The sequence below is a fragment of the Pleurodeles waltl genome, chromosome 3_1 (genome assembly GCF_031143425.1).
Source record: "Pleurodeles waltl isolate 20211129_DDA chromosome 3_1, aPleWal1.hap1.20221129, whole genome shotgun sequence".
NCBI classification, from domain to species: domain Eukaryota; kingdom Metazoa; phylum Chordata; class Amphibia; order Caudata; family Salamandridae; genus Pleurodeles; species Pleurodeles waltl.
The window spans coordinates 879,460,748-879,749,105 of NC_090440.1; the positions used below are offsets into that span (position 1 = coordinate 879,460,748).

At 46.2% G+C, this 288,358-nt stretch overlaps 1 protein-coding gene and 1 pseudogene across 2 annotated transcripts; one reads left to right on the forward strand and one right to left on the reverse strand.

Moving 5' to 3' along the window:
• Positions 1–39,743: 39,743 nt before the first annotated feature.
• CSF3R (colony stimulating factor 3 receptor) lies at positions 39,744–209,927 on the reverse strand. 2 transcript variants are annotated; one of them, XM_069223871.1, is made up of 16 exons: positions 209,899–209,927; positions 169,092–169,178; positions 161,313–161,609; positions 156,607–156,730; positions 154,473–154,660; positions 146,324–146,478; positions 136,781–136,934; positions 125,442–125,524; positions 119,676–119,889; positions 94,333–94,515; positions 67,782–67,883; positions 61,396–61,542; positions 53,843–53,983; positions 45,124–45,205; positions 44,952–45,033; positions 39,744–44,080 (listed from the first exon to the last, which is right to left on the reverse strand). In XM_069223871.1, exons 2-16 carry the CDS (start codon positions 169,156–169,158, stop codon positions 43,553–43,555), a joined length of 2,547 nt encoding a protein of 848 aa, XP_069079972.1. In that variant the 5' UTR covers positions 169,159–169,178; positions 209,899–209,927; the 3' UTR covers positions 39,744–43,552. The 2 variants fall into 2 exon arrangements, with proteins under 2 accessions (XP_069079972.1, XP_069079970.1); XM_069223869.1 differs by lacking the exon at positions 209,899–209,927 and adding an exon at positions 176,955–177,127.
• On the forward strand, positions 89,494–90,421 carry LOC138285929 (putative divalent cation/proton antiporter TMEM165 pseudogene; annotated as a pseudogene).
• Positions 209,928–288,358: the final 78,431 nt, after the last annotated feature.

Here is a 288,358-nt window from a genome sequence, read left to right on the forward strand (position 1 = left end):
TTCCTCTTCCAGCGTCGCGGTCGGCTCTTTCAAAGTCTTCTGGTCCTGCGGCGGTGGTGTTGCCCGTTCCTCTTCTCCAGGGGCTATAAAAGTCCCTCCACCATCCAGCGTCTCGGCACTCCTAGGCGCCAGGCATAAAACTTCCGGGTCAGTAAAAGAGTAGCCCCTCTATGCTACCCCTACCCAGTTCACTCTAGAACACTCTACTCCATTCTATGCCACCACACTCTATGCCTCTCTTGGCCATTATACAATGTTCTACTCTATCCAAAGTCACTCCATGCCACTCTACTCCTCTCTACGTCACTCCATGACACCTTATGCCCCTGCACTCTTTGCCCCTCTACTCTACTACACTCAGTGCCATTTCATTCTATGGCATTGTACAGCACTCCACAACACTCTATGGCACTCCACTTGCTACCACTCTGCTCCATCCTACACCATTCTGCTCTACTCCACTATACAACACTTTATTCCACTTTACGCTATGCCTCTCCACTCTATGCCAGTCCACTCTGCGACACTCCACTCTACGACACACCACGATATTCCACTGCATCCAACGCCACGCCACTCCACTCTACAACACTCCAATCTATGGCAATTTTCTCCACACCACTCCATTCTGCGACACTCTGCTCCACTCTCTGCCATCCTACGCCATCCCACTCTACTTTAATCTGTGCACCCTACTCCATGACACTCTATGACTCTCCACTCTAGGACCCTCCATTCTATGACACTCCACTCTACTCTATGCCATAACACTCCACTCTAACCCACTCCACTCTGCAACACTCTACTCCACTCTATACCACTGCACTACACTGTACTCCACTCTACGCCACTCCACTCTACAACACTCTACTCCTCTCTACGTCCCTCGCCCGTAAGACTCACTTCTACTCTGTGCCACTCCACTCTACGACACTCTACTCCACTCTATGCTGCTTTATTCCACTCTACACCACTTCACTCTACTCTACGACAGACTACTCTGCTCTACTCAACTACTCCGCTCTACGCCACCCCACTCTACGCCACTCTTTGTCACCCTAGTCTACAACACTCTATGGCATTCAACTCTATGACACTCTACTCCACTCTATGCCCCTCCACTCTACACCCCTTCAGTCTACACCACTCTACATCACTCCACACCACTCTACACCACTCCAATCTACACTACTCTACTCTACTCTGCTCCATACCACGACACTCCACTCTACTCCTCAACAGTCCACTCTGTTCCACTACTCTCCACTCTACTCCATTTTACCTCACAGAACCCCACTCTACTTCATGACACTCCACTCTACGACACTCCTCTGCACTCCACTCTATGACACTGTATGACACTCCCCTCTACTCTTCGCCATCCCACAACTCTCAACTCCATGACATGTTGCCACATCACTCTATGCCACTAACATTTAGCCATGTTGAACAGCAGCATGCTAGGTACAACGTAGCTAAAGCACATTGACAAAGCCAATAACTCTTGCATAGGTGAGACATATTGGCTTTGTCAATGCTTGTGTTAATGTGTGCCTTGTGTGTGTCATATTGCATGTTTTTTCTGTTAATAGTGGTCGCCGGGCGCCTTCCTTGATGGCATTTTGAATGGCAAAGGGCAGACTTTGGGCTTACTTTGACAAGAAACTTTCTGCTCTGTTTCGTAATCTGTTTTTGTTTTTCCAATGAACTAACATTTATCATATTTCATCCTTTCTCAATGTTAGTAGAAGATCTGCACATTTCTTTACGTGCTTTTTTTTCAGTTACGCAAGGCTGAAGATCAAAGGTACGGAGGAAATGGCAAAGACAAATTACAGAGTTTCTCTCATTACAGATCAACCTTTATGTGACCACCTGCTGTGAGCTATAGGCTTTATGTTTGCTTAAAAATTTGTCGCTATCAACTCTTCATACATTTCTCTCTGAATTAATGTGCTCACTGATAATTCAGTGTTTCTCATTTAAAAAAAGGGAACATGACAGATATCAGAAGGAACCATGTGCTTTCCAAATGTAACACTCTTTAGAGATCTATTCCTTACCTTGCATAACTGATGATCTGGCATTATAAAAGACAAATCTCTACACTAACGCATATGATTTGATACGGTGTGCTTGAGTATTTACAGTGAGTGCTCCAGCAGCGGGTCCTCGACTATGGCAGAGGAGCATCGCCTCCCCTCCCCCAACAGGAGCAGCCGCTGCAAATCTTTAACAACAAAAGGATAATAAACTGTGACTGGAGTGCTCCCATTTAAAACAACTCACCATGGTATGTTTTTGTGCTGGACTGCTTTATCTGGGCTGATTTCACGCAACATGATGATACTCATGGCATGATTTATATTTCAGCAGATGGATAACTCTGTCACAACGGTGACGGATAGCCTGTCTGCCGAAATATAAATGCTATAGGATATAACGGGATTTAGATATTGACATATGGGCTATCTGTTAAAGTTGTTACAGAGTTACCCGTCAGCTGAAATCTAAATCAGGCTCTCTGTCTTGGTGTAATATTTCAGTTAACACAATGTCAATTTTATTTGTCCTTTTTTAAAAATATGCACTGCTTTTGACATAGTCTTAAGGCTGTAAGATTGCTGGAACTTGTCTGCTTAAAACCATTTAATTCACCCACCCTTTTATTGAACTAGTCATTCATGCACTTAGAATTCAACAATTCACATAAGCACTTACCTAGCCATGCAGTGAGCAACTCACTCATTCATCCATCCATTTCATTCTCACACTCACCCCATTGCTCATCAGGTAACAAAAATACACAAACTGAGAACAACGAAGAAGCACTTTGACTTATAAAACAGCCAGACCTATAGGCTTTGCCAGTGCTTGTTTTTAAAGTAGTGATGTTTAAATTGTTTCTCAGAGCTGAAACTCTTGGCAGAGAAGACCTCAAGCATGCAGAAGTATAGGGATCTGTCCAGCATCGCAAAGAGTTGCCAAGCTGGGATTAGAATTCTGGAGCTTGATTAGTACATCAGTGCATGCTCCTGGTTTTAGTATCGGTGCACCACACACATGCTGCCAAACCCCATTAGAAGGGAGTGTGCAGCACAAGGAATGGTAGTTCACAAGGAATAGTACTTCAATCACAGCTGCATGTTTGTATGCAGGTTCCCCATACATTGATGAAGGCTGCACGTGTCACCAAACAAATGGGTGCAGTTCCCGAATGCTTTTCAAAAGCAAGTGCACAAAATATTCCATAGTGTAGAGAGCAGTCCGGAGAGCCATCCGGACTCTCCTATACTTTGTATCCTGTCCAGCGCATCAGAGAGAGCGCGGTCAGAAGCTACAAATAAAGACAGGGCTGCTCAGACGCAGTTTTCCCCTTTGCCTACAAGTGAAGCGTGTACGTATCCTTTATTGCCGGGGGAAAAAGGCCTACCTTACAGTGGCGACGAGCGGGATCACGATTACCCGCATGGGTCACCAGCACCCTGAAATAAGCAGCAAGGCGGCAAGAAACGGTAGCGGTGGATGCAGACATCTCCTTCGCGCCCGACACACCAACGAAGGTACTGGGAGGAGAACCCCCACCCCAATCACAAAGAGAGTCACATAGGCAGCGCCGCCGAAGGAAGTGTCGCTGTCTCACCTTACATGAGAAGGCTGCGCTACGGCCCGAGGTACGAGCGCTCGCCTGGCGGTGTTCGGTCGGCGCCGCGGAGGCTCGGGACACGGTCCAGATGTGCTGCCTGAAGAGGCGAGGTGTTCTGGCCGTTGTGACGGCCTCGGCCGGCGTGCAGTGAGGAAGCCAAGGCCCTCTGGGCCAGGAAGGTGAGCCCCGCCCCGCGAGCCCCGTCCTGCTTGCACGCGTCTGGAAAAGCACCATGCGGCAGGGTGCGAGTGCTTGGAGACGCGGGTAAATGTTGCCGATCAACGGCAACCAGAAGCACTGCTCGCGCTCCGGCTGAGAAAGGCCGCGAATGAAGTGAACGGAGGCGGAGGGGTGTGTCCTTCCATGGGGAAGAGAAAAAAAAAAAAAAAGGGAATTTCAATGACACAAGGAGTGGTGCCCTGAAAGGAAGGGCTATAATGTAGAGGAAAAAAAATGCACAATAAATAAGGATACATAAAGACACACAAAAGGGGTCATTCTGACCCTGGCGGTAAAAGGCAGTTACCGCCGGTCAGAAGACCGCCAGAACTCCGCCGCGGCCGCGGTAACCCACCAGGGTCATTCTGACCCACAACTGCCAAACCGCCAAAAACCCAACCCCGACTGCAGGCCGCCACATCAGCGGTCACCGATAAACTGGAGATGACCAAACCTCCACAGTCACGCCAACAGAAATACGCCCATGCCATTACGACCCACGAATCCACGCGGCGGTCTTTCAACCGCGGTATCCCATTGGCGGTACACACCGCTGCACTCAAAATACACACACATCTACAAAACACTGCCACATTGGACAATTACAAATACATACACCTGATACACATACAAACACCACTCCCACACAATCAATACGATATAAAACACACACCCACATCACCCACAAACCCCCACAAATCGAAATTCAGAGACAAGGCGCAATACACAGAGAGAGAGCACAGGGAACGCAAACCACAACACACACAGGAACCCAACATCATCCCCCACACTACATCTACGCACAAAACACCACACACCACTACACTCATCACCACAAACAGCACCCCACACCTCATCCACACCACCCCATGGCACCCCAAAGACACCCCAGGTTCTCTGACCAAGAACTCAGGGTCATGGTGGAGGAAATAATGAGGGTAGAGCCCCAGCTCTTCGGCACACAGGTGCAGCACACCACAATAGCCAGGAAGGCGGAGCTATGGCAAAGGATCGTCGCAGGGTCAACGCTGTGGGACAGCATCCCAGACATCGGGAAGACATCCGAAAGCGCTGGAACGACCTACGGGGGAAGGTGCGGACGATGGTGTCAAGACACAACATCGCTGTGCAGAAGACTGGCGGCGGACCCCCACCCACTCCACCCGAATTCACAGCATGGGAGCAAGAGGTCTTGAACATCCTGCATCCTGAGGGCCTCGCTGGAGTAGGCGGAGGAATGGACTCCGGTAAGTCTAATCTCAACTACTTCACCCCCCCCAACTACCAGCATGCCAACCCACACCCCCAACCCCCCAGCACATATCCTCCCTGCTAATGTCTCACCAGCACAACCCACCCAAACCAACACCAACCCCTGAATGCCAACACAAACCATGGACACCCATCACCTAAGCATGACCACTGCACATACCCATCCCCCCCCCCCCAACCACCCTCACAACTCCTCCCACAAGGGAATGCCAGCACTGGGGGACAAGGGCACCCACAAATCGCACGCCATGGCACACACAGAAAGCAATAACCATACTCTTTTACCCCTGCAGGGCCCGAACGCCAACACACCGGCCCGGAGGGTCCAGAAATGTCCATCCCACCCCCAGAACAGGCCCCCAGTGATGACAGCAGCTCTGTCGACCTAGAACCTGATGACCAGCCCGGACCATCGGGGACCTCTAGACAGTCGGTTCCCCTCAGGCAGCCACAGGCCACAGCAGACCTACCCCCCTCTGGAAACCCCATCACAGCACCCACCCAGCGGGCCCATGCCTCTGTCTCCAGGACAGGTCAAGCAGCGGTGTGTCTACCACTACAGGGCACCCAGGGCAACCCACCACCCCAACAACAACAGGGACCTGGGGGCAGTGGTAATGGGCACACCGTCCAGGGGACAGAGGCCCAGGAACAAAGGGGAACTGGGAGGGCTGCTGTGCGACAGAGGGAGGACAGGCCTAGGGAACCCACTGTCCAAGAGGCCCTCACCACCATCATGGGAGCGTACCACCACTCCCAAGAGACAATGGCGACGGTCCTGGCCAGGTTCCAGGAGATCCAGGCCATGCAGGAGGGCCAGTACATGGGGTTCCGGGAAGAACTGCGCAGCATCAGTTCCGCAATGGGTACAATCGTGGTGGCACTCAACCAGATTGTCACCACATTGCGGGACCATGTGCCCCCCAAAGGGCTCCTGCCACTAGCATGGAGGAAGAACAGCCCACCACCTCCGCTGGCGCTAGTGGTCAGGAGGCCCCGACACAACAGCAACGGGCCACCCGGACCCCACCTCCTGCAGAACATGAACCACCCGCAAGAAAGGCCTGAGATCGAGGAAGAAGACAGAGTAGGATGTCAAGACCCCCGCCATGCACGGATCCCCCCGGATGTCATCCCACTGTCCCACTTGTTCACCCTGTCCAACCTTGAACTGCCCCTCCTCCACCTTCCACAGGCATATGGACAATGCACCTGTGCGAACGAGAGTCTGGACTCTGCCATGGACATGCCTCCACCATCACCCATCACCCTTTTTGAACTATACACCAATTTTTGCACTTCAATAAACACAATTATTGCACAAAAACCATCTGGAGTCTGCTATTTATTTTTTTCAACCAAATGTATTCGATATAACCAACCAAAAATGTCCAATTACATTGTGATGACAACATACCAGTGTCACACAGCGGTAGTCCATGGGGAAATAAATCAGAGGGCACTCCGTGGGGACCAGATCACTGAAATAGGAAGGCAAATTCACAACTAAGTTACCATACATTGGGGTGAAAGGTCAGACAGTAGAGAGCCAGTACTGTTACAGATATAATAAAATGCAGGAGTAGATTCTTACCTGTGTGTTACTGGAAATACTGCAGTATCACTCTGTCTCTGTTGTCTGTGTCGTCCTCTTCGTCTTCCTCCTCTTCACTCTCCGCAGGCTCCACAGCGGCCACAACACCACCATCTGGACCATCCTCCTGCAGGAAAGGCACCTGGCGTTGCAAAGCCAGGTTGTGAAGCATGCAGCAGGCCACGATGATATGACACACCTTCTTTGGTGAGTACATTAGGGATCCCCCTGTCATATGCAGGCACCTAAACCTGGCCTTCAGGAGGCCGAAGGTCCGCTCGATCACCCTCCTAGTACGCCCATGGGCCTCATTGTGCCGTTCCTCTGCCCTTGTCCTGGGATTCCTCACTGGGGTCAATAGCCAAGGCAGGTTGGGGTAACCAGAGTCACCAATTAGCCACACACGCTGTCTCTGTAGCTGTTCCATCACGTAAGGGATGCTGCTATTTCGCATGATGTACGCGTCATGCACTGACCCTGGGAACTTGGCATTTAAATGGGAGATGTACTGGTCAGCCAAACAGACCACCTGGACATTCATCGAATGATAACTTTTTCGGTTCCTGTACACCTGTTCATTGTCTTTTGGGGGGACCAAAGCCACATGGGTACCATAAATGGCACCAATGATATTGGGAATGTGTCCAAGGGCATAGAAATCACCCTTCACTGTAGGCAAGTCACCCACCTCAGGGAAAATGATGTAGCTCCGCATGTATTTCATCAGGGCAGACAACACTCTGGACAATACCCTTGAAAACATAGGCTGAGACATCCCAGATGAAATGGCCACTGTAGTTTGAAATGATCCACTAGCCAAAAAATGGAGTACTGACAGCACCTGCACTAGAGGCGGAATCCCTGTGGGTTGGCAGATGGGTGACATCAGGTCTGGCTCCAGCTGGGCACACAGTTCCTGTATAGTGGCACTGTTGAGTCTGTAGGTGAGTATGACATGTCGTTCTTCCATTGTCGACAGGTCCACCAGCGGTCTGTACACAGGAACATTCCTCCGTCTCCTCGCAAGTCCCAGCGGACGGTGCCTAGGAAGGACAACATGGAGCACAGAGTCAATCAACCCACAGGTAAGTTCCCACAGCCTGCACAGTACACAAATCTCTCTGGATTGAATGGCTTGTATGAGTGTCGATGCAAGGCCTAGCCATGTGTGACGCAGTAGGAATTAAGCCATGTGGGCCCTTGAAATGGCGGCTGCCTGACCTGTGAAGTGTGACAATGGGATGTGAGGTCATTGCGCTGGCGTGGCACGCCGTGGCGGTAGGCGGTCGAAGACCGTGGCGCAAAGCAGCATTGGTTAACATTGAACCCTATGGGTTTCAGGAGCCAATGATGATGTGCGCTGGCGGTCGCGGTACGCACCGCCGCGGTACGCACCGCCGCGGGCGTGACCGCCATTTTCTCTCTGCTTAATCACACGAGACCTGAGCATCCACAGGAAAGGACCTATACTGCAAGTGCTGCTGTGACCTAGGTCTGGAAGAGACAATGGCTGCTGCGACTGGGGAAAGGGCCCCCGCCTTCAGTTCCGAAGAGTTGGAGAAGCTCGTGGACAGGGTCCTCCCCCAGTATGCGCTACTCTACGGTCCTCCAGACCAACAGGTGAGTACACGGGGGCCAATGCATAGTGGGCAATGCCTGTGATGAGTGGGGTGGATGTACGATGGAGGGGAGGGGAGCGAATTACGAATGCATGGCACGACAGATGAGAGCATGTGCCACATGGCAAGTTTGGGGAGGGGGGGCCACTCACATCGAGCATGCAGAAAAGTGATGATGTTTCTTTTCCCCCCCTGTACATGTCACATAGGTCAGCGCCCATCAGAAGATCGATATTTGGCGTGCCATCGCCAAGGACGTTCGGGCCCTGGGGGTCCACAACAGACGGGGCACCCACTGCTGCAAGAGGTGGGAGGACATCCGCCGCGGGAGGAGGAAGACCGCCGAGGCTCTGCTGGGGATGGCCTCCCAACCTAGGAGGGGTGCCAGTCGTACCTTGACCCCCCTGATGTCCCGGATCCTGGCGGTGGCCTACCCCGATTTAGATGGGCGCTTGAGGACATCACAGCAGACACAAGGGGGTGCGTACCAGCACATTCAGCTATATTTGCGCGCAGTGGAGGTGCCTGGGTGGGGGAGGAGGGCTGTGGGTATCCCTAGGCCAGGGCGATTTCTGTAGGCTAGGCCCCTCCGTGAGGTATGGTCCTGTGCCCCCGCCCCCCACCTCTGTAGGGTGCCTAGTAACGCTATTCATGGACCTGTGTATTCTGTGTGGGCAGTTGTCGCCCATAGGCTTGTAGGGCATGTCCCAGTGAATGAGTAGTGTACCTCAAGTGCGCAGCATAGTGCAGGGGGCTTCTGTGTCTGTCCTCTCCGCCAACGGTGTCCCCAATGCATGTACTCAACTTGTCTTTATTTCTCCACCCCCCCCCCCATTTTCTTTGTTCTTCTGTGAATGTGTGCATTAGCATCATCAGGCGGAGGAGAAGTGGCATTGGCGCAAGAGGGTGCTGCATCTCACATGGCCTCGGAGGGCCATGCAACGGACTCCGACATGACCAGTGAGACGGAGGGCGAGGGGGGCTCCACCACGGGGACCCGTGCAGACGTCAGTGACACCGACACGTCCTCGGATGAGAGCTCCCTTGCGGTGGCGGCAACATCCGTGCCCACCGATACTATAGGTACAGCCGCCACCCAGCGCACCTGCTCCGCCCTCCCAGCAGCCCCTCAGCGTTTGCCCCGTGCCCGCTCACCCAGGAAGGTGGGCATCTCCTTCGCCCCAGGCACCTCAGGCCCTGCCCCAGTCACCCCTGCTGCCCTCAGTGAGGAGGTCATTGACCTCCTGAGGACCATCATTGTTGGGCAGTCTACCCTTTTGAATGCCATCCAGGGTGTGGAGAGGGAGGTGCATCAAAGCAATGCATACCTGGAGGGCCTTCATTCGGGTCAGGATGCCCAGCAGCAATCGTTCAATGCTCTGGCCTCAGCACTGACGGCAGCGATTGTCCCTGTCTCCAGCCTCCCTCTTCTAACTCCCTCCACCCAGTCCCACTCCCCTGTTCCTCTGCCTATCCCATCCACACCTACAGACCAGCCTGCACACACCTCAACACCCAAGGGAAGCTCATCCAGACATAAGCACCACAGAACACACAAGCATTCACCCAAGCAACATACAGATGCAGACATGCCAACAGCCACTACCTCCTCTGTGTCCCCCACCTCCTCGTCTCCCTCCTCCCTCCCTGTGACGTCTACACTCACACCTGCATGCACACCACCATCAGCCAGTACACCCATCACCAGCACACCCTCCAGACCAGTCCGCACACATGCAGTCCCCACCCCCACTGCCATGCACACGTCCCCTGTGTCCTCTCCCAGTGTGTCTGTCACCCCCGCTTCCAACCCACACAAACGTAGGCAGGCACCCAACCAACAGCCATCCACCTCACGTCAGCCTCCAGCCCAAGCACCTGCACCCAAAGACACCAGACTTGACTCTCCTACAACCACATCCTCTTCCTCCACTCCCATACCCACTCCAGCTACCCTTCCCATTGCTCCTAAAAAACTATTCCTCTCTAAAGTGGACCTCTTTTCCTCACCTGACCCAACCCCTCCATCTGGTAAGAGTTCCAAAAACACCTCAGCCACCACCAGCCCAGCAACTCCCAAGAACGTCGTGCCTGGTTTTTGGAGTCCGCCCTTTCCTTGGGCAGGGACATCGGCCAGCATCAAAGGCACAGCCAGCCCCCCCCCCCTGGGAAGAGGAGCAAAAAACTGAAGGGCAGGCGCGACAGGCCTGATACGCCTGCCCCCAAGGAGGGTAGCCTTGCACCGTCACCTGCCACATCGGGTAAGGGAGCCAAGGGCCACGGAGAGTCTGCCAAGGAGGGCAAGGGCAGCAAAGCGCAAAAGGCAGGGAGCAGCTGACCTGGCCATGAGGGCCCCACCAGCCCCATCCCAGGGCCCCAGGACTCCATCACAGGAGGGCCCCGCAACGTAAAGGTCCGATGCTGACTAAGCGGGAAGTATTGGCCAGGTGTGGTTCACTCGAAACACAAGACAGGCACCGCTGAACAGGGCCCCGCCGTGAGAAGCACCGCTGAACAGGGCCCGCTGTGAAAAGCACCGCTGAACAGGGCCCGCCGTGAAAAGCACCGCTGAACAGGGCCCCGCCGTGAGAAGCACCGCTGAACAGGGCCCGCTGTGAAAAGCACCGCTGAACAGGGCCCGCCGTGAAAAGCACCGCTGAACAGGGCCCCGCTGTGAGGAGCACCGCTGAACAGGGCCCTGCCGTGAGGAGCACCGCTGAACAGGGCCCCGCCGCGAGGAGCACCGCTGAACAGGGCCCCGCCAAGACAGGCACCGGTGAACAGGGCCCTCCTGTCAAGCACCGCTCCGCTGGGCCCTCCTGTCAAGCACCGCTCCGCTGGGCCCTCATCTCAAGCACCGCTCCGCTGGGCCCATCCCGTCAAGCACCGCTCCGCTGGGCACCGCCGTCTCAAGCACCGCTCCGCTGGGCCCTTCCTGTCAAGCACCGCTCCGCTGGGCCTTTCATCTCAAGCACCGCTCCGCTGGGCCCTTCCTGTCAAGCTCCGCTCCGCTGGACCCTTCCTGTCAAGCACCGCTCCGCTGGGCCCTTCATCTCAAGCACCGCTCCGCTGGGCCCTTCCTGTCAAGCACCGCTCCGCTGGGCCCTCCTGTCAAGCACCGCTGGCCCATTGGCAGGCCCGGTTCTGTGTCGGGCAGGGCTTCACGATGCACTCTGCCCACCATGCCTCCTCCATGACCAGTGGACTCTGTAATCCACCTGATGGACTGTGGCTTTGCACCCCCCAGGATGGCACAGTGGGCAATCCACCCACTGTAGAGACTTGAGAGACTGTGGCTTTGCACTCCCCACGATGGCACAGTGGGCATCGAGGCCCTTCCTGGATCTGGCGTCGTGGACTCATGTGGCTGAGGTGCCCCCCCATCCCTTCCCCCTGAGGTGCCAGTATTTTATTTTTGTGATGCCCCAGCAGTGTTCTCTCCAATGGACTCGATCTCGTGTGTGGGCTTTGCCCATGTGTTGCTGCACATTGGTCCACGGACATTTGAACTTTGCAAAACTGTGCCGGACTTTTGCTACTTGTATATATATATAGTTATAGATGTGTAATAATTCTTTATATATTGCTAAGTTCGCTATACTTAATTATTGCTATAATATAGTTCTATTTTTACAATCATTGCCTTTTGTCTTTGCATTTTTGTTTTGGGGGTTTGGGGGTGTCACTCTGACTTTTTAATCTGCATTGGTGTGTAGGTATTTCGGTGGGGGTGAGGGTGGGGGTGGGTGTGTGGCGTATGTGTGTGCCCGTAACCTTTCCTCCTCCCCCCTCCCCTGTGTCGTAGGTGCAGTACTCACCGTTGTCGTCAGCGGCGACGTTCGTGATCCTTGTAGGAGGCTGGACTGGCTTGTAGTGAGTACCAAGGGGTACTTGCACCTTGCACCAGGCCCAGTTATCCCTTATTAGTGTATAGGGTGTCTAGCAGCTTAGGCTGATAGATAATGGTAGCTTAGCAGAGCAGCTTAGGCTGAACTAGGAGACGTGTGAAGCTACTACAGTACCACTTAGTGCCATATGCACAATATCATAAGAAAACACAATACACAGTTATACTAAAAATAAAGGTACTTTATTTTTATGACAATATGCCAAAGTATCTTAGAGTGTACCCTTAGTGAGAGGATAGGAAATATACACAAGATATATATACACAATAGCAAAAATATGCAGTATAGTCTTAGAAAACAGTGCAAACAATGTATAGTTACAATAGGATGCAATGGGGAAACATAGGGATAGGGGCAACACAAACCATATACTCCAAAAGTGGAATGCGAACCACAAATGGACCCCAAACCTATGTGACCTTGTAGAGGGTCGCTGGGACTATTAGAAAATAGTGAGAGTTAGAAAAATAACCCTCCCCAAGACCCTGAAAAGTGAGTGCAAAGTGCACTAAAGTTCCCCTAAGGACAAAAGAGTCGTGTTAGAGGAATAATGCAGGAAAGACACAAACCAGCAATGCAACAACTGTGGATTTCCAATCTAGGGTACCTGTGGAACAAGGGGACCAAGTCCAAAAGTCACAAGCACGTCGGAGATGGGCAGATGCCCAGGAAATGCCAGCTGCGGGTGCAAAGAAGCTTCGACTGGACAGAAGAAGCTGAGGTTTCTGCAGGAACGAAAAGGGCTAGAGACTTCCCCTTTGGTGGACGGATCCCTCTCGCCGTGGAGAGTCGTGCAGAAGTGTTTTCCCGCTGAAAGAACGCCAACAAGCCTTGCTAGTCGCAAATCGTGCGTTTGGCGTTTTTGGACGCTGCTGGGGCCCAGGAGGTCGCAAATTGGACCTGAAGAGAGAGGGGACGTCGAGCAAGACAAAGAGCCCTCACTGAAGCAGGTAGCACCCGGAGAAGTGCCAGAAACAGGCACTACGAGGATGCGTGAAACGGTGCTCGCCGAAGTTGCACAAAGGAGTCCCACGTCGCCGGAGACCAACTTAGAAAGTCGTGCAATGCAGGTTAGAGTGCTGTGGACCCAGGCTTGGCTGTGCACGAAGGATTTCCGCCGGAAGTGCACAGGGGCCGGAGTAGCTGCAAAGTCGCGGTTCCCAGCAATGCAGCCCAGCGAGGTGAGGCAAGGACTTACCTCCACCAAACTTGGGCTGAAGAGTCACTGGACTGTGGGGGTCACTTGGACAGAGTCGCTGGATTCGAGGGACCTCGCTCGTTGTGCTGAGAGGAGACCCAAGGGACCGGTGATGCAGCTTTTTGGTGCCTGCGGTTGCAGGGGGAAGATTCCGTCGACCCACGGGAGATTTCTTCTGAGCTTCTGGTGCAGAGAGGAGGCAGACTACCCCCACAGCATGCACAAGCAGGAAAACAGTCGAGAAGGCGGCAGGATCAGCGTTACAGAGTTGCAGTAGTCATCTTTGCTACTATGTTGCAGGTTTGCAGGCTTCCAGCGCGGTCAGCGGTCGATTCCTTATCAGAAGGTGAAGAGAGAGATGCAGAGGAACTCGGCTGAGCTCATGCATTCGTTATCTAAAGTTTCCCCAGAGACAGAGACCCTAAATAGCCAGAAAAGAGGGTTTGGCTACCTAGGAGAGAGGATAGGCTACTAACACCTGAAGGAGCCTATCAGCAGGAGTCTCTGACGTCACCTGGTGGCACTGGCCACTCAGAGCAGTCCAGTGTGCCAGCAGCACCTCTGTTTCCAAGATGGCAGAGGTCTGGAGCACACTGGAGGAGCTCTGGACACCTCCCAGGGGAGGTGCAGGTCAGGGGAGTGGTCACTCCCCTTTCCTTTGTCCAGTTTTGCGCCAGAGCAGGGGCTAAGGGGTCCCTGAACCGGTGTAGACTGGCTTATGCAGAATTGGGCACATCTGTGCCCAAGAAAGCATTTCCAGAGGCTGGGGGAGGCTACTCCTCCCCTGCCTTCACACCATTTTCCAAAGGGAGAGGGTGTCACACCCTCTCTCAGAGGAAGTTCTTTGTTCTGCCATCCTGGGCCAGGCCTGGCTGGACCCCAGGAGGGCAGATGCCTGTCTGAGGGGTTGGCAGCAGCAGCAGCTGCAGTGAAACCCCAGGAAGGGCAGTTTGGCAGTACCAGGGTCTGTGCTACAGACCACTGGGATCATGGGATTGTGCCAACTATGCCAGGATGGCATAGAGGGGGCAATTCCATGATCATAGACATGTTACATGGCCATATTCGGAGTTACCATTGTGAAGCTACATATAGGTGGTGACCTATATGTAGTGCACGCGTGTAATGGTGTCCCCGCACTCACAAAGTTCAGGGAATTGGCTCTGAACAATGTGGGGGCACCTTGGCTAGTGCCAGGGTGCCCTCACACTAAGTTTTTTTTTTTTTTTAAATGTGTTTTTATTATTTATTATCACACAACAAAATTACACAAGTGAAAGCTGTCAATAAGAATAACATTTGCAACAGGTTCGTTCATCACATCACCCTAGACGGCTTATGTACCATGACTGGGCTATGTTGTACTTCGCCCACTTCCGCGCCACTGCCAGAGAGAACGTGTTGCCACGGGCTGGAGCAGGGGGGGGAATAGTCCTGACTGGGCATCATATTAAAGCATCCTGTTGCATTGGAAAGAAAGAAAAAAAAAAAAAAAAACAGAAAAGAGAAAAGAAAGAAAGAGAAAGAGGGGAAATACTGTGGGGGGGGATAAAGGCCGGGGGGGGCCCCCAAGACGGAGGAAGCGGGGGCAGAGGAGGAAAGGAAGGCACGCGCGCGAGCATTGGGTCATGCGTCCCTTTGTGTGCTGGTGTTATTGCTAGTTGGTTACCGCCTGTTAGGTTATACAATTTCATGTTGTCTCTCCCAGCTCCTGTCCGCCTTCCTCTATTTGACATTCTGATTCGAGCCTGATGAAGGGTGGTTGCGCGCTATCACTGGGGGGTTACAGCTATTTAGGACTATAAAATGCAGATTTTAATGTTCGTTGGGGGGATCGTTCAGGGCGGGCGTTCGTCATCTTTTCTTTCTATTATTGCTACGAAAGAGTTCCAGGTGTCAAGACCTTTGACCAGAACACCCTTTGTTGATAGGAGCTGAAGCGTGTCGGCTTCGGCCCTGGCCCAACGCCGCAGCTCCGATCGCCATTGTTCAATGCTCGGCGCGGCTGGTGCCTTCCAGTGCATGGCTATGAGGCGTCTGTACAACACCAGTGCCAGCGCTATGCATCTTAGGGTTTGTTTCCGTCTTTTAAGGCTTGGACCTACACCCAGCAAACACAGCTCCGGGGTGGGGGACATTTCAACAGCTGTCCAATCAACAAGCAGTACTATTATGTCTTCCCATACTTTCCGGATTGGGGGGCATTCCCAGGTCATGTGGTAAAAGGTGGCTTCGGGAGTGGCGCATCTAGGGCATGTTTGCTTTGAGTGGGGGAAAATACGGGTTATTCGATGAGGTGATAAATATGTTTGATGTAAATAATTAAACTGGGTATAACGAAAACGCGGGTTGCGTGATACTTCTTTTGTCATTGTCAACGCCTGATTCCAAGCGGGTTGTGGTAGAGGCTCTGCTAGCACTGCATCCCACTTGTTCTTTGATTGTACTTGTTTATCTTCAGCGCAAGAAGTTAAGATTATGTATGCTCTTGACACATTTATTGAATCTTCTATGCTACCTAGCAACTCATGCAATCTAGGGGAGATATTTGGTTCTGAGTTTTCATTGCCCCAGCAAAACCTTAGTGTCTGGCGTACAGCTCCATATGCTATAAAGCTTCCGCGCCCCAGTTCATATTTATCAATTAGTGTATTGAAAGTTAGGAGGCGTCCTTCACTATAGATGTCGCCGATGGTGCGTATTCCCTTTTCTGACCAACTGTTCAGGCCAACTCTAGCTGCTATGTTGGCTATTTTCGAGATGGCCAAAAATGGAAGCCTGGGGGAATATTGTGGTGTTTTATTGTTCATGATCACATGGTGGCCCCATATCCAGTGCGCAATTTTCAGTAGTATGTTGCGTGGGTGTTTGGGGGATTCGCGATTCATCAAGTATTGTATTAAGCCCCTGTTCCCCAAAGACGAGTGGATCATCTGTGATTCAGCTCCGTCTGGACGGCTTAGCCAGGATGAGATCCATTGTAACTGGGAAGCTGCGTAGTACATTTCGAATCTAGGCGCTCCCATTCCACCCATTGTTAGTGGGTGGTATAATTTTGTTAGTGCCACTCGGCGTCTGCCGTTGCCCCATATGAGATTTATTAATAGGCTATTCAGAGGTTTAAAGAAAGAGGCTGGGAGAGTCAGTGGGAGGGCCATGAAGAAGTACAACAATCGGGGCAGGATCACCATCTTCGCTATGGCTACTCTGCCCAATGGTGATAGAGGGAGTGAGCACCAGAAGGGCAGGGAGCCTCTAATGGATCGAATCGCCTGCCCCAAGTTGCCGTCCCTGAGATCTCGTGCGTCGTGATATATGTTTACACCCAAGTATTTGAAAGTGGTGTAACACCATTTCAGTTCGCCAGGGTTGGAGGATAATCTGTGTGCTTCAGGGACAGGACACATAGGGAATATGCACGACTTAGACCAATTTACCTTGAGTCCGGCCAACGTGCCAAACCTGTGCAGTAACTTCAGCACTTCAGGTAGGGATTTTTGGTGATCTCGTAAGAAAATAAGTGCATCGTCTGCATATAGCGACACTATACGGTGTGTGTGGTCGTCTCGGATGCCCCATGCAGGGGCTACCGCTCGTAGGTGAGCTGCTAAGGGTTCGATTGCGAGGGCGAATAAAAGCGGGGATAATGGGCAGCCCTGCCTGGTTCCTCTCTCTATTTTAAACGGTTGCGAAATCGTGTCGCCCGTTTTGACTCTTGCAGAAGGGTTAGTGTAGAGTACCTCTATCCATCTGATGAATGTTCGACCGAAGCCCATACGGCGCAACGTCTCCATCAAGAAGGGCCAACCCAGCGTGTCAAATGCTTTTTCTATGTCCAGTGATACTGCCACTTGAGCATAGTCATCCGTTCGTGAGTTCGCCATAAGGCGCAATAAGTTTCGGATATTGCTAAATGTGCTCCGGCCAGGTATAAATCCAGCCTGGTCGTGATGTATCAGGTCCGGCATACATGGGAGCAAACGGTTGGCTAGCAGTTTACCGAGTAGCTTACAGTCTGTGTTCAGTAGTGATAGTGGTCTATATGAACGTACATCCAATGGGTCTCTCCCCGGCTTAGGTAGCACTGCTATCAGCGCTTCACGGCATGTGTCTGGTAATTGTCCACGCTCTAGCGCCTCCGTCAGCATCTCTAGATATGGGGTTTGTGTTTGAGTCGGGAACATGCTATAGTATTCAATAGGCAGTCCATCGTTGCCTGGTGCTTTGCCATGCGGCAATTGTTTTAGGGCCTGCTGTATCTCATTGATATCAATTGGTCTTTCCAGGTCTGCAACCTGAGCGGTCGTTAGTTGTTTCAGCTCGATAACAGTAAAAAACTCGCTCAGTGATGTTTCGGGTGGGGGGACGGGAGCTTTGTATAGTGTGCTGTAATACTCCTTAAAGGCTAGGTTAATATCGGCCTGTGCATTTACTATTAGTCCTGTTTCTAATCGGATGGCTCCTATGGGGGATTTCCGGCCACCATTGTGTATGAGCCATGACAGTAATTTACCCGATCTGTCACCCTCTGCGTGGTTACGAGCTATGTAGTGTCGATGGTCAAACAGACCTAGTCGTCTATCAGCTTCGTACCATTGTGCGCGCTTTCCAGCTAGTTCTGTGTGTGTAATCTCGCCCCTGGCGAAGTCTTTCTCAAAAGAATGTACTTCCTTTTCTAAGTTACTAAGCTCACGTGCTAGTGTTTGACGCGCGCCGACTGTTGCTGAGATGCATGTTCCTCGTATGACTGCCTTATGTGCGTCCCATTCTGTTGATCTAGAGCCCGTTGTCCCCTTGTTTTGGATGAAGTAAGAGGATATGTGTATGGCTAATTCATCTCGGAAAGGGGGGTCTTGTAGCAATCGGGTCTGGAGGCGCCAAGTTGGGATGCATGCGCGCGGGCTGCCCCATCTGAAATGAGCGATGAGAGGGGAGTGATCTGAGATTACCCTAGCGGTGTAATCAGCGCTAGTGATCTTGTGGGTGATGTCTTGGGAGATGAGGATAAGGTCTATGCGAGTGTGGAGGAGGTGTACTGGGGAGTAGTATGAGTATTCGCGATCATGGGGGTGTATATGCCTCCAGGTATCTATGAGACGGTGGTCTACCATCCATTGACGCAGCATCTGCGAATTTTTGATTGCTTGGGAGGCTGCTATGGGGGGGTGTGATCTATCCGTATCTATATGTGGAACGCAGTTCATATCCCCGCCCCAGATACATGTAGAGGATAGGTCGTTTGAGAAGTGTGAGATTGTTTTGTGTAGGAATTCACTTTGTCCGACGTTCGGGACGTACAGTCCGTTCAGTGTTACTGGTTCCCCATCTAAGTGGCCTGTTAAATGTATGTATCTGCCCTCTATGTCAAAAACGCCGCGCCGCACAGTGTACGGGACCCCCGGGGCTATCCATATCAAAACCCCTCTTGCGTATGATGAATTTCCCGACCCGTGGACCTGCCCGCCCCACTTTCTTTCCAACCAGGGAATATCTACAGGGGTAATGTGCGTTTCTTGGAGAATGGCTATATGAATATTGTGACGCTTTAGGTGCGCGTGTATCCTATTGCGCTTTCTTATGCCCGCCATACCCTTAACATTCCACGTCATTATATTATATGTTGGTTCCTTTTTTGTCATGTTAAGTTAGGTTGTTGCACACCTATTTTTTTGTACAGTTGGGTCGATCCCGTGACGCGTCCAGAGACTGCTGTTAGTCTAGTGCGCGCCGCCCACCCACGTCTCCCCTCCGCCACCAGCGCCCGCCCGCCAGCCCCCCCAGTCCTACAAAACAACATTATCAAAAGAGAATAATAAAAATGAGAGCAAAAGAAATAATAGGCAAAAGGATATTTCGGGTAAAGCCCGGAGATAAACATAATGGCACAACTGGTGCCTAAACTGCAAACTGCGAAGTTAAGTTCCATTCGGGAGTGACTTGGTTGTCGGAGAGCGTGGTTTTGGTATAGCCGGGCGGGAACCGACCCGTCTCCAGGATAATTTTGTCCCTGCTCGGTCCAAATTGTAAGTACAACCGCTTTGGTTACCCTGTTAGTCCCAGTCAAGGAAGCTAGCGGCCAGATCCCATCCCAAAGAAACCACCAAGCACCGCTCTAGGCCGCATAAGGGCGGGAGGTCGCGTGTCCCAACGCCGGACTCATGTCTGTGGCGCAGTTCATATTCCCTCACGAGGTCTAGAGATCATCCGCAACGCGCGGTGTAAGGTCAGGGCCGGCCAGTAGGAAGGAGGAGGATGCACTTGATTCCCCTCCTGGGGATCCGCTGTCTGTAGCATCTGTGTCACTTCGGGTTTTGGATTGTGGTCGAGTGAAGGAGCTAGTTTCCCTTAATATTTGAGCTTGCTCTGATTCCATTTGCGATTTCGTTGGGCGCAATGTGGTCTTGCTTTGTTTTTTTTTCCTCCTGGAGCTGGGTGTTATCCAGTCCTCAGTTGTTGTCTTTTCCGTTGGCGGGCTGATCAAACCTTTGGCGTGAATCCAAGTCCATGCATCCTCTGGGGTAGGGAATATGAGCGTTTTCTCATCTATGGTGATACGCAGGCGGGCTGGGAACATGAGAGAATAAGTTATATTATTTTGTCGCAAGATTTGTTTGATCTTTACAAAGGTTGCTCTTCTACGTTGTACTTCCAGCGTATAGTCCGGGTATGCAGATATGTTATTATTTTCCAAGCTGATTTGACTGGAAGATCTAAAGTGTTGAAGAACAGAATCTCTGTCTCTGTGGTTAAGAAATCTAGCTATCATGGGTCGGGGTGGCGCTCCAGGCCGAGGGGGTCTGCCCGGTATTCTGTGGGCTCTTTCTATCATTGGTGATTTTGTGGCATCCTGAGTTTTCATTATTTCTTTCAGCCAGTTTTCTAAGAAATCCTCGGCTTTGGGTAGTTCCAATCGTTCTGGGATGCCAATGAATCTGATATTGTTACGTCTTGAGCGCCCCTCTGCTTCTTCAGCTCGGCGTTGTAGCTGTGCCAACTCAGTTTCCATCTGTTTGAATTTGCTTTTCATGTCTTTCATTTCCGGGTGAACCGTTTCTAGCGACAGTTCAGCATTATGCACTCTGTCAGACAGTTTGCGGTGGTCAGCTCGGAGTAGGGAGACCTCCAGCACTGCGGCATCAATTTTCCCTTCTAGCGAAGTTTTGGTTTCCATAATTGCCTGCATAATTTTATCAAATTGCTGGGAGTGTGCGCGTAGCGTCTCGCTCAGTTGAAGTTGCGTTGCCTTTTGCATGTCCAGTTGGCCCATGGAGGGGGGGGTTTCTCCCTCCGCAGAAGTCCCTGTTTTGGAATGCTTAGGCTTGACCATTGTGACCACTATGCGACCGGGGAGAATTATGCCGTATGAAATCAGCTATGTGTACTGGTGGGGCGAAGCAGAGCCATGCACGTCAAAGTGGGTGATTTTAGCGTTATCAGTGGTCCAGGCGTGGTTGCTTATTTTCAGGGATATTAGGAGTTAGTATGTTAATTTGTTGACTGAGGCCCTCCTCGTTGCAAGGCAGAGAGCTGAATGCCACTGGCCTGGTACAGGTGCGTTGGGTTTTTCACTTATTTGCTTGTGGCTTGATACTTTGGTGACCCAACGTGGTTGTTTTATGTGCGTTTAATTTATTCTGTGCCAGCGCTTTTTCATTCTTTTTTTTTTTTTTTTTTTCTCTTTTTTATTTCTTTTTTTCCTTTATTCTGATTTTATTGGCTCCTCCTCTCTTTTTTATTTATGTATTTTTATTTTATTTTTTGTAAATTTTTTCCTTCTTCCTTTCTTTCCCACTCCTCCGCCTCTGCTTCCCACTGTTTTATCTTCTGTGCTGGGTGCTGGTGCTTGAGGGTCGTTGTCGCTGGCCCAGTGCCCTGCACGGGAGGAGAGGCCGAAGGTCCCCTCAGCCGGTCCGGTACACTCCACCAAAGGCACGCCGGGGCCCCCACTCCACCCGAGCACGCGTCCGCCGGCCGCCTCCACAGATCAAGGGCGGAGTGCCAGGGTGAGCCAGACGCCCGTTCCTGGCGCCGACACGTCCAAGGCCCGACCCCGCAAGGAAACACCGCCCAGTGCTCTCGCCGCAGCGTCACCGCACGACGCTGCTACCAGTTCTTGGTAGGGGGGCCACGTGGAGCTGTAGGGATGCTAAGCCATATCAGGGGGGGCTCGCTCACTGCCGCGCGCCCCCGTGTTTCTTGTTGCTCCGATGGAGCGCGGCCGAACCGGAAGCCGCGGCGTCCCCCAGGCCGCGCCCCAGCCAGCAGGCCCGCTCCCAGGGCCCACCGCAGTCCAGGCCCAACAGCCCTCGACCCCCCCGGCGATCCCACGGGGAAGCCGAACGGGGCGACCCGACCGCCGTGCCCACGTCTCGCCGGCCGCGGGAGGGCCGCCTCACCTCCCGATCCACAGCACCAGGCGCGTCTTGCTTCCTCGAATCCAGCAGTTGATCACGGGGCCATCCGCAGCTACTTCTGTGTCCTTGAGGGCTGCCCCCGGCACTGGGGGGGTAGCCTCAGCATTTTATGGCCGACCGGGAACCAGGGACCAGGATATTCGGCAAGAAGGAGGGCCGCGAGCGGAGCTCTTTTCTCAAGCGTCCGCTCCGGCCGCCATCTTGGCCACGCCCCCGCCCTCACACTAAGTAACTTTGCACCTAACCTTTACCAGGTAAAGGTTAGACATATAGGTGACTTATAAGTTACTTAAGTGCAGTGTAAAATGGCTGTGAAATAACGTGGACGTTATTTCACTCAGGCTGCAGTGGCAGGCCTCTGTAAGAATTGTCAGAGCTCCCTATGGGTAGCAAAAGAAATGCTGCAGCCCATAGGGATCTCCTGGAACCCCAATACCCTGGGTACCTCAGTACCATATACTAGGGAATTATAAGGGTGTTCCAGTAAGCCAATGTAAATTGGTAAAAATGGTCACTAGCCTGTTAGTGACAATTTGAAAGTAATGAGAGAGCATAACCACTGAGGTTCTGGTTAGCAGAGCCTCAGTGAGACAGTTAGGCACCACACAGGGAACATATACATGCACACCTATGAGCACTGGGGCCCTGTGTGACAGGGTCCCAGTGACACATACATATAGGCCACAAACCTATGAGCACTGGGGTCCTGACCAGCAGGATCCCAGTGACACATAACAAACATACTGAAAACATAGTGTTTTCACTATGAGCACTGAGGCCTGGCTATCAGGATCCCAGTGAGACAGTGAAAACAGTGACAAACACCCTGCCATACACTCACAAACAGGCCAAAAGTGGGGGTAACAAGGCTAGAAAGAGGCTACCTTCTCACAATCCTGGAAGAAGAGCAGGAAGGCAATGGCTGGGAGGATGTGGAGTTCCGGTTCCATGCTGTCCCGATTCCGCGTGGAGTGTGTCGAGGTGAGCGTTTTCCATTGGAAATATCTGTTTCCGCCGTGTTTTTATCGGCGGGGCTCCCGCCCCGGAAAAGGTGGCGGATTGGTGGGTCGTGATAGGGTGGGCGGTACATTGTCTGCCGCCTGCCTGTTGGCGGTGACCGCCGCGCTGTTTGTTTGTGCCGCCGTGGCGGTCGGAGTGTTAAAGCGGCGGCCTGTGTTGGCGGTTCCCGCCAGGGTCAGAATTCCAATTTTTGGACCGCCAGCCTGTTGGCGGGTTGGCCGCCGCTTTAACACTGACCGCCAGGGTCAGAATGACCCCCAAAGTCTAAAACGAATAAAAGGTGCACTGAAGAAAAAAAAAAAAACATACATTATAACAATCCAGGAGTATCCAGAAAAGGAAAGGAAACCCTGAAGAAACAAAAAAAGAGACAATAAGATATAGGTCTACACAAGAGCTACAACCATCCAGGTAGTGCACACAGAGAGGGACAACATGAGTGCGCCACCACAAGAAAATCCTCAGCCCCCGCCCATCCAAACAACAGTGCTCACTCCTCAGTCACAGCGCTACCCTCGTTCAGCCAACTGATTGATCCGGCCACAGCAGCGTCAAGGTGGCGCCTATGGTTAAATCGCTTAGACAACTATTTCTGTACCACCAGGGAAACGGATAGAGCAGTGCGCAGGTCCCTCATGTTGCTGATGGGTGGAGATGAGCTGCAAGAATTGTTTGATTCACTCCCAGACACCGGCAATAAATCTGACTTTGATGCAGCGGTAACAGCTCTCAATAAGCACTTTCACCCTCAATTGAACGCAGACTATGAGCGTTTTAAACTTCGACAAGCGCAACAGATGGAGGTTGAGTCAATGGACATGTTTTACGCGAGGCAGAGAAAGCTAGCAAGCTCGTGTGTAGGACTCAACCAGCAGGAAGAGATCAGAGCCCAGATTATCCAGGGGGTGCCGGTCTAATGCCCTAAGAAAGCTCATTCTACGACAGCAAGGTATCTCCCTCAACGAAATTCTGATCCTGGCACGCTCGCATGAGCTGTCAGCGGTTCGGGCAGATGCCATGGCGGCGGTGCGAGGACAGTCATTGGCAGCAGCTTCATCCACCCGCCCACTATAGATAAAAGAAGAGCAGGTAGACGCTATTCAGACACGTCAATCACCAGGGCGCAGACCAAACCCCTTTAGACCCGGTGAACGTGTTTGTGGGAGCTGCGGGTATGAACACAAGTCAACGATGGGGTGCCCGGCGAAGGGAAAATCATGTAATCGCTGTGGCAAAGGCAATCATTTCGCAAGGGTGTGCAGGTCTGGAAGGAACAAGCAAGGAGACCAAAAGGGCAAGGATGTCAAGGTGAGGAGTGTAACCAAAGAGAATGAAGAGTTGATGGAAAATGCAGCATCTGGAACACCTGTCTTTGAGGAAGACGAGGAGGAAGACATCTTCGTGATCTCATTTACCGGTGGAAGGCAACAAAAGAAGTGTCCCCCTCCTATGAGTAACGTGCAAGTCAACGGCACGTTAGCCTCAGTACTTATTGACACCGGGGCGTCAGTTAATGTAATGGATGAGACCCTATTTCAGCAGTTAACCCCTACACCGTCCCTCACCCCAACGAGATATACAACTATGGGGGGCGCGAGCCACTTCCTCTGAAAGGCACGGTGGAAATGTCAGTAACCAGTGGAGAGCGTTCAACACAAGCGAGGTTCTATGTAGTGACAGGGGATCGAGGCACCCTGTTAGGGTGTCACACTTCAGAGGATTTGGAGTTGGTGTTCTTTGCCTGTCAAGTATATGACTCTCATGTAGAACGCCTCATCAGTGAATTTCCGCAACTTTTTGAGGGGTTGGGATGGCTAAAAGGGAAACTAATTAAACTCCACATAGACCCAAGTGTTGCTCCAGTCACTCTGAGACATTGTCGTGTACCGTTTCACCTACGACCAGCAGTGGAGAAGGAACTGCAGCTACTCGAGGAGCAGGGAGTCATAGAGAAGGTAGATGGGCCGACGCCACGGGTTTCGCCTTTGGTGATAGCACTGAAGCCCAAGCAGCCCGGGGCAATGACATGCACATACCCAATAAAGCCATCCGGAGGGAGAGGCACATAACGCCCAGGATGGATGAAATCATAGCAGATTTGAACGGGGCACAGTGTTTTTCAAAACTAGATCTTAACGCTGGCTACCACCAGCTGGACCCCGACAGCCGAAATATCACCACTTTCTCAACACATGTGGGACTCCGACGATACCGCAGGCTAAGTTTTGGAGTGTCCTCAGCGGCCGAAGTGTTCCAGAATGCTATCAGAGAGACTTTGTCAGGGCTGCCGGGGGTGATCAACTTAAGTGATGACATCTTAATATATTCCAAGACAAGAGATGAGCATCATCATCATCTGAGGGCTAAGTTGCAAAGACTGTCGGAAGCGGGGCTGAGGCTTCACAAGAAAAAGTGTGCCTTCTATCAAACATCTGTAGATTTTTTTGGTTACGTCTTTTCGAAAGATGGGTTACAAGTAGATCCACGCAAGGCCAAGGCCCTTCGTCAAGCGCCAATTCCACAAAGTCCCACGGAGGTGCAGAGTTTTTTAGGGATGGCAACGTATTGTGGAAGATTCATACCTCAGCATGCCACCATGGCGGAGCCCCTTCGGCAACTCACTAAAGGACAACATCGCTGGGAATGGACTCCGGCCGCTAGCAAGGTGTTTGGAGACATCAAGGCAGCGCTGCTGGACAAGTCAACCATGGCCTACTTTAACCCTCTCAAGTGGACAGAAGTGGTGGTGGATGCGAGCCCTGTGGGGCTGAGAGCTGTCCTTCTCCAGGAACAAAGGCATCAGGAGTGGGTTCCGGTTGCATATGCCAGTAGGGCGCTGTCGGCAGTTGAAGCACGGTACGCTCAGATCGAGCGGGAAGCCTTGGCGATCCGGGGGCCAACAAGCACTTTCACTTATATCTCTACGGGCATGAGTTTCGGGTGGTTACTGATCATAAACCGTTGGTGTCACTATTTGCAGGAAGTCCACGTTTGGCACCTCTTCGGATTGAACGCTGGACTGTCCTGCTTCAACGTTACTGATTCACCATTGTTTATCGACCGGGGGTAAACAACCCGGCGGATTACTTGTCTCGTCACCCGTCCCCGAAAACACTTGATGCTTATCAAGACCACAATGAAGAGAGCACAGAAGTTTTTGTTAGCATGGTTGTACAATCTGCATGTCCCCATGCTCTTCTCGTGGAGGATATTGTGGATGCTACTAAGGAAGATGACGTACTGAAACAAGTCAAGGAGGTGTTAGCTCACAGGAAGTGGAAGCACTTTCTAGAAAAGTCAAAGATGTTGAATGGGGAAAACAGAGTGGCGATGCAAGGAATGTGGAAGGTACGTGATGAGCTATCTACTTGCAGTGAAGGACTGGTCATGAGGGGAAGGAGGATCGTACTCTCTCAGTGTTTGTGGACTAGAGTGATAGAGTTAGCACACCAGGGGCACCAGGGTGCTGCAAAAACAAAGGCTTGTTTACGTGCCAAGGTGTGGTTCCCAAGCATGGACTGCCTAGTTGATGAGATGGTGAGAAAGTGCCACTCCTGTATTATCACCGCGGCTGAACCGCCCAGCTGCCCAATCATTACTGAACCTGCTAGTCTAAAGCCATGGGCAAAAGTAAGCATGGACTTTGGGAGTTTTCCTGATGGGCGGTTGACTGTTGTACTGATAGACGCTTGAACAAAATTTCCTGTGGTCGAAGTTATATCATCTACTGCTTTCGAAAATGTGCGGCCAGTGCTTCAAAAGACATTTGAGTTATTTGGGCTCCCTGATGAGGTCAGGACAGAAAATGGGCCACCGTTTCAGGGACAAGAATTTTGCTCGTTCCTTGATGGTTTGGCCATACGCCATTGCAAGATCATGCCGTTCTGGCCTCAGGCAAACGGCGATGTTGAAAGATTCATGCGGACCTTGAATCAAGCCCTTAGGATAGGGGTGGAACAAAGAGAAGATGGGGAGCAATGTCTACAGCAATTTCTGAGTGCCTATCGCCAGACACCCCATAGTACCACTGGGTGTGCTCAAGCAACTTTGATGTTCAAAGTCTCACCACAAGACTGTATCCCGGCTGGCCCTCACTGGAAGCCACCTACACTAGACATGAAAGCTACTCAGAGGCGTCGAGAAGTTACTAATCAGAAAGCCAATGAAAAACGGCGAACAAGGTATCGTGATTTTCAGGAAGGTGACCAGGTGGTAGTGAAAAATCGGCGAGCAGGAGGGAAGTTCAAGACACCGTTCGAAGCGGAGGTGTGGGAAGTCATCGGCATTCGTGGTACAATGATAACAGCTGCCCGAGGAAGACAGAGGGTCACGAGGAACGTGTAGCATTTTCACAAGGCGGGAGGTCTGGCACTCTCTGCAGAAGAAGGAGACGTGGAGGACGAGATTGGCGTCCTGTCGAGCGGAAATGAAGAAGCTGTGAGTGTTCCAGGGCCGGTGCCTACTGTGGTGGACTTGCCAGTTAATGATCTTGGACGTGGAGGATTGCTCGCTCAAAGCACTAAGTATTGCTCGCATCCCAACCCAGCATCCAATAGTCAGCTGCGAGATTTTGTCTGCAAAGCTGATCAGTCCTGAACTCTATTGCAGTGTCACCAGTCATAGGATGGATCCCGGTGGCGTCAGGTTTTGGCTACAGGAGGATGTTTCCTGAGATCAGGAGAGCTGAGATCTTCACGGACAAGTGGCTGGGTCTGAGCCAAATTGACATTTTGTACGATTAGTAAACGTTTCTGGTTTTGTTTCTTGTTCTCTTTTCTTCCTCTACATTTTCTTTCCCTCACCAGGATTGTGGTCCGTTGTTGGTTGTTGATTAGTCATATATGCAAACACGTCCCTGCTGTGTGGAGCAAAAACATGGGAGGGATGTAGAGAGCAGTCCAGAGAGCCATCTGGACTCTCCTAAACTTTGTATCCTGTCCTGCGCGTCAGAGAGAGCGCGGGCAGAAGCTATAAATAAAGACGGGGATGGTCTGACGCAGTTTTCCCCCTTTGCCTACAAGTGAAGCATGTACGTGTCCTTTATTGCTGGGGTACAAAGGCCTACCTTACACATAGCAACTGTTGACCTGTATAGCTCCTGCCACACTATCATTACACACACAGAGCGGTAGACGGAACCTTCTGGAATGCAGAACAAGTAGATTTTAGACATTTTGGATTTTAGGTGCACATTTTGGAAGCTTTTGGTTTTCTGCAGATTTTTGAGATTTTTGAATTTGTCAAACATATAATATCTTTGCCTTGATTTTCAGGCTATACAAAAGCCTACACAAGCCAAGAGAAAGGAAGGAGGAATGACGGGCCGTGGAGGAGTAGTAGAGACTTTCTGTTGTTTGGTTGGCCTGGTATGGAAGAGTATGTAAGCCTTGTTAGGATTTATAATAATTAGAATTTAGTGTTTTAAATTTCTATTTGTTGTGAATTCTGTTAGGATTTCCAATGTTTTAAAAATTTTAAATTTCTGTGGTTATCAGAGTTTATTCATTTTTGCTGCGTACAAAGAATCACCATGGGGATGGTGTTTTTCAAGTGTGTTTAAGTAATTTAGATTTCCCTTTCTTCCCGCATTCATTTCTGTGGTCAATTCTACCATCCTTCCTTCCTGTTTCTAACTCTTTTCTCTATTCCTTTTTCAAGTAACTTTTCATTATTACCCGCACCTCATTGCCTGCTTCATTTTCCACCGCTCAAATTCTTCTTTCCAACAGACCAATGGGTAGTGATATGTTTGTACCTCATTAAGATTTGATTGGAGCAGATCAAAAGTTAGCGGAGAACATTTAACCCACCTCACTGCCACTCAGTTCTTCAGAAGAATTACACAGGTTGTGTGAAGATTTTCTACTTGCGACATCAGATACATGTGTATACGTATTTAGTGCTCGGTGCTCTTTTATTGCAAGCCTGTGTCACATGGCCCAGCTCTGGTCTCCGGATAGCAAGGAAGGACTGGGCTAATAAGTGTCGTGCTACTGCCTGATCTGGGCATATTCCTGCTCTACATGGTTACAGCAGGGATGTCTGCTAAGAAATTAACACATATACATTTGCTCTGTTGTCTTTGTCATTGGTGACTGCAGATTGTGCTGCAGCATAAAGAAGTACCCGCGTGTTTAAAGACGCGCTATGACCTGCTGGATACATTGAGTTGTTTGCCTGTGCAGTTCATACTATGAATTAGGTTTGTTTTACAGTGTTGTGCTGTGCCAGTGGGATAGTGTGTATTTGAAAGCAGTGCGGAAATTGTGGTCATGCCAGGCTTGAGTCAAGGCATGTTACCTTCTTTGTGTTCAGTGCAGCATTCACTGTTCTAGTATTTTCCATCCTGGAGAAAGAACAAGCATAGCTCTATACATTTCCATTAAACACAGTCATAGTAGTTTGACAGGTGACTTTGCCAAGTTTGAGGCTTAGTTTCGCCACCACGTTTCAAGCTTCATTTTACATGCAGGGAGTAGGAATGGAAGTTGAAGTTGGTAATCCACGGGCTCAGCCATGAGGAGGTACTACTTTGATGTGCAGGCAGGTTCAAGCATCTGTTTTGCTCAGATTGGGCTATCTGAACCACATACAATGAAGCAGAGCAATGCAGCCTCTTCATATAGCTCAGCTGCAATGTCATCATCTCATACAGTAACTTGTAGATTGTTTGAGTTAATATATGTGCTGCAGGCAGGGAAGTTTCAGTAAAACTGGTGTATGGATCCTTTCTGGGCCTGTACACCATTGATGAAAATGTTCATGGTACGGTCCCTGTCCTTCAGTAGGAGGGGATGCGGTGCCGAAAGGATTGCTTCTCAGACTATCACATTGTAAAACGTAGAGTAGGAGCATTGGGTACAGTGCTTAATGAGATGGCAGTTATCCTGGAGGTGCCTGTGTGCATTGCCATTTTTGTTGCCACAATTCGGATACCAGAGCTTCCAAAAAACAATCTCCACCTCTTTATCAGTAAAGGAGGATGACATCATAGTGAAGCCAGCCATACTACCAAAATGTACTGCTTTGACCCCAGGAGAAATAAAGCAGTAAAAGTATAGCAAAATGTGTTGTTTTCTGACTTCGTTGCTATAGCAAATATTCTATTTAGTGATGTTTTATTAGTCAGACTTGGTTGTAACTGTAAACACATAGGGGGTCATTACAACCCTGGCGCTGTTCTGGAGGAAGCACCGCCAACATGCTGGCGGTGCTTCACAGGGGATTACGCTTCCGCCGCTGTCGCACCTCCGGGACCGGCGCTTTCCTGCCAATTTAGTCCCGGTGGGAGTAATCCTCCAGGGCAGCCCAAGGGATTACGAGTCCCCCTCCCGCCAGCCTTTTCATGGCGGTGAAAAGGCTGGCGGAAAGGGGAGTTGCGGGGCCCCTGGGGGCCCTGCACTTCCCATGCCACTGGCATGAGCAGTGCAGGGGCCCCCAGCCACGGCCCGTGCAGCTTTTCACTGTCTGCTATGCAGACAGTGAAAAGCGCGACTGGTGCAACTGCACCCATCGCACGGCCGCAACACCGCCAGCTCCATTTGGAGCCGGCTCCTGTGTTGCAGCCCAGATCCCCGCTGGGCCGGCGGGCGGAAACCAGGTTTCTGCCGGCCGGCCCAGCGGGGATCTCCTTATGGCCACGGCGGGAGTGCGGCTGCATTGGCGGCCGCCCGGCGGTCAGATCTTGGCGGGCTGCTTCAGAACACACACCAACACATCACACAGCACAACAAACAGCACCTCACACATCACCCACACCACATTATGGCACCTTAAAGACACCCCAGGTTTTCTGAGGAGGAGGTGGAGGAAATCATCCGGGTAGAGTCACAGCTATTCGGATCACAGGTGCAGCAGACCTCCATTGCTAGGAAGATGGAGCTATGGTGGAGAATCGTCGACAGGGTCAACGCCGTGGGACAGCACCCAAGAACACGGGATGACATCAGGAAGAGGTGGAACGACCTATGGTGGAAGGTGCGTTCCGTGGTTGCAAGACACCAGGTAGCAGTGCAGAGGACTGGCGGTGTTCCCCCACCTCCTCCCCCACAACTAACAACATGGGAGGAGCAAGTCTTGGCAATCATGCATCCTGAGGGCCTGGCAGGAGTAGCAGGAGGACTGGACTCTGGTAAGTCAAATCTTTACTACTACATCCCCCACCCCACCTGCATGCCATCACATACCCCCACCCTCACCCTCACCCCATCACTCCAACACCTCACATATGCCCCACCATCACAACCCACCCATCCCAATACCAAGCCCTGCATGCAACACATATGCATGGACCCCCATCACCAAAGCATGTCCAGTACAGATACCCACCCAGACTCCAAAATCAATATTCACACAAGGGCAAACACAATAATGCAAGCACAGGAGTAGAGGGTAACTCACCCATTGCACAAGATGGCACACACAGATACAATAACTATGCATTTACACCCCAACAGGACCCATACCCAATGTCACCGGACAGGAGGTGCCAGACATATCCAGTCCCCCCACAGAAGAGGCCCACAGTGATGACAGCAGCTCTGTACGCCTGGATCAAGATGACCAGCCCGGCCTATCAGGGACCTCGGGACAGTCGGTTCCCCTTCCACAGTCACAAATCACCACCGAACCTCCCCCCCCGAGGAAACACCACCACAGCACCCACCCAGCGGGCCCATCCCTCTGTCCCCAGGACACGTCAATCAGCAGTGTGTCCACCACTACAGTGACCCCAGGAAAACCCACCGACCCAAGACAATCAGGGACTTGGAGTCATTGGGCACACGGTTCAGGGGACAGAGGCACAGGATAACAGGGAAACTGGGAGGACTGCTGTGCGACACGGGGAGGACAGGCCCAGGAAACCCACTCTCCACGAGGCACTCTCCAACATCATGGGAGCATACCATCATTCCCAGGAGACCATGGGCATGGTACTGGGCAAGTTTCAGGAGACTCAGCGGCTGCAGGAGGAACAGTAAATGGGGATCAGGGAGGACTTGAAGTCCATGAACACCACCCTGGTCACCATTGCAGGGGTGCTGGCAGACATGGCCAACACCATGAGGGAGACAGTGGCACACAAACGGGCCACTGACACTAGCCTGAACAATGAACAGCCCTCCACCTCCGCCGGCGCTAGTAGACAGGAGGTCACGCCACAGGACCAACAGGCCACCAGCACCCCACCCCCTACAGAACGAGAACCACCCCGCAAACGGTCCCTGAGATCCAGGAACAAGACAGAGAACATTGCCAAGACCTCTGCCAGGAAATAACACTCTCCTGATTGTCACCCTTTTGTCCCACTTTGTCACCCTGACAACTTTGAACTGCCATTACTCCACTTCCTATGCCCCCTTGGACAATGCACCTGTGATACCAAGAGACTGGACTCTACCATGGACATTCCTCCACCATCACCCCAGCCCATTGCACAGCCCCTCTACATATTAGCACAGAAATAAACATCCTTGAATCACAAATCAATCTGGAGTCAGGTTGTACTTTCACAAATGTGTAAGTGCAACCTCTCAGAAATATAGCATTGTCAATGTTCATGTTCACATACCAATGTTCGACAGTTGTTGGGCATCAGTAAACATAGCAGAAGGCAGAAAGTGTGACCCAGATCTGTGAAATGGAAAGCCAAAGTGACATGTCAGGGTCCATACACAGAGGTAAAAAGGCAGATTCAGGCAATGTCCAACAGTAGTATGATATGAGAGGAGCACTGCTAGTCTCTTACCTGTGTCTCACTGGAAGTATTGCATGATGATGTTGTTTCAGTTGTCCATATCTTCTTCTTCTTCAACATCAGGCCCACCCTCCTGCAGAAAAGGCACCAGGCGTCGCAAAGCCAGGTTGTGAAATATACAGCATGCCACGATGTTCTGGCACACCTTCTTCGGTGAGTAGTAAAAGGAGCCACCTGTTAGATGGAGGCACCTGAATCTGGCCTTCAGGAGGCCGAAGGTGCGCTCTATTATCCTCCTAGTTCGCCCATGTGCCTCATTGTAGCATTCCTCTGCCCTTGTCCTGGGATTCCTCACTGGGGTCAGTAGCCATGACAGGTTGGGGTAACCAGAGTCACCTGCAAATATCGAGGGACAACTGTTAGCCACACACTAACCCTTAGGGCCCACACCATACCCATACACCAACATATACTGGAGGGGAACCAGGGCTCACCTACTAGCCACACCCTGTGCCTCTGGAGTTGAGCCATCACATAAGGGATACTGCTATTCCTCAAAATGTAAGCGTCATGCACTGAGCCAGGATACTTGGCATTCACATGGGAGATGTACTGGTCTGCCAAACACACCATCTGCACATTCTTAGAATGGTAGCTTTTGCGGTTTCTGTACACCTGTTCATTCCTGTGGGGGGGGGGGGACAAATGCCACATGTATACCATCAATGCCACCAATGATGTTGGGGATATGTCCCAGGGCATAGAAATCACCTTTCACTATGGGCAAACCCTTCACCTGAGGGCAAACGATGTAGCTGCACATGTGTTTCAGCAGGGCAGACAACACTCTGGACAACATGTTGGAGAACATTGGCTGTGACATTCCTGATGCCATGGCCACTGTTGTTTGAAAGGACCCACTGGCCAGGAAATGGAGTACTGACAGGACCTGCACTAGAGGGGGATTCCTGTGGGATGGCGGATAGCTGACATCAGGTCTGGCTCCAACTGGGCACACAGTTCATGGATTGTGGCACGATCAAGTCTGTAGGTGATTATGATGTGTCTGTCTTCATTGTCGACAGGTCCACCAGGGGTCTGTATACCGGAGGATGACGCCATCTCATCACCTGCCCCAGTGGAAGTGCCCTATGGAGGAGAAGGGTGAGCAGAGGGTCATATACCACATAGGTTTCACAAGGGTGTTTAGAACAATTGTGATGTAATCGGTGTGTGGCGCTGTCTGTCCGTAATCCTGGCCAAAAGTGCTGTGACGCAGTTAGTTGCCCTGAAATGGCGGATGCCTGACCTGTAAGGAGGGACAAGGGGAAATAAGGTAGCTGCGCTGGCGTTGTGCAGCATGGCGGTAGGCAGAAGAAGACTGCGACGCAATTCAGCATTGGTTATCATTGGGCCCTATGGGTTCCAGGAGCCAATGACGATGTATGCCGGTGGTGACGGTACGCACCGCCGCGGACGTGACTGCCACTTTCTATCTGTTCACTCACTTGATACCTGACCTTCAACAGGAGAGGACCTACACTGCAAGTGCTGCTGTGACCTGAGTCTGGAAGGGACAATGACTACAGTGTCTGGGGAAAGGGCCCCTGCCTTCACCGTGGAGGAGTTGGACAAGCTGGTGGCTGGGGTCCCCCCCAGTACACGTTACTCTACGGTCCTCTAGACAAACAGGTGAGTACACTTTGAGCATGATGCATGGCACATGAATGTATGGAGTGGCGTGGATGGAAGATAAGGGGGACAGAGGTTGTGAGGATGGTGAGTGTATGTTTTTCTGGGCCAGGGTGGGAGATTTGTGGCCAATGAGTAAGAAGAACCGGACGGGGGAGTAACATCCACTTACTTTCCTCTAGGTCAGCACCCACCAGAAGAAGGGGATTTGGCGTGCCATCGCCAAGGAAGTGCGGACCCTGGGGGTCTACCATAGACGGAGCACCCACTGCCGCAAAAGAATGGAGGACCTGTGCCACTGGACCAAGAAGACGGTGGAGGCCCAGCTGGGGATGGCCTCCCAACGTGGAAGGGGTGCCCATCGCACCATGACCCCCCTGATGTGTCGGATCCTGGCGGTGGCATATCCTGAGCTGGATGGGCACTTGAGGGCATCACAGCAGCCACAAGGGGATGAGTACAGTCTCATTCAGCTGACTGCGCGCTTTATGAGGTTTCTGGGTGGTGGAAGTAGGCTGTGGGTTCCCCTAGGCCACGCCAGACGCGCCAAGGTAGATCCATTGTTTGGCAGGCTCAGTGGCACTCCAAACCCAAAAGTGGTAGTGGCCCTCTACACCTAGTCAGACTCCTGTGGGTTCCAGCTGTGCATCAAATGGGTCTAGGCAGAGTACCCCATGGGCACGGGTTTTTCTCTGAACTGTTAGTGCATGGGCTAGTGCATAGGGCTGCTCTCTGTGTGTTGTGTAGGCCAACAGTAGTGGTGTTGCAGGCATTGACCATGTGTCTCTTCTGTCTTTCCTCCCCTTTTTGTTTTGTCACCCTGTCCTTGTGTGCATTAGCATCATCTGGTGGAGGAGCATTGGCACCGGAGAAGGAGGGAGCTGCAACCCACATGGCCCTGGAGGGTGAATTTACTGAGTCTGAAGGCTCAAGTGGGATGGAGTGCGAGGGGAGCTCCACGACGGGGACAGGAGGAGACACCAGCAACAGCGACCCCTCCTCTGATGGGAGCTCCCTTGCGGGGGCGGGCACCTCTGGGCCCACCGCATCAACAGGTACAGCCGCCACCACCCCTACCTTCACCGCCCTCCCAGGAGCCCCTCAGCGTGGTTCCAGTGCCCGCTCACCCTGAAGGGTGGGCATCTCCTTCGCCCCAGGCACCTCAGGCCCTACCCCAGTCAGTCCTGCTGTCCTCAGTGAGGAGGCTATTGACCTCCTGAGATCCCTCACTGTTGGGCAATCAACCATTTTGAATGCTATCCAGGGTGTCGAGAGGCATTTGCAGCAAACAAATGCATACCTGGAGGGCATTCATTCTGGGGTGGCAGCCCAACAGAGAGCATTTCAGGCTCTGGCCTCAGCACTGATGGCAGCCATTGTCCCTGTGTCCAGCCTCCCACCTCCAACTTCCACTACCCAGACCCAATCCCCTCTACCTCAGCCTATTCCAAGCACACCATCAGACCAGCATGCACACTCATCAACACACAAGAGTGGATATGGCAAACATAAGCACCACACATCCCACAGGCACTCACACAAGCACCATCCCCATGCAGACACGCCAACAACCACTGCCTCCACTGTGTCCCCTCCTCCACGTCCTCCTCCTCCTCCCTCCGTCTCGTTTCCACTCACACCTGCATGCACTACATCCTCAGCCCCTTCCTCCATCACCAGCACGCCCATCACCACACACCGCTCAAGTGCAGTCACCACCCCCACTACCATTCACACGTCCCCTGTGTCCTCTCCCAGTGCGTCTGTGAGCCCTCCTCCCAAAGTACACAAACACAGGTACACACCCACTCAACAGCTATCCACCTCACAACAGCCTCCAGCCCATGCACCTTCACCCAAACTCAGCAGACGTACACCTCCTACAACCACTACCTCTTCCTCCACTCCAAAACCCCATCCATCTTCCCGTCCCAGTGTGTCTAAAAAACTTTTCCTGGCTAACATTGACCTCTTCCCTACACCTCCCCCCGTTCCTTCCCCTAGGGCCAGGATGTCCAGATCCCAGCCCAGCACCCCAGCCACCAAATCCTCCAGCACTGTGGTCCCTGCAAGTCCAGTAACATCGCGTGCAGCACCCATCAGGGCTGCCAGTGTGCCACTTAGCGAGGCCAAGGATCACCCTATTCCACCACCTGCCAAGGTGAAGAAGGGGTCCACATGCCATAGGGAAAAGACGCACCAACCACCCAGCAAGGCCTCCTCCAAGACAAACGGGGACAGTGCCAAGGTCCCAGTAGCGACTTCCAAGGTGGGGAAGGGACACAAGGCTAAACAGAAGTCAGCTCAAGGCACGGAGCCTCCGACTGAGGGACTGGTGTCACCCCTTCTGCCAAACAGAACAGCAACCTGTACGGCGGTGGACACCGCTGCAACCACTGCCACCTGTACTGCCATCTGCACTGCCACCTGCACCGCCACCTGCACGTCTGCTGCCTCAGCAACAGTCCCCAGCATCATCCCCAGTGGGCAGCCATCCGAGGCTGCAGGAGACGTCCTGCTGTCTCCCTCCACTGGTGCTGACACATGCACCGCCGGCAGCATATCTGCCACAGACACCGCCGCAACCACCACCACCTGCCCTGCGACGTGCACAGACAGTGCCACCACAGCTGACATGGACAACATTCCCAGTGGACAGCCGTCCGAGGCTGCAGGAGATGTCCTGGACCCTGCACAGACTACATAAGGCATCACAACCAGCACTGTTAGTACCAGCAGTTGGCAGGCAAAGTAGCAGCAGGGTGGAATGTGTCTCTGAATCCATGGAGTATCGTGCTACCTGTTCCCAGGAAATCTCATGGCACACACACCCAGGTGAGGGAATGGGAACTGCCACACAGCATGTGCAGCACTCTGGGCACCTTTCCCCCTCCAGAACCAGTGAAGAACAGCATCCACTACCCCAGTCCTTGGCAGGATGAAGCACTCTGGGCACCATGCCCCCTCCAGAACCAGTGGAGAACAACATCCACTAGAGAGACTGTGGCTTTGTACTCCCCAGGAGCAATCAGTGGGCAACCCACCCACTTGAGAAACTTGTGAGACTGTGGCTTTGCAGTCCCCAAGACCAATCGGTGGGCAACCCACCCACTTGAGAGACTGTGGCTTTGCACTCCCCAGGACCAATCAGTGGGCAACCCACCCACTTGAGAGACTTGTGAGGCTGTGGCTTTGCACTCCTCAGGACCAATCAGTGTGCAACCCACCCACTTGAGAGCCTTGTGAGACTGTGGCTTTGCACTCCCCAGGACCATTCTGTGGGCATGGAGTCCCCTCGTGGAGCAGTGGCATTGTCCCCTCATCTGGCTGAGGTGCCCCTCCCCTTCCCCATGAGGTGCCTGTTTATTTTCGAACTGATGCCCCAGCATTGTTCTCTCCGTTTAGAGGCAGGTATCATGTGTGGGCTTCGCCCATGCATTTTGGAACCACTGGTCCACAGACAATGATTGGAACACTATTCGGACTTGTGCAGTTGCTGTACATATTTGTATATAATGATCTGTTACAGACCTGTTTCCATATCTAAATTTTCGGTGATTACACTTGTTACAATCATTTCCTTTTGTCCTTACGGGGTGTATATGTAATGTTGCTGCATGTATTTGTGTGTATGGTGTTGTGGGTGAGGGTGGGGGTGGGGGTGTTGCGGCTGCATGTGTGTGTCACTCTCTTTTTCCTCCCCCATCCCGTGTGCTAGGTGCAGTACTCACCGTGCTCGTCGCCACCGTCTTTGCTGCTCCTGGTAGAAGAGGAGGTAAACCAACATTGGTAGCACCTGTAACTCGGGCTCCATGGCGTCCTGGTTCCTCGTTGGGGGTCGAGAGGTGAGTGGTTTCCGTTCCAAAGACTGTTTTTGCCGTGCTTTTGATGGCTTTGGTACCGCCCCGGAAAAGGTGGCGGATTGGTGCCTTGTAATACGGTGGGCGGTACATTGTGTTCCGCCTGTCTGTTGGGGGTTACCACCGGGGTGTTTGTTTCTACCGCCGTGGCGGTCGGAATGTTAAAGTGGCTGTCTGTGTTGGCGGTTTCCGCCATGGTCGTGATTCCATTGTTTTTCTTCCGGCCTGTTGCCGGTATTACCGCCGCTTTATCATTGACCGCCAGGGTTGTAATGAGGGCCTAAATGTTTCATTCCTGAAGCTGATTTGATATCAGTCTCAAAATCTCTAGTTTTTCTAGGATTAACTATTAGAACAGTGGTTCCCAAACTTTTTAGAACCATGACCCACTTTTTAGAACAACAAACTTTCATGACCTGTCTAACTTTAATGAACATGAGTAGGGAAGATATTTGAATGCAACTAAAGCATGGTGTGGTAGTGCACTGTCATTTACGGACAGCACATTTTCTATTGAGTGGCCGCTAACTTTGCACAGACATATTGTTTTACAGATAAAATTATTTAATGTACAAATAATAATGTGCGTAAACCGGGTTTCTGTGAATATTTATAATTTGTGCATCACCCGGTAAAGTGTCTTAGGGCCAGATGTAGCAACTTCCCAAATTGCGCAATTTGGGATGCAGAAAGGTGTCTCAGACACCTTCTGCGAGTCGCTAGGGGGTCGCAAAGACCCACCTCATTAATATTAATGAGGTGGGTCGCAATTTGCGACCCCATATTGATTCAGGGCTCTCACGGGGATGGAGGCCTGCTGGGAACAGCAGACCTCCATGTCCGTGACTGCTTTTAAATAAAGCAGTTATTTTTTTTTCATATGCAACCAGTTTTCCTTAAAGGAAAACGAGCTGCACTTTGAAAAATAAACCGAAACCTTTTGTTTCGGTATTTTTCAGGGCAGGCAGTGGTCCATTGGACCACTGCCTGCTCTGAAAAATTATTTTTTGGTCCAGTCACAAAGGGGAAGGGGTCCCACGGGGACCCCTTCCCGTTTGCGACTGGGTTACCATCCACTTCAAGTGGATGGTAACTGCGAGTCCATTTGCGACTGCTTTCGCGGTCGCAAATGGAATTGCATACCAGTGCGACTCGCAAATAGGAAGGGAACACCCCTTCCTATTTGCGACTCGGAAATGCATTTTGCGAGTCGGTTCCGACTCGCAAAATGCATTTCTACATACCAGATGGGCTTTAGCGACTTCTACATCTGGCCCTTAATCTGTTTATTCCTGTTAAAATATCTGTTTCCAGGCCAATTCAGAATTACAAAAAACATTATTTACTTTTGGTTTTCCTAACTGCTGAATGAATACAGATCATTTGCAGGTATCTATAGTTTGAGTTGAAAACAAACAACATCACACTTTCCTGAACTCCAGCAAGACAGTCACATAATTAACTTTAAAAACTCCTCTCACTTTGTAGCTGAAGAAAGAAAAGTAAACACTAATCCCATAAGCCGCAGTATATCAGAAGACAAATAGCCTGTCATTTGACCTCTGTCTTTGAAGCACCCAATGTGAAAGGTAAACACATAATTTAAAGACATCTTTATTTATTGCTCAGACTTTCGTGGCCCATCAAAAATCAGCTGTCAACCCACAGTTTGGGAAATACTGTATTAGAGCATTATACTCTCAGGTATGTCTAAACTTCACCTGCTGCTGTTTGAAGCAGCCCTCCATGCAGTTGGAAAGTTAATATCAGGAACAAGAATATTCCATTGCATCACTCATGTCCCAATCTTTCTGAACTTCACAATTCTAAACCACGCATTCCAAGAAGAAATGTTATGATTTTAATGGATGCCAAGATTGACTATATAGCCTGAAGAAGGCAATAATTCACCTATAGCTGAAACAGTGACTACAAAGTCTGCAATTTTTGGAATGCTGATAGTCTGATGGAGATGTATAATTATTATGTTATTTTTGAATGCATGGTTGTATCAGAAATGATCACGTTGATAGAATTAGACTTTGCTTATGTCTTTTAGCCATGTTGTAAAGAAGATTGAGGCACGGTGAGCAAGGGTGCAGAGAGGCTTGTGAGAGTTGTGGGTAAGTAGTACAGACATTTTAGGATCATGACGCACAGAGAGCTAATATGAAGAAATGTGCACAAGTGGGACAGAAATCCTGGACATTACATTGACTTGCAGGAATGTTGAAAATGAACAAATACAGTCAGGACGGTTTCTTCAATCTTTTTGACATTAAATCAAGAAAGAAAGTACATATAATTTCATCTACGTTTTCACAGGTTTAAATTTTTTCCCCTTCAATTTTACTACCCCCCCGACACAAAAAGAACTCAAATTTCTGAAGATTGCAACTCATTTTTCTCTGTTAGGGGCTATCAAAGGTTCTTTTTGACAGGACCAATGCTCGGGCAGTTTGGAACACAAGAATGGGAAATGTCATCTTAAGGGTTTTGGGTACCCTGGGCAAGAGATACTTTGGGGGGCCCTGTTTGGAAAAACGTTTTTTTTTGCTATCAATTTCCTGCTAAATCAAGCGCACATCATGCCCAACAATACTAAATTAGGATAAACGACTGTTAAAATATGTTTTGCTGGGACCCCAAAAATCCTAAAGATGCCACTGTACAGAGAGAGAGAAAGAGTCAGAATTAAAGGTAGGTAGAGAAGTTTAGATTACGATTGGAAAAGACAGATGTCAAATAGACAAAAAGTTCACTTTTCCTGGGAGACCCTTGAAAAGTGGAGCCCCTGAGTGATAGCCCGCTCGGGCAATGAAGTAGAATGGGTGGGGGTTTTCCTATTTTCATTGGATCATGTCCACATGAAAATGAGGGAAGGCCCAGATTCAAAAACGCCCTCTCTGTTATGGAAGTGACCATGTGACCATGGACCTGATTTAGATCTTGGCGGACGGGGTTACTCTGTCACAAACGTGATTCGTGTCCTGTCCGCTGTATTACAATTCCATTAAATCCTATGGAAACTGTAATATGGCGGACAGAATAACATTTGTGACAGAGTAACCCATCCGCCAAGATCTAAATCAGGCTCTAAGTCTGTAATTTGAAAAAAAAGAATCCCTTCTCAAGTAGCATCATGGGCAGTTTGTGAATGGACCTCTTTATCGCTTCACAGGACAAGGTCACATAGGCACAGGCCAGCATTTGTTTGTGTGTCAGCAAAACCCAGATTCATCTTTCTGTTTTTGGGTTATGTGGTTACAGATTAGTGGCGTTGGGAACTGGGGTCTAGGAATAGTTGCTCATAAAAAACTTGCACCATCCTCTTAATACTTAAGTTAAATCTCAGAAACTGATGTATATGGGGTTGGTATATCCAGTCAGTGAGAGTGTAAATTACTTTTTATGCTCTAAGGGCCAGATGTATCAAAGGATTTTGTATTTGAAAACGGTGCGAATCCCAAAATTCGGCCGTTTGCTAATGCAAAATCGCCTTTCCCAATGTATGAAAGGCATTCTCAGTGCAATTTTAAGGAATCGCTAAAATAGCGATCCCTTAAAATTGCGAGCCCGTTTAGAGAATCGCAAATTGCGATTCTCTAAATAAGAAATCGCAAATAAGGAATCCTTATTTGCGATTTCTTAAGCACATGTATCAAGCTTTTCCTTAATGCAAATTCGGCATTAAGGAATCGCAATTACCACCATGTGCAAATTTTAAAAATGCATTGAAAATGCATTTTTATAATTGACATGTAGCGCACACATGCCCCTTTGGCATGTGTGCGCCTTACATGTCCCCCAAAAACATTTTGGGGTGCAGTAGAGGGGGCCTTAGGCACCCAGCACCCTGGGGTTTTGCATTTCTCAAATTGTGAATTCCAGTTAGGAATTTGCTATTTGGGAAATGCAAAAAAATTGCAAATATGGGCCTACAGGCCCATAGGTGCGAGTGTGGGCTGTATCGCAATTTGCGATTCGGTAATAGCATTTGCGATTTTTTAAGAAATCGCTATTACCGAATCGCAAATATGATACATAAAATAGCGATTTCTTAAAAATCGCTATTATCGAATCGCAAAATGGATTATTGATACATCCGGCCCTAAATTTTTATTACAGCGTGGAATAGCGTACTACGGGCCTGAAGCTTTTTTTTAGTAGGTGGAAGATTCACAATTGTCTGAATACATTGGACAGCTCAGGGGGCCTGGGCCTGGTCACTTGGGAAAAGTTGAGATTTAGTGGCAAGTTGTTATCCACGAAACTTCTGAACCTGAATAATAATATTGGGTCCCTTCACAAGCATATTGTGTGATGATGAACCAGTCAATACATTTCTCTATGCTTCGTTCTTTTTATCTGCCAAGACGTGGCACTATCAGCAACAGGGCTACATAAAATGAATTGAATTTTTAGAAGCACACATTAAAACTTAGCCAAGGAATCATTGGTTTGGGATTCAATCAATGGGTAACATGTAGCAGTCCCCACGACTTTCCTGTCTTCGGGTGTATATGAATAGTTTTCACTTTCCTTTCTCTGTGCTTATGTGGGTAGTTTTGACCTTCGTGGCTCTGTAAGTATGTGGATAGTTTCGAAATAAATCGTTTAAGATGCACAGAATTTTTCCCCATAAAGTGCTCTATGGAACATGAGGTACAGTGCTTTCATGCAGTCATAAAGCGAACCTTGCTAATCTATGCATTAGGCGCACATGCATTTCGCAGTAAGCCTTGTGGGCATAGGTGAGTTACATCCGCACAGGTACAAAACATTGGGACAACCAGAAAAAGAACCCTGTACACAGGAACGATAAAAGGATTTTCAGTGGTCTAGGCAAAGTTGCTTTTTACCTGCTGGAGCAAACGTCATACATTGAAAAATACTTTTTGGGGCTCTTTCCACAGTAGTTTGGTGTCACCATTAGGTGGAGCCCCATGGCTGCTGTTTTATCTCTCATTGTTGAAGCATTGGCCCTGCCTTGATTAAATATTTCTGTGTCCATACCGGATAGTTAGGTTGTAGAATCCCAGCACTGAAAATGGAGCAAGTTTGTGTGCAGAGGAGAATGAGATTATGTAGAAATCAAGTAGATTCAAGGCTGACCTCAGTCTCTGGAAGGATCTTACAGCTGTCGCAGAGAGGGTCTCTTACTCACACTATCACAGTCCGACTAACCTTTCAGAGGCCTTGAACAACTCTCTTTATGTCCTACCTTATCAAGTTTCAAAGACAGCTAGGTTTTTTTGGGGAAGCCTCCTAATTTTCATATAAGATAGTTTACCCTTGACCGTAGAAATGTCTGTGACAAAGCTACGATTGTTCTCTGTAGTCTTTATATTGGTACACCTCCTCAAGAAAGTTGTCCTTAAAGAGATTAGCTGCTTACACACACACCATTAAATCAGTTCTTGTTGGATGCCAAAGCTCTAAAATTGGGCAAATCGCTCAAGTCGTCACTCCCTTCAATTCTCAGCCCCTGCAGGAGCGGGAATTCCATCAGGGACTCTGACTCATGAAAGGATGTGTCCTCCTGGAAGACCGGGCAGCCATTTTCTTCTCGGTGTGTGCCGTGGAACCACAGATTCTCGTAGGGTTTGGGGCTGGGTGTCATGTCACCAAGCAGGGGCTGTGTGGAATCAGATCGTATGTACAGGGGGGCTGGCACACACTGGCCTCGGTAGCTATCCACTATAACCTTGGCATATTGTACGGACTCGCTTGTGTTCACATAGGACCTCAGTTTATGGTCACTGAATTGAGGCAAGGACCCTAAAATGTCCTCCTTGTGCATGTGGATGAAGCTCTTCAGAGGATCCTCAAGGTGGTCTTTGGACCTGTTCTTCTGCTGTGCTGCATCTTTTTCTAGAATGGTGACGTCACAGGTGATAACCTGCTGGGGCTCCCTCATGTCAGAGGGCAATTTATTTTCCTTAAAAATACAAAAAGTCTATTAAAATTGTTTCCACTTCGTTTCTCTGTTATGCTATTCAAACACTATTTCAGAATCAAGTTTCCGACAATGAGAAGCTCTGTTAAAACAAATAAAGAGTACTGTACAAAAATAGATTGGGTAACAGACCGATCGACAGGTCGAGAACAAAAGAAGGATAGATCAATAGATTAACAAACAGACAAAGTGACATACTGATGAATATACCTGCAGATTGACAGAAAGGTCACACAAATAGATAGATTAGTACACTGATGGGTGAACAGACAGGTAGATCAATAAGAAAAGTAAGAAACTGGCTCGATCAGTAGAGGAGCATGTCAACAGGTAGACAAAGACTGACTGAAAACCAGCATATTTGTTAACAGACAAATCAATAGACAGAGTACATAAAATATATCCAATAGATTTGACAAACTGCCGGATTGGATAGGTTAGGTAGTTGATCATTCTTTGTTATTTATGAAAAACTATAATCTCAGTGCTTTACAGTTGACGACCAAAACAAAGTAACATACTGTAAATTTTGTATCTTATAAGTATGTTATGCTTGCCAGTAAAATATGTTGCACACCAGTATCGACCTAGGACTTGTAAATAAATGTATGATGTAGATAATGAATTAACAATCCCAGATAGTCTGCTTAATTTCCTGCCCATTGCACCACTGCTACAATAGCTATATAGGAAGGTGGGAGGATATACGTCATTAGAGTCAGTCTGGATTATAGTGTAATCAGGAGTTTTACTGATAAGTAAATGTCTCTAAACCTTTTTTGATAATGAACACCCTTACTACTCAATTAGCGTCTTTGTTGAAAAACAATGAAGTTGCAATACGTCTAATTACCTCTTGTAGCTCAGCTGGAATCCATTTTCCTGAAGTGCTGTTAGCTGGGTCTGGTACGTCTGGCCAGAATCGATTCTTCATTCTTTCGGGGATACAAAGAAAACATTTAACCATTCAAGAGTAGACAGTCAGTTCGACCAAGTGTTAACAGAAAGTTGGTCGCCAAACTTACTGTTGTTTCTTCCGGTACATAAAGAATAGCAGGCACAAGGTCACCATACAGATCATAATCAGGACACCTACTTCAATTTCATCTGCAGAGAAACAAAACAAAACATGGATAGATGGTTGTGCTTTATTGATAGATTTTCATGATAAATCTTCAGCTGTAGGAGGTTCTTTCTTCAAGATTCATAGACAACATTGGGCTATGTGAGGAAACAGAGTGATCAGGAAAGAATTTGATGACAAGACCGGAGGCTCCTATTATGCGTTTATTTTCTTACTTTAATAAATAGCAGCAGTCAAGAAACATACTACGATTCCCAGAAGGCAAAAGAACAATAGCCAATGGGAATAAAAACGTAGTCAGAATAGTGTACACCAATCACATGCATACAAGGGTATTATGACATCACTTGACTGTGAACAGCCCTCTTTTCTTGCTGCTCGCAGTCAAGTTAAGTACCCTTTTACCGCATAAAATTTTATAGTGTTTTAATTTTACTTCGTTTCTATTAATAATTATATATTTTGCCGCTCACGCTGCACTAACGCGCTGTTTCTTGGCTTATTTCCTCTTCGTTTTCATAGACGGCAGGTTGCCGCATTTCCTCAGCGCTCGGCGGCCCGCGCGCTCTGTTCAAACTGCTTAGCATTTGCTTCGGCGCGCAGCGGCCCGCGTACTTTGTTTTCAGCTACTGGCTTTCCTCACGCGGCAGTTGGTATCACCGCGCTTCAGGAAACACCGGCGCGTTACACTCCTCCACTCTCCTGAGGCCGGGCGGCTGTTTCTGACCTTGCCGCTCACGCTTCAATAATTATTCCGAGATTTAATGCTCCCTTACCGGTTCGTTTTCCCGTGGCTATCCAGTCCTTGCTTTCTCCTTCGTTTCCTCACAGCTGCTTTCACATTTTAGCGACGCCCACAGGCGGAGCTTCAGTTGCTCCTCATTGTCCAGTTCTTTTTTCATTGACATCATGGATTCAGACAACTCCCCTTCACATCATGATGTTGGAGATATCAGGCAGGAACTGTCTGCCTTCATAAAATCCTCTGTTCAACAGGCAGTATCCTCTTCCATACAGAAAATTTCAAAGAACCTAGAACTTTCCTTTTCTGACATGATTTCTAGGTCTATGTCGGCCCAGGCTGCGGGGGAATGCAGTAAGCGCCTTTCTCCCAATAAAAATCCCAAAAAATCTAAAAAATTGGCGCAAAAGAGAAGTGAGGTTTTCTCACATGTGGTAGAGGACACGGTTCCTCAAAAGGCTCCCACCAAGGAGTATAAAAATTTGGACATTGGGAAAACAAGTTTAAAACACAAATCCAAGGAAAAAAATATTATTGTTCCCTTGATTATATCGTCCATCCCTGATACGGATGACGATCTACCTGACCTGGACTCTGATTCCAATGTTTCGAACAACGGATATGATTGTACTTTTTCTCCCCCGCCCCCTAAGAAATCCAAGTCATCCTCCCTTCAAACTTCCAACGTTCTAGACCCTGAGGGTTTCCCGATGTTTGACTCTTCCAATATCCTTCACCCCAACTCTACTGAGTGGGTCCCTGCGGACCATGTTGCACAATATGTCTATGCAAAAATTAATTGCCCCTTGGATAAACAAACTAGAGCGAAATAAAATCGGAGTGTCCTCGCCCCTCCCTTTCCCGTAATCTCTCCATTACTCCCTCCATAGACCAACCCCTTTTAAAAAAAATTACGAAATTAGGCAAGGATCCACGCAAAGGAGTGGATAAAGCGTGGGCTTCTTGTCAGGACAAACTGCTTGACGTTATGGGACCTCTAACCCGTATATTTGACATCACTGAAGCAGCTAGAATTGACGGCTCTTTCATCGACCCTGAAGAACTTACTCTATGGGTCCAAGTACCTTTTGCCTTCTAGGCAATGCGAATTCCGCTCTTACGCATGAGAGACGAAAGGGTCTACTCTTGAAACTTGACCCTAAACTGGTCAACCTGGCGACCGTCCAACCCAATGCTCAGACCGACTGTGCTCTGTTTGGAGAGTCTTTTATCAAAGACTTAAGTAAATACATAGCAACTTTTACGTCGTTGGACAAGGCTCAACAATCGCTAAAAATATGTTTTCCCAGCGGGTTTTTGCGAGTGCTGGCAGAGGAAGGAACCGCTTTGCTGGCCGTCCATACCACAACCAAGGTTCCAGAGGATACCAAAACGCGTCCTACCAGGAGTATAGGCCGCAATTTTATCCTCAGAGAGCAAGAGGTTTCCGCTCCAGAGGCTTCAGGAACTCGAGATCCTCTTCCCAACCAAGTAAGTCTTATACTTTCTTCTATACCTGTAGGAGGGCGTCTCTGTTTTTTCCTACCAAAGTGGTCGGAAATCACGGCAGTCCCTTTGATTCTCCACACTGTTCAAGGTTACTCCATAGAACTTTATGCAATTCCTATTCAGACTCAGTTCCCCCCTCTCCCACGTTTTTCCTCAGACATGGCATCTCTCATTACCTCAGAGGTGCAATCCCTATTGCAAAAACAAGCCATCGCTCCTACCCTTCCCGATCCAGCAGGTTTTACCAGCTCAATTTTCCTGGTTCAAAAGAAAAACAAAAAAATGCGCCCTGTGATAAACCTCAAGTGTTTCAATCACTTTGTAGTCTATCATCATTTCAAGATGGAAACCATCCTCCATCTCAGAGATACTCTTCTTCAACAGGGTTGGATGGTGCGATTGGATCTTCAAGATGCGTATCTAGTTGTTCCTATTCATCCTCATTTCAGGAAGTTTCTCCAATTTCAGTGGTCAAACCATTATTTTCATTTTACCTCTCTACCCTTCGGTCTCTCATCGGCCCCATGGTGTTTCACTAAACTCATGAAACCGGTGGTAGCTTTTCTCAGAGCTCAAGGTGTCAGACTCATCATCTACCTCGACGATATCCTAATAATGAGTCAGTCTCCACAATCCCTTTTGTCTCATCTATCTCTCACATGTTCCCTCCTATCAGACTTAGGTTTTATCATAAACAGAGAAAAATCCATCCTAATCCCTTCTCAAATTATAGAATTCTTGGGTTTCCAAATAAATTCAATTTCTGCTACTCTTATGCTTCCCTCTGCAAAGATCAAGACCATAAAGTCGGAAATTTTACAAGTCCTACGCAGTTCTCAGATCTCTCTAAGAACGTTAGTGCGAATTGTGGGTCTCCTCTCCTCTTCAATCCAAGCCATCTTACCAGGCCCTCTCCACTACAGAACCCTTCAAAGGTTACAAATTTGTCACTTAAGGAGAGGCCTCTCGTACACAGATATCATTCCATTAGATGTCGATTCTCGCACAGAACTTCAATGGTGGATAGACCATTTAGATGCTTGGAACCGAAGGACTATCTTTGCATCAGCCCCAGATCTAGTATTAGAATCAGATGCAAGCCAATCTGGCTGGGGGGCCCGATGTGGACCAATCTCAACTGGAGGCACATGGTCGTCAGAGGAGTCCAAAATGCATATCAACTGTTTAGAGATGCTTGCCGGCTCCTTTGCAATCAGAAGCTTTGCAAAAAACAGAGTTCGCTGTGCCATTCTCCTCAGAATGGACAACATCTCTGCTGTTCGTTATATCAATCATCTTGGAGGCACGAGATCCAAACCTCTAGCAGAACTAGCCAAGGGGTTTTGGGAATTTTGCCTTTTAAACCACATTTCGGTTCATGCAGAGTACCTTCCGGGTTCTCAAAATTCAGTGGCAGATTGGCATTCTTGTCATCTTCGAGACTGAAGCGACTGGAAAATACACACTTCAATATTCCAGATCATTCAGAACAAATGGGGTCCTCTACAAATCGATCTTTTTGCGTCTCGCCTCAATTCTCAGCTTCCCCAATTCTACAGCTGGCGTCCAGATCCATTGGCCTTGGCATCAGATGCCTTCTTACAGGACTGGTCCCTTTCCCTCAATTACGCCTTTCCCCCTTTTCTCATGATCAGCAGGGTGCTGGCCCATATCAGGCGTCAACAAGCCTCTTTAATTCTCATAACTCCCTTTTGGCAATCACAAATTTGGTTCCCAGCTGTTCTAGAACTATCAATAGATTTCACGATTTTGATTCCTTCCTTCCCGGATCTACTGCTCGACCCTCTAGGCCGATCCCATCCTCTCATTCTGGACAATTTATTGACTCTCTCTGCATGGAAAATCTCAGGCAATCCCAATCTTTCCTGAGCATTTTGGCAGAAGCTTCCCAATATATCTCACGGTCCTGGGCCCCAGGCACAAAAAAGGCTTATACATCAGCCTGGCCTATTTGGCACACTTGGTGTTTGGGAAAACACATTGATCCCTTTTCAGCGGATTTGATTTTTATTATCAACTTTTTAGCGGCTGAAGCCAGCAAAGGCAAAGCTTTCCGTACTATCAACCTATATAGATCAGCTATCTCTGCCAATCATGCCTTAGTTAATGGAAAACCTATTGGAGAACACCCTCTGATTTGCCGCTTACTAAAGGGAGTAAAGTTTTCCAATCCTCCTTTGCCTAAATATAGTCAGTTATGGGATGTTAACATTGTTTTGAAATTTCTACTGTCATGGCCTAATAATCTCATGCTTTCGCGAAAAATGTTATCTGCAAAGTTGACCATGTTATTGTGCCTTGTTTCTATAAAACGTCTCTCGGATGTTAAAGCTCTGGATATTTCTAATCGTCAATTTACACCTTCTGGGGTTTTGTTTACTGTGGTTCGTTGAACCAAAACCAATTTATCCTCAGTCTTCTATCCATATTTTCCTGATCACCCAAAACTATGTGTTGGACAATGTTTGAAAGCGTATGAATTAAAGACTACAGATTTAAGATCCTCTTCTCATTCCCGATTACTAATTTCATTTAGGAAACCCCACACTCCTCTTTCGGCTGCTACCCTAGCTTGGTGGGTTAAATGGTTGATGTCTCTGGTGGGCATAGATACTTCTATGTTTGGAGCTCACTCTTCCAGAGAGACAATGGCTTCTAAAGCGTTCTGGGCAGGCTCCCGTTTAAAAGATATTCTTAAATCTGCAGACTGGTCTAATGACAATGTATTTAATTTTTTTTACTGTAAACCTATCGATAATGTCTCGCTGAATGTAATTAATATGCTTTAAACTCGCATAATAGGAGCCTCCGGTCTTGTCATAAAATGTAGATTTTCCTAGTCCCATGACGGAAAGTCTTAATTTTTATTAAAGACACAGAGGCGAGTATTATCCCTCCACTTTCATTAACTTTGTTCTTTCCTTTCCCTCCCTTCTTTTAGCACCACTGGCCATCACTCGACCTTCCACTTAAGACTCCTTCTTCAGCTTGGTTTTCTACTCTTCAAGCTTCCATGGCACCGTTCAAATCTGGACTTCCCACTGGAGTTACTTACCAGGATCCGTCTTGGTTACCTTGGATTTTGAAATTTTGTTCTGATGTTTTGTCTTTCATTATGGCAATTCTCATTTTGTTTTAATTTTTCCATTGTTTAATTCTAATTGACTCTCTCGCAAGAAAAGAGGGCTGTTCGCAGTCAAGTGACGTCATAATACCCTTGTATACATGTGATTGGTGTACACTGTTCTGACTATGTTTTTATTCTCATTGGCTATTGTTCTTTTGCCTTCTGGGAATCGTAGTATGTTTCTTGACTGCTGCTATTTATTAAAGTAAAAAAAGAAATGCATAATACTCGCCTCCGTGTCTTTAATAAAATTAAGATTTTCCGTCATGGGACTAGGAAAATCTACATTGTTCTGTCTGTCAGCGCAGCAAAGGTTTGGACTGTTGAGTTACCACAGTAGGCAGGTACCCTGTGGAAAGAAGCTTGTGATATCAAGTTGGCCTTAGAATGAAGATACATCCAAGTCTTGACAACTATTCTTTTGTGGGCTTGGCACTTGACCCGAGTCCAGAGTAAATGCTAGCAGACTAAACTCTTATGTAGGTGACTGCAGCAGAAAATTAGGTTGGTGGAGGGGAGAAGGAGCAGAACACTAGCAATGATGTGGATTACTTTCTTAAGAGGTCCTCACATTTGGACCATCTGCTTCAGCAGCTGGATGCTTTGAAAATATGGATTCAAGTTCCTCTTCATACAAATGGACCCCTTCATGAGTGTAGATTTGATGATGTTGACAGTGCATTCCAGTGGAATGGGGCTGGATCACCTGATTGCACCAATTTTCCAAACTCTTTAGAGCCCAAACATTTTACCCTAGAAATGGAGGGGAACTAGTATGTCAATTAGGTTGAACTACTTGTGACGGGAGAAGGCCGTGGAACATCCAGTGGTCCTGCAGAGGGTTGACAGTGTGATGCCTAGGCTGAGGAACAGTGACACAGTGGAGGTCTAATTTAAGCATTCGTAAAAGGCTACTTCTGTCTTGGATGAGGCACAGGCTGGTAATCTCGTGTAGAGTTAGTTTACTTCAATTTGTGTGCAATTACTTTATTATACACACTTTAAGGTTGCAAACCTTTTAATCCTAGATGTGGCGAGGTTTCCTTCTTGACTCTGTTTTGCACTTACTCTGTATGTTTATTTTATGAATATGTTCGTATAGCATTGGGAGATGGCTGCATCTACTGTTTCCTTCATTCCATTCCATTACTGACAAAGACTCACTCTTCCTTAGCACGCTCACCTGGATCTCTTTCTGCTGTGTATCAAACCCGTCCACTCCTCTCGCTCCATCAGCTTACACCACTCTGATTTTGCCCATGTCAGCTGCCTTCCGAAGCACCCCACCCCTGCACCCGTGGACTCAACAGACCTAACAGAAACACTCTCCTACCACCCTCCGCCAGCATTCCTTAATGAAATTTACAGATAGTTCTCACTCAAATTGAACCCCTCATCCATTAGGCAACTCAACAACACCCTGAAAACAAACTGTGACTAACATCAACCCCTCCGTAACTTCACCCCTGGACTCCCTCATTGTGAAATTTGAATCACTACATGTATCTAAGCATTAAAAAAGTAAATGTGTGCACCATTTGGTAAATGGATTAAAACCCTACTACACCACAGCTTGAATCTTATATACAAGCCATAATATTCAAACTCATGCTTGCAAAATCCACCAATTTTCAAGACAGCACCTCCTCATTACACTGTAACACTCATTACACTCTAACCGTCAACACCTTGCTCACAATATCAACATTCTTTTCTCGTGATCTTACACCTCTGTTATTCCTTCCTCTCAGCTGAACATTTTGGATCTCTCTTCTCAGACCTTGAGCATTTGAACTAACCTACAAAATACACTTTTTTCATTCCTTCTCTTACATTTCTCCATGGCTCCTAATATCTCTGCTAAGCTGAAAAATTTCTCAGACAGACCTCCTCCTGAACTAACATCCACACTCAAAGCTACAACCCATCATATGCACCATCAAACCCTTTCAGTTCCCCTTTAAGGGTGCAGAGATCTCTGCCACAAGTGCAAAGTTCTCTGCACCCACTTACAGTGTGGGATTGAGGGTGAGCTTGAGCTTTCCAACATTCCAAGGTGTGTTTTGCTTTGGACGTTTGCAAACAACCAAAAACATTTGTGGGCATTCACAAACTACGATCATTTCCAACCTGGTTTTATGGGTGTATATGGCAAGGGGTTTCTCCACTGGGAAACATATTTGACCCCTACAGAAAAGAGAAACAAAAGTGCATTTTTTAATGGGCAATCTTTTCCCCATGTGTGCCAGGGTGAACTCCATTAGAGGGAATGCATTCCCAACAAGGACATCATGTAATTTCCATGAGAATCTACATGGAAACGTACCAGGATTGCGGAGACTCCCTCACGACTGCGGGGCCTCTGCCACGAGCGCAGAGGCCCTTTGTGAATCAGACACAGACTTTTTATTTAAATGCTGGGATGATTAATCCAGTCCAAACTGAAAGAAATGTTTATGCAGCACTTTTTAGGAGGTTTCATAAATGTTTCTCATGCACTGCTTTACTGTGAACTGAAAGATCTCACTGGTGGATAAACAGACGTTGCCTTCTTAAAATGTACATGGCCGGCACATTAGTTTTTAGATAAAGCAAACTGATATTTTACCACAGATTCTTACAGGAGCAGCACATGATGCGTAAAGAGCGAATATAGCTCCTCTGCAAGGGTCTTCCAAGAAAACTACCAATTGTCTAACTCCCAAGCTGGCCTTTAGCATGTGCAGTCATTACTCGGAGTTCAATGCGAAGATGTAATTGCTGCTCTTAAAGTATGCCTCTTCGGTGAAGATCCTACAGAGCTACTCGAGACAACAGTATAGTGGTGCTTTATTTTATTCAGAATACATCAGTCACATATTCATACCATTCATCTGGGGAAAGGTAGGTGCTTGGATTGGACATTTATCCATCAGGGCCCACAGACACATACTCTTACAGTGTTTCCAGCCTCTTCATCATCCGCCTCTTCCCTCACATTTCTCAAGCCCCTGTGTGGCATATACTGTGCTCTGTGGTGGGGGAATCCTTTATGTCACAGTTTTCTGTATTCTGTGTTGGAATTGTAATGGTGGACCTAGAGCTGTAACTGGAGAATGTAGTCCTTTTCATCCTGGAATAAACCACGCCTGCTCAAGGCTATCACTCGAATCTTGCAAATACCACACCCTTCTTCCCTTTCTCTGCTCTCCTTCCTGATATCTTTCCATACTTTACCAAAAGCCCTCCCAGGAAACCTGATCAATGTGCCCTGACACTCACCGAACAGAGTGGTGTGCAAAGTCAAGACGGTCCCATTGGTGGTTCCGGCACTGGTCGAGCTCGTCAGATACACTTTGTAGGTGCTCGATGCCACCAGGTCCCCCAGAATAAAACTTCTTGAAGAGGCCTCCAGAACAGACCCTAGAGTAAAAAAGAAGGAATGGTTTCTTACCTGTAACTCCAGTTCTCTCGTAGGGGTATTTCCATGATAGTCATAAGCACTGAATAGTTCCGCGCGCCTGCGGGGACCCCGGAGCACTGTTGTGTAATATATTCTTAAGTGCAATCATCAGCTCCTTGACAAAAAAGGTCTGTGAAAAACACTTAAGAATAACAATGTGCAGCCTATGTGAACAGCTACACAGGCCAAATTGTTAGAAGAAAAAACAGTTGTAGTGTAAATTCACGTTTAAACCTCAATTTATTCTATAAATACATAAATAAATACATTCTCATATTTTATTTACACCTCTCATGAGAATAAAACAATGTAGGGCAGTGTAGCCCATAGGCTGCCATTATACAGAATGAAAATAGAGCTGTGCCTTTAAGAAAGTAAAGTCTTCCTGTTTCCCATCATGCACAGCAAAAGGCAGTTGCCTCAGTTCTTTTTTGGAGGCTAGTAACCTGACATGAAGAAACAAAACATTTGTTGGAGTACCAACCTCAATAATATTCATGTTCTATGTCAACTCCACCGGGGAGGAGGGAGGGTTGCTTATGACTATCATGGAAATACCCCTACGAGAGAACTGGAGTTACAGGTAAGAAACCATTCCTTCTCTCGTAGGGGATTTCCATGTATAGTCATAAGCACTGAATAGAGTAGCAAGCCCATCCCCATAACCGAGGTGGAGTAGACATAAGAATACTGAGAAAACATGAATCATGCAAACAAATTCTTGAGCAAGGCCTGTCCAACCTGCGCATCTGCCCTAGCGTCTGTATCAAGGCAGTAATGCTTAGTAAAGGTATGGACCGACCTCCAAGTGGCAGCCTTGCATATTTCTGCCAAAGGGACATTTCTCATCAAGGCTACAGTAGCTGCTTTCCCTCTGGTAGAGTGGGCTTTTGGCCTACCACCAAGGGATTTGTTTGCTAACTGATAACATAACATTATACATGAAACAATCCACCTGGATAAAGATTGTTTAGATGTGCCCAAACCTGTTCTGATTGGGCCATAGTTAATAAAAAGCTGTTGTGATTTTCGTAAGCTTTTTGTCCTGTCCAAGTAAAATTTCAAGACTCTCTTTACATCCAGAGAGTGCAGAGTTCTCTCAGCAGGAGTAGCTGGATTCTGAAAGAAAGTCGGTAATGAAATTGTTTGGTTCACATGGAAGTCGGAGACTACCTTAGGTAAAAATTTTGGATGAGTTCTCATTACCACTTTCGCAGAATGAAACACCGTGTAGGGTTCCTGAGCACAAAGGGCCTGGATTTCGCTGACCCTACGCGCTGAAGTGATTGCCACCAGAAAAGCAGCTTTCCATGTGAGATGCTGCAGCGATGCCTTATGTATCGGCTCGAATGGCGGCAGCATCAGACGTGATAAGACAACGTTCAGTTCCCATGGAGGAGAAGGCTTTCTAATGGGAGGAAAAACCTTCTTTAAACCTTCTAGGAAATCCTTAATAATCGGAATCCGAAAAAAGGAAGTTTGTGAAGGACTCTTTCTGTATGCCGTTACCGCCGCCAAGTGAACTTTTATTGACGACAGTTGTAAGCCCGATTTTGCCAAACTTAACAAGTATGGCAGGATAGATTGTTCTCCACAGGAAACCGGGTCAATGTTGTTGTGTAAACACCAAATGCAGAATCTCTTCCACTTGCTTGCATAGGCTGATCGTGTGGAAGGGCGCTTTGCTTCCTTCAGAATTTCCATACAGTCCTGAGGTAGGTTCAAGTGTCCATATTGCACTAGCTCAGGAGCCATGCTGCCAAACTCAACGATGAGGGGTTGGGATGAGATATCTGCCCTCTGAACTTCGTGAGAAGGTCCGGACGATATGGTAGCCTGATGTGTGGTTTGAGTGACCGGTGAAGAAGGTCTGGGAACCACCACTGGCGTGGCCACTCCGGAGCAATTAGGATCATTTTGGTCTGAGCATTGGACAGCTTCTGGAGGACCGCCGGAATCAGGGGAAGCGGTGGAAAAGCGTAAAGAAATGCTCCTGACCAGCTTATCCATAGGGCTTTCCCCAATGTCCCTGGATGGTAATATCTGGAGGCGAAGTTTTGGCATTTTTTGTTTTCTGGGGTTGCGAATAGGTCTGTAGAGGGGGTACCCCAGAGTGCGAAAATGGAATGAACAACGTCGTCGTGCAGTACCCATTCGTGGTTCTCGTCCATTACCCGACTGAGGGCATCCGCTTGAACATTCTGGATGCCGGGCAGGTGAGTTGCCACTAGCGACAGGTTCCTGGCTAGAAGCCAATGCCAGATTGTCTGAGCCTCTCTGGATAAAATTCTGGACCTGGTGCCTCCTTGTTTGTTCACGTAGTACATAGTGGCCACGTTGTCTGTCTGGAGAAGGAGAGTTTCCGTTCTCAGAGAGGGAAGGAAGGCTTTGAGCGCAAGGTGGACTGCGCGAAGTTCCAGCAGGTTGATGTGATAGAGACTCTCTCTCTGTGACCACTCGCCTTGGACTCGAAGATGTTCCATGTGCGCCCCCCATCCGAGCAGTGACGCATCTGTTACGATGGTTTGAGATGGAGGCCGTTGTTGGAACGGAATCCCCACCAAGAGATTGCTGGGTAAACACCACCACTTGAGGGATTGTAGGGTGTGAGGAGAAAGAAGGACTTTGTTCTCCCAATCGTCCCTCAGTTGACACCACTGATCCTCCAGATTTTCCTGCAATGGTCTCATATGGAGGCGAGCATTGGGAACCAGATGGATACAAGACGCCATCGAGCCCAGTAGAGAAGCTATTATTCTTGCAGTGGCTAGAGGTCCTTCCTGCAGTTGTTTGCACTTTTGGAGAATCGATAACCGTCGTTCCTCCGAAGGAAACACCGTTCCTAGCCTGGTATCTACAATGGCCCCTAAGTAATGCAACCTCTGAACAGGTGTTGCTGTAGATTTCAGGAGATTGACTTGAAGACCAAGTTTTTGCAGCAGTTGTAGAGTCCATTCGAAATGTTGTTGTGCCTCGAGACAACTGGAGGCCTTTATGAGCCAATCGTCTAGATAGGGGTAGACGAATATTCGCTGTTTCCTCAAGTGGGTGGCTACTACCGCCATGCATTTGGAAAAAGTTCTCGGCGCTGATTTTAGGCCGAAAGGTAGAACTGCAAATTGGTAATGGCGTTTTCCGACGGTGAATCTTAGGAATTTTTGATGTTTCTTGGTTACTGGAATATGAAAGTAAGCGTCGCAAAGATCTATCGCACAGAGCCAGTCGCCCTGACGTAGATGTGGGTAAATTTGGTGTAAGGCTAACATCCTGAATTTTTCTTTGCAAATCCATTTGTTTGCTGTCCTCAGATCTAAGATGGGACGAAACTCTTGTCTTTTTTTGGTACAAGGAAATATCTCGAATAAATCCCCTTCCCTTGTTGGCTGATGGGAACGGGTTCTATGGCTCTTTTTTGCAATAGGATATTGACCTCTAACTGTAGAGCTTCGAGATGGTGGTTGGCTGTTTTGGGTGGAACAGATGGTGGAGAACTGGTGAATCTGAGAGCGTAACCATGTCTCACAATATTCAATACCCAGGCGTCTGTTGTGATGCGTAGCCACTCGTCCAGATGATTTGAGATACTTCCCCCTACCGGAGTGGATAACGGAGGAGGGGGAAGCAAAGATTCAGGGCTTAGACGTGGGAGCCTGTTGAGTTGCCTGAGTTTGAGGTGTTGAACGACCCCTTGTCGACCTTCGCTGAGTGGAGAAACCCCTTTGATGCTGCTGTTGTTGCTGCTGCTGGGGGCGCGAAGACATCCAGTGTGGCGACTGATACCGGTGGGTGAAAAGTCGTCGTTGATATGGCCGGAAAACCTTTCTTTGTTCTTTCGGTCTTTCCATGCCTACCGCTTTCAGGGTATCTAGTTCAGCCTTTATTCTAGCCATCTCGTCATTGGCATGAGAACCGAACAAGGTGGAGCCCGAGAAAGGCAAGTTTTGTATTCTCTGCTGCGCTTCAGGTTTGAGTGATGTAAGTCTCAACCATGCATGCCTTCTGAGCGCTATCCCGTGTGCATAATTGTGTGCGGATAGCACCGAAGAGTCAGCTGCAGCACTTATAATTTGGTTAGAAACCATGGCTCCCTCACCCACGACCTCCAGGAAATCTTCCCTTTTATCCTTAGGAAGATGTTCCGCAAACTGCATTAAAGAGTCCCAGAGGGCACGGTCGTATCGCCCTAATAACGCAGTAGCGCTGGCTGCCTTCATCGTGACGGCTGCAGTAGAACATACTTTTCGTCCTGCAGCATCTATCTTTCTGCTCTCTTTATCTGGAGGCGAAGAAGAAGACGGTGAGGTTGAATGCAGTTTCTTTGCCGCTACTATGACCACCAAATCAGGTACTGGGTCCGACCTCAAGAATAGAGGATCTTGTTCTGGTGGATGATATTTTTTAATAAGTCTGGAAGGAGCAGACTTTGTTGCGGCCGGTGCAAGGAAAATATCCATTGCTGGTTCAAGGAGACCTGGAACCAGTGGAAGCAAAGGTCTGGAAGATGTCCTGTGATGCAAGGTCTCGAAGATCACTGACGTCGATGGGGCAGGTACCGCCAGCGGGATGTTCAGCTTGGTCGCCCCTCGTACTAAGACCTCCTGGAACGTATTCACATCATCTATGGGGGACACTCTCGGGGACGGTGAGTCCGATAGGGTTGGAGAGTAGTCCCGTGTAGACGAAGAAGAACGCCTGTGATGTGAATGCTGAGATCTCTGTGATTCATGACGGTGCCGAGAGGAAGAAGAGCGTCTAGAGGAATGTCCCGAACGTCTTACAGACCGCGTTGGAGTCCTCAAAACAGACTCTGAAGGAGGAGCCGGAAGAGGCGCCGTAGGTGTTACCGGCGTCTGTGGCAATGGTGATTGTCGAGGAGAGAGTTGTGGAGACGCTGGAAGGAGGATGAGTGAAGCCGAGGATTCTGAGGTTGTATAAACCCTTCTAGGTCTTTTTGATTGTCTCGACGTCGACACACTCCTCGACGTCGAAGTACGGTGATGGCGAGTGCCCTTCGCCGTCGATTCTTCTCGCCGTTGAGAATTTCTCGACGACGACCCTCGACGTCGCCGTGATGACGGTGAACGCCTACGACGTCGAGCACCCCTTGACGTTGATCGCTCTCGCCGTGTCGACGGCGAGCCGGATTCAGATCTCCTCGACGTGGAACGTCCTCGCCGTGTCGACGGCGACCCAAATCTCGACGGCGAAAGTCCACGCCGTCTCGCCGGCGAAATCGTCGTCGACAGCGAGCGATGTCTCTTTCTCGCCGGCGAACCACTCCTCGACGGTGAGCATGTTGGCGCCGTTCCTTGCCTCGACGTCGACGCCCTCGACGTCGTCGGAGACCTGTGCCGTTTTTGAGCCGGTCTGGTCGGAGTTATAGAGGAAACAGTGTGAGCCCTGGTAGAAGACTGACCTTCTCCTCGCTCTGTGGTAGAATGACCACTTTTCCTCCTGTCCTCTTTCGCCTGGAGTCGGATCTTCTCCCTGTCACGAAGGGTCCTTCTGGAGAAGGTTTTGCAGATGTCACACGACTCCGGTTTGTGGCTGGATGGAAGGCAAATTATGCAGACCCGATGTGGATCTGTTTTGGCCTTTTTTCTGCCACAAGAAGGGCATTTGTCAAACAGTGAAGGCATTTCTGAAGTAGAAAAACCTCAAAATTCTGTCAGAATCTAACAGAAAAAAATAGAAAATGATCACTCAATGTTAAAAACGTCGAGTGAAATTGAAATTCAAAAGATTTTAAATGAATTTCTGTCACAAAAGGATTTTGTGAGGTAGAGCTCAATGCTTCAGGGTCCTGTCAGAAAGGAGCCGGAAAAAAGAACTGAGGCAACTGCCTTTTGCTATGCATGATGGGAAACAGGAAGACTTTACTTTCTTAAAGGCACAGCTCTATTTTCATTCTGTATAATGGCAGCCTATGGGCTACACTGCCCTACATTGTTTTATTCTCATGAGAGGTGTAAATAAAATATGAGAATGTATTTATTTATAGAATAAATTGAGGTTTAAACGTGAATTTACACTACAACTGTTTTTTCTTCTAACAATTTGGCCTGTGTAGCTGTTCACATAGGCTGCACATTGTTATTCTTAAGTGTTTTTCACAGACCTTTTTTGTCAAGGAGCTGATGATTGCACTTAAGAATATATTACACAACAGTGCTCCGGGGTCCCCGCAGGCGCGCGGAACTATTCAGTGCTTATGACTATACATGGAAATCCCCTACGAGAGAAAGAACTAAAACATTAAACAGGGAGACCTTCACGGGTGTACATTGAAGGCAAGAGAAGCTTTCAGGGTAAAAAGCAAAGAGGAGTTTCAAGTAACAAAGACAAGTAATGACACTTTGGGGGTTATTACAACTTTGGAGGAGGTGTTAATCAGTCCCAAAAGTGACGGTAAAGTGACGGATATACCACCAGCCGTATTACGAGTCCATTATATCCTATGGAACTCGTAATACGGCTGGTGGTATATCCGTCACATTTGGGACGGATTAACACCTCCTCCAAAGTTGTAATAACCCCCTTTGTGTGTAAATCGGTCAGATGAGAACTCCCTTCCTTCAGTACAATTTGCTCTCTTCAATTGAACAACAACCATATTCCAACCCAAAGAGATTCTGAAAGTAAAATGTACCAAAATACTGATGCCTACAGGTGGTGTTGTCCATGGAAACAACAACTCTTATAATAGCTGTCATCTGCATCTTGAGTTTTACCCTGACCATGAAATGTGCACCATCCTCCTCCTCCCAACCGTAATCTTTAAAAAAATCATCAAACTGACATCAATTTCAATGTTTAGAAGAACAAAGGAATCAGGAATGCTTTAAAATAGTAAAAAGAGACAAATGACTATGGGTCTGATTTAGGTCATGGTGCGGGAATAGTCAGTCACAAATGTGACGGATATCCGGCCTGCCATATCACAGTCCCCATAGGAGATAATGGGATCGTAATACGGCAAACGGGATATCTGTCATGTTTGTGATGGAGTATTTCCCTCCACCAAGACCTAAATCAGGTCCTATGTTCCCATCACCCACGTTCCCCCATGGGTTCAATGGGAGGCTGAAAGAATTGCAGCTACCCAATGTGGAAGTCTTCCAGCATGCCAGGAAGTCCACTGTCCCTCATCACTGCCATCACCTTTCAAGTACCAGCCGCATTGGTTGTTGAAACACAGAACTATGATTGGAGAATTGTGTTTTATGATATTTTTAGCTACATCTCCTTCTTTTTAAGGATGAAAGGTTGCTTATTGCTAAAAAAACGAAGGCTCATGGAGAGAAGTAATAAATTCTCCCAAATTAAAATGCTGGAAAAGTAAAATTGTCCACAGGCACAAAACAGGACTTACAGAATGTTTTATCTTTGGCATCTGTCCAAAACACTGTGTAGCTGGTGAGAAAACCATTTCGCTCCTCCACTGGCACTGGTTCCCAAGTCAGCTCAGCGTGTGACTTGCGGATAGCTTTCACCTCAAGCTTTGGGGTTCTTGAAGGAGCTGAAGAAACAAAGACCAACAATGTTAACTCTTTTGAGAATTAGCTGCTGGATGAAGAGTTTCTTGACTCTAACAGATCTTCCAATTTGAAGATCAGCTAGTTACTAATTCCTGCACAGAAAAAACAAACATATACACACATGTTCGCAAGAAAACACATTGCAGGCTGGCACAAGGTCAGGACCGTGCTGTCAACTTCAATATAAACAACTTGGTAATTCACCTTTCCATGTCTAAGAGAATACTTTTCAGTGGAAATCAAGCAGAGATGTCTGTCTCACCTGGCCTTGAGAGGGCATACAATGAGCACCCATGGATCTGATAAATCCCAACAAATTGAGAGAGGTGGGCAAGCCTGTGAAAGCTCGAGCTTGACTCAAGCCTGATGCATGATTCTGGCTCAGCTCTAGGTCTTCTTGGACCCTTGAGCCCAAAGCAAAAAGAGTGTGGCCTCTCCCTTGCAGAGTCTATCACATCCGTGCATTCCCTGCCTCTTCCTGGCAAGAAGGTCTTATTGTCTCCCTCTCTGCCCATTGTTGTCCCTGGTGTGCCTTCACAAGATAATGCTGAACAGACAAAAGGAAAACTGCATCTATGGACTGCCTACACCCCGAGAAGAGTACTTCTTCTGCTTACCTTGTGCAGAGATGCATGTAAACAAAAATAAATGAAAGGGCTGTGCTTTACCTTCCTAAAATCAGGCTCCCAAGGAACATTCAATTTATTTGTGCTAAATGTTTTGGGGATGGAAGTTGCATTAGGTTTAGGGCAGAGAACCCCAGCAGGATCAAATCTGCCTTTGATGTCTGAAGTGGCTGAAAGGTGACCAAAAATTACTTCATAAAATTCCACATGTAACTTTGCTATCCCATCTGTATACTAGCGCTTTGAAGCTGCCAGGAAGTGTCAAGAAGCACGAGTCAAAAACATCAAATAAGCACTATGGGGCAGATTTAAGGAAAGTGGTGCTGCACCCGGTGCAGCACCACTTTCTTTGTGTCCCTTAGCATCCCCCTACCACCACCATGTGTGCACTGTATTAAAAATGTGGTGCACCATGGCGCAGGGTGGGGGGCAATAGCGTATAATTTTTTTTACGCTATTGATGTACCAAAATTTTGGCGCTACTCATGCAGAGTACATAGGGGGCCATTATAAATAATGGTATACCCCTTTGAATACCTGCTCTAAGCAGGCGTTAAAAGTGATGAAAAAAATGGTGCAAGGAAATCCCTTAGATTTCCTTGCAGCATTTTTGTGCCCCCCTAATGGGGGAACTCCCCCCTTGCATACATTATGCCTGGCGCAGGTGCAAGGGTTTACAAAGTGACACATACAATTTTGTACTACCTAAGGAAGGCAGAAGCTGAAATGCTGTAGTAGAAATATATTTTTGCTCTTTGGTGAGTCCATCTGTTTGAGTCACTTTTGTCTTGGATATTTCATTTCTTTGTGACACATTGTATTCTGAGGTATCTGGATTTATGCCCTGGCTGGCTGCTGTTTTCTTGTGATCCCTCATCTTCTCTCTCTATATCTCTTTCTTTCTCTCTCTCTCTCTCTCTCTCTCCATATATATATATATATTCAAACAGTTCCTCCGAATTCATTACAACGCGTTTCAGCCATAGCCTTGTTCACGTGTAGGCTGGCTGCTCGCTACACATAATAAATACCACGCAAAACATAAGACATAAACAAAGGACTACACCAAATCAAATGCCTGCAATCCACAGGGAACACGGATGCCATTTTTAAATGTCCAGAATATAAATGTTATCTTGCATACACTTTGCATAGATAAACACATCTTGGTAATATTTAAGGATAGAATTGTTATGTCTCATAATTCTAATCTGATAATGCAATAAATACAAACATGACCTAAATATTATTCTCATTATATTAATCACCTGATTATATTGCATATCAAAATAATAATAACTATGTCAAATTCCCTGTTTCGTACTAACATGTGAGCAAACCCAAACGCAACACATCTATACATTACAAATTACTTAACTCATAATGTGCAAAAAATTGCATAAAAATCCCTAGAAAGGTTCTGACCAGCAACTCATATTATATTCAACTCAAATGAACATTCATTTCTTCACTTGAGTTGAAACCTACAGGGCTCAAGGTGTTAAGCCTAATTTCATCTTGGATTCTAAAATCCTCCTTTTCCTCTATCTATTGCCACCCCAAATAGTTGGCTTAATCTGCTCAATGACCACAAAGCTGAGCAGCCGTTCATCACCATTATGTTTCTCATGAAAATATCTTGCTACTGGATAATTACGATCAAAATTACGGATGGCTCTGATGTGCTCCAAAATCCTTTTCCTAGCTTTGTGTATTGTACTGCCCACATATAATTTCTTACAAGGGCATTTCAAACAATATATACAGAAATCAGTGTTGCAATTGTAATGACCTCGAATTTGATGGATCCAATGTCCATTATCACCAATCACTTCCACACAATTGTCACTGTACCTGCAAGCCTTACAGTGTTTGCAATAGAAAAACCCAGCCGGGTTACCTGATGCTGAGATAGTGTCATGACCACTTGTAACCATATTATGGCTTAAATCATCACTAAGTGATCTGCTTTTTGGAAAAGTAACCAAGGGCATATTCGATATGTCATTACTTAAGATAGAATCCGTATGTAAAATATGCCAACTCTTATTCAAAATCTGTCTTATAGCCTGAGCTTGATTAGAGTATGTTGTGATGAATTTTACGCTTTCCTCAGATTTACATGTAACCAACCTCAGGTATAACAAATCCTCTCTCTTGATATTGTCTACCTTACTTTTGGCTTGTTGGATAAACTTACTGTTATACCCTCTCTCTTGAAATCTCCTACACATGATCTCACTTTCTCGCTGATAGTCTTCCCATGTACTGCAAATCCGGCAAGCTCTCAAACTTTATGCTAGAAATAAGCTTAGGTGGATATGCACTATAAGCATTTGGGCTGTTCCCAGCAGTTACTTTTCTATGTAATCTAGTCCTCAATGATTCCTCATGGACTATCACGTCAACATTTAAGAATTTAATTTGTTCCTACTGTATTGTTAACTTAAGTGCAAATTGTATTCATTCATATTCAGAGCCGCCACAAAGCTCACTGCAGACTCTTCATATCCTTTCCAGATCACAAAGATGTCATCTATATACCGACATCAAAAGACCACTTTCTCATCATAATCTGGTATGTTGGTGGATACATGTTCTTCCCACCAACCCATGTGTATATATATATATATATATATATATATATATATATATACACACAAACACACACACACCACATAATATTTATGCAAAAAGGAACTCTAGGTAGTTCCCAAGTTTTCAGTGGAAAATTCTTTATATAGAAAACTGAACATCACTACAGAAACTCTATAACGGCTCACAGCAAATGTCTATTTTTGTATTAGTTTTTAAGCATAGGATTAGCATAGTGCCATCCTCAACAAGCTAGCAAAGTGACAAAGTCCTTTGTCATTTCTGCAGTAAGGTATATAAGTTTAGGATTAGCTTGTGACATCCATGCTGAGCTTATACTAGATGCTCCCTTGTGTCTGTACAAAGCCATGCAGCTCTAACAAACTCCAATTAGAGTGAAACTCAGTCAGGAACTGCTTTTATTCATTCCAGGTTGCCTCGGATGGAATGATTGACTTCAAAAAATGCATAAGTGCAATTAGGTACTAGGGGCCAGATGTAGGTAGAAACCAATTTGCGAGTTGCAAATTGCGAGTCCTTCCAACTCGCAATTTGCAACTCGCAAATTGGTATGCAGAAAGGTGTCTCAGACACCTTCTGCGACTCGCTATGGGGTCGCAGAGACCCACCTCATAAATATTTATGAGGTGGGTCGCAGTTTGCGACCCCATAGTGAGTCTAGGCACTCACGGGGATGGTGGCCTGCTGGAGACAGCAGACCACCATGTCCGTGACTGCTTTTAAATAAAGCAGTTTTTTTTTCTCTTTGCAGCCCGTTTTCCTTAAAGGAAAACGAGCTGCAAATAGAAAAAAATGCAGAAACCTTTTTGTTTCGGTTTTTTTCAGAGTAGGCAGTGGTCCATAGGACCACTGCCTGCTCTGAAAAAACATTATTGTGAGCATTCACAAAGGGGAAGGGGTCCCATGAGGACCCCTTCCTGTTTGCGAATGAGTTACCATCCACTTCAAGTGGATGGTAACTGCGGGTTGATTTGCGACAGCTTTCACGGTCACAAATCAACCCTACATCGCGGTGCGACTCGCAAATAGGTAGGGAACGCCCCTTCCTATTTGCGAGTCTGAAACACATTTTGCGAGTCGGTACCGACTCGCAATATGTGTTTCAGCATCGCGTGAGGGCATTAGCGCCTCGCAAATGGCGTTTTTCGCTGTTTGCGAGGCGCTAATGCCTTCCTACATCTGGCCCCAGATGTGTTGTTTTTTCTTGCTAATTTCCCGAAATGTTTACAAAAACGATGGGTATTACCTGCATTTGTTCTTTTGGGCATGCGTTTTCATATTAAAATCAGGACTCGTGCACTCTTTTTAACTAGTGTTGTAAAAAATGATTACCAAGATCCATCCAGCTTCAAAATCGATATGTAAATCAGTTTTAAACTTAACTGATGTGAAAATAAAACATCCATTTCAGTGCTCATGAGAAAAAATATTGTTGATTTGTGTAAAAACTGGAACATACGCAAGCCTATGCTTGCATACTAAAAATAGCTCCCCTATGTTGTCTGGTGTTTATACTGGGGAAAAGATGGAGTGTCTTTGACAGATCTTTCACTACCATGGGTTGTTTCACTATCACGAGAGACACATTCATCTAAAGTAAGAGCTTTTTTTCTAGACCAATGAAAAATACTTTTGGATAAAATGCATAGCCAAGGAAAAATTGGTGAACGTTTTGAGGTATGGCTTACTACAATATCATACCCTTGTGCTAACTTATAATATTTTGTGTGAGGATGCAAAGAACTACTTAGCTAAAGGCAACACTAACTTAATACCCAAAACAAAAACTGAGATACTTAGGGCCCGATTAGGCTCTTGGCAGATGGGATACTCTGTCACAAATGTGATGAATATCCCGTCTGCCGTATTACAAGTTCCTTTATATCCTATGGAACTTGCAGATGGGATATCTGTCACGTTTGTGATGGAGTACCCCTTCGGCCAGGATCCTAATCAGGCTGGTAGTGTTTTGATGTGTCTAATCGAGGTAAGAGCCCTTGAAACTAGTTAGAAACCATTTTAAAGGTAGGGATGATGCATGTGCCACAAGCAGTTGTAGCACTATAGCTTAATCCATGATTGATAATGGATTAAGCTATATCATAAGAACTGCTTGAGACATTTGCATCATCCCTACCTTTAAAAATATAGAGCCAGATTTACAAGGGCCTAGTGCCACTAAAGCATCACTTTTTGTGATGCTGCATTGGCGCTCTGCGCCGCATTTACAAGGCGGCGCTTAGCCACTTTTGTGGTTTAACGCCGCCTTGTAAATATGGGCCCATCCGATGCAGTTTTCTGTGTCAGAAGGACGTGCAATGGCTGTTGCTGTGGGCATTCTACCACAGCACCCATTGCTTTTGGCGCTGCCCCAGATTTACAAGAAGGCATAAATCTATGGCAACGCCAAAAACTAACACCACCTGCACATAAACAATACTTAAAAAATGACGATTTTGTGATTCAATGTATGCTGCATTCTGCAGCACACATAGAAGTGCCACACTGCCACTGTAGATTGTTTATGTGCAGGAAGGGAAACCTTCTTGCACATAAACAATCAAACCCCTCAACGCAGACACCATTGCACTATGGTGCAAGGATGCCTGCGTTGGCCACAAAATGTCCTGGATTACTCCATTAAGCCACTATATGAAACAGAGATCTTGTTTGGGTAAAAATCCAATCACAGGAGCATGGGAACAATGTGAACGAACAAAACATGAGTAGCTGTTTTTTGCATTATGTGCAATTTTGCACTATTGTTTAGTGTGAACAGTCTCTGTGTCCAAAATGGATGCAAGGATGCATTTCACTTTAAAAAATAGTGCAAAATGCCAGACATGTGTTTCATGTACCAAAGCATATTTAGATAATCCTTTTGCATTTCATGTAATTTCTGACAACGAAATTACACGAAAATCAAACCACGCAAAGCATGCATCTCAGGGGAGTGGAAAGACTCCTATGCACTATACCTTTCTCTCTTGTGTAGGCTTCGGTTTGTACTGGTTTTCCAACTGCATGCTTGTACAGAGGATACAGCAATATCTTGTACCGCACAAAAGGCTCAATGTTCTCTGCAAAAGAAGAGATGAAATTATACAGAGGTATTATACCAAAGCAGTAAAGACTTGTGGTCTGTCCCTTGACAAAAAGTAGGAAGTCTGCCATTTTATCATTTTGTAACTTGCGTTATGCAAAAGCTCAAATAAACCTTTTCATTAAAAATCTCTGCTGGAAGTGACACTACACGCCTTTTTTTAATAGACAGTAAATACTCTTTTTTTGCATGTCATTATGCTAAAAAATAGGGAACAAAGGGCAAGATTTATAAACCGTCATACATTGTAAAATGTGTGTTGTGCACTATGTATGGTCAGAATTTATGAATAGTCACTTCACAAAACATTCTGACCAAGCTTTGCATAAATGAATGTCATTCCTAAGGGTATTCCACGGGAACGTTATGTTTTACATATTATCATTCAAAAATATTGTAGCTAGAATTTCTACTACCACAGTATAGAAAGGTGAATATATATCTGCCTATAAATCTCTCTCTCTCTCTCTCTCTATATATATATATATATATATATATATATATATATATATATACCAAAGATTAAATGGAAGTTATAGGTAGGCTCACATTTTAATCATAAACCATAGAAATTCACCTGTTATAGTTTGAGTTATCTCAAGTAACTGTAACTCGTACCCTAAATTAATGATAACTCGCACCCCCAACATGCTGGTTTTTTCGTAATTTTTTTTACTGCACATATTACATTGATATTATCACAATATTATCAAAGAAGTCATGAGTGCCGTAATTTGTGGGGTAATTAGCAGTGCATAGCAAAGGCGGGAGTTATAGTTGCCTTAGGGCATGAGTTACAGTTACTTGAGAAAACGCTAACAGGTAAATTTCTATGGCTTGATACGCTTAAAAAGTGAGTCTAACTATAACGTCCAGGTAACCTTCGTCTTCTTGAGTGAATTTCAATTTTTTTTAAAATTCTTTTCCCTAACTATAACGTCTTTGTATCCTTTTTAAGTTTTTCAGTGAATTTCCATGTTTTTTTTACATAAAGTAATTTTCATCACCATATGTTAATACTAACCACCCAATCCTGAGAGAGAGAGAGAGAGAGAGAGAGAGAGAGAGAGAGAGAGAGAGAGAGAGAGAGAAGAGAGAGAGAGCTGAGAAAGAGAGAGCACTTTAGGCTTTGATAAATGATATACTTAGAATGAGATATTTCTGGACAAATTGAAAATAAAAATGTATTTGTCAATTAAAAAGAGTGAGATCACCTTTCAATATGAACCTTAACATTTTGAAGTTTAAAAGAAATTAAAGAAGGAAAACGACCACAGACACACCTGGAGTTGAACCTTCAACTTTCATTGCAAGAGTCTATAACATTAACCTTTAGGCCATAGATGACTCCTTACTGTGAGCCTTCCAAACATACTTATGATAGTTAGCCCATGCATGTAATTGGGAAGAAATGTGAATACTCCATCACTAGGAAGGTTTAACAGTCAAAACACCAGTAAATAAACAAACACACTGCAAAACAGTACTAGGATTTGAACCTTCAGCCTCCTGAGTAACAAAAGAACGTGACCATTAGGCCAGAAGTGACTCCGTTCTGCTCTGCTTCCAAACGTAACTATAACATTCATACCAAGCATCTTGCTAGTCTTACTCTTCGTAGTCATTGTATGGAGAGACCATTGCAATGACAATCTCTCTCTCTCTCTCTTCCATCCCATTATGGGATGGAAGAGAGCGAAACAGAGGGTGGCAGGACCACAAGGGGAGCCTCAAGGCCCACGCAGTCCTAGCCGGCTCCTCAGGTCGTGCAGGATCTGGCGTTGTACCCACAAGCAGGAAGCTGCTTTAAATAGCAGCTCCCTGCTTGTGGGAGCAATGTTTGAATCTGTTTCCATGTACGCATATTTGCATGCAGGGACACAGATGAAAACTCCACTTTCTGACAGCGGGAGCTGTTTGACAGCTCCCGCTGCCAGAAAGCAGACTTTGCTTTTACTTAGTGGGAGCTGTCAGCTCCCACCAAGCAAAAGCAAACAGCTATGTCCCAGGGATGAGCACGGCTCCCCTCCAACGACCACTGCCCCAGGGAGGTGGTGGTCTCTGGGGCTCAAGGGTCCTAAACAAACCCCCTTCATTGTTTTAGTGAAGCCCTGGGGGGGGGGTGGCAGTCCCCGGGGATGCGTTATATTGGCTAAAAGCCCCAGGCAGGTGTCAGTCCCTGGGGCTGTGGAGGTGAGGGCCAGGCATACCCCCTGTCCAATTTGGTGGAAGCCCTGGGGAGGTGGTGGTACCCGGGACTGCTGGGGGCCAGGTGGCCCCCCTGCATAAAAATGGCAATCACCCGGGACTTGGCCCACCCGGGGGCTACAGTTAAACAAGTGCCTCCTGTACTAGTTTTAAAAAATATTTCACTGGATCAACAGGGAATCGTGGTGAAAATTTAAAACAAAAAATGCTTTTTAGCTCTTGGGCGGGGGGGGGGGTCCCTCTGGGACCCCAGCACCTGAGGTAAGGCGTCAGGATGTCCCTACCCTGGCCTCTTTTTTTTTTTTTTTACATCTTTTTGTCATAAGCCGAATCCCAAAATGGCTGCCAACACTTCCTTGTTGAAGTGTTGGCAGCCAATCTGATCAGATCCCAGCATGAGTTCGGGGGAGTTCACGGAGCCTTCCCGTCCCTATATATAAATATTTTGATTTTCTTTAGTTTCTCTAAAACTACTAAATGGATTTACACTAAATAACAAAAAGGTCGCTTTCTGGACCAAGCCCGAGCTTTCTGCCAAATTTGGTGTAATTCCGTCCAGTGGTTTGTGCACTATCGCTGTTCAATATTCCCTATTGAAAAATGAATGGGGAAAAAGCTTTTTGGGACCCCACCTTTTTCTTGGATCCTGCTTGACAGATCACCCCAAAACTTTCCACACTGCAGCTCACATAAGCGGCATATTTTTTAGGAAAATTTAGTGAAATTCGTCAACTGGCGCCAAAGGTATAGGCAAGTAAAAAAATGCTTTTTCTATAGGAGCTAGGTTCTAACTATAACAACCTATTGGCAACCGCCACTGAGTTACATATGAAGAAAACGCTGTTTCCAATGCAATGTCAATGGGGATTTTGCAATTTTTAGACATGGCTACAGCCCAAACCACTGAAAGGAATTATACAAAATTTTGCAGAAACCTAGATCATGGTCCAGAAACAGCCCTTTTTGTAATTTGGTGAAAATCTGTTCAGTAGTTTTGGAGAATTTAAAGAAAAAAAAGGATGCAAATCCTTTGCTGATCAATGGGTAGCCATGGATCCAAACGCAAAGGCAAGGCGCTGACTGGCTAGCAGCAACTTGAAAGGAAAGTTGCCGCCCCTGTTTTGTTTCTTGGCTGGGTCCCGGGAAGAAATTATAAACAAAAAATCATGTATGTGGTCAGGATACAGGTATCCTAACCAAAGGAAACGTGGAGGGGTCTCTGAGGGTCCCCTTATGGCCAAAAAATGAATTGCCCAATTATTTTATTTTGACTGATCCACAGATTTCCAGATCTACTGTGGCGCTCAGCCTGACCCCCAGTGTAAAATCGTGAAGGTTCCATGGATCTGTAAGCCAATGAAAAAAAAATACACCCACTCACATAGCAACCCCCTTCCCGCCATGCACTGTGTCGGTTGTATTACGTATTTTAATTATATATTACTTTATGTTAAAAACTGAGAAATTCACTAAAAAAAAACAAAGGTTACAGGGACGTTATAGTTAGGTTCACGTTTTACCCACACAAAACCACAGAAATTGAGCAGTTGTAGCAGTTGTAGTTATACTTATCTTAAGAAACTATAACTTGTGCCGTTTAGTAACTTTAGACAATGAGTTATAGTTTCTTAACATAAGCATATTTAGAAGCATAACTATAACTCCTGAATTTCTGTGGCTTTGTGTGCGTAAAAAGTGAACCTACCTATAACATCCCTGGCTCGTTTATTTTTTTGTTTTTTTAAGTGAATATATATATATATATATATATATATATATATATATATATATATATATATCTCCTTTGAAAACAGCAAAGGTTACAGGGGCATTATAGTTAGGTTCTGAATTTACTCGCACAAAATCACAGAAATTCAGCAGTTGTAGTTAGAGTCATTTCAAGTATTTACAACTCGCGCACTAAGGTAACTATAACTCGAGCCCCCACCAGGCACAGTTTTCTCTTCAATAATTTGATTGCTAATGTTTCATTGATATTTTTGATGATGTTATAAAAGTTGTCATGAGTGCTATAATATTTGGGGTGATTAGCAGTGCATGGTGAGGGCGCAAGTTATAGTTACTTTAGGACGTGAGTTATAGTTACTTGAAATAAATCTAACTATAACTGCTGAATTTCTGTGGTTTCGTGCGAGTAAATTCAGAACCTAACTCCAACGTCCCTGTAACCTCTTTTTTTTCCCAGTGAATTTTTATGTTTTTTTTTACGTAAAGTAATCTTGATTACTATACATTAATCCAACCTGCGGCCAACCCTCTATAATCACCCAACCCTGCGCCACCCATGGCCAAAGGCCATGCGCAGCAGGAGCTAGCTGCAGGGCCTGGCCTGTGGCCAGGCTCTCCATAACCACCCCACCCGCACCACTTAGAATGAGAGATATTCTGACTAATTGAAAACAAATGTATTTGACAAGTACAAAGAATGAGATCATCTTTCAGTAAGAACCTTAAATATTTAAAGTTGAAAATAATTTAAAGCTGAGAAATGACAACTGACACTGCAACCCTCCACCTTCTGGGCGAGGGTTTGAAAATGTAACCAGTACGCCATAGGTGACTCCTTAGTACGCCACGTGCAGACATTTTTATGACTTTTAATCCAAAGATGGTGATGGGAAAAAGATGTAAATGTTCCATCACTAGAAATGTTTAACATTCATAACACGAGTAATTAAACAGAAACATTAACTATATCAGCTGAATTTCAATAGTTCTGGACATTTAAAATGTGAGCCTAACTATAATGCCCCTGTAACCTTTGGTTTTTTAAGTTAATTTCTATTTTATTTAATTCTGTTTCCTAACTATAACGTCCCTGTAACCTTTGTTTTTTTCAGTGAACCACCGCTGCACACAGCCTTTGGATGTGAGTCTTGGAACCTTGGCTGCAGGGTCAGGCAGTGAGGTCCTGCGGCCAGCCCCCTATGACCACCCCCACGCCATGCATAGCCTTTGGCCATGCCCAACGGAGGCAGGGCCTGCGGTCAGCCCCCTATAACCAACCAACCCAGCACCACTTACAATCAGAACTGTTCTGACAAATTGAAAAAAAAAAAATTGACAAATAAAAATAGTGAGATCACCTTTCTGTATGTATGTTAAATATTTGAAGTTGAAAATAAATTAAAGTTGAGAAATGACAACTAACACACCTGGATTGGAACCCTCAACCTTCTGTGTGAGGGTCAGATACCTTAACCACTAGGCTACAGGTGACTCACTGCTAGGTGCTAGCCAGACATATCTATGGCATTTGAACCCAAAGATTTGATGTCAAAAAGACATAAATGTTCCATCACTAGCAATGTTTGGCATTAAAAACATGAGCAAATAAACAGACACACTGCCCTGAGATACCAGGATTTGAACATTAAACCTACTGAGTGACACTCAAAGAGCTTTACCAGAAGGCCAGAGGCGACTCTATTCTATCAAAAGATAACCATAACATTTCAACCAAACATCTTGCTAATGTGACACTTTGAAGTCATTGTATGGAGAGACCATTGCAACAGCAGTCTCTCTCGTTCTTCCATCCCACTATGGGATGGAAGAAAGAGAGAGAAAGTGACAGGATAGTGGGAGGAGCCTCAAGGCTCCTGCGGTCCTAGCCGGCATTCCACATCCTGCAGGAGCCAGAATTGCTACTGCTGCAGGGAATTGTTGCAAATAGCAGCTCCCTACGTGCATGAACAATATTTTCATCCCTTTCCCTCCCTGCATGTTAGTGGGTAGGGAATGAGATGAAAACTCCACTTTCCCCAAACAAAAGCAAACAGCTAACTTCAAAGGTGGGCATTTTGGGAGGTAGCAGGAGCTGGCCCTGGGGTGTGGTGGTCCCCAGGGCCATATAGGGCTCCAGGAATGTTTTCAATTTTGCCCTGCGGAGATGGTGGTCCCTGGGGCAGGGGGACCCCCTGGTCCTTAGATATTGTAGCCCAGGGGAGGTAGTGGCCCCCCATACTGTTAAGAGATAGCCCAGGGGAGGTGGCAGTCCTCAAGGCCCAGGGAGGGGTCCCCAGGGCCCCCTTTATTATTTTTATTTTTTCCTACCCCGGGGAGGTGGTGGTCTTCAGGGCGCAGGGGTGTCCGCAGGCCCATCCTATTATTTTTATAGTATCTTGTGGGGACCTAAGGTAAATATAACTCATGCTCTCGCCATGCAATGCTAACTTACCCACATATTGCAAAACTCATGACATCTTTGATAACATCATTGATAATATTAATAATGTAATATTTGCACTAAAGCTATTAAGGAGAAAACAGTACATGGCAGGCGCATGAGTTATAGTTACCTTAGGGCACGAGTTATAGTTACTTGAAATAACTCTAACTATAAAAGCTGAAATTCTATGGTTTTACACATTTAAAATGTGAGAGCAACTATGACGTCCCCATAACCTTTGTTTTTTAGTGAATTTTATATATATATATATATATATATATATATATATATATACATACAAACAATGTGGTCCACATTAGCAGCGCGCTCTTTAGTGTTGATGCTCCCATGGTGTTGGACCACCTCATTACCTTTGTACACCAAAGATTGGGATGCACTCCAGAGACAGATTAAACACTGTTTATTTCTTCATAAACGGCCAATGTATTTCGACCTACACGGTCTTGATCACAGCTGTTAATCTATCATTTGTATCTCCATTATATACTATGTATAAACTCAGATGTATTCTGGTTACTGTAGTCATTTTTTGTTTTGCAAATAATCGGCCTTTTTCTTTAAACACAATAAACATTTCAGTGTTTTTGACATGTGATACAGCATTTCTAGCCAACACATCCTCTTAGTGAGCAATTTTTTGCCCTAAGTCAGCATTTTTCGTATTCTTATTTCATGTAATGCAGCCAATTCGCCTCCACTCATGTTTGCTAAGTGAGCAATTTTGTGAAATGTCTGCATGCCATTATCATCTCTCTTGTCCCTTAAGTGGGACACCTTCTACCTCTCAAATAATTATATGTGTACATATAATTCTTCATTGAAGTTAAGGCTATGCAGACTCTTAGTTTTCAGCTTCATTATATATCTACATTATTTCTGTCTTAAAATGAGTGTTCTATCACCACCCCTTGGTGATTTTGTTACTATGTCCACACCATAATATTTCAATATTTTCCAAGTGGACCCAGTATATACATTGATGATATGTTTTGCAACCGTATAAGTGGTATAATTTATTAATGGCTGTATTACCCTGAAACAAGAATACGAAAAATGCCCACTTAGGGGAGAAGTGTGATGAAGAATCACACTTCTTCTATCTATCTATCTATCTATCTATCTATCTATCTATCTATCTATCTATCTATCTATCTATCTATCTATCTATCTATCTGTACATATATATATATATAAGTATATATATATATATATATATATATATATATATATATACACACACACACACACACACACACACACACACACACACACACCGTTCATGGTGTTGTAGTAGTTGACATTCTGGCTACAATAATGTTGTAACTGATGTTTTATTCATGGTATTCTGACATACAACATATTTTAAGCATGGAAGATGATGGTATTCTCACACTGTAGAGTTGCAATTTCCTTGTGCAGTAGCAATTTACTATTTCCTAATTTTCTGATATACTCCGAATTTTCTGGAAAACATATCCTCAGTTCTCTGACATGTGCTCTAAGTGATTTTGTAACTGGGGTACTTACTAGGAACCATACTTAATTCTTCTGCAGTTAAGTTACACCTGAAGTGTAACTCCTTCCAGCATACAAAGGGAGCATTAAAAGCGTGTAGAGAACAGGACTTTTTACCTGCACCCCATATTGGGGAGGATTACTAGTGGTTCTACTAGTTAATTTCATGGACATCCTCATTTCAGGGAGAAGATGAAGTGTATGTGTCTGTGTGTGTTTTGGTTGGGGGGAGTGGGAGTGTGTGTATGCGTGTAGCCTGACTGAGATGTACCTCCAGAATGGGGTGTACACCAGACTACATATGTCCCCAGGAAGGCAGTCTGTCATGCTGACAGCATATGTACAGATGTTTGTATCCACTGTCACCTTGCATGTCCCTGCACTGCTTCTCCATCTACCCTGACCCGGTCCATTGTACCTAGATGTATTTGTGTATAGTTCTGAGTTCCAAAAATGTGAGTAGAGTATCCTTTTGTGCCTACTCTACTGGACCACAGTAGCTTGTACCAATCAGCCTGTGGCTGGTAAAGAGGCATCACTTAATCGAAGACTGTAGCCAAGGGCAAGGCCTCTGCAACACCTGGACAAAACAGATGTGTTGAAGTGGTGAATTACCAAAATATTGTGGAAAAAATATTGTGACACAATAATATTGTGTCAAAAATATCAACATATCAAAAGAATTGTGGGTCAGAATATGGAAAGCAAGAATATTGTTTTATCCTGGCATTGTATATAATATATTTGTTATTTAACATAGTTGTGCAAAACTTAGTTTTTTAAATTTGATAACTACTAGTTATTTTATAATTATAGGGTATTTGTAATATAATAATATTTGTATTTCATTTTCAAATATAATTTTTACTTTTTAATGTGAATTTGTTTTTGTTAATGTAAATAGAAATGTTTAATTTAGTAGCATCTTGTTGGGCTTGTAGGGGAATGGGGTAGGATGTTACTTAAAATGTAAGACATTGTTTTTAGTTTATAATTAAATATTAATGTAAATTAATTATTTGATAATTAATTGTGTAAATTAATTGATTAATTGCTTTGTTAATTATTTGTTGTTTGTTTAATTGTTAATTGGTTGGTCAGTTTAATTCTCAAATTGTTGAAATGACTTTTATATTTATTGTTTTAATTATACTTGTTTCATGTAATAATCAATTTTATGTTAATAATACTTATGTTTTTATTTTTCAATTCATTTGAATCATTGGTGGTTTTTTATTTTAATACTAGGGAGGGAAGAATATTTTAAATATTTTTAAAAATATATTTTTATTTTATAACTAATATAAAAATTGTATTTTCTAGAATCAAATGTAATTTGATGTGTATTTTATAAAAACATTTTTAACTTTAGATGTTCATTTTTTATATTGTTTTTTAAGTCTGTGTGTGTTTTAATTTCAGAATGGATTGGAATTGTAGTTATGTCCCCTCCAAAGTCCACCTCTTTCCCAACTTTTGCTTACTTTGGAGTGGTAATACTAAATCCAACCCTGCCAAAGTCCATCACTTTCCCTACTGTTCCTCAGATTGTAGTGGGAATAGTAAACTTGTCCAACACTTTCCCTACTTTTGATTAAGTTATAGTATAAATAGTAAACTTGGCCCCTCTAACGTCAATCACTTTCCCCTCTGTTGCTCAGATTGAAGTGGGAATAGTAAATCAAACCTTCTAAACTCCATAACTTTCCATACTAAAGGTACTAAAGCAACTCATGAAATGTCACAATGCTTTAGGTTTAAATCAATAAATGTCTACCGTGTGATGTTGTCCATTTGAAATTTCTATGAGATTGTTTAGGATCCTGCTTTTGATGATAATTTTTTTTTTCTATCGCAAGTAATATAGCTCCCCATTTCCCTCTCCTCACAGTCCCTATGTCTGTCGCTTGATCTCCACATACAAGGCTACAAGCACATGTTCCCTCTCAAAGGCATGCCCTGAAAGAGGTCGCAGAGCAAATGGTTGCTAGTGCTGCTGCTCTGTCACGTAACCTTCCTGATAATACCTGCAGCAAAGGCTGCACATTTCACACAAAAACATTACCAAAAGCTCTTTCAGCAGATTTGTAAGCAATCCACCAACGTGTGAGATGTTCATTCATAGGAGCCAACTTCTATGTGGCCATGGGCCTTGGGCCAAGCAATATTTCAGCTTACAAGTTCTACACTGGCAGAACAAGGTCCGAGCAATTAATTCATTCTGGGTCTTGCTCATGAACAGTGTCATGTGTGCATGTTCATTTATTATAGAACACTACTGTTCTCAGAATGCATTGGGCCACTGCTAAAGCAAAGCTCACGTCTTCAAAACTCTGTCCTTGATGGCTTCGAGTCATCTGGTAACATTAGGGTGTCTGTACAGTGCTGCCTCTAGGAGTGTTTTTGCAGTGTTGGATTGTAGGTGTGTTTGTGCTATGCTGGTTCCAGGGAGTGGGCTTGTCTACACTGTGCTGGTACTTGGTGGTGGTAGAGGTGCATCTTCATAATGCTGTCTGGAGATGTAGTGTCTTGGCAGAGCTGGCTCTGGGGTTGTCTTTGTAGGGCCATAGCGTGAAACAATGAAAGAAGAACATTGAAAGGAAGGGACAGTGCATGAACAAAAGCAGCAGAAGACAACACCTTTCACAAGTGGCTGTGCCTACCACATTCTCTTCCACTTGCAATTATTTCACATTTGCATTCACAATTGGGTCACCTCTCCCTTGGTACATCCTGTACTTAATTTGAGACAGTGGTTGCTAATGGGGCCAGCCGGCATTATTTTGGGAGCTGGCCTTCTTTTTCCTCAAAATACAAATGTGAGGGACTGGGAGGTGTTAGCTGTGCATCCTATACCCTCCCCATCTGAATATGAAATTGTGTTATGTGACTTTCCAGAGAGGCTTCATAGTTCGATATTACAAATGTATATAGTATGATGTACGGTGTGATCGGCCCCACTATATATGTCATGTAATATGTTGTATCTGCCAGTATCCTACCCACGCTCTCTGGCCCCAAATTTGAAAGCTACACCATATTGCAATATTTGTAAGGTGACAGAGTGAGAAATATCTTGACCTTAGGGGGGGGATCACAGAACACCTCAGGTTCAACTGGTTCTCTGTGCTTTTAACCTTACCATAGATTTCCAGTTCCCATTATTAAATGTCTGAAGTCCTATGGGGAGCTATAGACAATTAAAATGTTCTAATCCATCTGACACACCATCCACTATTATTATCACTGACACACAAGCACTTAACACGCCCAGTGAAAAGATCCTGACTAAAGAGCCAGTGTTGAGAGGCCCGCTAAGCATTGTACCACCTGCCTAGTGTGGGACAGAATCCTATGATGAAGTATGCCCCATTGGCGGGTGAGGATTCTTGTCCTTGAAAACATTTCCTAGTTGCTTTCCTGCGGGGCCGATCACACCTTAGAACATACTATATAAATTCTTGTTTTTCCTGATTCCTATCTTGTACCTCTTGGTTTTCCTGGTCTTTCCCTGTCCATCTCCCAGATTAGCAATTCCTTCATTGGTGGTTCACTGATTTTTGCACTTGTTTTATTCCTTGCACCTGACTCTCTTCCTGCACCTGTGCTGTTCCCCGAGCTTCCAGTTATTTCTGCCCTGTGAACCCAGAGTGCAGCAGCTTGTGACTGACATTGCTGCTGAGTATCCTTGTGCCTTGTTGGGATCCTGCTGCTAAATTTTCAAGGTTGCTCTTTGATTTTTGTTTGCATAGTTTTTTATTCCATGTTCCTGTTCTCACCAGTAATTTGTGTTTGTTGCTTGCCTTTTTTTCAATCTTGTTTTTGTGTTTCTGTGATTGCCTTGCTCTCAGTCTTGTCTGCACCCTTAATGGTATGTCACGTTATGCGCCTTGTGCGCTGAGTCTGCTTGTCTGCATATTTTGTCTTTCCTTGTTAGAGTACGGAGTGTTTCTAGTCATGTCTTCAGTATTCATTTTACGGTGTATTCCAGTCCTGCTCCTGACCTTTATTCCAGTCCTGTTTTTCGTTGGGCCCTGTTTCGATTTTGTTGTCCCTTGTTCTGTTTCTTGTTGACCTGTCTTGCGTTTGTATTATAATCTTGATTATCATTGTTACCAGGGGTGCCAGTGTGTTTCTGAGGCCTTGTGCCCCTGGCACACATAATCCATCCAGCGCTCTTTTTCCATAAGAACTACTGGGTGCCTCCATCAACTCTCTGAGATTAATCTGCAACTTGTCTTCTTGGATCTTTTTCACCATCACAGACAGGTCACTGGTGTGGAACAGACAAACCATCATTTATGATAGCTTGTCTATTGTTTCCCTGGTACCCATTTGCTGAAGTAATTGTGTTTTGTTATGGTTTCCCTTTGAAAACATTGTTTGTTGGTCACACACTCATCCAGTCCTCCCGTCTGTCCTCCATTCCTTACCAGTTTTCAGATATTTACTTGTATATGTTTGCCTCTTCTCTGGAAATTCCTTTCCCAGCAGAGAGTTCTGTCCATTTATATCCAGTGCTGTCCTACACCCAGCCTGCTAGCCCCCTGAGAAAAGAAGGGGGAAGAGAAAGACTGAAAAATGGACTAGGCTAAAGGTGGCTGTAGTGCTGTATGTGATTATAAACAATTAACATATATGTACCCCATACCCTCTGCACTGCTGCCAGATATGCAGTCATGTTTGTGGTAGATGCATGCACTGCTCCTTCCCAGGCTGTGCTACGTCTGTGGGTGACAAAAGCTTGCATTGGTTCTGGCTGCACAGTATATGTCCTTCTCTGAGTAAGGGAATTCTGCATATAAAGCTTGCAGTGCTTCTGCACTTGCTGTATCTGAGCTCTGTGTGAAGGAACCTTGCACTGCTGCTCCCCAAAGTGCTTTTGTATTGTGTGCGTAGGAAGCTTTCAGAGATGTCATATGTAGTCTCTGCGAGAATGTGACTATTGCAACACTTATCCGTCACAAAGACCTCTTTTTCTGCAGCTGCTTATGCTTACACTGTATTATGTGAGAGGTGTTTTCTCTGCTATTACTTATTATATGTCTATTATTATAATAAAATGTTGATATTCCATGATCTACTGGTTCTGTATGACTCTTGCACTACTGCATGTGTAGTCCTTCTTCTGTCTCTAAGGCAATCTACAAACTGTAGGGGAGGGCTCAATCAATCAAATCAATCAGGGATTTATAGAGCGCAGGGGAGAGGTACTGGTCGAAAAGCCAAGTCTTGATGTGTTTCCTTAATGATAGAAGGTGTTGGGTCAGGCGGAGGTGGAGCGGTAGGGAGTTCCAGGTCTTTGCGGCAAGGTGAGAGAATGATCTTCCTCCGGCGGTCGTGCGACGGATGCGAGGAACGTAGGCAAGGGTGCGGTTGGCGGAGCGAAGGTTGCGGGTGGGGGTGTGAAAGGTGAGTCTGTCGTTGAGGTAGGCAGGACCCGTGTTGTGGAGGGCCTTGTGTGCGTGGATGAGGATTTTGAAGGTGATCCTCTTTGATAATGGTAGCCAGTGTAGGTCTCTGAGGTGGGGTGAGATGTGGTTGCAGCGTGGGATGTTCAGAATGAGGCGAGTGGATGCATTCTGGATTCTTTGCAGCTTTGTTTGGAGTTTGTTTGTTATTCCTGCATATAGGCGTTTCCGTAGTCCAATCGGCTACTGACCAAGGCGTGGGTGACGGTTTTCCTGGTTTCTATGGGAATCCATTTGAAGATTTTGTGGAGCAGGCGGAGGGTGTTGTAGCAGGAAGAGGAGATGGCATTGACCTGCTGAGTCATGCTGAGTGTGGAATCCAAGATGAAGCCCAAGTTGCGTGCGTGGGTGGTGGGTGGGGGTGCGGATCCTAGGGAGGTGGGACACCAGGAGTCGTTCCAAGCGGAGGGGTTGATGCCGAAGATGAGTAATTCTGTCTTGTCTGCGTTTAACCTGAGGTGGCTTGATTCCATCCAGCTGGTGATGGTGTGGAGTCCGTTGTGGAGGTTGTCCTTTACAGTAGTGGGGTCTTTCGTGAGGGAGATGATGAGCTGAGTGTCGTCATTGAAGGAAACTATGTTGACGTGTTAATGCTACACTAGCCAGGATAATCCCGAAGTTCAGCTCATGGTAGTGTTGGCAAGCTCCATACAGTTTGCATTTTTATGGTGTTATCTCATCATGCTTATCGTGTTCTTTTTTCTCCGTTACAAATACCTTTTCTCTACACAAACCTAAAACGAATTGGCTTAGCCACTAGCGGTCGTTAATGTTGAAGTCACACAGCCTAGCATCAGTGGCAGAGGATGTGATGCAGTCACCCAGTAGTGCAGGTCATCACTAGATCGAAGAGGAGACACTCATGTATCTTGCCCAGTTAGAACATCTGGGGCCGTGTTATGATTGCCTTGCTTGGTGCGGAGCAGAGCACCTCTTTTTATGCACCTGAAGTGTGTAAAGTATTTTAATATAACCGAAACTGCAGTGACAAACATGAATCCTGCCATGGTTATACTCTGCCAGTCTGGCCTGTGAGTGACTGCCTTCCAGAAAATCAGGTGGTGTGCTGCCGGCGCACAGCCATGGGCTTAGGTGGGCTACAAGGACCAGGGGCTATCTGCGTGCTTAGGCAAACGGCCACATCATTGTAACTTGCAAGGCAAGCCACACTGCCAGTAAAGCCCAGATTTAGGATGGCAGAGGACTTAACAACTGCCACCCTGACGGATGACAGTCTGTCTTATTTATTTTATGCGAATGGTCCTGCATGTATGCATTTTCTTTGTGCACATGTGCATGTAGTGATGCTGTGTACCTGTATGTACGTGTTCATGCATGCCTCTATTGTCTGCTTGTGCACTGATGCCAAAATGCATGCTCTCTATTGTCTGTACATATGTGTATAAATGACTTTTCGGATACAACAAAATCAGGAGACTTTTTAACCTTTGAAGGCAGAAAAGTCCCGCTTTTTTAATCATCGAAACTAACTATAATTCAAACGTGAAAACGGGGACATCAGTAAGCCAAGCATATGCAGTGCTTAATTTGAGCCAGTGGTTGCAGGTGGGTCTCACTGGCACTCTTTTCTTGGGACCAGCACTTATTTTTAATCATCAGACTTTGACCCAGAACAAAAGACAGAAAGACATATAAGAGGGAAAAAGAAGAAATGGGATGTAGAACAATAAAGGGGCAGGAAGTGTATGCTGGTGGATGAAAGAGGCATGCAGTGGAATGAAGACTACACGGCCTTGGGATTCGGTGGATAACCTCAATATACTGCAGCGCTGGTCACAAGCTCTTAAGAAAAACTTTGGGCACTGCCACTTATTATTTTACAAATTAAGCACTGATGATGTGCATTGTCAGGGCTGCCTTCTTCACACCACTGATGCTGCTCTGGCTGGGATGTAGCATAGGACCGTTGCATGTTTTCAAAGGCAAACGTACCTTAAAGAAATAACAATGACTTGTGCTTCCTCAGACACCCAAAGTTTTCAAAAGTGCTCATTTGAAAGAAAAACCTCTCTTTTTTCTGTAGGTCAGTCTTTCCCCAGAAGGAACTGGTACTGTAGAGAATCCGGCAGAGCTGTCATATTTTGATAATATTTCAAGTCAAACTCACCGCTCAGCAGCTGGCCCAAGCCTCTAGTGCTGCTAGAAAAGGAGCCATGGTGTGGTGCCCCTTGGCCATGGTGCCTGATCTGGCCACTGTGTGGTAAAAAAAAGTGCTATCAATGAATGAGGTTGACCTGGTCACCTCAAAGTGGCCATAGGAGCTACTGGACATGTAAGATGCCTTGTGGCATCACTGGCACAAGTGTAGCAAGGATGCCGTGAGCCCGAGTGCAAACAAGGATAGTAGCCCCCTAGGCTGTTGTTGGGGTAGTAAAATACAGCAACTATCCGGGTTCCATAGGCCCCTGTGTCACTTGCCTCGCTGCTCCAATGGTAGCTATGCTCCTCATCACTGGACAGAGGTGGTGCCCCATCTGTAAATGCCCTAGCCACACTTTGTGTCACATCACCAGGTGACAGATGCAGCTGGAAAACACTGACCCTGCTGTCTCAAACTGGGAACAGCAATGTTGTTTCTGTTTACATTTCACGTTTTATGCATCCTTACATTTCTTAAAAGTATTTTTTTTTTTCCAGGATGTAGTATTTCTGTAGTTTCTTTCATGTAACATATTACTCATGTATAGTGTGTACTGTGAAAAGTGTCACCTCTAGTTGTCTGTCTGAGTTCAGGTTGTCGGTGGATGTTTATAACAGGTCATGATTGAGAGCTACGGCGTTCAGGCCAAAGGCAGTGTGCATTTCTGTGGGTGACAAAGAGGTTCAGAATATATGCTCATCCAATCCTTAGCCTCTTTGCAGAAGACACCAATGAATGGTCATGTGTGCTAGTTGTAATTCTATGCAAAAGTGTGTGAAGATATACAGCTGTCAAACACTGACAGGGCAAAAGCCAATGAAAATATACTGCTTAGAGGTGAGTGGGCGAGATGTGTATATGGGGTTAGTGAACTGAAGGACGTACTAATTACTGCAGGAGAGTGTGAATAGAGGATGCTGAAGAGGAAAAAGATGAGGTGTGAGATATGCATAAGGAGTATTTTGAGGAGAAAAATGGTGTGTCATAACAAAAGAAAAAGGGTGTGTCGTAACAAAATACCACAGAAGTAAGTAGTGTGAAGAGGAGAACGGGAATGAATGCGACACTCTGAAGACCACTACCCCTTCCACAGACCTTAGTAATGTTTAATTAACAGTCTGATTAAGATGGTTAAATGAGTTTAGGTGACTATATAATGGTCACAAAGATTGTAACATAGGTCCAGTCGAAGGCGTTTAGATTAAATGCATCAGCCTCAAATTCTTTTATTTTTTTTTCTTGTACTGTTGAGTGTTTATGCTCATATGAGGTTTGGAATAAATCTTACCCTTTTGCACTATTGTTGCTGTGGATCTCTCCTATTTTTGCGTGTGTTGCCGTGATCGCGTGTTGGGAAAATGACGGCGTGGAAGGATAGAAACATGTATAAATTGTATATATATGTAGATATATATATATAGATACATAGATGTAGATATAGGTAGATAGACGTATTAAAAAAAATCAATTCTAGAAATGTTGACATCAAACCAGCTCTATTTGCTGATTGTAACTGTAGAGGAATGAGGGTGCATCCACCCGGTCCCCAACTGTAGCAGGACAGGCCCCCAATAATTGTTTTCACTGGTGCTGCTGTGCAGAATTGCCTCAGGTGAGAGGTAAACCTGATGGGCACTAATAAAATTAACTCCATGGGCTTGACCATGATGGCTCAGGGACGGCAGCGGCTACACAAGAGTAACAAGTATTGGTAAATGCAATAGGTTTCGCCTATATCATTAATGATAAGCTGTTGTATGCAGTTAAGTATATAAGATGTGAAAACAGAGATCTGTACAAGAAATGCGTTTATGCCAGCCAGAGCAAGAGATGTCCTCATGCACGACAGTGCAGGAGATGTCAATATGCATGCAGGTACAGCAGCTGTGCAGAGCCCCAGTACACATTGGAGCATGCCAACTTGGTGTTTGCATTTATGTATGTAGCCGTGCTCTCTTGGCCCAGGTCAGCCTGTGAGAAATCACGGTGCCACTGGACCTGGGTGGTGGAAGGGGACTGGGCCCATTCCGCTTAACACCACTTACCATGTTGTACAGCAGCGCGGTTCGAGTCTCGCCATTTGCTCAACATCCTGTGATTCTGGGCAAATAACTTCATCTCCCAATAAAAACAAAAAACAACAAAATGAAAGTATCTCTGTGTAATGTAAGTGGTGTGCATGTAGAGCACTCAAACACTTTTGGGTCGAGTTTGAGCTACACGGAGCATCAAAAAAATAAATTACATTAAAATAAAAAGACCCTGAATGGAGGTTAAAACTAGAAAAACAAGGGAACCCTATATTTCGTGTAAGGTTAAGCTTAATGTGCAATGCACACAGACTAGTGGCGTTGCATCCCAAACTGAATGCATGGAAATTAGGCCTCAGTGCCTCTATGAGTAGTAGTGCACAACTATAATTAGAGTGCAGTGCACCCCTCTGGCCTGTGTCCTGGTGCTTGTGCAACTGCTGCACTAGAGACAGCTACACACCCGACAGACAGCTTATGTTGTTTTGTGTTACATAACACACACACACACACACACACATGAAGAACTGAATCATTTCTAGGCAAGCTTCTCAGGAGGAGACCGTCAGACCAGAGGAGGAGGAAAAAGACTTCCGAGAGGTGTGTGGGGGCTTCAATAGAGGGACGGAATGATGTATAGAGACCGACAGATTTGGAAGCTATGTATGTTTCTTGTGTTAGTTGAGTGTAACATGCACCCTTCAAACTTATCACACTGTAGGAGTGTTCCTCAGGAAAAGACTCAGTCAGCAGAAGATGTGAACAGGGATGTGAAGAAAGATCCAATATGACTTGTAGTTTCCACACCAGGCATGTCCTTTATAAAGCAGCAGCCTTTTGGTGATCTCTGTATCTGCCAGCAGCAGCCTTGAGTCTGTTTTGCTGCCATTACTTTTTCAGTATGCTCTCGTCCCTCGAATTCCACCTGCAGGACGCTTGAGCAGTGAACACGCACCAGTCTGCAGCCTTCCCATGGGTCATGGCAACTTTCAGGAAGCTGAGGCTGCCAACAGAGTGTGAAAAATGTGCGCTCCGTCCACGATAAAAAGGAGTCTGCAGCCAGATGTAGCATCTGCGTGCCTCGAGAAGCTTGCTGGAGCTGATGTTTAATGTCACCCAACTCAATAAACAGCAGGTGAGCCTGTTACAAGATTCATTGGAAGGGGAACTCTGTTATAAAAGCAGTGCCCCTGTTTTAGTGAGGATGGCACCAGAGACTGTGACACTTATATTAAACAAGGTGTATATATAAAAATATGTGCCATGCAAGGGTGTACAGAGGCAGCCTGTGGCATTCTCAAGCATAACTCATGCTCATTAAATGAATTAAAACAAAGGCGGGCAACTGCTTGAACTGCGAAATATGTTAACAATTTTGGCACTTCAAGCTTAGAAGAGCAGTGTAAAAAACATGAAATATACAAGGGCTCCAGCTGTTACCCACATGCCCCCTTGGTGAAGAACGCATTGCCAGTTTTATCACTTTGAAAATGAAAGTCCATCATTTACGGTGTTTTCAGCTTTGACCGAACATCATTTGTGATGTTCGGTCAAAGCTGAAAACACTGCCCTGCAGCCTGAATGCATTAGCTGCTCTTATATTTGTGGCAATACGGCGCATTCCTTTCCATCCCAAAATATGCCTGAGTAAGCAGCGCTTTCCTTTTCATCCCAAGACATGGCTGGGTTTCTGCTGGAGAGCAACAAAACAACATATCCATGCCAGAGATAGTGACGCTTCTATTAAACAAGGTATGCATAATATGTGCCATGTAAGGATGTACAGTCAGCATGTGGCATTCTCAAGCAAAAACCCATGCTCATTAAATGCATTAAAAAACAAGGGGAGGGGGGCAACTGCTTGAACTGCAAAATATGTTAACAATTTTGGCACTTCCAACTTAGAAGAGTACTGTAAAAAAACATGAAATATACAAGGGCTCCAGCTGTTACCCAAATGCCCCCTCGGTGAAGAACGCATTGCCAGTTTTATCACCGTGACAATGAAAGCCCATCATCTGTGATGTAGGGTCGAAGCTGAAAACACCGTCCTGCAGCACTTGCTCTTATATGAGAGCCAGTACGGTGCTTTCCTTTTCATCCCAAAATATGCCTGAGTAAACAGTGCTTTCCTTTTTATCCAAAGATATGCCTGGGCTTGTGATGGAGAGGAACATAACAATGTCTCACAAACAAGCAAGGATGGCGGAAACGAGTAGCGGGCCATTGGTGGGTGTCAGCAACACAGAGAGGTAGTGGGTGGGAGGGCAAAAAGAAGCAACTCAGGCAAACCAGCAGACAAACAAATATGTGCAGCCAGGGAGTTAAATAAAGGCTAAGTGAAATAATGAAAGTGTCGGAGATATGTGTGATGGCACAAAACGAATTCTTCAAATGTACTGGCAAAAGTACACAAATATAAGTTAAAAATAGTCCGATCCCAGTACGCGGTGGATGAGAATCAATAATTGGACCACGGGATACTGCTAAGAGAAGCACACCGGAAATACAACGCTACAACCAATCAAGTAAAGTCACAAGCACAGGACAAATAAGAATTGAAGGCGGGATATAAGCATCTTTTAAAATATATTGATTTGGAATAGATTTCACAAGTAGAACTCTGCGCAGGCGGAATCTAAAAACTGCCCTCCATGCCTTTCTCCATCCTTTTTAGTTTGAGTTCTACCGGCCTCCAAGACATGCGTCACTCACCTCCTTCTCCAGTTGATAACCGTACTATCTACATGAACAGACTGCCACTGGTGGCGCAATGGAAGAAATGTAGCACATGGTGGCGCAGCAGGGCAATCTATGATAATGATGTGTAGCACACATATCAGTCCGATTCAAGAGGAGTACAGAAAGGTCCCAATATACTTCAACTGAACGTTTCATAAAATTTTGTTATTTATGCAAATAGCAACATGTGATATTAATGAAACATCCTTCTCTCAATTTTAAAGGGTTAGAAAGGATGTCTGATTGGCCATGAGTTGGAGAATTTAGGCCCAGATTTAAGAGGGCCTAGCTGTTTTCTAATAACACATTCCCGTCATTTATTTGATGCTAATGTGCCTTTAGATGGCCAAAAATGCAGCGCCATATTTACAAAGTGGTGCAATACATCTGTTGTGCCACTTTGCAACCCTTTGCACCACATTATGCCTGCGCCAGGCATTATGTATGCAAAGGAAGCATTTCCCTGTTGGGGGTCGGGGGGGCAAAAAAATGGCGCAAAGAAATCTAAGAGATTTCTTTACGTCATTTTTTTCAGCACTTTTAACACCTGTTCTGAGGCTTAGTTCCCTAACTACCGCCAGGGTGTGCCGTATATTAAATACTGTGCACACATTGTGGCGTTGGGGGAGCTAAGGGGCGCAGAAGGATGCTCTTAGTGTCTTGTAAGGTAATCACTCAACCGGGCACCCTCACTAGGAAGCACGGAATTTAATCCTGCGTCATCCTACACTCTTCTGCACCAGGTGAGACGCAGATGAAGCTTCACAACTGACAACTAGGGCGCCCTTTCGCATCTCCTGCAAGACATCCCGCTTATGCTGAGCTACATAACCATGCTCTACAAACCAATCGTAAACATCTGGATAACTTTCTATCCAACTATCCGAAGATAAGTATATATCAAGTCTTTGTATCTCTCAGCTTCATTCCAAGCTGAAGCACAGCCACGTTTGTTGCATTGTTTGGGCAAGAGGAGGAGGGTGATTTGGGTATGGACCAACCATTTGGTCAGATTGGACAGCCAGATATTATTTTGTCTGTCCTCGTTCCACAAAAAACAACTTGGAGGCTGCGCGCGATGGGACGTTGATTGCTTCTGTGGTGGCCGTTCCGTGCTGTGGCCTGCTGCTTCCGCGCCCGTCTGCAGGAAGAGAGAATGGGTCCTGTGTAGTAGCTGCCGAAGACCAGCCAAATTCCTGATAGGCATTTAGAATTCCCGCGGAGCAGTCTCCCAAATGGTCACAAAAATGCACAGTCGTGCCACATCCGTCTTACTCTTTCTCCTCCTGCTACTCCCAGCACTACCTGGGCCGGTACTCGCCATCCAGGAAGATGATGGCAGGGTACACGGAAATAAAGAGCTACAACCACCACCTGCCTGACCTCAACACAAACCTGGTCCACCACCTGCAAGGCTCCGCAGAGAAAGTGCCCACCCTGCATCCTCCAGTGAATCTTGAAGTCAAAGACACTCCGAACGTAGATAACTCGGGATTTATCCATGCATTAGTGGCTGATATATCAGTCAGCATTATTTCGGAACTTGGATGTGAGACTTTCTTCATTGCTGCAATCATGGCAGTGCGCTATAATCGTTCGGCTATTTTGGTAGGCGCTATGCTAGCATTGGGCCTGATGACACGTGCACCTGTTTTGTTTGGTAATGCAACTACAGTCGCTCCTAGAGTATACACATACTACGTGTCCACATCGCTGTTTCCTATTTTTGGGCAAAGGATGCTTCAAGAAGGTTTGGAAATGAGCCCTGATGAAGGCCAAGAAGAGCTGGAAGAAGTGCAAGCAGAAATAAAAAGAAAAGATGAAGAATCCCAGAGATCAAAACTACTGAATGCCACCGGAGATGAAGGAATGGGACGCAGCACAAGTTCTGGACAGAGGAAGTGGCAACATTTTGTTTCTCCGATATTTCTTCAAGCCTTGACTTTTACGTTTTTAGTGGAATGAGGCGATCGTTCACAGCGAACAACAGTTGTATTGGCTGCTCAAGAGGATCCCTTTGGTGTGGCAGTTGTTGGAACGATAGGACATGGCTTGTGCACATGCTTAGAAATTACTGGAGGATGAACGATAGCACAAGCAAGTTCTGTACGAACTGTGACAATTATCGGTAGAACTGTTTTCCTTGTGTTTGTGCTTTCTGCACCAGGAGCCTGAAGTTTAACAAACTTGTTGTTGGATGTTGAGTGGACCGGGATCACAAGGACACCCATTCTACAATGTACTGCTGTATGTGCTGTACAAAATAGTGTACTTATACGAATAATGGTTCGAGAGGAGAAATGCCTCACTTATGTGCAAAACAAGAAAAGTCAAGCACTTGAGTGTTTTAATATAAGTCGAGCTTTTTTGAGGCGAGGGTGGTGGGTAGTGTTGAGGAGTGTATGATTTAAAATATTCTTCCACTTCAGATTTCCTCAATGTTACTTAGATATGTTTTGTCACACCGCTCTTATTACTTTTATATTGTTGGTAAAAAGAAATGCAACAATATTTAAGTGGTCAATATTTGACAAAATTATATATTTCCTTTGAGGTAATAGAAAACTATAGAAGTCCAGATGTATTTGTATATTTTCTCTAAACATTCTTCAAATATAGGGGATCATTCTGAGTTTGGCAGTCGCAAACTCGCACAGAGGAGACTGCAGCGGAGCTGAAATCAGAGGTTTGCGCCAGTCAGCCCAGCAGAAACTGTGTGACGACATTTGCCTCAGCTGCTCATGGAGCCGAAGTCAATGCTGTTGCACAGAGGGGGACTCCGGCTCCCTCAGAATTGACACGGTGTGCACAGCAAAACAGTGCCCATTCTGAGGGTGCTGGGCAAGAGGGCCCCTGCAGTGCTCATGACATGGTCTTAGCACTGCAAGGGCCTCCTTGTGGCCCCCTGCACTGTGTCCACAAGATTTTCCATGGGGGGGGGCGGTCCCCGCCATGGAAAGGCTGATGGAAACGGGACGTGTGATCAGCGTGACAAAACTGAACTCAGAACCGCTGTGGTTGACCATGATTCTGACCACAGTAATGCTGCCCGTAACCATGTTCCTGGTGGAGATGGAGGTCCGTCCGCCAGAGTCACAGTGTGGTGGTCAGACCACCTGGAGTGAGGCGGTCCGACTGGCAATGAGGCCCATAATCTGGAAAGTACTAGATTGCAGACGCTGCAAAAAAGTCCAGATTTTTTTGCATAGTGTTGCATACATGAATATGTAGAAAATCAATTTACATGTGACAAATTTCATATTGTTTTCTGTTTTCTCCCGTAATAAAAACCCAAATGGATTTTACTATATACTGATTGGCCAAGCCCAGCCTCTCCATATATTTCTTGATCATATTCATCAATTATGTCTTTCTCCATGAAACTTCAGATTGTTAGAGATATAGGAAACATTATTTTTGGACTCTGCCGTATAATATATGAATTACTTGAAATCTGTGTGATGGTCATTCTCTCTTACTGCAGCACAGTCTTCCAGACATTTGTCATTTGCAGTTTAACACTTTGAACTGTTGTATAAAGGTATGTTATACGTAGTGGAGATTTTATTGTACCTTGGATGAAGGACTAGGTATGTTTTATTCGCTAAATGATAGTCCGTTACACCACTTTGCCCATAAAACTCAAATGTATGGGAAAGAGAGAATTGATGATATGAGTAGACTGAAACTGGCTCTATGTGAGAATTCATTAAATACATAAATATAGCCTTGTGTTCAGGACATGCATATTCTAAAGCAATATATTTAAATACCAAGGCACATTTTCCTAGAATTGTGGTAGAATTGGCACTATAACTCTTGTCTTTGTTGAGTAGATCTTTCTCTTTTTCATGTATATTGAGGCTGCTAAATCATGCTGCATTGCAGGTCGTACCAACGAATGTGAACATTCTGTCAAATATAAAGGTTTTAACATCGCTCATAATACCATATTGAAATCCAGCATTGTGATTAGTGACGAACCGTAGGCCTTCTAGAGTTCGTTGCATGGTGGCCTATACTTTTCCATTCTGCCACGCAGAATGCTCGGATTTGCCTCCATTGCTAAAGAGAATAGACCTACAGTACTGCTGTAAACAGACTCCTTCCTTTGTAAGAGCAGACATTGGAGCTATCCAGCTGGTAAGGGTGGTTCCACATAGTTATTAAATAGGGGGAAAGGACATTATCCTTTAGTTTGTAACCTAGTGAGTCAATCACTTCATGAACTATGTGGGACCCATCGCACTTGTAATAGAAGGCATTTGTGTAATACTTCGGGTAACGCAATTTAAGATATGATGGGCTCTTGCACAAAAACCCAACAAATTAGGTAACCAACCGCAAGAAAATCAATATATAGGAAAACTGAGTTCACCCTGCACTTCATTCCATCCCATTTTTTTCAGCAGTGGTATACTGAATATTTAACCTATTATTGAAAAATTGAGAGGGAATTCTACGTCTGCACATATGTTCTGCCTCGATTTGTTATAAGTAACAAAATACAACGATGGGCAGCTGTCAATAACGAGTTTGTTTTCCACTGTGGGGTTCCAGGAGACTTCACATGGACAACGAGATTGAAACTCGAGCTGTCTATGATGTAACTCTGAACTTCAAGGTGGAAATCTCCATGCTGTTGACTGCTACAGTCTGCAATTTTATGTTATGCATTCACCCTTCCCTCCAATCAGAACACATGCATGGGGTAGAAGAGTGTAGGGGAACAGTGCACAACACGACTTGACCTCCCCTAGACCCCTTTTAGAAGTACCCTGCATCCTGTCACCCACTTCACCGCCCTCTGAAAAACCCTCCCATTCCCCTTCCAGAAAACAAACCGTCCACCTGCGACACAATCCTCCAGGAAAATCTACCCTCACCAGTCCAAATAGGGTATTGCACAGCCCTGATGTGACAGCATTGAATGAAACCTGTGTTTCGGTGATGGTTCCTCTGGAAACTATGCTTAAAAAATCTGATTGTATCATGCTTTGTTAATTGAAACTAAATGATAATAGTCAGATATACCTTTATGGCCATATTAGTCAAGGACAGTTATGTGCTCACTTGAGTATTTTCTCACTTTTAAGTACGAAGGATAGGAAATTGTTTCCAATTTTGTGACCATACAACATTGCTTCATCTTGCTCTTTTCTCCTAGTTAAAAAAGGTCCCTATTTTGTTGGTCTCACTCTCACCTATCTTCTACTGGCCTTTACTCATGTGATCGAAGAACTCCAACCGGATACAAAGTATTTGACTGGAAAAACAAATAAAAATAGTGGACAAAAATCACTGTACCACAACTCCATGACATGTTAGCATGTCATGCAGTTGCATCCGTATACAGAAAACGCAACTGCGTGTTTTTAAGTGCACATTTGTAGTGAATGTGGTGGTCCCTGATCCAAGACGCTGGAGGTTTTCATGGAGAGTATTTACCAGCAGGTTAAAGTATGTGCTACACCGACCTCTGTGTATCTGCAGGTAAAAAGTTGGAGTCTCGGCAAAGCAGAGTGGGTCTCTCATCTTATCAAGGGCAAATACAATGACGGTCAGTGAATTGGACAATAGCGCCAGCAGTTATGCATTATCAAGAGACAATTCAGTTGTGAATTTGTCAATAATGTTAAATCATTTGTACGAACCATTCATAATAGAACACATTTTAGAGCTATCATCTTCCTACTTTGGTGAACAAAAATGTACAACAATGGGAAAATTCACAAAATAATTTTTTTTAGCAAATTATCTTTTTCCTACTTTCTTGTATTTGTACTGAAAGAAAACCGATCCTGGCTCCCAAGTGGTAGAGGATCAGAAAATCAGCTGAAAGAGGACAGTGTGTAAATCAGATGTATGCATGCCCATTTGGAATTTGTGGCACCTTTCTAAGTTGGTGAGGGCTGCGTCAAAGGTAGTCTCACATGTTAGATATTTGTAATATGTGTAGCATAATACAGTATAAAACAAAAGGATACAGAGTCTCTTTAAGTGCACACCACAGGCTTAACATTTGACCTTGGTCTGGCTGACCCTTTATATGCAATTCCATAACTGTTCAAATTCAGTTTTGTTACCTTGTATCAGTGCTCTGTTACATGCATTGTTTTCCTTTTTCCATTTTATATCGCAGGGGCTGGTCTCAGCCACTCTACACCACTCCAGAACGTAACCTGTCACGGAAACCTCAGCAGCATCCCACGCGACCTGCAGGCTATGATCGTCATTGGGAAAGGCCTGGACACGGGACAGAGGGTGACCTGTAAGAAATCGAAGCAATTCCAATGCAACTTAGTAAAATGATTAAATGCTGGAACATGAAATAGTTGAAGTATTTCAACAAACTGCATATGCTTTTACAGGTCCTGTGGGTATATGGCTCCCGTGGAGACAGCTCCCTGATCAATGATGATCTTCTCATGTGTACAAAATGTATAATGCTAGGCATGAACACCACTAACTATATTTTATAAATACATGGCAAGCCACCAAAGAGTGTCTAAAGCCTGTAAAATAACCTCGAATTGGAGCACCGCTTAAATAATTTAGCTTTGGAAAGCAGAGGTCTAAACAAGTGGCCTCTTGAGTGAAATGACAAGCAAAAGTCCATACTTCTAAAGGCATTCAAATGGAAATGACTTAATGTGTATTATTCATCTTATATACTGATTTTACAAAAGTGATTCCATTGCTCTCTACAGGGTGGTACAGCCCTCGTCACAGAGCTTCACTCCTTCCGGTCTACACCTTTTCTTAACTACATGTCACACAAACTTGCCTCTTATAAGATGTGTAGTTCAATGGTCAAGTAGAGTTCTAGTTTTTACTATGCATCGGCCCTCTTCCTTCAGATTCTGCCATGCATCTACATTATGAACAAGTTGTTCTGAAAGACACATGACTTTCTCAAGCAGCATTACTCACTAATTTGTTTTATGTCCAAAGGTGGTCAGAGTATTCTAATAAAACAACCCTTTACCTTCTTTAGCAGCTACTGCAGTAGCATCTTGGATATCCCTCAAGCTATATATTAATGGGCCAGGATCTAGAAGAAGTGCAATAAAAATTTAAAGCTATCACTAGAATCACCTCTAGAATGCAGTCCTGCTTCTCGTGAGCCATCATGGCCCAACTCTTGAACTGGTAAAACTGATAGGACAGCAACCATCAACTCCATCATCAAGAGAAATCATATTCTACGATGATTTGCAGATGTAAAAGGATGCCATGATGGCCCCAGGTCTGTTATCACCTGGTAATGTTATTGTAGGAAAGCTATAATTTCGGTGTGGTCACCCTGTGTTTTCACTTTTTGCTAGAGCCTATATTTTTGATGGTGTTAGACCTCTGTGCAATTTAACCCTGCTAACTAGTGGAAAGGTGCCTTTTCTGCCCCTGTAAACATGATTGAATTGGCTTATTCCCAATTGGCATTTTTAATTTTTCTAAAAGCCCCAAGAATATGTTATAAAACGTACCCAGGCCGGTAAGTTAAACATCACTAGTGGACGGCAGCAGCTATCGTGCTAGCACCTACAGTGACAGTGTTAAACATGGATTCAGGCTTACCATTGTTGCCTGACTGTGGCAGTTAAAACACTGCAATTCGACCTGACAAAATAAGGAATTTTTGCAGGTTAAATCTCTCTTTTAAATATTAGTTAGTCTCCTGATGTAGACCTTGTAGTTCACAAGGAAGTGTGCATGGTATTTAAAAGTAGGATATGTAGAAATTTCATGCTAACATGTCTTTACAGTGACTAGCATCCAAACACTATTTTTCACTGTCCTAAGTAGGAAACTGAGTACAGATTAAAATACTAATATGCATCTCAGAAATTGGACTATAAAGAAAAATAATTAAACAACTATTTTTAATAGTCATTAAAAATCGAATTGAATGGTGGAGTTGGATTTTTAATATTTAGGAAACATAACTTCTAGAAAGCTACCTTTTTCTGTCTGAAATTCCTGGAGGCTAATTTGCGTTTGCTCTCAGACTTCTACCAGCCAGAGGTTAGCATTTGAATAGATGGGAAATGCTTCCCAGAAGAAACCAAAAGGCTGATCTGAAGAGAAAGAGATCACTCCTCTGAACCTCCTAGAATTTACAGGCTGAGGCTATGAAAATTTTTTTTTACTACAGTGCCACATCCTGCTTGAGTGACAAATCCTGCTTGACAGGTTTGCTGGGTTTATATATATATCAATGTGGCGCACACTTGAGAGGCAGAGAAGAGGATGGCTAGACATTTCTTGCATATTCACTGTCTAGTTCCTGATAAATCCTGCTTTGGCCTATCAGACGTCTGTCTCTGTCTTTTACATGAATTACTAAGTGCACATTTGGAAGGAAGGGAAACCAGATGACAAACAGTTGTATCCACTGTCTGGTTGCTGGAAAGCCCTAGTTTTGTTCTACCAGAATTTTGTCCCTGGGTTTATTTAGGTTACTTGATATTAGATGTGGTGGGACACTAGGATTACCACAGTACACTCCCCGCACACGCCCCTAGCACTCAAGTTAAGTGTGGCCGAAGATGTTTGCCATCCTGAAATTCCATAAGTGGGTAGAATTGGCTCTGAGAACTTTTACCCTAATAGTTAGGGCATGCCCAAGAGTCATTGCCATCCACTACCTGATGCCAGGCATAAATAAGGCATCTCCAGGTACCCACTTCAGCACACTCCTGGAAGTGAGAAAGAACAGAAGAGGACTGGACCTGCTGTCTGTGGCTTTGAAGGAGCCCGAAGAACTTGGCCTGCTCCTTCGTATAGCCAGGGCCAAGAAGTAGACTCCAAGGGTCAGTTGGCTCACCTCCTATGTAGCTACATGGAGACATAAACTGCAAGAGACATTTTCCTGGAAGCACCCAGCTGGCCAGTAGCAACTAGACCTGCCCTGTCCCCACTGTTGGCCTCTGCCTGACACCCTGTGAGTCTCTAGTTACCTCCCCTGAGGTACTAGGGACTTTAGATATGTACTGTACTGGTGAATTTGAACTTAAAGGACTAAAGTTCAGAATTGCGTTTAGGTCCCGGTCTACTGCAGCCATTGACTATCATTGGAACTTTGTGCTTCTTGGTGCTATGACTATCCAAAACATTAAACATGTATATCTCTGGTTCCCCTTATTGGATTTTTGCCATTATGTTTATTAATTACTTTATTTTCCTAATTCTGTTTGAGGTTTTGATTGTTTAGCATTTCAAATTCATTACTGTTTTGGTATAAATACTGGCCTAAGTTAAGCCTATCTGCTCCTTGCCGTAGCTACCAGGGGGTGTAGCTCAGGTTAATTTAGTGACCTGAGGGTTCACCCTAACAATAAATAATTATCCAATTTCTTACTTTGGTCCTCAGCAGTGGGATCCAGGACCTTTGTTCTGCAGTACCCCACAGTGATTTAAATTGAAATTAAAAATCCCTTTTTAAATGGACAACAAAAGTTGACTATTTCGATTTTAATGTCTATTTTGTTCTTATTTGGGTCATTTTTTATTTTTTTCCTATATTCATTCTTACCCTCAAATTTTGCACCTTAGGTTTTTGGAAACATGGGGTTGTATCTGGCCAACATGAAGAGCCTTATCATGACAGAACTGAGGAGCATCTACAAGCAAATGTAACGTAAGCTGAACAAGCAGTCCAGGAAGGAAGATTATCACAATGTCCTTAGAGTCTGGGAGGAAGTCTGTCATCTATAATGCACCTCAGAGGAGAATGAGGATGAGGTTGAAGAGGGAAATGAGGAAGACAGTGAGGAAGCTCCAGAACCAGGGGAGTGGTGTGTCCGTGTTGCCTAGGATAGGGAGCAGTGTGTCTGCATACAGTTTATCCCCATTCAGACCTGAAGGACAGACAGGCGAACATGGCCTTGAAATTGCAGCTGGCTACTCTTGCCCTTGGAGATTAAAAAAAACCAGCAGTAACACTGGCCACGGAGTAAAATAAATTAACATTGGCTTTGGAGGAGAATAAAGCCTTGATAGCCCATCAAAGGAGCCAGCCTAAGAGGGACTTGAGGTTCCAGAGGGCATCCGATGTCCAATAATCAAGGAGTCAGCAACACAGAAGTGCCTACAAGAGGTTAACGCTGAGTACACATCCCCAAAGACCTGCTGCCTAGTTATGTGGTAGAGATGACATAGATAGGTGGTTTGCAGCATATAAGGTGGCCTTACTAATGCTTATAGTCCCGAGAGGAATTTGAGTGTCCGTCTGTAGAAGGACATGCCCATTGTGGGGAGGGATATGCTATTGGCCTTGGAAGTTGCTGGCCAGATGAAGTATTCCCCCATGAAAGACACCCTTATCAGTAAGTTTGGTTTAATTCCTGAGATTCATCACCTCAAGTTCATGGATAGCCAGAAGTAGTCACACCAATCATAGGTAGATTTTGTGGATTCTTCCAGTATGTCACTGAAAGGTAGGGTAAAGGGCAGCAAAATAAATTATTATGATGGGCTGTACAACTTGATGATGAAATAGAACATTTTAAGTATTTGTTTTACAGAGTTGCACCAGCACCTGAGAGGCACCAGGCTAACTGTGCCCAGAAAGTTTGTGAAGGAAGCTAACCGCTGGATTAGTACCAGAGTGTCAAAGAAGGTACCTAGGAGTGCCCACAGGAGGGGTGGTTCAGATTCCCCTCTAAAGAGGGAAGGAGAAGAGCAGAATAATAGTGAGTTCCAAAAGGGACCCCAAAAGAGTTTTGCGGGTAAGGATTCCTAGACCTCGTCAGAGCACAGGATAGTAGGTTTTGATGGGCAGAGGATCAGGTCCTCCTTTCACCCACCAGGGTCTTGAGACTGTCTCCAGTCAGGACACGAGCAATGCGACATGATGTCCCAGGAAGATACCCACCAATGGGAACTCCATAGGAATGGGCAATGTAGCCTAAGGGGGAGATTGTACCCACAAGAAAAGGGTAAAGGATGCCCTAGTATCCCTTAGTTGGGAGCCTGACCCAGAAGGTAAGCTGGTGATCCCAGAGGATTGTAGTCGCCACTTAATTGTGCCAGCCAGACCATGGTGGGAGCAAGGCTGGTAGGGTAACCCAAGCCACCATGGACTTGGAACACTTAGAAAGGTACACTTGCACAGAGGAGACTCATTGTCAGTCCCCTCATGTTCCTTACCTGCATCCTTGGTAATGAGCTGCCACCATCAAAAAAACTGCCAGGAGGTGTTGTCACCCTGAGTGCCTCAAAAACACAGATTTCTATGGGCACTGTCCCTAAATGGAGGGTACAGAGGCCCAGGCGAAGAGTAAGGGGTAGGAGGGGAATGACATACACAGTGGGTCAGAGGTTACTTGCTCTGAGAGGAGATGTCTGCAAGTTTGACCCTGGTGAGACCACATCTGTCCTAGGGTGCTGCCTGCGCTGTCACACAGGGAGAGGTCAGGAGATCTGCGCTAGGCAGACCCTTGCATGACAGAGATAAAGTGTGTCGCCAATGAGGGAGACTGTGTGTTTGCCCAGGAATTCCTGGACTGACAGGCACATGTTCAGTCTCAGGGCACAGAAACTGAACTGAAGGTCTAGTGTTGGGGTGTCCCCCCTGAGATGGCAGCAGAAAGCATAAAAGGAGGCTGTCTATCACCTGTGAGTTTAGACCCCCACTCTGAGAAATCTAAGAGGCCGGAGAGACCTCAGGAACAACTGGTGTACTCCTTGTAAGTTCCACACCTGGAAGTGAGGCCTACACAAAGCTCAAGATTTGAGCCTTAACTCGGCAGTGGATGTCAAGGAGCATGGTTCTTGACATTGAGAGCTGTCAGTGGTCTCTGGTAGTTACGTGCCTTATGGGCAGAGCTGATCCTCACCTGGTTTCAAGTCTGACTTAAGGGGCAGAATTGGCCCCATCGCCTTGTTGAGAATGGTGGTACTCTCTGGCTACTGAGAGGCACCTGTAAGCAAGCTAGGGTTAATCGCCTCACAAGTGGGGTCTGCATCTTCAGAGAAGGGTTCCCTATGGACCAGTTAGTGGCTGGGCTGATGTTGACAGACGGGTGTAGGAAAGTGCCCCTTTTGGCATGGTTACCCCCCCACCTTTTGGCTGATGTTGATGCTGACTTCACTGAGAGTGTGCTGGGACCCTGCTAACCAGGCCCCAGCACCAGTGTTCTTCCCCTAAAACTGTACCATTGTTCCCACAATTGGCACACCCCTGGCACACAGCTAAGTCCCTTGGTATATAGTATGGTACCAAGTACTCGGTGACCAGGGAGGGTCCCTAAGTGCTGCAGCATGTATTGTGCCACCCTAAGGGACCCCTCACCAAGCACATGCACACTGCCATTTCAGATTGGGTGTGCTGGTGGGGAGAAAAAGGTAAAGTCGACATGGCATCCCTCTCTGGGGCCATGCCCACCAACCACTGCTTGTGGCAAAGGCAAGTCACCCCTCTAGCAGGCCTTACAGCCCTAAGGCAGAGCGCACTATACCACAGGTGAGGGCATAGCTGCATGAGCAATATGCCCCTACAGTGTCCAAGTCCATTCTTAGACATTGTAAGGGCAGTGTGGCCATATTAAGTACATGGGCTGGGAGTTTGTCACTACAAACTCCAGAGCTCCAGGATGGCTACCCTGAAGAGTGGGAAGTTTGGTATTAAGCTGCTCAGCACAATAAACACACGCTGATGCCAGTGTTGGATTTATTGTACAATGCACCCAGAGGACATCTTAGAGATGCCCCCTGTATTTTAACCAACCCTTTAGTGTAAGGCTGACCAGTCTGTGCAAGCCTGCCACTAAAAGAAACGTTTCTGATCCCAATGGGTGAGGGCCTTTGTGCCCTCTGGAGTAAGAAACAAACCCTGCTCTGGGTGAAGATGCTTCACACATCCCCCCTGAGGGAACTGTAATACTTGGTGGTGAGCCTCAAAGGCTCAGGCCTCCTGTTGCAGTGCCCCAGGGCACTCCAGCTAGGGGAGATACTTGCCTCCCGGACAAAGCCCCACGTTTGGTAGCAAGTCCAGTGGGAAAATTAGGTAAAACAGATAGGAGTGACCACTTCAGCTGGGACCACCCCTAAGGTGTCCAGAGTTGAAGTAACCCACTCCCTCCAGAATCCTCCATCTTGGTTTAGAGGACAGAGACCAATAGAGTTAGGAATGTGCCCCCTCCCCAAAGGGAGTGGGCACAAGAAGGGTGTAGCCACCCTCAGGGACAGGAGCCATTGGCTACTGTCCTCTGACCCCTGCAACGCTCCTAAATCTAGTATTCCTGGTGACCTCAAGAAGAAAAGAAGAAAGAAACAAGAAGAAGGACTGCTAAGCCGACCCCAGCAGAAAAGACTCCAGACACCAATTGACTTGGCCCCAGCCCTACTGGCCTGTCTGCAGCTTCAGAAGCCCTGCTACAAAAAGGCAACACATCCTGCAGGACCAGCAACCTTTACAAACCCCCAGAGGACTGCCTGCCCATCAGAGGACCAAGAACTCCCGAGGACAGCAGCCCTGTCCACAAGAAACTCCAAGAAGTACTCCAGACCCAGCCTGGATCTACGAGTACTACCCACTCAGCACCCGACGCCCACGGCCCAAGTCAAGGTGGCCTGCTGGTCTAGAGTAGGTCCTCAGTGATTCTGACCTTGTGTCCACCCTAGGTTGACCCCTGCTTGCCAACACAACAACGCCTGCAGCCTAAATCCAGAGAACCCCTCCTGACCACAAGAGAACTGGACAAAGATACCCGACGTCCAAAGGTACCCCTGCATCCGCAGCCCCCTGGCTTTGGGGAATCCGACCAATGGTCCAGCAACGTTCAGCGGAAAATCCCTCCTCCTCTTCCAGCCTTTGGTTTTCTGGAACCGACCCCCTGGACCCAGCCTGCAGCATCTCTGTGACCCCCAAGATCCCCCTATTGAAAAGCATTGGGAGCCCGACGCTGTGTTTGCACCCTGCACCTGGCCGCTCCTGTGCCGCTGAGGGTGTTTGTTTGGTGCTAACCTGTGGCCTCCACGGTGCTCACCTAAACTCCTCAGGTCTGCTCTGTTTCCGAGTGCCCCCAGTCTTCATAGGATCCCATTCTAAACCTAACACCAACTTTGACCTCTGCACCCGGCCGGCCCGTGTTGCTGGTGGTGTATGTTTGGGGTCATCTTGAACCTTGACCAGTGGACACCCTTAACCCCCGGCGACTGGAACTGTAAGTCGAGTACTTACCTCAAAAACTGTACAAACAATCCCCCCAGGACTGTTCGGAAAATTGCAGTGTCAACTTTTGAAAGTGAAAAGTGTTACCTGCCTGTAAACTGTTTTATTTACCAAACTTAAATAAAGTACATTAGAAACATATGCTTGATACATACTTACCTCTGTACTTACCTGTAACGAGAATCTTTTGGTTCTAGAAATAAAGTAACAAATATATTTTCCCCATATAAATTCACTGGCCTTGAGTTAGTCATTGAGTGTGGGTCCCATTTTTTGACTGTGTGTGTATACACCAAATGCTTTGCCCTACCCCTCTGATAAGCCTAACTGCTCAACCACACTACCACAAAAGAGAGCAATAGTATAATCTAATTTAGCCTCTGTTGAGCCTCTGGTGAACCCCTGGACTCTGCGCACACTATGGGCCAGATGTAGGAAGGCTTTTGCGCCTCGCAAACAGCAAAAATCAATGTTTGCGAGGCGCAAAAGCCACATCGCGATGCCCATTCCCATTTTGCGAGTCGGTAACCTGGTTACCGACTCGCAAAATGGGAATGCGAGTCGGATATAGGAAGGGGTGTTCCCCTTCCTATTTGCGAGTCGCATCGCGATGCAGAATTGCTTTGTGACCACGAACGCGGTAGAAAAGCAATTCGCAGTTACCACCAGTGTCACACTGGTGGTAACCCATTCGCAAAAGGGAATGGGTCCCCATGGGAGCCCTTCCCCTTTGTGAATGGCCCTGAAAACATTTTTTCAGAGCAGGCAGTGGTCCTATGGACCACTGCCTGCTCTGAAAAAATGAAACTGACACGTTTCATTTTTTGGTTTGTAATGCATCTCGTTTTCCTTTTTTATTTAAAAGCAGTCACAGACATGGAGGTCTGCTGTCCCCAGCAGGCCACCATCCCTGTGAGTGCTGCGCCTCGCAAGGGGGTCGCAAATTGCGACCCACCTAATTAATATTAATGAGGTGGGCCTTTGCGACCCCCTTGCAACTCGCAGATGGTGTCAGGGACACCATCCTGCATCCGGCTTTGCGACACGCAAATTGCGAGTCGCAAAGCCGGAATTTCCTACATCTGGCCCCAAATCTCATTTTGATATAGTATATACAGAGCCAGCATCCTACAAGGGGTACAGGTAGTTTCAGAGGGGCACAGAACAGACAATTGCCACTGCAGAGGCAGCAAGTTGTCAACTGGGGCTGGGGGTGGCCTGTGTAGGAAATCCATCTTTTCTTCATGGTCACTCCTTTTGTTGAACCATATATTTTGTCTTGTGTTTAACCCTGCTAACCAATAGGAAAATGTATGTGCTTCCCCTCTAAACATGGTAGAATTGGTATATTAATAATTGGGATATTTAACTTATCTATAAGCCCCTAGTATACAGTACAAAATGTACCCAGGACCCGTAAGTTAAATGCCACTTGCAGATTGTAGCAACTGTTATGCCATCCACAACTCTGAGAGAGTAAAACATGGCTTCAGGTCTACCATTGTAGCCTAACTGCTGCAGTTTAAACACTGCAATTCAATCTCTTAAAATAAACCCTTTTGACAGGTCCAAAAAAACTCCTTTTTAAATATTAATGTCACTCCTATGTAGATCTTGTAGTACATAAGGCAGAGTGCTTGGTATTTAAAATTAGGACATAGAAATGTAATGTTAACATGCTCTTCTAGTGACTAGCACCCTAAAAGCTATTTTAGCTGTGACAGGCCAAGCTGTCCTGTGTAGAAAACCACATTTCAGATTAAATGCTATCACCCCCTACATCCCTCATCCTCAATCCAGTCATTAACTTATGAAGAATGTTACCCAATCTCAGGAAAGGAAACAAACAGGAACTACAAACTGCCCCCATCAACCCGCAGCTGAACGCTACAATAGAGTAGCATTTTCCCAGTACTTCCTGTTTTGTTTTTGATCCTACGGATGTGATTCAGGGAATGCAGAGGTCTTTGCCAGGCACTGACTTCCAACTATGTAGAGGGAAGTTGTTTCTCCTTGCCTGGCTTGGAGGGCACACCCCTACCAATGTGGAGCTTTGCTAAGGGGAAGGATGGAATGGATTTGCAAGCACCAACGTGTATCGGTGAGCGCATGAATCAAGGGCGGAATCGTACCCCGGAATGGCCTGACTTTATTGGGTATAGTAAGAGTATTATTGCTGCACAGACTTGCGCTTCTGTACAATTTGTTGATGTTACAAATGATTTTACCTTACCAATTTAGCATGGAAATGAAGTGTTTTCCATCTCATCGTGCATGCGCTTTAGAACTTTCATTGCACATGCACATTGGAACTCCTATAATCTTTCAGTTCCGCCCATGCGCACTGTGTTTTGGTGTTCTTTTGCTGGTTGTCAGATCTATGATATTCTTTTTAAACTTTCTGACTCTGCAGTTAAGTGCTCCTTTGGGGTGTATGCTGTCATGAGTCTATTTTCTTTATTATTGGTGTTTTAAGAACAATTATGGGGAAACACACTAATAATAAGAGACATTTGACCCCTTCTCCTCGATATTTTTCTAGCACATCAGTGTTTCCTTCTCCACCCAGAAAGAAGAGCATATCCTCCCCTGATGACAACAGGATAGGGAAACTCATTCTACAGACCAGAGTTTCTTTACAAAAGAAGAATCCTGGCTACAATGAGGGATATGAAATTATTTAGTCTGATTTTTCAGATTCAGAACTTTCTGATGGTTCCTCTCATCCACCACTGGATCACAAGTGGACACACATTCTAAAGATGTAATGATTGATTTGCTGTCACATATAAAGGACAATATGGATTTCCCTGCTGAAGAAGTGGCTGAATCCTCCAAAGATGCTGTCCTAAGACAACTCAAGAAGCCTGTTAGCTCTGGAGTTTCAATTCATCAATATTTGCTTGATGTTGTTCTCAATGAATAGAAAGATTCAGACAAAATCAATATTCCCAGATTCATGTCTAAGCTACATACTTTGGAAAGAATGGAGGAGAAATTGCTGGATTATATCCACGTTGATTCAGAGCTGGCCAGTTTAGTGGGCAGGGCATCAGTGGTGGAAGAGAACATCTTGAAGGATCTCACAGATAAGAAAATTGATGCAGCTCTGGAAAGAATTATGCAGGATCTCATTTGGATCTTCTCTCTGGGATAAATGTAACCTACAGAGTCCAGTCTTTGTTCATAGATTTTAAATAACGTTTCATATCTATGCAGGAAGGTTCCAAATGCCTGGAAATGCTAGAAAATCTGGAGAAATGGCTTGAGTTTCTATCATACATCATGTTTGACGCAGTTCGGGCTTCTGCATTAGTATGTGAGGCTTCAATAGCAGCACAAAGGACTTTCCTACTCAATGACTGAAGCACCGATTCGGAAAAAAGATCTTCTGCCTTAAGAATGTCCTTTCAAGGGTCCAGACTGTTTGGTACAGAACTTGAAGACAAATTGCATAAGATCTTTCAGGAGAAGAAGCATTCCTATTCCTTTTGTAAACAGCTTCAGCCTAGGAGTTCCTCTCAACTTAAAAGAAAATCACTCAGACACCTTTCCAGGAGACAGCAGAATGGGGAAGAGGAATCAATATTCTAAGGTTAATCCTTCTCCTTCAAGTTCCAAGGGAAACAGAAATAGGCTCTCTCTGTGTTTCGAACCAGCACTTCTGACTATTCCGGAAACCAGGAGGTTGATGGCTCCAAGTTCAAGGTTGGCGGCAGGATCCATTATATTCTCAACAAATTTCAAACAAAGACCTCCGACAAATGGGTCCTCAATACCGTCCAGAGGGGTTACAAGATCAAATTCTCCTCTCCTCCAGTCTTCTCAGGGACCACTCATACTCCTGCTCCAATATCTCAGGAGAGGATTAATGCACTAAAGGAGGGTATACTTTCATTGGTTCAGAAGAGAGCTATTGTTCCTGACCCGAAATAGGAGAATTGTAAAGGAACATACTCTAATGTGTTTCTGGTGGTAAATCAAAAAGGAGGTTTGAATTGTGATAGATCTGAAAGTGTTGAACAAATCTGTGGAAATTATCCCCTTCAGGATGGAAACCCTTCAAAGGATCATTCCCCAAATAGAGCCAACTCCTCCCTAGCCACATTGGACTTGATGGATGCCTATTTGCATGTTCTGATGTACAGGACACATCAGAAGTTCTTTAGGTTCTGTGTCTTGGGTCAACATTGGCAGTACAGAGTCCTTCCCTTTGGTCATCTCCAAGGGTGTTCTAGAATGTGGTGTCCCCTCTGGTTGCCCATCTTCATCTCAAGGGAATCTCAGTTTTTCCTTAGCTTGATGACTGGCTGGTTCAGGCTCCTTTGGCTATAATCTTAAACTGCTGCCCATAAATAACCATTGCTATGCTAAATCAGCATGGTTTTCTTGTGAATCTTTGAAGTGCCAGCTACACACTTCATCAGATCATTTGTTTATCAGAGCAAAGTTCAACACTCGCCTGGACAGAGTTTTTCTCCTCATGGAGGGAATTGTATGCCTTCAAACTCTTCTAAGTGCTCTACTTTTGAGCAACGAAGCCACCTTGTTCAAATGGTTAGAATTGCAGGGTCATATGGCAGCTTTGGTCTTCATTGCCTAGTAGACAAGACTACATTTGGGACGTCTGTTGTGTCATGTACACAAGCATGGAGACTGTCAGTCAGGAATTTGGATGCAGAGATTCAGGTCTCTACAAACATTAGGTGGGCTCTGCCATGGTGGATGAATATGAACAACCTCTGCAAAGGAATGATTATGCATCTAGAGCCTCCAATAATTCCAACTACTGATGCAAGCTCCTTGAGCTGGGCTGCTATGTTGGGGAGCTGTCAGTCCAATAAAGTGGTCCTGAAAGGAAGCTTGGAGATCCTCAGACTGCAGGGAGCTGACAGCAGTTTTTCTAGCTCTTGAACAGTTCAAGCTTCAGTTGAGCCACCAAAATGTGTTGGTAAGGCCCAACAACACGGTGATGGTGGTTTAAGTTAATCATCAAGGGAGTGCACATTCCCGATCTCTGAACGAGATGACCTGCAATCTACCTCCGTAGGCAGAGATACTTCTACTTGCTCTAGCAGCAATTCAAATCAATAAGCTGAAAAATACAAAGGCAGATCTCCTGAGCTGGATATTTCCTTCCTCTTAGAAACTGAGCTTGGCCAGGTTGACCTGGCGGGACATTTGAAGGAGGTTCAGGAATCCCTTTGTCGACCTATTTGCTTTCAGAATCAATACTCTTGCCCAAAAGGTTTGCTCCAGGTTTAGAGTACGAGAGGCTTGGGAAGTAGATACCCTGAATGTATTATGACGAAAGAAACTTCTATTTGCCAATTCTCCCTTCCTTCTGATTCAAAAGCTTCTATGCAAAGTCCACCAAGAAAAGGCTCAAGGGATAGCGGTTGTTCTATTCTGGTCCAGGAGGACATGGTTCCCTCTTCTAAAAAAGTTGGCATGCCAGCGTCCGTTGATCCTTCCTCTGTCTCCCTCTCCTCTAAGATGTTGCAGTGCTCGCCTTCCTCTTTATCTTACCCTGTCAGTTTGGAAGTTGAGAGGATGAGTATAGTGCAACAAGATTTATCGCCACATGTTATTGAAGTGGTTCAGAAATCTAAAAGATCTTCTACTCTTTTTGCTTCTTCTAAGCACTGGAAACATTTTGATTCTTGGTGCTCAGCATAAGGTCTCTCTTCTGTGGGTTGTTCTGTTTCTTCTGTCCTTCAACTTATCCTGGGTGGCTTTGGGAAAAAGCTATTCCTGTCTACTTTAAGGCATAAGTGGTATGCCATAAAGGCATTCCATGTCAAAAACAATGTGGTTAAAGAGGCAGTGCCTTTGGTGTCTAGAATACAGAGGTGTGTTGCGTTGGATGAAATTGCTTGGAATCTGGGTCTTAAAGCACACCTTTGAAAAATATTACAGATTAAATATTGGTGCAGGAGTATTGTAATCAGTGTTACCATGACTGTTTGTATTTTTGTGTTCTAGATCAGGATATTAGCAAATAAATCACTGTGGTGTTGCATTATATCTTGATTTTTCTGTGCTTTTGTTCTTATCAAAGGCGGTTCTCACAGCTTTGGTATACCTCATAAGTTAATGACAGGGTCGAGGAAGATGGACGTAGAGGTAGTGCCCTAATTGCTTACCGGTAATCTTCATTACTCCTAGTCTTACTCATCCTCGACCATCATTCATTACTGCCCACCCTCCCTGGTGGCTGGGTCTTTGATAAGAGGTATGGGATTACAGGAAGTGTTGGAAGAATGCTACTCTATTGTAGCGTCCAGCTGAGGATGGGTGGGGTCAGTTAGAATTTCCTGTTTTGTTTCCTGTGATTGGGAGATATTCTTCATATGCTAATGACTGGGTCGAGGGCAAGCTGGACTAAGAGTAATGAAGATAACAAGTCAGGGCAATAGTGTATTTTGGGAATGGGACTAGGAAGAAAAATAATTAAACAACAATTTTATTTGTTATTAAAAATCTAATTTATTGGTGAAGCCGAATGTTTAATAAATATTAAGAGATCATAACTTCTTGGAAGCCAATTTGCATTTGCTCTCAAGCTTTTCCCAGCCATGGATTAGCATCTGAATAGGTGTGAAAAAGGTGTGAAATGCTTCCCAGGAGCAACTAATAGTCAAACCTGAATAGACAGAAATGACTCTCTAAACCTCCTAATATTTACAGGATGGGGCCTGTGTGCATCCTTTTTTGCCATGACAGTGCTAAATCATGCTTGAGTGTCAAATTCTGCTTCATATGACGGCTTGGTTTACATATAAAAAGGGAGAGAAGAGGATGGCCAGACAATTCTTGCATATTCACTGTTTGGTTGCTGATGAACCCAGGTGTGTCCTATAAGGAGTCTGTCTCTGGGATTTACATATAACACACTGAGGTTTCATCTGGAAGAAAGGGAAACGGGATGCCAAAACAATGCCTGTGTATTTACTGTCTGGTTGCTGGAAAAGCCTACTTTTGTTCTACCAGACTTCTGTCACTGGGTTTATTCGGGCTACCTCAAACTGGAGTTTGATGTTTGATGTGGGAGGACACTGGGATTTCCACAGTAGAGTCCCCACACTCACCCCAAGCCCTAAAGGCCCAGGTTTAATGTGGCCAAAGCCTTTTGCCATCTTGAAAATGCTCAAAGTGGGTACGTTTGGTCCAGGGAATTTTTATTCCATTGGTTAGTGCATGCCCAGGAGTCATTCCCACCCACTAGCTTGTGCCAGACATGGATGTGGAATGTCTAGGCGCCTACTTCAGAACACTTCCAGTCCTGAAGACAAACAGAGGAGGACTGGACCTGCTGTCTGTGACCTGAAATGAGCCCTGAGAACTGGATCTGTTCCCTCTAGTACTCACGACGAAGAAGTGGACTCCATGGGTTTGTTGCCTGACCTCCTGTGTGGCTACAGGGAGACAACAAGCTGCAAGAGGCCTTCTGCTGGAAGTACCCAGGTGACCGGTGGCAACTAGACCTGGACTGGGCCCTACTGTTGGCCTCTGCCTGGCACCCCCGTGAGCCTTTAAGTGCGTCCTCTGAAATCCTACTTTTTTAATGTGTACTCCTGTGGTGGATTTGGAGTTAAAGGACTAATGTCTGAATATAAAATATTTAACGAGGGCAAATCTGGTTGGTGTAATCATGGTCAGTGTCAAATTGTACCTAGGTACCAGTGTATCATGACCATTGACTATTATTGTCACCTTATGCTTCTATGGGCTATTCCTACTTAAAAAAATATAATTCATATCTCAAGTTCTCCATATTTAATATTGGTAATGTTGGTGTTGTTTTGGTTATTAAATGTTACTTTATTTTTCTAATTTGGTTTGGGATTTTTATTTTTACATTTCGACATTACTGTTTTAGTACTGCATAAATACTATACACACAACCCTAAAGTAAGCCTGTCTGCTGTACGCCGTTATTCCCAGAGAGCTGAGCTCAGATTAATTTAGTATCTTTGAGGGTGCACCCTGAAAAGAGCTGTGATTATTCTTTGAGGTAGGTAGCCACACCCCAAATAATAATCCAATTTCTTAGTTATGTGTAATTGTAGGTAGCTATGTTTGTTTCAGGGCTAGGTAGAAGTATGCTCTCCACACTCAGATAAATGTGGCTTACAGATGCAAAGATAAGACTCTTAGCCTGAATTACACCCATTGAAACCCAGATGACCCATTTTCTAGAGAGGGTGATACTGAAGAGGTGGTGCAATATGACATAAGTTTCTCAGAAGAAGACTAGCGCTAAGCCCTACTGGGCATTGACTCTATGGAGAATCTCTCACTTGTACTTCCTCCACCATCCCAAACCTTGTTGAAGAGCCTCTCTTTGATTATTGCAAGCTTTTTCACCACGAGTATTGTGGGTGGTCTTCAATGGACCATGTGTCTCATTTCATCAAACACTGGCTGAAGAGACTCAGAAGGAAAGGTTCTACATGTACCTTAAAAGAGGAGAGTTCAATGCCTACTATCGGTGGCAAGATCTGCCTTACACTTCTGATGGGCCCAATGTAGTGTTATTCATCCTACGTATAAAATAAAACCAATGAAAGAGGTTGGACAGCACGGTCAGTTAGAAGCGAGCAGCATCTTTTGGACATCTCTGGCCCCTCTTATTAGGCCCTATGCATGTAGAATTTTGAGCCTCTTCTCCTGGCATCCTAGATGTCTGACTCCTGAAGGCTTGGACTCAAGAACTCACTTGCTTACTGTCCAATGCCAGGATCACAGAGGCGTGGATCTCAGTGACTTCAGATTGGCTAGTTATATCCTAGCAATGCTTTTCACTCATCAGTTTCTTCGTGGTACCTCCTTCTTCACTGTTTTGGCATCTGCAAAGCCCCTCATAACTGCAGGTGGATGAAGGGGATTTAACCATCACACCCTCCTCCCCCATGATACACACTCTTGGGCTGTCAATACTGTGGTGTTGCACGTGGCTCATTGACCCTCAGATGTCATCCTCCGGCTCATGCAACTGTTTTGTTGCCCTTGTCATGCTTATGTAATTTATTTCAGCAAAGAATTATTCAGATGTCTGAGCCCTCTCTGGGGAAATGTTGTATTTCAGAGTGGGTCATTTTTCCATGTCTGAGAGGATTAAGACTCTGTGATTCACTTAGCTTTTACTCATGCTTCCCCAACCACTGTATTGCTAAGTGTCTTAACAAACATGTAAGCAGAATGCTGGCAAGCAAACCATCTTCATCCCCTAAACCTTGACTTCTGTCAGAAAGCCTAATAGGGTAGTCTGTTTCCTAGCTCTGGCCTGTACGCTACATCCTGTGATGGAGAGGAAGTGCACTGGCATTTTCAAGTATGGTGCACACTCAGCAAGAGGTGCAACAGCTTCCGAGGGTCAAGTGCCTCGAAATCGGGCTGAGGCTATGATCATACATTTTGTAAAAAGCCATTAAAGCATGCAACCGGTTAGCAGATAGAAGGGCTTGTATCTCACTGTCTCATGAAATGAGGACAATTCTAACCACTGCAAAAAATGCCTATCATGTTGTTGAATAAAAGGAAACACACAGTATATTCAGGTCACCTGTCCTGGCTTTTTAGGTTAAGCCTAACATACTGCACAGCTGTCTGGTTGCAAAGGACCTATTGTGGGCTTGCCTAGAACTGATGGGTCTCACAGCACAGGTTGACTTTCTTGTCACACTCATTTGTTTGCTTCTTATTCAATGGCTTTCCTTGCCCCAGCTTGTCCATGTTGTTCTAGGCCCTCCCATGGAGCATCGCCTCTTTATCATCTCTCTGATTGGCTGGCTTCTGTCCTTGCTGTTCACTTTTAGCAAACTACTTTTTTTCTTTTTGCTTAAGGCGTCCATGAGAGAGCATGTGTTTTCTAGCTCTGTCCCACATTTACTTCTCCCCCACCAAATACCTGCCCACCTGCGCTCCGTGTTGCTGTCTTGCTCATATTGCAAGCTCTATCATGAGATTCTCCCCCACCAAACTCCTTGCCTGCCCCATACTTCCTGTTGATGTTTCGCTTTATGTTCTTCTCCCTCTGGCCTCCTTTGTCGCTGCTTTCCTCAGGCCCATCCATTTTCCATTGCTTTCCCCTCCCTCTCCTCCATTGCTCCACACGCTCATTCACCATCTTTTTGTTTAAACAAAATATATTTTCATTTGTTTTTTAGCAGGGAGAACCGGGCAGGAAATTGCACCTGCTAATGCTTATAATTTTTATTTACTTACCGATCCATTTTGGATGCCTGCATCATTTTGTAGGCGCACATGGGCACACAAAAGTCATCACGCCTGCATGCTTCTGGCCATTACGGCAGCTTCATCACGCCTTTTGGTTTTTATTTTTGTTGTTTTGGTCATGATGCATAGCATCTTCATTTTACAGCATCGACAAAGTCACTGGCAAAGTCAACAGGTCCCAAAGGTAAGGACTATTGCTTTTGCCAGTGCTTGTCTTTCAAATGGCTGCTTGATGGCCCGGCCTTACAAGTGGTAATCAGCCTGGTATGCTCATTGCATTGCCTTACATTGTACTGTTGGTTTTGTTTTTGAAAGGCGGTGCTTACCCGTTTGCCTGCCTGGCTTCTTCCAGCCCGATGGACTGGTTTACCCTGAGTGTCTTCTGGGTGTCATCTCTGTCCTCGCTCCTCCGAGGTGCATCTCGTCCTGCTCACCTCAGCTTCGTGTCTCTGGTGCTCTCTTCGTCCCTTGCGACAGCTTCTGTTATTCCTCTTCCCTGATGGTGACCCGCTTGTTAACATTTTGATCCTCACCGCTGACCATCTGCTTACGACCCTCGCTTCTCTCACTTGAGGCCACCGGGAGTCAGTATCCAAGGAGACAGGCGCCTTTGTAGTCTTGACATCACCGCTTGACATCACTGTCTATCCTTTGTGATGTTCTTTGCTTGATACTAGAAAGCGCTTTTAAAGGGGAACTGTATACAATATCTGTCTCCTAAAACTTATTGTTTTTTTTTTCTTTGTCAGCCAGAAACATTTAGGCACGTGCGGTTTAAAGAGCCCAACTCGAGCAAATGAAAGCGAGAGCTCGCCCACTGTCATAGCTGGCCTTTAAATCCCCTCTCTTGACCCGTTACAATCTTTTAGCAGCATGCTGAAATATGTCACGTTATGTGTACCAAATAAGAGTCTATCCAATTGGAAAGCATGATCTATCATATCAAAAGCAGCTCAGAAGAGTTCACTTACGAAAAGGACTAACGTGTAATCTACGTAAAGGTCACATTCCCTCATATCGATAGTGATTATTCTAATCTGATGTGGCCAATGATTACCCACTGCTGCCTATTGAAAGTGCTGCAAAAACTGTCCGATTCTGCCCTCCACTGGCTACTAAGTAAGAAGCATCCTCGGTATTTTCCACTGCATGGCGAGAGCAGTGCCACGGAATGTACGCCCACTTTTGTTCAGGCAAACACCGCATAGGAAGTGCTTTACCGTGTTTTACAGCCTCTGCTATGCTTGCCTTTTATAGAAAAAAATGCCACTCTATGACACGAGAACTACATATCTGTAGTCCCCACAATATTACATGTATTTTATGTTAGCTACATCTCGATCTTCATCTCGCTAAAGTTCTGTCTAGTGCATCACGGTGATGGGCCCCAGAGTACGCCTGTGAGTGCTGAACACATGCGAACCAAATCACCGTAAAGTGAAAGTACTTTTCGTTTATGACACTATTGGGGGATTTTTCCTTGATTCACTGGACCCAATAAATGAGTGTTGTGCAGTACAGCGGGCATGCGTTTCATACATGGTAGTGAATTGCACTGTAATTGCATTAATATAAAGTTTAACAGATGTTAAAGCAGACAGGCATGTTACTGAGAGAAGGTGGCATTCAGAAGATGAAAGGTAAGGAGGGGGTCCCTCTGAGGAACGGAACGAGAGGACTCAATCGAGTTACAAGTTAAGACCACTCTATCAAGCAGGATTTTGTTATATAGTGGAAGGACACTTTTTGTGTTAGCCTGCAATCTGAAGATGTAACGTTGTGCTGCATGTAAAGGGAACGTTACTTAAACATGCAAGTCCATGTATGCAAATCTGATCATACATTAAGAGCCCCAAACTCAGTGCTGTATTAAATCCTGTGGAGGCCCCTATGCAGTCGTAATTTTGCCCCCCCCCCCACCCTCGCAAGTTATCTCCTAATACGTTTTTAATTTTACCAACCAACAATTTTAATAAACTAATTTTATTACACAAAATTAAACATTACACATGCGTTGTTTGCACCCATTTATTTTTACAAACTGACAGCTGACAGAAGGGAGTTTTTAAGAGACAAACTGTTATGCGAATCTGATGTCTATGGCTTATGTACTTTAAGTCGTTAAAGGTACATTATATTAATACAGTATTTTCTCTAAAGAGCCTTTAATGTAATTTTTTCATTTCTTTGAGTTGATTCATTTTTTCTCTGTTTTGGAAACAATTTAAGAAAGGTTGATTATAATTTTCTTTTAGGATCAAATCAATATTATTTTGATTTGTTTTCGAGGGACCCCTAGAAGGAGTGGGGCGCATAGGCCGGTGCCTACTTTGCCTATTTGGTAATCTGGCACTGCCGAAACTGTTGTGTGCCAAGACTAGGACAGCCTTTTAAACACAGTCTGCAGTATCCCAACTTGCTACAGGGTCTGTATGCTGCATAAGGGGCGGTGGTCCAGAGTCCTTCATTTACAAAAGTCTCATTTAGTAATCGTCTCTCACTATCTGACATCACAGCACTAAAAGGTTGTTTTATTCACTTAAAATGGGCTTTTGGCACTTGAACACATCACTAACAAACAGACACATTATGCTGTATGTTACCTAATCCAATTTTAAATTGTTTCTATAGCAGAGGACCTGCAGATAAAAATGGTATCTTGGTCTAGCATCTCATATATGTTATATGTGCTTTTATATGTAGCCTGTGTGGTACCCCAGCCTGTTCGTGTGTACAAGATGGATGTGAGATTGTTTTTCCAGACAGTGGAAGTGTATTACTGTCATTCCTCTGCTGCAGGGAAAGAACCTACATAAAGAAGTGAGGACAAAGGAGGCAAGACTCCTTTAGAAATTCTAACATACCTCCTGCTGAGAGGAACTACTAATAGGTTTTCTAGTTTGTAGGAAAGTGGACTTTTTGTATGTTGACCCCTACACTTTTTGCCCTAATGCTGTTGGTTATGACTCTGAAAGTGCAATGGAGCCTGCTAACCTCGCCACAGTACCAGTGCTTTCTCCCTAAGTCTGATATGGTTAAATTGGTATCCCCAATTGGCAAAGATGCTAACCCCCTCAATAGTCCCTAGAATATGGTACCAGTGGTACCCAGGGCATGGCTGTTAAAGGGGTCACTAGGGTTTGAAACACTGATTGAGACACCCTGAGTATCTCATGTAAACAGATGTCAACAGGCTTGCCATTGCAAACTGCAGGATAAGTGTAAACTGCTCCAACCTGACACTGCCCATACCATTTGTGGTAAGGTCATAGCACTGCTTTTAATATATCCTAGTCAACCCTAAAGTAGACCTCATGAGCCCAGGAGGCAGGGTGCATTATATTAAAAGTGTGGACATATAAGTGCAAGTAGAAGTGTCCCTATAGAAGCCTTTTCAATTAAACACTACTGTAGGTGATCAGCAGTCTGTAGGCTAACATGGATTGGCACCTGGGCACCCCCAAAAATGCCAAATCCATTACGGCCCACCAAAGTATGTCATGTTTGGTATCAAACAACTTGTCTCATTAAACCTGACTCAAACCCAAAGTCAGATTTAATGTGGCATGTACCCAGGTAGCTCTACCTTAGAGGTTGCCCACGTGGTTGCCCCAGCACTTCCTGCGCTATGGCTGACAGCCTGCAGCTGCTGCCACCAAGACAGGATTCTGATCTCCGGCAAGGAGATGTGAACACTCCCAGGAGTCAGAAACAAAAGTCTGCCTGGGCGGAACGTGTCACCTCTCTTTCTTGCAGGAAGGCTAGTGAAGTGACACGTCAAGGCAGTGAGCTTCAAAGAGCACACTGCTACTGATATGCAAATAGGCTGCCCCCCAGAGGAGGACAAAGCCATCCTCTGACCCCAGGCATATTTGCACCCGGACAGGTGGGAAAACTAGGTAGGCAGGAGGTGTAGACCTCTGGAAGGCTAGCCACACCTCTAGGGTGGGCTACCTGGTTTCTACAGCCAAGGATGGATTTTGCCATCTTGAAAAATGGCAAAATAGAGAATTCTGAGTAGGAAAGATGACATATACCGTCAGTTGTGGTCACCTCATAGTCGGATTAGCCGCAAGAACTATTAGCCCATTGGTCACTGGTCCCCACACCCATAACGCCCCTAAATCTGGGATTTAAGGGGCACCCCTGGCACCAGAACCTCAGATCTGGTCTGAACTGTGACCAAGGACAAAGAAGAGACCCATGTCTGCATCTTCAGGACTACACACAAGAAAAGTGTGCAAACCTCTGCACCTGTGGCAACCACCTTGCACCTGCATGACTACTACTCATCCCGGACTAGTTCCAAAAGGAAGGAGAACCTCCCTGCAACCGAAAGACATCAACAGAACTCCCTTGGACTAGAGGTACCAGTTCCCTGCAGCCAGCAGGTAGGAACTGCACTCCCAGGACTAAGACGTTACTGGCCCTGGGGCCCGCTGAGGGATCACCCAAAAGTAAATGATTTATTGGCTTCTGGGAAACATAGTCCTGACCTTCAGTAAATTTCAGTCGACTAGTGTTTTTCTCAGTGCCTCCGTTGTTGAGTTTTTGCATTGTTTCTTCACCAGCACCGTCTCAGTGGTAAAGCCAGCACTCACAACTCCCATTCAGCACCAAGGATAGCCAAGCAGACTTCTGCACCCGAGACTCCTGAACTAGGTAGAGTTGTTCTGCCTGGTGAACTCGACCTGCAAATGACTGAGTGTCACAAGTGTGATTTTTCAGCACTGGCGGCTCCTGCGCTCAGCACCAAGGATAACCAGGACATCTTTGCACTCAAGCCCCAAGAGCCAGGTAAAATTGACCTGACAAGGGAAGTTTGGTTCTGGGACCCGCATCACCTTAACTTCAAGTGGGTTCCCCTGAACTCAGTCTGCAAGTGTCACTAGTGATTTTTCTCATTTACCTCAATGGTAAAGTTTAACAGCTTGTAAAGTACTGATTTATTTTTCACTCTGCAATCCATAACTCTGATTATATGTATTTGATTAATAATTTCATTTTGGTGTCTAAATTAAAATAAAAATCTGTTCTATTTTTGTAAATTGTAGTTGGACTTCTTTTGAGTCATGTCATTTACTTATCAACCATGTTGGTGCTCTGAAATGCTTAACACATGTTCCGCTAGTCAAGCCTAACTGCTCTTTGCCACACTACCAGGACTGAGCTAGAGATTTATTAGTGTGAATCAAAACGGCCCAATTTGGGGTATTGTGAGAGTACTGCATAGTGAGACTTACTTGGCATCACTACATAATACTCTACTTTCCTACGCAGTATCACTGTCATTTGGAAGAATGAAGAAGAGAGGGACCGCAGTTCCTGTTGTCAGAGTGTGGAGGGTCCTTAATAATGGGGTTATCCCTTTGTCTCTTTCTTGATCACTGTCCAAGTGGCTGTTGATAATCTGGTGCAGACTGCTTATACCTACTTGTGCTTCCAGTTAAAGGGCAAAATAGTGGGCTGGTGACAAAGAGCTATGGAACGTCTACAACTGACGTTATTTGGTTTATCCTCCATGTTGCTATTGGTGATGTTAGAGTGGGTAGGCTTTTGTGTTCAAAGGTCAGGTCATCTCTTCCCCTCACATGAATTTCTAGCTCAGGTGGTAAATTAGAAGTGATAGGCCATGAAAGAGGGTGGGAGGAAGATGGAGGAGAGAAGCGGAGGAAGGCAAAGGGAATGGAACAAGATATGTTAGGCAGCTCCTGAATAGAAATAACAGTCACTAGCAACCCGGAAGAAGAATTAAAAATTAAAAGCAGGTTTCCAGGAAAGCTCAGTGGTCCCTTCTAAAATTGTGTGCCCTTGGCCTGGGCTCTTCTTGCCCAGGGCCTGCTTGTGGGTTATGTGATAACAGGGTCCTCTCTCATTGAAGGCACAGCCTTGCAGGCCATTAGAATACTTGGGGCCATATTTATACTCTGTTTGCGCCGGATTTGCGTCGTTTTTTTTACGCAAATTCGACGCAAATCGAACTCCATATTTATACTTTGGCGTTAGACGCATCTAGCGCCAAAGTTCATGGAGTTTGCGTCATTTTTTAGCGTGGACACCTTCCTTGCGTTAATGATATGCAAGGTAGGCGTTCCCGTCTAAAAAATGACTCCGAGGCATGTGCGCCGTATTTATACTCCCGGGCAAAAATGACGCCCGGGAGTGGGCGGGTAAAAAAAAATGATGTCCAGCCGCTTTAGCGTCGTTTTTTAGCGCCTGGTTAGGGCAGGCGTTAAGGGACCTGTGGGCTCGGAAGGAGCCCAGAGGTGCCCTCCCATGCCCCCAGGGACACCCCCTGCCACCCTTGCCCACCCCAGGAGGACACCCAAGGATGGAGGGACCCACCCCTGGGACATTAAGGTAAGTGCTGGTAAGTATTTTTTTTATATTTTTTTTTGTGGCATAGGGGGGCCTGATTTGTGCCCCCCTACATGCCACTATGCCCAATGACCATGCCCAGGTGACATAAGTCCCCTGGGCATGGCCATTGGGCTAGGGGGTATGACTCCTGTCTTTGCTAAGACAGGAGTCATTTCAATGGGGGTTGGGAGTCTAAAAAAATGGCGCAAATCGGGTTGAGGCGAAAATTTTGCCTAAGCCTGACTTGCCCCATTTTTTGACGCCCAAGCTCCATTTTCCCCTACGCCGGCGCTGCCTGGTGTAAGTCATTTTTTTCACGCACACCAGGCAGCTCCGCCGGCTAACGCCGGCTAACGTCACTGAATAAATACGGCACCCGCATGGCGCTTCAGAATGGCGTTAACTTTTTTGACGCACAACTGCGTTGGCGCAGTTGTGCGTCGAAAAGTATAAATATGGCCCTTGGTATTCACAACTGAACTCAACTTAGAGACAGATACTGACATTGGACAACTCCCTAAGGCTGTTGTTGCTGAAAGGTTAAGAGAATGATTATCGAGTCAGTCACATATTTTCATAAGAATGATTGTCATGGTATTTCAGTAGCCAAGCCCACAAATGAGAGAAATGAGCAGCACAGCATTGCCTTACCATTCATGTTGAGAAGGATCACTTCGGTGACTGGTGAGAGACCTGCAGAATTGTATGCCTGGACTGAGACTCTCTCAAGCCCAATGGGCAGCAGGAAGTGACACACTTCTTCTGTGGTATTGCACACTACTGTTTCCCCTTCAGGTGTGTCACCTGCAGTATAGAAAACTAGGTATCCTAAAATGGTTCCTCTGGCATCTTCTTTCCTCATAGCCTGCAAAGTGCAAGAAAACAAAGCCTTCAGCTTTAGCTGGAAGCATTTTGGGCCTACAAAAAAGCTTTGGATATTTATCTTAAGCAATATGATCTTTTAGGAAGCTCTATAATTTCTTTAAAAAATCCAGGCACGCATTTGTGCAAAGCAATTACATTCAATTCGCAAAATGCACAAGTGCTTGTGTATTTGGGTTAAAATGCATTTCAAAAGAGAAGTTAATATATAACAATGAGTTCTCTATCAAGTATTCAATGCCAGTGTTATTTGTATATAACAATGGAAACATAGCTGATGGCGATTAGGGATCAACATTTTTCCTATTTTTGAATTTCAGGAAAAAAAACGTTTTTACTTTTGAGGAAATCCCTACAAGAAAATTTCATTGCAGACTGAACCTTCCACCCAGTAAAAAAAGTCATCTTTGAAATGCTAGAAATGAAAACACATACATTTAATTACTGTCAGGGCGCAAGTCGGTGGTACACACGGGTGGACGGCGTCCACCCACTATTTTCACAGGGTTGACGCTGTCCACCCTGCCAAGAACTTGGGCCCCACTATAAAATTCTGAACTTTTCCTGGTGTAATTTTGAGACACCGGGACACATTCAGCAGGGTCTGCACGTTGTGTGCTTTAGATCCAAGCAACGGCATACAGGCTGCAAGAGGAAACAACCTTTATAATGCGGCTGGAGCCAAGCAGGCTGTAAGCACGCAAGTGTTACAATGCTTGCCCTGAACCATGCGTGTGCCTGAACTACGCAAATGCGTGGTGAAGGAACCATGCATTTGCGTGGCTTAGGCGCACAGGAGGAACAGACGGAAGAGGAATGCGGTGACCAGGTAAGTGGGGCTTGGGCAGGTGGGGGCATTTTTAAGGATGAGTGGGGTAGGTTTTAGAGTTCAGAGTGGGGGTGGAGGGGTCGGGGTAATTTTTAGGACTGGCCGGGGTAGTTTTAAGGACAGGGCAGGGTAGGTTTTAGGGTTTAGGGTGGGGGTTTGGGTGGTTTTTAGGACAGGGTAAGGTAGTTTTTAGGACAGGGTTGGTTTTAGGGTTTAGGGTGGGTGGGGGTCGGGTTGTTTTAAGGACAGGGCAGAGTAGGTTTTAGGGTTTAGGGTGGGGTGGGGGGTCAGGTAGTTTTTAGGACAGGGTGGGCGAGTTTTTAGGACTGGGTAGGTTTTAGGACAGAGCAGGGTAGCTTTTAGGGTTTAGAGCAGTGGCAGGGTAGTTTTTAGGGCAGGGTAGGCTTTAGGGCAGGGGTGGGGGGAGTAGTTTTTAGGACCAGGTAGGATTTAAGGTTTAGGGCAGGGTCAGGGTTGTTTTTAGAACAGGAAGGTGTAGGTTTTAGGACAGGGCAGGGTAGCTTTTAGGGTTTAGGCGGGGTTGGGGTCGTTTTTAGGGCAGGGTAGGTTTTAGGATTCAGGGTGGAGGGTTGGGGTAGTTTTTAGGACAGGGTGGGTAGGTTTTAGGGCACGGCATGGTAGCTTTTATGGTTTAGGGTGGGGGCTTGGGGTACTTTTTAGGACAGGGCAGGGTAGGTTTTAGGGCGGGGGTTCAGGGTACTTTTAGTACAGGGTGGGGTAGTTTTTTAGGAAAGGGTAGGTTTTAGGGTTTAGGGAGTGGGTAAGGGGGTCAGGTGGTGTTGTATCACACAACCACACATGGCATTACCAAATATACTTTTACTAATTAAGCATGCTTGTACAATGACATTTCTTGGAAAGGCATGCGTGGTAAAGGGATGCATGGTTAAAATGTGGTAGTGGTTCCGACTGCATTGTTAAGCCATGCGTGGTTCTGCCAAGCGTGGTTCTGTCATACAACCAGCTGCAAGGGGGAACTTTAAAATTTCAGACTCCAGCTGGGCCCATAACAAAGGCATAATTTAAGGGGGCATCAGGCCTCCTTCAGTTAAAGTATCCTTGGCTGGAAGCTGTCTGGAGCATCACACCTAGATAATGCAGTGGAGTGGAAACAAAGGCATACAGCTTGTTGGCACTTCACACCTAAGAAGAGAAGCACACTTTTGACTTTGTTCATTCTTTGAATATAAGCGATATACATACACTGTAAGAATGTCTGATGTGTAGGTCCATCCCATTACTTATAGCAAATAATATAACTACTGATATTTCTTATTTCTGTTATAGCGCTACTAATCAAAATGCAGGGTATCAGAGCACTTTATAGCACACATACACACTACATTGACATTAAATCAAACACATGTGTACATCATTGTTCAGTATATGTTATATAAGGCAGTAAGGGTTACAAAGTGTAGGAGTCACATATCGTCCTTCATAGGTCACTGCGTTATATTAGGCGGATTTCCATTTATGAACTGCAAGTGACAAAAGTATCTCTGTGTTAAAAGCAGTAAACCCCTTACCTATCTACATTAAATAGAAATATTTAGTTTGCATGTTACATGATGTGCTTTTCAGGAGACACATTAACTCTCTATGCTACTTTGAGTCAATACTGGCGCTAGACGAACACAGATCTTTCCAGCAAATGCATTTACCACCAAAGTAATGTTACCATTATTATAATTCCCTCAGAGTTGCTGGGAAGCCAAAGGTCTTTGCAGCAGGTGCCTTAACCCTACAAGAAATGTTAAAATTCTGACTTTGCTACCAACTAAGCCCGTTTCTTTACTGCCCGTTCTCTTTGTTGCCAATTACTTTGTGGCAGGGTATTATAAAAATATATAAGTTGAGGTGCAGATTTTGTTTCAGGGTTGAACCACTTTTCTGGCACAACCCTGATGCAAAATCTATTTTGGAATTTACAGTGCCACACAAATGCCGGTGGCATTGATTGTTAAAAAAAATATATACTCCAGGCAGCGCATTGCCCTGCGTTGTGTTACCTCGTGTCAGGTAGGTGTTACATGCGCAGGCAGCTAAAGCAATTTCATCTACATGGAAATGTGGTGCATATGGAATATTATGCCTGATGGAGATCGTTTGCTCAGTCTTTGGGTAAAGGAAGCTATACGCCGACAAAAGACACCACTGTTTTATCTGTAACTTACCCTGTCTAAATCAGGAGTGTGTGCACGTATACTCGTAATTAAAGCTCCCAGTGTTTCGTTTCTACAGATTTTTACAGATAAATACAGACAGAAAACAATGTGTTTCATGCCTGTATTTACTTTTAAAAGCAGAACAAAATATTGAAAATTGTGCTTCTTGTGAGAGGCTCTCCATGCTGTCCTTCATGAATTCCAAGCAAAAGCTGACAAAATGGGGAGTTAAAAAAGAGGATGAAATTTTCTTAAATAACAGAAATATGTCGACATGTATTTGTAGTTCAACACAAAGATGTACCCCTGGGTGCAGTGTTTTATATATGGCTGCTTTGTTTGATAAAACGATGCAGGCATCCAAGCATGAATGCAGGTCTAGGAGTTAAACAAATGTGGAAATATTCCAATTTATGGCTCTATTTATTCCCAGAACACAAAATAAATATGGATAACCATCTATAAGGTGGTAAAAAATAGATATGGACAAATACAGATGGAAATGCTAAAAAAATAAATTCCATAAAACTGGAAGCCCTACTCGTAATGCACTCAAATGTACTCATAATAGACCTGCTAAACATATGTGTGAAGTCCTAACATCTGATGTCACTTTGTATGATGTCACGTCCTTAAAGTCATGGTTTGTGATGTCACCTCCTTTGATGTCACTTCCTGTAATGCCAAATGCGATGTTCTGCCGTGATGTTGCTTGCATACTGCCTAATTTGGTTAGTCCCACCACTTCATTTTTTTAGGACTTGTGCCCTGACATCATTTTTTTTTTTTTTATATGTAGTAAAATGTTTTTAATTATAAAATTAACAAAAATGCAAATACAATCTGGGTGAAATTTGGGATTTTCTTAATAAAGTGAAACATAATTTTATTTAAAAGTGATTTTTTTGTTTAAATTACACTTGATATTCGATTATCTCTGTCCTCAAAAATGTCCTTTAAAAAAAGCTGCCTCTTCTCAATCCGAAAACACTCACCCATAGTGAAAGTGGGTGTGCGCTATGCCTAATCTGCGTTAGCAAAAACGGCAAAACTCTCTCTCATGGAAAGTTTTCTAAGGGGCATATTTATACTCCGTTTGCGCCGAATTAGCGTCGTTTTTTTCGACGCAAATTCGGCGCAAAACTAACGCCATATTTATACTTTGGCGCTAGACGCGTCTAGCGCCAAAGTATGAGTAAAGAGCGTCATTTTTTAGCGTGAACGCCTTCCTTGCGTTAATGAGATGCAAGGTAGGCGTTCCCGTCCAAAAAAATGACTGCGACGCAAATGCGTCGTATTTATACTCCCGGGCAAAAATCACGCCCGGGAGTTGGCGGGGCAGAAAACCCTGCATTTGCGCCACTTTTTAACGCCTGGGTCAGGGCAGGCGTTAAGGGACCTGTGGGCTCAAAATGAGCCCACAGCTGCCCTCCCATGCCCCCAGGGACCCCCCCTGCCACCCTTGCCCACCCCAGGAGGACACCCAAGGATGGAGGGACCCACCCCAGGGACATTCAGGTAAGTTCAGGTAAGTATAAATATTTTTTTTTTTTATATTTTTTTGTGGCATAGGGGGGCCTGATTTGTGCCCCCCTACATGCCTCAATGCCCAATGACCATGCCCAGGGGACAGAAGTCCCCTGGGCATGGCCATTGGGCAAGGGGGCATGACTCCTGTCTTTACTAAGACAGGAGTCATGTAAATGGCGTCTGGGCGTCGTTAAAAATGGCGCAAATCGGGTGGAGGCGATTTTTTGCGTCAACCTGACTTGCACCATTTTTAAGACGCCCTAGCGCCATTTTTCCCTACGCCGGCGCTGCCTGGTGTACGTGGTTTTTTTCCACGCACACCAGGCAGCGCCGGTCTGCTTGCGCCGGCTAACGCCATTCAATAAATACGGCGCCCGCATGGTGCTTCAGAATGGCGTTAGCCGGCGCAAAATTTTTTGACGCTAAACTGCGTTAGCGCAGTTTAGCGTCAAAAAGTATAAATACGGGCCTAAGTTTTTTATTCATGTCCGGAGAGGACAAATCTGCCGAAGGTCTTGTGTGCTGCAAAACACAAATGTGTCTTCATCCTTTCTCGAAAATTCTGTCAACCCCAAAATCTGTTGCAACGTCGATGTGAGTCTTAAAATATCTATTTTAGCCTGGAATGACGCAACGTTACCAAGCATAACACAACGTGGCGCAGTATAACACAACACTCAACAGCATCCCACACCTTGAGTTGAAAAGGCGTTGCATAGTTGATTAGTGCATAGTCACGTAAAACAAAGGTCAATAAAGCGTCCTTGTTTATACTGTAGCATAACTTGACGTAGCCGAAAATAACATAGGTGACACAAAATGGTTAAGCATTTCAGTGTAGAGCACGCGCTAACCTCTGTACATCATTGGAGATTAGAATAATAAAATAAAAATCATGTAAGCTAACGAAGCCTGCGATCCCACGGCTGAATATACAATAATAAGATATCATGACAAAGTTTAACAATCATGTGACGACCAGATTACCTTCCACAAAAGCTGCACCTCCATGCTCCTCTCTGAGTCCAGGCGTTTCGATTTCCACCAGACATCTAATGTTCCCACCGGAGCTGAAACAAAGGAAACATTTCTCCCTGAATCTCATGTGAGAAATGGAGCAAGTTGAAGTGGCCAAGAAATAGCCCATTGCACTGGTGGAACATCCAAAAGCTGATGATTAAAGGGTGTGATCCAGAGATGGAGCTTAGCAGCTGTGGTGATTGAAATCGTCTGGTTCTCCACTCGGGCAGAGTGCACATAGCCTATTGTGTCGTGTACTCGGCCTGCTGGTTGTGTCCTAGAGACACATTAGCTGGAAAAAATAAGCAAACAATCGGCTAGGCCTCAGCCAGCATTTTCTTCAACAGTACTTGGTAAGGTGTCCATAGATGGTGGCTGTTCAGGGGTTGATGAGATACATGAGAGCGTAAGACTTCCACTACTCCCTCCTGATGGGGAGCCTGGAATGGCTTATTCTACTCCCTCCTGTGTTGGGGTGTGAGGCTGGTTTCATAAATCTTTGTCAGGGTGTCCTACAGCTACAGGAGTAGGCTTGAGGTACCAAGTCTGTGAGTTGATATGATTGGGGCCTGTGGACATGCCACATGGACAAATGATGCACTGGACCTTAGAACAGATGGATGTGCAGTGTGAGCTGCCTGTGGCAAGTGGACACAAGTGATGAGTTTAGGTCTGCAGGGCAGATGGTGTGATGTAGTCTTGGACATGGACAGAGAAAGGATCCTGAGAGATGGGGGCAGTGTGAGATAGCTTACAACACGTGTACGCCCAGTATGGGGAGATTGGAACATATTGTGATATGTGAAATGTGAAAAGCTCGGGGAACAGGGATTCACAATGTGAGGCTGTAAGGGCACCTGGACAGTGCTCAGAGCTTATGGCACACACATAACCAGTGCAAGAAGCTTGGAGCATATGGATACCCATTATGTGGAGGTCTGAGGAACCTGGGGCCCATAAGCAGAACATGCAAGGCTAGAGTTTGAGCTAGCGTGGGCAGCCTGGCGATGAACAGATACACTGGAGAGATGGCAAAGGTACAGAGAGGAGTTTTCACTTCCACTGAGAACCCCAGTCACCTGGGCATCCGATTTGCCACCTGTTTTGGGCACTACTAAAGCTGAACCACCTAGAAGCGATTCCGCCGACTGTGTGCTATATGAACAGTTTACCCTGTGACTAGATGTATCTATATTCTTTCAGTTTACAGCACGCCCCAGGAGGACTGGATCCACGCCAGGTGTTCGGCATAAACATTAACGAAGTAAATAATTTTCATTCATCTACGTTAGACACCAGTGTCAAGAAGTGTTTAAGACCATTTTAGAGGTATAGTAGTGTTTTGGAGAGCGCTATGATGTACCAGTGTCGTAACTTTACTGACTGTTGTAATAGTGACGTAATAAAGGTGGCGTAGCAAGGGTGCCTTGGGCCCCAGCGCACACAAAGAAAATGGCCCTCTGTCCTCCTAGTTATGCAGTAAAAGACCTGCTGCACTATTGATTAATATGCCTTGCTTTAGCACATTTACACCGGAGACTTGATGTGACTTTCTAACGTGAAGTATAATTCAGGCTTCACGAATTTCACGTACTAATTTTTCTTTGCTTAAGCCAGCAACCCAGGGCCGCCTTGCCTCCCATTTATACACATACATAAACATATAATAGTTAAACAACTCTGCAACAACCCTACTGTCCGCTCCCTACAGGCCCGCAGGCCTGCAGACTCGCACCTACTAGTAACGTGGCCTGAGCGTTGCTTCCCTTTGCCCCCGACCCCTCCCCACACACCGCGAGGGAAACACGGCCTTTCCACATCCGAAACTTGCCAACATTGCCTCAGGCCGTTATGTTTTGAAATACCGCTTTTTCAGAGTGTCGTTTTGGGGGATGAGGTTCTCTTCCTGCCTGGCGGAGGGAGAGAGGCCGCGTCTTTCAGTAGAACACTACAACCCAGACCCAAAGGGGCGGGAGGCTCAGGCCTAACAGCAGAATGTTCTCTCATGTGTCACTCCACCGTATAGTGCCCGTGCTGCAGTCGGAAAAGAGTGCAGCGTTTAGCAGGCAGGTATGTTTAGAAAGGAAGGTAAGAAAAAAAATTGCAGGTAGGTGTTGCTTTCACATTGATGCTAATTAAAAACGTCGCAGAAATTAAGAGGTTTTGAACGATGAAGTAATATGTTGAAAGAGTACAAATCCTTGTCTCAAATTCCAGTGAGTGAGCAAAGCGAAAGAAACCCTTTCTACGAGGTCCTAGTTGAGTTCAGCTCCTGAGAAAACTTAGAACACATTTGGTCAGATTGTGCATTTTAAAACATCACTTTTCCATAAACTTGAAAACAAACAATAGCGTCTAAAGGGCCAGTCATTAGGCGTGCAAGTATTTTCGTGGACAGCAAGCCAATGAAGCCTCGTGCTTCCCATAAATTGGCCCCATTATTTGGAAATGTGCTAAGGATTTTCTGCCAATAATTATCTTCATTCTCCCAAGGCCATCATTTGGTCATGGGTACCCCCTAATGCCAGGAATTGCAAACAACATTCCAGTGCAAACATTTTGCTTTTGATGCATGCCATCCATGTACCATGGGTGACTGTTACTGTAATTGTATTGATATAGCGCTTACTACTCTTGACAATGCATTGCAGTGCTTTAGGGCAGTAGCATGCTAATCCTGAACCCAAGGTTAGGGGTTAATCCAGTGGTTACTGCGATTAGTCATGTAAACTTCTGAAAAATTGCATTCATTTACTCCTGTTACTTTGTGATAAGTTATATTAATACCAGTTAGGTGTGATCTTTATGTGGTTTCAATTGAATGGTTGGTGAGGTAGGCTGGCAGACATTAGGTAATCTTAGGTTACAGGGATAGGGTTTTAAAGAGTAGAGAGAGTGATCTATGGAATGTGGTATCAGCCAGTTGCAGAGTGTCAAAAAGAGAGATTATCGCAGATAGGCATGAGACTGAGAGGAGGCTTCACTCAGAAACAAAAGGCACGAAGCAGATGGAAGTTTAAAAGAGGGTCACTCTGAAAAAAAAGAAGTGGACTCAAGCAGAAGTAAATCAAGATCAATTCTTCATGCTGGGTTTTAGGGGTACTGGCGGAGAAGTCTTTCTGACATAGCAAGCAATCGGAGGATGTAAGCTGTAGAAAAAAATATATACATAGTGCTCCATATCTGGGGAAGATAGCCAAAAAAACATCTGAAGTATTGTCAAAAAATAAAAAAATAATTTAATATATTTGGGCCTGCATTTTGTCATGGTTGCGCCCCCCCCATATGCCATGGTTTATCTTCTGGTATGTCAAACATTACATCCGATATTCTGGCACTGGCATTTTGCCACATATGGCACATATGGCACGAATTACATCCATAATGCCAGCACCATCATATTGCCATGGATGCCCCATGTGCCAAAAATAACATCTAGCATGCTAGTCCAGTATTTTAGAAACAGGTAATACCACCATGTGGGAACTCCTTACAGTTGTTTGTATATTTGCACATCAAACAACTTCCACACCAAAAGAGCCTGACAATGTGGTCCTAACCAAAACAAGTGCCAATATCTGTTTTTTTGATTCATTGGGTGTGGGCTGCTGGCGTGCATCAAATGGTGACACATTTTTCCGTTTCAGATAGGAGAACATGGGCAATTAGTTTGTTTGTCTAACGAAGGTGATCGAAGGCCAATTCTTTTTAGTGATCTTAGTCACTGTTTTACTGATGGTGCAAAATGTGGTCACACATGCAATACGATTAGTCTCCTTTCTTTTCCTAGGCGTTGAGGTATTCTCTGGGAGAATACTAAGCCTTTTTCATGGATCTCTTTACCAGTTTTCTAAGGTATCCTTTGGCCACTAGTTTAGCTGGCCAAAAGGCAAACCATATTTTAATGCCTTTGAATGATAGCTAGTGTAGTTGAAGTAGATACAGTAGGGCCTCCATTGATTAATGTAGTCACTCACTGACTTATAATGCACTGTATATGCAGCATCATTGACTGTTTAGTGATTTGGGGCCAGATGTAGGAACCGGTTTGCATGTCGCAAACTGCAAAAAACGCAGTTTGCGCCATGCAAAACGGCCATCGCGATGCTGATTCACATTTTGCGAGTCGGTACCGACTCGCAAAATGTGAATCCGACTCGCAAATAGGAAGGGGTGTTCCCTTCCTATTTGCGACTCGCACCGCGATGCAGAATTGCTTTGCGACCGCGAAAGCGGTCGCAAAGCAATTCGCAGTTAACACCCACTTGAAGTGGGTGGTAACTCATTCGCAAACGGGAAGGGGTCCCCATGGGACCCCTTCCCCTTTGTGAATGTCGCTAAAAATAATTTTTCAGAGCAGGCAGTGGTCCAATGGACCACTGCCTACTCTGAAAAAATGAACCCAAATGGTTTCATTATTTTTTTGTATTGCAACTCGTTTTACTTTAAGGAAAACGGGCTGCAATTAAAAAATTAATATTCACGAGGTGGGTCTTTGCGACCCCATAGCGAGTCGCAGAAGGTGTCTGAGACACCTTTCTGCATACAATTTTGCGAGTTGCAAATTGCGAGTCGGTCTGACTCGCAATTTGCAACTCGCAAAATTTTCTGTTGCTACATCTGGCCCTAAGTTCTGTTGCTTTGCTGTTTCTATGTACTGCACTCTTTTTTATCGCTCACTGTGTGGACACCACAAGCACTGAGCACGGTTTTCAAAGCAGTAAATATGTAACATCGCTTTCTTTTCCATTAATTGGAGACTTTTCTTTTCATTAATTGAATACTTAGCTATATTGTTTTCAGTAACTGGAAACATAATTGTACTGCTCCTACAATAATCTGGAATCATTGTTCTGCATACATATTAATTGCCCATGGTACCAGGTGGTTCACTGAATTTAGGCAGAACCTATTTCCTATTTTGTCACAGGAGCCCGTCATGCCAAGAATTACCTTTAGTATGCAAGCAGTAGCATTTTGCAATTGGTGCCTCTTAAAGCCAAGAGTTAGACACACTATGCCAAGACCAACAGCAGACTTGCAGGCATGACACACACATGCTTACTTACTTCCATTTCCTCACCCACACTCGCTCCAACTCACTCATAGTGACTCTTACTAATTATCACTCATTCTCACTCACTCTTACTCTCTTTTTCACTCCTCTCACTCACTTTCACCCATACCCCAAACTCCTCACTTGCACTCACTCTTATTAATTCTCACTCTTTATTCACATTCACTCCTACTGCACTCACTCTTAGTCTCACTGCCATACTCATTCATTCATTATCATTCACTCACACATGCACTCATTCCTACAGTCACTCATTTATACTTGGGGCCAGATGTACAAAGCGTTTTTGTGTTCGCAAATGGGTCGATTCACAGAATCGGCCCGTTTGCAAATGCAAAAACGCTTTTTTAACTGCACAAAGCCCTATTTGCGATTCAGTAACCTATTACTGAATTGTAAACTGGACTTGCAATTTTGTATTAGGAAGGGGAAATGTTTAGGGCGTTCCTTCCTAGTACCGAATTACAATAGTATGTGTGAATGTTTTGCAAGCAAAATGCAGTTGCGAAACATTCACATTTTACTGCCTACTTCAAGTAGCTGGTATCCCATTTGCAAATGGGAAAGGGTCCTCAAGGGACCCCATCCCCCTAGTGAACGTTTGTAAAACATTTTTTAAGAGCAGGCAGTAGTCTCATGGACCACTGCCTACTCTTAAAAAATGAAAAGAAAACTTATCTTTTTTTCAAATGCATCCTGTTTTCCTTTAAGGAAAATGGGCTGCATTTAAAAAAAAATGCTTTATTTAAAAGCAGCCACAGAGATGGTGGTCTGTTGACCCCAGCAGTCACACCATCACTGTGATTTTAGCGAATCCCAATCGGTCACAAACTGAGACCTACCTCATTGTTATTTATGAGGTAAGTCTATTTGCGACCCACTGGGAATCGCAAAACGTGTAATACACTCATTTGTACAGGTGTGTTTGCGATTACTAAACAGTGAATCACAAAAAAAATCGCTATTTGGCAATCGCAAACTATTACCTACATACATCTGGCCCTTAGTCTCACTTGTTCTTGCTCACTCTAACTCACACTTTTTCACAGCTATGTTTAATGTCACACACTCTGGCCAATTCTCAGGCATACTCGTTCTTACTCACGTTCTTTTACATTCTTTCACTTCCTTTCACTCTCTCATGCTCCTCACATTGATTCTCACTCATTCGTTCTCATGCACTCACTTGCACTCACTCTTGTACTTACTTATTCACACTCTCTCTCAATTATTCTCACTCACTCTGGCTCACTCATACTCACTGTCATTTACTTCCTGTGTCACACACTGTCAGTCTCTGTCACTCACACACACATGCTCACATGTGCTCACACAGATGCACATAGACACACATGCTCACATGTAGACATGCACGCACACACGCACAAGCGCACACACACAAACACACACACACACGCACTCACACACCTGTATGCATACACACAAAATTTAAAAGTTTATTTTACTTACCTGTGACCTGTGTTGTCTACACAGGTACTATTTCAGCTCCTGGTGATCATTGACCCTTTGGGCAGAAAAGTAGCTCCCTCCCTTCTAACCGCAGCCTTTCCTATCTTTGTGACCAGTTTGGAAAGGGTGAGGTGACAGGTTGATTGGTATCCAGCACTGCAAGGCTTAAAATGAAAGTGCTCAGGTGTACATTTGCTAGTGACACAAGAAAGCATTTCGAATGGGGGGGGGGGGACTGAGGTAAGATGGACCCTGAGGCCAAGGTTGGAAGTTCGCCAGCTCTTGACAACCTGTCTGAAGGCTGATGCAGACAATGTATCCACCAGATGTCACTGAGTGGATCCGACTGCTGCTTGATCCTCCCTCTTAGAAGCAAGGGTTAGCATTTTTTGTTACACTAATATTTGATTATAGACTATTTCTCACTATTAGTGTAATAAAAAAGGGACAGAATACAAGAAGGATGGAGTCCCACGCTCAAAAAAGCAAGCCACCATTGCAAAAAAGCAAGTGTATATAATCTCAGACATAGCTATTTTCCATGGGAGTACCAGTGGCTGACAATGTTTAGATGCTGGACTTACTACAAAAGTGTAAGTTACCACAAAACCGCAGTTTGTGAATACTGAAAAGTAGTAAACTTACTTAAAAGTGCAGTTCATTATTCAAGCACAAATTATTTAATATAATAAAATGGATTTAACAGTGGGGTTTCTATCCACCTTTAGCTTGGCAGAAATGTTTCTACATTTAGAGAAAGTATGCAATAACCATCTTTAAGAAAGCACCTCAACTTATTGATGACATAAGTTTGCAGATCAGTATTTAGTGTCGCACCCACCAAGTTTTCCATAGAGATGGGTTAATTCCCCACTTCAGGTGAGAGAAGCAAGCAGTCAGAGATATCAGACTCATCAACAATTATGAACACAAATATTCTTAAATGCAGATGCTTTTTTGTGTTAAAAAGAATTCCACAAATTAATTGCTTAACATAAGATGTTCAAATACTTACCAGGTCTCAAAGTCAAAGAGGAATAAACAAAAGATATTACTTTAGACAATAACTTTAGCATAAACTGTGATTATATTTCTTGATGGGGAAAAATGTCCTGAAGAGTGATATACCTTCTTAAGCTAATTGATTGTGAAATTGAGTCTGAAATATCCCATACAACATTTTGAAAATATTGTTAACAAAGTTAAACGCCTTACTTTTTAAATTTCCTGGGGATTTTTAACAGACTTTTCTGTTGATTGTTATGGCCTTTCAATGCTAGGCATTAAATAATACGGTATCTTTTAATTTGTGCCCAGAGCCATCCTAGACCTTCTGTCTTTTCTCCCATGATGAGGGCTAGGAAGGAAGACAAGGCTCGTGGAGATGGAGGATAGCTTAGGCTAGAGGTTGCAGTAAACTGTGAAAGGTAGTGCTAGGAAGGAGAATGAGGTTTGGTGGGAAAGTGGCCAGGATTGGCTTTTGAGAATTCTTTAGTCGCTGGCTAGTACACAGGATAAGAATGAAACTTCACCACCATCTCCATCAACAATTGCTGGATGATGAAGAAAAGAAGTCCTAAGTTATCTTGAATCCGACTAGCACTCAGGAACTGGAACTGATCTCCAAGGAACAAGTTGTTGACCTTCTATTGCTGCTACAGGAACAGAAGGGATCTCTGCTCTGAAGAAAGCCCACCTGAGAGGTAGGAACTGCGCCCTAAGAGGGTCCTGGCTGGAGAGTGACCCGATACTTGAAATCCTACCTTGAGGACCTCTCAGCTGTAGGGGAGACCGGGAGTCATTTTTACAGAAACAAGAAATTTGTGGGATTTAGTAATTTGGTTGGCCTTCAGAGAACTGGGACAAAATGCTAGTGTTTTCACAGGGAGCAATTATCCTTGGTGGGCAAGATATCTTGGTTCGTCCTGTTGCAACCATTTGCTATAAAGAAAAAGACTTCAGCAGGATCTAGTGGTGAAGGTATTTGGCCTTGGGGATCCTTCCTTAGCTATGTATGCAGCCTTGCCCTGCTACAGCATTACGAGAACCAAAAAAGTCCATAGGCAAAGTCTGGGATTGATGTAAGCAGTGGTGCTGGAAACATTCTCAGACTGGGGGTACTGTCGTTAGTGTTCTATCACTGATATAATAGGGATTGTGAAAAATCTAAGTGCCACACAACAACCTAGTATAACAAATGAGACAGGCTCATTCAGCAAAAGAGTGGTAAGGGTGGCATGTAGCCGATGGAGCAAATGAGACAGGCCCATCCAGCAAAAGAGTGGTAAAGGTGTGCTATGTAGCAGATGGTGCATTTTGGGGCACACTCTCACAAATTACTAAAGAATGCTGTTGTAGCACACTGTCATTTACACTTAGCACATTTTCCATTGAAATGGATTTCAGCAAATATTATTTTCAAATCACCAAGTTAAGCGTCTTGATTTGCTTTGATCCTATTAAAATCTTTGTTTCCATCACATTTCACAATTTCAAAAAAGTGCTTCATTTGTGCATTCCTAACTGCTGATATATTGTGAAATATTAGCTCACTTTATAAACAGGTATTTAAATGTTGTATTGTGTTTAGAAAATGACATCCTACAGCCTTTCCTTTCACACTTCCTGTACCCTATCTAGATTGCTGCATAGCTCACGCTATAAATATCTCTCACTTTGCTGTCACAGGAAGAAAAGTAAACACCAATCTCAATGTCAAAAAAATAAGTCATATTTTGTCAGAAGATATTGCCTGACATTTGACCACTGGATTAGAATGCACAGCAAATGTGAAAAATAAAAGCAATACTTAAAACATTGTTATTGCTCTTTCCACTTCTGAACTCCATTAGGGTTTATTCAGGGTGCTGCAGTGCCCATAGGTGCAAGGTGGCAAACCTGCCCAGCTGTGAATTGACTTTGTCAGCTGTGAAATTCTACTTTGTCCCTCTAGGGACTTTTGACCCCAAACCTAAACGCTTTTGCAGGAGCTCGAGGATGACAGATCCAATGTGAAGGGACCTTCAAAGGTTTCAAACACCTGCCTTGTGCTGCCGGTGGACTTAGAGAACTAGAAATACATTCAAGTTCCAAAGAAAAAGCTTTCACATTTATGACCTGGTTATCCTACCCACCCCCGTTCCACCACTGTCAGCCTGAAATTATGCCTATATTCTAGTCATCCCTGAACTGTGACTTTCAATTGGTGCTTCATGTTTTATTGGTGCTTTGTAGTCCATAACTACGTTTCCCCTTAACCTTTTTGATCCTCTTTGTGGTTTTTTGCTCATTGTATGTCATATTTCTTTGTATTTGCTCCTTAACTTTAATATTGTTTGGTACTGCTTTGACATAACACACATTTCTCTGGTGAACGGCCTCCTGGTGGTGTCACAACAACAAGGGGTTAAGCAGAGATTCTCTTAGAACTGTACTGTGACCTAACCAGAGTGTGGTTATTAAGTTGATATGGGTGCCACTCTCCCAAATTCATAATCCACTTTCTGACACCAGTGGTTAAGGTGAAGAATAACATCTGAGCATTTAGAATGGAATGCTAATCTTGCAGCTACATTTATGCCAGTGCACTTTCTGTCTAAAGTTTCCCAGGTGATTTAAAGAATTTTGGAAAAATGGCCCTCTGTTAACTTAAGGAGATTTTAATTAAACTTCCAGTTTTAATTAAAAAAACTAGATTCTCTGTACAGTTTTCATAAAACCTTGATATTTTGTAGACATAACAAGAGAGTTGGCAGATAAATATTAAATATTAACCACTGACTTCTTTCACCAAACTGTTTTTGAATGGTAAATGACTAATTAAGGGAAAATATCATTTTTGCATCTAACATATGTTAGAAAAAAGGTTCCCTCGAAAAAGCTAAAACATTTAAAGTTCATTGGAGCATTCAGTTTGAATTCTGACTTATTTGAGGACAGAATTTGATCAATAAGAAAAAGGAACTGGATAACATTAACTTTATTCAGGCTTTTTCAAAGGCAATGTAACATATACACTGTTATCTTGAAAATAAAAAGTGATCTCAACCTAAGACACAAAGCAAGATCCAGGAGATTTGACACATTTGTATAGTTATCATCAATTAAAGATGTACTGTGAGACAGATGAATGACAAATCATATGATATGATCCCTCTGACCTTTACAGTTTTGTTGATGCCAAAGAAAAATTAATTGGGATCCCTAGCATGAAAATAATGTTAATTCTTTTCACTTAGTAAGAACACATACTTTTTAAAGTTTGAACTAAAGTAGTTGTGTATATATACTGTAAACAACAGCTACATAGTATAGGACAGCAGAATGGAACCAGTACACCCACATTTTGAGCAAAATACATTTATTTGCTGCCTTCTTAGTTTGTAGAACCATGTTTGCATTTACACTAATAAGGATTATCCTTGAAAATCACTTATTGTTAAAATGAAAACATATATCGGTAAACGTGTTAAAAATGTGCACCCTCCTATTCCTTCTCTCTCTCTCTCTCTCTCTCTCTCTCTATCTCTCACAAACACACACACATACATACTCTATCGTTCTCACTCTCCTTCACAGTTTAACATACACACCTTTATTTATAATATTGCTATTTGTAAATAGTTATCTTACATTTTACAAATTTACAAAAACAAAACATAAGATACACAGCTATACTCATCTCACAAACACCTTTCAATAAAAATACAAAGGTAGACATATTTTATTTGTTGATAATAATTTTTACTTGTGGACTCACCTCCTTCGGGTGTGAGAAAGTGCTTTGTGTCACTCCATTCACTCCAGTAGCCCCTCAAAGATTTCTTGATACAACGCATTTGAAAGTGATATTTGTGTGCTAATCGAAAGCCACAGTGCTCCATCTGGAGAGCTGAGCTGGTGATGTTTGTAACCTGATAGTAGAAAAACATATTGTGTGAGTATGGCTTCTCTGTGATCAAATTCTCCATGAAACATATATTGGTGGCTGATAACGACCACCAGCCTAATCAAGTCTTCCATTTGAATCTACTTTGCTATGTCTTTTATTTAGTCTATGCTTACTTGTTGTGTGTATGCCCCAAGGTGTTATTTTTATTCGTTTCTGATTTTATCCTTCCACCACATTGAATGTATCACCATTTTCAACCTTACTTCCATTTCCTTGAAGAACTTCTTTAAGTAGTGTTAGAAATGGGGTCTCTAGTTTGCAGTCAGTTTAGAGTAGAAAGACCCTCACCCTAGTCCAGGCAAGCGAGATACACAGCTCAGATAATCCCTGCTTACCCCCTTGGTAGCATGGCACAAGCAGTCAGGCATATCTCAGATAAAGTATTTGCACACACACACATACAGTAACCCAGTGAAAACACCACAAAATTACTCCACACAAGTTTAGAAAAAAGCCAATATTCATCTAACTCCGCAACACCAAAATGGAAAAAATCCAACTTATTCAAGCAAAAATATGAATTTTTAAAGTAAAAAGAATCTTAATCCATAGAAATCAATGGATGCGTTGCTTTAGCACAAAATCCCTGGTATGTGTAAAAAAATAAAGCTGCACATGTGAGCATGCTTTGGAAAATCAAGCAATGCGTTGATTCCTTACTCACAAGTGAGGCCGTGCATCAATTCTTTCTCTGCTGGGTAAGCAATGCCTCAGTTTCCGGACAAGCAGCCTCAGGTCAGTGGCATGATGTTGAAGATTTTGACACCCAGGGACGATGCGTGGAAAATACAGACGCACGGCAGCGATGAATCTGTGATTGAGCTAGCGATGCGTCAATTTCACTGGCGCTGCATCAATTTTTTAGCCCTTGTGCAGGTTCTGTATCGATTTTTCTGCTGCTCGGCTCCGGTGCTTGGATTTTCACTCCTGTTCTGCCAACTTCTCCTTCCAAGGGCCCAAGGACTGGATGTGGCACCACTTGGTAAGTCAGGGGGTCTGCCACGTGCAGGAAGATGAAGTCTTTGATGTCCCAGAGACTTCTTAACATGAGGCAAGCTCAGTCCAAGCCCTTGGAGAATCTTCACAAGCAGGATACACAGCAAAGTTCAGTCTTTGTCCTCTCTAAGGCAGAAGCAGCAACTGCAAGCCAACCCAGCATAGCACACACAGCAAAGGGGCAGTACTCCTCCTCACAGCTCTTCAGCTCTTCTCCTTGGCAGAGGTTCTCTTGATGCAGAAGTGTTCTAAAGTTGTGGGGTCAGCAGTTCAATACTTATACTCATGTCTGCCTTTGAATTAGGCAAACTTCAAAGGAACGTCTTTGTAGTGCACAAGACCCTGTCTCTTCCTTGTCCTGCCCCATCCATACACTAGGGGGTTGGAGACTGTAGTGTGAGAGGACAGGCACAGCTCTTTCAAGTGCAGGTGGCAGCTTCTCCCACCCACTGTTGCCCAGGAAGACTCATCAGGATATGCAGGAAACACCTCAGCCCCCTTTGTGTTACTGCTTAGAGTCAATTTACAAACAGTCCAACTGTCAGTCTGACCCAGAAGTGTATTCAGCAACCAGGCAGAGGCACAGAATGGTTGAGCAAGAAAATGCCCACTTTCTAAAAGTGGCACTTTTAAACTTACAATCTAAAAACCAATTTTACCAAAAGATGTATTTTTAAATTGTAAATTCAGAGACCCCCAAACTCCTGATCTCTATCTGTTCCCAATGCGAACCTGAACTTAAAAGGTTTTTAAAGGCGATCCCCATGTTAACATATGGGAGGGGTTGGCCTTTCAATAGTGAGAACCGAATATGGCAGTATTTCACTATCAGGACATGCAAAACACACCAGTACATGTCCTACCTTTTAAATACACTGCACCCTGCCCATCCATGGGGCAGGGTGCAGGAGTGACTTACATGTAGTACAAAAGAATGTTTGGACCTGGCAGGTGGGTACAGTTGCCAGGTCGAATTGGCAGTGCAAAACTGTAGACACAGGCACTGCAGTGGCAGGTCTGAGACATGTTTACAGCGCTACTCATGTGGGGGTACAATCAGTGCTGCAGGCCCACTAGTAGCATTTGATTTCCATGCCCTGGGCTCCTCTAGTACACTTTACTGAGGACTTACTAGTAAATCAAAATTCCAATCAGGGATAACCAATCATAATCACAATTTACAATTACACTGGTCAGCAGTGGTAAAGTGCCCAGAGTGCCAAAAGCCATCAAAAACAAAATCGTACACACGGTCAAAGATACAGGAAGCAGAGGCAAAAAGACAGGGGAAACCACACCAAGGATGCCAGATCTAACAAGTAGCTTCTTATTTTGGGCCTTTTGTTCTTACTAGAGCCACACTTCTACTAGAAATTCATCACCTTCTCATCAGTAAAATAGGTGTGGACCAGAATTCTGATCCAGAATTAAATAAAAATGACAGTTGAAAACATGCCTGCCAAGTACGTTATTTTAAAAAAACACAGACTGCTTTTTTATGCAAAGATGTTCATATTCACATTTGAAACAATGCATTTGTCACAGAGGTTCCACTCTTTAAACTGTATTTGTGTGCTATGCTTTTATTTGGATATTATTGGAGCAAATCTAACCCAAGCAGGGCAAATCTAACCCAAGCAGGGCTGACAATTAGTCTACCTATTTTCACTTTTTGGAGACTACAGAATTTCTTTGGCTAACAATTAGGTGATTTTAGCTCTCTACCCCCAAACCATGATCCTGTCCAGTTCAAGTTCATTGGGAAATAAAATTCACCCATGCTATTTTCCTCCATAAGATTTGTGCATCACCTCCAATGTAAGCTTTAAATTGAGGCTAAAATGTTATCTCATGTTTTAAATGTCCTTTTTCTGACTCTCAAACACAGGCATTCCCGTCAATGTATTTCAGTGGAAAAATATAGTCTTATCACCAAGAGAATGCAACAGTTCAGCTTCAGGTAACCTTCCACTTACGTAGACCACGAAAAGCACGCCATCTAACAAAAAATGTGTCTATTACACCTCAACTATTACGAGCCTTGTTAGAAATGGGGTTTCTGGTTGGTTAGGGTATGCACCTAGGCCAGGCAGAACCCATCACTGTAGTCATGGTAAGGGAGTTACACACCCAAGATAACCCTTGCTCATCCCCTTGGTAGGTTGGCCAGAGCAGTGAGGCTTCTCCCAGAGGCAATGTGTAAAGCGCTTGCACAACACATGCACACCAGTAACACAATAAAAACACCACAAAAGAGACTCCACAAATAAATATATAAAGATATAGATGGTATTTTGTACACCAAATACAGTCAATCATGAAAATACTGTGCAAATTAGGCAAATACTGAGGTAGTACTTGTTATACTGACCAAACAAGAATCATTACGACATATATAGCAACATTGGGGCATAAAACGCAACAGCTAGGTTATAGCAGACACCAAATGAATCACCTGGTATCCTTAGTACTCTGCAAACCATGCAGGACCTGAAAGGGTACTCGTTATCCTGAATATGCAAGAGTCAAAAAACAATATGCACCATAGTATCAAGGCACATAATGCAGCAGTTTAGGGAGAAGGAGCCTGTGAATCTTAAAGCATTACCCCATGAAAACACAGGACACTGCACCCTTGCGCTTCTATCAGGCCCATTACAGTACCCAATACACCACGTAGGGCACAGAAGACTCTGGGCGCCTTTAACATGGACTATGGTAGTGCCTGTTTCCTGAAATAACGATGCGGGGAGCCCCCGGTTGAGGACTCTCACATCATGTATCCACCAGATCCAGTGTCTCATGTGCCCCAAGGTATGGCCAAAGAACAGTGGGGGAGGGGGGCTCAGTGGGCACATGCACTGGAAATCCCTGGGGTGCAAGTTCACCACTGCAGCTGCCCATCAACACGCAGGGCAGCTACTGGAGTTGCAGAGTTAAATGCAGGACTGCGGGCAGAGGAGACCTCCTGTGATCTCTCCTAGTTGACCTCTGGAAATATAAGGCTGCCGGATGTCTCCCAATCAACAAAGTGTGCTGTGTACTTCCGGGGGACCGCTCGGGTCCAAAAGGAGTTAATTGAGGGTTGACCACCGTGGCCCAAAACAATAAAGCAGCTGTCTTCCTTGCACACCCTAATGTAGATCTCCTTTGCGCTGTAGTGCGCATCTACTTAGGGTTTAGGTTCCTGCTGGTGCTCATTGCAGCCGATCTTCACTGAGTGCGCCTCTTAGTAGGAGGCTCAGAGACCGCTCAAGCAGCGCCGGTGGGAAGGAGTGCAATGCCCCACTTGTAGCATGGTCAGCCTTCAGCACATCCGAACCAAGGGCTTCCCCTGCCCCTGGTAGAGCAGTCATGCTGGTCTCCTCCCTGGGGTTTCCTTCACGGCTGCAGCATCTCCACACAGCAGGGTTCAGGTGCTCGAACCGGTGCAGCTCTTCTCGCTGGGATTCACACTGGCAGGCTCTTTTCCAGTATGCATGGTGGCTGATGAGGGGCACAAGCTAAAATAAAAGCTGAAGCGCTTGGTGAGCACTTTATTTTTCACCCCAAATGCGCACTGAGAACACTGGTGGTGGACAAGCCACGGCTCCCCCTGGCAACACAGCAGTGCCTTAGTGAATCCTAATCAGGGAGCTGCTGGCAGCAGGGCAACAAGCAGAAAAGCCATCCAGTGAGTCCTATAAGCCACCCAGCAGCAGCAGGAAGGACGACAACTACAGAAGGGAAGTCCAGATAAGTTCTTTATGCAGTCCAGCAGTCCTTCTGGCAGGAAATCAGTCCCTGTTCAAATGTGCTCTAAAATCATGGAGCCAGAGCCCCTGTACTTATACTCCAGGTGCCCTGCTTCTCGAAGGAGGGAGAAGTTTCCAGCAAGGTCAGGCCAGTTCCAGGAGTTTCCCTCCTCTCCTACTCTGGTTCCAGGCATCAGTAGGGGGTAAACAAGCCCTTTGTGTGAGGGCAGGACCCACCCTATACGAGTGTAGAGTGTGAATGCCCTCTGCTCTCCCAACCCAGGAAGACCATCAGTATGTAGATGAAAGCAGATGCAACCCCATCACACCTAACCCTCCCTGCTTGATGGCTGTCTGGTTAGTATGCACAAAGTGGAGCTCTCGCTCTGCCCCAGACATGGTCTGGAGTCAGGCTGCAAAGCACTAGAGGTTTAAGCACACAGAATTGTCTAGTTTCTAAAAGTGGCATTTCTAAAATAGTAATGTAAAATCCACCTACACCAGTAAGCAGGATTTCTCACTACCATTCCAAACATACCAAGCATGCCCACCACGCTACTCCTCAAGACCAGAAGTTACCCCTAAGACATATATAAGGGAATTCCCAATACAAACCTATGAGAGGAGCAGCACCAAAAGTAGTGAAAAAAATTAAATAGGCTGTTTGTCACTGATAGGACATGTAAAAGATAGAAATGTATGTCCTACCTTTTGTATACACGGCACCCCGCACATAGGGATTACCAGGGCCTACCTTGGGGTGACTTAGGTGTAGTAAAAAGGGAGTTCAGGCCTTGGCAAATCGTTTGACTTGCCAAATCAGTGTGGCAGTAAACTGCGCATCCAGGCACTACACCGGCAGGCCTGAGACAAGTTTGAAAGGCTACTTTTGTGGGCGGGACAATCGGCACTGCAGGCCCATTAGGAGCATTTAATTTACAGAACCTGGGTATATGATATACCACATTAGAAGGGACTTTTAGAAAGGACTTACGGGTTGTAAGGAAATGCATCCTTGGCATGGTTACCCCCTGACTTTTTGCCTTTGCTGATGCTAAGTTTTGATTTGAAAGTGTGCTGAGGCCTGCTAACCAGGCCCCAGCACCAGTGTTCTTTCCCTAACCTGTACTTTTGTTCCACAATTGGCACACCCTGGCATCCAGGTAAGTCCCTTGTAACTGGTACCCCTGGTACCAAGGGCCCTGATGCCAGGGAAGGTCCCTAAGGGATGCTGCATGTCTTATGCCACCCTGGGGACCCCTCACTCAGCACAGACACACTGCTTGTCAGCTTGTGTGTGCTGGTGAGGACAAAACGAGTAAGTCGACGTGGCACTCCCCTCAGGGTGCCATGCCAACCTCACACTGCCTATGCAGTATAGATAAGTCACCCCTCTAGCAGGCCTTACAGCCCTAAGGCAGGGTGCACTATACCATAGGTGAGGGCACAAGTGCATGAGCACTGTGCCCCTACAGTGTCTAAGCAAAACCTTAGACACTGTAAGTGAAGAGTAGCCATAAGAGTATATGGTCTGGGAGTCTGTCATACACGAACTCCACAGCACCATAATGGCTACACTGAAAACTGGGAAGTTTGGTATCAAACTTCTCAGAACAATAAATGCACACTGATGCCAGTGTACATTTTATTGTAACATACACCCCAGAGGGCACCTTAGAGGTGCCCCCTGAAACCTTAACCGACTATCCGTGTAGGCTGGCTAGTTCTAGCAGCCTGCCACACACCAGACATGTTGCTGGCCACATGGGGAGAGTGCCTTTGTCACTCTGTGGCTAGGAACAAAGCCTGTACTTGGTGGAGATGCTTATCACCTCCCCCTTGCAGGAACTGTAACACCTGGCGGTGAGCCTCAAAGGCTCACCCCCTTTGTTACAGCACCACAGGGCACTCCAGCTAGTGGAGTTGCCCGCCCCCTCCGGCCACTGCCCCACTTTTGGCAGCAAGGCCGGAGGAGATAATGAGAAAAACAAGGAGGAGTCACTGGCCAGTCAGGACAGCCCCTAAGGTGTCCTGAGCTGAGGTGACTCTGACTTTTAGAAATGCTCCATCTTGCAGATGGAGGATTCCCCCAATAGGGATAGGAATGTGCCCCCCTCCCCTCAGGGAGGAGGCACAAAGAGGGTGTACCCACCCTCAGGGCTAGTAGCCATTGGCTACTAACCCCCCAGACCTAAACACGCCCTTAAATTTAGTATTTAAGGGCTCCCCAGAACCTAGGAACTCAGATTCCTGCAACCTAAGAAGAAGAGGACTGCTAAGCTGAAAAACCCTGCAGAGAAGACGGAGACACCAACTGCTTTGGCCCTAGCTCTACCGGCCTGTCTCCCCACTTCTAAAGACACTGCTCCAGCGACACTTTCCCCAGGGACCAGCGACTTCTGAATCCCCAGAGGACTGCCCTGCTCTAGAAGGACCAAGAACTCCCGAGGACACCAGCCCTGTTCACCAAAGACTGCAACTTTGAAACAAAGCAGCAACTTTGAAACAACTTGCGTTTCTCGCCGGAAGCGTGAGACTTGACACTCTGCACCCGACGCCCCCGGCTCGACTTGTGCAGAACAACCACTTCAGGGAGGACTCCCCGGCGACTGCGAGACCGTGAGTAGCCAGAGTTGCCCCCCCTGAGTCCCCACAGCGACGCCTGCAGCGGGAATCCCTGCGGCTCCCCCTGACCGCGACTGCCTGCTTCTTAGATCCCGACGCCTGGTAAAGACTTTGCACCCACAGCCCCCAGGACCTGAAGGATCCAAACTCCAGTGCAGGAGTAACCCCCAGGAGGCCCTCTCCCTTGCCCAGGTGGTAGCTACCCCGAGGAGCCCCCTCCTTGCCTGCCTGCATCGCTGAAGTGACCCCTTGGTCTCCCATTGAAACCTATTGAAAAACCTGACGCGTGTTTGCACACTGCACCCGGCGGCCCCCGTGCTGCTGAGGGTGTACTTTCTGTGTGGACTTGTGTCCCCCCCGGTGCCCTACAAAACCCCCCTGGTCTGCCCTCCGAAGACGCGGGTACTTACCTGCTGGCAGTCTGGAACCGGGGCACCCCCTTCTCCATTGAAGCCTATGCGTTTTGGGCACCACTTTGACCTCTGCACCTGACCGGCCCTGAGATGCTGGTGTGGTAACTTTGGGGTTGCTCTGAACCCCCAACGGTGGGCTACCTTGGACCCAAACTTGAACCCCGTAGGTGGTTTACTTACCTGCAAAAACTAACAAACTCTTACTCCCCCAGGAACTGTTGAAAATTGCACTGTGTCTAGTTTTAAAATAGCTATATGTGATTTATGTGAAAAGTGTATATGCTATTTTGCTAATTCAAAGTTCCTAAAGTACCTACCTGCAATACTTTTCATTTGAAGTATTACATGTAAATCTTGAACCTGTGGTTCTTAAAATAAACTAAGAAAATATATTTTTCTATACAAAAACCTATTGGCCTGGAATTGTCTCTGAGTGTGTGTTCCTCATTTATTGCCTGTGTGTGTATAACAAATGCTTAACACTACTCCTTTGATAAGCCTACTGCTCGACCCCACTACCACAAAATAGAGCATTAGTATTATCTCTTTTTGCCACTATCTGACCTCTAAGGGGAACCCTTGGACTCTGTGCATACTATTCCTTACTTTGAAATAGTGCATACAGAGCCAACTTCCTACACAGGTCAATTAAATAAGCCAAACAGGTGTAATCCAGTTATACCAAGTTTCAGGGGGGAGAGCACATGCACTTTAGCACTGATTAGCAGTGGTAAAGTGCCCAGAGTCCTAAAGCCAACAGAAAGAGTGTCAGAAAACTAGGAGGAGAAAGGCAAAATGTTTGGGGATAACCCTGCAAAAAGGGCCATTTCCAACAAGCCTGATTGTTGGAAATGGCATTGTTTTCCAAATGGGATTGCTCTCCTAGGAAGGAATTGACAAATACGTTTTATTTAGGCTATTAGCTGCAGACTTTACCTGATCTTAGAACACTTGGAAAGCCCATTTCCACAACTCCCAATTTTAAAATGATGCTTTAATGTCCAACATTACTTACCAATATTCAATCTATATTTTACGCACAAAATCTGCAATAATTACTGGATACCCAAAATACATAATTTTCATTTGGAAAGTAAAGATTTCCTCTCGTTTGTCTTTTAGATAACATCTTGGTCGTATGTCACATATGTATGTCTTGGTAAGAACAATTTGGTTCTTAAAATCTGAGGGCTGGAAAAGTAAACTGTGTTTTGCATTGTTTTTAGAGCTCCGTTTTCCCACAATATTCCCCCCACAGCCGCCATTATTGCTTCAGTCGTTTGTGAAAGTTATTTTTTTTTAACAATTAGAAATACATGAAAAACAATTCAGACCACTCAAACTAAACAGATGAAAGAACATGCAGTTACTGTATTATTTTTCAACCATTTTGCCCTAAAGACGTTAAATTAAGAAAAAGGCAGTCCGTGTCAGGTATAGGTCACTGCTGCAGGATCGGTGAGTGTGGGAACGGCTGCTATGTCTGGGGCGCAGTCAGGCACATGTCGTGCGGTTTCCTTAAAAGCCTGTTTGTCCCCCGTCTTTGCGGAAAAGATATGTGTGTGTGAGGCATATTCACTTACCGTTTGCCACGTTATGTCTTCCTCTGCCTTGTAGCGCAGCTCAAACCACTGCTGTATCCAGGAGCCCTCGACAGGTTTTGCCCATTCTAGTTTCAGACAACCACGGTTCAGACGGCTGGAAGTGATGCGCTGAATTGTGGGGGGATCCAGTTTAACTGTGGGAGAAGAGAAGGCCGGGTTACAATTGGAGGTCAGTTTCTGATGAGCAGCAGACGATATATTCTTAGTTACAAAGATGGACTGACCTAAGGCTAGCGAGATGGCTCAGAGAGTTAAAGACGGACTATACAAATATGATGATCCTAAAGTTACCGGCCTGAATCTAGGCCAGGCCAACCAAGTCTTTCAGCCTACCCCACAAAAGCAACACATTGAGTATCATGACATTGGGTAACAGAAAAACTTGTTATATACAGTATTACCAAAGGCAAAAACATTGGAATTAGGTGATTAAATCACAAAAGCGATTTATTGTTTAAATCATATTATGGGGCATGCAGCTTAGTCTAAGGGATCGTGTTAGTGTAAGTGTAAGGGATGGGTTAGGATTAAGGTTATGACTACATTGTGAGCTACACTGTGATAAAAGGGATTAGAATTTTTGTTAAAATACAAGTCATAACTTTTTGTGATGGCGTTAATGGGTGTATAGTTTCCTACACTGCGTTTTGCATGGGGCTTCTTTACAAACAACCAGCGTGGCCGGTGGTTGTTGAAAGCAGTGGGGCTTAAAACCTGATTGCCGTAACAAGCGAGAAAGCCCGAGACATAAGGGTGGTTTGGGAGGGGTCTTCCTTTGTGAAGTTTTTTAAATATAGAGGACAAAATAGTGCATTTCAGAGCCAATGGAAAAAACAGATGATGCCTGGGGCAGGAACAAAAGCTTCACTCATCTTTTTCCTTCCCTTCCTTAGAGTAAGACAAGTCTGAAACCTGGCACCCTGGACCACCAGAGTGTGCTCGTATCCTGGGTCTTGGTACCTTGGACCACTAGAGGGTGCCTGTGTATTCACTCGTATTATGGCCAAGAGTTTAAGATTAAAAATAAATCAAAGATCTGCTCTGCTTTTTCAGTTGAGAATCCCAGATTAGGACATCTCAGTCTTACTCTTCTATTCACCTGAAATGCACTTTTGCTCTGGCTTTGTTGTCTATCACTTGCCTTTTAACGTTTATGTATGTGCTCGTGTAGAGTGGTTTTGCCCCCACTGAAGTCACTGAGGGCACCCAGTGAGTATCAAGCGGTCTGCTTACAAACTGGGAAACATTGGCACAAAGAATCATGAAAGAAGTCCACCTCAGCAAGATAAAAGCAGCAACAAGGTGCCTGAGAGCTTCATTAGTTAATAAATGTTGACACAAACAGGTGACAGACCAGCTCATCTTCTGCCCAAAAGGTCGCATGACACAATATTTCACAGTAACAAAGGCACTTGGGCATAAATGCGAAGGCTGATCAGACTTTACCCCTAATGTACATGAACCGTTGACATTCTGTGAGGAGCTTTCTACAACAAGTGAAAATTCAAGAGTTTTTTAACAACCCAATGCTTGGTGGCCGTCCATGCTTGAGGCATGCAGATAGAGTATGCAATGAATGGATATACTACGCTATTTTTATAGCATAAAGCAGCTTGTGGACATTCAAATCAAGGGGTGTGCAGTTTAGATATTGTTAAGCGCTTTTTGTCCACATCTGGAAAGATGAGGCTCCAACGGAAACAGACTGTTATGCTGGTAATAGGCAATGTCTACAAGAGTGTGGTGCATGTCCACATGAGCATTTGGGAATAGGTGCCAATTAGACGGCACAAAGAATGTTTCTGCATGGAGGCCTATAGTGAAACCCAAAGGTTGGCTGTCCCGGTTAGTTATAGTCACATGCTGGATTTCATAAAAATACAGGGTGTGGATGGATCCACTCCTCTTCTCCTGCGCCCACTCCAGAACCGATGGGATAGTGAAAGGGGATGACTCTCAGACTCAGGCCAGCGCCCACTCCAGAACCGATGGGATAGTGAAAGGGGATGGCTCTCAGACTCAGGAGGCATCTACAGCTGCAGAAGTAGGGGCTGAAGATTTCAGCTGAGGTAATCGCTGCCAAGAAGAGGAAATCTTTGCTATTTTTCATCTCACATGGCAAACAAACAACCTTTCTCCACCTGAAGCGTATCCTTTAATAAAGAAAAGGTTATGGCTATGTAGTGCATCCCAGGGACTGAACATTAAAGAGTGAACAACAGTAACCTTGAAAAACCTTATAACGCCAACCCAGGAGTGAATACAGGCGGAATGCAGACTTAGGGGCATTGCATGAGTCCGAACAGCTGGGATTGGGTTTAGTTAAAAAAAATTGCCCTCATCTCCTGACCAAATTCAGATCTGCACAAAAAGGATGACGCTTTTTTGTTATTCGCATTCCAAACACCACTCGCAGGCAGCCTATGTCCAGAAATACTTGGAAGTTGGCAAACAGACAGATGTGTGTGTAAGGCTCCCACACGAGGGTTGCCAGCATTTGTTAATGCATACAGGACTGTGGGTTTATTCATCACCCATAGTAGCAAGTCCAGTCACTGCTCTCATTATTATGTTTATAGTAGTAAACCACTTAAAAGCAGCACCAGGATTGGCAGGAGCAGGTGAACACAGTGCTACAGTGGATACCTGGAGTTGGACTTGGCTGTCTGACAGAGTGAATTGCTGAGGCCTGAAGTGCGCATATAAATCTGGTCACAGCAAGATACAGGTCAGTCTGACATGCGCAGTTCACTCAGGTACATGGAGATGCCCTACCCAATGCTAGAAAAGAGTGTTTATGAAGGTTCATGAATGGTGATAAAGGGCAAACCAATGTAATAAAAAAATAAAATGGGAAGTAATGTGTGTCTAATATGTGGTGGCTGGAGGGGTGGGGGTGTGGGAACACCCCAATGATCCTATGGATGAACAGCCAGCGCAAACAACTGTTTTAAACTTTCACATTGGGCGACTTGGAAACATGGCATATAGAGAGGGATACATTTTCTCTTGCAGGCATTGCATGTCACTAAGAAATCAAGGTCAAGAATTCAGAACTCCTGCTTTAGAATACAGTGACTGAACCACTTAATGGACACCTATGCCAATACCAGGAGTGCACCAACTGCACTGTCGGACAACTTGCTGGAAGGTAGTCCTGTAGTTGCTTAAAACGCTGTGGCATGGACTGCTGTGCACAGGGGTTCAGGGATAACCACCTTCTATGTTGACAGAAATACTCAGCAGTTGCCAAAAAGTAGCATCAACACATACCACACTATGGTCTTTTAGATATCAGTACTCTTAAAGATGTGGTCTTTGTTCACTTGAGTTGAAGTACATTGAGTAGAACTACTAGAGAAAGCTATCTGGGACAGCAAAGCCCAGGGCTCATGTGGGCACCTTACGCCTAACCATTTACTACGTTTCAGCAATGATGATATGTTTGGTAAGCAAATTTTCCCAGTTGCATATCCGTGGTTATGTTTGTCCTCTAAAGCTAATCCACATTTGCTTATTCTTAACTGGAGAAGTAGCTCAGAGCAATTTATAGTGTACATATGCTCAGATAGGTCCTGTTAGACCTGACAGCCTTAGGGTGGTCACCACTAACTTTTTGCCTGCCTCTCTCCACTTTTTGACACTGTTTTTGCTGGTTTTAGGACTCTGCGCACTTTACCACAGCTAACCAGTGCTAAAGTGCATACACTCTCCCCCTTAAAACATTGTGACATTAGCTCATACCAATTGGCTTAGTTAATTTACTTATAAGTCTTTAGTAAAGTGCACTATATGTGACCAGGGCCTGTAGATTAAATGTTACTAGCGGGCCTGCAGCACTAATTGTGCCACCCACATAAGTAGCCCCTTAACCATTTCTCAGACCTGCCATTGCAAGGCCTGTGTGTGCAGTTTCACTGCCAATTCGACTTGGCATTTAAAAGTACTTGCCAAGCCTTAAGCTCTCCTTTTTCTACTTATAAGTCACCCCTAAGGTAGGCCCTAGGTAACCCATAGGACAGGGTGCTTTGTAGAGAAAAGGCAGGACATGTACCTGTGTAATTTATATGTCCTGGTAGTGTAAAACTCCTATATTTGTTTTACACTGCTGTGAGGTCTGCTCCTTTCATAGACTAGCAATAGAGCTACCCTCACTTACATGTCAAAGGACAGTTGCCAGCCCTCACACAAGGGACTGCCAAACCCCCTACTGGGACCCTGGCAGACAGGATGGAACTGAAAGGGGACCTTGTGCACCTCTAAGCCACTCTTTGAAGTCTCTCCCACTTCAAAGGCACATTTGGGTATTTAAACCAGGTCTCTGACCCTACCAAAGCAGGCACTTCTTGACAATATACCTACTGGGAAAGGAACTCTGGACCAGAACCTGCTACAAGAAGCTGCCTGGCTGCCCAAAGGACTCACCTGACTTATTTGCTATAAAGGAATGCTGCCTTGCTGTTGCCCTGCTGCCCTCTGGCTCTGCTGAGAAGTGCTCTCCAAAGACTTGGATTGCGCTTGCCTCCTGTTTCCTGAAGTCTCAGGGCCAAAAAGACTTAATTTCTACAAAGAACTCCTTGTGCGGTGTAAATTGACGCACAGCCTTCTGGAATCGACGCACAGCCTGCCCTGCGATGAGAAAATCCCTGCATTGCCATACCAGAATGACGCAGCCCGGCTCTCCTAGGGGAGATCGACCCAGTGCCAGCGTTGTGACCAGAACTTCGACGCACAGCCCACTGGATCGATGCACCGAAGAGCCGGAACAATGCAGCCTGACTTCCCTCAAGAGGAATCGACGCAGCGCCTGCCGTGCAAAATGTCCCTGCATCGCCCACCGGATCGACGCAGCTCCTGTGCCTTCGTCCTGCATGCCCAGGATTTCTCTGCATCGTCCCTGGGCTGTCCAAATACAACCTGAAGAGGATCCAAGTCTGCATGCCAGAAATCAACGCAAAGCCATTGCTGCGTGGAAAAGCATCGACACTTCGTCTGTGTGCGCATGGAGAAACCAATGCATACCTCCCCATTTTCCATGCATCTCCCCTTCTGTGGTCCCGTGCGGATAATTTAGATGCAAACCAGGTACTTGGTGCTTGCAAGAGACACTTATTGCTTTTCAAGAACTAAAGACCCTATCTATCATTACAAAAGTGATATTTCAACTTGTATTTATGAAATATTGATTGGTTTGACCTTAATCTACTCAGATAAATATTCTATATTTTTCTAAGCCTGTGTGGTGTATTTTTGTGGTGTTTACACTGTGTTATCACATGATTATTGCACAAATACTTTACACTTTGCCTTTTGTGTTAAGCCTGACTGCTCAGTGCCAAGCTACCAGAGGGTGGGCACAGGATAATTTGGATTGTGTGTGACTTACCCTGACTAGAGAGAGGGTCCTTGCTTGGACAGGGGATAACCTAACTGCCAACCAAAGACCCCATTTCTAACAGGTTCTTTCAGGTAAAGTGATTGCTCTTCCTGTTAATCTTTCACACCCTAATCATTGCCTCCTTGTATCGCGTTGTCTTCTGGATGCCACCAAAATGCTACTTATGGTATGGATGAGGAAAGTGAAAATTTCACTACCTAAGAAACAGATTGCCTTGCTAGGAAAATTTCAAAAAGTCATTGTTGAACTAAGTAAATACAAAAAGAAACTAACTGCCCAATTGCATTTAAATAATAAACTGACATCCTCACCACAAAGAAATAAAAATCATATTGCCTGACAAATTCAAAGCAGTGCAAGCAACACCTTCACCACAAAACCAAGAGGAAAGTCTACCTCACATCTCTCCCGAGATGTTTGCATCTGCTCCCATCAAAGTTATTTTGTGGAGACACCCAATAAATCAATGAAGAATGTCCTGCTGCAGCATACCAATGAATCCACCATCTAACATCTCATCCCAATTCAAACACATCATTCTCCAAGTTATTGGCAGTGGGACAATGCCTGTAGAATTTGTCCCAAACCACTTTGAAGAGCCTGGAAAACAGGCACACCCACTATCATCCAGAAATCAACTCAGGACTAACCAATTCCTAACACTTTCATTCTGGACCATGACTATTATGGGACTTTGCCCTCTCTTCAGGGCCATCCTCAAGATTTTTGCCTTCTCCCCTCCTGTTTTGCTGAATAATTGATGTTGGCTTTAGGACTCTGTGTACCTTACCACTGCTAACCAGTGCTAAAGCTAAAACGTGACAAGATTGGCTTATACCTAATAGACATAATTAATTTACATATAAATCCCTAGCCAAGTGGTATACCATACAGCCAGGGCCAGTACATTAAATGCTGCTAGAGGGCCTGCAGCACTTATTGTGCTACCCACTTAACTAGTCCCTGAACAAATCGCTCAAGCCTACTATTGCAGCCTCTGTGCAGTTTTAAACTGCCAGTTCGACCTTGCCAAGCATAAAACTCAGTTTTTGATATTTATAGGTCATCTCTAAGGTAGGCCCTAAACAGCCCAAAGGGCAGGCTTGAGCCTGCAGCATCATCCTGCTGGAGATTGTCGACTTTAAAAAAGAGCCCAAGTCTGAATGTAGAAATCTTCACCGAAACTTTGTCCAACAGCCACCGGCGACAGCGCCTCCTCCTCAGACACAGCTGGCTGCTTTGCCCCACTGAACTTTACCTTCTCGGAAATTTTTCTACAAACTTCTACTAAGTCCGAAGGTAAGCAGAGACTGGAACTAATCCTGTCCCTGTATCCCAACTGCACTCTATTGCGGTCGGCTCCCTGTGCCTGAGCAATTGTCAGACAAGCCCGCTCAGGCTAATCTCGGCGCTGCTCTCATGCTTGATATAGGATGAGAGCAGCATCTGGATTGAGAACCTGTGCTTTGTGCCCCAGTGACTGCCGGGAGGGCGAGGAGCACCAAAGCTGTTGCCGCTGGGACTGGAGCAGTAGGTACATTTTAATTTTTTTATTCTTATTCCCCTAACCCCCCTGCCTCACCACTCTACATTGACGGCAGCCACCACTGCTTTCAGAACAGCAGAAACACAATGGCAATAGTGGTGTTTGATGATCTCGGAAAATTGATATACCACAATGCAGGCAGAAAATGCCTTTAACTAAGAAGAGTGCTGTGTGGCTAAAGCCTTTATAGTCTACGTGTGTCCTACACTGGTCAACAAATGCCACAGCTAAGTAACATTTTCATGTCCACATAACATGTATATACACGCAATCTGTAGGGCAATCATTTGCATAATTAGCATGAAATCAAATATTAGTTGTAGTCCTCGTGCTCAAACGTTGGTCACCCCTTAGTTAAGCAATTACCAGACAAATAGAACTTGCCAACAAAAAGTAATGGAAATAATAATAGGAATACATTAATAAATGTGCGTAGAAATGTACTACCTGGATTGAACACATAAATATTAACATCTAGGCTTTTGATTCTCCTATTCTTCAACTACCCTCAAACGGCCTTGTTTCATTTACAGGAATAATACATATAACAAACTCTGTTACCTGGGAACTCCAAACTTATAGCTGAAAAAATGTTCATCCAACACAAGTGATTCAAAATACCCTCAGCAGCCAAACCAAGATTGAGTGATAGTTTACGATTAATTAACATTCAACTGAGAATTACAGTACCCAGTAGAGTTAACAGATTTACTCTATTATTTGAATTATCCATCCCTTTTTGCAGAAGACATACTCTTAAATATTTCTCAGATGTCGGATTTTGTAGTATTTTTTATTTATTTGAAAACGTGTTTTTTTCCTGTGTTCTAATAAAGGTAGAATGTGTGAAAATGAAAAAGTAAATAGTTTTACTGTGATCATGTATGTTTTGGTTAATCAAAAAAAGCATATTCAAACAGCTGAACCTTTACAGAGAGCCCAGACGGCATCTAAGCGAAAGCAAGCGTTTGGATGCCCAATTACAGGGAGGGCTATAGGGGAAGAGGTAGTGCTACATATAATCGCAAAGAACATTTGTGACACTAGCTCGCAATGCTGACGTGCAGGAAGAAAGGGACCGTCTCAGAAATTGAGATGGAGAAATGAAGGTTGACCCTCCATGTCTGGGCCCTTTCCATCTTCCCTAGGTCAGTCATCGAGGCTATACTCCATCGTTCACATACCTACTTCCATGGGGTCCAAGCACAGATGTTCTGATTCTGCCCTGCCCAAGGCATTCTTGGCTGTCACCCACATGTCCACCTTTTGGTACAGGTTGAGGAATTCTCGAGGGATGGTGCAGGAACTCTGCCCTTTCTTTGGAATGCAGTCTTCTTTCTTATCCTGGAGATGCCCACATCGTCCTCGGTTTCTGGAATATATGGTGCAGCAGATTGAAGATTAACCGCCCCAGAATTGTGAAATTCATAATTGTTAATAAAAGTGACATTTGGCGTTTGCAGAGTAAGGCTTTGAAGCATGTCTGTCAAGAGACGATCTTGCCAAACTGGAAAGTGGGGGTTCCAGAAAGACTAATAGCCTCTGAGGCCCTGGTATAACTGTGCAGAGTCAATGCCATGTCAAGGTGTACCCCAGCTGAGAAAGCCTTTCGTGTCTTCTGGCATGTTGGGATAACTGCTCAATGCGTGTAGATCAGCTTACCTCTACATTTTTCATGTAACATTTTATGCTATGAACAAAGTGTATAATACATACTTTTTGTTTCCCATCTAAATGTGTGAACGGAATGTTCGAGGTATAAATGCTAGAGGTGTAGATATACCATCCATAACACTATTATGCAGTTGTTATAGTTAGTCTCACTGATGGAGTAATTCAGTCACTATGGATATTGCAGAAATGCTGCGTCCACACTATCATTAAGTATTAGATGTTGTTTACTGGAGGATTTGTAATTACCTTTCAAATACAACGATGAACCGATGTTATTGGTGGCAATTATAACACGGAATAAAGGAATGAGAATATATGTAGGCTAAGTATTGCTTGAAACATTACATCTTCTTGTACGACACCCACAAGCCACTGCCGTTGTGCACACTTACAACTGTAAACACATTGATTTACCATTACTGTAAGTGAGGTAGAATGACTGAGGGGCACACAACAGGGGACAGGCACATACATGTGCTCACAGAATAGAATGAGTATCACCAGGACCTTATGCCTCAATGAAGCATACGCCTTATTCAATAGGCCACAACTCCCTCCATTAGACAACATCTCCACAATAAAATCACACACATCACTGAACTACACCTACTTCCAATAAACCACCCTACTGCTTCTAGACCAGTGGTTCCCAACCTTTTGATTCCTGTGGACCCCCACTTTAACAATAATGGAACCCAGGGACACCCACTGAATCATCATGGGAATCCGGGGACCCCCATCTGAGTCATTACTGGAAGCTGGGGACCTAATTTGTCAATATTTGTTAATATTTTTTAATTTTCTAGGCTCTCGCGGACCCCCTGAGAAGGCTTCGCGGACCCCCAGGGGTCCCTGGACCACAGGTTGGGAACAACTGTTCTAGACCACTCCCACTGCTAATAAACCAGACATAATAACACATACCAATAAAAAAATGTCTGTAGATCACAGCTACCTGTCCATACCTCTAAATGCTATATAATACCTCTAGCTGATAGATCACTTTTTATGCAATAATTTACATCTCCCCTACTAGACACATCTCTTCTTTCTACAACACACTCTCTGACAGTAGTCCACCACCACGTCAATTAGCAGCACACTATATCACTGGATCAGACCATTTGCCAATAAGTCAAACCTCTTGCTTCTAAGCCACCCTTCACTCCACTGGGACAGCCTGCCTCTGCTAAATAAACAGCAAATCACAAGATCACATTCCCTGAGGCTAGACCACAACTCTTACCACTAGAGTACACCCTTCACTAGTGTGCCACAATGCCTCCTTCTCCTGGACCACAATCCGTCCCACTCCATCCCCTCCGGGCTTCAGACCCTGTATCTGCTGTTGCTAGACTACATGTAAAGACAGCAGACCACAACTGTTACTGCTATGCCTATTTTGCTACTGATGGACCACACCTCCTACCTCTAAGTCACTCCTATTAAAACAATCCGACATCTGTGGAAAGTTTCCTTTTAGGCTGTGCTTCAGAGCTACTAATTACACAGAATACAATGGTAATACCATTGGATGGGAAAAGAATAATGCAAAGCTAAAGGGTGTGTGGCATGACCAGTCGGCATTAAAGTAAAATGGCCCCAGTTACTTATCACATGAGGTCACAAGTATGCAACACTGACCGAAATCTTTCCAGCGTGAAGTTCGTGTCAATGTAGGTCTCTCGTCCTGGATCCCAGGTGCATGTCAAACTGTCCTCAGTAACATTCATGATGCAAACTAAATCTTTTGGTTTAGATGGAGCATCTAAACAAAAACAGTTTTATGAATTAATTTATTTATTTAACAGTTATGCTGCATTAATGTTAGGAGCATCTTGGCATCAGTTCACGCTACAAACAATCAATTTATGATATAAAAATGACAAAAGAACATTACAAAATTGACAAAATAAAGATTATAGAACTGAATCATGTTTCAAAGCACAATATGGCATATTTCTACACCAGAAGATAAAGGACTACATAACTAGGGGCCAGATGTAGCAAAGGTTTTTACCCATTCTGTGTCTATGGGAAAAAGTGTTTGTACATATGGCCCTAAATGTTATATTCAAGGGTAGAATTCCATAAAATAAATGAGCAAGAATGGTTTTTGACAATGCAAAGCCCGATTCACAAAAATAGTGCACAATTGGAGTTAAAGATTTCATCTTTTATTTAAAAGTATACTTTTAAGGAAAATTTACAAAGATGTATCTGGAAAACAACACTAGTCGCAGCTTTCCAGGCATGCAATGGGAAAGTTTTGTCAATTCAGTTTTTGCGGCCAGCATTTCTATTTGAACAATATGAAATAAATATATGTCACTATATCAAGTGACAAAATGTTGTCCTGCCATGATGTAGACTGTCACTATAGAGTAAAGATAAAAAAATGCTGAAAATTAATCTATCAGAAAAATGGATGACACCTTTCTCTGGATCATTGAAGACATTCATGCACTATGTTGCCAAACAAACTCAATATAAGAGTAACAGGCACAAAAAGCACGTGGAAAAATACGCTGATTTCAGAAAATAGCTTCTGAATGAGTATTATTACTTAGTTACTCTTGATGTCAAAATTATATGATTGCACAATTTATTTTCTTGTCATGCCAGAATGAGGATGTTTGAATAGGTGTCATATTCACCACATGGCATACTTTATAAAGAATATTTTAGGGAAAAAATGACAATTACCACCAATTACTGTTTACGTAGAGAAAGCGATTACAGATGAGATATGCAGACAGACACTGTAGAAAAGTGCCCTTGTTGGCATGGTTACCCCCCACTTTTTACCTGATATTGATGCCAACTTGACTGAGAGTGTGCTGGGATCCTGCTAACCAGGGTCCAACACCAGTGTTCTTTCCCAAAACTGGCACCATTGTTTCGACAACTGGCACACCCATGGCACACAGTTAACTCCCTTGTAAAAGGTACCCATGGTACTAAGGGCCCTGTGGCCAAGGAAGGTCCCCAATGACTACAGCATGTATTATGCCACCCTGGGGGTCCCCTGACCAAGCACATGCACGCTGCCTTTGCAGCTTATGTGTGCTGGTGGGGAGAAAAAGTCAAAGTCAACATGACACCTCTTTCAGGGTGCCATGCATACAAACCACAGCTTGTGGCAAGGGTAAGACACCCCTCTAGCAGGCCTTACAGCCCTAAAGCAGGGTGCACCTTACTACAGGTGACGGCATATCTGCATGAGCAATATGCCCCTACAGTGTCTAAGTGCATTCTTAGACATTGTAAGTGCAGTGTGGTCATATTCAGTATATGGACTGGGAGTTTGTCATTACAATCTCCACAACTCCGTAATGGCTTCACTGAAACCTTGGAAATTTGGTATCACACTTCTCAGCACAATAAACCCACACTGATGCCAATGTTGGATTTATTGGAAAATGCACCCAGAGGGCATCTTGGAGATGCCCCCTGTATGTTAGCCAAACTGCTAGTGCAGGACTGACCAGTCTGTGCCAGCCTTCCACTTCTAGACACGTTTCTGACCACATGGGGTGAGAGCCTTTGGGCTCTCGATGGCCAGAAACAAAGCCTTCATTGGGTGGAGGTGCTTTACACCTCCCCACTGCAGGAACTGTAACACCTGGTGGTGAGCCTCAAAGGCTCAGGCCTCTTCTTACACTGCCCCAGACACTCCAACTAGTGGAGACCACCTCAGCTGGGACCACCCCTAAGGTGTCCAGAGCTGAGGTGACCCCCTCCTTGCAAAATCCTCCATCTTAGTTTGGAGGGCAGGGACCAATAGGTTTAGGTCTGTGTCCCCCTCCCCAAAGGGAGTGGACACAGGAAGGGTGTAGTCACCCTCAGGGACAGTAGCCGTTGACAACTGCCCTGTGCCCCCTATAACACCGCTACATCCAGGATTTAAGGGCTCCCCTGAACCTAGCCTGTCAGATTCCTGGGGACCTCACAAGAAGAAAGAAGAAAGAAGAAGGACTGCTAAGTTGAACCCTAGCAGAGAAGACTGAAGATGAAAACTGACTTGGCTCTAGCCCTACTGGACTGTCTCCAGCTTCTAAAGCACTGCTAAAAGAAGGCGACACATCCTGCAGGACCAGCGACCTCTGAGGATTGCCTGCATCACTGAGGACCAAGAACTCCCATAGACAGCAGCCCTGTCAAAAAAGAAACTCAATCCAAGGACTTCAAAACTGCCCCGGAACCGCAAGCTCTGCTCACTCTGCACCCGACGCCCGTGGCCCATGTCCATGTGGCCCAACCAACTAGAGCTAGTCCCCAGGCGATTCTGAGCAAGTGTCCCACCCTGGGTTGACACCTCCTGCCCAACATGACAATACCTGCAGCCTGAATCCAGAGAAACCCCTGATTGTAACAGAACCGGATACAGATTTCCCGATGCCAAGAGGTACCCCTGCACCCGCAGCCCCCCCGCCTTGGGGAATCTGACCTTCAGTGCAGTAACATCCAGCAGTGGCCCTCCTCCTTGTTCAGCCTTTGGTTTCCCGGAACCGACCCCTGGACTTCAGCTGCAGCATCTTTGTGACCTCTGGGTCCCTCTATAGGAAAGCATTGGGAGCCCGACGCTGTGTTTGTACCCTGCACCCGGCTGCCCCTGCAGCACTGAGGGTGTGTGTTTGGTGCTGACCTGTGGCGCCCCCCCCGGTGCTCCTCTAAACCCCTCAGGTCTGCCCTCCGAAGACATGGGTATTCCATAGTTACCATAGGAGCCCATGTTAAATCAACTTCAACTTTGACCTTTGCACCCATCCGGCCCGCGTTGCTGGTGGTGAGTGCTTGGGTTTAACTGGAACCCTAAACTGTGGACTTCCTAACCCCCAGAGACTGGAACTGTAAGTCTTGTACGTATCTCAAAATCGTACTGAATGTTCTTCCCCCAGAAATGTTTCTGAAAATTGACTGTTAACTTTTAATACAGATAATTGATATTTTTGTTGAAAACCGTATAACTTGCCAATTGTAAACAAGGTGGTATTGATACATATGTTGGATACTTACTTGCACATGTACTTACCTGCAACTTGAATCTTGTGGTTCTAGAAATAATGTAGCAAAATATATTTTTGCTATATAAAAACCATTGTCCTAGAGTTAGTCATTGAGTGTGTGCTTCCTTTATTGTCTGTGCGTGTACATCAAATGCTTTGTACTACCCTCTGATATGCTTAACTGCTCGACCACACTACCACAAAAGAGAGCATTAGTATTATCTACTTTAGCCTCTGTAAAGCCTCTGGGGAACTCCTGGGCTCTGTGCCCATTACATCTCTTTTTGATATAGTATGTGGAGAGCCACTTCTTATAGACACCATAAATTTACCTCTGAAAGTAAAAAAAAGATGATTTTCTCTTTAATGGGCCATTACTATTAACTCATTTATTTTGCAGGTTGTACAAGTTGTATTGATAATAATAATAATACAAAATATATATTTGAACAAAATTGGTTTGCGTTATCACAATTACGAATATTTTTATATCCCTATCTGTTTCTCTTTTGAAAATACCACTTCCAAATTACTTTAATAGATAGCAACCTAGTGTGCATTTGTAAAGTAGTATTTTAAATACTCCAGCATAGTTAATTATTAGTAAAACAGTCCATTGCTTGATTTTAATGTTCTCACCCCCTACACTGTTATAGTTGTTGGTGGATTACAGAACAGATAGACAGATGAATATGCCATATGGAGGCACGGGATGATTGATAACCAGCTGGGGATACTCAGTGATTACCAAAGGCGGTTTCGAACACAGAAAGAAACAAGTATTTGCAATGCAATGGGTCTCGCGTTTGCTTTAGTTAGAGCAATTAGCATTGTAAATTCCTAACTGGACTTTTCTTGCCACATAAATTGAAAATGAAAAGTAAAACAGTTGACATAAGCAAGTCAATTCAAAGTACCGTGGCTGCCATGAGCATGAGAGTTATTGGCTCCCTGCGTGAATGTCTAGAAAGGGTCGCGGCTGGGATGACAGGGAAACCGGAACCGGAGGAGGGGCTATCATACGCTTTAGCAGGAGGAAGCGTGACTAGTGTGATGGCCAACAAAAGCGTTCACTCAGTGAAATCGCCTGGAAGGGAACACAGCACACAAAGGATGGACATTTTACAAAATGCACCAATAAAAATGAAGCATGTAAAACAAGCACAACAAAGAATGAATAGCAAGAGTGTGTGATTAGAAGCCAACAAAGAGATTACAACAGGCTCTGACCGACAGATGGGCTTACTGAAAGGTGCATTTCAATGATGGTGTAAACAAGCCATAAGTCTGCCCAGGGAATAATAGCATGGTTACTCGTTAAGATCCAGTATGGGTACTTACAGCCTGCTTGGATCTCGACTCTGTCTACCAGCTGATGTGTTACATTCTGAGCGACATAGCAGGAAAGGATTCCCTTGGGCCTTTCAAATCTCTCGATAGTCACATTAGATTGTGTCCCCCATGTGCCTCCATCTTGAGTGTCGGGAATGGGGTGGCCATCGAGTGTCCACAGAAGACGGATGATGCCCTCATGTATTGCACTGCAGCTCTCATGACGGATGATGCAGCTTGCTGTGATCAAGGATCCAAAATGGACGACTGGTGATTCTATGGCTACATGACCACACGCCTGGATGCCTGAAAGAGTAAAAGTGAAATGACTTGAGTATTTGTTAGCACTTTTTTCTTGTGCTGAGTATTCCATGCAGAACCTTTTTGGGAAAAAGGTAGCTGTATTCTCCTGCTTTGACACTTCTGTGTGATAGTTGTGGGCACTAAAGTAGAGTCAGAAATTGAGAACTGAGAACCTAGTCAGCACCGCATTATACACCACGCACAAAACTGGCTTGTTACAAGTGACTACCCACTTTTTATTTCACAAATGGACGCAGTTCTTTTAAAGGACGCGAGAGATGGTAGCCGGTCAAATTGTTCAGTAGCCTGTCCATGGCAGTGTCTTACTTTTGGAGATGTGTTGAATTGGTCTTGCTTTTTTGTATCTGGGGTAATATTGCGCAACATCACCTGAACCCCCATGACCAGCAGCGGTAACCATACCAAAATAATTTCACCCTACACTGGGAATAAAGTATGTGACATCCAAATGAAATTGATTAACATTCCTCCGTTTTCTTCTAATTTAGGGGAGAAATGTTAATCGGAAGTACAGCAGTTGGTTTGGGTGTCTATATTTTATGTTGGTCTCAGTTTGTTTATTGTAATAAGCACACATAGTCTATAATCATGAAGTCCATAGACCACAACTGGAACCAGCCAAACCCATTTGCAAGTGGTTTACAGGAACGTCCACCAAAAATGGTCTTTATTTTCATTAAGGTAGATATGTTTCTAGAGCGTGAAAAAAGTGGTCAGCAGCTGGCTGAGAAACATGAGAACATGCACAAGAACACTTGTTGCTAATTCATACTGGGGCCAGATGTGCTGGCAGGACATAGCACAAAGAGCAATGGTGGCTCTGGGAGAGCAGTTGCCACCATATTCGAGCACCTGATATTTGAATGTGGGATATCAGGACCTGGTGCTTTCTTTCAGATTGCGGCAGGTGCTATCTAAATATCGGAGTGCTCTATACCAAGGCTGTGCAGACCCAATTCCACCTCATGCCTCTTTTAATCAGCCACCAGACACTTTCTGTCCAGTTATCTCAGTGTTGCAGATTCCTTTTCATCTCTGCTGTCTTTATCAGTTTTTTAGCCTTTCTCTTCCTTCTTCTTTTGTGTTTTTCTGTCTCTTGTACTGGGTGAAAGCATGGTAAGGAAAAAAAAGGGGCGGGTCCCATAAATGAGTGCCGATGTGCAACCACCTGCTCAAATTGATATTGATTAGAATCATTTGGCTCCATAATGCGGATGTGGAGAGTTTGTGGAGTGTGGAAACTATATCTACAATTATTCTGCTACCTTTTTCCAAAATTATGTCAAAATCTGATTGCTAATACCAAATACTTGAAAGGTGATTCACAAAGAGGCTTACACGTTTAAATTCGTCTGGAAATGTCCGTGCACAAGGTTGTAAACATCAATAATGCATATAAAACTTTAAAAATAATTCTGATTATGTTATGTTCAGGTATTTGTAGAGCGTAGGGTTACCAAAAAATGATGCAAGTTGATGTGAATGTGTCAGAGTTCCAAGAGAAACCATAAACATGGGAGAGACAGAGAAATGGTCAAGGACATACAATACAAATCCTGCAATACTGCCCCAGATGCTTGGAACAGTTTTTGGAGTATCTAACATACTCTTAAACGAACCAGGAATAAAACGTGGGGTGAACTACAACTCTCACATATAATACCATTACCTTTATCAGGCATCATGTGTGCAATGAATGGCGACAGGTAAAGGCATATATCCATATTATATGTTGATATCAACATTTCTGTGGGTTTTTCCATAATGTGCAATGTATGCCTGGCATAATTTGCACAGTGAATACATGAAAGCCTTTAGAAAATGCCTTTGTAATTAACAGATCAGGACACAACACAACGCATTTTCTTTAAATGCTCCACTGTTTCATTAATTGACAGTAAGTAATCTATACATCATAAAAGAATGCATCTATGGTGCCCATAATCTAGAAAACAAACTTCACTATCTGTTACAAGGTTGTTCACGATAATTCATGAGGATGAGAAACATGTAAGATTTCCAGAATAACCAAATAACATAAATTAACACACAATTCATAGCCAACATGGATAGAAGCAGGCTACAAGAAGTATCGCTCTCAAACACCCAGGACAGCCAAAGAAGGACACAGAAGGAAGCTCTCGCCATCCTCCCTTCTGTTGGATCCTCGTTGTCTCTTGACCTGAGCACCTGAATATAAGAGTGACTAAAGATAAAGGTAACCCTTGTTTGGTTCTTGGGATATATCTAACATCTTTAATTCTGACGCTTGTACCTCAGATAAGTCACCACCATTTGCCTCAACCCAGACATATCAAGTGAAATGCCCTCCCACACTTCCGCATGCAAATTCACCATACAATCCAGTTACTCATGTCGCCATAGCCGCAGCAAAAATCGGAACACTTTTCACAATACTTTAACTTCCTCTCCCTTTAACACCTCACCAGTCACTTCTGTATCTACGCCTCCTAAAAAATAACCTTCAACTTAATCTATAGACACCCAGTTTACAGAAACACCCTCACCAAGGAAATCACTTTTATCACAAATCCTTCAACAAGTTGATTGATTGACTGAGTGATAACATTTAAACCACACGCCTTTAAATGAAATGGTCGTTGTGCACACTACATCTTCCTGGTAGATATTGAAAGACCATGCTACTAAGAATACGCCATCCGTACTTGCTGCTCTCTGAAACACACTGAATACCAAGCAAATGTTACCAAATCAACAAACATCCTTGGCAATAGTGATGACTCCATTATTGCCTCACTCGGTACAACTGGACTACTCAGACCACACAAGACCATTTTCCCAGGACATTCCCCTTCCACTGTACATCAACGCTTCACCAAGAACAATCAAAATGATATCATCAACAGTTTTGCTTTTTCAAAGCATCCCCTCCTGTTTATTTGAGCAAGGCTTCTTCACTAGCACTGAACACACACCCAACATAAATGCATTCTCTAATTCTCTGTATAACACCTTCAAAGCCAATGTCAACATTAAAGCTTCGCCGAAACTGAAACATGAAAACGAAACCACCATCTCCTCGGTACAAAAAAGAGATGTTTGATATTAAACACTCTATCCACAAACAAGAGAAATAACTGCACAAAACAAAATTCCAAGATAATGCAATAGAATGAATTGAATAGGATCAGCATGTCGACATCACACCTCAGTAGCCAACACTACATACTACACTTCTGCCATTGCCATCACAGATTGTTGGAGAGTGGATTATTAGTAGTGATTAGCAGGTATCTACCTCTAGTAATAAGGCCCCAATCACAAGGAAAGGTTTAGGAAGAGTCTCAATTAATTAATCCCTTGCTCAACCCCTGGTAGCTGGCAACAAGCAGACAGACCTAACTTAGGAGACAGGTGTTTAAAGCATAGCATTTAGAAACACCATACATTAAATAAGTAAGGCACAACGCACAATAATAATCCCACACTAATTTATAACAATAGGAAATATTTTTTATCTTTAAAATGACACCAAAACAAATAAAATCCAATGTAAGGAGCCGGACATATGAATTTTTAAAGAATAAATAAAAAAATGTGCTTTCTAGTGCCTAAAAACCAATAGCACCACCGGGGACATCTGGTTGTGCTTGACCAGGAGCAAGTTACAATTTGAGGCTGACCACAATGGAGCCCTGCTCAGATACACTGAGCTGGAGGCCTCGGTCAAAGTTTTAAGTTCTGACGTAATCATTTTTTTGGAGCTTTTTCTATTGTCATCAGGCGAGACTCCTCGTCAGGCTGGGATTCGATGCAACGTAGTCAGCTTGGCTCAGCGCGAGTTCCCAGTCAACTCCAGGAAGTCTTGTTGACCGGAGCTTGAGTGAGATGAACCTGAAATTCAGGCCAGTTTACGGTTCGACGTCAGAGGCTTGACTCTTGTCGATAGGTTGCCCCCCCCCCCCCCTATGAAGCTTTTTTTTTCAAAAGTTCTCCAATCTTCTCCAAACATCTGGATCTCCTTCCAGAAGTCCTCCTTTGGGTCTCCAGTGGTCTACAACACCAGTGCAAGGATCTAGAAGCTCCGAAATGGTCCTGGGATGTTGGGACTACGTTTACCAGAATGCACCGGGCAGTCCCAAAAGTCCACCTGAAGGTGGTCAGCTGGGTCCTCCTTGGTGGGGATGTTGCAGGGAGTCCACTCCTTCCCTCTCTTGAAGCCAGGCAAAGTCCTTAGAGCTGTTATTCCTCAGTGTGCAGTGTGGGCAGTAATGCAGAGTGCAGTCCTTAGGGTGCATATCAGGGTTCCAGGAGTGCAGTCCTTCTTCTTCTTGTAGGTCAGGCAGTTTTCTGAGTCGCTGGGCAACTCTCCAATGTTTATTCAGTGTTCCTGGACTGGTAAGCAGGGGGACACCCCTGACCAATGGGGGGGGCAGGGCGCCACCCTCTGAGGTGACCACTTCCTGTGAAGTATGGCCAAAATCAATCCCAGGATGCGCTATTCTTGCAAAATCCAAGATGGAGGAAATCCCTCCTTAGAATTAAGATCTGGCTAAGCCATCCCATTAGTGTGGCTAATTTCCCTAAACACCTCCCCCCTCCAGTCCATCTGATAATCGAAATACTGAGTCTCCCATCTGACTGGGGTGGCAGGAAGAGGGGGTGAGCCTGTGTCCTGTCCAAAGTGTCATTTTCCCTTTGAAGACCAGTTTTTCTACCCAGCCCCCTTCCTGCCATTTGCTCTGCAGCTTGCAGATCTCCACCCACCAGTTGTCCCATTGTCTCAATGTAGGCCATTTCACACATCATTAAGGCAGCTTGGCTCAGCCTGGCAGAGACTGGTGAATCAGAGAAGAACAGCTGGAGAGCTTGATTTTGGCTTACAGAAAAGAAAGTTCTATAACTTATTTTCTGTGATAGTTATAATAAATCAAACAGTGGCAAATTGTAGGATTTATTGTAACTATCATTTTGAGTCCAAGAATGGAAATTGTAGCCCATTTCTTGCAAAAGTTACTATTTAATAAAGGTTCTTAATGTAAGCCTATGGAGCTACTGTACTACAATGGGGAAAATGAAATTGGCTGTTTTTCTCTCACCAGGGCATATCAAATATCTTTTATCAGGTATCTACTTATACTTAGAAGGCACCCTACCCCTGGGGCACTTTGTGGGGACCTTAAGGGTGGCATGTGTCAAAATAAGGTAGTTTGAGACGTTGGAAGTACTTTTATTTCAAATTTAAGTTAATTTGTATATCATTTACTTTTAAAAGCATCCTACAAAGCAAGGCTGTCTTTAAAATGACAGCAGGCACTACCGCAGTACAACCTAGTGTGCATTAAACCCGCTGGGCCTCTTATTCTCCCCCCTATTATATATTAGGGCCTTATAGGTACACTGTCATACACAGATATAATGTATGCGTCATTTGCATATTCCTTTTACAAAGAGCACTGGCTCTGGGTCTGGTTAGCAGAGCCCAGGGCACAGTCAGAGTCAGTAGCCACCAGTATCAGCCAAAAGGTGGGGGTGATCAGGGCAAAATGATGACTTACTTACACAGATGCATTCAATTTGGGCAAAGAGTCATTCAAAACCATCAAACTCTGCATCAACTGCCATATGACCCACCAAATGATAGATGCAATGTCATTAACAACTTCTTAATAGAAAAAAATCAACATGTTCAGATAATACATTAGCAGCACAAAAATCCCCATCCACAGCCATGCCTCAAACCATGCACGAGGCTCTCCTAGTCCAATCTAAATATATTTTCACTTGAACCCCACTTATGGATACTTGCTGCTCTCAAAGCAACAATATGTAAAAACTACACCATTCCCTGAGCCAAGTTGAAATTCCTCCCCAGTAGAGCTCTCGCGCCCCTGTTCAATGTAATCAAAGACATCCCGACACAAGGCATCTTACTGGAAATCCTCAAAACAAAGCACATCCTCTAGTTCATAGAAAATCCAAATTAGTCCCCAAAGATGTAGCCAACTATTTACTTTCATTAATTTCCAATTCCTATGCAATCTCATAGAAAACTTGTTGACATGCAAATTTAGGAGCAGAGAAGCAGTAATCACCTCATACATGAATATCAATCAGACTCCTCAATGCATTGCATCAAAAAGACAGTCACTGTCCCACTTCTGAGCACGACACTCCTCATCACAGATAAGGGATACCTTGCTTTCTCTTCCTATACAATGTCAGCAGCCTTTAAGTGCTGATAATTGTGTTGTCATCAATATCCTGATAGCGTGCTTGCATTCATTGGTACCATGCACAGTATTTTGAGTCCTACACCTCTGTTTATATCTAACGTATACAGACAGGCTCTTTGAGGAGTCAACAGTTACCAGTGACTTGCAATGTCCCATAAAGATTTGTAATTTCCACAGTGATGTATACCCCATATGTATAACCACTTGAAATTGTCCTTGAAACAATATTCAACAATATACTGAAAATGTATAACTGTGCCTGAAAATGTTCATAGTCTAATATATCTACTGTGTCAAAATATGCCTCAACTGGTCATCTGAGCTTGGGTGTCAGTCTTCTTTGTGAAACTAAACTGTACCAAGAATTGATCCTCACAGCCATTGAGGTCACACATGCCCACATTTAAGAGTAGTTCTTCAATGTAAACTTGGAATAATTCACACTACAACCCAACACAAACCTAAAAACTCTTACATCTCCTGTAACATCCACATTGACATGAAAATGGAAAGGAAATTGAGCCAGTTCTCACTCTGACAAAACCCAAGCCTGTCTCATTGGACTAGATTTCAAAACAATCCTTGTTCCTCCCATAACCAGATGGTGGTAATGTCCAGCACACTGGTGTTCTTAATTCCACCTGACCCCACTAAACAGTGTCCTCCAGGCTGCTGTGCATGTCAAGGAAGGTCTGAAGAAATGCAACCAAATTTCCCTCTCTCCAGGTTTGCCCTATCTTTCTGCCATAGAGTGTCCCATTTAAGAATTGACAAATGATGTTTCCATTTTCCTGAAAATTCTGAGGACTTCCACAGACTAACTCAACAATAGGAGCAAGTAATTGGGCAAACTAAAAGGGAACAGGCGCAAAAAGAGAAGAAACCGACAGGCAAGAACTCTCCATCCTCACATCCTGAAAATGTGGAACAGGTCTGCTTCTTATTGACCTATGATGGACAATCCTGATCTACAATATATGTCTAGCCATCACTTGCTTTCCATCTCCCATGTATCATTCTATATCCATCCATGCATGCATGCTTTTGCCCATTGTATATTCAACTATCTGCCCATTTTTCCATTTCACATTCATCCTATACAATGCACCCCTCTGAAAGAGCATTGCTGTCCTTATAAACCGTGGAAAAGTCACTGTCACAAAGCACACTCCAATACATGAGAGGACTCCTTACTGTTTATGAATTAGTAATTTCCCTAAGTGGCTTAGAGCCTCCAATTTCTTACCTTTAGGTAACAGCAGGAGCAAAAGCCAACTCCCAAGGAGCACACCTTTGGCCCTCTGCACTGCCATGATCCTGTCCACATAGACACCTGTAATAAGCAGAGAAAGAGAGGATAGATGTTCAAGGAGTCATGTCTTGGGTAGGCACGCGCCAGATTTTAGATGAAGGCCAAGGAAGGTATCTATAGTGTGTCACAGGGGCATGCTGTTCAGCTATAGTACCCACGAGCCTGGAAGCATGTGAATCCCATTGCTCAGTCATAACACTTTACTGTTTATAAACTCAAGAGGTGTTATACCACAATAGTAAATTTATACTTCCCTGTGGATACTTACCTCGACAATACATTGCTAGTTCATATCACGGTACAAGGCCGGTTAATAGATGAACAAACATTCAAGCGATTGCACATTTTGCATATTTAGCCATTCATTTATTTGAGTTAAGGAATGCATCATTATTGTTCCAGGGTGTGGTGTCACAGGACAGGGAGCACTTTAGAGTTCAACTCCGACTGGCAGATTTACCTGCCATTTACACTCCCAGTACCACAGTTCAGACATTTGCCCCCGTCTCCAGTTAATGCCAGCACAGCCTCTTGCAATGATCCCAAACATTTCTATAACTGAAGCACTGCTAATTTTATTCCCCCGATGGGAGATGGAGTTAAAGACATTTGTTGCTGAAAATGTGAATGTGTGTCTGAACAAAACAGAGAGGCTTGTGTAACTTATGAAACATATAAGTTTATGAATTATTGGGATCCCTGCGCAACCTGTTCTTTAAAATCCTAGGCCCAGATTTAAGAGGGCTTTGTGCCACATTAGCTTAATTTTTTATGACGCTAATGTGGCCCAACGAGGCCAAATTCGCCGAACCATTTTTACAAAGTCGTGCAATAGATGCATTGAGCCACTTCGTAAGCCTTTGCACCACATTATGCATGCGGAAGGCATAATGTATGCAAGGGGGGCATTCCTCCGTTAGGGGTACTGCAAAAATGGAGCAGTGGAATCTAAGAGATTCCACTGCGCCATTTTTAGCAGCTATTTCTAACACCTGCACAGAACAGGCAATAAAAGGGGGCATGCCATTGGTTTCAAAGGCCCCTATGTACTCTGCAGGATTAGCGCCAAAGGTTTGGCACTAATCCTACAAAGTACATCAAGAGCGTAAAAAATGTTGATGCTATTGCCGCTACACCGTGCCATGGTGTACCGTATACTAAATACGGCGCACACATGGTGGTGGTAGGGGGGCACTAAGGAGTGCAAGAAAAGTGGGGCTGCATTGGATTCAGCGCCACTTTGCCTTAGTTTGCGTGTCATCTCACAAAAAGTTAATGTGCTTCTGTTTTTTTTCCAGCCAGCAGACACTGACTAACAATCTGAAACATGCAAAATTACTGGGTTAATCATTAGTCTCAACCTGTTTATTTTTCTCCTATTTCTTCTCTTTCTAAATATATGTATAGCTTTTATTTAGACCAGGACCCCTGATTTTGAAAAACCTTCTTCCTGTTTTATTCTGGTATAGAGAGGCATGGTAGACAGCAGACCATATGCCTGCTGTGCTATTTCTTCTGAAACTCTTGAGGGTTGGAATAGAACAATCACTCATGAATTACTTTGTCTCAGCTCCTAGATTGCCTTTCTGAGTAAAGCTGCCTACTTGTAAGGATATAAGCCGGTCCACCTCTGCAGAAAGGTGGGATGTCTCCATATTGTCATCACTTAGGGCCTGATTACGAGTTTGGCAGTCTCCAGATCTGTGGTGAGGAGACCGCAGTCGAGGTTGCGGTCTCTTTCCCAGCCCTATTATGACATTCCCACTGGGCTGACAGGCAGGAACCAAGGTTCCTGTCTGTCAGTCCTGTGGGAAAAGTGCAGCAGTATTGCCGTCGGCTCATTATAGAGCCAGCGGCAATGCTGCTGCATGCAGGGTCACTCTCATCCCTGAAATGCGTGCTGACAGTGAGCATTTCGAGGCCACTGGGCAGAGGTGTGGCGTGGGACAGGGCTGGTGTAGTATGGTGAGCAAAAGAATTGATGGATTAAACCCAGATCTGTGACTGGGGTGAATGTTTGATTGGTTCTGTATTCCGTTCATCATTTGTGTTTGTTTGCATTTGTCGCCATAAGTGCACCGGATATGCCCAGGTGTGGGTCCCAGGCTCACTACGCCACTGGATTCATGCTAGCCTGTCTGATGAAGGACGATACACTGAAACTGGTCCCAGGATGCTTGTTTCCTTTCCAGGGAGGACCTGACCTGGCAGTTCGGGCTGGACTGTTCCCATGGGGAACAAGGTGAAGACTGATTTGCATTTGGCTGGGTCCAAACTTGGGTGGTGTGGTGAGCAAAAGAATTGATGGATTAAACCCAGATCAGTAACTGGAAGTGAATGTTTGATTGGTTTTGCATTCCATCCATAATTTTTATTTGTTGGCAGGGGGGCCCCCTGCACTTGTTATCCACCAGCCTGTTCATGGGGGTTGAACCGCCATGAAAAGGCTGGTGAAAAACAAGGTTGTAATCAGCAGGGCGGCGCTGAGTTCAGTGCTGTCCTGGCTGATTACAACCTGCACCGTCACCATCCCATTGGGATCGGAGATCTTGGCAAGGACGCCAGAAGGTTGGCGAGTCTGCCCGCCAACCTCGTAATGTAGTGGTCGCATTACCACAAATGCAGTGATCCGACCGCCACCGCGAGTCTGACGGTCTGTTGACCACCGGACTCTTAATAAGTCTGGCTAACGGAAGTAGGATTTTGACACAAGAAACAGAGTTTTCAGTTGATTAATATGTAATGTTTAATGCATTTGTTACTTATTAACTTGAATACCAGCAATGAAAATCCAGTTATTCACTGCCATAATGTAGCAACAATGGGAAATAAAAGTTATTTTCAACTGTTATAAACATCATCAGTGGAAGCACTCATGTCCCATGTGTTGCTTACTGGGGCCCTTTTTCCAGACACCCGAGGGAGGTATTACAGTGGCAGGTACCAGTCTAACCCACATTTTCTGCCTCTTTTAGGTCTTCACAGACCAGAGGGAGGTGGAAGAATAAAGCAAGCATGGTGCTGTGCCAACTTCTATTTCCCACCTTCAGCCCAGGTCTCTGTGGACCTAATCTGATAATAAAAACATGCCGTGCTGACCAATGGCTCTAATGTGTTGGCTTCCCCTCTTGTAAGTGTGGAGAGCGTGGCCTTAGGCAGGGAGGCAGAGAGGGGCACTAATGGTGGTGCGGGTGCATGGGTGGATGGAGGCCAGGAATTATTTTTTGTATGCGGGCAGTAGAAACGAAGGGTTAAGGAGGGGGGTGTGAGTGGGTGGCAGGATAACAGATTGGTTTCAAATTTGCATGTGGTGAGAATAAATATAGAGGGTTGTGGGGTAGCTGGCAGGGGCCATGTAATATTTTTTATACTGAGAGGGGGATCATTTTCTGTGTGGTTTTGCCATTACTTCTCTGCCCCTACCTAGCTATTGTAGTCAGGACCACATTATGTGCTGGACTATACATAACATAAACAAGAATTTGCAATGTCAGTAGCTCTGGCTCTAAAGGAATGTTTTATGGCAATGTGAAGCATTACAAGTAGAAAGCACCGAAATTAATATGTAGTTGTGTGCTGACAACGAACCATAGAATACTATTTGTGTAGGTGAGTAGGTCAGGTGACAGTTGCACTGTCAAGCCAAACCTAGAAATCCAAATGGGTTAATGGCTGCTCTCCTCCCATCTGTGCTGCTGACATAGAAAACACTATAAATCATATACTTAACGTAGACACTTTAATAGCATTACAATGGCATGTGTGTGCTCCTGAAAGTTCCACCTCAGGAAGCTGAATAAATAAAATAAATTATCACAGCTGTTTGGAGGGAAAGCACTTTTTTGTGGCAGCATAAAACTTCAATGGACACCCGGTGAACATTTTGGCTTAAAGTAGGTTTATGCCACTTCACTTTCAAGCCGCTAGCTATATCATTCCATGGTAGAAATTCGACTGTAAGAAATTAGAAAGGAAAAAAGAAAAGGGTATTGAGGAGAATGCAGATATTTTGAAACATGTTTGCCTCACAACTATGTGGGCCACTGTACCTGCTGAACATTCCCTTTTGTTGGTTTTAGCTGTACTTTAGGTATTGGCTATTAAAGGTATTACCCTGGGTTTACTGTGAGGTGTTATTAAATTATCTCGATCCCATCTTCTCCACTTAGTTTTATTAAGAACTCCCTCTTAATGAGGTTGAGTCCACCCTGGCAATATCACTCAAATCTATTTGGCACTCAAGTATTGAGGTAGATTTCTTTGTGACCTTAATGGGTGTTTTTCAAGGTCTTTTTAGGAATTACGTGATGGGGGTTTTGAGTAGCCTTCTCCCATTGGTCATCGTACTTGTGACATGCTAATCGAGATTTTTAATAAGTCAAACAATACTAGTTTGCTACTACGACTGACTTCAACACTGGTTTACTTCCAGCTTAATACATAGTTCTCAATATGTGTTTGTAAACAAATTATCTGAAGACGGCATTAAATACAAGTGAAATTCAAATAATAATTCCCAGAAGCACAAACCCATGAACCTCAGTCCATTACACATCTACAGAAAATAATATGTGGTAGTAGCTGTAGCTAAGTACAAGTTTGCTCTGTGTTATTAGTTTTACAGTCTTTTGCATTATCCGGTTGGCTTAAAGCCCACAATAGCCACCAGTGGCTGCAGACAATAAAGGCAAACTACATTCACCGAGAAATCTGAACATGATTGCAAAGGTTTGTTAGTGTTGTGAAAATAAGACGTTTCTCAGGTTAAGACTAAAGAGAAAATGATTTTCTATCCATCTGAGGAGGAGGGCAAAGTCTAGAGTGGAGAAAGTTTTCCTAGAGAGAAGAAAGCACCTGATACAACCCTGCTTTATAAATCTTACTGTTTTTTATGATAGTTCACTACAGGATTGTAAATGTTGACATGAGGAGTAGGTTTTCTATCTAGATCAAAGGTATGCAGACCAGACCAGGTTGGACTTATGAAAGATGAAAAGGAACTAAAATACCTACCCCATGTTCAGCTGGGAACTGGTGTATTGGGGACCAAAGTCGGAGTTGTATGTCCCAATAGTACGACCAACAGATCTCCCCACCATCTCTCCCTCCAACCAATTCCCTCTCAGAACTCTGAGTTAAAAAGTTAAGAATGGACAATACAGTGCAGTAACTAGCTAAGTGGATAATGATCTTAAAAAATTCCGTAAAGGGCCCTGCAGAGCACCTCAAAACTAGCAGCTTACTGAACCTGTAAACTGTGCATCTTTCTTTCACACTTCTTCATCCATCACACTGCTAAGCACTGTGTCCCATAACATAATAAACTCACCTTGGTATCCATCGGACATGACATGGAATCACTTGCCACATAGGACCACAACTGAGAGAACACCCTTCCAACCACACATCCTACAAGAGGTGACACACTGCCCATGTAGGCAAGTGCTGTAGCTCCCCAAAGAAGGGTAATAAGAGCTGTATAAATGCAATAGTCCATGACCCAGACATCTTTAAATGTATGGGGTGTCGCTACAGGTAATGAGGTCAGACATGTATGTGAATAAATGAGACTGCAGTGTAGAGAATGAGATCAGAGAGATCTGAGAATGAAAGACTGCACTGCGGGGTTTAAGGCCAGAGATAAGTGGGTGTAAAACATTGAACCTAAATCTGCAAAATACAGGGCAAGAGATGTGTGAATAAGTGAGACAGTTGTGCGGTGTATGAGGAATACGGCTATACTGCAGGCATGCGGTCAATGATCATTGTACTCCTGCACACACAGTAATCCGTCCTAAACCACACATGGCTGAAAGCAGTGTGTGGTCACAGCCGGAGCCCCTCTGAAGGATTGTAAGACTCTCAGCGGATCCCCCAGCCGCCTTCTCTACCCAGCTCTGGATGCCTAGACTCTCCATCCGCACAGTAGTACCCCTTTGCTTTGGTGGTGGCTGGTGATGCTTGGATGTTGTCACCGGTGTCCAGTCGGCAGCCGGGAAGGGCCTGGAACCAGGAGCACTTCACCAGTGTGAACAAGATTCCGTGGAAGGCGTGGGGCCGCGAAATATTCGTTAAAAATTGGAAGTTATCGCGGGCTTGGGAGCACTAACTCCATCTTCTTTTTTATGTATATATTGTATTAATTTCCTTTTAGTGAATGTTAATATGTAGAAAAACATGACAGCTCACTGCCGTCTGAGATTGAGGTTGAAAGTCACAGAAAATGTAACAGTGAAAGCTCTGACCGCAGGAAGTGGGCGCTGGATGAACAATGCCCAATTCCCAAAGCTTTCTTCATGTGAGTATGCCTTGCTTCTAGAAATTTAGGCATAATCATTGTCTGTCAGAAGCAAGACATAGCAGCACACAGAAAAGGTTTTTTAATCAGGCCAACAGTACACAATATTATATCATGTGAATTACATACTTCGACTCATTGCTTTAAGTGCAGATAAATGAGTACAAAAATGCTTTTGTTGTGAATAATTAGAAATGAAAATATTTCCAGACTGCATTTATGAGACTGTAAATTCAATATTTCTGAGGTCAGAGCAAAGGGTAGTGATTTTTGGAGTGTCTCAATCACTTTTCTACTCTTCATACCATGTCTCTCTATTACACACTTGTGCTCTTTTTTTTATAGATCATCTTTCACAGAAAATGGTAATTACAATGAGCAAATATGTGATTATCATTATGGACACTCTGCAGAGAGGCCAAAGTTTGGATGAGCATGTAGTCTAAACAATGTTATAACTCATTGACAATCACTCCAAGAGCCTCGCTCTGCCTTCAGTCTCCACTTCAGGGCTCTCGGTCGTGCCCCAGCGTGAACATCTTCCACAATTTAAACTAATCCAGGTGCATATAGGCGACTCAGTTCACAGAGTACAGGTGAAGAGCTACAGACACAAAATCTAGAAAAGTCAAATATTCTTAAGAAATGCAAGATGAAGTAAAACATGAAATACTAACGGACTGCATCGCTGATATGGATTACCTTACGGGTGTTACATTAAATGCTGAATCGATCAGTTTGCCTGTAACATTAAAGACATGGATATAGGGCTTGATGGGGGGGGGCGCGGGGGGTAGGGGGCTTTTTAAAGTCATATTTAGATTACTGCAGGGCTTAGACCTGACAGAATCTGTACCACTTAAATCTCTGCTTCGATCTGCTTCACTCTCGTGTTACTTCCGGAATTCACCTGCCCTCCCGTCTCCAGCTTCTTCCTCCCCAATTGCTCTCCTGCTGTCTTCCTCCAGACCTGTCAGTGAAAGACCTGGCTTCAGTCACCGACTCGACGCGCCATCGAGACCTGGCTCAAAAGCTCTCTCTGGTGGGACGCTAGCTTTGTGGGAAAGACATTTCCATCCATAAAAGTCCTTCATCGCCCCCTCTGTGGGGTTCCCGCTCTAATGGCCCCTCTTTTCTATCTTTCCTGTTCCGTGTATCACTCTGATGTGACCATTGGTTGGCACTAAACGCTACACAATCCACCTCACTTGCATGTCTTCGTAGAATAAAAGCTGCACTCCTCTTTGAACATGTTCTAGAAAGCCACTCGATGGTTTCGCGGTTGGTTTCTGAGCCCACCCAATGTTTTTATTACATGTCAGCAGGTACATCACATTTAGCACATGACGAATAGTGCGCCAAGCCACTTACGCTTAGATAAAACGCGGGCCTCATTCATTTCCACAGGATGGATGCTGCATTGACCTGCTCAGGGCGAGTCTGGGCGCTGCAGAAGGACTACGCAGCCGCGGGGACACCCGTGGACGCCGCTCACTCACCTCATCTCCGGCTCAGTGGACAGGTGTATCTGAGACGGAAGGGCGCCGCGCCGCCAGGTGAGTTGGAGAAGGCATCGTCACTCAGGGGTGTAAGCTGGTGTTTGTGTGCCAAGATGAAGCCTGGTTCCTCAAAGAACCAACGACGTTAATTGCGCGGAGACTGAAGTGATTGCAAAACATTTCCCCGAACACAGTCTGCCTCACTGACTATCGGAAGGGAAATGATGGTTGGGTATGGACAGAAAGTCGCACGCACAGAAACAAACGCGTGCACGTGTAGAGCACACTCTGGTATGTGATGTGGCGCTAGCCCGTATCAACAGGTGTGTGCCAGACCTACGTTTCTTAGATTCCATGTAATCGACTTCTGGAGGATGAGAGATAACATGAACCTGCCGGAACTGGAACCTATGGAGTCAAAGTTACTAAAAGACCTATGCAGTATACACTTGTTCACTGAACTAACTTTCTGAAAATATTTATCAGTGTAAACAAGGTCTAATATACACACATGCATCTAGAACAGCGATGAGCACACAACAAAGCCGTAGTCAGGACCTTAAACAAAATATCAGGTTGGACAGTTCAATGCAGTAACCAGTTAAGTCCAGAATGATAATAAGTAATACCATAAAGTAACTGTTCTGAACCTTTTGTCTTCAGCGGACATGCAAGGAGTCATTATTGGATGTCGGGACCCCCAGCCTAAGCAATTTCTATGATTTGAACCTTAAAACAACACACAAAAATGCAAAACAATTATACAGCAAACAGATGCTCAAATATATATATATATATATTTTAATTTATAATCAAATATAAAAGATGTTTTGACATTTTCAGTTTTGGTTCTTTATTCTTATATACTTTTTTAAACTTTAATTTAATAATTTCAATATTATTTAATTTTGTAAAACAGTTGTAGCCCCCCTGAGTAGGCCTCGCGGATCCCCAGGGGTCCTTGGACCACAGGTTAAAAAAACACGGCCATAAAGGGACGTGTAAAGATGGTCAAAGCTGCTAGCTTACTAAAAACACATAAAATCTGTCCTTCTAACACACTTAAGTTCTGTGTCCCATAGCATGATGACTGCGCCTTCATGGTCATCGCTACAATATGGAAGCAGTTCTCATATTGGCTCCAAAACACAAAGACAACATCCACCCAACCACATACTCTACACGGTGTAGCTTGCAGCTGATGTAGGCAAGCTCTTCAGTCCCCCACATAGTGGTATTCAGCAATATATAAATGCTGCAGTACAATACAGTATAAAATAAATTCTTTCATTTGTGGTGCGAGGCTCATGCCTCTTGGAAACTAGTAAACACCCCTCTGGAATGCTCCCCTGAGCCTTAAATCAGTGAGGGTCTGTTTGCATGGGAATTACTCCTTATACAAAACAAACCTTCACACTTATAGTGCAAATATTCCACAATGTAATTTGCGCTAGTGAGTGCTATTCAGTAATATGGCCCCCAGAATTTGCAATACTCCATGATTCCAATATAAGAGCCTTGATTTCTTACAATGATCTCAAAGGAGGTGGGCGAGCCACTGAAAGCTTGAGCCAGGCCTGAGCCAGATGCCTGGCTCTGGCTCAGCTGAAGATCTTTTTGACCCCTTGAGTCCAAAATGAGCTGAGTTCTTATGTTGCTGTTGCCTGCCTCAAGATGTCACAATGGCGTAACAATAGCCCCTGCTGCTCTTGCGGTGCATGCCCGAGCTCCAGGGCCCCCCTCCTGTACTGTGTACGGGTGGCAGAGCCCTGGCCTAAGAGCTCCGGGCTGGGTCCAGATTGTGGGGGCCCCAATCATGTATTTTGTAAGGGGGGGCCCTCGCTTTTCATTACGCCACTGTCTCTTGATGTGCTAAGAAATAAAGACAAAGCTTTGATGACAAACCTTTAATGTAAAACGTGTAAGAGAGAAACAGATACTCATGCAGTGATCAAATTGCACACTGTAAAGCAAGAAATCCCATCTTCCCAGCTTGACGAAATTGTGTGATCCTAGCCATTTAAAAAAAATTAAGACTACTTTTACCTATTATCACATTTGAGAGAGCGTTCAAATACATATGTTCGGGATATGCCCTACAGAAGCACCTCTTATTTTTTGTTTAATAGACCACAATGTTACTCTGTCTGCAATAAAAATATACACCACCTGCATAGGGTACACATGACAGCCAACTTGCCTCCAAGCTCACTAATGGCATTGTCAGAAGAGTTGGCGGGAAAGAAGTCTTTTACGTTATTGTTTAAAAACTATCGCATAAGAAATACTTCTCAATGCAGTGGTATATTCTTGATTACTGAAACGCATTTGTTAAAAATACACGTTTTGTTTTAAATTGTGAAGCAACTTCAGCTTTTTATAACATGATGTGTTGCGTGTCTTGCATACCAAATATTTTCAGGACTTGGCTCGTGCACTGGCTCTTACAGCCAAGCCAGACCCTTGGCTCGGCTCTCCATGTTTATTTAATCTCTGGCTCTAAACGAACCTGCTTGCATGCAGGGTCAAAACTGTTTCAAAAACTGACGTAAAAAGGAAGGAAGAAACAGTGGCGTAGCGTGGGTTGTCAGCACCCGGGGCAAGGCAAGTAATTTGCGCCCCCTAACCCGTGGATTTTAGCACTCGAGTCTCACTACACTTTGTCCCATCAATAATGAAAAGTCCCCCTGTAAAACATGGTGGTAGGCCCTACATTTGCCCTTCTACTTCCTGACTCACAGATAGAAGAAGGCCGTGGGTTCAGTGGAGCCCTGTGAGGGATGTGGTGTCCCATGTAGAGTAGAGGTGGCAGAGGCCTACTTTACTCCCTACACACCATGTTTGTGGGTTTTCTACCAGTTGTATAGGATTCCCTTTCGTTTTGTGTTCTTGCAAATCTGATCATTTTATTTGATGTATTTCCAGGTAGAGGAATCCTTCAGATGGGATAAATGTGTCAATATTTAGTTAGAGCTTAAGGATGGTTATGTGCATTTGCATCTAAACTTTCTGCAACTTTAAGGAGAAATGGCAACAATATTAGTTGCCCATAATTTTAGATGTAAAAAGAATTATGGTGCGGGTGTTTAGCTAATATCAAGATTTTTTTTAAGGTGTGACATCCTTCCAGTTGCAGTTGATGGTTTACTCAACATGTTAAAATAAACTTGGAGCATGTCACAGCCATTGTTAACAGGCGTTGTTTGGTGTTGGAAGGGGTGACGACTGATTTGAAGGTTCTCAGAATTATAAATAAAGTAGGTGATCTGGGTCTAAAACAGAGTCTGGATTTGATTTTGCCCTACTGCACAACCTGTAAAAGTGGGTCACCCAATTGAATGCCAATAATAGGCAGAGGGCCAGGATCTGCCCTGTGACACTAAAATCAACTTTAAAACATTTTATTAATGCTCTAAGAATAAAGTGTTTTTATGAAAACAGAAAAAAAAGCTTACAACCTTTCCAGCCAAAGGTCTCTTGCCTTCTTAGCTCAACATGCTGATATGCCTACAAATAAGTCTTATTTTTGATTTGGTAAACGGGTTCGGGCCCAGTTCCCCTAGATGCACACCTCTTCCGTCTCATTTAGAGGTCCGGGAACCAAAAGGTTTTGCTGTACCATTGGAGACCCTTGACTGGCAGCCCATTCGTCCCAGAGATGCCAGTCTATGAGCATCGTTTTGGCGTTCATTTTTCCTGCCGATCCCAGACAGTAAAAAACAAAAGCTGCGGAAGCGCTGTGAGAAACACAATGCACGTCCATTTTTGTCCCAAAGAAACAAACACTCTCTTTGGAGTTTGTCTGATGAAAATATTGCATAAGCGCTCAGGAATATTATTTAGCCGAAAATACTCCAGCTGTGTGAACAGGTGCACTCTCATCAAAAACATTTCTCCGGAACAATGGAGCACCTTAAATATGATGGGCAGATCTCTACAAGACGGCGGAGTTAGCGGCCTCCTCCAACCGCGTCAGACTTCGTGAGTCAGGGCCAAATTTTCCCCTCCAGCGTTTAAAAAATGAAGGGGATTTGAATATGCACGCGTTTTAACATGATTTGTATCTAGGCGCAATATTCATGAATAGATTCATTGATTTAGTCTGTGGTCACTAGCAAAAAAGTCAATTGAAATGCAGGGAAATCTATTTTGCTGCTTTGTCAATTTCCTTGGCACATTTGATTTGGTGGATAGGAAACTGTTATGGGACATATTAAATCAGTTGGGGGTTGATTTGGATTTATTATTTCTCCTTCAGGGTCTGCATTCATATAATTGGGCCCAAGTAATTTTAGATACAAGTGGTTCACGGGAAACATCCTGAACTACGAGGTCTAAACCGCTACTTGCCTGAACCACTACTGCTAAACAACTAAAAAGTCTCTACAACTAAGCACTGAACAACTACTGACTAAACAACAATTGTGCCTGAATAACAATTGCCAGAACAACTAATTTTAAGGTAAGTTTTTTTTATTTTTTTATTTTTATGGTTTATTAGTTGCTTAGAATTTATATATATATATTATTTATAAGTTGTTTAAAAACCAAAAAGAAAACCTTACCTTAAAATTAGTTGTTCAGGCAATTGTTATTCAGGCGCAATTGTTGCTTAGACAGTAGTTGTTCAGTACTTAGTTGTAGAGACTTTTTAGTTGTTTAGCAGTAGTGGTTTAGGCTATAGTTGTTTAGGACCTAGTTGTTCTGTCACATATTCGTGGTTCACTCTCAACGAAGATCCCTATAAGGAATGGGCCGCGCCAAGGTTGTGTCCTAGCCCCATTATTATTTGCTATATTTTTATCAGACTTACCAGGCTTGCTAAAGGAGGTTAAAGGCTTATCTCCAAAAAGGGATGGAGTTCATATCTCCTGTTTATTATATGCGGTCGACCTGGTGATAGTTGATTTGACGGAGCTAGGACTTCAAAGAAAATTAGAACATTGGAACGTTGGAACGTTGGCAGCTCCATTGAAAACAATGGAGTGCTGCGGGCTTTTACTGGCCGGTAAAAGCCCACAGCCCCAACATTCCAATGTTCGCTTTGTTCACAGCAACAGCTGTGAACAAAGCCTTTCGGAGCCCGAGGGGATTTTAATCCCCTCAGGCTCCGTGAGGAATTTCTTTTATTTAATAGAACATTCTGCCCTGAGTGGCAGAATGTTCTAATAGCCTTAGAACCCGCCGTAGTGGGCTCTACCGGCTATTAAAGGCCCTCTCCCTTGTTAAAGGCCGTCGCCTTCGGCTCAGGCCTTTAACACGGGAGCGGGCCTTTAATAGCTAGTAGAGCCCTCTACGGCGGGTTCTAAGGCTATATTAGATGTGCTTAACTCTTACTGCCAAAGGAAAAAAATGGTAGTAAATATGGATAAAACAAAAATAATTGCAATTGGGAAAAAATAGTGTATTTACCTATTTTTTTGGGAGGAGAAAAAGTAGAAAAGGTTAAAAAATATAAATATTTAGGCATGTGGTTTGACTCTGAATTAAGATGGCAAGAACACATTGAAGCACTAAAGAATAGAGCTTTAACATCGGTATGGGGGTTAAAACAATGTATCAGTAAATATGGGGGGCCGTTTCCTCGTCCGGTGGTGTCTGCTTTTAATGCAAAATTGAAATTTTGGTGGAGCCTAAGAGAAGAGGGGATTTCTAGGGCCACAAGATTGTGTAAAACAGAAATAAAGAAAAGTGAGTTACACTGGGCAACGCAAGTGAGAGGGCAGTTAGTAAAAATTTGTGTCCTCTTAGGCTTACGGGGAAACCAAGAGACGCAGATTTAGGGTATCTGGAGAGGAAAACTTCCACTGGTTTATGATAGGTGGGTGGAGGAACGCTGAAAATTTCTTTTATATAGAGGCTCTGCCGAATCCAAGTTTAAGAGGTGCAGTGTTACAGTTTAGAGTCGTGTTAAACCCCGCCTATACGGTCCCTAAAGCAAAAACCATACTTAAAGATGACCAGGGTTTATTACATGCAGCCTACAACAAAAATGTGGTGCCCAACACATTTTATTGGATTGTTTTTGTTTTTTAGATGCGCATACAAAGTTTTAAAACCAATTTTTAAAGAATATAACATTATAAACCGTGATGAAGCGCTTAAGCTATTAGTAGACATGAGATTTTTAAATGTAACGTGTGTGCTAGGCAGATATTTCATTGAAATACAATGGGTTTTAGTGGGGCCTATAGGGCCGTCGTAAAATATAGTATGTGAAGCTTATAAATTGATTGATTTTAAGTTATAGTGAATGATTGTAATATAGAATATTGGTCTTGTATAACATGTAGGTTTAAAGTAAAAGCATTGCCACTTTATTTAGAGCTGCGCCATATGTAAATGATAAGAAATGTGGTTTTATTAGAAACATTAATGGATTAAATGGGTATGTACAATGTGCCTTTTAAATCAGCAGGGAAATGAAATTAGTATGCGGGGTCAGGAAAATGTATTGATTCATGTTGTAAATATGAAATGTTATCAATTAAGAATATTGTATGGGGATATATTATGCAACAGACTAACTCTATCAATTATTGTATAGTTACCCATATTTTATACTTTTATGGTTTTATGCCAAATAAATAATTTTATATGATATGATGATAATTAATAGGATTAAGTTCCATGCTTGTGATTAGCACAGCTGTAGTTCTGGGGGTCGTAGCCCTATGCAACAGTGTGATCTACTTGAAGCTGCCCTTAGTGACTCAGTGGCTTTTCAGGGAGCTGTGGAACAGAGCACACTTTTGTACTCAGGGATCGAAGTGGGTGGAATCTGAGGGGTACGACAAGTCCATATTTTTACAATTTGACAAAACAATGTTCCTCTACTTTTCTGAAAAGAAACTATCCTAGGCCGGTTAATTCCTCAGCAGAAGTGGAAGGGAGGGTGTCTTCTGTGTTGTGAAGCCGAGGGAGGGACAGACAGCTAAACAAGAAACATGCCTTCTTGTCAGGGTGTCTTCTGCCTGAAAGAAATGTAAACATGAACAGCTAGTTAATCTGCAACTGTTAAGTCAGTACTGGCTTTAACTGATGGAGTTCACTTGGTTGAAGCTTCCTAAGTACAAAGATGTATCTTTTTAGCATTGCAAGGGTGTTACCAACTGGTCTCTGGAGTGCATGCTTTTTTTCTAACTCTTTTTATTTTTTTATAATTGGTATTGGCACCATGAAAGAGGAAATGATATGGTGGAATCAAAAACATATTGTGTACAAGGTGATCCACAGCAAGGTCAATGCAGCAAGCTTTTGAAATCTATGTGTATACTCAGTTATAAACAATGTCAATCACACTGGGGAAACAAAAAGAAGACACAAAACAAACAATAAAATCATGAAGATGACAAAAGCAAAACACCTACTGCCATTTTCACCCCTCAGATTGGGTGTACAGAGGGGATGGGGATAAGGAGAAGAGAAAGAATAGAGAAAATAAGGCGATGAGGTGCCATGCTCCTGAAATTCACCTGGCCCTCCCCCGATTCCCAAGCAGCCCCTAAGTTGGGCATGTTTCGACTTCAGCTTCTAGACAGCCCAGGAGTTGTGGACACGGTTCCCACTGTATTTCTCTGTGGGAAGCCCAGCATTTCCAAACACTTCAAGCCCATGCAATGGTCTAGTCCATCCAGGTTTCCAGCAAAAGAGCAGTCGTCCGTTTCCATGCCCTGGCAATGTCTCTCTTAGCCACAGTGAGGCCCAGCCACAATAGAGTTTGGCGGTATATGTTGCTTTCTATGTCCCTGAACAAGTGTAAGATTGAACATTGTGGAAATTGTGGTAGGGGTAGGCCCAGCACCCCTTCCATGCATGTGTACACTTTTTCCCAGAATGGAACCAGTGCAGGGAATACCCAAATTGTATGTATAAAGTCGTCTGGTGCTGTCGAACAGCGAAACAGCTGAGGCAAGAAGGCCCCTTCTCCACAGCCTATCCCCGGTTAATATGTCCTGTGTAAGTACTTTAATTGGATGAGGTGGAATTGAGAAGTGGGGATGCTAACGCCTCTCTCCAGTCATTGTTTTATAGTGGGCTGCAATCATGCTCCCAAGCCTTTCTGAGTGCGGGGAAGTCGTCACCAATATGATTCACCAATGAGTGGTAAGTTCCCAATATTTTGTGGTCTTTAATATTGGTCAATAGGACTTTACCCTTCAAAGGGTTGTATTCGGGGATAGTTCCTGCGAGGGTCAAGGATGGTGTGAGTGAATGGTGGAGCAGTAGGTATTTATAAAACTGGGACCGATGGAGTTGGAATTTGTCCTGAAGGATGATGAAAGACTTCATCATGTTCCCATTCAGGACATCTCCCAATCTAGAGCCGTGTAGGCTAGCCACTTGACGAAGGGCAGTACCCTTCCACAAGGTGGTCTACTCCATGAGTCGCCCGTCCCAACCAATGGCTCTGTCACTGAAGGGAGATCTCAGGGAATCGGGCATCCATACAACAACTGTAACAAAATGTGCAAGCTAAACGCCCACTCCTCCGCTTAGTAAGTGGGAGCTGAAAAGCCTCTGATCCACCACTTATTGAGGAAAGTGAGCTGCACTGCTCTGTAATAGGATCACACATCTGGTGTGGTGATGCTGCCATCAAATGAACTTTTATAACACTTGGTGAGGGTCTGATGCCCACAAGAAGCCCCGCAAGAGGGATTCCACATGGAAGAAAAAGGATGGCGGCATGGAGAATGGGTAGTTTAGGAGTTGGTATAGGAAGCGAGGCAGGGCCACGCATTAAAGATAGCCAATCTACCTAGAAGGAAGAGGGGTAATGACCCCCAGTGTTTCATATCAGTTGATCTTGCTGTGGTTGGACATTAGATATCCATGCTTGGGCTTCATCAATGGTAATGAAAACTCCTAGATATTAGAATCCCTGGGAGAGGATCCAAAGTCCTGACGCTCAGGACCAGTTGAGCCTCGCCCAGCGAACAGGGTAAACAGAGCATTTTATTGGTATGGACTCGGAGGCCAGAGAATCCCCATATATGTTGAGGATCTGGAGAGCTGATTGCCCTGAGTCCTGGGGATTGGTCAGGAAAATGAGCACATGGTCTGCGTACAATGCTATCCTCTCCTCCAGAGTGGGGCCCCACTGGAATCCACGCAGTTGAGCATCTATACAGATCCAGCTCGCTAAGGACTGTATCGATAAGGTGAACAAAAGTGGGCAGCCCTGACGCGTGCTGCGTTCTGGCGGGAAAGGTGCGGAGGTGGCTCCACCTATTCTGACCTGCATGAACAACTCTGTGTATAAAAGATTTATATAGTTAATGAAATGAGGGTCAAAATTCAGTGTGTGCAGGAGGGGGGAAAGAAAAGACTAGGCTATGGAATCAAAGGCCTTGCAGAAATCCACCTGTAGTAGTGTACTGTTCATGTGTTGAGTCTGGGAAAGGGCAATAGCATTCCATTTGAGTATACCTATAATACCTGCTGTCCTAAAGGGTAGAGGGAGCAGCTTGCCCTTCAAAGCCTCTTGAAAGACCTGTAACATGTGCATGCCAGTGAGTGCCCATGTGGGCTTGTAAAATTCAGCTGGGAGGCCATCCGTCCCTGGTTCCTTCCCTGGCTGGAGTCGCATCAATGGCATCCCAGCTCCTTTACAGCGATGGCGGCCTCTAAGTCCTCCCTGTCTTGCATGAAGAGTACCCGTGCTGAAGATCATGGACAAATGACTCCATCTCCAGGGCCTTCTCAACGTCCCAGTGGGGGTAGAGACCCCTATAGTACTCAGCAAAGGACCCAGCAATCCGCCGATCGCCAATGATAAAGTCTCCCTGCAAGTCAAGAACGCCCAGGGTGGGATCCTGCGAAAGCACGGCTGAGCACAGCCAATGAAGAGTTTTGCTGGATTTCTCAACTCATTGGTAAATGCGGCTTTGAGTTGCTGTCCATGCAGAGTGCATTTCCTCCATTTGCGTTTGGTGTAATACGGCTCTGGGATGGAGAGAGTTGCAGAGAACTGTTGTGTCCAGGGAGGACAAGTATTGGGCCTCCAATTCAGGGAGCTTCATCTTCGTTTCTTCTATTGCAACGTCTGTGCAATCTTGGTGGGCTGTGCTATAGCTATTGATGAAACCATGAATGGTAGCTTTCCATGCCTCCCACACCACCCCTGTGGAGGAGATGGAACCCATGTTGCGTTTCAGGTCCCGAGTTGCCTCGTGAAGGGCTGCCCTAAGCCAGATGTCCTGTAAGGTTCAATGACTCAATTTCCAACATAAAGGTCCTCTCTCTTCACCCGTCACTAATCTCAACTTCACTGGCGAGTGATCCAGTAATCCCATGGACCAGATACCTGTCTCCCTTACACTGTATCCCAAGACCCTGGGGAGGAGGAAATAATCCAGGAGGGAGGAAGTCTTATGGGCCCCTGAGTAGAATGTGTACTCCTGCTCCATTGAGTAGCCCCATGTTGGCCATGAAGCGGGCTAGGGGAGTCTGGGAGCCGGAAGTCATCAAACCTCCAGAAGACCGTTCCAAGAATCCAGGGCCCACATGGAATTCCATCATCATGGTGCATATGATGTGTAATATCATTGAGGGGAGGGGGTGCGCACACATTAATTAGGGAGAAGGGTCTGCCATCAAGGAGTTCGGAGATCACAACCTATCGGCCCTGAGCGTCCGACTAGGTCCAGAGATAGTGACAAGGGATATGTCTCCAGACGAGTATATTGACAGCTCTGGATCCCCTATGAAACCCAGAGTGAAACACCGTAGGAATGCCTAGGCAAGCTTGAAATGGGCATTTGTTGCCCATGAGGTGGGTTTCGTGCAGGAAATCAGGGTACGCCCTCCATGCTGCTCTCAAAACCGCCCCTTGTTTGATTTTTATCAAGAATACCATTAACATTCCTTGTAAGCAGTAACAAGGAACAGGGTCCTCTATCCATAGACAGATCAGTTGGCATGGGGGGGTCAGTGAAGAAGTGTGACACAGGGCCTGGGTGATCCTTGGGCCCAAACAAGTGTGTACGTGTCAGCAGTGGGAAAATGAAATTGGGAAAATGAAGGAGACTGGGGAAGGGAACAAAAATTAAAAAAATACAAGGGGCATGATAACCCTCTTGATCATAGGCAAACCAGAAAAGCAATTCTGAACCCCTATCCTCCTCCATCCCATACTTCAAAAACTGGAAGTATCTGTTGAGGCACGAGCATCAGGGTGCCATCAACAGGGCGTACTCACTGACTGTCGTGCAAAGCTAAGTTCCAAAAAAATACACACCCAAATATCAAGAGGCGTAAACAAATGTCTGGCACAGAAGTCCATGTGCCCACCCTGCACCCAACAAGCATCATTGTAAGGGAAAACACTGTTAATGCTGTATCACAAGCAATGCATGTATGTTAGGTGACTAGTGCCGGGTGACACCCTGAAAGAAAGATCAGCTATTATACATCATTTGTCAGTGCCATATTCTGCAACAGGTAGATTAGTATACAGTACAATTAAAGGGAACATCAAGAGGGCACTGTAGCTGGCTAAGGCACAGGCTATGGTTGCCCTGATTCAGAGGTGGATACCAGGGCAATGAAGGAACGGGCCGTGGCCTCAGTCCCCCCTCATGAAGCCAGGGCCCTGGGCGTCTTGTATCAGCAAGATTCACGCTTATAGCGCAGCCTTTGATATGGGGGCCTCAGCTTTCTCCTCTCTGGAGGAGCACCCAAGTCCAGGTGGGCTACCACCCCAGACGCAACCCCTCCAATCCAAACAAGGCCTCTCCTCCACCCACTCCCAAGCCACTTCAGGGGTGTAAAAAAACAGTGACTTTCCACCAAACACCACCTTGGGACATGTTGGGAAGAGCAGCATATACTGTACTACCAGAGCACGGACTTTCAGTTTCACTCCCTGAAATGAGCACCGCTGTTGTTGAACACAGATAGTGTAATCTGGGAAAACCATGTACCTGGTGGAGTTGCAAAGTATGGAGACCTGAGAGCAAAAAATCTGCAAAATGATATCGCAGTCTACGTAGTTCAGCAGACGTGCCATGATGGGCCATGGTGGAGCCCCTACAGGGAATGCACCGTCAATGGTTTGTGGTACTTCTCCACAAACAAACAGCATCTGGGGGCACCCAGGTCTGAAGCCAGAAGGCAACAAAGGTGGTCGCATTTGGGCCCTCCTCCCCCTCTTCTGGAAAGCCCCTCTGGGTCTTCCACCCATGCCTCCAGCAGGGCTACCCGGCATCGCAGTGGTACCACCTCAGACTTGCAGGACTGCAGGGAGCTCTCGGCAGTGGAGAGGTGGGTCTCATGGTCAACCACCTTGTCTGCTGTATTATGTACGTCTTTGCGTATCATGGAGAAATCAACTCCAGGTTCTCCGATCATTCCCTCCACTGACTTTCTGAGGTTCATGATTGCCTGCAGGATTGGTGAGTCATCCGAGACTGGAGGACCCCCTCTGGGCACCTGAGGACAAAGGCATGGACACCACTACTGATGTCGTCTTGGTAAATTTGTCGGTCTGGCTTTGCACGAGGACTGAGGTGGCTTGTCTCTGGCCATGATGAAGGGTGACACATGAGGGCTAGTCAACACCTCCTCCAGGAGGTGGGAGCACCCAGAGGCTGCAGGAACAATCACTCCAGGACAGTTAGCTTCAGTATCTCTTGCTTAGAGTCTCACCAAAGCAAGAAAGGGGAGACGGGATGGGTGTGCCACCAGGGAGGCACTCAACCAGTTTGCCACCTACCCCCTCTGCTTCAGCATCCATGGCCTCCCTATCGGTACAATATGTCTCTTCAGATTGGTTCCAGTTGCCCAGCCTACCATTAAAAAATTGAAGTTGCGTCTTTACTAAAGATTAGAACAGAGAGTATTTCACAAAATGGTGATAGAAAAACAAAGGTCTCTAATAAAGATGGTCTGATGGACGGAGGAACTGAAAGCAATTGCTGAACAATCGATTGCGAGCTGAGCAAGGTCACAGGGAGACAAGAGCCGGAGAGTGGAGGACCATATCATGCCGCACTGCACCGCACTACTGGACGGCTTTTTGCCTGCACCCGAGGTGCGCTCGAGGTGAGCGGTACAACGGAACATCGGGGGAAGAGGGGCGCGGTGCAGAGCACAGGGTTGCAGGATTGGGGCTGAGGCTGAGGTGGGGGTCGGCTGATCAGCGGATCGGAGGAGTGGGGGGCTGAGGGCTGTGTCAGGGTTGCAGTAGGCCAGGTGACAGGGCTGGACCAGGCTATACAAGGCTGTTCTCTGCCGTTTGCTCCCTCTCGCTCTCTCACCTTCCCTCCCTCTCGCCCTCTCGCCCTCTCTCTTACAGCTCCCCATTCGCTTTCCTCCCAGCTCCCTTAGCTTCTCCCCCCTACTGTCCCCCCATTCACTGCCCACTGTTACTGCTACTTCCTGACACTTCCGACTGCCAGCACCAGCATTTCCATCAGCTCCTGTCCCCTGCTCCTTGCCTTGCCTCTCTTACCTTCTTTCCTTGCTTGCTTGCCTTTGCTGCCTTCACTGCCTTGCCCCGCTGCCGGCTGCTTTGGCCTCGGCTGTGGTCTGGACAGGTGGGCAGGCAGGTAGGTGGTGCGTGGGTAGGTAGGCAGCTCAGGGAGGCTCAGGGCTTAGGGCGGCAGCAAGCATCTTGAAGAATTTGTTCACACTCCATGTTTGTGAAGGAGGTTTCACGAGCGCGGCAGCCATAGTAGGCTGCTGCTGAGAACGCACCACGGGATTCTGATGGAAGCGGCACAGCTAGGTCTGGGTGTGGCTTGTGGAACCCTGATGAGACCCGCTTGTGGCCCGTCCTTCCCAACTGCTTGCTTGCATTACTCCAGATCATTTCCAACTGGCTGTCTGCTCCACTCCAGGTCTCCCCCAGGATACTCCCTTTAAGACTGCAGATAATCGAGTTTACTCCATTACCTGTTACCCGTTACCTAACCCTGCCATCTTGCTATCCTGCTATCTAGCAAACAGCACGGCAAGAGAGCAACAAGGCTATAATGTGCTCTGGTAGAACTAGGGCTCCCCTACCTCTCGTCAGAGGAAGAAGCCAAGTTGGGGAAGGGAGATTGAAACATCTGAAGCCCTAGTTAATGTCATTGACATCATTGATCCAGCAGGGCCCTCACAGGGCAGCAGCTCAATTCCGACTGCCCAGGCAGAGTCATACACCAGGACTAATCCGCTAAGCCCTAGGTCTGTGCAAGACATCCTCATAGCTACTAAGCGCTAGTCCAAAATTGACACCAAATTTATTTTTCCTAAGGATCCAGTTTCAACCATCTACGCAGCAAACTCAAGTGTTGCAGGTCTACCATCTCCTCTGGAGCCAACTATTATCAGTAAAGTAGCCATGTTTGGGTTAGCTGCAGATAGATCATGTAGTGTTAAGCCTATTGGATGTCTGCCAAGCCTACTAGCGCTCTCACCACCGGAGCCAACAGCTCTTCAAACAGCAACTAAATCTTTTACAGTAGCACAGGTGCACTCTAATGGTGCAAAGCGGACAGCTCTGATGGCTGCACAGACAAGCCCATCATAGCAGAATCCACTCATTTCCTTCCCTCCTCTCTGGTATCGTGAAAACCAAGGCAGCCAACTCAGCTGACTAGTTCAGGCTGGGTAGTTCAGGCTGGCTAGTTCAGGCTGGCTAGTTCAGGCCATTCTCAATCACTAGGCTTGAATCAAAACTACCCACAAGAATCTGCCCCAGTGATATCACTTTCGGCACAGGTCAAGCAGGTCAAGATCAACACTCACTAAAGGACTTAATCAACAGATGTTGTCTCAGCGCCCCCCCCCTCCTGACAGCTCTGCACCCCAGGACAAACTAGCAAGCTGCAGACAGCAGAATCCTTCTTCACTCACATCCCTAGAATGGGAGGAAATGGTAAAGGAAACAGAGCTTTGGGGCAGAACCAGACCTGTTCTACCCCGTGCTCACCTGTAGTATCTTGCTCTGACACCAGTCACTGACCGGGCACTAGCACACACCTTGAGACTGCTGCAGATCCAGATATGCCAATGTTTCTGAACATTATACAGAGCACCCTCCAGCTCACCGCTGAAGCTCTAAACTACCAGTCTACAAAAAATGGACACGCAACTCAAATTGTTAAATACGCTGGCTGTTTTTACTTCAGGAATTGACTCAAAAATTGCAGACCTTAATATTCCGATAGCCAGAGCCCAAAATTCTGCTGACTGTTGGCTAACTGTCTGTTCTTACACCTGTTCTCCAATTTTGGATAAGCTGGGATCCTCACCAGAAACCTTAAATAGCTTCTTTGAGGATATGAAAAGAGCTCTGACCCAAAATGGGGTAGTCAACTCCAAGGCTGCTGACAATACTAGGAGTGACAATCCATCGCAGTTTTAAGTAACATGTTTGCAAGGTGTGTCTCAGGGGTCTCCTAAGTCACACGAACAGGAACCTATACATGGGCACTGAACTTCAGCAAACAAACATTAGAGTCCCCATAAACATCCTTACAGGATTACAATCCTTTGAGTAGCCCTTCTGGGAAACAGAATTCAGGGCCAATTATCAGCATTGGGGTCTCCCCACCTACTACAAGTGGAACTCTAGCCAAAAAATGCTTGCCATCTACGCCCTGGAAGAAGTACTAATGGAAAGGGCAAAAACACAGGCTAAAAGCACTCGAGAAGAAGATGATTGCCTCCTTCTTAAGCAACCAAGCAGTGGGGTCTCAAATGCCATCTAGCTCCCCTCCATGGTCACAGACTGGGTCCCAGATAGGTCATCTGTATGGCAAGAGGAGGACCATCTTGTCAAAAACACCTCCAGCTCAAGCAGGAATTAAGGACGGCACATTAACCAATCCTCAGGGGTTGATGTTAAAGTCCCCTCGGGGAACACTGCCCAGTCCTTCCAAATTGATGACCCAGCATAGCTCCACTTCTCTACCAAACCAACCTTAAGTAGGCGTCTCTGATGGAGAACTCAGGAACAACACAACTGCCAGTTCACTTAGGCTAGCTCCTCCTGATGCTGTTACTTGTGCTTCATCAAATGCACCCCTCATTGTCACAACAAATTTAGACAAAATATCTCACCTGGTCAAACTGTCCTTGAATCCATTATATCAGGAAAATCCCAGGTGGAGTGAGCAGGGGAGCAACTATACATCGGTAGCGTCAGCAACTCAGGAGGCCACCAGACTTCAAAAAATGCCTGGCAGTGTGATGCCCTTGACTTAGGTTGCCCCTGAGTCAAGGGCATGATACTGCCCGACCTGCTGTAACTGACCCTCTGTAACTGTGGCATTAGTTCTACAGTAACTTTGATGTACCCGGAATACAAATCGAGGGGCACATTCAACCTGCTCAACCGGGGGTACATCTTATGGCTGCTGAGACAGCTTCCTGAGACAGCGAGTCTCACCTCAGTGGTATGGTACCAGTGGAATTTATTTCACCTTCAGCATCCCAGACAAATGAAGTAACCAAAGTGACCTGGATTTCTGTTAAGGTAGTGAAGCAAGTACTTGGAGTTGAAGGGTCTTTCAGCAATTGGGGGATCCACGTTATACCGATAATTGACCCTGCCTATCCACATCTTCTACTGACACCACAGGATGACGGGGGACTCAACCACTGTCCTGTGCCTTTAGTGGCATTTCAAAGAACTCTCAAGGTAAGCTGTTCTCCCCCCCGAAAAGCATGGCAAACAAAGCGCCCTCGCCCTGCTCCACGGCCCCTTCCTTCCCTAATGATTGGAGCTGGCTACCCAGCACCCTGAGCAGAGCACCAAGACAACTATGAAGGATCAGGCCAACCGCCAGCAACCAGGAAGATAAAACCAGCCTTGCAATGTGCTCCTGGAATGTCAATGGGTTGCTGGATAAACTGGAGGATAGGAGCCTACTGAACTATGTAATGTCATTCCAAATATTAATACTGCAGGAGATCTGGACTGAAACTTCACCTGCAATCCCGGGATTTGTGAGTTATCACATCCTGGCAACAAGGAGAGCCCACTTTGGGCGTCTGAGTGGTGGACTCATCATATATCTCAGCCCAGCAATGAAGGGGTACCATTATATGCCCCCAGCCATGTGCAAAAATCTGATGACAGTTTTTCGCTCTATGACACAAGGGTCCGCTATCCTCCATCTAGTTCTAAACATCTACTTCCCCCCGGTGAAAGCTTGTAAACTGGAGGCTGTACGGCAACTGAAAGAGAAGATTGAAGACCTACTAAATAATGATCCCTTCTCTGAGCTGATTCTAAGCGGTGAATTCAACGTGGATCTATTGGAAATGGAGCTTTCTGAAGAGGCCATCACAGCTCAGAATACCTTTTGGCAGATTCCTGATCAAATTTCATCTGGTATTTACAAAAAGGACAGGTTAGGGAAACTGCTAATGAAAGACTCCAAAGCAATGGGTCTTTGATCCACTAATGGCCGTTAAAGCACAGAACAACCTCCCTCATTCACGTTTTTTAATCAAAAAGCAAGAATGCTAATAGACTTTATGATTCGATCACCGTCCTTGTTCTGCCGAATGTCAAAATTCCAGGTAGCAAACTGAGGCAAAAGCGATCATTTACCACAAGAGCTACACTTTGCTCATCCAATTGATCATCACGTCGCTAAAGAGGTGCTGCAGCGTACAAAGTACACAAATTATGGGTGGCAAATCAAATGGACATCAGACACCAAACCTGGCAGAAAAAGCCAAGCAAATGTGGTCGCTCAAACTGAACCACACAGAACTTGAGCAAACAGCACAAGCAGCCTGGGATGAGTTTGTAGGGGAATTTCTGGCATCCTATCAGCAACAGTCTCAAGGCACAACATTTTGCAGTCCTCAAGGACCTCCATTTGGATGCTAAATAAGGATACTTAAGTGCAATGTAAACATCGCCTTTCGCCTTCTTCAGAAAGAGCCTAGAGATGAGGCCCTGAGAGCACTGGTGTCTTGTACCAGATCTGCCTACAGGGGCCACTTGTGGGTGCATCAAAGAGACAAGGCAGCCGAGTTAGCAGGAAGGCTCCTGCACACACTAAAGTCGAATAGGCATGTGCAGCTCTGGAGAGATATAAACAGCCTAAGTTGTGCAACACACACTCGCTCCACAATTAACATCTCCGAGCCCACCTGGTATCAATATCTCTCATGCCCCATTGTTCCCCCAACTCAGGGACCAGTAGATGAGGGTCCTCGGCCCCGGGAAATAATCCAAGTTCAAGCACAAAGTGCTGCCTGCTTTTCTTCACAACCATGCAGCTGCCTTCAAATTCTCTCAGAAACAATGAGAAATAGAATTATTAAGTGTCGGAGTGAGGGAGCACTGGGACCCAATGGTATTTCTGCCACCTTGTATAAAGAGGACTCAGACTTTTGGGCAAAACATATTTTGGCATTCTACAACAGCATAGTCACCACCAACGTCATTCCGCAATCATGAAGAGGCTCAATCATGTGCCCAATTTTCAAAGTAGGCTTGACCAAGAACCCAGCAAACTACCGACTGATTGAACTCTAGGATGGTGAGTCCAACATCTTTGCAGGGATCCTCTTGGAGGAACTTGAAATCTGGGCTGCTGATAACAACCTGATCCCTTTTAGCTAAACTGGGTTCTCTAAAGAGGTAGGTACAGCTGCTAATCTTATGGTTGTGTCACTACTATTGGATCTATGTCAGCACACCAAAAGCCTCTCTTCCTCTCCTTCATAGACCTAAAAGCAGCATTTGATTGTGTAGACAGAGGGAAATTGTGGTCTAAGCTTGCAAAATGGGGCATCCCGGCCCACGTGTTAAAAGCAATAACCCTTCCCCACACAAACACTTTGGTGAGAGTCAAATCAGGTAATGGTATGCACCTCTCCAAAGAAATTCCTACCTCTCAGGGTCTGCGGCAGGGATGTGTGCTTGCACCTCTTCTTTATAATCTCTTTTTGGCCGATCTACCAACAAGACTGGACAAGGTGAACTCACATCAACCAAGATCGGGGGAAACTGGTATGGCATGCTTGATATATGCTGACAATCTTATTCTCTTCAGCCATACCAGAATAGGACTCCAGAGGCTACTCCATACAACAGCTGAATTTTCAGTAGAAAATGCTCTTCTCATTAACTTTGAGAAATCAAAAATCGTGCCCTTCAGGGTGACCGCGCGGCAGCGTCACCAGTGGTACCTGGGCAACAGCAAAATTGAATTGGTACGTGAATACAAATAGTCAGGTTTTCTCCTTGATTTCAATGGCTCTTTCTGTAACGCCGCGCTGTGACGCGGCGTCTCTTTCTGTCCTTGCGGGTGGAACGCGCTACCGATATTCGGAGCGCCGTTCCCCGCGTTTTTTGCCTATGCTTTCTGGGAAGCATATATTTCGCTTCCGGTCGCGCTACACTTACTTGTAGCCTTTTTTCTTCTTTTGTTGTTGGTGGTGGTTTTTTTTGTTGGTCCTTTTGCCTGTCTCTATCCATGTTGTGTCCATCTTGTCTTCTTCGTGTTTTTGTCCCAGCATGCTCTGTTTTTCTTTTATACTACTTCCTTTTTCCTATACTGGTCTATGGGCTTTTCCCAATCCAAGATGGTGTTACTTCCCTTTCCTGTGATGTCACTTCCCTTTTCTCAGTATATAAGTTAGTCAGTCTTGTTCCTCCTTGCGTTGCAAACACTTCCTTCTGGTTGTGCTGTTCGCTCCTGTTCTTTGTTCCTGCTTTTTTGCCTTGGAAGATTTTTGACTGTTCTTTGTTCCTGCTTTTTCTTTGGGAGATTTTTGCCTGTTCTTTGTTCATGCTTTTGCCTTGGGATATTTTTACCTGTTCCTTTTTTCCTGCCTTTTACCCTGGATATTGCCTGTTTTTGTTTCCTGTTGTCAAGTCCTGTTTTTTCTTGTTTTCCTTCAGGAGTTCCTGTTAGAGGTTTTTTCCCCAGTGTTGGGATTTTTTCCCTCTGGGACTCCTTCTGGAGGGTACGGTCTGCTTTGGCGTAGCCTGTCAAGTGGCACCGTGGCTACTAGAAGGGGTCGCCCTTATCTGGGAGTATCCAGGACCTGTAGAAGACTTGGGGGGTTATTCTAACTTTGGAGGAGGTGTTAATCCGTCCCAAAAGTGACGGAAAAGTGACGGATTTACCACCAGCCGTATTACGAGTCCATTATATCCTATGGAACTCGTAATACGGCTGGTGGTATATCCGTCACTTTACCGTCACTTTTGGGACGGATTAACACTCCTCCAAAGTTAGAATAACCCCCTTGGTGTATTCGCCAATCCGAAATCCAGAGGTGAGAAGTCCAGCGCAGTACGTGACAGATTGCAACGCCAAAAGATTCTGCGTTGCGAAAGCGCCATGGAAGATCCACAGGGAGAGGCGTCAGAAAATGCTCAAGCCATGTTACAGACTGTTCAACAACAAGCCCAAGAGTTGCAACAGTTACGGGCAGAGAACACTGCGCTACGACAGGTCTTGTCTTCCTGATCAATGGACATACCACCTGTATCTGCTACTATTCCTCGATATTCCGGAGATCCTTTAAAGATAAAGGAATTTTTGGATGCTCTGAAGGTTTTCTTTGCCTTTCGTCCACTCCAGTTTTCTTCGGATAAGGCTAAGGTGGGCTATCTGATCAGCGGCTTGTCTGGTCCAGCGCTTGCTTGGGCGACTCCTCTGGTTTCTGCAGATGATCCAGTCCTGGCTAACTATTCCGCTTTCCTGACTGTTTTCAAACAAACGTTTGAGAGACCTGGGGTAGAAGCAGCAGCTGAAGAAGCCTTATGTGACATTCAGCAGGGTAATCAGGATGTACTGCAGTATATAACCCGCTTCAAACAGCTGGCAGCTGAAACCTCCTGGGTAGAACACACCTTCGTAACCCTTTTCCGCTGAGGCCTGCGTGAAGAAATTAAAGATGAGCTTGTACACTCTTCTCCAGCTTGTTCTTTGAAAGAATTAATGGATCAATCTATGAACATCGAGTATAGACTTCGAGAGCGCAAGATGGAAAAACGTAGAACTAGAGCTCCATACCAGTCTGGTACCTTCCGTGCTAGCAGTCGGCGAACGGAAGATAGTCCATCTGAAGCCTCTCCACCTCCACATGAAGAGCCCATGCAGATAGATCTGGTTCGTGGGCCATTGACGGAGTCAGAAAGGGAGGAACGACGACGAAGGGGACTTTGCCTATACTGTGGTAAGGCTGGCCACCTGATCCGTAGTTGTCCGGTACGTCCCTCAAGGCCTGTGGGAAACGCCAGCTCCCGTCCCCTGTAAGGAGGAAGGAGACGGGAGGCGCTGAAGTACCATCAATATGTTCCTCCAAAGAAAGCATGTCCACCCTGTTTATCCTCTCTGTCAAGTTACAAAGTTCACAAGATCAAGAAGAACATCTTCTGGCTCTCCTTGATTGTGGAGCCAGTGGACTCTATCTGGATGAGACCTGGGCTACGAGTAAAGGAATTCTCCGCATTCCTAAAGAAACTCCTGAGCAGGTTCACACGGTGGATGGCTCTCCGTTAACTTCAGGACCTGTGATGGCCTCAACTCCTACTCTTTGTTTGACATTTGGTGAGCATCAAGAACACGTTGCCTTTGATCTCATAGCCTCACCAAATCACATCATGATTTTGGGAATTCCCTGGTTAGCCCATCACAACCCCTATATCAATTGGGAAACACGAACAATATCCCTAACGTCTTCATTTTGTCAACAGAATTGTTATTCCACTACTTCTTATTGGACTCCAAAAAGGTCCTGGTAGTCAACTAAGGATAACACTAACTCTATCAATATTATCCAGGGGGTTCCAGATTGTTATCAGGAATATATCAGGATTTTTCAGAAACCTAGTAATCCTATTTTGCCACCTCATCGCAGTTATGACTGTGCTATTCCTTTAATTCCTGATGAAGTCGTCCCCTTCGGTCGAATGTATTCTCTGACAGACCAAGAAAAGAAGGTGCTAAGGGAATATTTAGACGACAACTTACACAACGGTTTGATTGCTCCTTCCACATCCCCCGCTGGGGCTCCTCTCTTCTTCGTCCCAAAGAAGACCAAGGATCTGCGTCCTTGTGTGGACTTTCGTGAACTCAACAGAATAACGATTACGGATCGATATCCACTGCCTTTAATCAGAGAGATGTTGGATGCCATTCAAGGAGCCAAGATATTTACTAAATTAGACTTACGGGGTGCCTATCATCTCCTTCGGATCAAGGAAGGAGATGAATGGAAGACTGCTTTCCGTACCCCTTTTGGGCACTATGAGTATCGTGTTATGCCCTTTGGACTGACCAACGCCCCTTCTGTTTTTCAACGATTTATGGATTCAGTTTTCTCTGATATACTCAACCAATATGTAGTCATTTATTTGGATGATATCTTGATATATTTCTGTGATCCTGAGCACCATGTAGATCATGTCCTGCAAGTCCTGGAAAGACTCAAGAAGAACCAATTGTTTTGTAAACCTAAGAAGTGTGAGTTCCATAAATCTGAAGTAAGGTATCTCGGGTTTTGTATTAATCAACACGGAATATCCATGGATCCTGACACGGTCAGTGCCATATTAGATTGGCCTTCTCCAACGTCCATTAAAGAAACGCAATGTTTTCTTGGTTTATCAAACATTTATCGTCAGTTTATTCAGAACTTTGCCCACCTACAAAGTTTCATAACACAAACAATTAAGAAAGAGAACCTGAAGAAGGGTTTCATTTGGACCAAGGAGGCTGAACGCGCGTTTCAAGAATTAAAGACAGCCTTTACCCAAGCACCCGTGTTGCGTCATCCTGACAATACCAAGAAATTTATCGTTGTGACTGATGCCTCAGACAGAGCTATTGGAGCAGTTCTGCTGCAGAAGCAAGACAATGATGGATTGGAACATCCTATCTTTTATCTGGCTCATATTCTATTAGAGGCTGAATGAAATTATTCTGTACTGGAACGTGAACTACTCGCTCTCAAAGTAGCTTGTAATGAATGGAGGCATTTCCTGATGGGTTCCAGAGAGCCTTTTGAAGCTAGGACTGATCACCATAATCTCCAGTGTCTTCGGAGCTTTGTGTCGCAACAGTTGTCAGGCTCAATGGGCTTTCTTCTTTAGCCAGTACGATTTCGTGATCACGTACATACCTGGTTCCCAGAATTTAGTGGCAGATGCCTTATCCCGCAGATATCCTGACATAGCCCAGAACTCCTCTCCACATCTTATTGAGGCTAGCAGGATCATCGGAGCTACTCAATCTTTTCAAGAACGCATTCAATCCGAGTACCAGTTTCTGTCTGCATCAGAATGGGATAAAGTGACTCCTTTTTTGCAGAAGAAGGACAACTACTTCTATCATCAACATGCTCTTTTCCTACCTACCAAGAAAGTGCAGACAGAAGCCCTGCAAATGTGCCATGATTCTCCTACAGCCGGTCATCGAGGTATCAGGAAGACCCAGGAGCTGCTGCAGCAATCTTTTTGGTGGCCGAAGCTAAAGACAGACACTGAAACCTATGTGTCAGCATGCCCAGTCTGTGCCCAGACTAAGACACCCCGAACTAAGGTGGCAGGTTTATTAAGACCTTTACCGGTTCCTTCCGCTCCTTGGTGTACTCTATCCACGGATTTCAAATGTTCTCTACCTACCTCCTCTGGTAACCAAGTAATCATGGTGACCGTAGATTCATTCACCAAGATGGCCCATTTTTCAGCCTTGAAGAGACTACCAACGGCCCCAGAAATGAGTCGCATTTTTCTACGGGATATTTTTCGCCTCCATGGTCTTCCTCAAGAGGTCATTTCGGACAGAGGGCATCAATATGTGTCACGTTTCTGGAGAGCCTTTTGTGCCTTCTTTAACATTGAGATTTCTTTATCCTCGGGTTTCCATACTCAAACGAATGGGCAAACTGAACGAGTGAATCAAGAACTTCAGCAGTATCTGAGCTGTTACTGTAATGCCACACAAAGCAATTGGTTGGAATATCTTGCTCTTGCCGAGTTCTCCTATAACAACACAATACATAGTGCGACCAAGACCACACCCTTTTATTGTACTTATGGATTTCATCCGAGGACTTTAACTACTGTTTCTTGAACATCCTCTTCTGTGCCTGCAGTCACTTCTTTTTCATGACAGATCCGTCGAATCCAGGGCCTATTTCACACAACTCTCCTAGCTTTGAAACAAGATATGAAGCGAAAGGCGGATCGTTATCGGCAAGCCCCACCTTTGTATCAAGTGGGCCACAAGGTATGGCTTTCATTCCAGATTTCTACCATCCCGGTTTTCCACCAATAAGTTCAAACCACATTTTTATGGACCCTTTCGAATTTTGCACAGCCTGAATCCTGTAGTTGTGCGTCTCCGCTTACCTCATACCTGGAGGGTTCATCCTGTTTTCCATGTGTCCAAATTAAAACCCTTTGTTCCTGATCCTTACCATCGTCAGTTCCAACGTCCACCTCCTCTTTCTATCAACGGACAGCCTGAGTATGAAGTCCAGGAGATCTGTGATTCTCGAATTTTTCGACGCAAGCGACAGTTTTTGGTCCATTGGAAAGGATACACCCTCAGTGACTGTTCTTGGGAGGATGCTTCCTCTGACCATGCTCCCCGTTTGGTTCGCCTGTTTTTTGACAATCATCCTGACAAACCTGGTGCCTCGGGGAGGGGACCTACTGTAACGCCGCGCTCTGACGCGGCGTCTCTTTCTGTCCTCGCAGGTGGAACGCGCTACCGATATTCGGAGCGCCGTTCCCCGAGTTTTTTGCCTATGCTTTCTGGGAAGCATATATTTCGCTTCCGGTCGCGCTACACTTACTTGTAGCCTTTTTTCTTCTTTTGTTGTTGGTGGTGGTTTTTTTTGTTGGTCCTTTTGCCTGTCTCTATCCATGGTGTGTCCATCTTGTCTTCTTCGTGTTTTTGTCCCAGCATGCTCTGTTTTTCTTTTATACTACTTCCTTTTTCCTATACTGGTCTTTGGGCTTTTCCCAATCCAAGATGGTGTTACTTCCCTTTCCTGTGATGTCACTTCCCTTTTCTCAGTATATAAGTCAGTCAGTCTTGTTCCTCCTGGCGTTGCAAACACTTCCTTCTGGTTGTGCTGTTCGCTCCTGTTCTTTGTTCCTGCTTTTTTGCCTTGGAAGATTTTTGCCTGTTCTTTGTTCCTGCTTTTGCTTTGGGAGATTTTTGCCTGTTCTTTGTTCCTGCTTTTGCCTTGGGATATTTTTACCTGTTCCTTTTTTCCTGCCTTTTACCCTGGATATTGCCTATTTGTGTTTCCTGTTGTCAAGTCCTGTTTTTTCTTGTTTTCCTTCAGGAGTTCCTGTTAGAGGTTTTTTCCCCAGTGTTGGGTTTTTTTCCCTCTGGGACTCCTTCTGGAGGGTACGGTCTGCTTTGGCGTAGCCTGTCAAGCGGCACCGTGGCTACTAGAAGGGGTCACCCTTATCTGGGAGTGTCCAGGACCTGTAGAAGACTTGGGGCCTCATTCTGACCCTGGCGGACGGCGGAGGCCGTCCGCCAGGGTACCGCCGCTGAATGACCGCACCGCGGTCAAAAGACCGCGGCGGCCATTCAGACATTTCCTCTGGGCCGGCGGGCGTTCTCCAAAAGAGCGCCCGCCGGCCCAGAGGAAATGCCCCTGCAACGAGGACGGCGGCTCAGAATTGAGCCAGCGTAGTTGCAGGGGTGCGACGGGTGCAGTTGCACCCGTCGCGCATTTCAGTGTCTGCTTAGCAGACACTGAAATACTTTTCGGGGCCCTCTTACGGGGGCCCCTGCCGTGCCCATGCCATTGGCATGGGCACGGCAGGGGCCCCCAGGGGCCCCGCGGCACCCCCTACCGCCATCCTGTTCCTGGCGGGCGAACCGCCAGGAACAGGATGGCGGTAGGGGGTGTCAGAATCCCCCATGAGGGCGCAGCAAGCTGCGCCGCCATGGGGGATTCTAAGTGCAGCGGTAAACCGGCGGGAGACCGCCGGTTTGCCTCTTCTGACCGCGGCCGAACCCCCGCGGTCAGAATGCCCTGCGGGGCACCGCCGGCCTGTCGGCGGTGCTCCCGCCGACCCTGGCCCCGGCGGTCTTAGACCGCCGGGGTCAGAATGCCCCCCTTGGTGTATTCGCCAATCCGAAATCCAGAGGTGAGAAGTCCAGCGCAGTACGTGACACTTTCAAGCCTCACCTGGAAAGCCTCAGCGGGAAATCCATCTCTCTTACTTTTGCATTTAAGCATGTTAAAAATGCCACTGGTTCTTCAACATACCTCCTGCTACCAAAGGTCATTCAAGCCAAACTAATTCCAACAGTTACATATGGCAGCAAAGCCTTGAGGGATAAAGGAGGGGAGTACTTGGACAAAATGATTGATAAGCTCTTCAAGGGACTGTTCAGTTTACCAAACTGTGTTTCACCGGCCCATGTCCGTCTTGAATTTGGCTTGGTCAGACAGTCTCTAGCAAGAAAGGAGGCATTAATTAACTTATGCTACAAACTTAAGAGAGCAAGACAAGGCACTCTAAGCTCCCTCATCTGAGCTGAAATCTTTGCGCAGTCCAGCTCCCCTTTTCGTCTTTACTTTGAGTCCTCTCTGGTGGCATTGGGCCTGGTAGACCAACTACCCCAATTCAGCTTGTACCAGCTCGTCAAGCGTGTGATGAAAGAAAGACTCAAGTCTCTCTCACAGCTAATGGGCAAAGAAGTTTTATTGAAATGAAGCCACGCCTGGCTCGTCTTGTCATCATAAGATAGCTTTGTCCCACAGTATTACCTGGGAACAGCAGTCAACTCACGGATTAAAGCAGCCTTTATGAAATACCAAATGAGCTGTCTTTCAACGTAAGTCCATCTCCCCAGGTGGATGCAAAGCAACATGATGGGCACCTGCTGGCTCTGCAGGCTGGTTCTGGAAACACTGATCCATCAGATATGGCTCTGTAAAAGTACTATGACGAACCGCAAAAGGCTACTATGACCAGCATAGCTTCAAAGGGGACTGCGTAAGTGCAGGCCGGTGATTTAAAGGGGACGATGTGCAGCTCAGCTGCAGGCTGGTGAAGTTTCTGGACAAATTAGGGAGCCAGCTCCTGGAGATCAAGAGCTTAGGGCAGGCATGCACAATTAGTCAACAAGCAACAAGTCCCCCCCCCAGCGCCTTGAGACCCTACTGGGTGAGTAGCGTGCGTAACAAATTGCTGATTGATTGATTGATTCAAATCTGTAATACTCCACAATTAAGCTTACATATTTTATCTTAAAATTAGCCTTTTAGTATTTTATGATCTTATTATTTGTGTATTGGTTGTGTAATGGTTTTAATTAACCAAACACTGTTAAATAAAACAGAAACTGAAGCAGATGGTCTAATGATAGAACCAAAGTCACTTAAAAAGACAATATTGGTCCAACCAGTAAAAGATCTCTGCATGAGTCGAGATGTACACGCACCTACTGAGTCTTTGATTGAGCTGACCAGAAGCTTTTTGCACAACCTGAAGCCGGGAAGGCAGATGTTTAGGAAGGCCAAAGCAGATCGAGTTAAGTCAGGATGAAGGAGAGGTAGACTTTTCTTGATTATTCACAAGATTAAAAAAAAAGTGGAAGTCTTAAACTGGAGGATATTGGAGGATATCAAAAAAAATAATTATAAGATTATGCTCTATTTTCAGTGGAATAGCAGGGGACCTGAGATCCATAGGCCATCACTCTTCAGGCCAGGAGTAGGGTAGGTTGCAAAAGATAGGGCTCTCATTCGTATTTGATTTTGTTCTCAAGATCTATATTGCATCCATTTTGTCACATTAATGTCTATTTTGGGGGATATCCCCATAAAACATGCAATGCACAATAGTCACAATTACAAAATCCTTAAGAAAGAATAATCATGTACAAAGTTTTTTTAAATATTAAAACTTCAAAATAAGAATACTACTCTCCAACATACAGTAACATTATTTGATCCATAGCATGTTTCCCCTGGCATCCATTTAGCAATGCCAAATAAGGAATATTTAAAACATTGCTAGGTAAAGTTCTTCCTTCATATGGAGGATCAGTTGCAAGTCATCCAAATATGGATAGTAAAACTTTTTGGTACCAGAATCTCGTGGACTAAGTACAAAAATATAGTGTCATGAATATTGTTTATAAAAACACTGCCCCATTGGAATCAATAATTTGAAAGCTGTCCCCAATGGGATGATAATTAGGACATGATATTTATATGCGACTGTATATTTGTCAGCAATATTGTAACATACACCCATGAAAAATGGTCCAAACCCTGTATGTTTTCAGATAAAAGAGCATCATAAATGTTAAATAATGTGAGCTTAAAGTGAAGCCCTCGGGTACAGACGTACCAGCGAGAATGAATGAAACATGCTTGCATAGCTCATGCTAGTGGTCTACCAAATCTGTATGATGGAAGATGATACTGTTAGTGTGTTTGTGCCGCTATTCTCTGTGTGTGAAGAAGGCTTGCATTGAGGCCTTGTGTCTTGTGACTGTTATGTCATAACTGCACTGTGTGTGTCAAAAATGTGCACTGGTCTCGTTGCTGATCATCTCTCACTGCCCTCTCTCACCCTACTTCCACTTTTACACGCCCTCCAAGACTTTTACATGCCATCCTCACTCCGGCCCAGATCTACCAAGGATTTGTGCTGGCGCAAAGCAATGTAAAGCAGTGCACGGTATTTACAGTGCAGTGCAATATGTGTTTTTGCGTAGGAGGGGTGCTTTTCCCCAGTGTAATAAACCTCGCTTTGCATCAAGGGGTCATTCTTGGACTGGATCAGCGCAAATGTCCACTGGTTTCGATGCCAAGCCTGATCTACAAAGACAGCAAGACTGGGCTTTACTTCTAAGACTAACACTTTCTTGAAGTAGGCTTTAACAAGTGGAAATCGGTTTATTTCTCCGAAGAAGAAAGAGGCATTGCGTGTGTGCAGTAGTGCACAGAACATTACCAATGTGTGGGATTCTTCCCAGGTTTTTTATGCATACGACTACTGGAAGGCTATGCTTCCAGCATAAATCCTATGTTAGTCAATGCCCCTGACATCTGCACCTTGTTAGGACGCCAGAGCATAAGATGTCAGAAGCAGTGGGCCAGTCTTAGTAGATGTAGCTCTGCGCTGACTGTTGCTCCTTGTGCAATGCATTCTGTAAATGCGGTTGCTGAGCTACGTCAAAAATAATAAATCTGGGACTTTGTGTTTGTAAAATCAATAAAAAAAATCACAAATGTGCCACGTTTCTGCAAATTATATAATATGCGAGTCTGTGAGAGTTAACGTTTTCAGATGAGTAAGGGTGTGTTTATTTTTTATGCCAACCCCTTCATTACACAGCGTTAATTGAAAAACGACATCCAGGGGGTTATTCTAACTTTGGAGGAGTGTTAATCCGTCCCAAAAGTGACGGTAAAGTGACGGATATACCACCAGCCGTATTACGAGTTCCATAGGATATAATGGACTCGTAATACGGCTGGTGGTAAATCCGTCACTTTTCCGTCACTTTTGGGACGGATTAACACCTCCTCCAAAGTTAGAATAACCCCCCCAGTCCCTACTTGTGGCAGTAGAAGTCTTTATGTGTTCTAGTGCTTGCATCAGAGCCGTTGGACAGAATGCATTAAACACTTTTCAAAATGTCAACAGAAAAAGGTAAAATTCTATGGGGGTGATTCTGACCGCGGCGGACGGCGGTCGCCGCCCGCCACGCGGTTCCCGCCGAAAGACCGCTCCGCGGTCAAAAGACCGCGGCGGTCATTCTGGCTTTCCCACTGGGCTGGCGGGCGACCGCCGAAAGTCCGCCCGCCAGCCCAGCGGGAAACACCCTTCCCACGAGGACGCCGGCTCAGAATTGGGCCGGCGGTGTGGGAAGGTGCGACGGGTGCAGTTGCACCCGTCGCGAATTTCAGTGTCTGCTAGGCAGACACTGAAATTCTTTTTGGGGCCCTCTTACGGGGGCCCCGCGGCACCCCCTACCGCCATCCTGTTCCCGGCGGGAGAACCGCCAGGAACTGGATGGCGGTAGGGGGTGTCAGAATCCCCATGGCGGCGGAGCGCGCTCCGCCGCCATGGAGGATTCTCAAGGGCAGCGGAAAGTCGGCGGGACACCGCCGACTTTCCGTTTCTGGCCGCGGCTGAACCGCCGCGGTCAGAATGCCCAGCGGTGCACCGCCAGCCTGTTGGCGGTGCTACCGCCGACCTCCGCCATGGCGGTAATTACCGCCAGGGTCAGAATGACCCCCTATGTGCCTACACAGAATTCTGAAGAGTTTGCAAGAGACTAGTGTCGCTGAAGAGCAGGTAGGGAAAAGCAGTTAGTCAAATATTCGGCTCTGTCTAAAATGCCACCGACTCTGACTGTGCTGCAGTCCTCATTCCCTTTATGTTTTTTACATTTAAAGCAGTTGCCGTTTTGGGAAAAAATAAACACCCATTGTTTTTTCTTTTTGTGATTGATATTTGCATTAATTATTAACGTGACAGAAAAAAGAAAACAGTAAAATGCAAAATATTCTTTGACATTTACGACTGTTAAATGGTTACTTCACAGTGAATATTTTATAATACCCATTCAAATGAGACATGTCCCAAATCTGAAGAAACAAACACACACAAAACACATTACAGAAAAATGGCGCCAGATAAATAGTTCATCTAAGTCAGCGTGTACCCATGTACCACGTTGCGTTCTCTAGTAGTCACAACTGAGCAGTTGATAAAGTAACAAACAGATTTACTGGCATGTTTACTTGTTCTTGAGTAGGTAAAATCAACAGAAAAATACACGCATGCCCGGAAGGGTGAATGCAGTTCAGAGGGCTCTCAAAATTGGCTGCTGAACCAGACAAGACACCAAATAATTTTTAGCAGCATTGGCTCTCAAAACAGTGGCACTCTGGACACTAAATATGGGACGGCGAGATGTGGCGACTGGCCAGGGGCTTAGCATAGCTAAGAGTCATCCAGCTCGTGCTCTGGTACCAGGAACTAATTTTAGGGGACCAGCACTTATGTTTGGGGACCATACTTATTTTTCCCTAACAGACTTTGAATCAGGGAGGCAAGGAGAAATACACAAAGAAGGAGGAAGAGACAAACAGTAACACTGACAATGGGAAAAAACAGGGATGAAGGGATGAAAAAAACTGCAAGATTGAGTTAAGGAGGCAGGGAGTGTCTGGTGATGGATTAAAGAGGCACAAGGTGGAATTAAGACTATGCAACCGTGGTGTTCAGCACTCTGACATTCAATAGCATGACTTTAGGCTTCTGTCCAAACCTGTGGGTCCTGGTACTTATTCTTTTGCAAATTAAGCACTCACCGGTCTACAGGAGTGCCCATGCGCAGGTATGTAAGTATAGAGCTCTGATCCCAGAAGGGGTGAGAAAACAAGCTGTGCCAGTGCTTTCTGCTTCTGCTCCTCATAGAAAATGCCACCCCAGCTGTACCTTTCCTCGGAAGGAGAGAACTTGCACTGTTTCTGCCCAAGGTGTATTTGCTCTACGCTGAAGGGGTGTTCTTGTGCTGTTGCCCCATTTTATTTAAAAAAAAGTATACATTAAATGCATTTATATACCATGCACTATGATCCAGGGACTGTTTCATACTATTTGATCTGAATATCTTCAGTCCTGAGGAAGGCACCTGACCCACAGGGGCAATATTTGAGTGCAGAAACATGTCGACAGGAAACAAAAGCAGGTAGTTTGCTTGACACTCCTGTTTTTAAACTTGCAGGAGGGAGACATCAATTAAAAACATTTTTAGCTCACCCACGCACCATTTTGATATAGGTCTGCCAGTTCAACAAATGACTGAGTATGCATTTGAATAGGTGGGTGTAAGTGTGTGTGCTTGTAATTGGAGGGGTGGAAGCGAGTGTGCACTTGTGTGGCCACGCCACTATTCATCCTCATTATGAGCTGCCTTTGATGGGCAAAGAAATAGACTCAAATTGGAGGGAGCTCTCTGAGTGGGGTGTAGCACTAAAAAGAGCATATTCAGTAATGTGGCATAACTTCAGTGGAAGCAAACATTGGGCCTCCCTCTCTGTAACCTTTTATTTATTAATTATAAATGGGCTTGAATCGGAAATTCATTTGAACATGCCATTAAATACTGCAACTAATTAAACATCTTGCTTTCGTACAGTTATAATGTTGAGCCAACAGGTATACATTAAAAAGAGCGTTACTAATACAGTCAACTTCAGTTTTGCACGATTAAAGCAAAAGAGATTTAATTGGTGAAATACAATAAAACACGCAGGCGGAGCCGAGATTCCACAGACCAAGCCGCCTACGGAATCCCTTTATTAGGAGGTTCTACAATTAATATTATTGCAAAAATCAAAAGCTGTGAGAATACACATTTTTACTGATAAGCACACATATTTTATCTTCAGAAATTTCAAGTTAAATCTTAGAATCTAAGTCACAGCTCATAGCAGGGCGACATTAGCCAAAGGCCAACAATTCTCAAAGACATTCAACAGTCACAGACACCATTCACAATGTTTAAGGGATAGCCTGTATCATACCAGCAATATACTTTGGAACGGATGAAAATCAAGATATCATTATTCAGTAGTACACTACATGCACTGTATGGTCAAGGTGAGTTGATGCGGATTTAAAATAAATTCAGTACTTCCCTCTATATGTTCACCTTGATGATAACCTGGTAGTTGACACAATGAGGTATGTGGATTTTTTGTAGTCAATATTGTGAAATACAACTAGATCGAAAAGAGGTTAGAACCAACACACAATGTTAGGTGAGGTATAATAGGAATTAATATCCACTGTCGTAGCATAAAATAATAATTCAAAAGTATGTTTTAAACTTCCCCTTCTCACCTTAGAAGGATATAACAACAGCATAAGAAAAAAGCTTCAAAAAGAGTGAAGACTCCACCGAGCATCATGCAAAGTTTAGATTTTCAGCACGCACCCCAGCCTGATAGCACTCACCTTAGATTGTTTTTCTGCTTTAACTCAGCATCCCAAAGTCCATGCAGAGGAACCGAAGTGCAGGGTTACATAGTGCCCAGAAGTGTTGCCTCACTTCCTTTAGTTATTTACGTGATGACACTCACAACAAAACGTTCTCATCTGCTTCAGGCCTGGGAGCTACGCATCTTAATGAGAGTCTTGTTTTGAAGAAGATGCTGAGCTTGGGCAATGCACAAGTCAGAGTTTGGGCAAAGTTTGCACAACAACAAAGAGATGCCTCAATGCTGTTTGTGTGGGGGCTTCGTCTTTGTACTGAGGCATGCCACTTGGGTTTGAAGAGTACAAGTTGATTGACAGGGGTGATGACCAAAGGACAGACAGACATGAGAGATCCCCTTCCCGTCATGGACATGTTGCTTTGTATGCCTGTGAAAAAACATACCATGCTGGTATGGTGTAGTACTGCTTGTACTTACACTTTAATAAAATAGGTGCATGAGCCCAAAGGTCTTGTTAGGAGAACGCAGTGAGTGCTACCAAATTCTGAAACTATAGAATACCAAGCCTCGCTAGTCTTGATTGAACCTCATACTTCTTTTTTCCACCGTCTTCCACTTGCCGTCGCCATATCTCACTCCAGCAGACTGTTTTCAGCCCTTCTCTCTTCCTTTGTCTCTGTTTTACTGTCTTTCTCTTTGTGAACGCTGAATTAAGTACTAATTAGTTTTATGTATTTTGGGTCAAGAAGTTGCATAGAGTTTGACTAATATAGAAAATAATGTGCGACTTAGAAAATGTGCCCACTTGAGTGGCCACCATTAAATTACGAAATGTCTTTATTAAATGCTTATTAATTGTAATTGAAGTGCCTGCATCAGGAGAAATGTAGCAGTGTGTTATGTTAATGACTTTACATAATGTATTTGCTTTATTAATTATAAGCCTTAAGTTAGGGAGGTTTTGGGCCTAGTTTTGCACAAGCCTCATATTAAGCTGCACTGTTTAATAAAATTGTGGGAATGTATGTCCAGAGAGAAACTAGTTCATGCATTATTCTCACTGCATTGACCAAACATTAGCAGTTCTCTTTAACTTTCTTATGCGATCTGCCTGCCGGAATATCTTGTATTAGTAATTGTGACACTGTATATTTTGATGCGTGAGACAGCGATGTTCCCAGGAGCTAACACTGGATGCACTGACTGGAGTACGGATGGATACAAAAATGTTACCTGACGAGCCTGACGATGAGAACAGGAGAAGATGAGCCAATCATGGAAATGTGAAAGACTGTTTAGTTACTACTCAGATTTTAGGTTAAATCCTTATTGGACCAATTGTAAATGTATGATTTTTTTGACCAAAGACAATGTGGGAAGTTCTTTAGGTGATTTTGATTTAGCCCAACTGCACTGAGATGAGCGCGCCTTTTCCTATTTTGATTTCCTCTGTAGAGGATTATTCTGTTCTGTTTGGGAAGCTGAACAGTTCCTGATGACTTATTTCTATCTTTAACTTTATTGCTGAAAATCCTGATGTTGAATACTGATTCCTTAGAAATTGCTTCTTAAATGCTTTGGATAGCTTAGAGTCCCCATTTCTGAACAGTTCCCTTTCACTGCCCGAACCGATGTCCAACTGGCGAAGATAATCGCAGCTTGCTGATTTAAATGAGGAGAGGTATAACAAAATGCTACTGTTCTTGTTATAGATTATGGGGGTGATTCCAACCCTGGCGGTCGGTGATAAAGCGGCGGCCAACCCGCCAACAGGCAGGCGGTCAAAAAATTGGAATTCTGACCCTGGCGGGAACCACCAACACAGACCGCCACTTTAACACTCCGACCGCCACGGCGGGACAAACAAACAGCGCGGCGGTCACCGCCAACAGACAGGCGGGAGACAATGTACCGCCCACCCTATCACAACTCACCAATTCGCCACCTTTTCCGGGGCGGGAGCCCCGCCGATAAAAACACGGCAGAAACAGACTACGAACGGGAAAACGCTCACCTCTATACACTCCACGAGGACGGAGGACAGCATGGAACCCGAATTGAACATCCTACCTGCTCTGGTCTACCTGCTCATCTACCACGAGTACGAACTCCGGCGCAGACGACAACGGTGAGTACTGCACCTACGACACAGGGGAGGGGGGAGGAGAAAGTGTTACGGGCACACACATACGCAATACACCCACCCCCCAACTATCTACACACCAATGCAGAGCACCAAGTCACAGTGACACCACCCAAACCCCCCGGAATAATGAAAAGACATAATTAAATTGAGAAACTAAATTTATGTATAAAATAGGTTAATTGAAGTCATTGTAAAATAGCAAAATGAATTATAAAAAATCAAGTAAAAACATTGCGTAACCGATAAACAGAGGCAATAAGTCCTGCACAGTCACTGAAATTTCAACTGTCCGTGGGCCAAAGTGTATCAACACATGGGTAAAGCCCACACAGGAGACCTGAGTCCGTTGGAGAGAACACTGCAGGGGCATCAGATGATAAAACTACAGGCACCTCAGGGGGAAGGGAAGGGGGGGCACCACAGCCACATGAGTCCACGACGCCAGATCCACGAAGGGGCCACCATGCCCGCTGTGCCATCCTGGGGAGTGCAAAGCCACAGTCTCTCAAGTCTCTACAGTGGGTGGGTTGCCCACTGTTACATCCTGGGGAGTGCAAAGCCACAGTCTCTCAAGTCTCTACAGTGGGTGGGTTGACCACTGTTACATCCTGGGGAGTGCAAAGCCACAGTCTCACAAGTAGATAACAGTCTCCACAGGTAATGGAGGAGGCAGGGTGGCCCGAGTGAAGCGTGAACAGTAGCTCGACACAGAACCGGCACAGTCATTGGGCCAGCGGTGCTTGAGACGGCGGGGCCCAGCGGAGCGGTGCTTGACAGGAAGGGCCCAGCGGAGCGGTGCTTGAGACGGCGGGGCCCAGCGGAGCGGTGCTTGACAGGAAGGGCCCAGCGGAGCGGTGCTTGACAGGAAGGGCCCAGGAGCGGTGCTTGAGACGGCGGGGCCCAGGAGCGGTGCTTGAGACGGCGGGGCCCAGCGGAGCGGTGCTTGACAGGAAGGGCCCAGCGGAGCGGTGCTTGAGACGGCGGGGCCCAGCGGAGCGGTGCTTGAGACGGCGGGGCCCAGCGGAGCGGTGCTTGACAGGAAGGGCCCAGCGGAGCGGTGCTTGAGACGGCGGGGCCCAGCGGAGCGGTGCTTGACAGGAAGGGCCCAGCGGAGCGGTGCTTGAGACGGCGGGGCCCAGCGGAGCGGTGCTTGACAGGAAGGGCCCAGCGGAGCGGTGCTTGAGACGGCGGGGCCCAGCGGAGCGGTGCTTGAGACGGCGGGGCCCAGCGGAGCGGTGCTTGACAGGAAGGGCCCAGCGGAGCGGTGCTTGAGACGGCGGGGCCCAGCGGAGCGGTGCTTGAGACGGTGGGGCCCAGCGGAGCGGTGCTTGACAGGAAGGGCCCAGCGGAGCGGTGCTTGAGACGGCGGGGCCCAGCGGAGCGGTGCTTGACAGGAAGGGCCCAGCGGAGCGGTGCTTGAGACGGTAGGGCCCAGCTGAGCGGTGCTTGACAGGAAGGGCCCAGCGGAGCGGTGCCTGTCTTGGCGGGGCCCTCTTCAGCGGTGCCTTTCTGCACGGCGGGGCCCTCTTCAGAGGTGCCTTTCTGCACGGCGGGGCCCTGTTCAGCGGTGCCTTTCTGCACGGCGGGGCCCTGTTCAGCGGTGCCTTCCTGGACGGTGGGGCCCTCTTCAGCGGTGCCTTTCTGCACGGCGGGGCCCTGTTCAGCGGTGCCTTTCTGCACGGCGGATCCCTCTTCAGCGGTGCCTTCCTGGACGGTGGGGCCCTGTTCAGCGGTACCTTTCTGCACGGCGGGGCCCTGTTCAGCGGTGCCTTCCTGGACGGTGGGGCCCTGTTTAGCGGTGCCTTTCTGCATGGCGGGGCCCTGTTCAGCAGTGCCTTTCTGCACGGCGGAGCCCTCTTCAGCTGTGCCTTCCTGGACGGTGGGGCCCTGTTCAGCGGTGCCTTTCTGCACGGTGGGGCCCTGTTCAGCGGTGCCTTCCTGGACAGTGGGGCCCTGTTCAGCAGTGCCTTTCTGCACGGCGGGGCCCTGTTCAGCGGTGCCTTCCTGGACAGTGGGGCCCTGTTCAGCGGTGCCTTTCTGCACGGCGGGGCCCTGTTCAGCGGTGCCTTTCTGCACGGCGGAGCCCTCTTCAGCGGTGCCTTCCTGGACGGTGGGGCCCTGTTCAGTGGTGCCTTTCTGCACGGCAGGGCCCTGTTCAGCGGTGCCTTCCTGGACGGTGGGGCCCTGTTCAGCGGTGCCTTTCTGCACGGCGGGGCCCTGTTCAGCGGTGCCTTTCTGCACGGCGGAGCCCTCTTCAGCGGTGCCTTCCTGGACGGTGGGGCCCTGTTCAGCGGTGCCTTTCTGCACGGTGTGGCCCTGTTCAGCGGTGCCTTTCTGCACGGCGGGGCCCTGTTCAGCGGTGCCTTCCTGGACGGTGGGGCCCTGTTCAGCGGTGCCTTTCTGCACGGCGGGGCCCTGTTCAGCGGTGCCTTTCTGCACGGCGGAGCCCTCTTCAGCGGTGCCTTCCTGGACGGTGGGGCCCGGTTCAGCGGTGCCTTTTTGCACGGCGGGGCCCTGTTCAGCGGTGCCTTCCTGGACGGTGGGGCCCTGTTCAGCGGTGCCTTTCTGCACGGCGGGGCCCTGTTCAGAGGTGCCTTTCTGCACGGCGGAGCCCTCTTCAGCGGTGCCTTCCTGGACGGTGGGGCCCAGTTCAGCGGTGCCTTTCTGCACGGTGGTGCCCTGTTCAGCGGTGCCTTTCTGCACGGCAGGGCCCTGTTCAGCGGTGCCTTCCTGGACGGTGGGGCCCTGTTCAGTGGTGCTTGTCCAGTCATTCAAGGGAGTCAGACCTGGCCAGGACTCCCTGCTCAGTCGCCCTCCGACCGTGTAGTTGCTGGACCCTTCGGTGACGGTGTCCTGGGCCCTTGGGTGTCCTCCCTCACACCCGGGATGGGGCTTGTGGGGCCCTCCTGGTCCGCGCACCTGCTGGCTGACTTCTCCGCCCTGCTGCCCTTGCCCTCCTTCTATGTGGCTCTCTGGGCCTTGCCTCCCCTGGATGTTGTGGCAGGTGAAGTGGCCGAACTTTGGTCCTTGGGGGCAGCCATGTCAGTCTTCTCGCGGCGGCCCCTTACTTTACGGGTCCTCTTTCCAGGGGGGGGGCTGGCTGTCCCCTTGCTGCTGACCGATGTATCACTGCTGGCAAAGGGTGGACTCCAAAATCCATGCACTACGGTGACACTTGAAGCCGGGCTGGTGGTGGCTGAGGTGCTCTTGGGACTCTTAGCAGATGGAGGGGGTGGGTCAGGTGAGGCAAAGAGGTTAAGATTGGAGAGGTAAACTTTTTTAGGACCAAGGTAAAGGGTAGGTGTAGTGGTTATGGGAGTGGAGGAAGAGGATGTGGTTGTAGGAGAGTCAGGTGTGCTGTCCTTGGGTGAAGGTGCATGGGCTGGAGGCTGTCGTGAGGTGGTTGGCTGTTGGGTGGGTGTCTGCCTGCGTTTGTGTGTCTTGGAAGAGGGGGTGACAGACACAGTGGGAGAGGACACAGGGGACGTGTAAATGGCAGTGGGGGTGGTGACTGCACGTGTGCGGACTGTACTGGAGGGTGTGCTGGTGATGAAAGTACTGGCTGTTGGTGGTGTGCATGCAGGTGTGAGTGGAGACGTCACAGGGAGGGAGGAGGGAGACGAGGAGGAGGGGGACACAGAGGTGGTAGTGGCTGTTGGCATGTCTGCATCTGGGTGTTGCTTGTGTGAATGTTTGTGTGATCTGTGGTGCTTATGTCTGGATGAGCTGCCCTTGGGTGTTGAGGTGTGTGCAGGCTGGTCTGATGGTGTGGATGGGATAGGCTGAGGAACAGGAGACAGAGACAGGGTGGAGGCAGTTAGTAGAGGGAGGCTGGAAACAGGGACAATGGCTGCCGTCAGTGCTGAGGCCAGAGAATTGAACGATCGTTGATGGGCAGCCTGACCCGAATGAATGCCCTCCAGGTATGCATTGCTACGATGCACCTCCCTCTCTACCCCCTGGATGGCATTCAAAAGGGTAGACTGCCCAACAATGATGGTCTGTAGGAGGTCAATGACCTCCTCACTGAGGGCAGCAGGGGAAACAGGGGCAGGGCCTGAGGTGCCTGGGGCGAAGGAGATGCCCGCCTTCTTGGGCGAGCGGGCACGGAGCGAAGGCTGAGGGGCTGCTGGGAGGGCGGAGCTGGTGCGCTGGGTGGCGGCTGTACCTGTAGAGGCGGGGGGCCCGGATGTTGCCGCCACCGCTAGGGAGCTCCCATCCGAGGACGTGTCGGTGTCGCTGGTGTCACCACGGGTCCCCGTTGTGGTGCTCCCCTCGGCCTCCGTATCACTGGTGCCCTCGGTGTCTGTGCCATGGCCCACCCGGGCCTTGTGAGTTGCAGCTCCCTCGTGCTCTGGTGCCAATTCTCCTCCGCCTGATGATGCTAATGCACACATGCAAAAGTAGATAAAGAAAAAGGGTGGGGGGAGAAATAAAAACAGGTTGAGTGCATGCATTGTCAACACCGTTGGCGGAGAGGACAGATACAGGAGCCTCATGCACTAAGCCGCGCAATCGGGGTACACTACTCAGTACTTGTGACTAGGCCAACAGGTCTAGGGACGACAAATGCGCACATGGGTGATGCAGGCCATGGATAGCTGTACTTGTCACCCTATAGAGGTGGGGGGCGGGGGCACAGGGCCATGGCTAAAGGAGAGGACTACACTACAGAAAGCGCCCTGGCCTAATGTTACCCACAGCCCTCCTCCCCCACCCAGGCACCTCCACTGCGCGTAAAGATAGCTGAATGTGCTGGTACTCACCCCCTTGTGTCTGCTGTGATGTCCTCACACGCCCATCCAAATCGGGGTAGGCCACCGCCAGGATCCGGGACATCAGGGGGGTCAGGGTACGACTGGCACCCCTCCTAGGTTGGGAGGCCATCCCCAGCAGTGACTCTGCGGTCTTCCTGGTCCCGCGGCGGATGTCCTCCCACCTCTTTCGGCAGTGGGTGCCCCGTCTGTTGTGGTCCCCCAGGGCCCGGACTTCCTTGGCGATGGCACGCCAAATGTCGACTTTCTGATGGGCGCTGACCTATTTGACATGTACAGGGTGGAATAGGAAATATCATCATTTTTCCGCATGTTAGATGTGATTGGCCCCCCCTCCCCAACCTTGCCATGTGGCACGTGCTCTCATCTGTCGTGCCTTGCACTCGTCATTCTATCCCCACCCCACCATCTTATATCCACCCCACACAACACAGGCATAGCCCATTCAACGTGCACCCTGTGTACTAACCTGTTGGTCTGGAGGACCGTAGAGTAGCGCATACTGGGGGAGGACCCCATCCACTAGTTTCTCCAACTCTTCAGAAGTGAAGGCAGGGGCCCTTTCCCCAGTCGCAGCAGCCATTGTCTCTTCCAGACCGAGGTCACAGCAGCACTTGCAGTATAGGTCCTCTCCTGTGGATGATCAGGTCTCGAGTGATTAATCAGATATAAAATGGCGGTCACGTCCGCGGCGGTGCGTACCGCGACCGCCGGCGCACCTTGTCATTGGCTCCTGAAACCCATAGGGTTCAATGTTAACCAATGCGGCTTCGCACAGCAGTCTTTGACCGCCTACCGCCACGGTGTGCCACGCCAGCGCATTGACCTCACATCCCATTGTCACACTTCACAGGTCAGGCAGCGGCCATTTCAAGGGCCCACATGGCTTAATTTCTACTGCGTCACACAGGCCTAGGCCTTGCATTGCCAATCATACAAGCCTTTCAATGACTAGCGATTCTTCTACTGTGCAAGCTGTGGTTACGTACCTGTGGGTTTCTTGACTCTATACTCCATGTTGTCCTTCCTAGGCACCGTCCGCTGGGACTTGCGAGGAGAAGGATTAATCCTCCCGTGTACCGCCCGCTGGTGGACCTGTCGACAATGGAAGAGCGACATATTATACTCCGATACCGACTTGACCGAGCCACTATACATGAACTGTGTGCCCAGCTGGAGCCAGCCCTGATGTCCCCCATCCGCCAACCCACAGGAATTCCCCCTCTAGTGCAGGTTCTGTCAGTACTCCATTTTTTAGCAAGTGGGTCTTTTCAGACAACAGTGGCCATGTCATCAGGGATGTCTCAGCCTATGTTTTCTAAGGTTTTGTCCAGAGTGTTGTCTGCCCTGATGAAATACATGCGGAGCTACATTGTTTTCCCTGAGGAGGGTGATTTGGCCACTGTGAAGGGTGATTTCTATGCCCTTGGACATATCCCCAACATCATTGGTGCCATTGATGGGACCCATGTGGCTTTAGTACCCCCAAAAGGCAATGAGCAGGTGTACAGAAATCGGAAAAATTACCATTCGATGAATGTCCAGGTGGTCTGTTTGGCTGACCAGTACATCTCCCATGTAAATGCCAAGTTCCCTGGGTCAGTGCATGACGCGTATGTCATGCGAAATAGCAGCATCCCCTATGTGATGGAACAGCTACAGAGACAACGTGTGTGGCTAATAGGTGACTCTGGTTACCCCAACTTGCCTTGGCTATTGACCCCAGTGAGGAATCCCCGGACCAGGGCAGAGGAACGGTACAATGAGGCCCATGGGCGAACTAGGAGGATCATAGAAAGGACCTTCGGGGTCCTGAAGGCCAGGTTTAGGTGCCTGCATATGACAGGTGGATCCCTCATGTACTCACCAAAGAAGGTGTGCCAGATCATCGTGGCCTGCTGTATGCTTCACAATCTGGCATTGCGACGCCAAGTGCCTTTCCTGCAGGAGGATGGTCCAGATGGTGGTGTTGTAGCAGCTGTGGAGCCTGTGGAGAGTGAAGAGGAGGAAGACGACGGGGACGACACAGACAACAGGGACACAGTTATACAACAGTATTTTCAGTAGCACACAGGTAAGAATCACCCACGCCATTTTACATTTACTTAAGGCCTCCTGCATCTCTACTTTCTGTGTTTCCCACCAGTTCCTTTTCAGTGATTTGTGACTTTCCCTTCCCTTTTCAGAGCTGTATGACCGACTGCGTGACTTCTGCTTTGTTTGCCCATGGACTAAAGCTTATTGACAATGGTATGTTGTCATCACAATTTAACTGAACATAATTGAACCGTTGTGTGTAATACATTTGTTAAGAATACAAGCTGACTCCAGAATATTTTCAGTGCAAATAGTGATTTATTGTTAGTGCTACATATAGGTCCATGATAGTAAAACGGTGATGGGAGGAGGTGGAGTAATGTCCATGGCAGAGTCCAGTTCTCAGTTTCACAGGTGCATTGTCCATATGCCTGTGGAAGGATGGAGCAGGGGCAGTTTAAGGTTGGACAGGGTGACAATGTGGGACAGTGGGATGACATCAGGGGGTATCTTATGCTGGCGGGGGTCTTGGCATCCTACTCTGTCTTCTTTTGTGATCTCAGGTTCCGCTTGCGGGGTGGTTGTTCTTCAGCAGGAGGTGGGGTTCTGGTGCCCTGTCGTTGTGTGGGGGCCTCCTGTCCACTAGCGCCGGCGGAGGTGGTAGGCTGTTCCTGGTCCTGGCTAGTGACAGGGGCCCTGTGTGGTGCCACATGGTCCCGCAATGTGGTTTCTATCCGGTTGAGGGCCAGGACGATGGTCCCCATTGCGGACCCGATGTTCCTGAGTTCGTCTCTGAACCCCATGTACCGTTCCTCCTGCTGTGCCTGGATCTCCTGGAACCTGGCCAGTACTGTCGCCATCGTCTCTTGGGAGTGGTGGTATGCTCCCATGATGGTGGTGAGGGCCTCTTGGAGAGTGGGTTCCCTGGGCCTGTCCTCCCCCCCCTGTCGCACAGCAGCCCTCCCAGTTCCCCTGTTTCCCCGGGCCTCTGTCCCCTGGACGGTGTGCCCACTACCACTGCCCCCAGGTCCCTGTTGTTGTTGGGGTGGTGGGTCAGCCTGGGTGCCCTGTAGTGGCGGACACACCGCTGATTGACACGTCCTGGAGACAGAGGCATGGGCCCGCTGGGTGGGAGCTGTGCTGATATTCCCAGAGGGGGTTGGGTCTGCTGTGGCCTGTGTCTGTGTGTGGGGAACCGACTGTCCTGAGGTCCCCGATGGTCCGGGCTGGTCATCAGGTTCTAGGTCGACAGAGCTGCTGTCATCACTGGGGGCCTGTTGTGGGGGTGGGATGGACAAATCTGAACCCTCCTGGCCGGTGTGTTGGCGTTCGGGCCCTGCAGGGGTAAAAGAGTATGGTTATTGCTTTTGTGTGTGCCATGTCGTGCGATTTGTGGGTGCCCTTGTCCCCCAGTGCTGGCATTCCCTTGTGGGAGGAGATGTGAGGGTGGTTTGGGGGGGTGGATGGGTATGTGCAGTGGTCATGCATAGGTGATGGGTGTCTATGGTTTGTGTTGGCATTCAGGGATTGGTGTAGGGTTGGGTGGGTTGTGCTGGTGAGACATTGGCAGGGAGGATGTGTGCTGGGGGGTTGGGGGTGAGGGTGGGGGTGTGGGTTGGCATGCTGGTGGTTGGGGGGGGGGTGAAGTAGTTGAGATTCGACTTACCAGAGTCCATTCCTCCGGCTACTCCAGCGAGGCCGTCAGGATGCAGGATGTTAAATACCTCTTGCTCCCATGCTGTGAATTCGGGTGGAGTGGGTGGGGGTCCGCCGCCAGTCTTCTGCACAGCGATGTTGTGTCTTGACACCATCGAGCGCACCTTCCCCCGTAGGTCGTTCCAGCGCTTTCGGATGTCTTCCCAATTTCTGGGATGCTGTCCCACAGCGTTGACCCTGTCGACGATCCTTTGCCATAGCTCCGCCTTCCTGGCTATTGTGGTGTGCTGCACCTGTGTGCCGAAGAGCTGGGGCTCTACCCTTATTATTTCCTCCACCATGACCCTGAGTTCTTGGTCTGAGAACCTGGGGTGTCTTTGGGGTGCCATGGGGTGGTGTGGATGAGGTGTGGGGTGGTGTTTGTGGTGATGTGAGTGGTGGTGTGTGGTGATGTGTGCGTAGATGTATTGTGGGTGATGGAGTTGGGTTCCTGTGTGTGTTGTGGTTTGCGTTCCCTGTGCTCTCTCTCTGTGTATTGGGCCTTGTCTCTGATTTTCGATTTATGGGGGTTTGTGAGTGATGTGGGTGTGTGTTTTATATTGTATTGGGTGTGTGGGAGTGGTGTGTGTATGTGTATCAGGTGTGTGTATTTCAAATTGTCCAATGTGGCTGTGTTTTGTAAGGGTATGTGTATTTTGACCGCGGCGGTGTGTACCGCCAATGGAATACCGCGGTTGAAAGACCGCCGCGTGGATTCGTGGGTCGTAATGGCATGGGCGTGTTTGTGTTGGCGTGACGGTGGAGGTTTGGTCATCTCCAGTTTATCGCTGCCCGCTGATGAGGCGGCCTTCCGTGGATGTCGGGTTTTTGGCGGTTTGCCAGTTGGAGGTCAGAATGACCGTGGCGGTTTACCGCGGCCGCGGCGGTATAATGGCGGACTTCTGACCGGCAGTAAGGGCCTTTTACCGCCGAGGTCAGAATGACCCCCTATGTCTTTTGTTTCTAGGTACCAACTGCTATTTTGATAGAGCCATAGTTAGATGTTTTCCAAATTTGTGATAACTAAATTTGTTTTTCATGAAGTCCAAACATGCTATTCTAATCAGAAGGTTAGTAAGGGAGACCCAGAGAATGTTAACAAATTATTAATAACAATTGATGTTGCTTATTTGCTGAACCTAGATGTATGCTATTTCTATTGAATAGTTTTTCTTGCTATTGATTTGTACTGTAACTCTCGAATGTTTGGTGATCGATGCGTTACCTAATTGAGATTCTTTAGAAGATTTGGTCAGCCAGTGTTGTTTTTATCTGTTTATCTGTTGGTCTTGAGATTTATTTAAGTGACATTAACATTGTTAATATAGGGAAATAAACCTTCTAACCCTTACATCCAGGTGTGGTTATTCATGACCTGATGGGTCATGGCGTGTGAAGATTACTGACTCCAAAGAATATTTGATGATGTTTATGGATTACGTTGACCTAATTGCAATGTATTTGGGACTTATGGTGGAATTACTCCAAGCATAGTCAAAAGGTCCATCGAACCTCTAACACATCCCCTTATGAATTAAAGACTAAAAGACCAAATAAGGACAGACGCGCTAACATCTTCATCATTCTTTCTTCTTTAGCACTTTTCTCTCTCTTGCCCTCAGTCACAGTCAGATGATAAAAAATGAGACCAGCTCCCCAAAAAACAAGTGCCAGCACCCATCACCAGCAGCAGCAATGGGCTCTGTTCTTTTTATGTGGGCACTCATGTTGAGTTTGGGGAGTGCAAATTGAGTTACTGTGGTACAGGCAGAAGAGTAAAACTGATGGTCGACTCTCCATGAACATCCAGCTTCTCCATGAACATGCTGCTGAGGGTGCAGTTCTACGATGTGGTGGAATAGAGCACGGCAGGTCCGATGCCATAGTGGATAAGATCATGTTTCAGTATACCAGCCCAGACTGGTTGCTACAGTCTTCAATTACCAGAGGCAGATCAGACAATCAGCGAATGTGTAGGTTTTCAGTAAAAGTGTTGCCTCAGTAAAGCTAGCAGATTTGAGGCAGAGTCAGTGACGTATTAATGACATGTTTCTGACTTCTCTTCCCCTCCTGTAGCCACACATCCTCTCAGAAGCACTGGCTTGTAGGATAATCGTGGATGCTGGTAGGTGAATGGCGAACAATATTGTGGAATCGAATGTATGTAGGGATGTGGTAGAGATGTGGGGTCTAGAATGGACGATTGTCATAGAGGCAGTAGTATAAAGACAGCGTGGCATGAAGCTGTGGCTTTGTGCAGCACTGTACTAAAGAAACTGAAAAACACATTCTTCATTGCATCCAAGGACATCAGAATGTTTTGGTTATTGACACTGAAAATATTCTAGATAATGAAATGCAATGTTTTCAGGAAGTTGCCTGTTTTGAGGGCCACAATAGTCGAAATTGTTTCAGATGATTGCTGACGTTGAGGGTAATGATTCACACAAATGTTTCAGTAGATAATTCTTGTCAATTATTGCAGAAAGTGTTTCTGATGGTTTGCTGAATTTGAGGTCCATTACAGTTAAACAAGTTTCACCAAATTATTGGAGTTGAGGTCCGTTACTGGGAAGAGTGTTTCAGTAGGTTGCTGAGATCTAAGGTTGATCAGATTATTTCTGAAGTTACCGAATTTTAATATTTCCGAAACTTAAGATGCAGGTACTAAAGGTAAATGTGTTAAACATTTCTCAGTCTGAGATCAATGGGTTTCGTAAGAAATTTGCTGTTGGTTGTTGAGGGCTGTTATTGCTGAGAGTATTTCTGATGGTTAGTGAAGGTAAATGTTTTCAGAAAGTTGCTGAAGTTGAGGTCAGTGACTGTTGAAAACAGAACTTTGCTGAAGTGGCGATGAATGAGAATGTCGAGAATGTTTCAATATTTTGATGAAATTTAACATATGTGAGAATATTGCTGACGTTTGATGACGTTCAATGTTTCCAAAAGCTGTTGAAAGTAATAGTCATGATTGTTCATTATAGTTTACAAATATGCTAAGATTGTGCTGCAACCCCTAGTATAAAAACCTTGTTGTGGTAGCTGTCATATTTCCATCAATCCAGTATGACGTATATGGTTCCTCAATACTTTGTTTCCACTTACACCTGTGGCTGTTCATACCGAAGGATACGAGAGTCCAGAGCGATCCGATTTATTCTCATTTAGTTGATTAAATAAAATGTGAAATTGGCAGATCCCCAAAACCCAACTCTTTCACCCAAAGTGCAGTACTGATTTATAGCAATGTGTAGGAAGTTATACCCCTTCAAATGAGATGTCCCAAATCTGAAGAAACAAACACACACACAAAACACATTACAGAAAAATAGCGCCAGATAAATAGTTCATCTAAATCAGCGTGTACCCATGTACCACGTTGCGTTCTCTAGTAGTCACAACTGAGCAGTTGATAAAGTAACAAACAGATTTACTGGCATGTTTACTTGTTCTTGAGTAGGTAAAATCAACAGAAAAATACACGCATGCCCGGAAGGGTGAATGCAGTTCAGAGGGCTATCACAATTGGCTGCTGAACCAGACAAGACACCAAATAATTTTTAGCAGCATTGGCTCTCAAAACAGTGGCACTCTGGACACTAAATATGGGACGGCGAGATGTGGCGACTGGCCAGGGGCTTAGCATAGCTAAGAGTCATCCAGCTCGTGCTCTGGTACCAGGAACTCATTTTAGGGGACCAGCACTTATGTTTGGGGACCATACTTATTTTTCCCTAACAGACTTTGAATCTGTAAGGCAAGGAGAAATACACAAAGAAGGAGGAAGAGACAAACAGTAACACTGACAATGGGAAAAAACAGGGATGAAAAAAACTGCAAGATTGAGTTAAGGAGGCAGGGAGTGTCTGGTGATGGATTAAAGAGGCACAAGGTGGAATTAAGACTATGCAACCGTGGTGTTCAGCACTCCGACATTCAATAGCATGACTTTATGCTTCTGTCCAAACCTGTGGGTCCTGGTACTTGATCGTTTGCAAATTAGGCACTCAGCGGTCTATAGGAGTGCCCATGTGCAGGTATGTAAGTATAGAGCTCTGATCCCAGAAGAGGTGAGAAAACAAGCTGTGCCAGTGCTCTCTGCTTCTGCTACTCATAGAAAATGCCACCCCAGCTGTACCTTCCCTCAGAAGGAGAGAACTTACACTGTTTCTGCCCAAGGTGTATTTGTTCTACGCTGAAGGGGTGCTCTTGTGCTGTTGCCTCATTTTATAAAAAAAAAAGTATACATTGAATGCATTTACATACCATGCACTATGATCCAGGGACTGTTTCATACTATTCGATCTGAATATCTTCAGTCCTGAGGAAGGCACCTGACCCACAGGGGCAATATTTGAGTGCAGAAACATGTCGACAGGAAACAAAAGTAGGTAGTTTGCTTGACACTCCTGTTTTTAAACTTGCAGGAGGGAGACATCAGTTAAAAACATTTTTAGCTCACCCACGCACCATTTTGATATAGGTCTGCCAGTTCAACAAAGTGACTGAGTATGCATTTCAATGGATGGGTGTAAGTATGTGTGTGCTTGTAATTGGAGGGGTGGAAGCGAGTGTGCACTTGTGTGGCCATGCTACTATTCATCCTCATTATGAGCTGCCTTTGATGGGCAAAGAAATAGACTCAAATTGGAGGGAGCTCTCTGAGTGGGGTGTAGCACTAAAAAGAGCATATTCAGTAATGTGGCATAACCTCAGTGGAAGCAAACATTGTGCCTCCCTCTCTGTAACCTTTTATTTATTATTTATAAATGGGCTTGAATCGGAAATTCATTTGAACATGCCATTAAATACTGCAACTAATTAAACATCTTGCTTTCGTACAGTTAAAATGTTGAGCCAACAGGTATACATTAAAAAGAGCGTTACTAATACAGTCAACTTCAGTTTTGCACGATTAAAGCAAAAGAGATTTAATTGGTGAATGTTAGACTTTTTGCCTTATGCAGGGTCATCCCTAGTCTTTTTGCCTCCTTCCTCTTGCTTTTTCTGACCTCTCGCTGTTGGCTCCAGGACTCTGACCACTTTATCACTGCTGACCAGTGCTAAAGTGCAGGTGCTCTCCCATCTAAAGTTGGTATGATTGGCTTCTACCTAATTGGCATATTTAATTTACCTATAAGTCCCTTGTACAATGGTATCTCTACACCCAGGGCCTGTAAATTAAATACTACTAGTGGGCCTGCAGCGCTGCTTGCGCCACCCACTGAAGTAGACTTTCAAACCTGTCTCAGGCCTGCTGGAGCAGGGCCTGTGTGCGCAGTTTTCTGCCACAGGGACCTGGCATCTAAATTTACTTGCCAGGCCCAGAACTCCCCTTTTACTACATGTAAGTCACCCCTAAGGTACGCCGTAGCTAGCCCTATGGGCAGGGTGCCATGTATGTAGAAAGGCAGGACATGTGCCATATTGCATGGCCTGTCCTAGTAGTGACAAACAGCCTAACTTGGTGTCTCACTGCTGTGAGGGCTGCCTTCTCATAGGATTGCATTCGAAATGCCCTGCCTTGTGTATAAGGGGTATTGTCTGATTTATGAGGGGTAGCGTAGGCGTGTTTGGTATGGTTGTGATGGTGATAATAAATGCTGCTTACTGGTGTGGGTGTATTTTTTATTACTATCACAGAAATGCCACTTCTAGAAAGTGCACATTTATCTGTGCTTATGACTCAGGTGTTTTGCAGCTTGACTCCAATCCACGTCTGGGCAGAGTGAAAGTTGGGGCTTTGTGCATACTTTTCAGACAGCCTGTACACAGGGAGGGTGGAGGTGTCACAGAGGTGCATCTGCATACTGAATAGTCTTCCTGGGCTGAGAGAAGGGAGAGGCGGGGCACACCTGCATTTGTAAAGACTGTGCCCTGGCCCCACACAATCGGGTTTTTAACCCCCCACTGATGTTTGGAGCCTGTGCTGAAAGGAGAGAGGGGGCACTCCCAGAACCAGTTGTAACTGGCTGGAACCTCCTCTCCCTACCATTGTAAAACACTGTAAGAACTGACTATAAGTACAGGGGAATTTTCCCCACAATTTGGAGACTCTTGGAATCATCTTGGAACTGGACACCAAAGGCTGAAAGGACTCACCAGGAACCGCCATGGACTGCTGCTGCTGTGCTGACCTGTGACCCGCCTGGTCACTGTGAAGGACTTGCCACTTGCTGCCTTTCCCTTGTGCTGGCCTGTAGCTGGGCCCTCCACCTGAGGACCTTGTCTTAAGATTCTGCTCCCCAGGGGCAGGGTGCTGTGGCCCCTGACCCCTGCATCCATTTCTTCACGAGGTGTGCTTCTCTGTGGTTGCGGCTGCCATAGCGCTGATTGCAGTGCGCCTATGGAGCCTTGGGAGCTCGTAAGCTCCAGGCTGCATTGTGCCCCTTTAAATAAGATCACCGCAGCGGCCCAGGAAGCTGGAAGAACACTGGTGCACCGCATCGGGTGCAGGCGAGTGTCTGCTCGGGCCCCAGGAGGGGTCCGATCTTCTTGTGGCTTCACGGCACGACCAGGGGAAGGCGCGGGGAGTGCCCCCTTCCCCCTGGCCTCTGCGTTAGGAGCAGGACGCTCCTTTTCTGCTGTTAGGTAAAACGGGCATTATTGTGGGCCCCCCCCTTGGTGGAAGGGCCAGTGGAGTCCCGGGGGGCCCCCAGAGATCGCGGGTCCCGGGAGGGGCCTGTCATTAAACCGGAGGGGGTGCGTGGTGCCCCCCTCCTGCCCTAAGTTGTTTTTGCTGGCTTTGGCCCCCCTCGTGAGGGCCGGTTGAGGCCCTGGGGGGCCCCCAGTAATCACGGTCCCCGGAGGGGCCTGTCTATAAAAGAGAGGAGGTGCATGTCGCCCTCCTCTGACCCAGAGTATAAGGGAGGCCCCTGTTTTGCACATAGGTGTGCCGGGGGCCCCATTGTTCGCCTTCTAGGCACTGGAGGTGCCTTCATCCAACCAGGTACTGTTTAAAGGACCAATATAGTTGCAATCCAAAGTTCTTTCTACAGACTTTTGTTTGATTCATATATTACCTACCTGCGTTTGATGTTTTTACATATGTGTATGCAAATGTTGCTTTTATAGACATGCTTGCTAATATGTTTTCCTAACTTGCCATATGTTTTCTAATGTTCCTACTATGGGCATTTTATTATATTCGTATGACAAGTGCTGTGATGTAATAACGTGTTTTCCTGACTACTGCTTACGTTGCAGAATACTGAGTAACCTGTGTGTTATGTGTGACTACTGCTAGGTTGCAGAGTAACTAATGTGTAACGTTCTGACAACTGCTAAGGTAGCAGCATAGTACTGATATCTGATGTTTGGTCTGATAATTGCCTTGTGTACAATACAGTATATTTTCATATAATCTGGTGTTATGTTTCCTTTGTGGTGGGGATATTGCGTCACGTGTGTTGTGTGTGTTGTGCAAACGCTTTACACATTGCCTCTGGGTTAAGCCTGACTGCTCATGCCAAGCTACCAAGGGGGTGAGCAGGGGTTATCTTGGACGTGTAACTCCCTTGCCCTGACTAGAGTGGGTAAGTTCGGCCTGGCTGAGGTGCATACCCTAGCCAACCAGAAACCTCATTTTTAACATTGGTCGTCAGCGGTGAGGATAGGACTTGCGCTTGCAGAATACCATTGTGACTCATTATTTCACTACAAGGATTGCGTTTAGACCATCACATGTTTGGCTTCTCTTAACTTTCTCTCTTTGGTAATTTTTCCTGTTTTCAGTTCTCACGCTTGGGTATTGTGGTTGTCACATTTGAGTTATTTGTACCTTTTCAAGATGGGGCTTACCTTTGATTTAGAGGACCTGCTGTTTTACACGCAGGAGGAATTAGAGGGGTTCTGTAGAGAGAGAGGGCTGCCTGTAGAAGGGGACCTCAGGAGATCTCTGAATTTCTTTGAAAGGTTTGTGACAGATACCCAGGGAGGGAGTGTGCTTATGGGGTGCCCAGAGGATCCTGAGTGTAGTGAGAGTTCCCAATGGGAGGGCTCCCAGACCTCATCCCTAGAGAGTGGTAGAGAGACTGATCAGGAGGGTGAGAATGACCGGTTGGGGACGCCAGTTGACAGGGAAGGCCCCAGTGATAGGGAGTCCCTTGCTGGGTCCAGTGTAAGAAGCAGGGCTACCTCTCATTCCTTGACGCCTGATGAGCTAAGAGATAGGCGGGAAGAGAGGGACCTGAAGTTGCAGTTAGCGTGCCTAGCTGTTGAGGAGAGAAGGGCTGAGGTAGAGAAGGCCTTAGTACAGGAGAGAATGGCAGTGGCAGAGAGGGCCTTTGCCAGAGAAAGACTCACTCTAGAGTGCAGTCTGAAGGTTCTGAACTCACCAGCGCTGCAGGTGGAGTCCAGTGGTGGCAGCAATGTACAGTGCTGTAGCAAAGATGTTCCTCACATACCCATAGATCTGGTACCTAGGTTCCAAGAGGGGGGTGACATACGCCAGTGGTTAAAGGAATATGAGAGGGCTCTGGTAGAGCGCAGGATCCCTGAGAAGGATTGGGGAACTGGCCTAGGGAGCTTTATTCCTGAGGAGGGGAGGGATGCCCTACTGACTCTAGAAGAGAGTAACAGGGAGGGGTACTCCACTGTAAAAATGCACTGATTGTGAAGTATGGTTTTTCCCCTGAGGAATACAGAAAAAGGTTTAGGGGTGGTAAGAAACTGTCCCACCAGTCTTGGGAGGAGTTTGTGGAGGATTGCTACATTGCACTAGATGGATGGGTGAAGGGTAGCACAGTAAACAATTTTGAAGGGCTGTTTAATCTGATTGTCAGAGAGCACCTGCTTCGTTGTTGTTTTTCAGAGTTACGCCAACACTTGTAAGTGTGTGAGCTCTCTGACCCCAGGGAGCTTGCAAAGGAGGCAGACTTCTGGTTGCGTACCAGAGGGTCTGGTGTGGCATTAGGGGGTGTTCCTAATGAGAGTGGTGTAGGTGTTTCCCAACCAGGTGTGGTGGGAAAGGCTTGTGTCCCAGGTAGGTCCCAGTGTATTGGGGTGGGTAAGGCACCCCATATCCAGTCTCAGAGGAGAGGGAATTGGGTTGGGCTGAGGCCCAGGGTACCCGAGCTCCAGTCCCAGGTCCTGGAGAGTTCCATGAGTGAATGCCAGGAGGTGATCCTAGCCTGTGTCGTAGGGCCAGCTGTTCAGAAGGATCCCATTTTGTCATTAGGACTTGGGCAGGTGGCTGGTGATAGCGTTCCGCCGGTCCTGGTGTCTGGTAGTCTCGCTGTACAGCAGAGGAGGCAGAAATCCAGGCATATAGTTGAGAGGGGGCTGCGGGCCCCAATGGAGAACCTGGAGGGTCAGGGGTTAGCTCTGAGAGCAGAGCCCCCCAGGAATGACCTTAGTGAGACCATTTCTGGGCTGGGGGGAATCCAGACTCTGTCAGATGGGCAGAGGTCAGGAGGCCTGCGCCAGCCAGACTCTTGTGTGGCCCTTGGGGAAGGTGTTTCCCTGGTGGGGGGTAGGTGTGCCCCCCAGGAAGTCCTGGTGCGCCAGGCAGTGGTTCAACCGCAGGGTAGTGACTCTGGGTTGGATTGCCAGATTCAGGGGGTAAACTCTGATCTGGTAGGGGGTAGGTGTGCTCCCAAGGAAGTCCTGGTTCGCTGGGCAATGGTCCAGTCTAAGGGTGTCATCCCTGGACTACATAGACAGGTTCAGGGGGTAAACTCTGACCTGGTTGGGGGGGGGGGTTAGTGTGCTCACCCCCATGTGAAACTTCTGGTGGCTTCTCCCGAGGTGGGGAGAGGCAGGACTCTGGAAGTGAGGTTCAGGGAGGGGGAATCCCGTCCCGGACCCCGGTGCAAACCAAGGGTGTCGTCCCTAGGTTGGGTGGTCAGTCGCCAGGTAGTGATCCTGGGCTGGCTAAAGAGTTGTGCAGGGCTGCTGTACCCAGCACCCTGGCAAGTGTGGATTCTGGTGAAACCCCTCCTAGGAGAGGGGGGCGGGATCCTAGACGGAGGGGTAGAGGGAGGAGAGCCTCACCTCTAGCCCCTGTAGAACCTATGGGTACGGGCCCTAGGTTGGCGGATCAGTGGCAGGGTAGAGCCCCTGAACTGATTGGAAATGGAGTGGAGACAGGTTGCTTTGCACCTGGGGCTACCGCCCCCCACTCATATAGTTTCAGAGTCTGGAGGCCCCTAGATGGCCTGGGGCCTGGTTCTGGCCATTGGCAGCTAGAGAACCCCCATGGGTTGGTCTAGGCTGCCTGGGAAGCATTGACAGAGAGATCCAAGTGGAGTCAGGAAGGCGTAGAACTGGAACATGCCCCTGCTGTTGTGGGCCTAGGTCCTTGTTCTATCGCCCCAATCAGGGAAGTACATCAAGGTATTGATTGTTCTTCCCTGGCTTTTGGCTGGTAGGGGGTTGTGTTAGACTTTTTGCCTTACGCAGGGTCATCCCTAGTCTTTTTGCCTCCTTCCTCCTGGTTGTTCTGACCTCTCGCTGTTGGCTCTAGGACTCTGAGCACTTTATCACTGCTGACCAGTGCTAAAGTGCAGGTGCTCTCCCATCTAAAGTTGGTATGATTGGCTTATACCTAATTGGCATATTTAATTTACCTATAAGTCCCCTGTACAGTGGCATCTCTATACCCAGGGCCTGTAAATTAAATACTACTAGTGGGTCTGCAGCGCTGCTTGCGCCACCCACTGAAGTAGACTTTCAAACCTGTCTCAGGCCTGCTAGCGCAGGGCCTGTGTGTGCAGTTTTCTGCCACAGGGACCTGGCATCTAAATTTACTTGCCAGGCCCAGAACTCCCCTTTTACTACATGTAAGTCACCACTAAGGTACGCCGTAGCTAGCCCTATGGGCAGGGTGCCATGTATGTAGAAAGGCAGGACATATGCCATATTGCATGGCCTGTCCTAGTAGTGACAAACAGCCTAACTTGGTGTTTCACTGCTGGGAGTGCTGCCTTCTCATAGGATTGCATTAGAAATGCCCTGCCTTATGTGTAAGGGATATTGTCTGATTTATGAGGGGTAGCGTAGGCGTGTTTGGTATGGTTGTGATGGTGATAATAAATGCTGCTTACTGGTGTGGGTGTATTTTTTATTACTATCACAGAAATGCCACTTCTAGAAAGTGCGCATTTATCTGTGCTTATGACTCGGGTGTTTTGTAGCTTGACTCCAATCTACGTCTGGGCAGAGTGACAGTTGGGGCTTTGTGCATACTTTTCAGACAGCCTGTACACAGGGAGGGTGGAGGTGTCACAGAGGTGCATCTGCATACTGAATAGTCTTCCTGGGCTGAGAGAAGGGAGAGGCGGGCACACCTGCATTTGTAAAGACTGTGCCCTGGCCTCACACAATAGGGTTGTTAACCCCCCACTGATGTTTGGAGCCTGTGCTGAAAGGAGAGAGGGGGCACTCCCAGAACCAGTTGTAACTGGCTGGAACCTCCTGTCCCTACCATTGTAAAACACTGTAAGAACTGACTATAAGTACAGGGGAATTTTCCCCACAATTTGGAAACTCTTGGAATCATCTTGGAACTGGACACCAAAGGCTGAAAGGACTCACCAGGAACCGCCATGGACTGCTGCGGCATTATTGTGGGCCCCCCCCTTGGTGGAAGGGCCAGTGGAGTCCCGGGGGGCCCCCAGAGATCGCGGGTCCCGGGAGGGGCCTGTCATTAAACCGGAGGGGGTGCGTGGTGCCCGCCTCCTGCCCTAAGTTGTTTTTGCTGGCTTTGGCCCCCCTCGTGAGGGCCGGTTGAGGCCCTGGGGGGCCCCCAGTAATCACGGTCCCCGGAGGGGCCTGTCTATAAAAGCGAGGAGGTGCATGTCGCCCTCCTCTGACCCCAGAGTATAAGGGAGGCCCCTGTTTTGCGCATAGGTGCGCCGGGGGCCCCATTGTTCGCCTTCTAGGCACTGGAGGTGCCTTCATCCAACCAGGTACTGTTTAAAGGACCAATATAGTTGCAATCCAAAGTTCTTTCTACAGACTTTTGTTTGATTCATATATTACCTACCTGCGTTTGATGTTTTTACATATGTGTATGCAAATGTTGCTTTTATAGACATGCTTGCTAATATGTTTTTCTAACTTGCCATATGTTTTCTAATGTTCCTACTATGGGCATTTTATGATATTCTCATGACAAGTGCTGTGATGTAATAACGTGTTTTCCTGACTACTGCTTATGTTGCAGAATACTGAGTAACCTGTGTGTTATGTGTGACTACTGCTAGGTTGCAGAGTAACTAATGTGTAACGTTCTGACAACTGCTAAGGTAGCAGCATAGTACTGATATGTGATGTTTGGTCTGATAATTGCCTTGTGTACAATACAGTATATTTTCATATAATCTGGTGTTATGTTTCCTTTGTGGTGGGGATATTGCGTCACGTGTGTTGTGTGTGTTGTGCAAACGCTTTACACATTGCCTCTGGGTTAAGCCTGACTGCTCGTGCCAAGCTACCAAGGGGGTGAGCAGGGGTTATCTTGGACGTGTAACTCCCTTGCCCTGACTAGAGGGAGTAAGTTCTGCCTGGCTGAGGTGCATACCCTAGCCAACCAGAAACCCCATTTCTAACATTGGTCGTCAGCAGTGAGGATAGTACTTGCGCTTGCACAATACCATTGTGACTCATTATTTCACTACAAGTATTGCGTTTGGACCATCACATGTTTGGCTTCTCTTAACTTTCTCTCTTTGGTAATTTTTCCTGTTTTCAGTTCTCACGCTTGGGTATTGTGGTTGTCACATTTGAGTTATTTGTACCTTTTCAAGATGGGGCTTACCTTTGATTTAGAGGACCTGCTGTTTTACACGCAGGAGGAATTAGAGGGGTTCTGTAGAGAGAGAGGGCTGCCTGTAGAAGGGGACCTCAGGAGATCTCTGAATTTCTTTGAAAGGTTTGTGACAGATACCCAGGGAGGGAGTGTGCTTAGGGGGTGCCCAGAGGATCCTGAGTGTAGTGAGGGTTCCCAATGGGAGGGCTCCCAGACCTCATCCCTAGAGAGTGGTAGAGAGACTGATCAGGAGGGTGAGAATGACCGGTTGGGGACGCCAGTTGACAGGGAAGGCCCCAGTGATAGGGAGTCCCTTGCTGGGTCCAGTGTAAGAAGCAGGGCTACCTCTCATTCTTTGAAGCCTGATGAGCTAAGAGATAGGCGGGAAGAGAGGGACCTGAAGTTGCAGTTAGCGCGCCTAGCTGTTGAGGAGAGAAGGTCTGAGGTAGAGAAGGCCTTAGTACTGGAGAGAATGGCAGAGGCAGAGAGGGCCTTTGCCAGAGAAAGACTCACTCTAGAGCGCAGTCTGAAGGTTCTGAACTCACCAGCGCTGCAGGTGGAGTCCAGTGGTGGCAGCAATGTACAGTGCTGTAGCAAAGATGTTCCTCACATACCCATAGATCTGGTACCTAGGTTCCAAGAGGGGGGTGACATACACCAGTGGTTAAAGGAATATGAGAGGGCTCTGGTAGAGCGCAGGATCCCTGAGAAGGATTGGGGAACTGGCCTAGGGAGCTTTATTCCTGAGGAGGGGAGGGATGCCCTACTGACTCTAGAAGAGAGTAACAGGGAGGGGTACTCCACTGTTATAAATGCACTGATTGTGAAGTATGGTTTTTCCCCTGAGGAATACAGAAAAAGGTTTAGGGGTGGTAAGAAACTGTCCCACCAGTCTTGGGAGGAGTTTGTGGAGGATTGCTGCATTGCACTAGATGGATGGTTGAAGGGTAGCACAGTAAACAATTTTGAAGGGCTGTTTAATCTGATTGTCAGAGAGCACCTGCTTCGTTGTTGTTTTTCAGAGTTACGCCAACACTTGTCAGTGTGTGAGCTTTCTGACCCCAGGGAGCTTGCAAAGGAGGCAGACATCTGGTTGCGTACCAGAGGGTCTGGTGTGGCATTAGGGGGTGTTCCTAATGAGAGTGGTCTTGGTGTTTCCCAACCAGGTGTGGTGGGAAAGGCTTGTGTCCCAGGTAGGTCCCAGTGTATTGGGGTGGGTAAGGCACCCCATATCCAGTCTCAGAGGAGAGGGAATGGGGTTGGACTGAGGCCCAGGGTACCCGAGCTCCAGTCCCAGTTCCTGGAGAGTTCCATGAGTGAATGCCAGGAAATGATCCTAGCCTGTGCCGTAGGGCCAGCTGTTCAGAAGGATCCCATTTTGTCATTAGGACTTGGGCAGGTGGCTGGTGATAGCGTTCTGCCAGACCTGGTGTCTGGTAGTCTCGCTCTACAGCGGAGGAGGCAGAAATCCAGGCATAGGGTTGAGAGGGGGCTGTGGGCCCCAGTGGAGAACCTGGAGGGTCAGGGGTCATCTCTGAGAGCAGAGCCCCCCAGGAATGACATTGGTGAGACCATTTCTGGGCTGGGGGGAATCCAGACTCTGTCAGATGGGCAGAGGTCAGGAGGCCTGCGCCAGCCAGACTCTTATGTGGCCCTTGGGGAAGGTGTTTCCCTGGTGGGGGGTAGGTGTGCCCCCCAGGAAGTCCTGGTGCGCCAGGCAGTGGTTCAACCGCAGGGTAGTGACTCTGAGTTGGATTGCCAGATTCAGGGGGTAAGCTCTGATCTGGTAGGGGGTAGGTGTGCTCCCAAGGAAGTCCTGGTTCGCTGGGCAATGGTCCAGTCTAAGGGTGTTGTCCCTGGACTAGATAGACAGGTTCAGGGAGTAAACTCTGACCTGGTTGGGGGGGGGGGTTAGTGTGCTCACCCCGTGTGAAACTTCTGGTGGCTTCTGCCGAGGTGGGGAGACGCAGGACTCTGGAAGTGGGGTTCAGGGAGGGGGAATCCCGGAGCAACCCAAGGGTGGTCGTCCCTAGGTTGGGTGGTCAGTCGCCAGGTAGTGATCCTGGGCTGGCTAAAGAGTTGTGCAGGGCTGCTGTACCCAGCACCCTGGCAAGTGTGGATTCTGGTGATACCCCTCCTAGGAGAGGAGGGCGGGATCCTAGACAGAGGGGTAGAGGGAGGAGAGCCTCACCTCTAGCCCCTGTAGAACCTGTGGGTGCAGGCCCTAGGTTGGCAGATCAGTGGCAGGGTAGAGCCCCTGAACTGATTGGAAATGGAGTGGAGACAGGTTGCTTTGCAGCTGGGGCTACCGCCCCCCACTCATTTGGTTTCAGAGACTGGAGGCCCCTAGATGGCCTGGGGCCTGGTTCTGGCCATTGGCAGCTAGAGAACCCCCGTGGGTTGGTCTAGGCTGCCTGGGAAGCACTGACAGAGAGATCCAAGTGGAGTCAGGAAGGCGTAGAACTGGAACATGCCCCTGCTGTTGTGGGCCTGGGTCCTTGTTCTATCGCCCCAATCAGGGAAGTACATCAAGGTATTGATTGTTCTCCCCTGGCTTTTGGCTGGTAGGGGGTTGTGTTAGACTTTTTGCCTTACGCAGGGCCATCCCTAGTCTTTTTGCCTCCTTCCTCCTGGTTTTTCTGACCTCTCGCTGTTGGCTCTAGGACTCTGAGCACTTTATCACTGCTGACCAGTGCTAAAGTGCAGGTGCTCTCCCATCTAAAGTTGGTATGATTGGCTTATACCTAATTGGCATATTTAATTTACCTATAAGTCCCTTGTACAGTGGCATCTCTATACCCAGGGCCTGTAAATTAAATACTACTAGTGGGCCTGCAGCGCTGCTTGCGCCACCCACTGAAGTAGACTTTCAAACCTGTCTCAGGCCTGCTACTGCAGGGCCTGTGTGTGCAGTTTTCTGCCACAGGGACCTGGCATCTAAATTTACTTGCCAGGCCCAGAACTCCCCTTTTACTACATGTAAGTCACCCCTAAGGTACGCCGTAGCTAGCCCTATGGGCAGGGTTCCATGTATGTAGAAAGGCAGGACATGTGCCATATTGCATGGCCTGTCCTAGTAGTGACAAACAGCCTAACTTGGTGTTTCACTGCTGGGAGTGCTGCTTCTCTTAGGATTGCATTAGAAATGCCCTGCCTTATGTGTAAGGGGTATTGTCTGATTTATGAGGGGTAGCGTAGGCGTGTTTGGTATGATTGTGATGGTGATAATAAATGCTGCTTACTGGTGTGGGTGTATTTTTTATTACTATCACAGAAATGCCTCTTCTAGAAAGTGCGCATTTATCTGTGCTTATGACTCAGGTGTTTTGCAGCTTGACTCCAATCTACTTCTGGGCAGAGTGACAGTTGGGGCTTTGTGCATACTTTTCAGACAGCCTGTACACAGGGAGGGTGGAGGTGTCACAGAGGTGCATCTGCATACTGAATAGTCTTCCTGGGCTGAGAGAAGGGATAGGCGGGGCACACCTGCATTTGTAAAGACTGTGCCCTGGCCTCACACAATAGGGTTGTTAACCCCCCACTGATGTTTGGAGCCTGTGCTGAAAGGAGAGAGGGGGCACTCCCAGAACCAGTTGTAACTGGCTGGAACCTCCTCTCCCTACCATTGTAAAACACTGTAAGAACTGACTATAAGTACAGGGGAATTTCCCCCACAATTTGGAGACTCTTGGAATCATCTTGGAACTGGACACCAAAGGCTGAAAGGACTCACCAGGAACCACCATGGACTGCAGCTGCTGTGCTGACCTGTGACCTGCCTGGTCACTGTGAAGGACTTGCCACTTGCTGCCTTTCCCTTGTGCTGGCCTGTAGCTGGGCCCTCCACCTGAGGACCTTGTCTTAAGATTCTGCTCCCCAGGGGCAGGGTGCTTTGGCCCCTGACCCCTGCATCCATTTCTTCATGACGGGTGCTTCCCCGTGGTTGCGGCTGCCATAGCGCTGATTGCAGCGTGCTTATGGAGCCTTGGGAGCTCGTAAGCTCCTGGCTGCATTGTGCCCCTTTAAATAAGATCACCGCAGTGGCCCGGGAAGCTGGAAGAACACTCGCGCACCGCATCGGGTGCAGGGGAGTGTCTGCTTGGGCCCCAGGAGGGGTCCGATCTTCTTGTGGCATCACGGCAGGACCAGGGGAAGGCGCAGGGAGTGCCCTCTTCCCCCTGGCCTCTGCGTTAGGAGCAGAATGCTCTTTTTCTGCTGTTAGGTAAAACGGGCATTATTGTGGGCCCCCCTTGGTGGAAGGGCCAGTGGAGGCCCGGGGGGCCCCCAGAGATCGTGGGTCCCGGGAGGGGCCTGTCATTAAACCGGAGGGGGTGCGTGGTGCCCCCCTCCTGCCCTAAGTTGTTTTTGCTGGCTTTGGCCCCCTCGTGAGGGCAGGTTGAGGCCCTGGGGGGCCCCCAGTAATCACGGTCCCCGGAGGGGCCTGTCTATAAAAGAGAGGAGGTGCATGTCACCCTCCTCTGACCCCAGAGTATAAGGGAGGTCCCTGTTTTGCACATAGGAGCGCCGGGCCCCATTGTTCGCCTTCTAGGCACTGGAGGTGCCTTCATCCAACCAGGTACTGTTTAAAGGACCAATATAGTTGCAATCCAAAGTTCTTTCTACAGACTTTAGTTTGATTCATATATTACCTACCTGCGTTTGATGTTTTTACATATGTGTATGCAAATGTTCCTTTTATGGACATGCTTGCTAATATGTTTTTCTAACTTGCCATATGTTTTCTAATGTTCCTACTATAGCATTTTATGATATTCTTATGACAAGTGCTGTGATGTAATAACGTGTTTTCCTGACTACTGCTTACGTTGCAGAATACTGAGTAACCTGTGTGTTATGTGTGACTACTGCTAGGTTGCAGAGTAACTAATGTGTAACGTTCTGACAACTGCTAAGGTAGCAGCATAGTACTGATATCTGATGTTTGGTCTGATAATTGCCTTGTGTACAATACAGTATATTTTCATATAATCTGGTGTTGTGTTTCCTTTGTGGTGGGGATATTGCGTCACATGTGTTGTGTGTGTTGTGCAAACGCTTTACACATTGCCTCTGGGTTAAGCCTGACTGCTCGTGCCAAGCTACCAAGGGGGTGAGCAGGGGTTATCTTGGACGTGTAACTCCCTTGCCCTGACTAGAGTGGGTAAGTTCTGCCTGGCTGAGGTGCATACCCTAGCCAATCCGAAACCCCATTTCTAACAGTGAAATAAAATAAAACATGCAGGTGGAGCCGAGATTCCACAGACCAAGCCGCCTACGGAATCTCTTTATTAGGAGGTTCTACAATTAACATTACTGCAAAAATCAAAAGCTGTGACAATACACATTTTCACTGATAAGCACACATGTTTTATCTTCAGAAATTTCAAGTTAAATCTTAGAATCTAAGTCACAGGTCATAGCAGGGTGGCATTAGCCAAAGGCCAACAATTCTCAAAGACATTCAACAGTCACAGACACACTTCACAATATTTGAGGGATAGTCTGTATTATACCAACAATATACTTTGGAACGGATGAAAATCAAAATATCAATCTTCAATGGTAAACTACATGCACTGTATGGTCAAGGTGAGCTGATGCTCAGTACTTCCCCCTATATGTTTAACTTGATGATAACCTGGTAGTTGACATAATGAGGTATGTGGATTTTTTTAGTCAATATTGTGAAATACAACTAGATCGAAAAGAGGTTAGAGCCAACACACATCAATGTTAGGTGAAGTATAAGAGGGATTAAAATCCACTGTCGTAGCAGAAAATAATAATTCAAAAGTATGTTTTAAACTTCCCGTTCTCACCTTAGAAGTATATAACAACAGCTTAAGAAAAAGCTTCAAAAAGAGTGAAGACTCCACCTGAGCATCATGCAAAGTTTAGATTTTCAGCACGCACCTCAGCCTGATAGCACTCACCTTAGATTGTTTTTCTGCTTTTACTCAGCATCCCAAAGTCCATGCAGAGGAACCGAAGTGCAGGGTTACATGGTGCCCAGAAGTGTTGCCTCACTTCCTTTAGTTATTGACGTGATGACACTCACAACAAAAAGTTCTCATCCGCTTCAGGCCTGGGAGCCACGCATCTTAATGAGAGTCTTGTTTTGAAGAAGATGCTGAGCTTGGGCAATGCACAAGTCAGAGTTTGGGCAAAGTTTGCACAACAACAAAGAGATGCCTCAATGCTGTTTGTGTGGAGGCTTCGTCTTTGTACTGAGGCATGCCACTTGGGTTTGAAGAGTACAAGTTGATTGACAGGGGTGATGACCAAAGGACAGACAGACATGAGAGATCCCCTTCCCGTCATGGACATGTTGCTTTGCATGCCTGTGAAAAAACATACCATGCTGGTATGGTGAAGTACTTTAATAAAAAGGTGCATGAGCCCAAAGGTCTTGTTAGGAGAACACAGTGAGTGCTGCCAAATGCTGGAACTATAGAATACCAAGCCTGGCTAGTCTTGATTGAACCTCATACTTCTTTCTTCTACCCTCTTCCACTTGCCGTCGCCATATCTCACTTCAGCAGACTGTTTTCAGCCCTTCTCTCTTCCTTTGTTTCTGTTTTACTGTCTTTCTCTTTGTGAACGCTGAATTAACTACTAATGAGTTATATGTATTTTGGGTCAAGAAGTTGCATAGAGTTTGACTAATATAGAAAATAATGTGCGACTTAGAAAATGTGCCCACTTGAGTGGCCACCATTAAATTACGAAATGTCTTTATTAAATGCTTATTAATTGTAATTGAAGTGCCTGCATTAGGATTAATGTAGCAGTGTGTTATGTTAATGACTTTACATAATGTATTTGCTTTATTAATTATAAGACTTAAGTTAGGGAGGTTTTGGGCCTAGTTTTGCACGAGCCTCATATTAAGCTGCACTGTTTAATAAAATTGTGGGAATGTATGTCCAGAGAGAAACTAGTTCATGCATTATTCTCACTGCATTGACCAAACATTAGCAGTTCTCTTTAACTTTCTCATGAGATCTGCCTGCTGGAATATCTTGTATTAGTAATTGTTACACTGTATAGTTTGATACATGAATCAGCGATGTTCCCAGGAGCTAACAATGGATGCACTGACTGGAGTACGGATGGATACAAAAATGTTACCTGACGAGTCTGACGATGGGAACAGGAGAAGACGAGCCAATCACGGACATGTGAAAGACTGTTTAGTTACTTCTCAGATTTGAGGTTAAATCCTTATTGGACCAATTGTAAATGTACAATTTTTTGACCAAAGCCAATGTGGGAAGTTCTTTAGGTGATTTTGATTTAGCCCGACTGCACTGAGATGAGCGCGCCTTTTCCTATTTTGATTTCCTCTGTAGAGGAATATTCTGTTCTGTTTGGGAGCTGAACAGTTCCTGATGACTTATTTCTATCTTTAACTTTATTGCTTAAAATCCTGATGTTGAATATTGATTCCTTAGAAATTGCGTCTTAAATGGTTTGGATAGCTTAGAGTCCCCATTTCTGAACGATTCCCTTTCACTGCCCAAACCGATGTCCAACTGGCGAAGATAATCGCAGCTTGCTGATTTAAATGAGGAGAGGTATAACAAAATGCTACTGTTCTTGTTATAGATTAAGGTGGTCATTCTGACCTCGGCGGTAAAAGGCGCCTACCGCCGGTCAGAAATCCTCCATAATCCCGCCGCGGTCGCGGAAACCCGCCACGGTCATTCTGACCCGCAGAAGGCAAACCTCCGAAAATCCGACCGCCACAACAGACCGCCAGACCAGCGGTCGGCGGAAAGGTGGAGGTGACAAAACCTCCACCGTCACGCCAACAGAAATACGCCCATGCCATTACGACCCACGAATCCACGCGGCGGTCATTCAAACGCGGTATTCCATTGGCGGGACACACCGGCGCGGTCAGAATACACACAAACGAACAAAACTCAGCCACATTGGACGATTTGAATCCCACACACCTGATACACATACACACACCACTCCCACACACACAATACAATATAAAACACACACCCACATCACCCACAAACCCCTACGCTAAAAAATTCGTAAAGAAGGCAAGAGCGAGACACCAGCATCCAAAAAATAACAGCCACAGCCACTCAACACCATCACCCACACACTATCCACACACAAAACAACACACACCACCACACTCAACTCACTTAAATACACATACTCCACCCCACACATCATACACACCACCCCATGGCACCCCAAAGACAACCCCGCTTCACAGACGAAGAACTCAGGGTCATGGTGGAGGAAATCGTTCGGGTAGAGCCCCAGCTGTTCGGCACACAGATACAATACACCAGCATTGCCCGGAGGACGGAGCTATGGCAGAGGATTGTCGACAGGGTGAACGCAGTGGGACAGCACCCCAGAAATCGGGAAGACATCAGGAAGCGATGGAACGACCTACGGGGGAAGGTGCGTTCCATGGTATCCAGGCACAACATCGCCGTGCAGAAGACTGGCGGAGGACCCCCACCTCAACCCCCACAATTCACATCATGGGAGGAGGAAGTCTTGAACATCCTGCATCCTGACGGCCTCGCAGGAGTCGGCGGAGGAATGGATACTGGTAAGTTGAAGCTTCAATACTGCTTCCCCCCCACCTGCATGCCAAATCAGACCCCAACCCTCACCCCCATCCTCGAACCCCACCCTCACCCCCACCCCCATCCTCACCCCCACCCTCACCCCCACCACCATCCTCACCCCCACCACCATCCTCACCCCCACCCCCAGCACACCTATTCCCCGCCAATGTCTCACCATCACAACCCACACATCCCAAAACCTAGGCCTGCATGCGTCCACTAAGCATGGACACCCATCACCAAAGCATGCCCAATGCATATACACATCCCCCCCACAAGCCACCCTCACCAAAGCCCCCACACACGAATGCCAGCACTTGGGGACACGAGAACCCACAGATACACCCATATGCCACTCATTGAAACTATAACCATACCTCTATACCCCTGCAGGACCCGACCGTCAACACACCGCGGCGGAGGGGCCAGAATTCTCCACACCCCCCACCCAAGAGGCCGTCAGCGATGACAGCAGCTCTGTCGACCTGGACACCGATGACCAGCCCGGACCATCGGGGACCTCTGGACAGTCGGTTCCCCTCACACAGGCCCAGGCCACTACAGACCCTAACCCCTCTGGGAACACCAGCACAGCTCCCACCCAGCGGGCCCATGCCTCTGTCTCCAGGGCGCGTCAATCTGCGGTGTGTCTACCACTACAGGGCACCCAGGATAACCCACCACCCCAACAACAACAGGGACCTGGGGGCAGTGGTAGTGGGCACACCGGCCAGGGGGCAGAGGCCCAGGGAAACAGGGGAACTCGGAGGGCAGCTGTGCGACAGGGGGGGGAGGAGAGGCCCAGGGAACCCACTCTCCACGAGGTCCTCACCACCATCATGGGAGCATACAACCGCTCCCAGGAGACGATGGCGACGGTACTGGCCCGGTTCCAGGAGATCCAGGCACTGCAGGAGGAACACTATCGGGGGTACAGGGAGGACATCAGAGCCATCAACACCACCCTGGTTACCATGGTAGGGCTGCTGCAGGACCTCGTAAACACCAGGGCGGACACTCAACAACACCCAAGGGCCCCTGCCACTAGCCTGGACCAAGAACAGCCAACCACCTCCGCCGGCGCTAGTGGACAGGAGGCCCCCGCACAGCAGCAGCCCACCAGACCCCCACCTCCTGCAGGAGAAGAACCACCCCGCAAGAGGGCCCTGAGATCTCGCAAGAAGACAGAGTAGGATGTCAAGACCCCCGCCAGCAATGGATACCACCTGATGTCATCCCACTGTCCCACATTGTCACCCTGTCCATCCTTGAACTGCCCATGCTCCATCTCTCCACAGGCCTCTGGACAATGCACCTGTGTGACTGTTACTCTGGACTCTGCCATGGACATTCCTTCACCATAGCCCCCACCCACTTGAAACCACCCATCCCATTTTGAGCACTTCAATAAACACCTATTTTGCACCAAAATATCTGGAGTCTGGCTGTGATTTCAATATATTGTAATTGACATGACAGTGCAAATATGTCCTTGTACATGGTGAAGTCAACAAACAGCTGCCACAAAGCTGTAGTCCATGGGGAAACGAAGCACAGGACTCGTAGTGGGGACCCCAGATCTGAAATAGGGAGGGAAAAGCCAAAACTCAGTCATCATACACTGGGGCAAATAGACAGGCAGCAGAGATGCAGGAGAGTAGTTAACATTTACTAAATTATCTTAGAAATGTTACCTGTGTCCTATTGGAAGTACTGTTCAATGATTCTGTCCCTGTTGTCTGTTTCAGCCCCGTCGTCTTCCTCCTCGTCACTCTCCTCAGGTTCCACCGCTGCCACAACACCACCGTCTCGACCATCCTCCTGCAGGAAAGGCACCTGGCGGCGCAAAGCCAGGTTGTGAAGCATGCAGCAGGCCACGATGATGTGACACACCTTCTTAGGTGAGTACATTAGGGATCCACCTGTCATATGCAGGCACCTAAACCTGGCCTTTAGGAGGCCAAAGGTGCGTTCGATCACCCTCCTAGTACGCCCATGGGCCTCATTGTACCGTTCCTCTGCCCTGGTCCGGGGATTCCTTACTGGGGTCAGTAGCCACGACAGGTTGGGGTACCCAGAGTCCCCCACTAGCCATACACGGTGTCTCTGTAGCTGTTCCATCACGTAAGGGATGCTGCTATTCCTGAGGATGTAGGCGTCATGCACTGACCCTGGGAATTTGGCATTTACATGCGAGATGTACTGGTCAGCCAAACACACCACCTGGATGTTCATTGAATGGTAATTTTTTCTGTTCCTGTACACCTGCTCCCTGTCTCTTGGGGGAACCAAAGCCACATGGGTCCCATCAATGGCACCAATTACGTTGGGAATATGTCCAAGGGCATAGAAATCACCCTTCACTGTAGCCAATTCGCCCACCTCAGGGAAAATGATGTAGCTCCTCACGGATTTCATCAGGGCAGACAACACTCTGGATAACACCTTCGAAAACATGGGCTGAGACATCCCAGAAGCAATTCCCACGGTTGTCTGAAATGACCCACTTGCCAAGAAATGGAGTACTGACATGACCTGTACCAGAGGGGGAATCCCTGTGGGTTGGCGGATGGGGGACATCAGGTCGGGCTCCAGCTGGGCACACAGTTCATGGATAGTGGCACGGTTAAGACGGTAGGTCAGGATAATGTGGCGTTCTTCCATTGTCGACAGGTCCACCAGCGGTCGGTACACGGGAGGATTCATCCGTCTCCTCGCCCAACCCAGCGGACGGTGCCTAGGAAGGACAACATGGAGCACACAGTCAAGCAACCCACAGGTACGTACTCACAGCTAGCACAGTAAACGATTCTCTATGCAGTGAATGGCGTGTCTGAGTGGCTATGCAAGGCCTAGGCCTGTGTGACGCAGTTGAAATTGAGCCATGTGGGCCCTGGAAATGGCGGCTGCCTGACCTGTGAAGTGTGACAATGGGATGTGAGGTCAATGCGCTGGCGTGGCACACCGCGGCGGGCGGCGGGCCAAGACCGCGGCGCCAAGCCGCATTGGTTAACATTGAAGCCTATGGGTTTCAGGAGCCAATGGCGAAGGGCGCCGGCGGTGGCGGGACGCACCGCCGCGGTACGCACCGCCGCGGACGTGACCGCCATTTTCTATCTACTTATCCACTTGCGACTTGAACTTTCACAGGAGAGGACCTATACTGCAAGTGTTGCTGTGACCTCGGTCTGGAAGGGACAATGGCTGCTACGCCTGGGGAAAGGGCCCCTGCCTTCACTGGAGAGGAGTTGGAGAAACTTGTGGATGGGGTCCTCCCCCAGTATGCGCTACTCTACGGTCCTCCAGACCAACAAGTGAGTTTAATTCAATCTGGATTTGGGGCCACGGGCTGGCTTGGGGGCCTGGCGGGGGGCATGGCGGGGGGCCTGGCGGGGATGGGGGGCATGTTGGGTCTGGCGGGGGCATGGCGGGGGGCCTGGCGGGGATGGGGGGCATGTTGGGTCTGGCGGGGGCATGGCGGGGGGCCTGGCGGGGATGGGGGGCATGTTGGGCCTGGCGGGGGGCCTGGCGGGGATGGGGGGCATGTTGGGCCTGGCGGGGGGCATGGCGGGGGGCCTGGCGGGGATGGGGGGCATGTTGGGTCTGGCGGGGGGCATGGCGGGGGGCCTGGCGGGGATGGGGGGCATGTTGGGTCTGGCGGGGGGCATGGCGGGGGGCCTGGCGGGGATGGGGGGCATGTTGGGCCTGGCGGGGGTCCTGGCGGGGGGCCTGGCGGGGATGGGGGGCATGTTGGGCCTGGCGGGGGGCATGGCGGGGGGCCTGGCGGGGATGGGGGGCGTTGGGCCACTGGAAAGGAAAATGCTGACAAACTTGAACGTGGTATTTCTCCCTCCCTGTACGTGTTACATAGGTCCTCGCCCATGAGAAGATCGGGATTTGGCGTGCCATCGCCAAGGAAGTCCGGACCCTGGGGGTCCACCATCGACGGGGCACCCACTGCCGCAAGAGGTGGGAGGACATCCGCCGCGGGACCAAGAAGACCGCCGAGTCTCTGCTGGGGATGGCCTCCCAACGTAGGCGGGGTGCCTGCCGTCAACTGAGCCCCCTGATGTTCCGGATCCTGGCGGTGGCCTACCCTGAATTGGATGGGCGCGTGAGGGCAGCACAGCAGACACAAGGGGGTGAGTACAAGCATTATCTACTCTGTTGTCGCGCAGTGGAGGTGTCTGGTTGGGGGAGGAGGGCTGGGGGTCCCCCTAGGCCAGGGCGATATCTGTAGGCTGGGCACCCCCGTAAGCCCCTGTGTCCCCAGCCACCACCCTCAGTAGTTTGTCAGTACAGCCATCCCTGGGCCGTGTCATCCATGGGTGCAGTTGTCAACTCTAGGCGTGTAGGGCATGTTCCACGGAATGCGTAGCGGACCCCAAGTGCGCAACTTAGTGCAGGGGGCATCTGTGTCTGTCATGTCCGCTAACTGTACCGGAGATCCATGTACTCAATATCCCTTTATTTCTCTCTCCCCCCCCCTTTTTGTTTGTCTTTCTGTGCTTGTGTGCATCAGCATCATCAGGCGGAGGAGAAGTGGCATCGGGGCAGGAGGGAGCTGCATCTCACATGGCCCAGGAGGGCCATGCCACAGAGTCAGACTGGACCAGTGAGACGGAGGGCGAGGGGAGCTCCACGACGGGGACGACTGGACCCTGCAGCGACACGGACACGTCCTCGGAAGGGGGCTCCCTTGCGGGGGTGGCACCATCCGTGCCCCCCGCCATTACAGGTACAGCCGCCACCCAGCGCACCATCTCCGCCCTCCCAGCAGCCCCTCAGCGTTCGCCCCGTGCCCGCTCTGCCAGGAAGCCGGGCATCTCCTTCGCCCCAGGCACCTCAGGCCCTGCCCCTGTTACCCCCGCTGCCCTCAGTGAGGAGGTCATTGACCTCCTCCGAACGCTCATTGTTGGGCAGACTACCCTTTTGAATGCCATCCAGGGGGTGGAGAGGGAGGTTCATCGCAGCAATGCGTACCTGGAGGGCATTCATTCGGGTCAGGCTGCCCATCAGCGATCGTTCCAGGCTCTGGCCTCAGCACTGACGGCAGCCATTGTCCCTGTCTCCTGCCTGCCTCTACTAACTCCCTCCTCCCAGTCTCCTGTTCCTCTGCCTGTCCCACCCACACCATCAGACCAGCCTGCACACACCTCAACACCCAAGAGAAGCTCATCCAAACATAAGCACCACAGATCACGCAGACATTCACACACGCAACATTCCGATGCAGACATGCCAACAGTCACTACCACCTCTGTGACCCCCACCTCCTCGTCTCCCTCCTCCCTCCCTGTGACGTCTACACTCACACCTCCATTCACCTCACCATCAGCCAGTGTTTCCATCACCAGCACACCCTCCACTCCAGTCCGCACACGTGCAGTCACCACCCCCACTGCCATTTACACGTCCCCTGTGTCCTCTCCCACTGTGTCTGTCACCCCCTCTTCCACACCACACAAACGCAGCCACCCACCCACCCAACAGCCATCCACCTCACGACAGCCTATCCCTCCTGCACCTGCACCCAAAGACAGCAAACGTGACTCACCTACAACCACATCCTCTCCCTCCACTCCCATTCCCACTGTACCTACCACTCTCCATTGTCCCAAGAAGCTCTTCCTCGCCACTACTAACTTCTTTCCTGACCCTGAGCCCCCCCCTCCTTCTCGTCGGGGTAAGAAGAGCACCTCAGCCACCACCAGCCCTGCAGCCCCCTTGACAAGGGTGCAGGGGTATTGGAGCCCGCCAGCCCGCATGTCTGGATCTTCGCCCAGCAGCAAGGGGACAGCCAGCCCACCCCCTGGGAAGAGGAGCAGAAGGCGGAAGGGGCGCCGCAGGAGCCCGCCTTCTACATCCCCCCCGGACACCACCCAGAGACAGTCACCAGCCACAGCTCCAAAGGGAGGAAAGGGACACAGGCCCACGACTAAGGAGGGCAAGGGCAGCAAGTCGGAGAGGTCAGGCAGCAGGCCTGCTGCCCAGGAGGAGCCCACAACCCCCATAGCCGCTGCCCCGGGAGGAACCGGCACAGCTGCCCCGGGAGAGCCCACCACCCCCATAGCCGCTGCCCAGGGAGGACCCAGCCCAGCTGGCCAGGAGGGCCCCACCACCCACAGCCCAGGTGGGCAGTGAAGGAGCACCATCCCCGCTGCCCAGGAGGGCACCACCAGGCAATTAGCAGTTGGCCATAGACCGGCCGCCGTCTCAAGAACCGCTGAACTGGGCCCTTCAAGGCAAGGACCGCTGAACTGGGCCCCGCCGTCTCAAGAACCGCTGAACTGGGCCCTTCAAGGCAAGGAGCGCTGAACTGGGCCCCGCCGTCTCAAGAACCGCTGAACTGGGCCCTTCAGGGCAAGGACCGCTGAACTGGGCCCCGCCGTCTCAAGAACCGCTGAACTGGGCCCTTCAGGGCAAGGACCGCTGAACTGGGCCCCGCCGTCTCAAGAACCGCTGAACTGGGCCCTTCAAGGCAAGGAGCGCTGAACTGGGCCCCGCCGTCTCAAGAACCGCTGAACTGGGCCCTTCAGGGCAAGGACCGCTGAACTGGGCCCCGCCGTCTCAAGAACCGCTGAACTGGGCCCCGCCGTCTCAAGCACCGCTCCGCTGGGCCCCGCCATCTCAAGAACCGCTCCGCTGGGCCCCGCCGTCTCACGCACCGCTCCGCTGGGCCCCGCCGTCTCAAGAACCACTGAACTGGGCCCTTCAGGGCAAGGACCGCTGAACTGGGCCCCGCCGTCTCAAGAACCGCTGAACTGGGCCCGCCGTCTCAAGCACCGCTCCGCTGGGCCCTGCCGTCTCAAGAACCGCTCCGCTGGGCCCCGCCGTCTCACGCACCGCTCCGCTGGGCCCCGCCGTCTCAAGAACCGCTGAACTGGGCCCTTCAAGGCAAGGAGCGCTGAACTGGGCCCCGCCGTCTCAAGAACCGCTGAACTGGGCCCTTCAGGGCAAGGACCGCTGAACTGGGCCCCGCCGTCTCAAGAACCGCTGAACTGGGCCCCGCCGTCTCAAGAACCGCTGAACTGGGCCCTTCAAGGCAAGGAGCGCTGAACTGGGCCCCGCCGTCTCAAGAACCGCTGAACTGGGCCCTTCAGGGCAAGGACCGCTGAACTGGGCCCCGCCGTCTCAAGAACCGCTGAACTGGGCCCCGCCGTCTCAAGCACCGCTGAACTGGGCCCCGCCGTCTCAAGCACCGCTCCGCTGGGCCCCGCCATCTCAAGAACCGCTCCGCTGGGCCCCGCCGTCTCACGCACCGCTCCGCTGGGCCCCGCCGTCTCAAGAACCACTGAACTGGGCCCTTCAGGGCAAGGACCGCTGAACTGGGCCCCGCCGTCTCAAGAACCGCTGAACTGGGCCCGCCGTCTCAAGCACCGCTCCGCTGGGCCCCGCCGTCTCAAGAACCGCTCCGCTGGGCCCCGCCGTCTCACGCACCGCTCCGCTGGGCCCCGCCGTCTCAAGAACCGCTGAACTGGGCCCTTCAAGGCAAGGAGCGCTGAACTGGGCCCCGCCGTCTCAAGAACCGCTGAACTGGGCCCTTCAGGGCAAGGACCGCTGAACTGGGCCCCGCCGTCTCAAGAACCGCTGAACTGGGCCCCGCCGTCTCAAGAACCGCTGAACTGGGCCCTTCAAGGCAAGGAGCGCTGAACTGGGCCCCGCCGTCTCAAGAACCGCTGAACTGGGCCCTTCAGGGCAAGGACCGCTGAACTGGGCCCCGCCGTCTCAAGAACCGCTGAACTGGGCCCTTCAGGGCAAGGACCGCTGAACTGGGCCCCGCCGTCTCAAGAACCGCTGAACTGGGCCCCGCCGTCTCAAGCACCGCTGAACTGGGCCCCGCCGTCTCAAGCACCGCTCCGCTGGGCCCCGCCATCTCAAGGACCGCTCCGCTGGGCCCCGCCGTCTCACGCACCGCTCCGCTGGGCCCCGCCGTCTCAAGAACCACTGAACTGGGCCCTTCAGGGCAAGGACCGCTGAACTGGGCCCCGCCGTCTCAAGAACCGCTGAACTGGGCCCGCCGTCTCAAGCACCGCTCCGCTGGGCCCCGCCGTCTCAAGAACCGCTCCGCTGGGCCCCGCCGTCTCACGCACCGCTCCGCTGGGCCCCGCCGTCTCAAGAACCGCTGAACTGGGCCCTTCAGGGCAAGGACCGCTGAACTGGGCCCCGCCGTCTCAAGAACCGCTGAACTGGCCCCGCCGTCTCAAGCACCGCTCCGCTGGGCCCCGCTGTCTCAAGAACCGCTCCGCTGGGCCCCGCCGTCTCACGCACCGCTCCGCTGGGCCCCGCCGTCTCAAGAACCGCTTAACTGGGCCCTTCAGGGCAAGGACCGCTGAACTGGGCCCCGCCGTCTCAAGCACCGCTCCGCTGGGCCCCGCCGTCTCAAGAACCGCTTAACTGGGCCCTTCAGGGCAAGGACCGCTGAACTGGGCCCCGCCGTCTCAAGCACCGCTCCGCTGGGCCCCGCCGTCTCAAGCACCGCTCCGCTGGGCCCCGCCGTCTCAAGAACCGCTCCGCTGGGCCCCGCCGTCTCACGCACCGCTGGGCCCCGCCGTCTCAAGAACCGCTTAACTGGGCCCTTCAGGGCAAGGACCGCTGAACTGGGCCCCGCCGTCTCAAGCACCGCTCCGCTGGGCCCCGCCGTCTCAAGAACCGCTCCGCTGGGCCCCGCCGTCTCACGCACCGCTCCGCTGGGCCCCGCCGTCTCAAGAACCGCTGAACTGGGCCCCGCCGTCTCAGGAACCGCTGAACTGGGCCCTTCAAGGCAAGAACCGCTGGCCCTTTGGCAGACGTGGCAGGGCAGGATCTATCTCGGGCAGGGCTGCAGGATGTCCTCTGGCCAACTTGCCTCCTCCAGTGGCAGTGGGGTCTGTTATGGACTGTATGGACTGTGGCTTTGCTCTCCCCAGGATGGCCCAGTGGGCAGGCCACCCACTGTATGGACTGTTTGGACTGTGGCTTTGCTCTCCCCAGGATGGCCCAGTGGGCAGGCCACCCACTGTATGGACGGTATGGACTGTGGCTTTGCTCTCCCCAGGATGGCCCAGTGGGCAGGCCACCCACTGTATGGACTGTTTGGACTGTGGCTTTGCTCTCCCCAGGATGGCCCAGTGGGCAGGCCACCCACTGTATGGACTGTTTGGACTGTGGCTTTGCTCTCCCCAGGATGGCCCAGTGGGCAGGCCACCCACTGTATGGACTGTATGGACTGTGGCTTTGCTCTCCCCAGGATGGCCCAGTGGGCAGGCCACCCACTGTATGGACTGTTTGGACTGTGGCTTTGCTCTCCCCAGGATGGCCCAGTGGGCAGGCCACCCACTGTATGGACTGTTTGGACTGTGGCTTGCTCTCCCCAGGATGGCCCAGTGGGCAGGCCACCCACTGTATGGACTGTGGCTTTGCTCTCCCCAGGATGGCCCAGTGGGCAGGCCACCCACTGTATGGACTGTTTGGACTGTGGCTTTGCTCTCCCCAGGATGGCCCAGTGGGCAGGCCACCCACTGTATGGACTGTATGGACTGTGGCTTTGCTCTCCCCAGGATGGGCCAGTGGGCAGGCCACCCACTGTATGGACTGTTTGGACTGTGGCTTTGCTCTCCCCAGGATGGCCCAGTGGGCAGGCCACCCACTGTATGGACTGTTTGGACTGTGGCTTTGCTCTCCCCAGGATGGCCCAGTGGGCAGGCCACCCACTGTATGGACTGTTTGGACTGTGGCTTTGCTCTCCCCAGGATGGGCCAGTGGTCATGGAGTCCCCTCGTGGATCTGGCGTCGTGTACTCAAGTGGCTGAGGTGCCCCCCCTTCCCTTCCCCCTGAGGTGCCTGTCCTATTTTCTTTCTGATGCCCCTGCAGTGTTCTCTCCGTGGAGTTCTTGTCGTGGGACTGGGCCTTGCCCCTTTGCACAGGACCCCTGTGATCCACGGACAGTGGTTGGACTACATTTAGTAGCTGTATATATTTTGTACATAGTTTCTTTATTTATTGGGATTACTGGTGTACATATTTCAATATATCTGCCCGTTTATGATCTCTTCTTTTGGTCTTTGCATTATTTCGGAGGGGGGTGGTTTGTGGGTTGTGACAGTGATCTGTGGGAATGCATTGATGTGTGTGTTGTAGTGGGTGTGGGTGGGTGGGTGTGTGCCGGTAATCTTTTCCCTCCCCTGTGTCGTAGGTGCAGTACTCACCGATGTCTTCCGCGCCGCCGGGCGTGCTCCTGGTATATGAGCAGGAATAGGAGTGCGGGGATGACCTGCAACTCTGGTTCCATACTGCCGGAATCTCGCGTGGAGTGCGTAGAGGTGAGCGTTTTCCCGTTTGTAGTCTGTTTCCGCCGTGTTCTTATCGGCGGTGCTCCCGCCCCGGAAAAGGTGGCAGATTGGTGGGTCGTAATAGGGTGGGCGGTACATTGTCTGCCGCCTGGCTGTTGGCGGGAACCGCCGCGCTGTTTGTTTGTACCGCTGTGGCGGGCGGAGTGTTAAGTTGGCGGGCTGTGTTGGCGGTTCCCGCCAGGGTCAGAATTGCATATTTTAGACCGCCGGCCTGTTGGCGGCTTGGCCGCCGCTTTATCACCGACCGCCAGGGTCAGAATGAGGGCCTAAGTCTTTTGTTTCTAGGTACCAACCGCTATTTTGATAGAGCCATAGTTAGATGTTTTCGAAATTTATGTTGACTAAATTTGTTTTTCATGAAGTCCAAACATGCTATTCTAATCAGAAGGTTAGTAAGGGAGACCCAGAGAATGTTAACAAATTATTAATAACAATTGATGTTGCTTAGTTGCTGAACCTAGATGTATGCTATTTCTATTGCATAGTTATTCTTTCTATTGATTTGTACTGTAACTCTTGAATGTTTGGTGATCGATGCGTTAGCTAAATTGAGATTCTTTAGAAGATTTGGTCAGCCAGTGTTGTTTTTATATGTTTATCTGTTGGTCTTGAGATTTATTTACGCGACATTAGCATTGTTAATATAGAGAAATAAACCTTCTAATCCTTACATCAAGGTGTGGTTATTCATGACCTGATGGGTCATGGCGTGTGACGATTACTGACTCCAAAGAATATTTGATGATGTTTATGGATTATGTTGACCTAATTGCAAAGTATTTGGGACTTATGGTGGAATTACTCCAAGCATAGTCAAAAGGTCCATCGAACCTCTAACGCGTCCCCTTATGAATTAAACACTAAAAGACCAAATAAGGACAGACGCGCTAACATCTTCATCATTCTTTCTTCTTTAGCACCTTTCTCTCTCTTGCCCTCGGTCACAGTCAGATGATCAAAAATGAGACCAGCTCCCCAAAAAACAAGTGCCAGTGCCCATCACCAGCAGCAGCAATGGGCTCTGTTCTTTTTATGTTGGCACTCATGTTGAGTTTGGGGAGTGCAAATTGAGTTACAGTGGTACAGACAGAAGAGTAAAACTGATGGTCGACTCTCCATGAACATCCAGCTTCTCCATGAACATGCTGCTGAGGGTGCAGTTCTACGATGTGGTGGAATAGGGTATGGCAGGTCCGATGCCATAGTGGATTGGATCATGTTGCTACAGTCTTCAATTACCAGAGACAGATCAGACAATCAGCGAATGTGTAGGTTTTCAGTAAAAGTGTTGCCTCAGTAAAGCTAGCAGATTTGAGGCAGAGTCAGTGACGTATTAATGATATGTTTCTGACTTCTCTTCCCCTCCTGTAGCCACACATCCTCTCAGAAGCACTGGCTTGTAGGATAATCGTGGATGCTGGTAGGTGAATGGCGAACAATATTGTGGAATCGAATGTATGTAGGGATGTGGTAGAGATGTGGGGTCTAGAATGGACGATTGCCATAGAGGCAGTAGTATAAAGACAGCGTGGCATGGAGCTGTGGCTTTGTGCAGCACTGTACTAAAGAAACTGAAAAACACATTCTTCATTGCATCCAAGGACATCAGAATGTTTTGGTCATTGACACTGAAAATATTCTAGATAATGAAATAAAATGTTTTCAGGAAGTTGCCTGTGTTGAGGACCACAATAGTCGAAATTGTTTCAGATGATTGCTGACGCTGAGGTTCATGATTCACACAAATGTTTCAGTAGACAATTCTTGTCAATTATTGCAGAAAGTGTTTCTGATGGTTTGCTGAATTTGAGGTCCATTACAGTTAATCATGTTTCACCAAATTATTGGATTTGAGGTCCGCTACTAGGAAGAGTGTTTCAGTAGGTTGCTGAGATCTAAGGTTGATCAGATTATTTCTGGTTACCGAATTTTAATATTTCTGAAACATAAGATGCAGGTATTAAAGGTAAATGTGTTAAACATTGCTCAGTCTGAGATCAATGGGTTTCGTAAGAACTTTGCTGGTGGTTATTGAGGGCTGTTATTGCTGAGAGTATTTCTGATGGTTACTGAAGGTAAATGTTTTCAGAAAGTTGCTGAAGTTGAGGTCAGTGACTGTTGAAAACAGAACTTTGCTGAAGTGGCGATGAATGAGAATGTCGAGAATGTTTCAATATTTTGATGAAATTTAACATTGGTGAGAATATTGCTGAAGGTTGATGAAGTTCAATGTTTCCAAAAGCTGTTGAAAGTAATAGTCATGATTGTTGATTATAGTTTACAAATATGCTGAGATTGAGCTGCAACCCTTAGTATAAAAACCTTGTTGTGGTAGCTGTCATATTTTCATCAATCCAGTATGACGTATATAGTTCCTCAATACTGTGTTCCCACTTACACCTGTGGCTGTTCATACCTAAGGATACGAGAGTCCAGAGCGATCCGATTTATTCTCATTCAGTTTATTAAATCAAATGTGAAATTGGCAGATCCCCAAAACCCAACTCTTTCACCCAAAGTGCAGTACTCATTTATAGCAAAGTGTAGGAAGTTGGTCTAGTGGTTGATGGTGGTGAAACCCTACTGAAGCAGCAGCCACAATTCCTGTCAGGGTGAAACACAAGCAAACCCCAAATTAACCTGTGCTTAACCCTCTGGTTGCTTGGCACAAAAGCAGTCAGGCTCAACTTAGAGGCAATATGTACAGTATTTCTGCAATGCAAAACAGTAATAAAGTGAAAACCCAACACAAGAAAAAATCAAAACCAATTTAGAAAAATATAGTAAAATGTAATAACTGATTTGACACCAAAACAACAAACACCCAACCAGTAGAACCGAAGATATGCTATTTTGAAGGTTTAGGTAAAAGTAGTGACTAAAAGCACAAAGCGCCAACTGGGGTTATCTGGTCTCAAGTTCAGGCCAGCGACAATGGAGTGCGGGCCAGACACAGGTTCCAAGTTAAGCCAGCTGAACAAAGCACCGTAATTCCTAGTTGCAGAGAATTGCAAAATCCCTCCTCAAGGATGCATCTTGCAGCAGCAGTTCTAAGAAGCTGTGGGTGGTGATGCGAGGTCCTGCGTTGAGGATTAGCAATTGACAGGGCTTATGATGCAGGTCCTGTGTCATCATTGAGGATGTAATCAATGAAGGTGTGTGATGAGACGTCCTGCATCAGGAATGAGCAGTGCAGCAACAGTTCTGAGAAGCTGCAGGCTGTGTTACAAGGTATTGCATCGGCTGTGCCCAAAAGACCACAGGTGGGCTGGCAGGGCATCTTCAGATTCACTTCAAGGAGCCCAGGACCAGAGTGGCAGTGCTTGAGGGGCAAGACTCACAGCAATCCAGAGTCCAGGTGCTGGGTTCAAGGTGATTGGAGTCTTTTTTGTCCCTGAGGTTCTGATCAGAAGGCCAGCCAACTAGCCCTTGGAGCCACCCTGGTGGTCCTGGGTTCAATATGCAGGTCCAGTTCTTCTCACACAGGCAGCGGGGAGCAGAGTAGCAGTCCTGCTTCCAGAACAGCACAGAGTCCCTTCTGAGTCTTCCAGTGGTGAGGTGCTTGAATTTCCTACCTCTCTGCCATGGCCCTAGCTTGTCTGGAGGCACACAAGACTGGTGGGAAACCCTGTGGGAGTGTGCAAAGGCAGAGTCTTTGTGATGTGCAAGTAGAGTAAGTGACAGCTCCTCCCTCCTATCAAGACAGAGATGGCCCATCCTGCCAGCAACCTTTCTTCCTTTTTCTCACTCACTTGGAGTAATACACAAAGACCAACTGCTAGCTACACCCAGTTGTGTGACCTGGGATACAGGCTGCAGGCATCAAATGGTTGTGACAAGAAAATGCCAACTTTCTAAAAGTGTAATTTTCAGAATTGTGACTTAAAATTCAACTTTACCATTTTAAATTACAATTCTTTAGACACCAATTTAAATATTCCCACCTATTTTCAACTGAAAGTTTTCACTTATTAAATATAATAATAAGGAAGGTAACCCAATGTTAAACCAATGTTGTGCTGTGGGAGGGGTGAGCTTTGCAGTATTGAAAAACAAATTTAAGACATTTTCACTACCAGGACATGTAAAACTTAAAAGTACATGTCCAACCTTTTAAATACACTGCCCTGCAAAAGAATAGGTGAAGCCACCCAAAATTCTGGACAATGCGTATGGAAGAAAAGTCAGTCAATCCATAAGTTCAAGATCAAAGAAACGTGGTAGTAGTATTTTTCATCCAAACATCCTTTATTGCAAAATTTTAGAGAGACAGCCAACACGTGTTTCGCCCCTTACATAGTTGAAAACCTGGGGCATTCTCAAGGCTGTTGAATAAAAAGACAAAAATGGACAACTACAAACTCATTTGTTATTGGAAAGCTTATCAGATCCCTTTGTGAAAAAAGTGAAGCCTTTAGCACAAGTGTCCAGTGAAATCAAAAGGTCCAGTGTTCTTAGTGCATATCAAATAATTCCACATGAAACAAGTTCACATTGTCAGTGGTATACAAAAAAACGAATCCCTCTGGCAACAGGTATAGATAAATGGAGGAAAATGGTGCTGGCATGTAGAAATGTAAACATGCATTGTGATGACAAAAAAGTTGGATCAATTCAGCATGCAGTAGGTCTGATAATCGGTGTGCTGAACGTGCAATACATCGTGGATAGAGTCTCAGAGCTCACCTCAAACAATAAATGGATTAAGGCACCTAATTAGGATAGAGCCAAGTGAAAATCTATATCAAAAAATAAATCAGTGTATGAAATTGATGGAAGAAAATGTAACAGTGCAGGGATAGAGAGGAAAGTGACACTGCAAGAAAAAGTGACATGAGTCCATATTAAACAGTGTAGCAACAACAGTAACACATGGACACCTTAGCAGAATCTGTCATATTCCTAAATTCAAATGTTTCTTCTAAGTAGGGTCTAGAGAGTATATAATATACATCAAATCACAATTGGGCTTACATGAGGCTGAGCATTAATATTAGATACTCATTAAGAGAAACATTGGATGTTGTCAGTTGTGAAAGAGAATGTATCAGCACAGTTTAAGTGAGGAAGAAGCAAATGACAAGTCAGGTACAAATGCAAGGTGTAGCCAGGTGAACAGTTCAGCCATGAGATCAACAGTTAGTTACAAACGTATGGGTAAAGGTAATATAATGATGGAGCAGAAAGATAAGAGTTCCACTGGGTTATGTCAAACACAGTACAAGTACACATGGGTGGACAGACTGGGACAGAGAAGACCGTCTCGGGCATTGGTGACCAGAGTGCAGGTACTCACGTGCCCATAGACAAGGGTGATACAATTGTGGAGTGGAATACATACTTGTCCACAGGGTGAGGTCGGTACGAGTGCAAATTATCAAAGGTTGGGCTGACTTTTTATCAGATGGCAGGTAGGTTGAGGAAGGCACAGTAGATAATTGAGGACAGTGTCATTTTGACCTGGTACAAACAAACACAAACAAATACTTCAACATTTAGACCAACCACATACTTTTAAACAAATAGCGTCTGCAATAAATGCTGCCATTTCCTGAGACCACTAGATCACACCCATCCTTAATCTTTAAGTCCTATGCTTGGCTGTCATTAAAGATTGATATCGCTGTGCTGCTTGTCTGTGGCATCTGTGGAACATGGGAGGCAAATATACCACTCTGGGTTGGAAACAGATGATTTAGAATAATTAATGAATGCTAAATGATTCATGTGGCACACATTATGGCCATAGGTAAGACTGTTTTTTTCAATTGCTTTTAAATTTGAGTGATCATTCTGGCACACGCTTCTGTGTTTCTCTGAGAGTTGTATTTGATTGACTGCTAGTTAAGTGTAAGCCAGCAAATGTTACTAAGTCAGTCTTCTCCTGGTTCTTCAGAAATCTTTCAGTTTACCTTGACACTCAATGTCAAATCTAGCACCCCTTTCAGATTCAACAGCTCTGACCCTTACTAAGAGCAAAGAAATGTACATGTCTGGTCCAAAGCAACCAAGAGGACAAAACATCTGTGGTTATCTAAGGCCATGGGAAAAGAGAGGCTCAGTCTTCTGGATTGGAAACAGGGGAACTATTTGGAATAATTATGGAATCAGTGACTTGAGTGGCAAATGCAAAGTGATTAGTGTGATGCATGTGAGGGCCTTAGCTAAACTTGCTTTTTAATGTCTGAGTGATCAGTCATTCACAGTACATGCTGCTATGTGTTATGATGCTTCTGCTCTGTGGTTCAGCTCTGCTCCCAAGATAGACAATGCTAGGACATAATGGCACCATTCTTTGCACAATAGCCCTTTTAATTTTTCAATCATTTTCAACTATGGGTGTTTTCCCTCTGTTGCATTTTCAGTAGGTATTTTGGCAGTTTATGGCTTGCCAAAGGATGTCTTAAATCTGTTAACTTAATTGTCACCTTTCTTTCATGACAGATGTGCACCAAAGAATGTCTGAAATGTGTTCACTTAAATAGCATCTTCCTTTATTGACAGATATGCCCTGCCCTGGGGAGAGGCTGAATGTTCTGTTTACCTCTTACAACTTTTAAATAATACCCCTACGCATCCATAATGATTCCCTAATGCTCTCACCCGATTGAGAGATCTATTGTGCTGTGATCTATTGCTCCTAACAACATATCTCTCACTCAGCAAAGTGGATGTTGTGAAGCAATGCTAAACCTCTCCAAGAGATGGGCAAAAAAGTGCAAAGCTGCCAACACCAGCAGCTTTGCACTACGCACTGTAGATGCCTTTTAGTGAGCATGACTCATAACGCAACATGCAAGCAGCACATACAATAAATCAATGCCCAGCTGAATACTTGTTTTTGTATAAAAAGAAGTATTTTAATTCAATATTTTAATTCAAATTCTACACACGCAAGAGGTAAATTACATTCATAAAGCAATAACAGAGTTCACCCCTGTGAGGTAGGCACTATAGTGGTTGTCAGGTCAATCCCTGGCTAACCGATGCTCATGTAACGCATATTGTTATTCCCCATTAACCTATGGTGACAGCCAAAAACTGTAAACTACTAGGCCCTGTCACAGGGTATCCCCATCTCGAACTTAGCTAAAAAGTTGGACTCACTTAGGCCCATATCTATACTTTTTTAGAGCCGCATTTGCGTCATTTTTTACACAAAAGCGGCGCAAACTTACAAAAGAGTGGCTCTAAACAAGTATAGATATGGGCCTTAGAGTCAAGCAGGATTGCAGAAACCAAAGGTGTTATATCACCCAGGCACCAGTAGGCCCAGTCCTCAGCTTAGCTGCTCCAGCGGTACGAAACCTGGCATTGATGCAGTGCAGTCCTGGAACGGATCTGGGCTCTGACTGTGTCTCCTGTGATCTTGGACCTCCTCGGTCACGAAACGCCTCATGTCTTGGTCATAGCAGACATTTGGGTCACGGGCAAAAGACCCGGACCTCCAGCCTCATCGCTCTGAGCAGCCCCTTCTGGCATATGGGGTAATTTAGACAAACCTCACTTGTTGGTTCATGTGGGCCTCAAGGTGTCTATTCCACGGCCCCCCCTGGCATACAAGGTCGCAGCAACTTTCCCACACATGGGCTATGGGCTAGTCAATGCAGCACAGTTCCTTGGCACATGGTGGTCCCTCCTGGCATACAGGTTTGACAACTTCCACCACGCTGCACACAGGCGATAACCCAATCCATGCAGCATTTGTCCTTGGTGCACGGTGGCTCCTCCTGGCATATGGGGTCGAAAACCTCACAGTACTGCACATGGGCAATGGCCTGATCAGTATGGCACTGCTCCTCACACCTTCCCCAGGGATCCCACACATCTGAGCTCCCCCTCTGTATCTTGCTCCCTCCAACACGTTGTTCTCCTTCACAGACACACTGGTCTTGGCCAGCATGCAGGTACTAGTGCTCCAGACTCCAGGGCAGGTGGTCTTTGCTTTCCTGGGTGATGACCCCTCACCTAGCAGGGAGAGTAGCAGGTTGTACTCCTTCCATACTAGACAGTAGAGTGTGCTGTGAAGTACACTGAGCGCAGAAGTGCCTGCACTGGTACATTGCATGGAGGCCCTTGGGTCCCATCTTAAGAAGCCCAGGCCTGCCTAGTGAAAACATGAGGAGTAGAAGACTCTCTCCAGACAGACTTGTGTACTGCTGCATTCCTGTATGCTGGATGGGACATGCACTGGAGGATGGGACAGCCAGGCTCTCTCTGTGAATTTCAATGGGGTTTTCGATTCAATGATAGATCACAAGGAAGGAGCCTGTACACACCTCATGAAGAGAGTGATGAGACTGATAAAGGAATCATAAAGAGTATGACTGAGGGCCTAAGATTTAACCCTTTGATGCACATATCACTGTGATTGTCATTGAGATGTGAACTCTGGTCACTCTCATGAATCTTGTTCTGGGTTAACAGCCTCAAGGTCCTGTCTGCTGTGACAGACATGCTTCAGGAGGAAGAAGAAAGGGGAAAGATGTCGCCTTTAAAGAAGCAGAACCCCAACATAAAACTTCAAGGACCCTGACACTAAATTTCATTTTGTGCCTGGAAAAGGACTATAAGTAGCAGAGTCTGAGACACAAAACCTGGTAATCTGCCAAACAGCCAGAAGGGCTGTGTGAGAAGAGGAAGCTCTGCAAAACTTCTGCCTCTGACCAGGACTAGGAGCCAAGCCTGCTAGTTTCCCTGCTGGGTGTGTGGACATCGCCCAGGGCAACCAAGACCACCAGCCTTGCAACCTGGAGCACCAGCACCTGTCTGCTCATCAAGACTGGTGTGCCTTGTGAGGGAGAGTAGAGCTTTGGAGGGAGCGAGGTCCAGAGGGTAGCCCTGACATGAGCACTCCCTCTGTGAGGAATCCACCTCTGCACCGATCAGGCCATAGCCCGTGTGGTGGACTGATTTGGCGACCCAGTATGCCAGGAGGCATCACCATGGACTGAGCCAAGGAGTGAAGTGGGAGAAACCCATTCCTGCACTGATCGTGCTGTCGCCCCATGCTCCCGATTATTTTGGTTACCCCATATGCCAGGAGCGGCCACCGTGGATGCCAACATCAGGTCAGTGTGACCGGACCTGTGAGTGCTGTGGTAGAAAACCTGTATGCTAGGAGCGGCCGCCGGAAATGCAGTGGCCAAAGGTCTGGGTCATCGCCAAAGACCGAGAAACTGCTGCTGTGACCAGCCATCATTCTGTGGACTGCACTGAAGGAGGCTTGAGGATCAACAGGGCACCACCGTAGCCCTGTCGAAGCAAGGAGACCACCCTTCATCCCTGCGGAGGGAAATCAGACTTACTGTGCAATCGCTGGAGCAGGAGCAACCCCGATTGTCAGAACCAGCGAGTAGTGTAGCTCTAGGGAGAAAGCCTGCGCCTGCTGGGTGTTGCCCCATTTTACTGTGTGCAGCCACAGTGCCGCACTGCTGAAGGGTTACATTCCGCCAGAGCGGGTGTGCCAAGAACTGGGCTTTTGGGGCCCTAGCATACCGTCATTGGTGCTGCAACCCAATAGACTTTAGTGACTGAACTTAAGAAAAGAGTCTGAGGGAAGAACTATTGCGTACTGCCTAATAGGTTACATTTCCTTGATGCGGTCAACAGTGGATGGGGAATAGCATCAAACTCATTACACTCGAGGTGAGAGGACAGGGAGTGGCTTTTCAACTACTAGAGCCCCGATCTCAAGGGGGATTGTGTTATTGCTTTTTGAATGGTGTTTACCTTTTGCATGTGTTGAATTGGAATTAAAATACTACTTTTTATACAAAAACAAGTATTTGGCTGGGCATTGATTTATTGTGTATGCTACTTGCATGTTGAGTTATGAGTCGTGTTCACTAAACTGTATCTACACTTCCCCTCCAAGGGAGTCTTGACTGTTCGTGTCATGGTATTAACTGAGAGTCAGGTGCGGAAGGGGGTGCTTGGCCCAGTTGAGTGGGATCAATACTAGGGCGGCCTTGAAACATCGGAAGTTATAGGCCCCAACCACCATAGTTGAACCCAATAACTCCTGCTTGCTTCATGGCTCTCTGAACGGGATACTGACAACTACTTTCCCCAACACGGTCCACCAACAAAACCCACCATATTCCCTCCCAAGCAAGAACAAAAACTCTCCCTCCAAGACTCACCAAATGAAAACCTCTGTTGGTGTGGGAGACTGTAGCTGGCTGCTGTGGGAGGGCAGGGAAGAGCTATGACTCTCCTGGCTGTCGCTGCAGTGGTAGTAGCTCTGGTGGTCCATTGCTGCTGCTGACTGGTGTCCACCAGAGGTAGTCATCTCAACTGTTGCTGCCTCTTCCTCTCCCATCTCCCCTAGTTAGTGAAAGGCAATTGAAGTGGCCTCAAGCTTTTCAAGATGCAGCAATGTGGCTATCCCCCACCAAGCTGGTCTGTGAGGCTTCAGCCCTTTGGACTCTCTCTAAAGAGAAGAAGTATAAAATACATCAAATTGTAATATCTTCTGAAAGAACATGTGTTTTTAAAGTCACACAATATTACTGTTTATTTTACCTATAGCCACTGGAACTATATGGTTCTACAGCCATGGGATTTGTTTATGAATTATAACTATTTACTGTACTGGCCATAAATTAATGGACTACAGCCTGAATAATTAAAAAATGCATGTAACTCATATTAATGAATACTGTTACAAAAAGAGCACCGCATAGTCTTGACATGCAATGGCAGACCTTTTGCAAGGGTTAAGTAAATGGTCACCTTTCAGTTGCTGTTATGTTCAGGTGTTCAACTGGTACCAAATGATGAGGTGAAACTTTTGGCCAAACTGCAGTTATGATGCCACAGAAAATATGGCATATTCATTTAAGCTGCACAATTTATTTGACTTTTCAAACCACATAATTACATTAGATAACCCTGCCACATAGTTGTTGTCAACTATTGCAGCTTAACAGTTTGGGTGGCGCTACCTTTGTCCTACCCAACTCCTAATACCCAAACCACAATCACCCATTTAATGTATTACTTCATTAATATAATAACACTTAATAGTATAAGAACTGGGTATTTAGTTAGTGGGGATTGGGTAACACTGACTTTGGGTCATGGAATTGGTCTATGCTTGGTTATGGATAGTTTAGGTTAATAAAAAGTAGAAGATGGATTGGTGAGGTATAAGAAGAAGCGTAGAAAGAAGGAGTGGGAAAAGTGTGGCATATACCGTCGTGATAGGCGGTATGGGTTGGTGGTACACTCTCCCCCACCCATGAAATTCAGAGAGGTAGAGACACAAACATAAAAAGGAAGTTGAAAAAAAGGTTGGGAATCAGGCTTGAAGTCAAGGAAGGATTGCAGGGGTTAGGCTAGACAAACAACGGCATTTATCCTTACAAAAGACTTATCACTTGCCTAAGCAGCCATTTCCTGTCCCTCCTGGTATTCGGTTGCCCCTCCTCCTGTGTTACTTCTAAAAAAGGGTACTGGTTTAGTAGTATCACTAACAACCAAAGTAACTGCCATTAAAAAAATAACTAAAAATCTGAAATGTGAACTTACCAACTACGACCTTGAAAATTTTACTTCTAAATACCAAAAGGTCAAAAAGTGAACACAATAAACGTGAGCAATGAGAAGAAAATTGTTAGAAACATTTCAGAAAAACAATAACGAAAGGAAAGAGAAGAGGGGACAGAAAAGCAGAAAAGTAGAGAGACAGGAGAGAAGTTGCCCTTGCAAGAAAGAAGGGGAAAATAAAAGGAAAAAAGCTAAAGGAGAGAGCAGGAAATCAGGTGTGGAATAAGAAGGTTAGTTCAAAGGAAACAAAAGGAGATATGCAGGTTTAATAGACAGGTGAAAATAAATAAAGAGGGTTTAAGAAAAAGACAAAAAATAAATGGGAGAATCTGTAAAAAGTAATAGTACTGGGGTGTCTCTGCTACTTGTTTGGAGATCTACAGACACAGCTATATGTTTTTGTAGTAAATGTGGGAGAGAAAAAGTGGGGGCGGATTGGAATTGGGAATAATTGCTGCAAATAGAAATTGGAGGAGGGTGTTCAGGAATGTGCAAGCAATATAAAACCCCACCACAAAAGAGTAAAACAATTGCTATTCACAAAATGCACTTCTAGTTCTACTGCAACTTTAATAGAGATAAAACATGCTCAAATATACTCACTAAGCCTTATAGTAAGTAAAGCACCACTGATGGTCAACCATGGGTACTGCAATACACTCCAAAGAAACCAATGGAGGCAGCGAATAACAGAAGGGAAACAGTAAAATTGAAGGATTTTTATGACTGCCAATTTTTATTGCAATATTTCTAACATGAAATTGTTAAATTAGAAAGTTTGTACCAAACGTACTACAGCAAAATCTCAACTACGTTGTGGAGATCTGCTGGGCTCTTCCTTGAGCCACACTTTATTACATTTTTTTCTAACACCACTTATCAAAAGCCAAAACCTCTCATGCATGTGTTACACGCATGACATCCAAATCATCCTGGATGGCGCGGGATCTTCAATTGCATCTAGGTTTCATTCAGTTCTAAAAGTGGTGACAGACTTAGGGCCTGATATTTATTTAAGGTGGATGCGTTACTCCATCACAACAGTGATGGAGAACCCAGCTGACAAAGTATAAATCCCCAGAAATATAAATCTATTATTTCTTATGGGATTTATATTTTGGCAGACATGATATCATTCACCGTTGTGATGGAGTAACCCATCTGCCGAAATCTACAGTAGACTCTAAATGTCCTGAAACTGCTTGAAACCGAAAAACGGAAATACAGATTCTTGGGAGTTTTACTTCTCCCTTGATTTCAGTCTGGTGGTCAGCATTCTTGGGTTTACCACTTCTTCCAGACAAGACCAGGATAAATATCGTTGTTGTCTTTGACTCATTCCCGCCTTTTCAAACTCAAATAAGTAAACTCACTTCCTCCTGTTTTCTGGGGTGTAAACTCTTAAAAACCCAACCTTACCTCCCCAGATCTTCTCCATTTTTCAGCCAAACAAGCTATAATCTGTGCCCATTTGTATTTCTGTGACAGACTATATTTTGTTCTTCCCACTTATGCTGCTGGTGCCTCCAAATCATACAAAAATAGTGTGGCTCATCTTCCTTTGAACATTATTCACTGTGGTCTCCTCACACATCAACTTCAAAAATTACATTGGATTTCTGTATAAATGCAAGTCCTCTCTAAGAGTCCCTTTATCCATTTCAAGGCTCTTAATAACCTTGGCCTTTCTTTCATTCATCAGTTGTTCTAACCTTACTATCTTTGCAGGCTACTATGCACCTGTTTAACATATATTCTAGAGGTTCCTAAAATCTGTAAAATGTTACGGGGAGCTCGCTCCTTTGCTAATCTGATGCTTAAAACCTAGAATAATGATCTCTTACTTACCCAGTCTGAATCCAATCTGTTACATTTCAGGAATCAATTGAAGACCTGACTATTTAGGCACTAATTTAGTATCTATTGCATTCCTAACGAGCTGCTGTTAGCATAGAACTTTGTTGCTTTTAGCACCGGGATACCTATTGACAATCACATGCTTATAAAATGTTAAATAAATACATAAATAAAGACATGGAACACACCCGCTTATGAAAGAGGGGACAGAGTATTAACTCATGGCACCACCACTCATCTACATTACAACACCAACCAATAAGGTGTAGGATAACCACCAAAGAAACGAACACGCCCAGCTATTCTTTTTGTTCACTGTGGTGAATGTCTATGAAAGTTTCCCCCTAAATTTTGAGGAGCAATTATTTGAGGAGGAGTGAAAGACTTTGTAGGCAGGCAAAGGATCAACATCTTAAGCTGGTCCAGAGAAAGAGTCATTGACAGATCCCCCGAAGTAATCCTTGACATGTTTGCAGGCTTGGGAGCATGAACTTTATTCACCCACCACCTGCTCTCAGGTTATCTGTGCCCATGTCAAGATACTCACTGCACTCTGATCAATCAATCAATCAATCATAGCATTTGTAAAGTGCACTACTCACCTATGAGGGTCTCAAGGTGCTGAGGGGGCAAGGGGGTGCTGCTACTGCTCGAACAGCCAGGTCTTGAGGTATCTCCTAAAGGCTAGCAGGTCCTGTGTCTGTCGCAGGTGGATAGGAAGAGTATTCCACATCTTAGCGGCAAGGTGGGAGAATGATCTGCCACAGGTGGTCGTTCTATGGATGCGTGGAACAGTGGGGAGGGCAAGGTCAGTGGAGCACAGCTGGTGGGTCGGGGTGTAGAAGGTGAGTTGTCTGTTGAGGTATTCTGGTCCGGCGTTGTGCAGCGCTTTGCGAACGTGGGTGAGGAGTTTGAACGTGATTCTTTTGTTGACGGGGGCCAGTGCAGGTATCTCAGGTGGGCTGTGATGTGGCTGTGGCAGGGGATGTCCAGGATGAGGCGTGCAGAGGCGTTCTGTATGCGTTGCAGTCTTTTCTTGAGCTTGCCCGTGGTTCCTGCGTAGAGGGAGTTGCCGTAGTCCAGTCTGCTGCTTACGAGGGCTTGGGTGACCGTCCGTCTGGTTCTGGTAGGGATCCATCTGTAGATCTTCCGAAGCATGCTGAGGGTGTTAAAGCAGGAAGAAGGGATGATGTTGACTTGCTGGGTCATTGATAGCGGTGAGTCCAGGATGAACCCCAGGTTGCGTGTGTGGTCGTGGGTGTCGGTGTGGTTCCCAGTGTGGCAGGCCACTAGGAGTAGTCCCAGGTGGAGGGGGTAGAGCCGAGGATGAGGACCTCAGTCTTGTCTGAGTTCAGTTTCAGGCAGCTGTTCTTCATCCGTTCGGCAATGGCCTTCATTCCTTCGTGGAGGTTGGTTTTGGCGATGGCGGGGTCCTTGGTGAGGGAGAGGATCAGCTGAGTGTCATCGGCGTATGAGATGATGTTGAGGTCGTGTGATCGTACGGTGTTTGCGAGGGTGTCGTGTAAACGTTAAAGAGGGTCGGGCTGAGGGATGACCCTTGTGGTACACCGCAGGTGATCTTGGTGGCTCCAGAGCGGAACGGAGGGAGGCGGACTCTCTGGGTTCTGCCGGTGAGGAAGGAGGTGATCCAGTCCAGGGCTATGTCGCGGATCCCTGCGTCATTGAGGCATGTGTGTGTAAGGTGTGGTGGCAGATGGTGTTGAGGGCGGCCGAGAGGTCCAGGAGGATGAGGGCCATGGTTTTGCCATTGTCAAGTAAGGTCCTGATGTCGTTGTTGGCAGCAATCCACTCTATTCCGTTGCCACTGTGTCTTTCCAGAATTCTGACAATGAAGGCATCTAACAGGCAAGTCAGTCCTTATGCTTCACTCCTGAGCTACAGCCCTATCCAGGTTCCCAGGGTGGTACGCAGGGTATCCAGGTGTGTGATTGACTAATTGCCTCATATTTCACCCGTGCTGATTGCTTAGTTGCTGCATTATTGTGGTTGGATAGTGTCTAGCAAATGATCTGAGATGGAATATTAAACTGTCCACAAATGCTACCCTGACACAATAATGTTTTAGTACCATATTTTCACAAAGAAACATTTTTTAGATTTTTTAAATAGTATATTTACATTTCACTCTCTCACTTATTCCAATATATTTATATATTTACACTAAATCGAAATAATGTGCATGCTTTACACAGTATGTATACATACTTGTTGAAACCTTCAAATGTGGTTTTGCATATTATTAATCACCTCCTTTTAACATTTAGCATCCTCTCTCTAAATTTTAGAGTCCTCCAAATGCAGAATGGAGATCTCTGCATGCGAGGCGACAACCTCTATTGTAGGATGATGATCGCCATCTACTCCTCCCCTAAATTTTAGAGCTCTCTGAATGTAGGGTGGAGATCCCTGCTTTAAGGGTGAAGACCTCTATTTTAGGGTGTCTACTGTTGCAAACAGAAACTTCATATAGAAACAGGACGTTTTTCATTTTTTGATCATTCTGAGTTATGATCTCACCTCAACACCACCACTCCTCCATCCTGCTGCTCCAGAGTAAGTCGAATCCCTCAAAATGGTGAAGGGGCAAGATGAGAGGGCTTCCAGCTTTTATAAAGAGGAATTGGGTATCATTTCAATTAATCACTCAATCAATCAAGAGTTATAGAGCGTGTGGCTACTCAAAGAGTGTCCTGGCACTGGGACAGTTTAGACAACTTAGGGCACAACTCAATTTATGAAAAGCGTATTGGAATAGCTAGGTATTCAGGTTATACTTAAAGCAATCTTCATCCCTCAGCACCTAAAGGTCCAGAGGAAGGGCATTCCAGGTCCAGACCACAAGGTAGGAGAAGGACGTACCACCCCATTGCTTTCTCCTAATTCTTGGTACAGGGGGCAACTCTGCTCCAGAGGAACACTGAGTTCTTGTAGGGTGATAATCAGTGAATCTAGCAGAAGATACCTAGGATCAGTCTGGTAGAAAGCTCAATGGGCTAGTGCTAGACCTTTAAATAAATTCTCTCCTTGATGGGCAGCCAGTGAGGTTCCTTTAAATAAAGGTGAATGTACGACTACCTAGGCACTTTCAATAGCAGCCGTATAGCTGCATTTTGGACCAGCTGTAGCCTCCTCGACAATTAGGCAGGAAGTCCCATAAAGAGAGCATAGACATATTCAAGGCAAGAAGTATTAAGAGCATGTGTGACCGTTTTTGAGCCAGCGCAGGGAGCAGATAAATTTTTTTTAATCAACTTTAGTAATCCAAAGCAGGAGCCTACTAGGGTCGCCACCTGTATGCCATAGGATAGTTGACCACAAATCGTAACCCCTAGGTTATGGACTACTGTAGCAGGGGCAGGGGAGGGAGCAATATAGCTAGGCCAGCAATTCCCATCGCAAATAGGGGGTGGAGCCAAATAGCCAACAAAATCTCCATTTTACTAGCATTACATTGTAAGTTGCTGGATTGCATCCACTGAAAAACAGCCGTCAGGCAGGCCTCTAACCTGCTAAAAGTGTACGGAGAGTTACTGTACAAGATAGGAAGGAGCTGCCTGTCATCAGCATATGGCACTATCTGGACACCGAAGTACTCCATCAATGAGGCCACTGGGGTCATGTAGATATTAAAAAGAGTAGGACTCAGAGCGGAGACATGGGATTCTCTGAACTTTATCAGCTTAGGGTCAGATGCAAATGGTGGCATCCAGAACAATTGGCTTCTGTCGGTAAAACAAGTGCTAATCCAGGGCAATGCAGAGATGCTGACTTCTATTTTCTCCAAGAATTGGAGAAGGATGGAATGAGACACTGTGTCAAAGGCCATGGATAAATCAAGTAATATTAACACGGTCTGTTTCCCTTCATCCACAGCCAGCTTGATGGGCTCTGTAACCTCAACTATAGCTAATTATGTACTAAAGCGAAGACAGAAACATGACTGGGATTAGCACTGCAACTGGCCTCTAGGTATTTAGACAGTTGTTGATTAATAAGCTTCTCCAACATCTTAAAGTTGGTAGCAGAGAGATGGGCCTGAAATTGCTAGGTACTGATCTATCCACCAGGGGCTTCTTTAATAGGGACACCAGTCTGGCCCATTTCCTGCAGGTAGGTACAACAGCCGCTTGGATTGAACTATTAAAAAAGATAATTCCGAAAAGTGTTGATGACATTCAAGCTAGTGGTCAAAATTCTGGTGGCCATTGATCACCTGGTGAGCCAGATTTACACTCTCTGATGGTCTGTTCTGATTCACCTAGCTAAACAGTGGCAAACCCCTGAAGGTCTTAACTGGAGGTTTTAGTAACCCCTCAACATGGCTATTCCCTGGATTCCAATCAGTGGTTTTATTCTTAAATTCTTCTACAATGCCAGTGATCTTTCCCTCAAAGAAATCAGATAACTTGCATACTATAGAAGATATATCTAAGGGTAGTAAAAGGGTGTCTGGGTGAGAAAAATGCTTTACTCTCTTTAAAATATCTATGGGTTTGTTAGAACGCGCAATTTGGTCAGCAATAAAAAATGCTTGCACTTTCTTGATCGTATATTGATAGGAGTTCAGAAATTTTAACATAGTATTCCTTGTCTTCAGGATAGTAGCACCTTTTTTCGGGGCCTTTTTAACTTTTTACAATGCTCCCCCTTCTTTCTTTGCTCGCTATTAAATCAAGGGGCTGATAAAAGCCTTCTGGTCGAGTTAACTGCCTTCCCCACTTTCACTGTTAGCTATACTTAATAGCCAGAAGTTAACAGCCGTGGTGTCAAGTCTCAATCTCCCAGCTAATACTCTGTGTGGAGCTTCCAAGGACAGACTCAGTTGTTCATTCTGACTTCGGCAGAAACTGAACCGCCACGCCGGCGGCCTTCTTTTGACCGCCACCAGCGTGGCGGTGCAGCCCGCCAAACAATGACTTCTGACTAAGTGGTCTCTCACGGACTACGAGCGAGTATATATATATATATATATATATATATATATATATATATATATATATATATCCATAAATGTTATATTGCTATACGTTTCATTTCATTGACTGTTGGAAAGTAGTTTTTCTTTTAATTTCTATTTATGGTAAATGGTAATTAGTGTTCTGTTGTTCAATGTTATTAATATCATTTATAAACTTTGTATATGTTGAAAAATAGTGTTAATGTCATTTAAAATTGTTTATAAATTACAACACTTTGGGGTTCATTATGAGTTTGGCGGATGCCAAAGGCCGTCTGCCAAGCTCCTGCAGTCAGGTTACCGCCAGTGCGGTCCCCTTCCCGCGGGCCCCATTAAGAGTTTCCCACTGGGTCAGCGGGCAGAAACAGAGTTTCCGCCCGCTGACCCAGCAGGAAACGGCCTACAACATTGAGCCGGCGGCAATGCTGTAGTGCATAGGGTGCACCAGCACCCGTCGAGATTTTCACTGCCTGTACAGCGACGGGGCTGGCGAGGTGGCCTCTACAGTGCCCATGCAGTACCCTGTCTCTGCCAGCCTTTACATGATGGGGCTACTGCCATGTAATCACCGGCGTAGAAACTGCTCGTAATCCCAGCGCTGCCCTGGTGGATTAGGACCGCCAGACCGACGGTCTCAAGACCGCCAGGGTCGTAATGATGCCCTATGTTTGTATTTGATATGTTGGCTTTCATGGGTGTTGTTATGTGTTATTAGTTTCAATGTAGTGACTATGGGCCAGATGTATGAAACTTTTTTGCACTCGCAAACGGTGCGAATCGCAAAATTCGGCAGTTTGTGAGTGCAAAAAAGTGGTCTGCGATGCATGAAAGGCATTCGCAGACCAAAAATAAGAAATCTCATAAATTGCGATTTTTTGCATTGCGACCCGGTTTTGCGAGTCACAATTTGCGATTCAGTATTTCCAGTAGGAAATTGCGAGGCCATGCAAAATACCATGAACTGAAACCAGGTGGTAACCAGGTGCAACCTATATGAAGAGGCCCAGAATGCCTCAGACTCTTTTCAACAGTGGCTGCACTCTACATCATGGCGAGGAGGATGAGGATCTTAGCAGGTTTGACGAGAGGGCGGAGGAGACAGGAGCGCATTTTCAGAGTGCGCATTACACTTTTTAACCTGACAGAGTAGGAAATATATGAGAGGTATAGGTTGAATGCAGCCATGATACTTGATCTGATAGCTGAGCTACAATCCATACTGCAGCGCAGAACACTAAGGACTCACAGCATACCCACCCATGCTCCCTCCACCTACTCGCCTTAGGGAGCTATCAAGGGGTCATAGCAGCAGCTGGAGGGGTCTCACAGAGTACCCTCTCCAGATTTTTCAATGCATTTTTCAACGCCATGCTGAGCAAACTACACCAGTACAACAGATTCCCACACACGCCACAGGAAATACAGCAGACAAAAATTGAATTTTATCAGATAGCACAGTTGCCCCACGTCCTAGGTGCCATAGATGAGACACATGTGGCAATCTGTCCACCATCCGCCATAGGGTATGTGTACTGCAACAGGAAATACCAACATTCAATGAATATACAGGTGATATGCAATGTCTCCTATATCATTACTGATCTCGTGGCCAGGTACTCAGGGAGCACACATGATTCGTACATCTTTTGCCACAGCAGGATTCACACACAACTGCTAGCTGGGGAGTTTGGTGAAGGATATCTACTAGGTATTGTCCCTCTGTACACTGGCGCATTGATGGCGTGCTGATGTCAGATGGCTCAGTTACTCAATATACCCTCTGGCCCTTGCAGGAGACAGTGCTTACGCAGTGCGCACCTACATGATCCCGCCCTACCTCAATCCTGCAAAACCAGCTGAACGGAGATACAATGCAGCACACAGGGCAACCCACAATGTGGTGAAGCGCACATTTGGACTGCTGAAGATTCGCTTCCGGTGCCTCCACAAAAGTGGAGGGGCACTACAGTACAGCCCAGAGACGACATGTAGAATAGTGGCTACTTGTGCTATCTTGCACAATATAGCAACCACCAGGGGCATACCTGTAGAAATATGTGATACTGAATCTGATGAGGATGATGATCCCATACCACTCCTACATCCAGCAGATAGGACCAGTGCAGCAGAGGGAAGGCAAAGGCGTGCCGACATCACACACAACCATTTCAGACGTGAGTATAATTGACCCAAATCCACTGACAACTGTACCTGTAGTGAAATTAATTTATTACTTTAAGTCAGATAATGTTCGTGTGAGGAATAACAAAAAAAGGTTAAGTGAGAAACTCAAAACAATGAAGGACCTGAGTAATGCACTATTACTTCATAGTGAAAACAGAAGTCCTCTGGCAGATGGAGTCATTTTTGGCGGCCACGCACACCACTCGGGTGCTCAGTTACATCACTGGCACCTCTATTGTCACCCACAGTGGCAGTGCTGTGCCTGGCACTGCGCTGTCTGGTGTCCAATGCTGGTACAGCTACACTGCTGAGGCTGGAACTGTCCTCAGTGTCCCCAAGTGCAAGCTCACTCGGAGTGGCTGACCTTGGTCCCATAATGTGTTCGATCACATTGGTGATCTGCACCAGTCCATTCACAACGTCCCTGCTGCTGTGTGCTGCCTCCATTTGCGCAGCCACTGCACGACGGGCAATCAGTGCAGTTGAATTTGCCACCCTGTTAGGCGAACGACAGAAGCTGCCAAACATGTTCCGAAATCTGCGCTCCTGCCTGCGCTGGCTCACCCTCTAATGGCGCAGCTCCTGGCAGAGTTCACGGACAGCACTTGTGAGGTCCCTGGTGTCCTGTGATGCCTGCACCTGTTCCTCACGCAGCTGTACTATGTTGTTATTGAGGGAGTCAAGTTGGCGATGCAGGCCCACCATGTTGCGGTTATGTTTGCGCAAGTTCTTTTCTAATCCGAGGATCCTCTTATTTTGTAGGCGCTGCTGCTGCAACATAGCAGCTTCCAGCCCACCAAAGAAGGAGGGACCCTCACCTGCCTCATGCTGCTGTGCCCCGGAATCTGTCGCCATCCTACGTGGTGCTGTGGTCTGATGACACCTGACCTCCTGCATCTGGCTGCGCCTGCCTGTTGCTGATGGGGTAATTGGCCCTTCCTGCTGCTCATCTGAGTCGTTGCTGAGCTCTGGCAGTGGCATTGCCGTGGGCCTGCGTCAGACAGTCGCAATGTTGAGGGACCCACTGGTGTTTGAATCAGAGGCCAGATGGGTGTCAGTCTCGCCTACCCGTGCTGATTCTGTGGCTGCTGGGCCTGGCCCCCCTGCAACAACAATATGCAGCATGTCAGTTATGTATGTTACATTTATGGTCAGACAATGGTAAGAAAGGTATAGGTACTTCTCTACACTGTGTTGTGTGTGTTGTGTTCCTATGGGTGTCACTCTACTTAAATACATTGTATGTGCTACTTTCAGCTCTGGGTTGTGGACTGCCAATCCCATAATGCACTGTTGTACTGCTTCTAAGATGTGGACTGGACTACTTCTCACAATGTTTAACATTACTTGCTAATTCCTAAGGGGCTTTTGTGCATACACATATGGGGTTACAAATCAACACTGCACTTACCTTGGCTGGTACTTGGTGTGCCGGAGGTGTCGATCTCTGCGACCCCTGTCACAGCTTCAGGGAGGAGTGTGGACTCGACTAGGTCCTCCAATGGTGTGGATGGTGCCTCTGTGGGTGGACTGCCTCCTGTGCCCTTGGCCTCCGCAAGTCTCCTTGCCACCCTCTCCTTCGCACGGGACCGCAGGTCATACCACCTCTTCTTGATCTCTTCAATGGAGCGCTGTGCCACTCCAATTGCGCAGATTTTTGATTGTATATCTGCCCATAGTCTCCTTTTCTCACTCTCAGGCACCTGGAGTGAGCTTTTTCCAAAAAGGCGGTCATGGCTCCTGACCACCTCCTCAGTTAGCACCTCAAGCTCCTGCTCGCTGAATTTCAGCTTGCGCTTTCTTTTTCCCTTCTCCTGTGCTTGGCCTGGGGTGTCCATCCCTGCTCAGGTGTGCTGGCTCCTTCTGAGTGCTGCTCTGTGTGGCTGGGCTGCTCTCTCTCAGGATGCTGGTTTGGGTGTGGCACCTGAAACTGCCTGGGATGACTCATTTCCTGCTGCTGATGTCATCAGGCTCCTCCAGGTGTGATTTCTCGAACTTTCTCGCAATTTGCGATTTTTTACTGAATCGCAAAAATATTGCAATTTGCGAAAATGCTAATTGCGATTCGGTAAATGGGCCTCGCAAACCACAAATAGCGATTTTTAAGAAAACGCTAATTCCGAATCTCAATATTGTTACATTGCCAATTGCGACTCGGAAATAGCGATTTCTTAAAAATCGCTATTTGCGATTCGCAAGCCAATATTTTCCTACATATGTCCCCTAATTTTGTGTTTCTTTGTTTCATTTTTGACAATCTTGCATTTTATATTTGTCAAGAACATTTTTGCTTTCGATATATGTCGCAATATTAAGATTGACAATATTTTTTAGAGATATTTTTGTATTTCACTATTGTGGTTCTTGATATAAGTGGACATATGAAGTCATCATTTATTTGCTTTGTCTCTCTTTTAGGCCTTTCCCCTATGTTTTGTACTGCTTAGGTTGGATGTTGCTTCTATATTGTCTCTATTATCACACCTGATCTTTGATATTTCTGATCTGTTTTTATAATTATTCCAGAGCCCAGTGTGTATGGGGAGTCAACTGAGGTACCTATCGGTTGAAGACTGTGTGCAGGTGAGCCAAACATAGCTGGGACAAGCATCTGTGGCTAAATGAATTACTATAAATTGTAGTTAAGCAAATTAGTTCATCAAAATGGACCACAAATAAAAACTGCAAGGTTTCAACAAACAAGGGTATAAATGTCCCCACAGTGAGTTAGTGATATTGATAGTGTAGTGACATGCATGTGTGTTTTGTGGGAATGCATTTCTAGACAGGTCCTGGATGTTGCTCTGCTGCATTAAGTAGTACTCCTGTCCCAGCAAACAAAATACATGTAATGGTGACTGAGTAATGAAGAGTAAAATAAATTGATTATAAATAGTATCATGTTTAAAAGGTATGTGCGTTGGAAGCTGTGTATGAGGGATATGTGTGTGATGTCTGCATAACAGTGTAGGGTGGGAGAAAGACAGTGTTGCGTCTAGATGGAGTTTAGATCTTTCCTGGCTCTATATTAGGATTGTCTGCAACAGACAAGACATATAGCATGCCAGGGTGCATTGTGCAGAAGGCGCAATCTTTGAGGGATGTGAGACAGAAACACAATCCAGGTCAACTTACCAGGCAAAGCCTTTGCCACTTGAATCCTGTAGAAATTCTCCTTCACCCCCCTTCTTTCATCTTGACATTTCTTTTTAATGCCCCCACAGTGCATGCCTTTACCCCCATAGCATTTACAGAGTCTGTATCCTCCTGCCACAGGGCTGCCTTATCTATTGCACCAATGGTGTATGGAGGTAGACCAACTAGTTGCTTGTAGTTTTTTGCAGTGTTTGACCATAAATATAACTACAAAGGCTGTCTCCCTCTAACTGAAGCCCCTCTTCTTTGTGAGCAGTGTGGTCTGCTTCCTGGAGGTCTGATGTGGTTCCTGTTGGCTGCAGGGCCACATAGTACAAAATGAAAAGGGTGGTGCCTTGAGTGTGGGCTTTATTTACATGTTTTAAGTGAATGGGTGTTGGATTTGTATGATTTGGGTCATATATCAAGTATTTGCCTATTGCCTTCCACTGGCAGGCCTCCACCTACATGGTGGAAACCGATACCTAGGTGGCAGACTTTGCTTCTGCCCAGAAACAACATAAAATGCAGTTAAAAGGTTACGTCTTGTAATTTAATGGTTGAAAATTCATTTGTAAAAGGCTCCACATCCTCACTGAAGGGAGTAGGACTCTGAAGTCTACATATACTTGTACATCATACTGCGTTACCCTTATCTTTAATATTATTTATTTAATTACACGTATTGAATTATTGGTAAAGTGAAGAATTTTGATCGGTATGAATGCCTTTCTTTTAAAAAGTGTGTTTGTATTTGTATATTGCAAGAAATAGGGAAGCTACTGTTGCTTTTCATAGACGTAGAAGAAATCTACATATAACATTATGTAGAGTCACCAATATCACAATATTTTAAGAAAAAAGTCAGACACATGAAAAATATTAGTTATTGCTCAAGTCAGGCCAAGTCGGCAATCTAACAGTTATCTTGAATCAGTTGTATAGCTATTGGTCAATTGGTTTAGTGTAGTCTCTACCAAATATGTAATGTAATAATCCTTAAACTCAATGACAATTAGTTCAATATGCTTATTTCTAAATAAATGAATAAGAAAGCAATGGAAACCTCCACTCCTATAAACATAACATTTTTTCACTAGTCATAAAACAAACTTACATCTGCTTTTGCCAAAGTTATAATTCCAAGCAGCCTGCTTTCAGTTCAGAGAAAAAAGAAAGGAAATCCCTTGCAGGTAAAACATGAAATTAATTGTATACATTATACGATAACTCTCATTCAGTTTCTAAATCATGCCAGACGAGTGCTACATTTCTCTTCATAGTTGAGACCTTTCAGAAATATTGTTTCTAAAGATATTATGATATGAAAATTGATTCAAACTTCTGTAGTTTTATTTGGTGGTCTCCACCTCTGATAATTAGTCTTACTTTAGCTCAGAAGTGCCCTCTTATCAACATAATTTGACAATGATGTGAAACTGAATGCATCACATCCTTACTGATAACACAGGTTTGTATCCTAGTTTTTAGCTTGTAGATTACTTTTAAGAATGTTAAATTATGTTCCATTTTTATATTCTTTTAAAATAATTTTATTATTTTTCAGGGTGTTTAGAGTATATTGTGGGATTTGGAGTTCTGTGGTATTTTAAAGAAATACTAATAAATAACTATTAAATAACAAAATAGTACATTTTTAAAACTGTTAAATATTATTATTATTTTTTTAAGTTATCATAACTGCTCGTATTAGTCTTCCTTTAGGTGTGTGTGTTCTGTGTTAGGGCTGAGGGGCAGCATTTATTTAAAATAATGTTTATTAATTTGAAAGATGATTTAACATGTTAATATATTTTCAAACATGACATAATTATTTCGATGATTTATTAAATTTTTTTTAGTTTTTTTTTACATTCCTGTATATATTTATAGAGCATATTTTTATGGGACACAATGGTATTTTAATACACTGTTAGCTTTTATTGCTAATGAATTATGAATTATATATTATTCTGGTAAACGTTTTTCACTTTTAATTTAAAAATGTTTATTCATATTATTTTTTTAATATAGGTAATTTAACTAATTAAGAAACTACTTATATTCTGTAAGAAAATGTTTATATTGAATATCAGATTTTTTATTTAAATATTTCATTATTCAGGTTATTAGACTGTTGTAAATACATTCTTTCATACATGTTTGTTGATCATTAGTTAGAATATTGTATTTTAACCTCCAAAGGTATGCATTTTGCTAAACGTTTGTTACACTGGAGTTAAAATTGAAAATCTTACCCACCCAATATACTCAGTTTCCCAATATTTAGAATAAAATCTAACCCTTCCCTTGATGTATGCGATTTACCCAATGTTGGCAGGACTGGAGTTAGATGTGTAAATTTGATGCCCCACCCTCCAAAATGTGTGTGTGTGTTTCTGGGTGGGTGGGTGTGAGTGTGTGTGTGTATATCATCAACTCTGACCCAAAAGCACCAGGGCAAGCTCAGACCATTCTTGTATATTGTTAGAGGAGAATTATTAAAGTCAAGCTTCCCCCAATGCATGATTAAATCCACAGCCGTAAAACATCGGGGGAAGCCTGACTTTAATAAATCTACTTTGGCAACAGATCTACTTTGACAGGACTGGTCTGAGCATGTCCTGGCCCCCGCGGTCCTAGCTGGCTCCCAACTCCTGTGGGAGCTGGCATTGCTCCCGCAAGCTGGGAGCTGTGTGAATTAGTAGCTCCCTTCTCGTGGGAGCAACGTTTTCATCCGTTTCCCTGCACGCACATTTCCATGCAGGGAAGCAGATGAAAACTCTGCTTTCTGCAAGCAGGAGCTGTTTGACAGGTCCCGCTTGCAGAAAGTGGAGTTTGTTTGCTTTTGCAAACAAAAGCAAACAGCTGTGTCCTGGGGGTAGGCACCCCGGGAGATAGCAGGAGCTGGTCCTAGCGGTTGGTGGTTTTAAGCACACTTTTTTCATTTTTTATATATATTGGTGTTGTGGGTGAATGTATGGAGCTTCCGTTTGGCAAAGAAAAAGGGGAGCACACACAATTCTTTTAGAGAATATAAGGATCTTTCCTTTATTCTGGTTTGTTAGTGTTCAGTTGTTTTTGTCCTTTCATTTCTTCTTTCTTTTCTCTCTTTTTTCCTTTTATCTTTCTAGATGTTTATGGCTGTTTTATTTCTCTTCTTATAGGTATCTCCGGGTTTTCCGAGGCACGGTTCCCGTAAACAAGGATGGCGATAACAATAAAAGAGAAAATAAATATAGAGGTGGGTAAGTATAATTTCTCTCTTTTAGAGTAATGCGATTGTACCTGTGGTGAGGGGAAGGGGAAAAAGGAGAGTGGGTCTAAAAGACATTTAGAAGCGTTATGGTTTTAAAATTGTGTATTTATTCACATTGTCTTTCCAGCAAGATTTACTACTGAACGTGTACACTTTGTTCCAAAATGGCACCCAAATTGCATTCTACGTGCCAGTCCTATCGCAATTGCTAGCACATTTCACTTTATTTTAAGGAATTGGTATCTGATTAACTAGTACTTAAAACAAATGTTAAACATCACTTAACTGCCTCCACCTCAATGCTAAGGTATGTCAGCATGTCCCATATGCTTACCAGCAGTGCTCCACTTGCCTCTGGGATCACATGATGTTAGTTCTGCAGCTCATGCTGTGTCTCACTCGCACCCAGTAGGGTTTCTGTCCGAAAGGCTTTAGTTCTTATTTGGCCTGCCATCTGCTGCCAACAAAATGAGGAGGTGTCGCAGAACATAAAGAATAACTGCCGCTATGTCCTCTTCTGAACAAATACTGCATGTAACACCTCACTGGTGTGATTAGGACCCCTCTCGAGGAACGTAGCTTGCATAGCTTCGAAAAGGGGGGGGGGCGGTTTGGGATGTTACACCCCCTCCAATAAATGTATTTTCTGGAAAATAGTTGGGTACAAGGCCCCTCTCATTCACCTACCATTACCAGTGAGGGAGATGAGAATGACTAAAAACAAAACAAAACAAATCTAAAGAAAAAACTCGAAAAAGTAGCTAGGAGCTGGTACACCAGGAAAGAATTAAAAAGTTAAATAAATAACTGATGTTATAGAACAGGCTAAAACTGGAGTGGGATAGGATTCAGCAAGCAGACAGAAGCAGGCAAGAATCAGTGGTGCCATGCGCTATTCACAAAATGACGGCCTCGCAAGATTTTCTTTATGCTTATATATCCTCGTGTCCATTTTGTGATGTCAGGTACCACCAATAAATTTTACCATTTCACGTAATTGCACGTAATGTCTTCTAATTGTCAGAGAAGTTCCTGAAATGCACTGAAAAAAAGTATGTAATTACTCACGGAGTTAGTTTTTTTGGCACTGCATTGCACGCTTCTAAACATGCACAATGCCCAAGGAGTATCATGCGATTGTTCAATAAACTCTACCACTGTTATGTACCTTTATATTGCACGAAGCTAAGTCGTTGTCCATTGCAGTGTACCCAAAACGTCACAACGCTGTTTGGAAATATTAATTTGTGGTTCTCTTCCTTCACCAATCTAAGTGTTATCAACACTTGTGGGATGGTTGAGTCAACATATCAAGTAATCCTTCCCGGTTTGCAGACATCTAACCCCAGCAAGGAAGCAACAAAATTATCAACAAACAATCTGGCAGGTTACATAAAACAGCAAAGGAGGAAGAACGCATCTTGCAAAATGTAAATAAGAATTGAGACATCAAAGATGAACCAAAGAGGAAGCCGCCTTTCTTTGTAAAAGACACAAGCAGGCCTCATCCTGGAAACCACACGCCTTTTATCAACATGTAACTGCTCATCTCTCTGCTAAGGTGACAATGAAAGATTTCTAAATATGAAACAATTTGCTTCGGAAGATAGGGACAGCTACCGTCCACAATCCCTACTACTGACATAGACCTTCAAAACCAAATGTGTCCATGCGCTTACACATCTCACTCAGGGATTATTTGAACAACCAGGTTTTTTTAGACTGATCTGATTCTCGTGCTTACTAATTTGCTTGGAAAGCTTATTACATGGCCTTGTACTTTCTACTTGCAGCATTCCATTTCCTAATGTAGTTTTGTGAACTCTTGGAAGTTCACAGCATACCCTCTTCTCTATATCGTAGAACTGTGCCTGACATGTAGTCAGTAATTCTTGGTTTCGATTTCTCTAGGGCTACCGTTCAAACTACTAAGGACAGGGGTGAGGTCCATGAAATGTACCCTTTCTTTCATAGGCAGCTAATACAGTGTTTGAAAAGTACATGAGCTATGCTACATATATCTAACCTTAGCCACTACCTTGGCTGCTTAGTTCTGCATCTCCTGTGGCCTGTTTATCATTTTAGCCCCCATGTACAAAGGCCCACTGTAGACTATATGTCACCCAATGATGGGCACTTCTTTAGTTACCCTATTGTTCTCCTCTAGGAAAGCTGCAATGTGGCTAGTATGTGCACATGATATCTTCCCATGCTGGTCTAAATAATCCAAATGCTTCTCTGTTGTTAGCAGCCAGCATTACACTGAGAGATTTATTTGAGTGGCGGTACTCGTAACTCGATAGTCCTGTGCTTAACCATCATATAATCATCCGCCAGGTCAGAAGTCAAGTGGTTAGTTCTCCTGAGCAGCATGATCTTTGCTTTATTTATGTGTAAGCCTTGTCAGTAACTTCATATTGAGTGCTGATATTCTCCATGATCATATTCGGAAGCAGAGTATCTTCTATAATGTCCTCAATCAAAGGCAATGTCAGTTGGTTATCATCAGGACATGTGCTAAACCTCACCATGCATGTTGTCGGTATATCCTGGATAGGTTACGCGTAAACAATGTATGGCGATTATAGAGGTCCCTGAGGAACTCCATGTGGTCATGTCACCAGGTGAGCTGTGGAACCATTACTGATAACCAGGTTATAAGGATGGCCCCCAAACCACCTAAATCTCTCCAAGGTAATCCCTGAAAGCTCAGCTATGCTCTTAAGATTTCTTGTCAGGATACCTTGGTCTCTGGTGTCGAAGGTGGTTGGTGGAACAAGTAATACTAACTTTGATGCCTGCTTTTGAACTGCTGGCTGCAAGAGACCCACGCTCAGATGTCTATCACATCAAATCGTGACTCAAATCTCCCGGGAGACATTGTGACTCCAAATGGATTTTCAGCTTTCTGGGGAGCACTTTTTAGGTTTCTCTTAAGACAACACATGCACTGCCTGTTGCAAGACATTTTCTTACCTTAAAGTGGTCTTGGAGCCCCCCCTTTGTTTAGCATTAGTTGGCCCTATTGTCAGTCTAATTTGCTTGTTTCTTATTTGGTGGATTGTGTGGTACAACACTATTGTCAGTTTGTTCCTCTCCTGGAGCATAGACACATTGTTGAGTCCTTGCACTGCCCACTTATTTTTTGGTGCATCTTTTGTTTCATTTTAGTTAGACACTCTACAAGAGAGTGTCTTTTCCAGCTTTCTCCCTCGTGTGCTTTTGTGGCCCCCAACTCCCTATTGCTCTGTCTGGCTGTGTGCTTCTCTGCCTCTCCATTTTATTGTTGCTCTGTCTCACTGTGAGTTTCCATGGCCCCCAACTTTGCGTTGCCCTGTCTTGCTGAATGCTTCTCTGGACACACCTCTCAGTCTTCATGTTGTTTTGTCTCGCCAAGAGCTTCTCTGCCCCTCCTGTATTGTTTCCATCCCTCATGTTCCTTCCCCCTCGCCAACATCCCTGTTTTGCTTCTCCACCTGCCTGCCCTCCCTGATTTGCTTCCAAATCCCTAACCAGCATTTTTTCTTTTCAGTTAAGGTCCAACTCAGATCGGTAACTACAGTGGAGTAGAGCATTCTAGAGTGGAGTGCCATGGAGTAGAAGGGCATTTTGTAGAGTACAGTGGAGCGGCATAGAATAGACTGGAGTGTCACAGAGTGGAGGTTTGTAGAGTGGAGTCTCATACAGTGGAGTGTCATCAAATGGAGTCTCTTGGAGTGGAATGTTATCAAGTACAGTCTCAAAGAGTGACACAGTGGAGTAGATTTTTTGTAGTGTGGAGCGGCATAGAGTGTTGAACAATTGAGTACAGTGTTGTAGAGTGGCATAGAGTGGAGTCGAATGTCATAGAGTGGAGGGGCATAGAGTGGAGCAGAGTAGAGTAGCACAGAATAGAGTAGGGTGCCATACAGTGAGGTGTTGTATAGTGGCGTTTCATACAGTGGAGGGTCATGGAGCATCGTATAGTGGAGCACAGTTGAGTAGAGTGGAAAAGAGTGGAAGGGAATACTGTTGAAGTAGAGTATTCTGTGCCATAGAGTAGAGTCGTGTGTCCTAGAGTACAGTGGAGTCACATAAAATGGACTGGCATGTGGTAGAGTGGAGTATTGTAGAGTGGAGTGTCGAACAGTGGAGTGTCGTCAACTGGAGTCCCGTGGAATGTCGTGGAGTAGATGGTCATTAAGTACAATCTCGAAGAGTGGCATAGAGTGGAGTAGAGTGTTGTAGAGTGGAGTGTCATAGATTGGCGTACAGTGGAGTACAGTGTTCTAGACTGGAGTGTTGTCGAGTGGAGTGTCATACAGTAGATTGGAACAGAGTGTTCTAGAGTGTAGTGTCATAAAGTGGAGTGTCATAGATCAGCGTGTCATACAGTTGAGTGTGTGCTGAGTGTGATAGAGTGGAGTACATTGATATTCAGTAGAGGGCATACAATTGAGTAGAGTCTTCTGCAGTAGAGTAGAGTAGATTCAGCAGTGTGTCATAAAGTACCTTGGAGTAAAATGGCATGGAGTATGTAGAGAGAGGTGCGTAGCGTGTCGTACAGTGTCATAGAGTGAGTTAGAGTGTTACTGACTGAAGCGGGTTTAGCGTGGACTAGAGTAGGGTGGCATAGAATAGACTGGATTGGTGTAGAGTAGAGTGGCATTTCGTACAGTAGAATGTGGTGGCATGTCATAGAGTGCCATGTTGTACAATGTCTTAGAGTGAAGGGGCATAGAGAGAAGTAATGTACAGTGAAGCTCCATGTTATAGACTGGAGTGGCGTGCCGTGGAGTGTCATAGAGTGGAGAGTTGTGGACTGGAGTGGTATGTCATAGACTAGTGTGGAGTGATGTCATAGAGTAGAGTGTCACTGAGTGTTTTAGAGTGGAGGGGCATAAAGTAGAATGCCATAGAGTGTAGTGGCATGTCCTAGAGTGGAGTGGTGTGTTGTAAAGTGGAGTGGCTTCTCTCAGAGTGGACTAGCATGGAGTGTCATTTAGTGGAGTGCAGTATCATGCAGTGCAGTAGCATCTGGTGCAGTGGAGCGGTGTGGTACATGGTGGATTGGGGTGTTGTTTTAAGGGGTCACATAAAATGGACTGGCATTCCATTGTGCAGTGCAATGCAGTGAAGTGGCACATAGTCGAGTTGCATACAGTTGAGTGGTGTAGTCAGTGTTGTACAGCATTGTATTGTTGAGTGTCATGGTGTAGACTATTGTAGCGTGGAGTGTTGTGGTGTAGAGTGGAGTGGCAGAGAGTGATGTACAGTGGATGTGCATAGAGTGGAGTCGATTGTTGTAAAGTGGAGTGGGATGTTTTACAGTGTGTTACAGTGGAGTGGCATAGAGTGTCATAGAGTGAAGTAGCATACAATGACTTGGCAAATAATGTAGTAGTGTAGTACAATGGGGTGTAATGCAGTAGTCTGCCATAGACTATAGTGGAGTAAAGTGGCATGGAATGGTATAGAAGGAGTTGCATAGTTGCATAGTGGTATAAAGTGCAGTAGAGTGATGCAGAGTGGCAGATTTAGTAAAGTGTTGTAGACTGGAGGAGTGTAGAGTGGCATAGAGTGGAGTGGCATCTCATATAGTGGAGTGGCATGTAGTAGAGGGGATTTGCATTTCCTGGGGTGGAGTGGCATGTCACAGAATGGAGTGGTGTGGTGTGGAGTGTTGTAGAGTGGAGTGGTGTGTCATAGAGTGGAGGGGGTGTTGTAGATTGGAGTGCTGTGTTGTAAAGTGTTAGAGTGTGGAGTAGAGTGATGTACAGTGTAGGAGCACAGAGTGGATTAGAGTGTTGTGGAGTGTGTAATGGAGTGTAGTGGCATGTCATACAGTAGAGTGGAGTAACGTGTCATAGATTGGCATGCCGTACAGAGTGAAAGGGCATAGATTGGAGTGGCATACAGTGAAGTGGGATGTCATAGAGTAGAGTGACGTAGAGAGGTGTGGTATGTCATGGACTTGAGTGACGTGTGTCATACAGTGGGGTGGGATGTTACATAGTGGAATGGGGTGGAGTGGCATACACTGGAGTGGACTGTCACAGAGGGGAGTGACGTGTTGCACAGTGGATTGGCATAGAATGGAGTGGCATGGTGTACGGTATAGTGGAGTGGCATGTCATAGAGTGGTGTGGGGTGCAGTGTCTTAGATTAGAGGGACATAGAGTGGAGTGGCATAGAGAGAACTGGGATGTCATAAGGTATAGTGGCGTACAGTGGAGTGGTATGTGGTAGAGTGAAGTAGTGTGGCGTAAGTTGGAGTGGCATGCCGTAGACTGAAGTGGAGTGTAAGAGTGAAGTGTCATGTCGTAGGGTGGAGTGGCGTGTCGTAGAGTGGCGTGTCGTAGAGTGGAGTGACGTGAAGTGTAATATAGTGGATTGGACTGTCATAGAGTGGAGTGGTGTTGTAGAGGGGAGTGGCATGTTGTAGAGAGCGTAATGATGTGTCATAGAGTGGAGTGGTGCACCGTACAGTGGAGTGCAGTGGTATGTCATATCATTGAGTGTAGTTTACACCGACCTAGTGAGAAAATGCTTAACGGATGTCAATGAAATACTTCAGGAATATAGATTATGGGGTGGGAAGGGACCTTTTGGTAATATATCTAAATTGGTTCAGTAGTTTTAGCATTATAAGGCACAAAATCTCAGTTATACATATATATTGCGCCATGGTATGTATGCAGTAACTTTACTGTATTCTGTGCTAAATCACAATGAGGAAACAGTATATGATTCGGTAATGAAATCCCTTGGGCACGAGTTATAGTTACTTGAAATAGCTCTAACTATAACAGCTGAATTTCTATGGTTTTGTATATTTAACATGTGAGCCTAAATATAACATTTGTTTTTTAAGTGAATATATCTATATATATATTATATATATATATATATATATATATAATTCACATAAAACACTCGGACTGCAGGAACACCACACAGCGGTCCCGGGTGGGCTCCGAGAGGCCCTAATAAATCCTCCAACTCTCCTCCAAATCACAGGAGACCCAGGACACCTCCAAGGTGCAAATCAATTTATTTCAGCACACAAATCCAACGCGTTTCGGCAGCAGCCTTACTCATGGATACATCATTGTTACAGTGCCCCAAGTTAAAAACCATGCAATCCTAGACATAAAAAACAGACAAAATCTCAAATCCCCACCAAAAGACACAAAATGTGGCGGCCATCTTAAAGTGCATCTATAAATAAGTTTCACAGTAGTTTGTACCATAGTCCTATCAAAATACAACTCAAATTATTGTTCAAATCCATCAGAATCTTTAAATTAATGTGATATCATAATTCGCACAATAAATAGAGTAAAATTCAATTGCCAAAATACAAAATTGTAAATAGAATAATTCATTGCATTATAAAAGTTTGTTAACTATGAATGTTTTCAAAATTTAAAATTCAATATATCACTTAAATCCTGAACATTATTAACTATGCTTGAATTAATTACATATCATCCTATACCATCCAAATAGACCTGTACACCTACACAAAACTTTTGGGGGATCTCATATTTTTGGGGGATCTCATATTGGTATATGGAGCTTCTCTACCCAAGTGGGTAGACAAACAAATTCTTCTATTGTAGAAACCTTATAGACCCCAACACCTGTACCCTTCTACTAAGAATCAAATAGGATTCAAAAAATCACCCCTACTTCACATTCTCTATCAGATGACCACCCACCAAACAAAGTATCGATTACCCTAGATGGATGCTCAGCTCCTCACTCGAATTTAGCCCTACAGGTTCCAACGTTTCGAAGTCTATTATATATTTAGACTCTAAAACACGTAACAATCTCTCTCTATCGCCTCCCCTTTTACTCATCCTTACTTGGTCTATAACTACAAACTTCAGCAGATTCTCATTGCCAAAATGATGGCTGAAGAAGTGCCTAGCTACTGGATAGTTTTTATCCTGATTTCTAATGGCTCGTCTGTGTCTGTGTCTGTGTTTATAGATGCACTTTAAGATGGCTGCCACATTTTGTGTCTTTTGGTGGGGATTTGAGATTTTGTCTGTTTTTTATGTCTAGGATTGCATGGTTTTTAACTTGGGGCACTGTAACAATGATGTATCCATGAGTAAGGCTGCTGCCGAAACGCGTTGGATTTGTGTGCTGAAATAAATTGATTTGCACCTTGGAGGTGTCCTGGGTCTCCTGTGATTTGGAGGAGAGTTGGAGGATATATATACACTGTATATATATATATATATATATATATATATATATATATAAAGTCTCTTATCTCCTGACTCTCCATGGTGGCAGTCTGTGGTGGTACCGCGATCCTCAAGACACTCAAAAAACATTCACTCACGACTCGATAAATAGTTTCCGTTCAATCAAGTCGTAAAGAACAGCCATGGACACAGGTAGTGTTGCTCAGTGGAGATTTATTCGAAAACCAGCAACCAAATCCCGACGCATTTTTGGATGTGAGATTCCTTGTTTATGAGTCGGAACATTAGTTTGTACACACCATTTTTAAATCACCCTCATTGTTTTAAATCACAAACATAGAAGACGGACTATTGGATACAATACGATCTTAAAATGTAGCATCTATATCAATGAATCAATAGAACTATTGGGCAAAATCAAAAATATTTCAAATATTCAAAACCTGGTATTTGTCAGTGTATGCAAAATCAGTGGGTAACCACACAATTATTTTAACCAAAATATTAACTGACGGGTAATTTGAAAACTTTTACTTATTGCGAATCACTCCCCAAATATTACTCAAATGACCACCCTTAATACCCTAAATTGTTCCATGATGACATTAAAAGCATATTCGTCTTCAACTCTCACCTCAGCAGTGCCTAGCCCCTGTGGGCACATTGTACAAACCCAGGTGAGTTCCCCAGGAAACCATCAAGATTACCGCACACTTTAAATCATTAAATTAAAATCAAGATCGTCACTCATGGAAAGTATTACATGTGGTAAAGTAAGGTGGCCTTTGAGAAGCAAAATTTGCTAAGGGGGAACGTAATTCCTACCTCATTATTAGCCCCAGTTTAAAACATTTCATAGGAAAAGTATCCCACTGTTAATATTCAACCAAAACTGTTCAGGGGGCAGGTCTGGGCCAGCTTATAATGATAACCACATTTCCGATAGCTGTGGTGCCCCTAAAGA

Coding starts and splice junctions, on each gene's coding strand:
- CSF3R (XM_069223871.1), bottom strand. CDS start 169,158: ATGGCAGTGCAGAGGGCCAAAGGTGTGCTCCTTGGGAGTTGGCTTTTG. Junction 154,661..156,606: donor TTCACGCTGGAAAGATTTCG/GTCAGTGTTGCA, acceptor CATATATTCCAG/AAACCGAGGACGATGTGGGC. Junction 61,543..67,781: donor AGCCTACACAAGAGAGAAAG/GTATAGTGCATA, acceptor TTGTTTCTTCAG/CTCCTTCAAGAACCCCAAAG.